The 284,740-nt window shown below is 54.4% G+C and overlaps 2 protein-coding genes across 7 annotated transcripts; both read right to left on the bottom strand.

Annotated features, from left to right (window-relative positions):
- Positions 1-4,396: 4,396 nt before the first annotated feature.
- On the bottom strand, positions 4,397-5,799 carry LOC118692793 (noggin-2-like). The gene has a single exon (XM_036392843.2). The coding sequence runs from the start codon at positions 5,258-5,260 to the stop codon at positions 4,628-4,630; it is 633 nt and encodes a 210-aa protein (XP_036248736.1). The 5' UTR covers positions 5,261-5,799; the 3' UTR covers positions 4,397-4,627.
- A 47,211-nt stretch (positions 5,800-53,010) lies between these two features.
- Positions 53,011-242,221, bottom strand: LOC118692565 (ankyrin repeat and fibronectin type-III domain-containing protein 1-like). 6 transcript variants are annotated; one of them, XM_036392470.1, is made up of 23 exons: positions 241,236-242,221; positions 221,329-221,522; positions 215,054-215,271; positions 126,835-126,875; positions 93,865-93,993; positions 68,664-68,865; positions 68,115-68,322; positions 67,624-67,818; positions 67,269-67,382; positions 66,597-66,694; positions 65,027-65,117; positions 63,130-63,237; positions 62,805-62,904; positions 62,158-62,290; positions 61,312-61,431; positions 60,748-60,963; positions 60,311-60,477; positions 59,753-59,903; positions 58,853-59,021; positions 58,427-58,593; positions 57,362-57,572; positions 56,470-57,116; positions 53,011-54,198 (listed from the first exon to the last, which is right to left on the bottom strand). In XM_036392470.1, exons 1-23 carry the CDS (start codon positions 241,352-241,354, stop codon positions 53,911-53,913), a joined length of 4,086 nt encoding a protein of 1,361 aa, XP_036248363.1. In that variant the 5' UTR covers positions 241,355-242,221; the 3' UTR covers positions 53,011-53,910. The 6 variants fall into 6 exon arrangements, with proteins under 6 accessions (XP_036248363.1, XP_036248365.1, XP_036248368.1 ...); XM_036392472.2 differs by lacking the exon at positions 93,865-93,993 and having other exon boundaries at positions 241,236-242,220; XM_036392475.2 differs by lacking the exons at positions 215,054-215,271; positions 221,329-221,522; positions 241,236-242,221 and adding an exon at positions 127,846-127,932.
- Between the last annotated feature and the right edge of the window lie 42,519 nt (positions 242,222-284,740).

The raw sequence follows: 284,740 nt of genomic DNA, 5'->3' as shown, positions 1-284,740 counted from the left end.
GCTCCTGACCAGCAGCAGTCAGCAGGATGAGCTCACCAGAGATCTGCTGCTAGACCAAGCAGGGTCTGCAGAGGGACTGGCTTTCTCTGATAGCTCCTGGTGGCCCTGACAGGCTGTGAAGGAGATTGACAACAAATGCTCGGCCTGGAGGAGGAGATGAACACAATTTTGTATCCTGAGAAAAAGTTTAGGTTGGGCTTTAAAGGTTGAGGAAGGCAATTACTGCCTCCAGTCCATTCATCTGCCTTTCTAGGAATGATGAGTGATGGGCCGAGGTCATCACCTGGGCCTGAGTCAGATATCTCAAGAGCTGGCACTGAACATCTGTGAGCTCTGGCCCTGTGAATCTGAGTTACCCTGGCAGAGCCAGCGTGCTGACAGAAACTGCATTCCTGGACAGCGGCCTCAGTTGAGGGGACACGAGCTAAATGGGGAGAGCCAGGGCAGAAAATGGGGATGAAATAAGCTTTGCCAATGAGACAAAGAGTTAACCTGCTGCTGGTGTCAAAACCAAACTGGGATGTGAAAGAGGAATGGAAAGGTGACTTCATCCCATCAAGTCAAATGTCAGGAGCCATCCTGAACTCATTTTCTCTCCCAAGAGAATCTGGATAATCTAAATCCGGGGTTCATGCATGGGAAAGCAATTCACCAAGTGAAAGAAGGGCCTTGACATGCAGAAGGAAGAGATGGAGACCTCTGCAAACCTGAGAGAGGGGCTCTTGGCTTCAGTCAGGCTTTGTAGGGACTACAAGGAAGAGATCCAGCTGTGATCGAGCCAAGGGAGCTGCCCCTAAACAGCACGTGGTGTTGGAGCAGGTGAGCTCTGGCCAGTGCTGGCTGTGGAGAGGAAAGCTGCTTTTGCTTTCCCGTAGTGCCGAGGGACATGTGCCTGCAGGGCACAGAACATCCATTGGGTCCTGTGGAACCTCCTTCATCAGCCGTGCTCTGCCCTGCCCGAAGGAAGAAGTGGTTAAAGGGCTGATCCTTCAGATCAATACCTTCTACTTAAGCGTGGAAACTCAGTGTGGAGAAGGGACACTGCAAAGTGTGGGGCTCACTGCAGCTCCACAGTGCATGGGCATGGTTCCCCTGCCAGCACCAGGCGAGTGGAGAACACTGGGTGCCCAGGAGTGGGGGTGCACAGCCCTGGCAGTGAGTGCCTGTGGCTGTGCATGACTTTTGACAGTGTAATGACAGAAGGGACCCGAGTTAGAGGATGGTGCCCACCCTCAGTGCTCCAGCCCTTTTCCCAGGCCATGACCCCAGAACGCAGTGGGAAAGCCCATGTCTTCAGTAAGCTGGCACCCACCACATCTCAGGGTCCTGCCAGTTCTTCCTGTTCTGCCCCTTTCCCCCTGCAGCTCATCCCTTAATCACAAGCAGCTTGGGGAGACAATGCAATAACCACACCAAAGAATCAGGCTTGTTCCCCTTTGTCTTACTCTTCTTTGAGGCTCGGCAGTTGAGGCGAGCCATCACGCCCACGGCCCGGCTGTCACACGTCCGACTCACCGCCTGCCAGGGCAGCCAAGCTCCTCGGCACGAGGGCAGCGTGCCACCAGCACCAGGTACCGTGGCCCAGCGCTGTGGAAGGTTGGCAAAGCAGAGCCGGGTGGGCTGGCACGTGGGGCTGCCCTCTGCTCCCCAGCTCTAGCCCTCACCGAGCACCTTGGCTCTCAGCTCTCACGCTTTCACCTCCAGACAAACCATCATCTCAAGCGGGACCACTGAGTTCTCCCCAGAGACGGAGGCAGCCCCCCTCCTCCCTCCAGCACATGGCATGGAGGCTTTTAGGCTGGTTTTCGCTGAGTTCACACAAATCTCGCCTTCCCCTTTCCCAGCCCCCCTTCCCCGCGCAACTGAACTCAGCCATTGAGCCCAGCGAATGGTTTATTTCCCAGGTTAGCACAAAGCAGGGGTCTCTGTGTGCCCCTGGAACCAGCAGAACAAAACGCACAAAGACGTTAGAGGGCCATTTGTAACCAAATCCCAACACACCAGATACTGTTGGGATTATGTCAGAAATATTTTCCCAGAATGCCTTCCCCCCATGCTCCCTCCTACAGATGTTCGGCCCCCACACCACAGATGTTGTTCCTCTTGCAAAATGAGCTTTCCCCTTTCTCTCTGAAATGCCCCTGATGTTTTGCACATTGTCTTTGCCGAAGTCTCGTTTTCGCCCTGCCCTCTGCATCTTCCCCTTCACTGATCTCTCACTGACAAATGTGTGGAAAGGCCAACCTGCCTCCTCAAACAGGGATGAGGGGATGGCAGCAGGGCTCTGCAGGGATGTGGACTATGGGATGTCACTGTCCCTCTTGCCTTGTCCCCACCATGCCCATCTCAACAACTCTCTCCCTGTTTCAGCTTCAATGTGTGACCTCCAGGCTCTGCAGGCCTGCTTCATGGGACTTGCTGGACCTCAGTTCCCTCAGACGATGATGGAGGGATACAAGCCAGACCCTTTGGAGGGTCCTGGTGCCTGGTCATGGGCTTGGTATCATGCTGCTCTCCTGTGCTGCATGCTAAGCTGGAGGGGGACAGGGTCTCCTTGCTGCTCCACAGCTGCTTTGGGGGAGAACATCTCTTCACTGCTGCCAGGGCCTTTGGCAGCAGGGATTTTTCCTCCGGGATGAGGGCACGTTTCAGGCACGTTTCAGACACATTTCATTCACCAGCAGGAATGGCCAGACCTTCCCCTCCAGCACCAGCAGCCCACGCAGAACACGCAAGGGAATGGCCTGGCAGCACGTCAGGGCCATGCTCCTATCCCTGTGACCGACCGACCGACAGACAGACAGACAGATCTCCGTCGGCAGTGGGCTCACACTGCCAGCGCCCTCGCTCTCCGGTGCCGGGCTCCTCCCCAGCCCGCCCGTGTGGAGCCGTCCCGTTTCTGCCTTGCCCTGGCTCAGTGAGCTCCGGCGGGAGCTGCGGGCACTGCAGCCATCGCAGGCCCTGCTGACCCCGCACACCCAGCGGCGCTGGGTGCGGGCCCGGGGCTCCGTCGCGGCAACAGGTCGGGGCGCAGGGCTCGTCTCCATCCTTCCCTCCTCTGCTAGTAGCGGCAGCCGAGAAAAAACATTTGTTCCGACACACGCGGGGCTGCCAAGCTGTGTCAGGCGCTTTGATGGCCGGGGCAGCAACCCCGACCGCTTCCTCTGCCAGCGGGAGAGCCGAATCCAAGAGCCGCGGAGCGCGGAATCTCCAAAGGACTTCAGGTGGCACCTCCAGTCCGGGACATCGCAGCTCTTTTATGCGTTACGAGACATTTCTTTCCCGTCGGTGCTTTTCTCTCTCCCCAACAGGTTATAGTTATACACGCAAAGAAATCCCAGAGCGGAATCCCGGAGAGACAGAAACCGGAGGAGCTGTCCCGACTTTTGGGGCATCTCGTGATTTACACCAGCGTGGCCCAGGCAAAGCCCTTTACTCAGCACCTGCTCTGAGTAAGAAGCCGAAATTCTGCTGGTCTCCCAGAGAGCTGGAGTGCAGCATGGGGTTTTTCTTCAAAGATAGAGTTTATTGCTAAAAATGTTTTGATCAGTGATAGCTCATATTTACATTGATATGTTTTTAAAGGAATATTCAAGTAAACATTTCCAATAGTTTCTGGCATAATCTCTAGCTTTTTTTTTTTTCCTATACACAAACGTTAAAAATAAATAAACTGTACACAGAAAATTTCCTTTAACATCTCTACACCACTATATGTATTCCCACACAAAAAAACAATTCCACTCTTTCATAGATTTGTACTTTTCTTTAAAATTTCCTTCTTAATTAATTGTTATACACTTTTTTAAAAAAACACTAGAGAGCTTGGCAAATTAGTTCAAACATCAGTGACAAGGTCTGAAGAAGATAAAAAAAATACAGCACAGAGAAACAACCGTTCAGGGATGCTGCGGTTCTTGTTTTTCTTTTTTTACACCCTCCGCCCCTTTTCTCCTTTTGATAAAGACATCTTTACAAGAAATTTCTGCCCTTCCCTTCGGCAGGGAAGTGCTTGGGTTCTGTGGGGATGGGTTTAAAATGTGGTCCTATGTCTTTAAAATAATAATAATAACAATAATAATTATAATAATAATAAAAAAACAGCTGCGATTTCCCCCCCCTTTTCCTTTAAAATCTCTCTATTTACACGGCTGGTAGGTTTTTTTTCCTTTTTTTTAAGTTTTTTTTTTTTTAATTTTCCTTTTGTTAGAAGGCTATATACGTATAAAAATAGACATCTGATTGTAGTGCTTTACTGTGCCTTTGGCCTGCCCTGCAGTTCCTGGGTTCGCTTTCCCCCATTTTGAATAAAATAATATTAAAAGAAGTCCAAGTGAAAAAAAAATTAACAACAAAAAATAAAAAAAAACAAAAACAAAGAACACCCCCCCCCCAAATTAACAAAAAATAACAATAATAAAAAATAAAAAGAAAACAAACCAAAACAAAAAAAAAACCCAACAAAACAAAACTCCAAAGCGGTTCATCTTCTCCCACTTCGCTCTGGCGGGTGGGGAAAAAAACCACCTCCCAAAAAAAAACTATCCCAAAAAAACCCACCCGAAAAACCTCCCCCCCCTAAAGTGATCCGGAGGAGGAGGGCGGCAGTGCAAGGGGCCGGGGCGGCTTAGCAGGAGCACTTGCACTCGGAGATGAGCGGGTACTGCACGGGGATCCAGGTGCAGTACTTCTGACTGGACCAGCCCTGGCAATGCCAGCGCAGGAAGGTCTTGGTGACCGACTTGACGGGCTTGCAGAACATGCCCTCGGGCAGCGAGCAGGACTTCTCGGCCAGGCAGTTTCCCTCCTTGATGTAGCGCGGCCAGAAGCGCACCCCCAGGTCCTTCCAGGCGTAGAAGACGGGGCAGTGGGTGTGCGCCCACAGCCACTGCAGCACCTTCCGCCGCGCCTTCTTGCCCAGCCGCAGGCGCGGGCCCCGGGGCGGCCCCAGCTCCAGCCGCCGCAGCTCGGCCGGCAGCGCCGCCCGCCCCCGCCCCGCCGCCGCCGCGGCGCCCGAGGCGTTGGCCGGCCCCGGCACAGCCACGGCCATGAAGCCGGGGTCGAAATGGCTGCCCAGCTTCTTCCTCAGCGTCCTCTCGTCCAGGTCCTGCTCCTTGGGGTCGTACTCGGGGTCCGGGTGCTCCACGATGTCCTTGACGGGCAGGTTGTCGCTGGGCGAGGGTCGCAGGCGCAGGAAGGGCTGCCCGCCCGCCGGCAGCCCCAGGCAGAGGCAGAGCAGCAGCGCCCGGATCGCCGTCATGCTCCGGGCGGGCCCCGGCGCTGCTCCCGGCGGCCTCGGCTCCTAGCGCTGCCCGGCGGCGCCCGCCGGCTCCCGGGGGCTCATAAATAGGCAGAGACACCAGTGTCCGGCGGGGCCCGTTACTTTAAATAGCCCGGCCGGGGTTGTGTGACAGCCGCATCTGAGGCTCGCCCCGCGCCCGCGGCCGCTGGCTCCCGGGGCTCCCCGCCGGGCCGGCTCCAGCCGCGGTCGGCAGCGCCGGGGGGTCCGAGCCTCCCCCGCGGGGGAGGGCAGGGCACGGCGGCGGCCGAGCCTTCCTCCTCCTCCTCCTCTGCCGCCGCCGCCGCTCTCGCTCGCTCGCTCCCCCCCAAAATTCACAGCGGACTCGTCTCCATCGCCATGGTGACAGCTGGGCCGAGCCCCACGACAGCTCGTCTAGACGGTGTGACAGGGTTTGGCGTGAGACCGGAGCCCGAGAATAAAACCCTCCTTTATAGCCGGGCGCGCCGGGCGAGGGGGCGGGAGGAGGGTCACGGCGCCGGGGCGCTCGGGCGGCCCCTGCGCGGGCACGGCCGGGGCACGGGGCTCAGGCGGCGGCGGGCGGCGGCGGCAGCGCCCGCGGCCCGGCGGGGTTCCTCCTCATGGCGAGCGGCGGGGGCGGCCCGCGGGCCCCCGGGGCATCCTCGGCGTGATGGGGCTGGGGGGCCGGAGGGTGTCCCCGGCACCGGCGAGGCGGCGCGTCCCGTTTCCCTGGCGGCTCCTCGGCGGGGACGGGCAGGGGCGGGCTCGGCCGTCGCTCAGCAGCCCCGGCGACCCATGCCGGTGCCGCTGTTGCTGCCGCTGCTCCGGGGACGCGGTCGTCCGCTCAGCGCATCCAGCCGCGGCGCCGCTCCGTGCCCTATGCTGCCTGCTCGGCTCGGCGCGGTGTAGCCAGGCTCGGCTCGGCTCGGCTCAGCGCGGCTCGGTGTCGCCGGTGTCGCCCGGTCTCACGACGTCCCGCCCGCCGCCGCCTCCCGCCCGCCGCGCTCTGCCGCGCCGCCGCTGCCGCCCAAGTTAAATACGCGCCCGGCGCGGCCGCCCCGCCCCGCTGTCACTTTCCCCGCGCGCTGAGTGACAGCCGGGTCCTGCCGCCACCCCCCGGAGCCGCCCACCTCCCTCCGGAGCCGCGTCCCACCTGCGGTCCCGGCCCCGGGCTCCTCTGGAGCTGCCACCCCAGCCGCCGGCGCGCCGCGGGGCTGGAGGCGATGGCCCCGGAGCAGCGGGGCACTGCACCAGCCCGGGGCCGGGCACCGCACGGATCCCCGGGTAGCGGGATCGTCACTCTGCCTCTGCCTTCCGCAGCTGCTTTGGCTGCCCCATGTCTGCTTCTCTACAAAAGCCCAGCCGCCACCAAACCACCTTCCAGCTTTACACAGAGCTTTAGTAGAATAGGGTGCCATGTCCTTAGAGGCCCTCTGGGACAGTACACCAGGGTAGGACCACTCCAGCATCAGCATCTCAGCACCCTCTGCAAGGGAGCCTGCAGCCTTCCAGGAGCATCACTCTCACTCTGGAGAAAGCGTCCCTGCATCCCTCAGTGCAACACGGTGTGATAACCAGCCAGATTAAAGCACTGGCTCTTCCTTCACCTCCTTCTCAGCTGTGTGGGGCTACATCTTTTTTTTTTGGAGAAGAGTTGGACCCGCAGTCTTTGAGGCACAGAGATGGCCAGCCTGGTGTGTGTCAACAGTGGGAAACCCCAAACCCTCCTCACCTCCTTTACCTCCACATTGCTGAGCACTGAGCTCACACTTGAACCATATCCAGAAATTGGACACACAGCTGGTTCCTCCAGGCTGACAGTGTGTAAGAGCATTCCTGCCCATGCCAGTCACTCTCTCCCAAAGCCATGAGATAACCAGTTACCCACTGGAGCCAAGGCAGGGTGCAGAGGGACTGAGGTGGATCGTGGGGCCAGTTCCTCACCAGAGTGTGCTTCTGACCTAGCAAAGTGAGGGGCTGCAGCAACAGGTCATCCCAGAGCATCCCTCTGGCACATGCTTGGGGTTGTACAGAGCTGGCTCCACTTACTAGGCTAAGTAACAGAGCATCTCCCCTGGCTTCTGTCTCTTTATCATCCCAGAAATGCCAAATGTTGGGTTCAGACAGGAAACATAAACAAATCCCCCTAAAACAGAGAGGCTGGACATTCAACCCTGAGTCTGAATAGAGTCAGAGCATCTGCTGGACATTGGGGAGACAGAGCTGCTGCACCAGTGCGGGAGCTGATCCCAGCACATCCCAGTCGTTTACTGTGTGCAGGAGTTTAAATGTCTCTAGCCTTTCTTCTCTCGCTCTGTATTTCTGCTTTCATGATCCCAGCTCGGTTTGCTGAACTTGGAGTTTTCTTTGCTCATTTGGCTCACACATATGCTGCAATTAGACCCATGAAACTGTACCATTTCCCAGCCTTTTCACCATTAGCTCTCAACAATTTGCAAAAGAGATGGGTGTTGCTATCTCCTGAAGCTGAGTATTATCTGTGAAATGTTCTCATTATCTATTTTCTGACCCCGATGCACATGCAGTGCTTGAAGTGAACCTGAATGTGCAACCTGAATGTGCAAGATGTGCTCTGCCATCTCTCGCTGCTGGGTGGGAAAATGCAGCGCTCTCAGCAGTGTCAGAACTAAAGCAAACACAGAAATGAGAAGCAGCTCAGGGCAGAGACACCCAAGAGTCAGGAAGGGGGCAATTACTCAGCAAGATGTACTGCTGTTGGCACTGCTGCCTGAGTAAATCCTGGCGGGGTGATTAACATCTGACTGTAATTGTAATAATAAAATCCAACATGTATACAGCATTTTTCATCCTGAAGGATCCCAAAGCGCTCAAGTAACTTAACTCCTTCAGCTGTCTTCTGGACTTTATACACATGCTTCTTAATCATCCTGCCCCAGGCAAAGATGTCTTTGCTCTGGCCACCCTCACCTTGCTTCGATAGGTCCCCCATGGGAGAGGAGAGGCTCTCCAGACTGGGCTGGAGATTTCCCCTTCTGGAGGCAAGATTCCTGGAAAATGGTGCTTGGCATGTTCCAGGGTTAGCGAGGGAGAAGGCACCAATATCTCCAGGGGGCTTCAAAGACTGCAGTGGGCTAACTGCTCTACTTTTTTGCTAGCCACTGTGGAGCATCTCACTTGGTCTTCTTCTGAGGTTCCCAAGGGGGAAAGGGGAAATGAAGACAACTCCTAGGCAGGAAATTTAAGGCTTCATTCTGTCTGCAAGGTCCACCATGAGAGCCAAAGGCTCCTTCTTCCCTTCCCTTCCCTTCCCTTCCCTTCCCTTCCCTTCCCTTCCCTTCCCTTCCCTTCCCTTCCCTTCCCTTCCCTTCCCTTCCCTTCCCTTCCCTTCCCTTCCCTTCCCTTCCCTTCCCTTCCCTTCCCTTCCCTTCCCTTCCCTTCCCTTCCCTTCCCTTCCCTTCCCTTCCCTTCCCTTCCCTTCCCTTCCCTTCCCTTCCCTTCCCTTCCCTTCCCTTCCCTTCCCTTCCCTTCCCTTCCCTTCCCTTCCCTTCCCTTCCCTTCCCTTCCCTTCCCTTCCCTTCCCTTCCCTTCCTTTCCCAGTGCTGTGCATTCATATCCACCTTCCCTATTACTACTCCCTGTGGGCACACAGCCCAGCTCCCAGTCTAGCCCTTAATTAAAGGATTTCAAGTTGGAAAGGGTACATATCCCCTATCAAAATAATTCTGTGTAAGAAGAAAGGTGTCATGTTAAAGGCACTTTCTGAAAGGCTAAAGTGGTTTTCAGCTGCTTATTTTTGCTTCTTTTCCATATCTGGCATCCCTTTACCAGCTAAAGAAGACCTGGAAGATTTTGTGACAAAGTATAAGGGCATTTGTAGTTCATGTTTGAAACTTTTTTCACTGGAAGGCTGTCAGCAGGTAAACTCCAAGTACCAGCAAAGCATCAGTGATGCTCTCTTACAAACAAAGTTTTTCATCTGACAAAGTGTTTTATCTTTTAGCTTGTGTCGGACAGAACAAATTGAACTCAAAGCCAGAGGCAAAGATACCAAGCAAAACTGTGTTTGTTATAAAGTCGTTCCTATTCCTTCAGCTGTAGGCACAGAAGCTTCGCATCCACACCTGAAACCCCGGAAAAGTCTCTTGCCAGGTGTGGCACAGGAAGCCCACACTTCGAAAGATGAGACTGAGAGGAGAGAATTGAAGGAAGGGAGAGGAGAAGAGAAAAAGAGAAGAAGAAAAGAGAAGAGGAAAATAGAAGAGGAGAACTCAACTCCCAGCCAAATGTATTTTGTCACTTTTGGTTGTATTTTTCATGCTGCTTTCTGTGTGTTTAAGTTTTCCAGGATTTCTTTATGCTTGAGAAATAATGGTGATGGGCTGGCATTGCAAATATGAGGAAAGGCTTGGATCTGACAAGACAAAAGCTCTAATTTTCACTTAAAGAACCAAAAAAACTCCCAATGGTGCATCAGGTTTTCATTAGAGATATGTTTATTTTCCAGTAGAAATACATTACCCTTCTCTCGTCAGTGAGTCTAAAGGAGCAGTTCTCAAAGTCTGCCACGGCAAGTGGCTGGCAGGGCTCCATGGGAGCCTCGGCAGCAGCTCAGGGCTGGCTGGCTCCTGCTGTCTGCTGCGGGCAGGACACATCCAGGGCCTGACAGCCGCTGGCTGGCCTGAGTCCTGGTGAAGGTGACAGGGACAGCAAAGGCCACACAACCACAATGTCATTGTAAGGGTCAGATGAATGGGACATGCACACACAGACACACCGAGTGTCCCTCATGTTCATCACAGTGGTACTGAAGTTTAATTTATGTAAGTAACTCAATAATCCCAGTTTTAACGAGGTTACTCATCAGCTCACACGTTTCTCTACAGGAGAATGAGATATGATGGCAAGAGATATATGATGGCAAGAAGGTGGCCCCAGTCACCTTCTGCTAAATTCTATGTAGGTCTTGGACCTGCCCTGTTCAGCCCCACTGTCTGCTCCTCAGCCTTGGGCCACCAGCCCCAGCAACGCCCCCCTCCACCCCCGGCTGCCCAGTGCTGCCCTTCCCCAGTGGGACCAGGAAGGAGCATCTGGCAAATGTGTCCTCTGAAAGTCAGGCCAACAGTGTCCCAGTGGAACCCTCCAGCTGTGCCTGGGAGGTCAACACTCACCCTGCACCGAGTTCCAAAAAGCTGATGGGGAAAAAAAGCACTCCTGAAGCTCCAAGGAGGAGATTACGTGGAGCTTAGGGGATTAACCCTAATGCTAACCCTCAGAAATAATTTTTTTCTATCTCAAGTAGGGTGATTTTTCTATTCTGTGCTTTTTTTGCCCTTATCATGACACATTTTTCTGTTTTTCAAGCTCCTTGTGACTTTCTCCCTTGTGGCATCATGATATTGTGCCCCATCTCTGTCTGTCTCACCCCCTTCCAGTGGTCACTATCCCTGGAAATGTTCAAAAGACATGGATATGGCATGGTTTAGTGGTGACCTTAGCAGTGCTGGGGTAATGGTTGGACTCAATTATCTTACGAGGCTTTTCCAACCTAATGGAATCTATGATTCTGTCACTTCCATCCAAACTTGTTTCTTGCCATACACAGGCTCGGTATCTCCCTGTTTTCTGTGGAGCTGTACCTTCCATTTCCCTTCAACTGCCTTGAGCTGGTCCTTCAGCATTCTCACTGTGATTCCTGCTCTCTGCACTGGCTGTATCAGCTACATCTACCATACCTGACACCACTCACTTCAGTGCCCCATTTCCCTGTTGTCCCTGAGACTTCTGAAATTACTTTACTAGTTCCAGTTAACAGTCAGCCCAATTTCTGGCACATTTTTAGTATTGCCTGATGTTATAAATGCTTTTTAAAGACCTACCCTATCACCATTGCATGGGAAGCAGTCGGAGGTGGTGGTTTCCTCCCTCCTCTCTTAGAGCTCGGAGTTGGTTACATCCAATTTACTATGGCCTACAGCCTGGGCAACCAGGAGAGGTGATGCCCAAGTTGGTGGAGAAGGCTGGTCTGAGCTAAAGGGTGGGTTGCTCTCAACCCATTCCTAGTGACTGCAGTGCTCACCAGCCACTGGGCTGTCCTGAGCAGGCTGGTGCCTGCACACAGCACTGCAGGAGCTGCACCCCTGCAGCCACCAGCAGGTTTGCTGCCACTCACACTGTGAATATTCACATGCATCAGTCATGTGGTCCAGTGCTTGTGGGAAGGAGATCTCACCCTCCAACAAGGGAATCTGCAGAAGCAAAGTCCCTGGTGCAGCAGTTTGTACTTACTCTCCTTCAGCCCAAAGCATCCATCACATATCCTGGGGCCTGGGAAAAAGTTGGGATCTCAGGGTGGATCCCTCTAAAACTCTCCTCTTCCAGGGACCTGGAGGAACACTGCGCAGCGCAGAGACCAGGAATGATCTCTGGACATCAGCCAACATTAAAAAACAGCAGCATGGAGCTCTGAGGTTTTACCCGCTTGGCATACATCTGTCACCACGTGTTGACACAGAGCAATGCTGCCACGTCACGTTGTACGTGGCAGTTGCTGTCAACACCAGTTCAGGGCAGAGAGAACTGCTCAGGGCAGCTATTTTTTGAAAATGTCCTGAATAAAGGGCTGGACCAAGCCTTTGGGACACAGCCTGCCACTAAAGGTGGCCATGCTGGGAGCACTCTGGCTCGAGGACTCCTGAGACACGGCTCAGGGAGAATGTGTGTAAACCAAAGACAAATGACCAGCCCCAGGCCAGCCTGGTGACACCAGGCTTTGAAAATTTGTGACCCCTACCTTTCTGCTTGGACATGCCTTTTGCCACTCTGGAATACAGGAAGACCCGGTGGCCAGTGTTGGGAACTCTTGCCAGGCAGATGAATAGAATCACAGAACAATTAAGGTTGAAAAAAACCTCTAAGATCATTAAGTTCAACCATTAACCTGGCACTTCCAGGTCAACTGACAAGCCATAGCCCTGCACAGCACATCCAGCCATTGCCCAACTCAAATGGGAATCTATAAGGACTCTCCTCCAACAGCAGCTGGACCAAAGATCCAGCTACAGCCCACCCCCAGCCCACTTCCCATCCAAACAGCCATCCTCCAGCAAATGCTGCTGAAGAACTTTCTTTCTGCTGCTCTTCTCACCTGTCCTCAGTGCTGGCTGAAGCTCTCCTTCCTGCAGGGCTCTGGCAGGTTGGTCCCTTCCCCAAACCACTGCTCCAGGCTCCCTCCTGGGTGCAGACCCATGTCCCATCACAGGGATCCCATCCCAGCCGAAGGTGGCTGTAACCAAGGTGGGATGGAGGGCAGGGCTGTGTATTGGAGGGATCTCAGGGTGCTCCAGCTCAGCTGACAGCAAGGACAGGACACACAGGGCACATCCAGGCGTTCAGTCACCTGCACTCAACCCTTCTGCCCTTGCACCCCCTAGTGCACTGCTTCCCAGGGCACCTCCTGCTGAGGTTCCATGGCACCTGGCTGACCTGCCATGCTTCATCTGCCTCTGCAACTGCCTCTGCTCCCCACTCTGGCACCCCCAGCACAGCCCATCTTCCCCTGGCAAAAGGGCTGTGTCTTGGGAGTTGCACTGAAGGCAAATGTACATGGGCAAATGTTTTACATCTTTTTTTTTCCTCTTTAAGGGTTGTTTTTTTTTTAACCTTTAAGGAATTTTTTATATTCTTTGATTTTTTTCTTCAAATATTACCCTGGTGGGTGGCCTCAAGAGGCAGAGAGGTGCTCCCACGACCATGCTGGTGTGCTGCCTGTGGGACTGCCTTGCCAGCTGACACAGGGGGTGATGTGTGCCCCTTGCTCTGGGGACACTGTGGGGTCTCAGAGCACCTTGCTCCCAGCTCACACACATGCACAACCTTCACTGGGTCTTTCCTACAGTGCCACTCCAACCTACTCACTAGCTTTGGGAAGCTACATCTCAGAGATTCTCCAAAGGAGAGGTGTCTCCTCCTTCCAGCACTGCTCCCCTCCCTCATCAAAGCATCAGAGGAGGGAAGGGCTAGGAGGGTCTGACAGCTTAAATCACCAGGAGACAGGGGAACATCAGTGACTGTGGAGCTGCACCTAGTGCCCACTAAACCAAAGTCTGTGGAGGCCAGAGCAATTTGAGGAGAGTGTGTTCAGGGGTTAGTACTGCGAATCCTGGTGCCTCTCCTGTACAAGGGACAAAGGTCAGTTCTGGGGTACCTGAGTTTGCTTCCTCCTGTTTCATGTAGCTCCAGTAGGGACATTTCTCACTGCAGTGACATGGGTCCCTGACCAGAAGAAGCTAATGGAAAGCAGCAGGAGGCATGAGCTGACACAGGATGGAAAACAGGATCCTATGTCAGCATGTGGCCTCATGCTGCCCCTGAGGAGGTCACTTTTCACAGAATCACAGAATCTCCTGAATGGGAAGAGACCCACAGGGATCACTGAGTCCAGCTCCTGGCCCTGCACAGACGCCCCAACAATCTCACCCTGGGCATCCCTGGCAGCGCTGTCCAAAGGCTCCTGGAGCTCTGGCAGCCCCGGGGCTGTGCCCATTCCCTGGGGAGCCTGGGCAGTGCCAGCATCCTCTGGGGAAAGAGCCTTTTCCTAATATCCAGTCACATCTCCCTCTGGTCCATTCCTTCTGCTCCACAATGCCAACAGAGCTGACTCCATGCTAGAAGCTGGAGGGAAAATTCCTTTTATGTTTAAATCCTAGGGAAGTTGGCTGTGCCCCGGAGAGTGATTAGCACTGAGCCACCTCATCCCTCAAGAAAGCCCATCCCAAAGCCAGGAGGGGCAGAGAAGGGCTGCTGGTGTTCAGGAGATTCTCCTCATGGAAGAGATTTCTTCTCACCCTTTTCACAGTCTAAGGAGAGAAACTGGTACCAACTCATAGCATCCTCTGCAGCCCAGTGCTGGGGTCACACCAGCTCTGAGTAGCCTCCTACCTTTTGTTTTCTCCCACAGGCTTGTTCCTAGACAAGGAACAGGAATCTTGCCTGTTGCAGATGGTTCAGCTGGAATTTTTTCCTTCAGTCTGAAAATTCAATTTTTTTCAGCTACAGGAGACAAGGTTATACATTTGACAAAATCATTCTAATTCAAGACACAGAGTAGCATCCCAGTTCTCCTGTGTGCAGGCTGAAAGTCCTGCTACCTGCTTCAAAATCTGTGGGAACAACAGCTTTCCAGCTTTCCTTGGGCTTTGGTCAAATCCCTGGGGGAGTTTATATTGCACCCATGCAGCCTCCTCTCAGCTGTGTTCTGCCATTCTATTTGTTTTCTCTTGATTCAGCTCCAGCTTTACTTGTTGTCATGGTTTAACCAGCACACTTGTTCCTGAGATGCTGTGGAGATGTAGGGAGATAAACAGGGAGTCAGGTGGCTCAGGCACCAGGCAGGAAGGGAGCTGGCAAAGCGAGGGGGTGGATGCCAAATCCTCCCTAAATTCCTGTTTGAGAAATTCTGCCTGTGAGTAACAATTCAATGGAATAACGTCATCTCTGCCTGGTTCTAGCTGTCCCTGGGAGCCCGAGGAGAGGCTGGAGGGAAGCAGCTGTCGTGGAGCAGGGCAAGGAGCACAAGGAGCATCCTGGAGCACAGCAGAGCCGCAGCGAGGCCCTGCAGCACCAGCAGCCAGCCCCAGTGCCCACCAAGGGCTCCTCATCCCAACTGCTCCAGACAGGATGGCTTGGATGGGAGCTCCAGCTCTGCATGCAGGACCTGCTGACATGGCAGTGGTCAGGGCTGGGGCTGTGCCTGGGGTGCTGCTGCCTGAGCTGGGCTTTGTTGGCCTCCCCTGGGGCAGCCGGCACGGCTCTCAAGGCCAGAACCTGAGAAGGCATTTGCATTTTAGCCCAGATTTTCCCAGTTAATCGGGACCCTTCAGTCTAGTCACTAGCTTATTTTTTTAAAGCAATGAAAGAGATTTCCCAAATCCAGGCAGCTCTAGGATTACACACAGGCAGAGACACCATCAGTCTCTGTCAGTCATTTGCTCTGGCTGGAAAGTTGGCGGCAAAGGAGTTCAATTGCAGGAGCAGGGGAGCTGAGCCTGACTCCAGCCCTTGGTGGGTGCCTGGAGCTGCTGCTCTGCCCTGTGACATCTCAATCCCCTTCAGCCCATGCAAACGGTTGCAAAAGATGCTGATTTGCATCCAGAAGCTTGTGGGTCCTTGACATGGTCTTTGTCCTGATGGACATTTCAGAGGGCATCAGCAAAGGAGGAGCAGAGGGAGGGGATAACATGAGAAGGAACAACATCAAGCTGTGGAGAGCTGTGAAATGTCTGCTTCAATGCGAGAATGGGCTCTTCAGTGCCTTCCCACTAAGCAGAGAAATCCCTTCTGTTCATACCACCCTGAATGGGCCCTCTGTGGGCTGTGGGGTCTCCCAGGAGAAGCAGTGAGCATTTCACAGGACGCTGCATCATCTCCCTCAGAGCCCTCTGAGGCCAGGGTCTCACCTGGGGCAGACAGAGAGGACAGTGCCTGCCTGTAGGGTGGCCAGAGGAGGGAAGCCACAGCACTGGCTGGTTCCTGGTCAGCTCCTTGGCAGGCAGGGCTTCCTCTGCACCCTGTTTCAGCAAGCAGTGGGAGTGACACTTGTGCAGCCCCTGCACATGGAGCCAGCCACTGTGGGATGCCATGGGGCCAGGACAGGTGCCACAGGAGAGGGGACACAAGCACTGGTTGCAAGAGGCTGGAAGTGAACGGGGGGAGGGACAACTGCATCTGCAGTTTTGAAACTGGGCTTTTCCTCTGCATGGAGTCCCCAGCTCTGCTTCCCCAACTGGTCAGGAACCGAGGAAACTCTTTCCTTAATTTGATCTAAACTCAGAATGAGTCTTGGTTGCCTGAACTTGTGAAATATCTGCTTCAATGTGAGAATGGGCTTTTCAGTGCCTTCCCACTAAGCAGAGAAATCCCTTCTGTTCATACCACCCTGAATGGGGTGGTATGTTGGTATGTTGCATTTAACAACAACAACAGCAACAAAAAGTGATATAATATTCCTGTAAAAAATTTGATTCAGCACTGTCTAGACTTTCCCACTCCAGCATCTGGCCCCCTGCAGGGAATATGATTTGGAGAGTGGAGTTGAGGAAGGGGTATGAAAGGTGACCCTTTGCAGCTTGTGGCATCCAAGGGCTTGGAAGGCAGGGTGATGCAGACAGAGAGGATGTGAGTTCCTTGCTGGAGAAGAGTGAGGAAGGCAGCACTTGCTGCAGGAGCACATCCTGCCCTTCCCTCCATGCTGATACACAGCCCAGACCTGAAGCTGCTCCAGGTCACAGCAGTGGTTGGCAGTTTTATTCCAGTAAGGAGTCATTTATTGACGTTCTGCACCAAAGGACATTCCTTGTTATTCAAGCCAACTTCCATTAACCAAGTCATACTTACAGTCCTTCTTCTCAGTGCTTTCAGACATGCACAGTCCTCATCCCATCCCCTCCTGGTCACCACCAGGGCTCCTGCTGTGTTCTTGCACTCTTGACTCCTGCACCAAGCCAGAAGCAATAGTAGCACAAGTAGGAGACAGCATAAACCTGATGCTTGTTCCAAAGCCAGGAGCACGGACTGGACCTGGCTAGGAACCGGCCATGCTGGAGCTGGCTGGAGCCAGGCTTTGTGGGTGTGTTGAACAGGATAATCTACTGAAATTTAGTATCTTATTGTGTAGCTCATCACCTTGTCTGTCTCGTTTTGTAACTCTTCAGCTTAGCTGGAAAGGTTTGGGCGCTGGTTATTCAAGCAGCTCTCTCTGATGTTGGCATGTCCCCTTGGCTCATGAGAGACCACAGCGGGGCGCAGCAGCAGTGAGGTTAGAGAGGGGGGTTTACATCTGTGCTAATCACAGACCCACCAGCTCTGCTAAGCCCAGACCGGCTTGGGTTGGAAGGAACCTTAAAACTCCTCTTGTCCCATCCCCTGTCAGGGACATGGACACCTTCCACTATCCCCAGCTGCTCCAAGCCTGCATCCAGCCTGATGAAAACTTCCAGGGATGGGGCAGCCACAGCTTCTCTGATTCTCAGCTATCAACAGTAGACCTCATATGAGCACATGCACTGTCATGCCATCCCAAAGCAACCACCTGGACCAGAGTGTCAGCAATGGCAGAGCAAGCCCTGAGGGCACACATTGCTACCCTCTTCCAGGCAGCCCTGCTCCAGGGAAACATGGCAGCTGGTGCTCCAGGTTTTGCTGCTACAGCTCTGCTCAGCTGATGCTCAGTCACAGCCCACACGCCTGCCTTCTTTCAGTGATCCTGCTTTGCCTCAAGGCCTCCCTCCTGTGTCACAGACTGACTGAATCCTTTCCCCAAGTTTCCATCTCCAACTGTAACACAAACTGCCCCAGGAACCTCAGTGCCCACAAAACTCGTGATTTCACGCTCCTAGGCCCCATACAGGTCTCCCAGGTCCACTCCCTGCTCTAGCAGGCTGGCAAGGAGTGTCACCCAGCCCAGACCCTCCAAGATCCTCCATTCTCATTGGGCACAAGCATCCTGTTTGCTTTCAACTTGAGGGAAACGTCATACCACACCCAAGGGATTGGCATGAAGCTGTCAGGAGAGGTTTAGGTTGGATATCAGGAAAGGTTCTTCCCCCAGAGGGTGCTGGGCACTGCCCAGGCTCCCCAGGGAATGGGCACAGCCCCGGGGCTGCCAGAGCTCCAGGAGTGTTTGGACAGCCCTGCCAGGGATGCCCAGGGTGGGATTGTTGGGGTGTCTGTGCAGGGCCAGGAGCTGGGCTGGATGATCCCTGTGGGTCCCTTTGGACTCTGGAGATTCTGTGATTCTGTAGCTCCCCATATGTTCCACCCAGGTCAGCCCTGGCTGCTGCCTCCAGAGACTCCTCCAGCTAAAAGGGTGCCAGTCACAGGAGTCCCAGCATTTTGCTGACTCATTTCCAGCGGAATCAGGAAGCTGGGGTTACAGGGAGAAGTTATGAATGAAAGGAGCTGGCGCTGGGTTCCACGCAGAGCGAGGGCATTGCTGTCCTACGCGACGTGTAATTAAATTGTGGAGCTCATGGCCACAGGATGCCACGTGGGCTAAAAATACACATGGCTTTGAAATGAGATTAGACAAATTCACCGAGGGCAGGCTCGTGGTGGCTGTTACACACATACCACTCCTGGCTCAGGAAATCGCTAAGGCATCAATTGCTGCAAAATGGAAGGGTATCACAAGGGCAGATCTCCTGCTCTATCTGCCTGCAATTTGTCACCATCGCTGGCTGGGACTGAGATACCTTGGCTGACCCAGCCCACGCTGCTGCTCTCCCTGTGCAAAGGAGGGCGGTGGCAATTTTGGGGGTCCTGGCACTCTGCCTGGTCCCATCTGTGTGCTCTCCTCCATTGCCTCAGAGCTGCCTTACCCAAACCTCTGAAACCAGGGCTCAAACCTCTCCTGTGGCACACAACCACCCAGAGATGTTGCTGCAAGGTGAGCAGTTCCCGGCCCTCTGTGCCCTGACAAATTCATAAGCCCATGAACCCTTTGGGCTTGTCCTGTCTTTACACTCTGGGAGCTCTTGTGATGGATGAGCACCAAGTTAAATCCCTGCCTGCCCCACTGAAACTGGAGCTGCTGGGTGTGTGCTCTTCCCAAATCCCAGAAACAAAATCTCTGTCTCTGCAGGCATCTCACCAGCAGCCTTGGGGTGCTGCTGGTGCAGAACTGATCCTTGTGCTTTGTCAAGGCCTGGCTGAGATTATATCCCATCCTGGCAGGCTCCAGGGCAGGTGATCCAGATGTGCCATGGGGCTGACAGCAGAGTTCTGGTCTCAGCAGTGGGAAGCCACCTCACACCACACCGTGTGCCCCAGCTTGTGCTGCTGCCCCTCTCCATCCCCACTGGGCTCAGTCTTTGCACACCCCAGGGATTTCTCCAGGCTCTCTCATCTCTCTTCCCTGGCACTCTGTCCTCTTTCCTACACTGCCAAGATCTCTCAGGTCCACTGCACTGCAGCTGTCAGTTTCAGGAATCTTGCTCTGCTGTCAGTTCTTTTGGCTGGAGTTTCCACTCTTGATGCCTTCTTCTCTGTGTCCCTACAGCATCCCTTGGCCGGGATGGACGGACACACTGGAGCATGTCCAGGGAAGGGAGCTGAGGAAGGGTCTGGTGCATCAGGAGGGGCTGAGGGAGCTGGAAAGGGCTCAGCCTGGAGAAAATGAGGCTCAGGGGGGACCCTGTGGCTCTGCACAGCTCCTGACAGGACGGGACAGCCGGGGGGGTCTGGATCTGCTCCTAGGAAACAGGGACAGGAGGAGAGGAAATGGCTTTAAGTTGTGCCAGGGTAGATTTAGATTGAATAATAGGAGAAATTTCTTCCCTGGAAATGTGGCCAGGCATTGGAATAGGCTGCCTAGGGAAGTGGTGAATTCACCATTCCAAGCGTTAAAAAAATTATGTGGATATGGGACTTAGGGACAGGGTCAGTTTCAGGAATCTTGCTTAGGGACAGTGGTGGCCTTGGCAGTGGCAGGATTAAGGATTTGACTCAGTGGTCTCAGAGGACTTTTCCAGCCTTAGTGATTCTGCAGTTCTATGAAGGAGTCCACAACTGAGGCCCATGCTGTCCTGCCTTGCCAAGGTACCCATCCTTCCACGATCCAGACCTGCTCTGCTCCCTCAGTCTCTCTTGCTTGTCTGGTTGTACCCTGCAGCCTGAGCCCTGGGACTGTGCCCATGGTCTGGTTTAGGATGCTGGGCAGGGGGCACGAAATGCTGGGCTGGCCATGCTGCCATGCATGGGGACAGGCTGGTGCAGGGATGGGGCACAGGGTGCAGCCTCCTCTCCCAGGAGTTTTCTTCACCCTCCCTGGCACAGGCATGAAGTGCTGGATTCTCTATGCAAAGCAAAGGAATAAAATTCTGATAAAGACTTTGACTCTGGGATTTGTTTTTGGTTTTTGATAGATCATAATGAAAAAAAAAGATAAAAAATTAGTAAGACACTCTCTTGAGGAATTAGGCCCAAAGCTTGGAGCAGCTGAGGAAGAAACCATGGGGAAAATACTGTTTCTTTATATAAAACAGGAGAGGGACCATGATCATGCCAAATCTGAATTTTTGTGGGTTATTTTGTAGACATGAAATGTTGTCACCTGAAAGAGAGGGTGGTTAGACAGGTGTGGCTTGAGAATATTTGTGAAACACCCAGTACTGAAGAAACTGAGAAAAGACACAAGTGACTGGATGGCCTCGTGTACTCACAGGCTTGTGCTCCAGTGCTGCCCTGACAACTCTGCGTGAAAATAGCCAGCTTGAACATTGGGAGGACACAGCAGCTGCATGAACGTGTTTGAAGCAGGAGGGATGCAGGTGGTGTAAACCCAGGAGCAGCGATGGCAACTTGCAGTGAATCTGGGACCGGTCCCTGCTCCACAAACCTGGCTTGTACATGCCAGGTAGGTGGCCAAGCCTTAGGGACTGAGCTGAATGCACTCAGCACATGGGCTGGCACCTCCCCTCCCTATCCCCTTCCCAGAGGCAGCACAGGCAGCCCAGACTCTGGAAACCTTTAGCTGGAGGGCAGCAGGAGCTGGAGCAGCCAGTGACCTGCGACACAGAGCGATGGCAGAAGATGCACGGCCATCCCTGGGTTCCCTGCTCTTTTCTTTGCAGCAAGGCTCACCCATGTTGTTTTGAGGTGGGAGAGGTGAGTCTGCAGCACACAAGGGACAAGAGAGCAGTGCCAAAGCCATAGTAAGAAAGCAGGAGCTGGGTTGGGAGCAGGGCAGATACACCCACGGCTCAGGGGCATCTCTGACTCTGGGTGCTGCTGGGACAGGTGAGGATTACAGGGGCCTTGGGTGCAGTATCAGACCAGATGGAGGTCAGGAAAAGTGACTAATGCTTTTTGAGCTTTTTGCGCTTTTGCTTTTCCCCTTTCACTCTTTAGTTGCTCACTTTTTATTTTTCCCTTTTCAAAGGAGTAACTTTTAAATCACTTCTTAAACACCTAAATTTTTTGTCCGCTCACCTCTTCTACAAACGTTCCTACGACTCTGCTCAGTCCTCTCCTGCCTCATCTCCATCCTGCCTTTCCCCATTACATGCTTCCCCCTCGTCCCCCTCCCACCTCTCCATCCCTCCTCCCTTACCCGCTCCAGGCCCGGCGAACCCGCCCCTGCCCCCTTCCCAGGCCTGGAGGTACAAATGATTAGATTTTCAGCCCAATTAAGGCAGGCTGTCTCCTGGCTGGGACAGAAAAGGTTGGCTCTGGAAGGTGGGAAACAAGCTTTGACAGGTCCTGGCGTCCCCAGCGCCCTCCGATGGCTCTGCCCGCTGGGCCCCTTTGTGCTGCTGCAGGAGCGGGACCAGGGCCCAGCTGGGGGCCGGGGGTCTCCTCTGCCCCTCCTCTTCCCCAGCCCAGCAAAAAGAATAGCTAATTAAGAGGTCTAAACGCAGGCAAAGCTAATTCCCTATTCAGAGCTCTGAGGGGCAGCGGGGAGGGAGGGGAAGGCGGCAGGCGGCGAGCTGGGGAGCGTGGCAGCATCTCCTGTAAGAGCGAGGAGCCGGGGCAGGGTTAACCCTCTCCTCTCTGCCCTCTGGGGCCATCAGCCGGGCCAGGCCCATCGTCCCATGTCTCCCATGTCCCCTGCTCAGGGATCCCCAGCCACGAGTGCTGCTGCTGCTGCTGCCTGGACCCAGGGTTAGCTCCATCCCAGAGAGGCTCTGTGGGATCTGCCACAGCTTTCCCACCCCTGTTCCCCTTCCTTACCACACATGGGCAGCATCAAAGGCCTCGTTGGTGCCCAGCAGCCCCCTGTCCCCCTCTGCCTCCCTGCACAGCTGCTCTGTCCCTGTCCCAGTGCTGTGTCTGTGAGCCCCCTGGACCTGTTATGGTCCAAGCTTTGAGCCACAAGCCACCTCCCAAGGCAGCTGGGGACAGGCCTGAAGAGCTCAGCCACCTGCTTGTCACTGCATCCTGGGATGCAGGGTTAGCCTGGGAGGCTGCTCCTCCCCTGCCCTGCTCAGGGGGCTCCGGGCAGGGCACACTGCCCTACCCTGCTCCTCACAGCCTGGCCTGAGCCTGGCACAAGACCTCCTACCTGGAGGGGAAGGGTTGAAGATTCCCTGGAAGACGAGACAGGAGTTTGGCCTGGGATGCTGCTGGGACTTAATTTGCTTTGGATAAACGGGACCATGTCCACCCAGGTGACATAAAGCTGCATGAGGTGAAATGCAGCGCTCCTGAGCACCTGTGCAGGGAATTCCATGAGTGTTCCTGCAGGCAGGATGCACAAACCATCCTGTCTCTCCAAAGCCAACTTCCCACCCAGCTCCAAGGCTGGGCTGCTGAGCCATGACCCAGGCACAGCATTAGGCAGAGCTGGGCACTGCTCCTGGGTCCCCATGAGAAGGCATGGGGCATGAGAGGAGCAGGATTTCTCAAAATGTTTAAAAACTCTTAATGTTTAAAAAAAAACCTCAAAATGTTTAAAAAACTCTTCCAGAAGTCTGTCCCTTTGGGGTTCTTGGGGGAGCTGAGCTTCCTGTAGACTCAGGTCCTCATTGCGCTAAGAGTGTCCCCAAGGTGAGAAAGGAAATATCATGTAGTTCTATTCCTGCCTGCAGTGGCAGCCTCCTTCCCTCCCTCCCTCTGGAGGATTCACATGCCCTGGGTATGAACATGTCTGGGCTCACGTTTGAGTGAGGATATCCCCATTCCAGGTATCCCTGTCCTCAGCCACCTGACCTCCCCCTCCAGAGGTGGGATGCTCACCAGCTATGGACCAGCAAAACCTGCTCCATTCAGGACAGAGAAATTCATGCCAAGAAGCTGGTTAGGTATTCCCAAACCCCACCCTCTTTTCCTGTCTGTGCCACACATGGCACACTCAGAAGCCCCTGGCTCTCCTTGGGCAGGGGATGCTGCTCCTGTGGCAGGAGCGAGTGCTGCCCACTGAGCTGCTGCTTCCCAGGTACTGCCTGAGCCAGGACTGTGGACAGGCTTCTCCATGTCACCACTGCTGCAGGACATGGATGCCACCTGTGTTGGATTGAGGCCCGTGGGTGATGGCAGGTGATGAATGGGCAGCCCCAGTGCATTCCAGAGGTTTTCTGTGGAGGGATGGGGGTATCCCACATAAATGAGCCTCCCAGAAAGAATCACTGCCCTGTTGGGAGCGATGAACAGTGCCAGACAGCAATCCCAAAGCTTTTTGCTGCCAGAGAGCTGGGAACATTCAGGCAAACTGTGGTTAGGAGGAGATTGGAATCTCCATATCTTCTCAGCCCTGCTTGGAAGCAGCCATGCTCCATCTCCCTGGCTGTGGGTGTCCAGAGGAGCTGGAATCAGCCTCAGGCTTATGCAGAAGGCACGAAGATTTGTTCCTAATGCTCTTCCCCATCCTAAGACATGGATGGAACAGGACTCCACTCTGAGCAGCAGCCAGGGCTCCAGCAGCTGTTTCCATCACAAGCCTCCTTGTGCTTCTCAGCACCTTTAGGCTGCTGTAGACTTTGCTTCTGTCTAGCTTTACTCTGCTCTAGGAAGGGTTTTCCCCATGAGTTTCCAGTAAATTCTTGGGGTATTCTATTTTAAAAAAGCTCAGTGTGGTCTTTCCCTGCCTTCATGTGAAGCATGGATTGCAATTTCACTTCTCCTTTCTGAAAGAAGGAAGTGTCCAAGGTCAGGTTGGAAAGGGCTTGGAGCAACCTGGGATAGTGGAAGGTGTTCCTGGCCATGGCAGGGGGCTGGAAAGACATGGTCTCTAAGGTCCCTTTCCAGCACAAACCATTCCAGGACTCTGTGATGACTGTCTCATTCCATGGCCTGGGCAGTGTGGTCAGGTCTCACAGCACGGTCCATCTCGGTTTCCTGTGCCATGGGTTGGATTCACTGGCACCACCCAAGACAATGCCCACACTGGGCCCCACACACTCACCCATGGCAAATCTCCTTCAGCCAAAGGGCTGAGACAGAGAGAGGGTTGGGTGGAAAACATAGGTCTCCTCCTCTCAATGTTTCATTAAAACTGAATTATTTTCTTTAAAAGAATATTGAGGGAAAGCATCAAGAAAAATCTGGAGAATTTCCATGAGGTTTTACAATGTCATGTCTTTCAAAGGGATTCCATGAAAAATATCAGCCAAGTGCTTCCATTACTGTGGAGAGCTCGGGGAGATGGTCCTGGGTGGTGTTAGGTCTTGAAATCTTTGGGTGACTTGACCTAAAGCAGGGAGAGGAATTTAGAGAAGAAGCAGAAATGCCAGCCAACGTCTCCAGCCCAAATTTCCTCAGTCCAGCCAGGGTGTCCAGGTGGCCAAGGTGGGCTGGGCAGTCCCATCCCTGGCCAAAGGGTGCATCTGCCAAAGGGGATTGTGCAAGCTGGGGCGGTGGGAGGGGATGCTCAGGGCCCCTCAGGAGAACCAGCCCTCTTCCTGCTCAGGCTCTGTGGTGTGGCCATTTCCTTGGTCTGGGCCCCAATTAAAAGAGCCAAATGGAAATTGCCAGAGAGAAAGAGTGAAAGAAACAACATTTCCTGCCTGAGGAGATTAACTCTCCAAATTACATGTGAACAGAGGGGGAGGCGAGAGGGGAAAAGGAAACCCAGTTTCCACCCCAATAAAAGCCAGTTCATTTAATAAAGGAGGAGCAAGGAGGGGGAAGGTGGCTGAAAGAAAATGAGGCTGGGGGGTGTGGAATTAGCCTTGTCAAACAAGGGGCTTTGCTGTCCCAGAACTACTTCTTTATTGTTCCAATTTTTCATGCTTACTTAGCTCTCAATGCTGCACAAGACAACAGCTCATTATTGGGGGGGGGACAGGACGGGACAAACACGGCTGTGGCAGTACTGAGAAATGGAAGGAAAATAAAATTTTTTAAAAAGGAGTCTTTTCCCTGGGGCTTCAGCCTCTCCCCCCTGTGTGGAGCTGCAGACATTGTGACTGGGGAGGATAAGGCATTGCCAGGATGGGAAAAAGGGTTTTCCACAACCTTTGGCACCAGTACTGGGACAGAAGCAGCTGACCCTGAAATGTCATCTTATGGCCCGGTGAGGGGGAAGGAGGGGTGACTGACGGTGACACAGGGGGCTCCCCCATCTTCTTAATACTCCTGAAGCCTGTCCCAGTGGCTACTGAGGGAAGAGGGGCTGAAACAGAGCCAGGGCAGGCAGGAATTGGGGACAAAGCTCCCTCTGCCCTGTGGCCAGGCTGCTGAGCCCTTCAGATCAGCCAGCCAAGGCACATCTGTGGCATCACTGTCTACTAAACAACATCTGCTCTGACTCTGGAAAGAGACTTCCAGCCTCCTCCCCAGGCTCCTTGTTTGTTTTCTCCCCAGGATTTTCCTGATCAGATTGGCTTGGCTTACAAAGCCAAACTCACACCAGAAAGGCTATCAGGATGTTTGTGGGTAGGGAGGTTATGCTCCATATTAGTGATGCTGCCTTATAAAGCCCTGTTTGCACAGGCTCATAACTCTCCGAAAAATGCTCCCTTTTAGGATCAGAGGCAGGGACAGCTCTGAGAGGCAGGCAGCACTGGGAGCTGATGCTTCCCTCTGAGTCACCTCCCACCCCCCATGAGACCAGCACTGGGGACAGGGCGAGCTGGACGCCCTGCAGGTCACTGGGGGGACAAAGGAGCACAGAGCAGGGACAAGAGCAGTTGTTTCCAGGCTGGATGGTTTTCTGTGGCCCTTGGTAGAAACCCAGTAAACAAGGGTGCAGACTGACCTTGCAGGTAACAACCATTTGGAGATGCCGGCCCCCAGAGGTGACAGCCACAGGGGATCAGTTAGGGACACTCCTGGCTCACTAAGAGCACTGATAGCTCCAGCCAGGACTTGCTTGGCACCTGCAATGGATGGAGGGATTATATTTTGTTTTCAAATGTTTTTTGGTATTTGCTATCCACAGCTTAATCCATCATGAGATGCCCAAGTACTCCTATGCTGAAGCTGTTCACGAGCACCGAGACCCAGCTGTGCTGCTGCTCCCAGTAAAATTTGTGGAAGGCTTCCCCAGATGAAGATGTTGGACTTGGAGATGACTTGTACCCACATTCACATGCTACAGGTTGAGTTACCATTTCTAAGTGGAAAATGGTCAACCCTTCCAAAGCAGAAGCCTCTGCAAATGGATGTTGTCCAAGAGTGGAGCCAAAACCCCATTCTCCCAGTCTGGTCGAGTTTTCCAGTTACTGAATGCAGCTCCCATTTGGGAAGCTGGAAGTCCAGTGGGGTCTGTTCTGGAGGCAGGAGAAGTGAGAATTCCTCAGGACACCCTTAAGCTCCAGGGCATTTCCCCTTCACCAGGCACAGTCTGCTCAGGTGCACAGTGCCACCAGCCAAAGAGGAGTCACAGAGGGGGCACATTGCTTTTGGTGCCCAGGGAGCCTTTGTGGCCCAAGAAGCTCCTTATGCACTGGACCCAAATCCACTCTGGGTATGGCAGGGAGTGCACCCAAGCTGTGGCCATCCCTGTGTCCCTTTGCTCTGTGACAAGGGCTGGCACTGGCTGCCTGCTCCAGAGCGAGCCCTGCTCTCACAGCACTGTGATAGAAATGCTGGAAACTTCTCAACTATTCAGAAACAGCTCCTTTTCTCCAAAAAATTTGAGGCATGCCTCACTTAAGAGAGCTGCATTCCATCCCTCCCACCATGGCAGTGGCCACATGGGGCAGCTTGGGCTGCAAGCCTGGGGAAAGCCCACCTGAGGGGGAGACTGCAGCCCATGGATTGTAGCCCTGCTGTCACCATTCTTCTGGAAGTGTCCCGGGTCTTTTCATGCTTGGGAATACATCCCAGCACCCTCCCAAACCTCTGCAGCTGCCAAACCTTTTGTTGAGACAGGAGATGGAGGATGAACTGGACAATGAATGCCACAGTGCCCTGTGCTGGAGTACCCTGGTGCCTTTTGCATTGATCCCTGAGTCTGTCGGGCTTGTGGCAGCAGCTGTGGGCAGATTGACAGTCCATGGGATAGATGAAAACCAGTTAATACTGGAGCTGGAGTTTGACTTGGCAGAGATTGGTTTGGCCTCTCTCACCTGCCTGCACAAGGCACAGCAGGGATGGGGCCGGCTGGGCCCCTCTCTCCCACTGCAGGGCAAGGGGCAGCAGGGTCACTGTGCTCCCCTGCCTGCCCTGCCTGCAGCCCTCACAGCCCGCGAGGCTGTCCCAGCTCCTGGAGGACACCACTGGGCTGATGCTCGGCTGCTCCCAGCAGCAGGTGCTCAGTGGGACCAAAGCCCAGCCCCTCGTCAGGTGCTTAGCAAGGCAGGATGGACAGACAGACAGCAGGAACCTAAAGCCAGGCTGACACCTTGCATCACTGCTCAAAACCTTGCAGGATGCTGATCCCAGCCTCTCCATGAAAAACTGCTTCTCTGAGAATTTTCCCATCCCTGCTCAAGTGTGACCTCCAGAGATGCACATCCACCCGGGGCACACTTTGTGTTGGTGCTCATTTTCCTTGGGGACTGGCACCTTCTTTTCTTCCCCCCTCTCTTCTCTGCACTCTCCTCCCTCATCTCTGCCTTCAAACAGTAAGGAACAAATTCCAGGGATTTTGCCTGGGGGCCCACGGAGCGGGGATGCGAGCTGGTCTCCATCTGACTGCGACTGAGTCTCTCCCCCTCACTGGAAATTGAAAGCAGAAGCCGTGGAGCGGTGACAAAAATCTGCATTACGTTATGGCAACTGGATTTTTTTTTTTTAAGATTTTATAATACATCGTTTTGAAACTCTGCCAGTGATCATCATCAAAGGGAGAGGAGCGCCTTGGAAAGAACAATGGTGGCGAGGGTGGGGAGCAGGGTGCTGGGTATTGATGTGTAATCCTTTCTAAAGCCGGTTCTAGAGACAGCATGGAAGAGGTTTTTTGTGTTTTCCTAAAGTACAGATAAAATTTAGTCTCATAACGGCAGGCAGCAATGCCAGAGCTCTAGATTAGGGTGCTGGATTGCATTAGGGCTGTGGAGCAGTCAACCCCCAAACACTGCCTCTGGCCCCAGGAGGGCAGGGAGGGCAGGAAACACAGAAAGGTCCAAAAAAGGAGCGAGGAGAGGAGAGGAGAGGAGAGGAGAGGAGAGGAGAGGAGAGGAGAGGAGAGGAGAGGAGAGGAGAGGAGAGGAGAGGAGAGGAGAGGAGAGGAGAGGAGAGGAGAGGAGAGGAGAACACTACTGCTGGAAGGGCCAGGGCTCTGGATCCTGCTGGGAATCATAACCCAGAGACATCATCACTTCATAGGGCAGCAGCTTGTGTTCTGCCTCCAGTCTCTTGGGCTCTCCCAGTGCCCCTGGCCACCCATCTGCCCCTCCATCGAAGCCCAGCCAAGCTGGGGGAAGATTCCCACAGCCCCCAGTGCCTTGACATCAGCTCCTTGGCCTGTGTGCCACCTTGTCTGCTCAAGCAGTCATTCCACTGCCCTCATTCCCCTTGCTACAGGGCCTCCTTCTTCAAGCCAAAAAAAAAAGGGACTTCTCCCAATCCCTGCCTACCGAACTCCTCGTGCTGCACAGAATGAGGGCAATGACACAACACAGCACGTCCCAGTGACAGCAACTGCTGAGAAACCCCTCTGGCTCAGGGAGACAGTGTGTCAGGGGTTCTCAGGTGCTCAGAGCACAAGTCTCACTTATGTTCTTCTGGGTTGAAAAAAAAGAAAGGCAAATCCTACAAAATCATTCACAGTAATTTTCTCACAGAAGCCGTATCAGAAGCACCTATCACTCAGTACAAACTCATGAGGATAAAGCTCATTATTTTGGCATCTTTGCAACATCAGATCACTAGCCATGCCAGTTGCCCAGGTGTGGGACCTCATGGGAGATTGCTGACCAGGTGGGAAGAGCCCACAGTGCCATGGGACCATTTTGCATCACCTGCTGCTGCTCTGGAGTCCAGCAACCCACAAAGCCCTGGCCCCGCTCATGCTGACCCAGAGGTATTCATCCAGGCTGCCAGGCCTGGCTCATGCTTGACCTGTTCCAGGCTGGATCTTCAGAGGCTGTTCCTTGCTGCTGCCATGGTAAATGAGGCTGGAAGTTCTCCTCTGTCCTGCTTTACCAGCAGGGTCCAGCCCTAAGACATCTCACTCAGGCTCTCATGTTCCTATCACTGAAGCACGAGTTCCCACACCTTTGTAGCTTTGTGGAAGGACAGAAAAAATGCTTCCTTCCTCCAAGTGACTCACAGAAAATCCCTGTCCCCAGTGAGCCCAGTGCCCAGCTTGGTGCTCCAGCTCACAGGGGGAGCTCAGCTGCATCCCACAGACACAGATGTGGGAGCAGACCTCATGCCATGCATGCCAGGCTGGAGCAGAGCTGAGGGAGGCAGGCAAAGGGCTGCAGCAGGTCCAGGGCAAGGCTTCAAAGTCTCTGAGACTCTCAGGCCAGGCCTTCAGAAGATGACAAATCACCTGGGCTCATTGCTGCTCTGTGCCCAGAGAATGCGAGTGAGGCCACCAGTAGGAAACAGTGTTCACACAGCCTGCTCTTGCCAGGATGTGAGATGTTCATCTCAGCATACTCTGGCTATAAATCACAGAGTCATGGCACTGTCAAGGCTGGAAAAGCCCTCTGGGATTGTTGAGTCTGACCATTTCCCCAGCACTGCCAAGGCCACCACAGACCCATATCCCCACCTGCCACATCCATACAGTTTTTAAATCCCTTCAGGGATGGAGACTCAACCACTGTCCTGGGCAGCTGTGCCGGTGCCTGACCACCCTTTCTGTGAAGGAACCTCCTCGATATCCAATCTAAACCTTCCCTGGCACAGCTTGAGGCCATTTCCTCTTGTCCTGTCCCTATTCCCTGGAGCAGAGCCTGACCTCCCCCAGCTGCCCCCTCCTGTCAGGGAGTTGTTCAGAGCCAGAAGATCCCACCTGAGCCTCCTTTTCTTCAGGCTGAGCCCCTTTCCCAGCTCCCTCAGCTATTCCTTATCAGACTGGTGCTCCAGCCCTTTCCCCAGCTCTGTTCCCTTCCCTGGACAATGTGCACTAAGCCTGGATCACCTCCTCCATACTCCACTCTCCAGTGCCACGTCCAGGTGCCCTCTGCCTTTTCCTTGCCAGATCACCTAACAGCAATTGCTCAATTCCTTCACACCACGGAGAATTGCAGTGCCCATCAGAAACTGGAGTTCTTTAAACTGCAGCCCACGTTGTTAGAAGCAGCAGCTCGGTGCTCCCTGCTGAGGAGATGTCCTGCCAGCTAACGATGGGCTGATAATTGAGTCCAGTCTGTCCCACAATCAGCTTCCCTTACCAGTTAATCCCAACAGCAAATAAAGTTGGTTGACTTTGCCTTGGTCTGTAAATGCAGGACTGCTCTGTTCCATGAGCTCCCTGCTGTCCTCTGATGAAGGGTCCCACTGCCCCCGGGGTGGGGAGTAGGTGCAAAATGCCTCAGGGAGGTGCAAGCTCTGCTGGGTCTGGGCCACCCATGACATGGTGGCGGGTGGGGGAGCAGCCCCAGCTCACCGTGTGGGTGCAAAGTGTGAGTGTTTTGGGGTGGTCCAGGAAGGCAGAGCCAGGCTGGGAGACCAGAGAGCCCCCAGCTTGTGCCCTGCTCTCCACGGGGCAGCCTGGATTTGTTGAGGCAGCAAGACTGGCCAGGGGAGCAATTCAGCTCCTGCCACCCTGCCCTGCTCCTTCAGCACGGGGCACCCCTGAGCTGTGCAGGCAGAAGAGGCAAGAGAGGGGCATTTTGGGGCTCATTGCCAGGGCAGTGTGTCCCAGGCAGAGTGGCAAGCCAGGGCTGGATTGCCAAGGACAGATCCAGAGAAAACCCATAGAATCACAGAATATCCTGATTTGGAACAGAGCACCCTGTGCCTGAGAACATGGTCCAAGCTCTCCTGGAGCTCTGGCAGCCTCGGGGCTCTGCCTATTCCCTGGGGAGCCTGGGCAGTGCCCAGCACCCTCTGGGGGAGGAATCTTTCCTAATATCCAACCCAAAGCTGCCCTGACACAGCTCCAGCCATTCCCTGGGCCCTGTCCCTGGTCACAGAGCAGAGATTGGAGCTGCCCCTGAGCTGCCCCTCAGGAAGGATCTCTGTTTGCACCATGCCAGAGCTGAGCTGCACACATGGTCACAGATGGGGACCTCACCTCAGCTCTCTGGGCCTCCCTTCCCTGGGCTGTGCAAGGGATTCCTTCCTCAAGCTCCCCGTGTGCCAGTCCTGGGCATCCTCTGCCCTGTCCCTGAGTCATTTATCTTCCCAATGTTCTTCCTGCTGCCAGGCAGGGCTGCCCAGTGCCTCTCAGAGGCGGGAATGGCACCTGCCCAGCATTGCCAGCCCTGCCAGGGGCAGATGTCCTGCCTGGCCCAGCCCTGTCACTGCCCAGGGGGGACATCCCACCTCTGCTTCCACCAGCACGTGTCAGACAGTCCATGGCACCCAGACCCTCTGGCCATGGGGCTGCATGGCCAGGGAGCACAGAGGATGTGGACACTTGGACAGACTTTGCCTGTCCTTTTCCTGGACCTTCTCCTCACATGGCTGTGCAGGCAAACTGCTTCAGCAAGGGGCTAAAAACCCACTCTGGTCTGAGTCACTGCAGAATGGGTACATTTTCTGGAGCCCTCCTCGGGATCCTTGCCCACATGGCAAGCCTGGCTAGGTCCCCTGCTGGGATGACATGGAAGTATTTCTGGCTTCCTGCTCCTGGGGTGAGCCTGAGTGGCCCTGTCATGCCTGCTTTGAGCAGTTGCCTGCCCTTGGCATGAGTTTCTGAGAGAGACCATGGGGTGGAAGTGTGGAGAGGTGTCCTCAGCTCGGCCCTCGTGCCTACAGGAGATGGCCTTGGTCATTATCATTAAGCCCATCATTATGTTGAGAGCATTATGGGTCATTGCTTAGTATAAAGGGGAGTTTTGACCCAAAGACAGCCAAAGCCTGACCCCATCTTCCTGCCCCCAGTGAACATACCATGGCAAGTCAGGGGGGGAAAATGGGAAAGGTACCAGCAGTGGTAGCAGGTCTTTAAGGATGGTCCCAGATAACCATGGCAAGAACAGGAATCCCTTTGCATTTCTGATTTCAGACCACTGTCCTTTTCAGCTTTTCATCCATCTCTTCATGTGCATCCACCTTAACAACAGAACCCTGGGCTCTTGCCCAGAGCAGATCCCAGCCCCAGTGTCCTGTTCCTTGCTTTGGGTGGATGGGGACAGGATCCTGAGACACTGAGTGCTCTGTCCCCATCCTGCACAGCACAGCCCCACAGGCAGCAGGGCGGGTACGAGGGGGGCATTTGGCTCTGCCCTGTTAGTGGGGGCCCTTCACCACCCAGCATCTCTGGAGGCAGACAGCAGCAGCCACTTCTCCCTGGCTCCAACCTTGGTGACAAATGTTCTGCTGGAGACACCTTCCACATTTGTATCAGACAGGCTGGGGACAAGAGTACCTCCCACTGTGGCCAGAGATGTGCTGTGCAAAGCCCCAGGCTCAAACACGGAGGAGATCCCTGGCTGCCTTGAAAGGTTGTCCCTCTCCTTGGGATTGTGGAGCACAGAAGAGGAGTGCTGTGACACTGTAGGACAGCTCCTGCCACCAGCTGCCTGCAGCGAGCTGCTCCTGGCCGGGAGCCTGAGGGGCACCAGGCAGCCCAGTTCCATCCCCTCCCCACTCTCTTCGCCCAAAATTAGGACTGGTTGGTATCACTGGGTGCTCTGCTCTCTGCTCTCTCTGCCCTTGCCCCAACACCTTCCAGGGGGAATGCAGGCCTGCACGGGGTGTTGATGTTCAGCTGATGTTCAGCTGGGGGATGATGGGCCCATCCTGGCCAGCCTCTCCCTGTGAGCTGTCCGTGAGGAGCAGCCAAGGAAAGGACCAGACATTAAAAAGCCACTTTGCCTGTGCCTTGCAGGTGCCTTGCAGGGCCATGGCTGTCAGCAGGGTGTGGGGAGGCATCGTGTCCGTGTGCTTTCCTCCTGCCTGCGGGGCAGGGAGTGCTTGCTGCCCTCCAGCCTCGGGATCCAGCCTCGGCATCCAGCCTTGTCTCTCCCGGTCTGGGAAGGTGCCATGTGCTGTCCGTGGGATCCAGGCAGGGTGGCCACCTCCTCCCTCCCACCCTCGATAACTCGGCGGCTCTCACGTCTGTCCCTGTGTGCCTGGGCCGGCTCCCAGCCCCCGCTGCCTCCCGCCCTCCTTCTCGGCGGGTGCTGCGATGGAGGGTGCCGAGGAGGGGCCGAGCACACCCCCCCACACCCTGCACACCCCTCTCCCAAAGCATCGCGGTGTCTTTAATGAAAAGCAGCAGATGGGTATAGTTGGCAAGTGCGGCCTTCCAGGGCGGGGGTGTTTAATGATGTCTTTAAACATTGTGAGTGTGTCTGTCTCTCACTCGTGTCCCTTCTGCCGTGCGGAGGGGACGCCTCTCCCCAGGCCGGTGCCTTGGGAAGAGCCCTCTCGGCAGCGGGGCAGGTCAGGGAGATGAAAGCATGCCTGCGAGCCCCGGCTCCCCCGCCTAGGAGACGGACATCGCCTCCCAGCCCGGGGACAATGGCGGGGTCTGGTCACCCCGCGTCGTCTCTAGGTGATGTCACATCGATCAGAGCAGCCGTACCGAGGGGAGGGGAACAAACACGCTCACACACAAAGGAGCCCGCTTTGAAGTCCCGCGGAGGAGCGTGCCTGCGCCTCCCGGGCCGCGTGTGAACCGGGACAGCGCGGGGTGCCCGGCATGGACACCGGGGCCCTGAACATCGCTGTGCTCCGGGGATGCTCAGGGGCTGCAGGCTTTAGTTCTGTCCGCTCGCCACAGCTGGGCCCACAGCTGAGCTCTCCAGCTTCTCTGCCCGGGGTGTGAAAGCCAAGCCGGCCTTTCCGTGGCCGGGGGATGCTCGGGACCCTCAGCATAACCACGGCAGCCATACTGGGTTTGGGGAGTCGCTCTGGGCTGGCAGGCAGTGGTGCTATCAGCAGTGGCAGGGATTCGCTTGACCACCTAGAAAGAGGGCTCCACTTTTAGGCAGTAATTCACCACCACTGGGTTTTGTGCATTTCTTTCCTGATGAACCAGGAAAGAAATTTTATCATTTGTAACATACCAGTTTTCTCCACAAGTGGTAGGCTGGGAGATTATCCAGTGAAAACAGAAAGGGTTGTGGCATCAGAGAATCACAGGATCACAGACTGACAGAATGGGTCACGTTGGAAGGGCCCCCAGTGGCTCATCTGGTCCCACCTCCCTGCTCAAGCAGGGTCATCCCAGAGCACATGGCACAGGATTGTATCCAGATGGTTCTGCAATATCTCCAGTGAGAGAGAGTCCATCCCCTCTCTGGGCAGCCTCTTCAGTGCTTGCTCAGTGCACAGGAAAATCCTTCCTCGTGTTCAGGTGAAACTTCCTGTGCATCAGTTTCTGCCTTTGCCTCTTGTCCCATTGCTGGGCCCTGGAGCAGAGCCTGGTCCCTGCTCAGAGCCCTCCCTGCAGACAGGGACAGACAGGGATGAGGGCCCCTGAATGGCTCCAGCTCCTCAGCCTTTCGTTGTAAGAGCATCACATGGCACCAGGCGCTGGGGATTTGGTGGGAAAGCATCACCATGGGTGCTGCCTGTGCTGACTACAGCCATAACCAAGCCTGGTGTGTGATCAGCCTTCAGCAACTTGTGAAGAATATGGGAATATTCAAATGCTATGGAGTATATGTATCAGTGACTGACTTTGCCACCAGATTTTCTCCGTGGCTGTGCAGAGCAGCAGTTCCTACCCACAAAAGGAACATCACCCATCACCCTATACCACATCTGCCTTGTGGTCACTTCAAGACAGCATTGCTGCACTGGTGGCATTCCTGGAGTCACCAGGATCCCTCCAGCTGGCTACTGCAAGAGGAAAACCACATGAAATCCCCATGGGGCAGCTTGAGCCACATCTCTTGGTGCCCCAAAGCAGTGAAATGAGCTGTGGTGCCTCAAAAAGCTGAGCAGAAGAGCAGTGAGGAGCTGCTCATGCCTGCAAGAGGAGCACATGGAGCAGGAGCAGTGGCTGCAGGCTGGATAAGCTCTCACGCATTGAGAGCTGGGTCCCCAGTGCAGTCCAGTGCTGGTGGGATGGACAGCATTTCCTATTGACTTCAGGGCTCATCTCAGAGGCTGCACTTCCTCCTCAGAGAATAACTCACTGATTGGTATAATTTTCACTCATTTTACACACCCACTAAATGCCACATCAGTGCCAACCGCCCTGGTTTCCTGCCTCCACCCAGAGCATAACTTCTGGCCTCGGTCACATCACAGCTGAACGAAGCAAAAGAAACTGTTGGCTCCAATTTTTAAAAAGTGAGTAATTGTTTTCAGCATCTTCTTTTTAATTAAAAAATTAGGGATCAACCCAAAAACACACAAGAAGAATTCAATTTTTAGAAAGAGCAGCACACTTGTCATCTGGAAAAATGAGACAGAAGGCAGCTAAAAATAGCATTCTCCTGAACTTTGACAATCTGTGCCCACTTGTGCTGGTTTTCTTCCGCTCCAGTCACACGCAAAGCCATCAAAACCTTTTCCTCCACTGCTCTGTTTGGGCACCAGTGTAAGCACAGAGCCCAGGAGCAGCGTGCGCCAGCAGCCTGTGACAAGCAGCCTCTGCAAAGCCCGGCTGCACAGTTTGTTTGCAGTGCTAAACACCATGAAAGTGGTGGCGGTATTTAAAAATAAGGATGTTTCTTCATCTTCTGAAGACAGTCCTGGTCTGGCCTGTGTTGTGCAGAGGTGCTTGCAGACCCTCAGGAGCTGGCGATGCTGCCAGCAGCTCCTGCCCTGGGGAGGATGATCCTGCCAGGACCCGCTCCTGGCTGTGCCAAGCCAGCACCAGATTCATGCCAGGACCTGCTCCTGGCTGTGCCAAGCCAGCACCAGACCCACGGTGACCTGGAAACCTGTTCTTCCCAAGCCCCCTGGACAAAGCCCATCCCTCAGCAGCAGCTGGGCTGAGCACGCCTGGGGAGCACAGGTGTGGGGTGCCCCCAGCTTGCCCACGCTGCCCCCCTTGCTGATGGAGACAGGAGCATGCAGCACTCGGGGGTGCAGCACTCGGGGGTGCAGCTCTTCCTCTTTCTTTCTGCACTCACAGTGTTGGCAGATGTGCCCACGAGGCACAGCACACTTTTCATTGGTAGAGATTCTTCCAGAGCATCTCCACCTTTAAAAGAACCCCCTTTGAAGCCCAGCCTGGAATTCTTTGTAGCCAACCAGAGAGAGAATCCCATCTTTTGTGTGTTGGGTCTGCTGCCTCACATCTGGAGAAGATGAGACACCAAATACAGAACCAAACCATCCAAAGGAAAGCACCAATACCACTATGCCCACCTGCGGCCTAAGAGGATAGGAGGGAAAAGACGTGAAAGAATAATCAAAAATTTAAGCAAAAGTTCTAGGATATCTGAAAAGGAAGGAGGTAAAAGCTTCAAATACCCACACAACTTTTTCCTGTCAGAGTTTCTCTGCTCTGGTAGAGCTCCTCTGTGATAACAATACAGATCATAGCTGCCCCTGTACACTGGCAGACACCCACTAACCCACTGGAAGGAAACCCCTGGGCTCTCATTTTCCACCCAGCGGGTACATTTCTTTGGCATCTTGGATGTCAAACATTCTTGAGGCAACACGGTGAGAACACACAGCTCACAAATGGGGGATGTTTTGGGGCTGCAGTAAACACCAGTGCTACTCCCTTTCGAGGACTTCTCCTCCCTTCTCTGTAACCCAGACTGCACCACAAAGCAGCAGATGCTGGTGCTGCTTCTTGCTGCAATTTATTTTAATTCCAACCCCTCCATCTTTTTTTTTCTTTTTTTTTTTTTTTTTTTTTTTTTTTTTTTTTTTTTTTTTTTGCGTGTGTCTGGGTAAATTTAGTTCCCATAAAAGTGAAGGACTGTCAACACCAGCTTTGGAGCCAACCATACTGTCGGCAGCTGTTGTGTGGGCTGTGCACACAAAGCCCCTGAGTGCACCTCGGGCTGTGCCCCCCAGACCCCCAGCCCTGCAGCAGCTCCAGCTCGTGACCCCTGGGCTCTGTCCCATGGCCTGGAGCCCCTCCTCACACAGCCCCTGCCTCACTCCTCCCAGCCACCTCATCCCAAGCCTGCCTTGATCCCTCCCGATCCCTGCTCATCCTCACAGCCAGGCTGCTCCTCCCAAACTCCCTCTCCTCTCCCATTTCCCACAACCTTCCAAGGGACAGCCAGCCAGAGATGCCATTCCTTTGGCCAAGGCAGTGCTCCAAGGGCAGCTGGGGGGGAACAGGATGTGGGACTGCTGAGGGAGCTCTCCCTGCACAGGGATCTCCCCAAGGCAGCTGCACATGGCCCAGATGGGATGGCCGGGTGGGAGGGTCCTGCAGCACTCTCCATTCCCACCCCTCTGCCTGGATCATCCCCTGAGCATCCCTTGACTCCCTCTGGGCACCAGGGGAAGCTCTGTGGGGGTTTCATCCACCTGGATCTCTGCCATCCTGGGGTTCCTGTGAGGAGCCTCCTGCAGGCAGGGGCTGAGGGCTCTGCAGGCAGCAGCCCTTTGACAACTGCTCTTCCACCCGCAAAATTAAAGTATTTTCCTGGAGTTTCCTATGAAACAGTGTCAGGAGACATCTGGGAGGAACATGTCCCCTGCACCTGGGCCAGCTCAGGCTGTCACCACCTGATACCTCAGAGCAGAGAGCAGCAGCTCTTGGGCTTGGGGGTCACAGAACTTCTGCTCCCCAAGCAGCACCACCTCCAGGGTCCCATGGAAGCAAATTGCTTGTTATTCACATGCTGAGGTGCCCCATCCCCACTGTGGGCAATCCAAGGGGGACATAAAGGCTGAGATCCTCTCTCCACTTCCCCACAGCTCCAGGATAACAAGGGCATCTGTTCTTCTCCCCTGAATCATGAGCTGGCTCTTCAAAGCCAGAGGGAACACTTCGTTTTCCCACTGTTCTTCAAATGGAGAAGTTTGGAATTGACATTGGATGTGCTGTGGGTGTTGATGGACCTTTTCTGGTTCCTCCCTGCTCCTCCCTGTGCAGGAGACCCCTCATCACAGCACTGCTGGCACTGCCCACACATTCTGCTGGATCCCTCTGCCCCTGGGGCACCAGTTGCTCTGACTGCCCCTTGGCCTTGCTCACCCATGGCATCACATCATCTCATCCCTCCTATGCAGCTCCTGGCCCTGCCTGGGTGTCCTGATCTTGGCTGGCGTTACACCCCAACACCAGGGCTGCAGGGCCTGCGGAGGAGCCTGCACTGCTCTGCACATCTGGGCTTCCTCCATGCATGGAAACCAACTTATCTAAGGCAAGGATCCTTGCTGGGGGCCCTTCTACAGGTGGCAGACTGAATGTTCAGCAGAGAGTTGAAATTTCTTGGGGTATGGCCAGAGGAACTCTGAGACCCCAGTGAGCAGCACAACCCTTGCTTGTGGACTTGTACCAGCAAGCACTGAGCACAGAGCATCCAAGCGTGCTCTGCACCCCACATCCCTTCTCAAGCTCCTAAACACATCTGACAGGAGGCCCCAAAGTCTGTCTCAGGGTCTGCTGTGTGGGTGAGGCCACGAGAGGAGCCCCCAGGCTGGAGCAGGTCCCTGGCACGGCAGGAGCTTTGTCCTTCCAGCGCACTGCGGTCCCATCAGGACATGGTCTGCTGGCCTCCAGTCCCTCTGAGCTGCTCCTGTCCCAGCCAAGGACTCATCCTGCTCCTGATCCACTGGGAGTCCAACTGCTCAGACAGCTGGGCTGAGGTCCATCACCCTCTCCTGCTCTGCTGCACGGCTGGAGCCTCGTCCATCCAGCACCTCCAGCCACCCACGCAGCCTCCTGAAGGCTCCCCATGACTTTGGCTGTGACACCAGCCCCCTCATCCCTCTTCTCAGGGAACAAGGGGTGATTCAGGAGCTGGGGGCAGCCTGGGGGTATGGCCAGGTGCCATGCTTGCCAGGGACCAGCACAACTTTACCTTGCTTGGAGGGGATGGCTGGGAAGTGGTTAACACTTTGGTAGTGGATTGATTTCTCCTGGAAGGAAGGAAGTGTCCTCACACAGAAAAAATGCAGAAATAACAGTGTTGGGGTGGGTGGGTTTTTTTTGTTTTGTTTTTGTTTTTGTTTTATTAAAATAACTATTCTTTTTTTCCAGCCATCTGTGTCATTTGCAGCTGATGGGAGGAGGGACAATGCTGGATGTGGGGAATCATTTGGGTTTGGGACCAGTACTGCATTTACAGTGTACAAAACAAGGCAGGACATCTGTCCCCAGTGGAGTATTATGCACATATCCAGGATTTTAGCATTGTGCTCACATCCAGTGCTATCATCATTACAGATGCACAAAGCAGAGATGGTCATGCACAATCCTGTGTTCTCTCCTCCTCACTGTCTTTCTTGTCTGCACCCGCCATGTCTCCCATTGCCCATGGTCCTGCTATTCCCAAATCTCTGAGTGCTTTCCAGCCTCCTCCAACCCTCTCCCATCCCTTTTCCTGCCCACGGATGCTTTGGAGAAGCTGCAGGATCTTCTTTCCTGCCCATGGATGCTTTGGAGAAGGCAGGAGCCAAAGGCTGGTCCTTCACACCTCTCCAAAACTAGCCATGAAGGTCACCTTCCTGGGCCGAATGAGGGTCTCCACGCTTGATTCAGGGACACCCCTCAAAGGCTGGACTCATTTCTCATCCAGAAAAATGTGATCATAGACAGTGTCCTGCCAAGGGCTAGATATGTGTGAGGCTGCAGCTTACCTCTTTTGTGAAGCTGGCCCCTGGCTGTGCTTCCTGATAGCAGCCAAAGGGTGTTTTTTGTCACAGCCCTGTGTCAAACATGCCAGGCTTGTCTGCAGAAGAGGATCTGGGTGCTCTGCTGGTATTTCCACAGGGACAACTCAAACTGGAGCGGAGCAGCAGAGCCACTGGCTTGGGAATGGCTGTTGGGAGCATCCCTGGGGAGCTCATGGAGGGCAAGAGGCTGCTCCTGCCAAGAGCCAGCCCTGTCAGGAAGATGGAAATGTTGTACTGAGCCTTTGGTTAGGATGTCCTTGGGCACAGTCCTGTCACTCAGACAATGGGCCCTCTCTCATTAGCCCTGTCACACGCCTGGGAGTCCCTGGGTGGGTCTGACTGTGGCCAGTGTGGCTTTGTCAAGAGCTTTTCAACTAAACCTTTAGCCTGACTCCAGCTTTCACCTTCAGCATGTTCTTCCTCTGCCTTTCCAGGTTATTTCCTATGGAGCAATCACCATGCAGTATTTCCAGTCCCACCAAAAGAGGTCATTTGAATTGTTAGTGAATATTCTAATGAAGAGAGATGCTGCTCTGTTGGCTTGAGTGAGACAGGATGTGTTTGTGTGCAATGTGTGCAACGTGTGAGGGCTTCAATAAAAAAGGGACCTAGGGAATTTGGCTCTGTTGGAGAGGTCCCAGGTTCCCTGCTCCTGCCCTTGACTTTGGAGGTGGAGAGGAGAGGGGCAGGTGAAAGATGAACCAGAGGAGAGAAAAGAGGGAATTAGAGGAGCAGAGCAGCCCATGTTAATTTTATTATTTAGATATAAATGTGAAAGTTTGCACGTGCCAGCTGGAGGTTTGCACGTGCCAGCTGGAGGTTTGCATGCCAGGTTTGTGGCCAGGAGGAGAGGCAGTGATGACAGGACAGAGAGGGCTGCCAGTGGTCAGGAGAACCTGCTCTGAGAGCAGGGAAGTGAGCACGTGCCCCACTCCTCCGTACGAGCTGCTCAGGCAATTAATCTGCCTTGCCTTGGGACCCTGGAGCAGAGAAGCAGCAGAGTGGTGGCTGTGTCCTGTGATTTACAATACATCTGATAGTTCTAGCCCATTAATAAAGCATGCAGTTGGCCATGAAAGGCACATCTGCCTATTTTAAAGACCATAACAATGGATAAAACTCTGACACATGGATTTCTGTAAGAAAACTAGCACTGTAAATAGCATTCCAAAATTATGTATTCGATCAAATTCAATGGGACAGTTATTGTATGCTAATTAAATACTACTGAACTATTTGACGTTTGGATGGTGAATAGAGACACAATTTCAGAAATGCACAGTCCCTCAGAACACCCACAGACTCCCAAGACTTTACTGTTGTTCCCAGCCTGCAATCCATTCTGATAAGGGGCTGTGGGCAGGGCAGGGATTCACAGTGCCCTGTCCATAAGGAGCTCTGGCAGCATGGGGACATGGTTCAGTGGTGGACTTGGCAGTGCTGGGTTGAGGGTTGGACTTGATTATCTTGGAGGGCTTTTCCCATCTTAGCACTTCTATGATTCTCTGACACAGATGTAATTCACTGTCCAGGTGGGTAATGATGGTGAACAAAGATTCCTCATCCTGTGTCCTGCAATCAGACCAGTCCAGAGCCAAACCTGCTCCACTGCTGCTCTTTGTCCCTGGAGAGAAGGGCTCCACATGCTCCTCACTGCTGACTCTTCCCCCTTCCTGGTAAGATTTCCTGACCACATTGCTGTCTGAGACTTCCTTCGCTTTAATTCACCTGGGTCTGTTGGTCTGTCTTGTGCCCTCCATGCAGGGCAGACCCATTTCCCCGTGGGTTACAAACCAGCAGAGGCACACCTGGGGTTTGCAGTGGAAAGAGAAGCTGGATAAAAGAAACAGGTCTTGTGCCAGCTCTAAACTGACCTGCTCCAGGTTTGAGGTGTTCCCTGGCAGGGATGGAGAAGCTGGGGGGATTTCCAGGAGTGATGCCATGCTCCATGATCCCGCAGGAGACCCAAAATCCTGGGCTGTAGCACATCACCTCTCACCCACCTCCTGCCAGTGGGGTTTCCTCCCCTTCCTCCTCCCCATCCCTTTCCAGAAACAGCCAGACCAGAAGCTGATGAAGCAGAGACAGACAGACAGACTTACAAATCTTCACTGATGCCTCACATTATAGCCCAATACATGTGATCTGAAGAGAATCTTGTTCCACCCAGTCCCTTGGTCTGGGAGCCTTAGCATGACCCAGGACTGCCAAGCTCTCTGCACCAGAGCTGAGTACTGATAAATCCTGTGGACACTTTCAAGTCTGCTAAAAAAATGTTCTGAGGTGACAGATCTTAAGCAACACACAGGGCTGAGCGCTGCTCTTCTCTCCACACCCTTTGCTGCTGCAAGGGAAAAGCAGTCACTATCAGTGATAGCTGGATCCAATTTATTAGGCGCTTCAGGAGACATTCATCAGGCAGGGAGATAAATAATCTTCAGATGGAACAATTAAATTTAATTGCCTGAAGATTATTTGTCTCCTTCCCCGATGATTGTCTCTGCTGAGCGCCTTATAAATTGGATCCAGCTATCAGCAATATTAAAGGCGCTTCCCCTCAGGACTGGCCCAGCTGCCCAGACCAAAACATTGGGCTCAGAATGAACTTTCACTGTTACAGACTGTCACTGTTATCGAAACTGAGGCTGCCTCAAGACTCATGGGTATTTTTTTCCTTGCAGTTAGACAGGGCTGTGCTCAAGGTGTCTGGGTTTTCTGGTCCCTGGTGATGCATTCTGAACTCAGCAGAACTGCTCCAACTCTGGTGGCCCTGTGGCAGTGATGTCCTGCTTGGCAAAGGCTTGAGGAGGGATGTATTGAGGCCCAAGGTGGATCATGCAAGGTTTCGGTGTGCTGGATTTTGTTGTGGCTGCAGAAATGAGGAACTGAAGTTGTGGTGTCCATAGCACACTATGGAGCAGCGATGGCATTTTGTGCTGGCCATGCTTGTGACAGAGCCACATCTCAGCCTGAAGAGACCTTCAGGATGTGTGGGCTCACTAATGTCTGCCTAGCCAGTCTGCCAGCTCGAGGGCCAGCACACTGCAGGAGCACAGCTTTTCTATGCAGAGGCAGAGCCAGGGTAGCCACCTTATTCTTGTTAGTCCAGTCCAGGACCAAAGCTGGAACCTCTTCAACAGCCCAGAAGCCATCAGCTCCCTCCTCTGTATATGTCTGAAGTCTGGAAAATATCTTAAATATGGGAGAGGAAAGGGAGGGGTTTGATCCTCAGCTGGTGTAAATCAACGGAGCTCCATTGACGTTGTTGGATGATTACTGAGACTTATGTCCTCTGACCCCAAAAATTTCTAGGGAGGGAGGTAATGACTGCAGAGCATTCCAGTGTTGCAAGAGATCTTCCTTCAGCCTGGCTTCAGAGGCTCCGGGGGCTGGGAAGCACAGGGATAAGTGTCTGGTGAAAGAAAGGGTGAAGGAAAGCCCCAAGGTACCCAGCTGAGTAGTACCAGCCAGAAGGCAAGCTGGAATCCAGAGAGGCTGGGCTGTAGGGACCATACACCATGGGGACATCTCATCCTCCTGCACCTTTCTGAGTGTGGAAGGCCCTGGATACAAACACCATGGTGTTCTCAGCTCCTTCTGGGCAGTGGTAGTAACGCTTCTGGTCCAGCCCCACTGGTGCCCACGCTGCACCCAGGGTACCCAGAGCAGTCAGTGGTTCACCCCACATCGTCCACCCTGCCTGCCTTGGGAAAGATTTCAGCTGTTGGCAATTGCCAAGAGCCACGGTAACCCACTCTCCACTCCAACACTGCCAATCCCCTGACAGATGAGCTGTGTCCAGGCATCCCCGAGCGAGAGGCAGCATTTGGAGGTGCAGGCCGGGCGCCAGTGCTGTGCTCCTTCCTGCGAGCAGCACCGAAAAGACCCTGGAATCAACATGTTTACTGACAGACTCCTGCGCTGTTGGCCTGCTTTTCTAAGGAAATGAAGCTTGTGCAATCACATTGTCTGGGGGTGTCTGTTCCTAATAACTTCTCAGTCCACCAGCCAACTCCAGTCCAATCTGTCGGACGGGGAGAGGTCTCAAAATATTGCACACTGCCCAGTCTCCCTGCAGTGTGCTGAGTGGCAAAATGGGGGGTGGGAAACTTGGACCAGGTGAGGAACAGGAGTACCTTTGACACAAAGTCATGGAGAAGAGCAGCAGGGTCACAGTCGGTGGCCAGTAGGCAGCCCAGCCCTGTTGGGAAGAGGACCTCTCCAGCTGTGGCCAGAGCCGGATGCGCACCCTCAGCTGAGAGAAAATGCACGTTGGGAAGGACGGACAGAACTGCGGCTCCTCCGGGCACAGAGTCTGCACAAGCCATGGCTGCCAGAACACCTGGGGCTGAGCGCTGAGCAGCCTCCAGCTCCCCAAAGCACCGGGGCTGAGGGTCCTCAACTCCCAGTGGGCTCCCAGTGGGCAGAAGTCCCCCTTGCACTGGGGATGGACATTTCCAGGAGCGGGCCCCTGGCCAAGCAGAGCAGGACCTGCGGCTGCCGGGCATTGCGCTGTGTTTGCTGCAGTCTGGACAGGATCTGGACAGCAGTTCCTTGTTTCTCCTTTGGATGCTGCTTTAATTTGCTGAGGGCATTCAATGGCCCACATGGTCTCTCCAGCTCAGCTCTGCCAGTAACATGAGCTTAACAGAGCTGGAGAGGACTATTTTTTTAAGCGCCTATACAAACATGATTTGTTTTGTAATAACTCTTCTGTTCTGTTTTGAAGGGGATGATGGCTCTGGGATCTGAGGAGCTCCAAGACAGCTCAGAGCAGCTCAAATTCCTCCCCACGTGCTTTCAATTAACATCTTCATTAAACACCCGTTCAAAGCCACTTCCAGCCAGAGGATGACAGCGCAAGAGAGTTTGGCCTCGTGAAGTCACCCAGAATCGATGACAAATCAAAAAGGGCTTGGTTTGTCCTGTACCAGCCACACATGAAAATGGGTGATAGCTGCCAATGGAGGGAGTGAGTGTCCTTGTTCATCTCCTGATCACCATCCAGACCCAAAACCAGCACCCAAGCCATGGGGGGAACCTGCTGCCTGTGCACTTGCTGGGAGAGGAATTGGCTGCAGTGGCAAATCACCTCCTCTGGCCTGGCAGCCTGCTCCCAGACCAACCCCCTGCTCCCACCAGTGCCGAGGGCAGCTCTCCAGTTGACTTCGATGAGAGCTGGCCTTCAGTTAACCCAGCAAAGCAAGAAGGTTGGAAAAGCCATCTGGAAGGAAACATCACTACAAAATTGTCCAGATTGGTGTTTCTTAGAGACTCTCCATTGTATCTTCTCCCTCTAATTTACTTAAACTGTGGGCATCCAGTAATACCAGCCCTTGGCAGTGTACAAACTGCCTGGCTGCATGGTCATGAACAGCCTTGTGTCCTCAGGGGTGACTAGAAAGGACCACAGTCTTCTGCTAGCAGAATTCCATCTCTGCTTGCATGGCAGTAATGGCACCAGCTGGCTCTGAGCCAGCCAATCCCAGACCTGGTACAAATATTTGTATTTCAGCCTGGAGCAAAAAGGTATGTTTCCATTTTCAGTCAAACCAAAGAAAGATGGGATCGAAATCCCTGTGATAGCTTGGGTGCACTGATAATCCATGCTGAGTGCTCAGCCTAGACTGCTGACCCCACCACAGGCTCTTCCCCTTTGTTAGGCATCAAGAAATCTGAACCCCCTGGTGAAACCTGGCAGCACGGGGTCCCACCGTGCAGGCCCATCCACCTCTCTCTTCCCATGCTTCTTCCTGGTCAGGGTGTACTGGGCACCATCACCTTACCGTGGTTTCTCACTTGGTGCTTGACCAGGCAGGTCATGTGAGAGGATAAATTGGGAATGGCCAGGGGCTGTCTGCCAGCCTGGGAGGGGGATCCACAGTCATGTTTTACAGGCATAACAGGGGGACCTTGGAATATTCTCCCTCCCTTGGTTCTGTGCCCAAACACCTATGGTAATTGGGGCTGTTCTACTGAATGTCACCCAGGGACCTATTCTTGAAAGATACCATAGAATCATGGAACCACAGATTGGTTTGGATTGGAAGGGACCTTAAAGCTCATTTTGTTCCACCCCCTGCCACAGGTGGGAACACCTTCCACTGTCCCAGGTAGCTCCAAGCTTTGTCCAACCCAGCCTTGGGCATTTCCAGGGATCCAGGGGCAGCCACAGCTTCTGTGGGCACCCTGTCCCAGGACCTCACCACACATCCAGATACATGGATCTATAATCAGCAGTTCATTTCCCACGTCCTTTAAGATAAATTTAGCAGACTTTGGCACCTGGTTCCAGTTTGATGGTGACATTGCAGGGCAAACCTTTACAAGAGTGACAATCCAGCATGGACTTCATCTCTGCCGTGCTCTTGAACAGAAACCTCCATCCATGACCTGCTGAGCTTTGCATCAGTGGATGGCATCAGGCCAGGTTTGTTCTTAATACAGATCATTTACTGAGTGTGCTGCTTGTGGAGGAGCAGGAACAGCAGGGGAGAGGAGTAAGGAATATCAGAGCACTTTGGGCCTAACACCTCCCAGTACTCTGTCCCACCACATCACTTGCCTGTGAACAACAGCACACACTCTAATCCTTTCCAGGACACTTCACCTTTCTTTGCCTCCTTCTCTATGCAGTGTGGCCAGGTGCTCAGTGGGATGGATTTCAACGACCTGGCACCCAGTGCATTTACTTTCCAATGTTGAGGCATTTTTGGGAACTAGCTGTGTTAAGGGAAACCACCGGGAGTCACGTTAGCTGATACCAGCATGGTGACAGGTCCTGTTCAGCTGCAAGCAGGAGCATGACATTGGTCTGTTGTGGTTTGGCTGTGGCTGGCTCCACACAGGGCTTTTGTGGAGAGAGGAATCTGGCTGGGTCCAGAGCAATGTGCACAGCTATTCCTGCCACAGCAAACAGCACCTTGATGGAGGAGCTGAGCAGCCAGGCCCAACCTGAGATGTCCTGGGGGCTGGGACAAGTGGGAGGTAGGGAAATGATGAATGAGAGGCTGGACATGTGCTCGCAGCCCAGAAAGTCAGCTGTGTCCTGGGCTACATCTTCAGCTCTGCAGAGCTGCCTCCAGATCTTGGGTCCTTGGCATAAGGACATGGAGCTGCTGGAACAGCTCCAGAGGAGGCCCCAGAGATGCTATTAAGGCTGGACCCCCTCTGCTTTGGAGCCAGGGTGGGAGAGCTGGGGAGGTTCACAGAGAGAAGGCTCTGGGGAAACCTCAGAGCCCCTTCCAGGGCTTAAAGCAGGTCCAGGAGAGCTGGAGAGGGACTGGGGGCAAGGGATGGAGGGACCGGACAAGGGATAGAGGGGATATTGGGAATTAGGAATTGTTCCCTGGCAGGGTGGGCAGGCCCTGGCACAGGGTGTCCAGAGCAGCTGGGGCTGCTCCTGGATCCCTGGCAGTGTCCAAAGCCAGGTTGGACAATGGGGCTTGGAGCAGCCTGGGACAGTGGGAGGTGTCCCTGGACATGGCAAGGGGTGGAAGGAGGTGATCTTGCAGGTTCCTTCCAACCCAAATCATTCTGTGAGTCTGTGAAGTCAAGGACTGCAATCCATCCATTTAAAAACTATCGAAGAAAGAAGAGCAGAATCATATTTTGTTGCTATCTTCATGTGCAGATCAAATTAAACTACTTCAGGACAAGCACATTTGCATCTTCAAATGTTCTTTGAAGCCTGAGACAGCAAAGTGCACACTCAGCTTTGAGCATGTGGTTTATGATCTATGGCATTAAGCTTGGGCTTGAGGGAATACTGATATTAAAACATTATCTTAACATATTAACTGTTGCCTTTTTCTTTTTTCTTCCCACCAAAAAATGCAATTTTATACATATAGTATAAACATTCATAAAGGATTTTTGGTTTCAAAAGAAGGTATCTTCCAAAACTCTTGAGTTAGAATAAACTTGTAGATAGTCACTGGTTTGTTTCTATGTTTTGGCTTTTCAATGAAAGTGAGTTTGGTTAAAAAACCACTCTGGTTTGCTTTTCCTTTTCAAGTGGAAATAAAATAAAATAATGCACTACTGCTTCCTCATGAATTTGTATCTTTGTATTCCCAGTTCCTGTTTTCACATTTTAGAAGAGGACTTCCCTGTGTCCCAGGAATTTTCTTGGGATGGAAAGAGCTGTTTCCTGCCTGGTCAGTACATGGGTTTGGAGAACCTCGAGCCAAAAAATCCTAGACACACCAAAGTCATCTGGAGCTTTCTGATGGTGCTAGTGTTACTGTGACTCTCATCTCCTCCAGACCAAGTGTCCTTGTGGTTGGGAAATTGCAGCCTTGCTCTAAGATCTGTGCTGCCCAGCCTGGTTCCACATGGGAAGTGGTTTTGCCCACAGTGCCCAAAGCAGACCAGTGTGGTTTCCCAGGGAAGACTGGGATCCTCAGCAAAGGCTCCTGGACACGAGCCTCAGGCCAAAGGGGTTTTGCTCAGCAGAGCTGCATCTTCTGTGGGCATCTGGGCAGGGGATGGAAAGTGTGGGCACCCTGCAGCCCCTTGATTCACCAGCATGAACCCATCACACCACCTTGCAATTACACAGCAACGCTATTCATGAGCTTCAGGGGTGAACAGTCCCTGGCACTGCACAGGGGGGAACAGAGTTCCTACAGATAGAGAACTAACCAGCTGAGTAATTGCATGTGCTGGGACAGACCTGGAACTTCCACGCTGTTCTGGATGGCTGGGATGGGTCTCGCTCGTGTTCTCACCTCCTGTTTGAGGGGAGAAAGATTTCACTGCCTTCAGTAGGGCAGGCTCAGAGCATCTCATCTCTGTGGCCATTGCAGCAGCTCCTCAGCCACCCCCTACAACCAGAACTGAGGAGAGAAGAAGTGTCCCAGGCAAAAAAAAAAAAAAAAAAAAAAGAAAAAAGAAAAAAGAAAAAAGAAAAAAACAAAGAGGTGAGGAGAAAAGAAAAAGGAAAAACCCCTCAAAACAAATTAAAAAACCCCAAACAAAATACTCCCATGTCTCAGACTCAGAGAGCAAACTTTGGGAAGCACAAACTTGGATTCATGTCTGATAAACTGAGCAACTCCCTTTGGACAGGAGGAAAGCAAATCAGATACTTCAGAATTGATGCCAACAAGCTCCTGATTTTGGGTAGAAAAGTCAGTGTCACAATTTGGGTTTATTTCTATGAATTCATACAATGTGGGCAGAATACCACTGAGGCACGGCTCCTCTGGCAATGGAAATGAACACATTCCCATTAAGCTGCATGGAGGTACTCTGGATTTCCCCTGCTGTGATTCTGGACCTGGGCCTACCTCCAAGAGAAGGGAGAAGACCTGTTTGTCCACTCAGACAGGTTCATACTTTGTTTCACTGTGCCCAGGAGCAAAACCCAAATTGATCTGCATTTTTGTGCTGTTAGTGATGGAAGGACAATGACAGACAAAAAACCCTCCAAAAGTACAAACTATTCTGCAGCATCATCTTTTGGTGCTCCACAGCACCTGGAAGAGTAAAATGTCAGCTGCCTCCAAGGGAAGCTGGGAAATGCATCCTCCTGTGGGGTCAACTGCTGCCCTCAAACCCTGCCTCTTCCCACCTCCCTGAGGAGCACTGCTCACACCCACCCCAGCCTGGATGGGATTTTTAAGGACACACATCTCCAGGATGTGGGATTGTCCAGGGACAGTCGGTACCAAACCCGGGGATGGTGTGTGCAGGGTGTTGGGGTGGTGTCAGTGCATCCAGTGGGACCCAGGCAGGGACAGAGCCTCTGTGCTGGGGCACTCGTGGGACCACAGCCCACACTTCTGGGATCAGTCCTGGGCCCCTCCTGACAGGAAAGACATTGAGGGGCTGGGGCATGTCCAGGGAAGGGAACAGAGCTGGGGAAGGGTCTGAAGCACCAGGAGGGGCTGAGGGAGCTGGGAAGGGGCTCAGCCTGGAGAAAAGGAGGCTCAGGGGGACCTTGTGGCTCTGCACAGCTCCTGACAGGAAGGGACAGCCGGGGGGGTCGGGCTGTGCTCCCAGGGAACAAAGGACAAGAGGAGACAAGAGGAGGCCTCAAGTTGCAGCAAGGGAGTTTCAGATTGGATATTGGAAAAATTTCCTCCTGGAAAGAGTGGTCAGGCACTGGCACAGGCTGCCCAGGGGAGTAGTGGAGTCACCACCCTTGGAGAGAGAGATTGAAAAGCCGTGTGGATGTGGCATATGGGAGCATGGGTTGGTGGCAGCTTTGGCAGTGCTGGATTTAATGGTTGGACTCATGATCTTAGAGCCATTGTCCAACCTGGATGAGTCCCTGATTCCATGATAGCAGTGCAGAGGGTTTAGCCAGCACTGAAGGTGCTCACCTGGGTTCAGGTGGGTATATGGCACAAAGGTGGGGTGCACGTACAGGTACAGGTGTGTCTGTGCCTGGATAGTGGCAGTGCCCATGTCTGGCAGGGCTGGGGACACAGGGACTGCAGGGACAGTGGTGTCTGTGCCAGGTGACACAGCTCTGTGCAGCTACAGTGTCCCAGCCCTCCAGAATTCTCTCCTGCTTTGCTCATTAAATACTGGAGAAAAGAGATGCTACAAGCTTCCATGGCAGAAGACAGCAGTGCTGAGCTCATGTGCTTTGGGGATTCTCCTCCCCAGCCTGTGCCATGGTGCACGTGCCAGAGCGAGTGCCAGGTCCCCGTGGAGAAAACCCCTTCACCGACCCTCTGCACCAGTGCAAGGAGACCCACAGGGCTGACTCTGAATCCTGGTGCTGCCAGGGCTTAGTGCCCCTCACCCAACACCTTGTCACACCACCTCAAAGAGCCACCATGGCTCCCAAAGCCCCAGCACCAAGATGGCAGCCTTAAAAACTGCCACAGACAGAGCCTGCTGCCTTGTCCTTGACTGTGGGGAAGGGCAGGAGAGTGTCTGAAGGCTCAGCGACCTGTTCAGAAAGAAAACATTGGTATGTGACCATGAAACCATCGAGGGAGAGAAGGAAAATAGGAAAAGAGACAACCACCTTGCAAGTGCCATTCTTCAAGGAATGCTGTACAGTAGGGGCCACAAAGAGGATGAAGGGTCAGGAGCACCTCCTTATGAGGAGAGACTGAGGGGGCTGGGCCTGGTTAGTCTGGAGAAGAGAAGACTGAGAGAGGATCCCATCAATCCATAAAAATATCTCCAAGGCAGGTGCCAAGAAGATGGTGCCAGAGTTTTTTTAGTGGAGCTCAGCAACAGGAGAAGGAATAATGACCACAAACAAAAACACATGAAGTTCCACCTCAACAGTAGGAAGAAGTTCTTTCCAAGGAGGGTGGCAGAACACTGCAACAGCTGCCCAGGGAGGATGTGGAGTTTCCCCTCTCTCAAGACATTCAAAACCCACCTGGACACATTCCTGTGTCACCTGCTCCAAGTGACCCTGCCTGGGCAGGGGTTTGGACTGCATGATCTCCAGAGGTCCCTCCCAACCCCAAATCTTGTGTCATTCTGTGAGGAGTGTGTTGCATCAGGACATCACACATCCCAAGTCCCTGGCTGTGGGGCTTCCCACAAAAAAGCTGCACAACTCCTGCTCTTCCCACTTTGCATCGAACTCTGCTCCTACCAGGCCCCAGCTCCTTCTCTCTTCCTCTCCCCAGCAAGAGGAGGAGGTCCCACACTGTTCCCTGCAGCCAAGTGATCAAAGCTGCTGCATGGCCAGAGCAGCTCCTGCAGAAAAGCTCTGCAGGGCCAGCAAGGCCCTTGCACAGGCAGAGCTCTGCACAGGGGGTGGGCAGCAGCTCCAGCTGCAGACATTGTCCCAGGAGCAGCACCTGGCTTTGGGTCATGGCTCTGTCTCTCTTGATGGAACTGGACTTCTAGGAAGGGAGAACAAATTCTTAAAGAAAAGGGAGGACTTTTTCCCTTCTGGGGTCAAATAAAAGGGCATAAGGAGTTGCGCGGCTCCATGCTGAGGAGCATCAGGGACACAGATGTAGCTTTCTGTACATAGCCCTGATCTAACACTGAATTCACTCTGTGACTTTCAAAAAGGCACTTAGTTTTCCACCAGCTGTGCCTTTCCTCTGCCTTGCCTCAGGCTCTGAGCATCAGTAGGTGACACATGTAAAGGGAAGGGCCACCCTGCAGCTCCTGCCAATTTGGGATGTCAGTGCCTGTGGATGCCCAATAATGACAAACACCATGGGAACCTCTGCACTCACCAACCCACTTCTTCCTTGACCTGGGAGAGTGGGGTTGGTTTTAACTCGAGGCAGAAGACAAGCAAAGGAGAGAGGAGATGGGAGAAGTGTCTTTTAAGAAGTTCCTTTGTCGCTCGCCTCCATGTCCCATGGCGGTGCCTGCACTGACGTCAGTGTGGTGCTGGTTGATTGGCACCAGCTGAGGGGCTGGCACAGGATCCTCCCCTCCACAGTGGCTCTGACGTGGGGCAGGAAGGGGTCGTGCTGGGATGTATTCCTGCTTGTGCCACACTGGTGCCTGCAAGGCGAGGAATGAGGAACCTCTGTGGAGTGACAGCCAACCCTCATGGCTGCCCACAGAGCCCCTCCTGCACCCTGGCACCCAGTGGCAGGGGCTGCTGCCCAGCCCTGATCCCTCCGTGCCAGGGGAAGGACAGTGAGGTGGCTGCTGCAGGAGCATCAGCATCAGAAGCCTCGCCTTGCCAAGGGGTGCCAGACTGGCACCTTCCTCACAGAGTTTGTGCCAGCTGTGACACAGCTGTGAGCTCTGGCCCCATCCCTGCTCCTCTCCAGGTGTTCTTCCATCAGTGGAGGCTGCAGAACCTGACTTAGGCATCCAGCCCTACAGCTCTGGGGTTTCACCAGCCCATGGAGGTGATGCCTTGGCATGCCCAACCTTATCTTGCTGCCTTACAGAGCAATGAATCCCAGAGGAGCATTTTTGACTAGTGCTTTGCTCCCACACATGTGATTTGTGTGTTAATGTAACGCTGCACAGTGTGGGAAGCACCCCACTAAACACTCCTGGGAAAGAGAAGCCCAGCCCTTGAATCAGAGCTGGTTTGGGAGATGGATGATGGAATGCTACGCACCCAGCCACAAGAAGGACAAGTGCTATGCAGTCAGCAGCAGTCTTTTTTACTATGGACCACAGGAGATCAGAAAAGTAACCTTGTTAACAGGAGACCTAGTGGCTAACAAAATGTCATGCTGTAGGACGGACTAGAGAAGCACAATCACCAGAACAAAACGGCACCCAGGGGGACAGGGAAGCCCAGGGGTTTGCAGGAGATGCTCTATAGCAAATCTCTAGTGTGGTATTGACACATCTGTGAGTGCAGGGGGCTGGCTGCATGTGTTCCTTTAGTCTTGGACACAAGGCAAAGGGTCTTCACCTTTACCCAACTCCAGTGGCTCTGGCACAATGATTATTGACTTTTTTCAGAATAAAAATAATAATATAATTTTGTTCCAAGAACTTTGTGCAAGAATCATTTCTCCAGGTGCAGTGAAAGGAGGGCAGATAGGAAAATGCCCTTCTCAGGGTTGTCCTTGTGGCTCCTGCCCTCTCCTCACTGACACCACAGCTCTCCCCAGCAATCCTCTGTGGCTTTGCCTTCAGTGAATCCCAAACAAGGTTTTTCAGAAAAAAAAGGGAAAAAAAAAGTATTGCTGCTTCTTCTTGTAATATTTTTCCTCTCTCTCTCTCCCCCCCCCCGTTTCTCCTTAAAAATGTTTACTTTCAAAAATTCCATTCCTGCAGAGATTCCTCCTGAGCTCTGAGGTCTCTGGACTCCACCCTCCTCTTCTCCAGTCAGAAAAACTGAGTCTCGATGTCTCTTTGGTTAAAAAAAAAAAATTAAAAAATAGCACAAACAAAGAACACACAACCCAGTGTGATCCCATTCCACCCCGCGGACGCCTGATGAGAGGGTGTCTGTGGAAGAAGGAAGCATCAGAGACGAGCTGTCTGCTCTGGAAGCCGAGGTCTCCGCTCCGTCCCGCCGCTCTCCTCTCTCATACGGTGGTCGCTGGCCCGTACTGGAGCACCAGAGGGGACGTCTCCTTGATGCGCACCAGGAACCGCCCCTCGGGCTGGCTGGTGTGGAGGGACAGAGGCAAGAAGTCATCGGGGAGCCACCGCTCGCTCTCATTGGCAGCGAACACCAGCCCGAAGTGCTCCAGCTGCTCCTCGCTGTAGCAGACGGCGGCTGAGGCGCCCAGCACGTCCCGTGCGATGCCGTTCATCTCCAGCACCACCAGCTTCACCACCTCACTGGCAGGCGTCTGGCTGGTGATGTGCAGCTGTGGAGAGAGAGATGGCACAGATGGAGAGATGGGAGAGATGGATGGTAAGGGGGAGGAATGAGGAGGAACAGGGGCCAGAGGCAGCGGACGGAGTGGAGGAATGGTGAGGGTGGAGGAACAGCTGCCCAGAGGTGCCTGTGAGCAGTGCTGCCCGTGGCCATGGGCACACCATGCCGAGGGAATGCCCAAGGGGTGCCCCTCTATGCCAGGGCCCAAACTTATGGACTACTCTCTGCCTCTACTCCTGTTTCCAAGCCCTTGCCACTCAACCCTTGCATGTGTCACCTACAGCTCTGCTGAGCCTGCCCCACTATCTCATCACCTGGAGTTGGAGAGGGACAGTCCCTGTCGTGCTCCTGATACCACGGAGGGATCTGTGTGAAGTCCCTCTCGTGAGCAGGGTCCAGACCCTCAGACCAGCTGGATCACAACAGCTCTGCCAAACTACAACTGAAACCTCTTTGGAACATGGCAATAAATTTCATCCTGTGCGCAAGCTTGGGGTTCTCCCACCAACAGCTACCCTTGCCCTCTGCTTCCCAGGGGACAGCCCTGTGAATCCCAAATCCTGTCAAGAAAATGAGCTCATCAGGGCCCTGGCTGCTAACGCCGGGAGCTTCAAAGGCTCCAGGGCAGGACATCCATCCTCACCCAGGCAAAGCAACATTTCCTTTGGCACATCTGTGAGGGCTTGCAGAGCGCCAGGAGTGCTGCCCCGGCAGGGTGGTCCCAGCCCTGGGCCCACGTGAGCACTGCTAGCCCTGAACAGCCATGGCAGGGCTCAGCCATTTACACCAGGAGAATATCGTAAAATGCTTTCAAGCAGGCGTGTCCAAAGCTTTGCAACTTCAAAAGCTACATGGGCAGCCCGCCAAGAACCTGAGGGCTGTGCTTCAGTTCCACAGAAATCTATGGGCATTCCTCAAATGGAAAATAATCCAGTGAGGCAGAGTTGTCTCTGCTAGGATGTCCCAGTTGGGTGCAGAGACACTGGCTAACAAATGTCCCCAGCAATAAACCAATCAGCCTGTTGGCACTGTTCTTCCTCTGCCATTCCTTTAGGGTTGCTTTCAACCCATACCAGTCATGATTTAATGATTTTCTGCTCCACCATCCTCTGTCCTGGGCACCAGGAATGTCTCGGAAAGGAAACTTCAACGGGGAAGCATCTCCGTGGCTGGGATCAAAGGAGGCCACAAAGCCAGAGGGGCACCTGCCCAAGATGTCCTGGGGGATGGTCCTCTATGGGGGACCCCACCTGGAGCAGGTGTGAGTGATCAGAGCTGGTGGGGTCAGCTCTTGGCAGCAAAGCCCTCATGGAAAGGAGTCAGGTCACACAGCTGCTCCAGCACAGTCTGAAGGAGCATGGAAAGAGCTCTGCCTGCTGCCCCAGCTGGAACTGGAGTGGGTTCTGCCACTGGAATTGCCAGAGGCTGGAGACAAAAAGCTCCTGCTCTCCCTTCCCTAATGAGGAAGGCTGGAGCAGAGACCACACACCCAGGATGGGGAGGCTGTTGGAGGAGCATGGCCAGGGCAGGGGTGACAGTTGAATTTTTGCCTGGAAGTATGAAGTGTTTGAACACACCATCACATAAGGATGTGGCAAGGACACTATCTTAAACAATGGATTCAGTTATTATATCAGTAGCTCGGATATATCAAGGAAGATTTGGATTTTTGCTAATACACTCATCTGCTATTTTGGCTTTTTCCCCCCTATTAGAACAGTCAGGTTTTCTTCTCTCTTTATTTTAAACAAAACTAAAAAAAAAAAACCAACAAAAAAAACCAAGCCAAAATAAACCCCCAAAGAACACAAAATAACCCCCAAAGCAAACCAAAACAAAACAAACCCCAAAAAATAATAAAAAAAAAAAACAACAAAAAAACCCTCCAAAAGTGTCCTTTGCTCTGCCTGCCCACACTGGGTGGCACCAAGCTACTGTCACCTGCTGAACCACAGACCAAGAGATAAACTTCAGCCCCACTGCCTTGTCCCCAAAATTCACTATGTATGGCCCTGGCTCATCCTTCTGCAGCAGCAGCCATCGCTGTCCTACCAGGAGCCTCATCTACAGCAGGGACAGAGGGAGTCAGGGCAGGAGTGCTGCGGGTCTCCAGGGGACCTCACCCCTGGGATGGTGAAGGATGGGGAGGGCAGGGCCAGGTGTGGGGCACAGGAGCCCTGCTGCCTCTGTCCCCATCCTGCCAGCCCTGTCCCTCCGGGCACGGCAGAGCCGCTCTGCCACCCGTGACAGGCTCCGGTACCTTGACACTGGTCTCTTTGGAGAGTCCCGTTTCGTACTGAGGGCACACCCTCAAGGTGACAGAGCCCGGCTTCTTCCCTTGGTCGGCCAAGCCCCCAGGCTGCTCTGGCTGCTGCTCCGGCAAGTCCTGAGTCCACTCATCGGAGCCGCGGCGGCCCCGGCGGCGCTCGGGGCTGGGTGTGGAGCCAGGCCCCAGCCGGAGCGGCCCGCAGGGGCCCGTGCTCCTGCTCTCGGCCGGGGAGCTGTCCACGGCGCCGGGGCAGGACTTCCTCGGGGCAGGGCAGTGGGGCTTGGGGAAGTCCAGGCTGCTGGTCCGGACGCAGTACGCCTGTCGCTTCTCGGTGATGCGCAGCAGCTCGATCTGCCGGCTGGGCAGGACAAAGTCACTGTCATAGAGCTTGGCCGGTGGCCGGGGCTCCTCGGGCGGGGGCGGCACTGCGGGTGGGGTCTGGAGCTCGTGGCTCTGCAGGACGTCGGGGGCACTGTCCCGCAGGGTGCGGGCCGCCCTCCGGCTGCAGCACTCGGGCCCTGTGGTGGAGCACACCAGGTCCAGCTCCTTCGGGCTCTGCGCCCGGCTGGAGTCGTAGTCGCTGTCGGTGGCCAGGAACACCTCCGAGGAGCCCTCCTCGTCCGACAGGCCGTGCGAGTCTGCCGGGGGGAGAGCAACAAAGAGCGGCTCAGCCTGAGTGTGGAATCCCCCGCTGAGGTGGAATCCAGGGAAGCCTCTGAGGTTCACCCCCTTGTGACACACCTGAGGTGCTCGCACGGCACAGGCAGGGCGGGTCTGCCCTGCGCGTCCAGGCTCCGGCCCTGCCGGCACCCTGGGCACAGCCACCCCGGACCCCCGAGCCCGGGCAGCCCCTGAGCCCCCAGGCAGGAGCTCGGGTCCCTACCGGAGTTGAGCTTGCGGCTGGTCTCTGGTGAGAGCACTGGCGATGGAAGGTAGTCAAGGTGGGACGAGGAGGATCGGGTTTTCTCCTTCGCTGCTCCCCCAGCCTCGCTGAGGAAGCCACTGAGAGAGATCCCACAGGAGGGCTGCTTGTAGCGGGCGTGCTGCAGGACATCCATGATCCAGCGCATCTCTCGCCAGATTTCCTCCATTTGCTGCCAACAGAGGAAATGGAGGAGCCCTTTCACACAGCAAACCACAGCAAGAAAGTCCCATGGCAAAACACAGAGTCTGTACACATACATCTCCCCAGTGCTCTGGGGGAATCCCTGAGCTGGGAAATGCAAAGAAAGTGCTCTCAGGCAGGAGGAGGATGCAGCTGCTGGTTCAGCAGGGGTGCTGGGGACAGGAGTAGTGTGGGATGCTCTTTCGCAAGTCCATCCTAAAGTGCACTTGCAGACCTTCTTCTAGCAAAGAGAGCATGTGCACTTTGGGTGTCTCCTTGGGATTTTTAATGTGATCATTGCAGTAAGAAGTTGCTCGATAAAGCAACTGCAGCCTCGAGAAGAGGAGGCTCCAGGGACACCTCAGAGTCCCTTCCAGTGCCTAAAGGGGCTCCAGGGAGAGCTGGAGAGGGAACTGGGACAAGGGATGGAGGGACGGGACAAGGGCCTGTAGTGACAGGACAAGGGTGAATGGCTTCCCACTGCCAGGGGGCAGGATTAGATGGGATATTGGGAAGGAATTGTTCCATGTGAGGGGAGGCCCTGGCACAGGGTGCCCAGAGAAGCTGTGACTGCCCCTGGATCCCTGGAAGTGTGCAAGGCCAGGCTGGACATGGCTTGGAGCAACCGGGGAAAGTGGAAGGTGGAACTGGATGAGGTTTAACATCTGTTCCAACCCAAACCATTCAATGAATCTATGAAAGAGACCAGACTGCTGCTACCCATCAGCAACATCAGAGAAATCCCCCCAGGGCTACCAAGACCAGGGCACAGCCTGGGTGCAGATGCTGCTGCCTGAGTCCTGGCAGGTCAGGGGCACTGTCGAGCCTCCTCCCACCCCATACCTGGATGTAGTCCTGAACCTGCTGGTGCCTCTGCTTGGCAGTGGCGAGCTCGGCATCGGAGAAAGCCTCCCTGAGGCTCTGCTGGGACAGGAGTGACTCCAGCTCCAGCAGGGCGGACACCTGGCAGTACTGTGTGATGAACTCCCGGCTGTACGTGAAGAAGTGGACTGAGAGAGGAAACAAGAGAGGGGGGATGAAAAACATGAGGTCCCATGCTATGGATGCCCTACAGCCTCCTCCCTATCACCCAAGATGAGGAGGCAACACTGTCCATTAGTCCACTTGGACAGCCCTCAGTACATCCCTCCATGCCTCCTCCCCAGGGAGGGAGGGACCTCCAGGCACCCCACTGCCCAGCCCAGCTCTCAGGAGCCTCAGAGGACAAGGGGACCAGCAAAGTTGGGTTTTGGCATTCCCTCTCCTCACCCAGCTCAAAGATCTGCAGTGGCAGTGTGAGGAAGCCAGAGCGAGGGGTGTAGGGGTTGTTCTGGCCCGGAGCGGTGCAGACGTCGTCTGACGGAGGCAGCAGCAGCAGGAAGGAGACCTGATCCCCAAAGTCCAGCACCTCTTGGCTGTACAGACGGAAGTCTTTGGCCTGCAAGAAGATAGTGCAGGTAACAGCTGCACATATCACCTGGTGGGTCCTCTGCCCAGTCCTCATGCATGGAGTAGTCCTCAGGGACCACCTGCAGCCAGGGGACTCTGCACCTTCAGCACATAACCAGAGGCTCCTTGCTTCTGGCATAATCTGCATAATCTCATCACTTCTTCTCTAATTTTTCCTAAAAGTTTCAAAACTTCTGGTCAAAGTCACCACAGCAGGGTGTTGAAAATGTGCCACCAGAGATGGTTCAGCGATGAGCAGGGAGGTGCCCTCCCAGCTGCCCAGCCAGAAGCACATACCTGTCATTGGGGCTGCTGGGTTGCTTCCCAGCAGATACTTGGCATGATGGAAGAAAGTTTCTCCCCATGCGGTCTGGCCCCAGGGGCTGCACTCCAGCCCAGCACTGGCCAGGGATCAGCCTGCTTTGGAGGGGCAGAGTTGGGCTGGTCTCGTGCTGCCCAGGACCAAACCACTGGCAGCAGTAACAACCCAGATTTGCTCTTGTTGCTTTGGGGGTACAGCGTGGGAAGGACAAACAGCTCCTGTGGACACTGACCCTGGGCAGGGCAGACTCACCGCTCACCTTTTGTTTGCACAGCACTAAAATCTGGGTGCTCCAGCTTCACAAGGAGACCCAGACATGCAGCACCTGCTGCAACCACCAGCACTGTGCTCACAGCCCCATCCCCTCCCTCTGCCCAGACCTTGGCTCCTGCCTCTACCTCTTGCAGTGGGATGTTCACCAGGGTCATCAGCTCCTTGATGGCCACTTGGAGCTCCTGAAACAAGGGGTTCTGGGACCTGTCAGTCTCTGGCTCTGTGGGAACAGGCTCCTCCACGCTGGCCATCTTCTGCAGCCACTCCCACTCCTCTCTGCAGAAGGCCAGAGACAGACAGGTGAAGGAGGGAGCAGTTTGGGTGGACGTGGATACAATTTCTCTGAGAGCTGTGTTTGCTTGGCTGTTCCTCTCCCAGTCAGTGCAGCATCCCCAGAGGTTTGGGAGAGGTGGAGGTAGAGAGGGAACTTGGTTTGCTCTAGGCTAAATCAGAATCACAGAATATGCTGAGGTGGATGGGACCCACAAGGATTGTCGAGTTCAGCCCTGACCCCACCCAGGACACCCTAACAACCCCACCCTGTGCCTGAGAGCGCTGCACAGCAGGGATAGGAGGGAATATTACACTGCTGCTGAAGCAGGAGGTGATGGAAGCTGTTAGCCTGCGTGGGACACAGCAGCCTGGCTGGGACAGGGGGTCTCACCATCCCCTGCAAATCCTACCTGGAGATGTTGGGGTTGGAGCGGATCTTGACGTGGCACAGGATGTTGGGGAGCTGCTCTGGCACCAGCACTCGGATCTGATCCACGGCACTGCACAGCTTCAAGTAGCCCAGGTAGAGGCCCGGGGAGAGGGCATGGCTGCTCCGCTGGTGATAAGCCAGCTTGTCCTGGGAACAAAGACACTGCTGGACTGAGCAAGTCCTCACAGCAGGGCTTGTGCTGATGCTGTAGCACAGCCAGTCCAGCTGGAGAAGGGGAGTGGCACAGGAAGACAACCCGGTGCTGCCAGGTCGAATCTGGCACCATCTGGATGCCTCCCCTTGAAACAACAGGAGTTTTGGAGGCTGGCTGGGCTCTGCTCCCCCTCCGCTGTGACCTTTCCAGGCCGAGGGGGAGCAGGGAGCACTGGTGTTTCCCAGGGGAGCCCCAGCACAGACCTGCAGGGAGATGAGCAGCGTGTCCAGAGCTGTGGGCTCCTCGGGGGAGGACACGGACTTGCGGCCGCTCTGCAGCTTGCAGATGGGCACCCAGCGGACGCTCTCGAAGGTCTGGTTGGTCTTCACCTCCTTCAGGGTGACGATGAGGATGTTGCCTTGTTTGTCTTTGATGGGCTCAAAGAAGACCTGCCCCAGGTCCTGGATGCCCAGCAGCCCCTGTGTGACAGGGTGGGAAGGCAGGAGAAAGCAGAGGGTCAGGGGACATCCCGGAGGCATGGTGGGTCTGGGCAGCTGAGATGTGCCTGCAGCTGCCTGCTGGAAACCAGTCTGCCCAGAACAGCACCCTGATGGTCCCCAGTCCCTCTGCAGGAGACTGCCATGACACCTGGCACCTCACTGACCCATGGCTGGAGTCCTGCCAGGGGGGACGAGGCAGGGACATGCAGTCATGGCCAGCAGATCCTGGGTTTATCTGACTGTGGTACATCTGCATGCTGCTCCCAAGGGAGCTCAGACTCCAGCATCCCACCTAAAGTGTTTGTTCCCCCCCAGGCTGACCCTCACCTGCATCTGTGAGATGGCCAGCAGCATCTTGAAGCGCGTCTGCAGGATGCAGGAGCAGGAGGACTGGGACACGGTGACACACTGCCGCAGCCACAGGATCTCGTCCCACATGCATGACACCTGCACACACCAGAGTGTCACTGCTGCTGCAGCTGGGGCACACCAGGGAGTTTTGGGGAAGTTGTTTGCCTCTCTCAGCTGGGTTAGGAATGTGCATGGGCATGCAGCACCTCTCAGCAGGGGTGCAAACAAATCCCTGTGCCACAGGCACTGAGATGCCTCCAGAGCCTGCACCCGAGGGCAGCCCTGAGCCATGTCCACTCAGACATCCATCTTCATCCAGGACTGAAACCTTAAGCTTGTATTCAAGTTGGCCAAGATGGGGAGGGAGAAGAAAACACTCTCCATCAGTAGATAAGGATCACACAGCAAATTATTTTGGCCCTGAGCTGCCCACAAGTATGCTGACATCAGAGGAGCTGGCAGCTGCTCCCTGTGCATCCTACAGCAGAGGCAGAGATGCCATGGCAGGATGCTGAGGGGAAGCAGTTCAACAGCCACTGACATCCCCGTGGAGAGGCAGTGCCACCCACTCTGGCACACAGCCTGCTCAGTGTTGCTCGGTCTGTTGCCCATCTTTGGGCTTCCAGAGGTTGGGATGAAATGCCATTCCCTGGAAGTTTCCTGGTCTGTGCTGAACCCCAGCAAGAAGCAAGTCCACGGGCTGCCTGCACTGCCAAGCCCCAGTGTCCAGGCTGGAGGGGCAGAAGTGTTTCCTGATGCCTGCCTGGCTCACCTTGGCACTCCTGGCCCTCTGCCCAAGCACAGAGTCCCTCAGCCACCCACCTTGGTGAGCCAGAGGAAATCCTGCATGAGCAGGCAGGAGTAGGTGTCATCAATCTCCACCACGGGGATCTGGTCTTCGTGGGTCACCAGGATGTTGTCATCCTTGTAGAAGATGGCTGTCAGGTAGAGGCCCCTGCATGGGAGAGAAGAGAGACTTCAGAGCCGCCCCAGCTGCCAGCTCCATCTCCCAGAGGGTCTCTTTCCTGGGAGAAGAGGAGATGTCCCGTCCCCACTTCTCTCCAACAGCCTGTGGCAGAAGAGGCTTGTGGCTGGTATGGGAGCAGGAACAGGAACCCAATGTGTCCCAGCAGATACCACAGCCCATGACCCTGCAGCACATGGGGCAGAGATGGGCCAGACTGTGCAGGGAACACTCTGGGTCTGGACAAGGTGGGGTGCCAGGTGAGCCTCAGAGGTGATGCAGGGATCTGGGCACCAGCACAGCTTGGCCAGTTCAAATAGAGACACCAAGAGAGCCTCTCTGGGCCGTGGGACTCATCTCCACTGACACCACCAGCTCACTCCCCGTGCAGACCCTGCTCTAAGCACCCCCAGCCCCCAGCGTGCAAGCACAGCTCTCAGGATGGGCAGCTCTGCTGCCCTGCTGGGACAGGGGCTCTCACCATCCCCGTGCACCAGCCTCTCACCGCTTCAGTGTCTTGAGAAACTTGCTGCCAGGGTGGAAGAGGTGCTTGAGGCTCTTGGAGACTGAATGCTTTCTGCTCTGGGGCTGGTTCTTGCAGGGCTCTGTGGAGCAGAGAGCAGAGGATGCTGCAGCAGGAGATGAAGAGCTGATACCAACCCATTGGGAAGGCTCTGCTGAGGTCTCCACTGCCTGAGCTGTCTCCCTGCTCTTCACATCCACGGCACAGAGCTGTTCCTGCACCACCCAGCTCTGCAGATCACACCACAGCCCCCGGGACTCAGCTGCCCCTGCCCCAGCCTCCGTGGAGCACTGTGCTGTGGGCTCACCATGGCAAATGCAGTGCTGGTGGACGGTCTTCACCTGGCCCAGGAGATGGTCCAGAGCCTCAGCCTGTCCCCTCCGCCGCGGCGCCCGCCCGTCGTACTCGCGCCAGTCTGTGGGGACACAGCAGCGTCACCCCGGCACCCTCTGCCCGTGGGGGGGCACCCTCTGGGGCACAAGGGTTCCCATCCCCTCCTCCCACATCCCCTGGGTGTCCCCCTCATGCCACAGCATGGCAGCAGTTGTCGGTGCTGGGCACTTCTGGGTGTGCTGGGCGATCCCCAGCTTTGTGCCCCTCTTCCCAGGAACACCCAGCTCTGCACAGCACCCCGTGGCCACCAGCCTCCCCACAGCATGGCAGGGACACACCAGGGGGAAGGAACAAGGTTCTGTCTGTTGCTGCTACACTTCACTGGCCTTAAAAAATAAAATTCTTTCCAGTCTCTTCCTCCAGGTCTTTCCCAGTTACTCCAGATGAGCGCTGGAAGCCGGGCTTACCTCGACAAACACATAAATAAACTCCTGCCAGCTCCACCCGCTGTGGGACAGCAGCAGGACCCTGAGCAGGGCTGGGGACCTGCTGGCACTTCTCCCTCAACTTTATATTAATTGCTTTAAACACCCCATGTCCTGCCCGCTGCTGTTTTCCATGGAAAGTTCAGCTCTGTTAACTTTGGCTAGAACTTGCCGCTATTTTTAGTAGCTTTAAAAACACCCAGGGAGGTGCCTGACCATATTCTGCTGGGCCAGGGAGGGATCTCTACTGAAGGGAGAAATATTACTGGCAATAAAAATAAATAAACCCCACTCCTGTCTGATTCACTTCAGCCACACTCAATTGATGCCACCTGGATCTTGGTCACAGGGAATGTGACCTGTGTGAGGTGGCAAATGGGCTTTAAAGTGGGTGCAAACATGACAGGGACAAGATAATGCCACGGTAGTAGACTGCTGTGCCCTTGCTGTGTGCATTCCTAGACATGCAAATGGATTTTGGTGATTTCAGTGCTCTATGGATCTGCAGCCAGAGCTGTGTGCACGGTGCTGCACTTCTCTGACCCATTACTGTTCATCTCCATCTGTTCCCAGTGCCCTCCCTGCTCCCAGGAGGAGCAGCCCTGCTCCCTGGGTGTCTGCAGCATGGTGGGACAGGATGTGCTTCCATGGCCTGATTCTTGGGACAAGCTCAGCCTCCCAGAGGGCTGCTCCTTACTCATTTACAGCACCAGTCCCATGGGACACCACACAGGCACCTGTTTTGGGACTGGTGACAAGTGGCAAAAGCCAGTCTGGAGCCCCCTTAGTCCTGAACTTCACCTTTGGGCTGCTCCTTCCAGCTCACTCCTCCTGGCCCTTCTCCACCCAGCCCCCTGGGGTGCCTTGTGTGACACTTGTGGCTGTTTCCTGACACTTCTCCTGGGGCCAGCATGGGGAGGAGAGTGCTGACAGCCCAGAGCTGGTCTCTGTTGAGGCTTGTGACCCCCATCCATGCCAGGGAATGCAGGTCTTTGGGTCTGGGCTGGATGGGAGAGACCATGTGGTGGCACAGAGTGGGAGGCCACTGCCACCCAGGACCCCTCTGAGTCCTGGCTCTTTGCCACCTCCCAGCTTCCTCCATGGGATGAGCTGATCCAGGTAGCCTGAAATGGCTCAGACTTTCCCAGGTGGCAAGGGTAATTCAAGGCTGAAAACTCACTGTTTGGCAAAGCACCCTGTTGGCTGGAGGCAGCATCCCAGACCACCAGGCACAGCCTCCCTGCCCGGCCTGAGACTCCAAACTCTGCCCCTGGCTCCACTCGCTCCCATCCCAGCAGTGAGAGGGACCCCTGGATGGCACAGGGGGCTGTCCTGTCCCCCCTGCCCCATGCTGGCTGCCGAGGGGGTGTTCCCAGAGGTACTCACTGGAAGGGATGGCGAAGGGGGGCATGGAGGCTTGCGGGGGACCCCAGCCCTTCATGTTGTAGGCAGACACGCGGACGTGGTATGCTGTGCCCTGCAAGGAGAGCAGCACACTCAGCACACCCCACCTCTCCCAGCTTGGCAGCTGAGGCAAGGAGGATGTCCTCCAGCCCACTGCTCCAGTACAGCATGAGGAGCTCTCAGCTGGGAGCCCACAGCCCAGGTCACTGGCTCTCACCTCCCCTCCTGTGCAAAGTCCTTGTTATGAGGCACTAGAGAATCCCTGTGGCCCTGCTGGGTGAGTTCAGGGCACACAGAGGAAGGACTGGACATTGCAAATGTCCCTTGCCAGAGATGCTCCAGCCAGAAAGACTCAGTGCTTCTGTGGGTTGGGGTGCTGGTGATCCCCTGGGACATGTAAGGATCCAGCCCCTGGAGACAGGGAGCCAGCCCAGCACTGTCAAGAGCTTGTAGCACAGTGACAGTGATTAAAACCTCTGATTAAAGCCCAGCCAAGCTGCCAGATGTTGCCAGGCCTCCAGGCACTCATGAAGGTGACAGGAGCCTGTGAAGCAGCTCTGCGAGTGTGATTGATGGGCTTGGAGCAGTTCCTTGCAGTGATGCTGCTCCAGGCTCCGCTTGAGCCCCCCCTGCCACACTACGGGCAGCCCTGACAGCGCTCCTTGGCTCGGCACCTGCTGCTGGTCCTCAGCCCCTCTCACCTCACCTCACCTCACCTCACCTCACCAAGGAGGTTCTCTGCTCCTCAAATCAGTGCTCCCTGCCTGCCTACCCCTGCTAAGGCTGACCCCATTTATCCCAGCATCTGCCCGTGTTCCCATCCTGAGCTCCATCCCACCACAGTCCCCATGTCCCTGGTGCCAGCCCAGGCATGGCTCCTGCAGTTCTGAGGGAGATAAAACAGCAGGGAGCCACAGTCCCACCAGCCATGACCTTGCCGAGCTCCCAAAGATGAAGATGGGGCTGGTCCCACCTCTTGGTGACATTGGGGCTGGGCCGAGGGGTTGGATGTGCAGGTGGCAGAGGGCTGAGCCACTGATTTACTGCCCAGAAGAGCCTGGGTGGAGACAGGAGTGGGGAGGGGGACAGAGGATAAATAAATCAGTGTTGGGTGAATGGGCCCATTCTGCCTGTCACTGCAGAGTCCCCAGGCACCCTCTCAGGGAGGTGCCCCACTGTCAGGGGCTGCAGCCATGTGGGGACAGACAGATGCTTCTCCCAGCCCCCCAGTCTTGACTCTGCCCAGGCTGTGCCCATGGCACACAGCGTGGCACAATCCTATTGCTCCTGCTCAAAACGATCATAGAAACAAAGAACCATTACGGTTGGAAAAGGCATCTAGGATCACTGAGTCCAACCACTGCCAAGGCCACCACTAAACCATGTCCCCGGGTACCAAATACACATCTTCTGAACATTTCCAGGGATGATGACTCCACCACTGCTCTGGGCAGCCTGTGGCAGTGGCTGATCCCCTCCTCATGGGCTGCACTATGGCCTTTTCCCAGCTGTGGGCTCTCCCTGCTGAGCCCTGCCTGCTGTGGGCACTCACCGACACCAGCCCCTGGATGGTGAAGTGCAGGTCCTTCAGCTTGTCAATCACAGCTTCTCCCAGCAGTGGTGAGAAGGTAGGGGAGCAGCTCCACTCCACTGCAAGGACAGAGACCCCAATGTGCCATGAGGCCCTGGAGTGGGGACAGGCCACCAGGGCTGGGGCAGCATGTCACAGAGAGCAGCTGCAGGGGGACTGCAGACAGCACAGGAGATGAAGGCAGCGGAGTGCAGGCAGGGAAAAGGTGATTCATAGAGGGGGGAAGGTCATGGGGAGCTGCTGTCCTCACCAAGCCACATAAGATGGGTCAGCACCTTTAATTGGTGGCTCAGAAGTGGGGGATGGAAGAAATTCTTCCAGAAGCCAAAAATATCTGGTTTAGATGGTGAGGGGTGCATAACAACAAAGTCTTCCCAGTGTGCAGGATGAGGGGGCAGCCAACAAGCGACACCCCAAGTTTTGCCTTGGTGCAGGATGATGTTTGGTCTAGCTCAGAGCATTTGGGTGGTGGCCATGCTGTCCAGCAACTGTGTCTTCCTCTGTCCTCCAGCATAAAAGTGGCCTGACTGGGGCTTGGCAGCACTGCCCATGGCTCTGTTGCGTTGACATGGGTTGCAAGGCACCTGCTGTGGCTGTGTGACCCTGCCCTGCTGCAGGCATCCCCGTCCTTACCTTTGTACTTGGTGACAACGGCTGAGTTGACACTCAGGGGCTCCCAGAAGGTCACCTGCAATGAGGTGCTGCTGGCCACAGAGAGGTGGACGCTGCTGGGGGCATCTGGCACTCCTGGGGACAGAGAGGGCAGGGACTGCTACAGCCATGATGGTCGCTCTGAACCTCCCTGCGTCCCTCTGGGGCCCCTCCCCAGCCGCAGGGACGTATTCCCTGATGGAACACGTTCTCCCCTCCATGCACCCACACTGCAAGTCCGGGCCTCAGGGTGCAGGTGATGGGTGCCAGGTGCCATGCACAGCCCCACTCCTTTCCCCGGAGCAGGGACAGCCCCAGTCCCGCTGCGGTCACTCACGGGCATGCTCAAACCCTGCCTTCATGCGCTTGTACAGCCGGAACCGCCACTCCCAGGCCTTGAGCTGCTTCTCCTTCTCGGAGCAGTCAGCGTTGGGCGCCTCGTTCACCACCTGCGCCATCAGCTCGTTGACGCGCTGCTCCGCCTCCCGCACCAGCGTGGAGAGGTGCAGCGAGCGGCTCTCCAGGCTCACAACTGTGGCAGAGTGCACATGGCCACGGGCCCAGGAGGAAAGGGAGGAGAAGGTGGTTAGGGCAAGCTCTGCCTCTGCTGGCAAAGAATCCCCACCCCTGAGACCCCATCCTCCTCGCTGTGTCCCGGTCCTGGGGTCTGATTGAGTGCATGGTTCCCCTGCAGCCCTGCTGCAGCCTGCACCGGTGTCCCAGAGCCCAGTGATCACCTCCCCACCTGCATCCAATGCCTGGGATGCTCCACTGCACCATGCTGCAGACCCAGGTGATGGGCACAGCACGACTCCTGTCCCAACTCACAGTGTGGGCTCTCCTTCGCTCCTGCCTGCAGCAGGGCCCTGGCGATGGGAGCATTGTTGGTCATGATGGCGATGTCCAGGGGCAGGAGCCCCTCACTGTTGGGGGTGTTGAGGTCCAGCTCCTCAGGGCTATAGTGCTTCAGCATCTCCTGCACCCTGTCAAGATCCTGCAGTTCCACGGCCTCAAAGAGCGCAGCATTGCTCTGGAACTGGGTGAAAAGAGAAATGCAGCTGGGCTGAGCACGGGGCACCCTCTTCCATCCCACCACATACCCTGGACCCTCACTAGCACCCCATGAACCCAAGCAGGGAGAGGGTGCCCTCATCCCAAGGGCTTGCGAGCATCAGCTCTTTGCAGACACATCTGGATGATGCCAAGCAAACACCTGGACCACCTCCAACTGAACTTGCTACAGCTTCACTTAACACAATCTTGTGCTCCCACCCAGGTTCCAGCACCACCCACACAGGGACTCTCTGTCCCCACCTGGATGGAGCCAGCCCCCACAGACCCTCTGTCCCCACCTGGATGGAGCCAGCAGGCACTGACCAGGTAGGACTTGCGGAGCTTCTCCTTCTCACCCCGTCCCACCAGGCTGCCCTCGTCGAAGGAGGTGTAGTTGACGCGGAATTTCCCGGACAGGTTTCGGTAGAGCCTCTTGGCTGCGTTTGGTGAGGAAGGGCCTGGTGGCTTCCTGGCCTGCGCCAGCTGCAGGTCCCGCATCTGCTGGGTCATTTTAGGGGAGGATGACCTGGGGAAAAAGCCAGGAGGGAAATGAGGCATGGAGGATGTGCCAGAAAGGCAGAGGCACATCTGTACTGTCAGGACCAAGACAGGAATCGGAGAGCCAGAGCACTCCCAGGCAGCACCAGTGTGAGCGGCTGCAAGGTGAACGCCAGTGCTAGCAATGCCCTCACCCATCTGTTTTCAGCTGAGGCAGATCTGTTCCTGGCTGCTGGCCCTGCAGGGGTGCCAAGGGGCTCATATGATCCCTGTAGGTAAGACATTTCCTTTCAGACACAACCTGGGATGCCCAAAGCAACCTCAGGCTGCTCAACTCTACAACTGGTCTGGATCCATCCCAGCAGGGCAATCTCTCCACACACCCATTCTCCACCAACCAGCCTCATCCAGAGATGCCCAGCCCCCTCAGCAGTGGAGGCTGCAGGGCCTGGCAGCCTCCAGACCCGTGCTGGGTGATTGCTGCCCATCACCATTGGCCTGGGATGGTCTCGTGTACCCTCTCCACACCCACTCTTCTGCAGGAACCCTGCACTTAGCACCATCCCTCAGCTCTTTTTGGTACATGACTTGTCTCGGAGTTGTTATTCTAGCAAAGGGCATTCTCTGGAAGTGAAGTGGGAGCAGGGAACATTAAGGGCCATTTCTAAGGGCATCCAGACAATGCCAGGTCCTGATGGGGACCAGTGACCCCAGTCTTCTGCTCACCAAGAGATCCTGGCTTCACAGCTGCTCCTTACCTTTTCCATTAACCTACAAAATCTTTTCTCCTCTCTGATTATAGAATCACAGACTCATTTGGGTTGGAAGGGACCTTGAAGACCATCTAGTTCCAATGCCCTGCCATTGGGACATGATTTTGATTCTTACTTTCAAGATCTACCAGTCACAAGGAAAGCTAGTGTCTTTTCTGGGGCTCTCTAGAGTGGGAGCTATTCCTTTCCCTGCAGTCAGGGAAAAGGAACAGCTCTCCTGTCTCCATCAAGACCTCTTCCCACCAGTCAAAGTCCCTGGCTTTGCATGAGTGTGGCCTTGTTGCTGTGTGGGGCTTTTGCCCATGAGTCATCCCCTGCGGCATGGAGGGTTTCCACTGCGTCAAACATCTGATCCCCTTCTTGCTGGAGCTCTGGCACAGTTCCCAGAGAGGAGCATCAGGTATAAGGAGCATTTAGCATGGCTACACTTAACACAGTTTCTCTCAGTTTTGGCCCCGTCCACCTGTGTATAAGTTCAGATATTTAGGGGCAAAGTCTTCCTCCCCTTGCTTTATGGGCTAAATATCAAGTGTGATAAAAGCATGGCATTTGGCTGAAGGTCATGCCAGAGCAGCCCAGTGAGGCTGTGCCTGGGGTAAGGATGTTTATAAAGCCATCATCGTGAGACAGGATATTAATAACCCCTTGCTCTGCGCCCTTCGTCGTCCTCATTTCAGATGAGGCACAGGGGGCTGCAGAAGGACTTTAATGATTTTACCTTTTATTACTGTGATATTTAAGAGTGGAAAATGCTGCTAAGGTTGGCTCCTGGCAATCATTCATCTCATCAGCTTCAGCCTGTGGATTTAGAGGGCTCCAGTGTGGCCCAAGCCACAGTGTCAAGTTGCTGCCCTGGGTTGCTCCAGAAATGGACATTATCTGAGCACAGGGCTTCATGGGTCAGACACCGAGCACCAGCCACACCAACCAAAGGCCCATTTGCAAAAGCAGACAACTGTTTTGTCACTTCAGGTGGCAAAGTACCCCTGAGCATCCACATTAGAGTGGGTGAGTCCTACTTGTTCTGGTGGGAAGGGAGGGATCAGCACCCAGGACTGTGTCACCATGGTGGGAGAGACCTGCACAATGCAAGGAAGGGTGGAAAACCAGTCCTACGGTCTCCAGGGCCTGCCTGGCTCTGACATGGTGTCCTCAGCCTGTGCACGCCACGTGTCATCATGGACAGGGAGCAGCTCCTGGCACGGCCTCTGCTGAGGGCTCCTCATGCCAAGGGCTCACACACAGCACACACAGCACACAGAGCCTTCTGCAGAGGGCACAGGGCTGCAACAGCAGCACAGCTCTGCTGTCACTGCTGCACAGAGATGAGAGAAAAGCCACCTGTGCCTGAGCAGGCAGAGCTGTTCTGGCAGGAAGAGACAGAAAGACAGGTCCTGACCCTCAGGAGAAGCCTGAGATGCAAAGCACTGCCTGGCATATTTAGGAAAGAGAACTGACTCGAGAGGTTCTCCAGCAAAACCGTGCCCTTTCTCTTGTGTTTAAGAGTTGCCTGCTGCCCAGGTTCTTCTCTCTCCTCTCCACCTCCAGCTGCTGTTCAGAGGTGAGGGTGGCTCTTTCGGCAGGCTCATCAACAAGACTCGTAAATTCCACTGCAGCTCCCCTCAAAGGAGGCAACAACGCTCTCCCACACAGAAGGCTCTGCCCTCCATGGAAGCTGGAGCTTGTAACAGATCCCTGCTCCATCCGTGCCTGCAGAATCAGGGTTTAAAATGGAGTGGTGCTTTGGAGAGAAAGTCATTTGTTCTGCCAATTAAAATACACAGCAAATGACCCAGTGCAGGCAGACTGCACAGCTGGGAGGAAGCTCTCTCAGAGATGGCAGAAACAGAGACAGAGAAATTTCTCACTGTTTTCCCTCCTCTGATTTGCTTTTAATGAGAAGTAAAGAGATGGAAATTATTCAGTGCTCAGGAGTGAACATCTATGTATATTAAACCAGCTGCCCCAAAGATAAAAGAGTTTCCTGCCCTGTGGTTATGAGTCATCTGGACTCGGTGAAATGGTCTTGATTTATCTACAGCTAAACTTTGCCCTGGAGCAACTGATAGCTGAAAACAACACCTGCAGATGTCCTGCCCTCAGGGGCCAACCAGCCAACACCAGCTCACCCATGGCAAAGCCCCATCCTGCAGGGAGGTGTGGGAGGAGATCCCACCTTCTCTGCCTGAAGAGTCTCAGTGCAGCCAAACTAAATTTATCCCAGCCACAAATGTTCTTGTTGCTAATTACTGTCCTTCAGTCTGCAAGCAGAGGACAGGTGCTTTGCCTGCCCCAGCAGTTCACTCTCTGTGACCATCAGGGAGGTGATGTGAACATCAGGTTTGCAGTGCTGTAAACCCACACACCAGCAAACTCCATCACCCTCTCCATAGAAGAAGCTGAGGTTCTGTGGAAGGATGAGCTGGGACTGGTCATATCCATCTGGGGTCAGTTCTGGGACTCTCATGGCTGGAGCATGTCCAGAGGAGGGAATGGAGCTGGGAAGGGTCTGGAGCACCAGGAGAGGCTGAGGGAGCTGGGAAAGGGGCTCAGCCTGGAGAAAAGGAGGCTCAGGGGGCCCTTGTGGCTCCGCACAGTTCCTGACAGGAGGGGACAGCCAGGGGGGTCGGGCTCTGATCCAGGGAACAGGGACAGGACAAGGGGAAATGGCCCCAGGCTGTACCAGGGGAGGTTTGGACTGGATATCAGGAAAACTTCTTCCCTGAAAGGGTGCTCAGGCACTGGCACAGATGCGCAGGGCAGTGGTGGAGTCACCAACCCTTGAGGCATTTAAAAGTGGATGTGGCACTTGGGGACATTGTTTAGTGGTGGCCTTGGCAGTGCTGGGTTAATTGTTGGAATTGATGATCTTAAATGTTTTTTTCAACCTTAGTGATTCTAACTGTGATTCTGTCTCAGGAAACCAATGCAATAGAGGTGGTTGTCTTTTTTTTAAAAAGTACATGAGAATGGATAAGCATAAGGCATCTTCATTTTTTCCCTTCTTCCAGCATCAAACACAAGCAAATCCACTGGGTAGTTTACAATGTGGTTTATGGATATTCTGAATGTTAATGTTTGCAACACTGCAGATCTTGGCCTAGTAAAACGTGTTAATAATTGTTGCAATTCCTTGATTTTAAGTGCATTTTGTAGAAAGGCGTAGCCCCTCTGAGTGTCCAGCTGAGAACCAGTCCCTGACAGCCAGGCTGCTGTGCCCCCTGACAGCAGAGCCAGGGGGCTGGGACAGCCCAGCCCTGCCCAGCGGGTACCTGGACAGGCAGGGCATGACCACCCTGCCCACAGGTCACTACCCAGAGCAGCTGTGGCTGCCCCTGGATCCCTGGCAGTGCCCAAGGCCAGGCTGGATGGGGCTTGGAGCAGCCTGGGACAGTGGAAGGTGTCCCTGCCATGGCAGGGGTGGGATGAGATAAATGATCTTTAAGGTCCCTTCCAACCCAGAGGAGTCCTTGATTCCAAGACGTGGCTGGTGAGGGCCAGGGTGGCCATCCCAGAGCCCCCTCAGCACCAGGGGCCTGGCTGGGAACAGCTCCTGTGCCAGCAGTGCTGTGCTGGGGCAGTGCCCTCCCAGCCACACCCCGAGGCTCCGGGTGCCCCCAGGCTGGCTGTGGGAAGGAAAAGCTCCCGGAGCCTGCCCAGGGTGGCAGTGAGAGGCAGGCTCCAGGCACAGCAGCTGCCATGAGCTCACTCTGCTCTGCAGCCCCTGAGGTCAGTGTGGGTGGCTGTCACTGCAGGGAGCTGCTCCCACCATTCCCTGATGCAGCAAACAAGGAAGCAGCAGGGCTCTGTGCATGAGAAAAAGGGAGCCTGGAGGACGGGGGATGAAAGGTGCTGATGGCTTTCTAAGGACAAGGCTTGGTATTAGGAGCAGAAGAGGGATTGGGCCCTAGCAGAGTTTGCTGAAGCCTCACAGCTATGTGGATGTTAGTAGTGTGTTAGCACAAGATGCCAGGGATACTCTCCTGAACCATGCTCCAGTTCAGTCCAGAGGGGTATCCAAGGATGGAACAGGAGCAGCCTAAAACCCAGGTAGCAGGGGGACACAACCCAGTGCAGCCAAGCTCACCCCAACAGGGAGCTCACAGCAAGAGGTGACCAGCACCAAGCACGGGCAGCAGGGCAAGGGGGCAAATCTGCCCCACTCAGGTGAGACCCCACCTGCAGAGCTGCCTCCAGATCTGGGCCCCCAGCATAGAAAAGTGAGTCCAGAGGAGGCCACAGAGATGCTTCAAAGACTGGAGCTCCTCTGCTCTGGAGCCAGGCTGGGAGAGCTGGGGGTGCTCACCTGGAGAGGAGAAGGCTCCAGGGACACCTCAGAGCCCCTTGCAGGGCCTAAAGGGGCTCCAGGAGAGCTGGAGAGGGACTGGGGACAAGGCCTGGAGGGACAGGACACAGGGAATGGCTCCCACTGCCAGAGGGCAGGGCTGGACAGGATATTGGGAATTAGGAATTGTTCCCTGGCAGGGTGGGCAGGCCCTGGCACAGGGTGCCCAGAGCAGCTGGGGCTGTCCCTGGATCCTTGGAATTGTGCAAGGCCAGGCTGGGCAGGGCTTGGAGCAGCCTGGGATAGTGGGAGGTGTCCCTGGATATGGCAGGGGGTGGAATTGGATGGTCTTTAAGGTTCCTTCCAACCTGAGCTGTCCCATGGCTGTACGATCCTATGAGATCAAGTGGCAAAATCAACATACAACTGTTTCCTGAGAGAAAAATTTGAGTGTGAGAGGTCTCTCCATACCTGAGCACACTTGGTCTGACCCATGTCCAGGGCTGTGCTCACCCCTGTGCAGCAAGAATTCACAACTATGGCCATGGACACTTGGACACCAACACTCTACAGCAGAGAGCAACACTCAGAGCAGCTCCCCCACAGCCATGGGGACAACAACAAGAAGTGCCGTGTCCAGCATGAAGAGGAGCTGCTGATGTGTTTGCATTTTCCACTCTTTTTGCCCAAGTATAAGTAATTTTTCATGACTGGCAAAATAGAGGCTGGATTAAAAATGGAACATGAGTAGGGGAGCCCTTCCAAGGAGTGGGATTTCATAACCCACCAAAAAGCACGCTCAGAACTAGGACCAAATGCCATGATCAGCATCCCTGCAAGGCAGCAGGGCTCACGGAGCAGCAGGCACAGCAGTTACCCACCCTGGGCTGTGCAGACCACCAAGGCATTTAGGTGCTGTGCGGTGACCTGGCCATACAGACATGGAGCAAAACACTCCTGCTCTACAGAAACATCTGTGTGCCTAGAAAATGCACGTGCCTACTGAAACCTGGGTCCAGGGAAAGGCACCAAAGCAGACTTTGTTTGTTTGTTTGTGTTTCCTCCAGCTTTTTTCTTTTCTCCCCACTTGGCAAACCTGCTGGGTTTTGTTTTGAGTGGAGCTGAAGCGAGCATGCCTCTTTTGTTTAGCAATAACAACTAACTTATATAGATGCTCTCCTGCCAAGACATTTTTGTTGGAGCTCCAGAAACCCAGTGCTGTTAGACCCCAATGCCTGGAGGAGCTCAGCGTGGTGTCAGGCCCCTGGGTCAGGGCAGAACTTCCCGAGCAGCAATGGCAGCACATCGTCCCTGCTGTCCCCATGCCAGGCACACGTGGTGTGTCTGTGCTGCCCGAGGAGCTCATGGCCCGTGGCAGCAGAGAACACCCCGTGGACACACAGCCCACCCTGGCACAGCACGGCTCTGCAGGGGAAAGACTCCCAGCAGCTCGGTACCCAAATGAAAGGCACATCCTGGGTGAGACCTGCAATATCCAGCAGTGCTCAGCGCCCTGCACCTCTCCAGGAGATGAAGAGCAGCATTCCCCCTTGGAGCACTCCTCCTGTGCCATCCAGGCTACTCCCCAAATCAGCAGAGTTTTTGCATCCTTTGGGGAGCACTTGCACTGGGAACACATGGCAAGGACCCCCCCTCAGCCCCCGGGTCCAGTCCTCACTCAGCTGTGGCAGAAGGCACTCACACAGGCTGGACACATGAGATCCCACAGCACAGGGCTGGGGGTCAGCAGCGTCCTCCTGAGCACAGCCATGTCCCCTGGCACAGCACAAAAAAGCCTGCCCAAATGTCTCATCCCTACTTAAATTACAGGCTGAATTTGGGAAAGACAGAGACTTCAGGACTCCAAGAGAAGTCTGGAGCCAACCAAGTAGATCACTTGCTGACAGTGTCCCATAAAACACCCCACTGCTGCAGGCCCAGCAGTGCCTTTGGGGAGGAAGGGAGCAGAGACGCTTGAGCAAACTCTGCTGCAACACAATAATGCTGCTGCTTCTTGCTTTTCTTTATTTTTTTCATTAGACCTCCTGATCACTGCTTAAAAGTGAGACCAGAAGGATCTTGTGGTTCAATTGCCACGAAAATGTAGCCCAAATCAGACCTTCACCTGCAGTGTCCCTGTGACATCTGCCATCAGGCAGGGCTGCCATCACAAAGTGCCACTGTCCTGGCCTGTGCCATGCAGGGCACCCTGCTGCACACACACCTCACACAGCACTGCCAGGGCACGAGGCACCTCTCCTGGGGACTGTGCTGAGGGACATGGCACAATGACTGCCCTGCCTCACCAGCCAAGGCAGGTGATGCTGCCAACACAAGCAACCCATAAGCAACACCTTGGGCTGCAGTGAACGGGGCACTAGCGGGCACAGCCTGGCTCCAGACACCCCAAACCATCCCTTGAGGGAGGAAATTCAACATTTCAGAGGCTCACACAGTCTCCATCCACAGATCTGGGTCAGGAAGGAGATGCTGGAAGCTTCTATGCCTAGCCCAGCTCTGCTGATTTTACTGTTTTCACAAGGACAGAGCTGCTGCACATCCTGCCCAGAGGTTTCTACCTAGAAAATCCACAGAAAATCCACAAGGACAGAGCTGCTGCACATCCTGCCCAGAGGTTTCTACCTAGAAAATCCACAGAAAATCCACTTTTCTGCTTCTGTGCTACCAAACTTTTGTGGGGATGGAGCTGAGCGGTCTGTGCATTACAGATTGAGGGCATCTCTGACCAGAACGGTTCGGGAGCTGCTGCTCGGGATGCAGCATCCCCGTGTGACCCGCACGTGTCCCTGGGGCACCTCCCGTGCCAAACGGCGCCGGTCCCTCCCCACCGGCACCGGCACCGGCACCGGCACCGGCACCGGCAACACCGGGCACGGCTCGGCCCCGGGCTCCGTCTCCCGGGCTGGGCAAGCCCTTCTCGCTGCCTCGCCACAAAGCCAGCCTTTAATTGCAGCTTGACATTAAGTATCTGAGCAAGGAAGTCTTGGGTAAATGTTCTTGCTATGGGAACACACAGTGCTGAGTCTCTTTAATTACATTGTTTTTGTTTGGCTTTTTTTATTAGTTGTGCTGCGGCTTCCCCTCCCTGACAGGCCAGCGAGGCTCACGCTAAATATGGCCGGGTTTAAAGTCCGCCGTGAAACCCGAACCGCGGCACCAGACTGGCTGGACGCGGTGCAAGCCAGGGTTACGCGGGACACGCATTCCAGCCGCCGGCTCCGGCCGCGCTCCCCCCGCCCTGCTCACACATCGCAGCCTCTCCGAGAACAACCACCACGCTCCGAACCACCTCCACATCTTCCTCTTCCTTGCCCTGTGAAATCCCCCTGTGAACAGCCCAGCCCTGAGCCCCAGGCTGCCCCATTTCTGTCGTGCTCATCACTTCCACACTGCATGTGCCCACATCTCCACGGTACCCGTCGAGCCCGTCTCCATCCCATCTGTCACCTCCTGTGCTCTCCCCATCCCAAACCGCCCTGCCCCACACCTGCTCAGCCCACCTCCAGGCTGCCCCTCAGGGCCAAAGAGCCTTCTTCCCACTGGCCACACTGCTTTCATCTTCCTCTGCCCTCCTTGTTATTTTAAAGGCATTCCAGAGGATGCTGTCAGGCTTGGATGTGGTTTGGTTGGGTTGTTTGTTTTCGTACTGGAGGTTTTATGATCGCATTGGGAACAAGCCCTAATTGAGCTGCAATTCGAATTGCAGTCCGTGGGTATTTGTTTCATTTTTGGAAGGGCTCAAATGGCTGTGCAGCTTAGGCTGGAGAATGCATTTGGTTTTAACTGGAACCTGATGGAGACAGGACAGAGCAGGACAAGCTGCCCCGAGTCATGATCAAAGTTCCTGGGGAAGCCCAGTGTGGTCAGCCTGGTGCCAGGTACCCACAACACAACAGTCAGTGCTGGTTGTGATCACAGCCCTGTGACCACCCAAAAACCCTGGCACTGTCAGGGAGGAGGCAGACAGAGCCAGAACTCTGGTGCCAAGAGCCAAGCACACAGCCCTGGGGCCTGGCTCGGTGGGAGCTTGCAGCCACCCTGCAAATCCCTGTCCCCTGCAAACCCCTGTCCCCTGAAAACCCCTGTCCCCTGAAAACCCCTGTCCCCTGAAAACCCCTGTCCCCTGAAAACCCCTGTCCCCTGCAAACCCCTGTCTGCTGACAGCCTGTGTTCTACAAATATCTGTGCCCAGCAAATCCCTGCACTCTGTAAATCCCTGTTCCCTGCAAACCTCTGCAGGGGTTTGTGACTTGTGCTCACCTAAGAAAGGGAGCCCAGCACCCCAGAGGGAGCTCAGCACCCCAGGGGGAGCTCAGCACCACTGCTGGCTGGTCCTTGCTCAGTCAGGAGCTGCTCCAGACCAGGGCAGCTCACAGGGAACAGGCAGCAAGAAGGGGCAGTACCTAAAGGTCAGTGCCCAGACTGCCCTTCATGGGAACTGTGTGTGTCCCACACCCACTGCCACAACCAGGGTTCAGCCCCACACCCAAATGCCTGATGCTTCCAGCACCAGCAACCAGCCAGACCTTTGCAGGTATGGATGGGCAGACAGAGGGGACAGAGAGCACCTGCTCTGCTCCACTCCCATCCTGCCAGGATCTCAGAAGCCCAGATGCTGGAGCAGGTCAGCAGAGCTCTAGGAGACACCTCTAAGCCACTAACACCACCCTGGTTAAATCCGACTTCCACATGGGGAGGCAGATGAGCCATGGGGACTCACTGCCCCTCTGTCAGGAGGAAACCCTACCCCAGCCTGGCCTGCCAGGAATGAGCAACACTCCTGCCACAGCTGCATGTTTGCAAACCCTGCTCCAGGGATCAAATGCAGGAGCTGAGTCATACGACGACTGAAATCAAAGATCACTGAAGGCAAAAGAAGGGAGAAAAAGTATCCCTGAGGGTTCTCAGTGGCCCAGTTTGGATCCAACAAGAGCAGGAGGTAAATGCTCAGCATGGAGATGCCCAGGGAACAGCTGGCATGCTGGGAAGAGTGAGAAGGGATGTAAGGTCACACTCACCCAAGCCGGGTCCTGTCCCCTTCCTTGGGTGCTGACACACACTTCTGGGGAGGGAACAGGGCAGGGGCTGGCAGATCCCATGGGGCCAGAGGCTGTTCCAATGGGAGAAGGAAGGGGGCTGGGATGGCAGTGTCCCAGCTGCTCTGAGGGCTGCTGCCATGTACCTGCACCCCACCAAAGAGCCCAGGACCTCCCAGGAGCCAGGAAGAAGCACTCACCTGTCTGTGCCCAAGATTGCTTGAGCTTGGGCCAGAGGATGTCATGTGTTTTGTCATGGCCTCACCCCAGGGTAATGTTCCAGTGTCTCCTCACTCCCCTGACACCACCAGGGCTCTACCCGAGTCTGGTTCCTCTGCCTCACTGTGCCTTCCCTGGCATGGTGGGGTTCTCACGCAGACCCCCACGATGGTTTGAAGGGTGGGTCAGCTCCTGGTTCTGCTGGAACAGGGCTCCAGGGAGCCCCATCCCCACTGCCTCGCCCTCGGGCTGAGGCTGGCCTGGCACGGGGGCACAGCTCCGCGTGCTGGGGGCTGAGACCTGCAGGCTCATCACAGCAGTGGGAGGCAATCCATGTGCACCCAGAGCTGCAGAGAGCCAAATCCTTTAACCTCCTGCGCCACCTGGTGCCACCGGGAAGGACGTGCCACCGGGATGCACCTCCCGGCGGGAACCACATCCTCTCCAGAACCATCAAATGGTAGAAAAATGGCCCAAGAAGGTCTTCTGGAGGTCCCCTGAGCTCAATTCCCCATGCCTATGGCTGGGCTTCATCCTCAGCCACCTACATCCCACCTGTACTTCCCAGTCCTCCAGTCCATACTGGGATGTTCCTTCTGGTGGAAAGCCACCTCCATTCCATTGTCCCACCCAAGACATCCAGGGAGATGGGACCAGCATTCTGACTGAAACCAGGCTGAAGACTTCCAGAGCTGCACCCAAAGGGGTTACAAAAGGGAGCCCACAGCCAGTGATCTCAGTGGGGAGGAGGAGACATCGGCCAAGCGACAATGGAAGAGCAGACAAACGCACACACCCAGCTCCAGAGCTGCTCCCAGCTGGTAAATGTTACTGGAGTCAGAAAGGCGCTTCCCACTGCAAGGCACACAGCAGGAGCCAGCCAGCAGTGCTGGGCACTGCCCACAGACTGTCCCTGGCACGGCTGCCAACAACAGCCACCCCCACTGGGCTCTCCCAGACCAGCCTGTCCCAGCCTGGCAAACCCCTTGCCTGGCACAGCTTCATGCCAGGATTTGCTCCCAGCTTGCTCCAGATCAGCTCCCTGCCCAGAACCCACCGGGACCTTCTCTGACCACCCCACCACCTTGCCCTGGGGCTGGTCTCATGCCAGCACCACCCAACTCATGAGCAACACTGCCACCCAACTACAGCAGCATCTCCATGGAGTCAGAGTCCAAAGACTGCAGCCCAAGAGGAGAAGCCAGTTTTTTCCACCATTTTGCTATAAAACATCCTGCAAGTGCCTGAGCACTCTTGTAACTGCACTAACCAGGGGCAATAACCACCAGCAGGAGCTCCTGCCAGCTGGGGCTTGCCTGCTCCTTCATCAGAACCAGAGCTTTCCCAGCTCATGTGTCATTCCTCCCTCTGCAGAAAGCTCTGAGGTACCATCAAGTAGAGAAACCCCAGCTGAAGCTAACGGAGTCTGTGGAGGAATTTCCAAAGCCCTCGGGACAGCAATTAGGAAAAGTTTCCACTCAAATATAAAAGAGCAACTATGAAGACCATAGGGATCACCAGGTCAAACCTCCAGCTACCAGGACCTGCTCAGCCTGGACTTGATGGCCTTGAAGGTCCTTCCCAGTTCTGGGATTCTGTCCCTCCATGCACGGATGTGATGCTGCTGAGCTCACCCTTGGGGCAGGCAGGTCTACAAACACCTCTTCCCAGGTGTGGCATGACAGGAGCATTTCCTCAGCTTCTCCTCCCCTCACCTGGCACAGCCCAAGTTGGCCTGAGCTCTGCTGAGGGTGAGAGGCAGGTGATACCCACAGCCAGTGCCACACATGGGAAATGGGGACAAAAACAATCTTGTCTTGGTAAACTGCTTTTGAGTTCATTGGAAATGGCTCCTTCAGCCACCACCCCTGACTGGACTCATCCGGACAAGGAGGTGTCCCTAGAGAAAGGGACAGGGGGACACAGAGTGGCCAGAGTCCCTTTGCAAATGGGGACACCAGCAGCTGGCCCCTGAAAACCTCCTCAGGCATGCCCAGCCATGCTTTCCAGTGGCTAACCATTTGACCAAATCCACGTTGACTTCCAGCAGGAATGCATCATCCCTGCCAAATTTCAAGTCTCTTTTTCAAAGAGTGGAGACACCCGAAGCCCTCAAACAAAGAGACAGCAGGGAAAAAAAAAAAAAAAAAAGATAAATTGGCAAAGCTACCATTTTCCCCCAACCTTCTGCTGAAAATTGGGAAAAATAGAGGAAACAAAAAGGAGAAAGTTCAGCCTGAGGCAGAAAAACATGGAATAATCCAGCCCAAACAGTTAAAGCCTGGCAAAGGTAAGAGAAACAAACTTCCACTGGGAAGTTCTGTACAGCCCTTCCAAGGGTAAGCTGTGGTGCACTCCTCATCCCTCCAGGCAGCTCGCAGGGATGACTTCCCTGCAGCTCTAAAGAGCAAGGGTGGCAGGGGCCAACGGCTGCAGGTGGCCCTGGAGATGAGAGGTGGCAGGGGGCAAGAGAAGACAGCACCTCCAAGATCTCCCAAAGCCCCTGAGACATCCCTGCTCACACAGTTACACCAAGCAGGACCTTTGAGCCACACACAGCCAGCTTGGGCCCCTCCACAACCAAGAGGCAGGGAAACATCTCCAGAGCTGGTGGCCTCAACACATAGTGGGTGCTGCTGCCTCCTTCCTCTCCCTCTTCATCCCCTGGGCAGTGAGGTGAGGGGTGGGGATACCCTCATGCTCCTCAGACACCCAGCTCTCCCCACCATGCTCCTCACCCTGCTTTTCACATGAGCTGCAAGAGCTTTCTCAGGAGCAGGATGCTCACAGATCTGGAAAACCCCACTGTGCCCTGCCACATGCTGCCTTAGGATGCCACAGCTTGTCCTGTGTTCACACGGGTGGCTCACACTGCAATCACACCTTCCCATCACTGATCCAACAAGTCCTCAGCCCTGAGGGCCTCCCTGGCTCCACTACCCCAATTTTTCTGTGGTCAGAATGCAGACATGGGAGGTAGCAAGAGTAATCTCCAGGTAAAGTGTAGGATGTCACGAGGAGGGGGATTTAACTCTCTCACAGACCATCTGGGTGACCCTGAGAGGCCACTAAAGCCCTGGTGCTGTGATGGGGTGCCCACCATCCCCTGGGACCAAGGAGAGCAAAAGCTACAGCAGCACAGTCCCAGTGTAACATGGGAACAGCTCCATCTGTCTGCTGCTGATCCTGCCTGGGCACCAAGAATTACAGAATCCTGGAGTAGCCAGAGCTGGAAGGGACCCACAAAGGTCCCAAGTCCAATCCCTGGCCCTGCACAGACACCCCAACAATCCCACCCTGTGCACTCCTGAGATCATTGTCCAAAGGGTCCTGGAGCTCTGGCAGCCTCAGGGCTGTGCCCATTCCCTGGGGAGCCTGGGCAGTGCCAGCACCCTCGGGGGCAAAGAACCTTTTTGAGAGATCCAGCCTGACCCTGCCCTGGCACAGCTCCTGCTGTTCCATGGGCCTGTCCCTGGTCACAGAGAGCAGAGATTGAAGCTGCCCCTGTGCTTCAGAAGGATGAGGTGATGGTGCTGGTGCACGAGGAAGGCAGCCTTGGGTCCCTGTGCAGTGCAGGATCCTGATCCTGACCTCCCTGCATCATCAGGAAAGAAAATGGCCAAAGAGATTTCGAGTTCATGTGAAGTTCACCCGAGTTGAGCTGTGCTCCATAAGCAAAACTTTCCTGCCTGACACAGCCTTCCAGAGCTCATGACCGGGGCAGAGCAGGGCCAGGACTGCGCTGGGAGGATGGGATCGCTTGGCAGGATCCTTCTTCCACTTGCAAAGGAATCAGGCAGGATTCCACCGGGAGTTCCACCTCCTGGAGCTCCAGGAGTGTGCTCACTGCTGAGGTTCCTCAGACCCCAGCTGGACAGCAGCAGTGCACCACGCACAGACAGGGAGAGCAGGAGCACTGCCTAAATAACACAGCAGCTTACCTATGTCCAGAAGCAGCCTTCTTGCTGCCCAGGGTTTGGCCCAGTGCTTTGCAGGATTTCAGGGCACAGGAAACCCTGCCCAGGTCCCCTGTGGGCACAGCAGGACTTGGCTCTGGAGCCCAGCTTGGGCAGGGAGGATGGAGCAGGAGGATGTGGCACAGGCAGGGACAAGCACATGGCAGAACCTGACAGCAAATCCTTCGCCAGTCTCACTTGCCAAGGAGATCCGGGGCAGAGCGGCCCCACCCGGGGCCACAACCCAGCCCAGCCTCAGGAGGTGCCTCTGCCCTTGGGGCTGGCCCCTGGCATGGACAGCAGGGACTGATCCCCCAGGAGCCTCTGATGGATCACTCACTCCTTCAGGACTTGTATCCTCTGACACAGGCCAGGCCTGCAGACTCCAGCACACAGGAGGAGTGAGCACCCTACAACTCCAGGGCCTGGCACGCAGTGACATCTGCAAACCCAAAAGAATTTGGGTTAAGATTATACCTGCCTGGATCTCCCCAGATTACCTCTGCTCCTATCACTGCCTCTGACCACAGTCACTGCCTCCTCCTCCCCAGTGAAGATGCTCAGGAATCAGAACACTGGGGATGAAAAAAAGATACTTTTTTTAGAACGCGCTCCCTGGGCAAATGTTTCAGCCTCTCTGGACACTACTTCCAGTACAGAAACCTTGACCTTGGTGCTCTTAGCTACAGTGCCAGCACAAGCTGATGTACAAAGCCTACCAGGAAAACCTGACCTGCCAGCCTGGAGCTCAGAGCAAGCCCACAAGTCAGCCATGGGTCTGGGGCATGCCAGCCCGAGACTGCAGATGCCAGGAGTCCTAGAACAGCAGCAGCTCCTTCACCAGCAGCTCTCATAGAATCAGAGGTTCCTGGAATGGTTTGGGTTGGAAAGACCTGAAAGATCACCTTGTTCCAGTCCCTCTCTATGGGCAGGAATACCAAAGTGCCTGAAAAAGGAGGGCAACATTGCCATGCACCTTTTAAAGAGTGAGAAGCTGGGGGACAAGGAGGGCCAGCTCCTGTCCTCAGCTGCTCAGTGGGCCAGGAGAAGCCACAGGTACCACAGGCACCCCAGTCCTCTCTGCAGGGGGTGAAGCTCAGGAGTTCTGCTAAGTTCTGGGTTCTTAAACCTGGAGTCTGGGGGTAGAGAGGAGAGGCAAGACCAGGGGAGGAGGTGAGTAACCATGGTGCCAGGTGATCCTGCAGTCCCTGCTCTCTCAGGGGCCTCAACAACCCCACCCTGGGAAACCTGCAGGGTTTGTATGGAGACCACAGCTCAACAAGCCAGAGTCCCCCCCAAGGTGATGGTGGCTCCTTTTGGGGCGGTGGGCCTGAACCCATCCTGACACCACCAAGAAGAGATGTTCCTCACAGCTCTGCTCACCTCAGCAGCTGTTCTGCAGCCATGCTTAACAAACCCTATGTAATGTCATATGCTCATTTTTCAAAGCTCATAAAATCCATTTTTTTACTGCAAATCAAGAATGCAACACAAGAAAAATGTAGACTTGTTGGAGAGATTCCAGAGGAGGCCATGAAGATGCTTCAAGGGGTGAAGCCCCTCTGCCCTGGAGACAGACTGAGAAAGCTGGAGTGTTCAGCCTGGAGAAGACTCCTGGGAGACCTCAGAGCCCCTTCCAGTGCCTAAAGGGAGCCTGCAGAAAGGCTGCAGAGGCAATTTTTGGAAGGGCAAGCAGTGATAGGACAAGGGGGAATGGCTTTAGGCTGAAGGAGGGCAAATTTACATTGGGTATTGGAAAGAATTTCTTCCCTGCAATGGAGGTGAGGCCCTGGCACAGGGTGTCCAGAAAAGCTGTGGCTGCCCCTGGATCCCTGGAAGTGCCCAAGGTCAGGTTGGACAGGGCTTGGAGCAGCTTGGAATAGTGGAAGGTGTCCCTGCCCATGGCAGGGGGTTGGAATGAAGTGATCATGAAGGTCCCTTCCAACTCAAACCATTCCATGATTCTGTGCTTAAAAGCTAAGGAGAGCTCAGACCTCTCCAGGGCAGGGGTAGGCAAAACAAAGCCCACTCCATGATTCTGTGACTGTATGAAACCATTAGCAAGAACCCTGCCCTGACCACTGGCAAGAGATTTGTCTCCTGGTTACTGCCTGATGAGCCCTGGCAGGCCCTGTTGGGACACTTCTTGGATGGAAACCAGACTCTGAACAGACCTGGAGGGGGCTCTGGTGAACCTCTGCACTGTGGGCAGGGTGAAGAACACAGGCAAGTTCTCAGGGTGACACTGGCAGCTGCTGCCCAGCATCCAGTTCTACCTTGGACAAAGCCAGGCATGATCCTTACCTTTTCCTGGCCTGAAATCTATCAGATCTGCACTATCTGGCACTGCCTACATGGAAAATTCTTCTCCACACTGCCCAACAGTTCCTTGTGGCAGAAGATCATCCCTGTCTGACCTTCCCTGTTACCAGAAAAATAAAGGCAACAAAGGCAAAATGAGACAGGGAGAAGAATGTCCCTGGGGAGGAAACTGATGGGGTAGATGGATGAATAGTTAAATTTTCAGGAGAAAGGGAGGAAATGTGGAAGTCAGGAGTGGAAGGGAACATAACTTCCCTCTCTGACCTCCACCAGGCATAAGGCTCAGCAGATGTGGAGGCCACTTGGGCTCACAACTTCCCCAAAAAGCTTCCAGCTCACACAGGAAAGGTGGGTATGAGGGATGGGGAAGAGTTAATGTGCAGTAAGACTCCATCAAAGGTGGAAAGAGGCCCCAGCACATCCAAGGACATGGTCCTCCTTGTCCCAATGTCCTGGGCTGACTCCTCCCTCCCATTTGGCCTCCCCACAGAGCACTGCCCATCCTGCCAGCATCCAAGCCAGTAGATCCAATATCAACCTGGCACTGTGAGAAACTCTCCAGGAAGATAAACAGGAGGTGTCTGGAGCCCTGGCAGGCAGAATTGTCTCTGCCAGAGGAACCTATCTAAGAGCAGAAGAAACCTGCCCAACAGTGACTGCCACTGCTCAAGGGACAAGGAAGGTTTAAAAGTACTGGAATACCTTGGAAGTGCCAGCTGTGAGGACTATCTGGCTATGTCCATGCTTCTGTGTTTCCTGATCCAATCTCTCCAGAAGCATCAGCAGCAGGACCAGTGATCCCTTCTGCTCCCAGGGATGGAGGGAGCCTGGCATTCCAAAACTGGAGTGTGCTGCTGCTCTTGCTGGAGTTGCTCAAGACATGCAACTCCTCCACACTGCCCTTCCCCAAGTCCAAAGTGGCTCATGGAGAAGGAAGCTCATGGCTGGAGATCTGAACACCTCACCAGTAGTAGAAAACCAGGACTATTATGGATATTCCCATTAAAAGAAGCATACTGAGATACTTTTGTGTGCTGGATAAGGGGACTGGGAGAGCAACAACCTTCCAAATCCAGTGCACTGGCACCATTAGTAATGAATAAGGGGGAATGATTTCACACCAAAAGGTTTATGCTGGATATTGGGAAGGGATTGTTCCCTGTGAGGGTGGGCAGGCCTGGCACAGGGTGCCCAGAGCAGCTGGGGCTGCCCCTGGATCCCTGGCAGTGCCCAAGGCCAGGCTGGACAGGGCTTGGAGCAGCCTGGGACAGTGGGAGGTGTCCCTGCCATGGCAGGGGGTGGGATGGGATGAGCTTTAAGGTTCCTTCCAAACCAAACCATTCTGGGATTCCATGGGAATACCAGGTGGTGTGGAAAGGCTTGAGTAGCGCTGAGATTTAGATACCCATGAGGTTTCCCTTTCATACCAAGGATTGTGACATCTCTGCAATTTCCCCAGTATATCCATGGGGCTTGGGTTGCCTGCTGTGGAAATCCACTGGCACCTTCCAGGCAGAGGCATGCTCATGTAGAAGAACCAGTGGAGATCCTTCAGGATGAAAAGCATGCTCCACTCTTCAGCAGGGACCAAGGCACCCATCCTGCTTTGCAATCCTGGCCATGGGAAATTGCAGAGGGATGATGACAATAAAAGAAAACAAATCAGGCAATTGGGCTATTTGAGAGAAATTAAAGTGTGCTGTGGGTAATGGACTGAGAAATAATCTTATTGGAGGTATCAGCTACCAGCAGAGGGAAGTGGCCAGAGCACCAAATCAGCACAATATTTTATATTTGTCTTTTAAATGTTAATTGTTGCCTGTGCTCTCAGAGAGGAAGGGATGTGGCTGAGGGCTCTGGTCCCAGACAGGGAGAACCTGGACATCAGTCTTTCCTGAACATTTTCCTTCTGCTGCTTCCCCAGAGGACTCAATTTCTCCCACAGCAGTGACGTGAGAAACAAATGGAGAAGAGCGTGCTGGACCTGCTGGAGCCTGCAGCAGCACAGAGAGGCTCCAGGCCTTGCTCTGCTCCCAACCTCTCCAGCCTCATCATAATCACAAGCTGAGCTGCCTATCCTGACAAGAGGAGGAAAACTGGGCCCCAGAGGCTTGTGGCACCAGGAGGAGAGGCACAAGATCTCTCCTTTCCCACCTGCACCGTAGGTCAGGATGCTCCCAGCTCCCTGCTGGCAGCATGAGGCAGCAGGAGCAGAGCTGCAGGGACCTGGCTCCTCTGCCAAAGCTGCCTCGGGGCTAAGGAGTGGCTGCAGCACCATGCCAGTCCCACAGGGACCACCAGTTGCCCTCCAGCCTCTGCCTGCCTGCAGGCAACTCAGAAAATGAGGATAAAAAGTGATCTTTCTGAAGTAAATTATTCCTTTGCAATGCTCTCCTGAGGGTAATCTGACTTTCAGGGATGTTGGGAGGGCTCACTCCTCCCTCCCCCATCAGCATGTCCCTCACAGTCACTGTTAAATCATTGTCCCTGGGGAGGGGGATGTGATCCCCTGCTCCCCCGTGCATCCCGAGGCACTGGCCATGGCCATTCTCAGGCCGCCAGGGACACAACCAAGCTCTTGAACCACACTGTCCCACGTGCAGCTCAACACCAGGAACTCTGGGGCTCCCCAGCTGGCACCCACCCCACTGCCAGAGAGGTGAGGTGAGGATGGCACACCAGGACAGCCAGCAGAGCCCCTGCACCTCGAGTGTCTCTGCAGACAGAGCCCTCCTTGTTCGCTGGGGCTGCAGCTTCTCTTGACCACATCCATTGCCTCTAAAGCAACTTTGCAGGGTCCTGCTGATGGCAATGTCCATCTGTCCCTCTCCCACACAGGGGAAGCTGGGGCTGCACGGAGCCCCGAGTGAGGGACTCCGGCCCCCGGGAGCCCGGACACCCCGGCAGAGCCCGGCACGGTGTGGCAGTCCAGCTCCCACCCGGCTAATTCAATAAGTCACAGATACCATGACTTCATAAGGCACAGAGGCTCCACAGCTATTAGGGGAATTGGGAGCGGGGGGAGGAGGAGCTGAAATGGAGAAGGGATGGAGACGGGGAGGGTGGAGAGGGGGAAGCTAAGACAAGCAGCAGAACAAAACATCCCATAAATCATGAGGAGCTGCTGAAATACCAGAACAAATGACCCCATAGCTTGGCCATTGTTCCCGAGCGAGGGCTTAAAGCGCTCCCAGTTGAGACAAAGCGCCTCGCGTTTCGTTTCAGCACCGCCGGCCGCTCGGACCTGGGCTGGGGGCTGTGTGTCACCTCGGGGCTGTGTGTCACCTCACCCCTGGCTGGCACCCAGGGATGGGGGTGGTGATGCTCTCCAAGGTTGGCTCCCCACAGGAAGCGCTGCCAATGTGGTGCCCGCAGCTCAGCCTGCCCAAAGCATCTCCTTGCTCCCACAGCTCCCAGGCTCTCGCATTCCTTCCCTTCCACTGCTCAGGGCCTCATTTCCCTTGTTTTCCCTTACTCAGGCGAAGAGCTTCCTGGTCTGGGAAGAGAAAGAGCTCCAAGACTTTCCTGGAGTGAGACAGCTTGAGTAGGGCTGTGAAACCTGGAGGAGCTCTGAGCCCACCGTCTTCATGGTGCTGCTACTCTTTGCCTCCCAAAAAGTTGATGACAACTCACTTTGAGCTGGCTGACTTGGCAAAGGGACAAATGTCACACAGAGCCTCCTGGGGACAGCCTCAGATGACTGTGGACAGCTGTGGGAACAGCACTGGGCTCTCAGGGAGCTGTGCAATAGCAGCAGTCCCATGCACTGGATCAGGAACAGTGGGATGGATCAGTTGGCAGCTCAGCACTTCCTCCAAGCCCTGCAGCTCCACCAGAACCATGGCACGTGGTGCCAGGAGGAAAGGACCCCGTGGATAGGGACAGATCACCTGGCTGCTTGCCCACAGCAGCGACAGCACCAATGCTGGAGGCACTTCCACAGCAGGGATTCCATACCCAGCCATCCAGGGAGAACCTCCACACCAGTCGAAACCACTCAGAGGGGAAATATTAGACTTTAAATAACTTCCATGAAAACAGTTCCCTTAAAAAACTTTACAACCAAACCCAAAACACAAGGCTGAGTGCAGCAGCAGTCATGTGCCACTTCCACCAACCAGATGGTGCCAGCGAGGTTCCCATGTCTGGTAGCTCCAGCTCACTTGGCACCTTCCACCCGGGCCTGTGTGGTCTGCTGGGTGGCTGCTGGGCAGGCAGCTCCCTGAGCATCCCAGCTTTTGGCAGCGAGGAGCCAAAGGTCAGGCAGGAGCATGAGCTGCAGGCAGCGCTGAGCCCAGGCTGAGCCTGTCACAGGAACTGAGATGCTGCTGCCAGCACAGCTCAGCCACGGGGTGGGCAGCCAAGGAGCAGAACGAGATAAGGGCACGGGGGGGGAGGCAGGAATGCTGCATTTTTCCTGGCACCATGGGAATAGGCTATTCCAACCACAGATCACAGGGAGCCTGTCTGACAGGGAAAACGCCAGGAGCCTGGAGAGAAAAAGCAGTGAGTAAGCAATGAAGAAAACAGAGGGAAATCAGCGTGAACAAGTGGTGAGTATGGGGGGAAAGCAAACCCAGGAACAAAGAGAAGGAAAACCAGAGCTAGAGCTAAAAAGGAAGGGACAAAATAATTTCAGAAGGACAAACCTGCAGGGCTGAAAGTCCCAATGAGCAATGGAGCTGAGAGGATGCAAGAGGGAACAGAGGATCCCAGCTCTGCTCACACAAGAGCAAACCAGGGATCGCAGCCCTTCCATTGGACTAAGCCTCACTTAAGAGGGAAGATAAATGTGGGGCATTTCTCAGGTAACAGGCACTGGAGAAGGCCTCTGCTCGCTCTAAGTGGGGAGAACAGGGATTGCTGGAGTTTTGACACTGCTGTAGGACATTGTGAGGACTCCATGGGAATCACCAGCTTTCATCTTTGCCCCTCCAGCAGAATGTGGTGGGCTTCAAGTCAAGAGTGCTTTAGGAGTTAGATTAGGACCAGAGATCACAGAAAGCAGAGCTTTAATAAACAAAATCCCAAATACTTCCTTGCCTAAGTTACTTTTGCCTCATTTGGAGCATAAGCTGCCTTGGTGACCCAGTGCACACCATCCAGCAAAGAGGAGAAGGGAATCAGCAAACCTGGGCAAAACCAGACACGTGCAGCCCCCAGGTTTCTCCCAAAGACTGGGAAAGCTCCTCTCCAGCACCTCTGAGCAGCAGGACACCAGCACAGGGAGCCATGGGCTGAGGTGATCCAGCACATTCACAGGCCCAAACACTGGGGACTTTGTGGCTCTGGCTTTAAAAAAAATACCCTAAAAAGGGCCTAATAATGAAGTATTTATTTCAGCAAACAACATATGAATGAAAGAAGTGTTTTCTCAATACTTCACTTTTTCTCTGCCTTCTCTCCCTTCCCCCCAGCAATTTTGTTTTTAATAAGTGGAACTAACAGGGCTTCGCTCGCTGCTGGCCGGGCTGGGAGCAGGCCCTGGTGCAGCACAGGAACACGAGGGCCTGGTGCAGCACAGGAACACGTGCCATGGAATAGAGCTGCCTTGTGCTGGGGCAGCACGGCCACCAGCTGTCCCCTGAGCCAGGGACATGGGCTCTGATGGACACACACACTGTGGGACCTGCCTTGGGAGCATCCCTGGGCTGGGCAGCAGCACAGGACATCCAGTGCCTCGCTTGTTGTGGCAGCAAGGAACTGCTCCTCCTGGCACTGGGGAAGGGCCAAGGGGAGGTGAAGGCATCTGTGTCCTGTCCTACCTGGCTGTGCTCAGAGCAGGAACACAGTGTGAGGCTCCATGCAGCTCCTTCACTTCTACCTCAGCTCCATCCACCCCTGCTTGAGCATCTGAATAACTGGGAACACTGGAAAACTGGCTCAGCTTGCTCAGTGTGGGGATGGGTTGCACTAACAACGCTTTGGTGGGAATTTCAAGCAGAAAACTCTAATCCCTGTCCCAGACTAACGCCCAGCTTTTCAAAGCAAAGAGCACAGATGATGTCATGCTTTTCTACCTCCTCCTTGGCAACAGGCAACAGCAGGTTGAGAAGCTGTCCTTTGCCTTCAAGCCTTGAGGTAAGGATGGGCAGGATTCTCAGAAGCTGCTGATTTGGGAAAACGTGGTCCATTGCTCTTCCATGCCACTCCTACCCATGTGGGATGAGCTGAACACATCACACACAGGGTGGGTGTTCACCTCTGTGCAGAGGCAGGTGAAAGGATGCAGTGGGAACCCTGGGTTGTAAATACAGACAGATTTGATGGGGGTAGGTATTTGCTCTGAAAGACAAGTTAGGCATCTGTAGATTTGCCAGGATATGAGCCAAGTTTCCCAGCCAGAGCACTGAAGAGCAGCCTCACCTGCAGCCCAGGATGGTTTGGAGTGACTAACTGAGGGTGCTGACCCTGCTGTCATGAGCAGAGATCCCTGGTGCTGTACAGGAAACACAGAGAAAAGCTGTTTCAGACCAAGGAAAAGGCCAGGAGATCCCTTAGAAGATCACAGCTGCAGAGAAGGCTGGGAAAATCTCTGAATGCCTCTCTGAGGCCCTGTGCCTGTGAGATGGATGGGAGCAGGCAGTGGGCAGGGTCCTCAGCCCACTGCCACCCCTCATCACTGTGCCCCTCTGGGGTGACCCCTCCTCTGTGCCCTGCCAGCCCCTGAGCTCCAGCAGCCTGAGCCACCCCATCCTGGCTGCCCTGGTGGTGTCTGATCCAGCCCAAGGTATCTCCAAGCCATGGATAAAACCCCAGTACAGGGTGGGAGTCCTGCCTGGCTGTGCCTGTGTCCCTGCAGGATGGGGACATCAGGGCTGTGTCCCTCAGCTCAGAGCCCCAAGCTGCAGCAGGAGGGCCCACAGCAAATCCAAGGCAAAGGCAGCCCCTCCTCAGTCAGAGCTCCTTTCCAGGCTGCTCCACAGAATCCTCCAAAGGAGCATCGTCTGCCACTGCTGCGAGTCCTCACTGTACGAGGTGCTGTGCCAAATGCAAGACAGATGGTTTCCCCCAGGAAAACGCTATGGAGTCGGGGAAATGTACCACAAATATCCCCCAACAGGGCTAAACTGGGACCTGGGGGCTTCAAAGACACATTTAGAGAGGAAAGAGATTTGCTGGCTTCTCATGCTCCTTTGTTATGAATAAAGACAAACTCTGATTATTTTTAATGAGCTCTCTCTTGTTTCCCTATTTGCTTCATTACAAATTCACATATTTGTCTCTTTGGGAGATTGAGAGTAATTGCAGACCAGGTTTCCTCATGACATCCTCTTAGCAAAGGGAAGAAAGTTGTGTAAGTGGAGAGGAAAGCAGTCTGTCCCCAAATATCCTGAATTCTTTGGTTCATTAATATCTGATGAGCTTTGATGCTCAAGGAACCTCAGATAAAGGAAGCCTTTGAGGAGGGTTCCACAGCCTCACACTGAAGTGTTAGAACACACAATAAATGCCAGAAAGATCTCCAAAAAAAGCAGGGAAATTGAAAACCAAATTCGACATTCTTGCAATTTCTAAGCACTTTTTTCTTTTTCTTTTTTTTTTTTTTTAAGTTTTTCCCTCCTTTATCCATCTAAGGAAGCAGAAAGCAATGCAATTTCCAGCTCTTTTAAATATCCTTAGCAGGTCACCTCTAACGTTGGGATGGCTGGCTGTGATCTGCTTCCAAGGCTTGCATCAGAGCTCAGAGCCCCAGGATGAATGGGGACTGCTCGAGGGGGGACAGCTCCGAGACCTGGGCTCACCCAGGGCCCCAGGCAGTGCAGCAGCGGGAGGGAGGGAGCCCTGCACCCTGGGACAGCCCAGGACCCTCCCACTGCTCCGGGCATGGGGACAGAGGGCAGCCCCCAAAGGGTCCCTGCGGGTCCCAGAGCTCCCCCAGCACTGAGGCTGCCCCGCTGTGCTGGGAGCTCCAGCTGAGCCAGGAGAGGAGCACGGGGAGCCCAGGATGCTGCTCCAGCAGCTCCAGCCCCTGTGTGTCCTTGTTCCTGCCCCTGGGGAAGGGAAGGGAAGGGAAGGGAAGGGAAGGGAAGGGAAGGGAAGGGAAGGGAAGGGAAGGGAAGGGAAGGGAAGGGAAGGGAAGGGAAGGGAAGGGAAGGGAAGGGAAGGGAAGGGAAGGGAAGGGAAGGGAAGGGAAGGGAAGGGAAGGGGGCAGTGGTGGGTGTTGCCAGAGGCTGCGTGCTGTGTGCCCCAGCTCAGCAGACACTCCCTCTACCCACATGAGCCCTGACAGACCCTCAGCTGGGGGTTGGTTCTCGTTTGACACCTTGGGGGAGCCTCTGCAGCAGGTGCAGGGGTCTGGGGGATCGTTGTCCGTGGGACATCGCTTTGACCATGGCAGCAGTGGGAAAAGGGGACAGGAGGGCGACTGGAGAGGCAGAAGCTTTGTCCCCAGTCCTGTCCTGCAGCTCTTACCATTCAATGCTCAGAGACCTGGGCCGGAAGGCAGACAGCTCGGCCGAGCCATACTCAGCTTTCCTTCTCTTCTCCTGCTTCTGCTTCACCGACAAGCGGTGGGCAAACCTAGCGAGGCTGCTCTCCGACCTGGGGAGGGGAGAGGAAAGGCGTTAATGGCCCTGCAGCCCTGGCCCAGGGCACACCCGGGGCACAGCCACAGGTGCTCAGTGCTGGAAGGAGGGGGCTCCCAGGGTGGGCAGTGGCACCAGCCCTGGGGGTGGAAGTGGAGGAGCAGCAGCACGTTTGTATTGCTCAGCAGGCCAGGACCAGCACAGGTCGGCGTTAGCCAAACTGGAGCTGCAGCCTGGCAGGCTGAGAGAGCCAGGTCCTGCTCCCTGTGCAGCAAAATCACTTCCCCAGGCTGTGCATTCCTCCCCAAACTCCAACAGGTGACAGGCAGCACTGGAGAAACAGCCAGGGACACGTCAGTGGAGAGAACCAAAGCAGACTGAATCAAAGGCCACACACTTTAGAGAAACCCTGGAGAAACCCTGGAGCCCCTGTGGCCTCCCAAGCACCAGAACAGCTTCTCTGAGGAGGGCTGACATGGAAATCAGCCCACATCAGAGAGGTTTTGGAGACAGAAACAGAAATGTGTGGGAGCAAATGGATTCAACTGAAGGACCTGTCTGTGCTGACAAAGCCCCTTCCCAGCAGGTGGGCGTCACTGCCAGCCCCTGGCACCTGGGAAAGGCACATCCACAGGCTCTGGGACCTGCTGCACATTCCAGCCCATCCCAGCCCTGTGCAGGGAGAGCTGCTGGCCCAGGGCACACCTGCCCTGTGTCCAAGCCCATGGCACACGGGCTCACAGGCTGAGACAGGCTGGGGAGGCACCTGCCCCACAGAGACCCTCAGCCCTCTGCCTCCCTCTGGCACACAGAGCCCCCAGAGCCCCCTCGTGCCAAGGGTGGCACCCCCAGAGCCCCCCGTGCTGAGCCTGTCCCTGCTGCCAGCACAGGAGCAAGGCAGGACAAGCCTGGGGAGCTGGGACACCCAGACATGGGCACATCACCAGGCACGGGGGCTGAGTGCCAGCCCCTGCCACACACACTGTCACAGCCACTGCCTCCTGTCCTTCCGTGTGCCAGCACAACCTGCTCCCAGTGCTCAGCCAGCCTGGGCTGGGCACGGAAGGGGACAGGAGGCATTTGACAGAGGTCCCAGGGGATGAAGGACAGAGCTGGGGAGCTTTGAACCTGCACACATTGCTAAAGCCAATCCTCTCCTCTCCTCTCCTCTCCTCTCCTCTCCTCTCCTCTCCTCTCCTCTCCTCTCCTCTCCTCCCCTCCTCTAAGCACACAAAATACCTCCAAAGAAAGAGAAAAAGAGAAGCTGTTTCTCAGAACTGAGAGCTCCCTGCCTTTCCTCACAGTAATTAGGCCAGTCCAGCTAACAGTTTTTTCCCTGATACATTTTAAACACAGACATCTTCAATTCATTAACTGGTTATTGATTTATTTTTCAGCTTATGAATTGCTGTTGCTGGGGATGGTGTGGAGACAGCTTTCTGGAGAGGGCTCTTGTCTCTCCAGTCCCTGCCAGCAAAGAGCTGTTCAGACCTTCCAGGGCAATTCTTTACATTCTTGAGAAAAAATCCTACTTTGATGTAAATGATGAGGTTTGCCTTAAAAGAAACCCAACAAGAAACCCAAACCCTAACTTCCCCCACTCACAGCCTGAGAAAGAGGCAATGAAGAGGAGTGATCCTGGTGCCCACAGAGCAGAGCCTGGCACCAGCACCATCCCCACCACCTCACTCTCCTTTCATCTGGTGTCAGAGCTCAGCTGGAATGGAGAAGATCCCATTTAGGGAGGGGTGAGAAGTGGGCATTGACAGCCAAGGCTCTGCAGCAGCCCCAGGCATGGTGTGGACACCAGGATGAGCAAGGCTGGCCCATGGGAACAGGTGCTGCTGGCTCCCTCCAGCACCTCCTCAGTGGCATTTGGCTGTTCCTCACCCTTCCCACCTGCCCACGAGGAGCTCCTGCCACCCTGCAGGGATGATGAGGGCTCCAGCCCCAGCTGAAAGAATGCTGGGGGTGTTTATCTCCTGACATCTGGGGACTGCCTGCAGAATCCTGCCCTGTCTGCTGTGCTGACCCCACCTCCACCACACTCCCTGCACCATGACAGCCATCCCTCCCAACCTGCAGGGATGAGGGGCTGCAAAAGCCTTGGTGCCCTGCACAGATGCAGGAAGGCAGGAGCCCCTGCCAGAAGTGCCTCTGTGGTGCCGGTACATGGCCCTTGCAATGACCACCACGGGGACAATCCCACACCCAGGAGCTTTACCTGGATGTATCCACCTGCCCAAGCATGGCAGGAGCAGCCACTTCATCCTTCAGATTGGATAAAACCAACAGCATCTGTCAAGAAGAGCTGCTGGGTGAAAACAGGGCAATGTGCCCCATGTCATCAGGGTTATGGATGAAGGAGAGTTACCTGGGGGCAAGGTGGGCTGGTGGGGCTGGAGAAGCCACCTGGGTGCTCAGGAACATGTGGCCTTGCTGTGAGTCCCCAGTCATGGCATCAAGGGGAAGGCACAGGGACACAGGGGATGGATGCTCTCCAGCCTAGGGCAGGTGTTGCCCAGATCTGCCTGAGGCAGGACAGACAAGCCAGTCCATGTATGAGTCAGAAGCTGACCAAGAACCTTGGGGTGCTGATTTCACCCCCAGACCTGCTGGCCACCACCTCCAGCTGCTACAGGCCAGGTAAAGGAATGGCTGTGACAGCTCTGACAGCCCAACACCACCCCCCTGAGAGCTGTCAGCAACTCATCCAGCCATGAACCAGCCTCCCTCACCTCCGCCAGACCCCAAAGCTTCAGCAGAAGCATCACTAATTAGAAGCCAGGAGCACATTACAGATCATCTGGCGATTTATACAGAGCTGCTTTACATAAACCGTGCTGCAGAAGGGGAATGAATCATACCTGCTCTGCCAGGGCCCTGCTGGTGGGTCAGCTCCCAGCTCCTGTGCTGAGCTGCCCCGGTCCCCTGGGCTCAGAGTGCTCCCAGGATGGTGTGCCCAGGGCTGGGATGCTCCCACAGCTCTGGGTACTGTGCAGGGGCAGTGGGGGTGAGCCCCCAGCACAGGGAGGGGGATGCTGTGGAGACCACAGTGTTACTTCCCAAGTGCTTTCCAAACATCAATAGATGTCCCTGTCCCTTAAGAAGGATCAGCATTAGGGATGTTAAGGCAGAAGCAGGGAAACTGAGGCACGGAGAGGGCAAGAGGTGAGACAGACTCCCTGTGGCTCTCAGCATCCTTCTCCTTGTGCTTATCTGACAGGCAAGATCTGGGTGCCTTCCCCCATCAGGACCACACGCTCAGCCCCACAAGTGCTGGTCTGGCAAACAGGCAGCCCCAGGTGCCACTGTCATCCTGAGCCAGCTTCATGCCAGCCACAGCCGATGGGGACAAGGCCAGCCCTGCCACTGCACGGCACTGCTCCAGGTCCATCCAGGCTCACCTGCCCAGCCCTCCCTCAGAGGCAGCATCTCTGCAGCAGCTCAGCACTGGAGCAGCAGGGCTGGTACTCAGGGCTGGCACACTGGACACAGCTGGCACCTGCCAAGGCAGTCCCCACACACCAAGGGGACACGTGGGAAAAGCCATCAATCGGAATGTCAACCGCAGCACCGGGAAGAATTGTCTCCTGACAACCAGAGAAGGTTGTTCAGCTACTGTGCTGTATCATAAATCACACCTCTGTGACTTTGCCATCTGTCAGCCAGATTACACGTGTTCAAAGTCCCATGTCAGCATTTAAGTCAAAACACGGCATCTTTTTCCAGAAATAATTATCAGTGCTGAAGGCTCTTGCAGCAATATCCATCCTCAGCCCTTCTCTCCAAAGCTCTGGACAGAGGAGAGCTGGTGTTCCCAGAAGGGCAGGACAGCCACTGTGGCACAGCCTGGTGTGACATGTGCCCCCTAAGCCCACTGCTTCAGGCACAGGGAGGAGCAGGGTCTGGCATGGCAAACTCCCTCCTGGCAGCAGCCATGGCACCCAGCACCCTGAACAGAGCAGGCAGGGACAGGCAGAGGCAGAGGCTGCTGCTAAAGGGAGACAGGGACAGTGCTGTCCCCAGCCTGCTGTGTGCTGAGAACCTGGGAGTGTCCAACCAGGATGAGCAGAGTACCCAGAGCAGCACCTGGACGCCAGCCTGGCCAAGGGGGAAGGGTCCAGCTAAGCACAGGGCACAGCTCCAGCTGCCCCGTGCGCTGTGTGACACAGCCCGTACCCATCCCTTCACCCCACAGGTTTTCTGGGAGTCCAACCCCACAGGAGTGACTGCCAAAGCCCCCAGCCTGCCGAGGCAGTGGGGAAGGCAGGCAGGGCACAGACATGGAGGGCTGGCAGCCTGTCCCCATCCTGCCTGTGGCTCCAGCAGCTTGCTGAGCTGGCCCCGGCCACGGCACCCAGCACACAAATCCCTCAGCTGCCCTGGGATGAGGACAAGGGGCTGAAGCGCCGTCCTCCGCCCCCTCGCTAGCCAGGCAGGCGGATGAGCAGTGACATTTCTCAAAGCTCACTACAGAAATACACAGGCACTGGATCCATCCTCCAGCTTCACCCGCCACACACAGGCGTGGATCCGGCTGGGGGTTCGCAGTCACCACCGCATTCCCCACACCACAACTGGGAAGTGATGACAAGCACAATCCTGATCCCTGGGCTCTGCATCCCTCCCTCCCCTGTGGAGATCCGCTAAAGCCTTTTGGCAGTTTGCAGCCACCGGGATGAGCGTGTACCCGCAGGAGCCCGGGTGCCTCAGCAGGCACCCTGCAGCACTCTGCCACGGCCGGAGGGCACGGACACCAGGGGCCATGCAGGGACACCAGGGACCATGCAGGCACAACTGCACCGAGCCACAGGTGAGGGATGGCTGAGGTCACAAGAGAGCTGGCCCTGGCACCGGCACAGGATGACCAGCACCAGCAACACCTGTGCCCCACCAACACACCCAGCCAAAGCCCTCACCACCACACACGTAGCAGCCATCCATCCCACAAGATAGCACATCCAGGCAGGAAAACCTCCCACTTGTTGCACACTCCTTAGCCTGAGACTCAGGAGCCAGCACGTGCCTGTGGCTCTGAACTAACCCAGATGTGGGCAGGCAGCTCCCAGCCTCTTCCACCAGCACAGGCAACAGTCCCAGGACGAGCCATGGGCTGCCGGCAGCCCAGGCAAACAAGCAGCATTTCAGCTGGTCCTCCCTCCTTGGGGAGCAGCCCCTGCACAAACAGCTTTGAGCCAGGCTCGCCCCCAGCGGCATCCTGGCTGCAGCCGGGCTGGGGAAGGCAGCTGTGCCCGGGGCGAGCAGTGCTGGGAGCACAGAGCCCTGCACTCCCTGCGCTGCGGGGCTTGGCTGCTGTCAGCAGCTTATTTGCACAGGTACAGTCAGGATAAAGTAAAAGGAAAATAACCAAAGCTGGAAAGGTTCTTCCCAAGCAGGGAGCAGTCTTTTGGGAGAGAGAGGGTTTGGCAGCCCTCACGGCCACGAGCACGCAGTCAGAGCTGGCTGCGCACAGCGCTCCGGCGAGCCCCGCTCCCGGTGGCACGCTTCCCACTGACCACGGTCCCGGGCACGAGAGTGTCTCCAAAGCAGCAGCCAGGGCCAGGAGCCAGTGAGCCATGCCCAGCTGTGCCCTGTAGGGACAGGGACAGCGACAGATGCCCGCGAGCCGCGCAAGCGATGCTCACTCACCTGCACAGCCTCTGCTCCCTTTGCTGTTGGTTCTTGGCTCACCCACTGCCAGAGCAGCAGCTCATCCCAGGGTGTCTCTTCGGGAGAGTCCCTGTCCCCTCTGTGCACACTCCCATCCTGAGCGGTGTCCCTGCTCCCATCTGCGTTGCCTGACCTCCTCAGCTGCCACCTCCGCTTCCCTCACCCATCACCTCAGGTTTCTCATTTGCTCTGTGCTTGGCTCTTTTTTTCTTTTATTTTTTTTTTCCTCCCAATCTTGTTTCTATAGAAACGAGATTAGCAGAGGGGGAAATAAAACAGCCCCATGTGACTCAGATTCCGACACTGAAGAATCTCCTGGTTGTGCTTGCCGTGGCTTTACATAACCAGGAGCCTGTGCAGGCTCAGATGGGGGTACCGGGCTGGGACAAGGGACACAGGGCCCAGCCAAGGAGAACCAGGCTCAGGTGAGTGGGATCAGGTTCAGGTGAGGAGTACCAGGCTCACTTGTGGAGGAACTACCAGGCAGAAGGCAGCGATGCCTCACCTCCACTTGCTTTGGGTTTGCTGTGACACCCCTGGTGCAATGACATGTCACCAAACCCTGCATGGCCCTGCCTCACTACCTGTTCCCATTGAGAAGGGCAGAAAGCAGAAGCAGGAATGGTGAAAACTACTCTGAGTCTCACCAAAACCCCAGGTTTTGGTCCCCAGGTGAGCTTTGGAGGAGGAAGCCCCAAGACCCCCTATGCTGCCAGGCTGTTCTGCCCCTGCCCTCAGCAGGAGGGAAAGTGCTTTGGGCCACTGGTCTCCAACCTTCAGGGACTCATGGGTGACCATGCAGGCAGTCTGGTGAGCTGCAGACAGCCACATATTCCACTCTGCTGACATTCCTCTCCTCAATCTCCAAAATCTGTGAGCAGTGCCCATGACTGGGGCACACAAACCATGGACTGAGCTCTTCCATCACTGTTTCGGGGACTGACACAGGACGCTGCCCACAGGGACTTCCCAAGCCCAAACTTTAGCTCCAGGTGAGCTGGGAAATGCTGAGGATCCTGCCTGAGGATCCCCATGTGTTTCCTTAGCTTGGGGACAGATGATGATTGCACATGACCAGTGCTGCCTGCCAGGGTCACCCACCCAGAGCTTCTGCTGATGAACTCCTTTGTCTGTATGACACACTGCACTTCTGCTGCACCTCTGGAGGCTCAATCCCCACTCAGCCCCCACTCCTCAGATACTGCCCAGGACTGAAAAAGAGGCAGCATGCCCTTTTACTTGGGTACTTTTTATAGCGATAGGACAAGGAGAAACAATTTTAAAGTAAAAGAGGGGAGGTTTAGATTAGATGTTTGGAAGAAATTATTTGCTTATAGTGTGGTGAGACCCTGACACAGGGTGCCCAGAGAAGCTGTGGCTGCCCCTGGATCCCTGGAAGTCTCCAAAGCCAGGTTGGACAGGGCTTGGAGCAATCTGGGATAGTGGGAGGTGTCCCTGCCCACAGTAGAGGAGTGGAACAAGATTATCATGAAGGCCCCTTCCAACCCAAACCATTCCATGATTTCTAGGATTCTATGAAATGGGAGTCTAAGATGATGTCCTGCCAGAACACAGCAGTGAGGTGCCTTCCCCATGGAACAGCATGGAGCTCAGCTGGGCTAGCAAAACCTCTCTGGAGGTTTGGCTCCTACCCAAAGGATGGAGCATTGGCTTATCCAGTTCCTCCAAGCCCCTGGTTTTCCTCTGGGATTTCAGTGTCCCAATTCTCAGGCTGACTCAGCCATGATTAGCTGCTGAGTTCTGCTGCTGTGACAGCCCCAGGCCTGCCTGCAGGATATGACATTAGGAAACCTCTCCCCCCCTAGGGCACACTGGTGTTCAAGGGGTCTCAGTTCCCTCCCTGACAAGCTCAGGACAGATCAGACAGAATGTCAGAGCAACTGTGGGCAGCCATACTGAGAGCAAGTGATGAATTCGGGCATATCCACTCAACCAAACTTCTCCATGAGTTGTCCCAGAGGGCTGGGGATGTGATGAGCAGGTTGGGTGGTGCTGCAGAGAAGGAGGCAAAGGCTCATGCAGTGCTGAGGGGATGAGCTCTGTGAGGGCCTGGCTCACCCACCTGCTGAGGACACAGCTGCACACCCAAAGCACCCTGTCTGGTGGGACAGAGCTGGGGATGCCTGTTCTGACCCAGCAAGGAGGGTGCTCAAGGGCAGCACAGCTGGGCAGCAGCCCAAGGCTTCCCAAGGCCAGGGAGAGGGACCCCAGGGATGCTGCAGATGGGGAAACAGCGACAGGACTTGCATGAGAGGGTAAGGAAAGAATGTAGAAGGCTCATCAAAAGGGAACCAGGAGAGATGTCTGACAGCCCTGGGATATGAGGCTGCAGCTCTAGACAAGTTGATCCTGAGACCCCTGAACCATTCCTCCCCCTACCACAGCTCACCTCAACATGAGCCATTGTTCTGATTACCCTAAAACAATAAAGAAAAGATGGGTCAGAGTGCAACCCCCTGAAAACCACAGCCCAGAGCAGTCCCTTTCATTGGCCCAACACAGCCGTGGTCACCAGGGAGTTGGGGAAGGGATTTTATAACAACAAAAGTCTCAGTGGTCACTGACATTTGCCAGATATTGGGGGTCATAATCAGTGCTTAAAGCCTGTCAGTGAGCACTGCTGTGCCAAGACTGACTCTTCACAAGCCAAGCAGATGCAGGCAACAGGACTGATGCTGGGCTGGATTCCCTAGAAAGGACCAAGCTGGGCTCTGCAGGTCCTGGCTCTGCAGCCAGAAGCTGGGCAGAGCAGATGGCATCCTCTATTTAAAGTATGATAACAGGGTCACAGAAATGTCTGCCAGCAAAAGGACTTGGATACCTTGATCTAATTATAGCTGGCATTATCAGGCTGCATTACAATTAGCAAGTCAGTGGCCAGTCTCTATTTCTGGTCTGCAACACGAGGCAGGTCGGTGTTCCAAGGAAGAAGGAGAAGGGAAGCAGGGGGAGCAGGACGGAGATACCTCACAGTGTGTTCAAATAAGCAGCACAGCTGCTTCCGAGCGCTGTAGACAGGAAAGTTTTATTTGGAGGGGCTTTATATGGGAAGCCAAGGAGAGAAACACAACCCATCCCTTCAGCACAGCCTCCATCAGCCACCTGTGAGCAGCTCCTGCCCCCACACCCGCTCCTTCCCCTGATGGTGAGGGCTGTCCTCACCCTCCAGGGGAGCTCGGGGTCCCACCAGACCTGTGGGGTCCTGTGCCTCAGAGCAAATCCTGGCCCAGCTTTTCATGGAATTCTTAACGTGGGAAAAGTCCTCCCAGATCCAATCTGACCATTCCCCCAGAACTGCCAAGGCAACCACTGAGACGTGTCCCCAGGTGACACATCCACACAACTTGTAAATCCTTCTGGGGATGGTGATTCCACCCCTGCCCTGGAGCAGCCTCTTCCAATGCCTGAGCACCCTTCCAATGCCTAAGCACCCTTCTGTTTCTTCCAGCAAAGAAATTTTCCTTAACATCCAAACTTTTCTAAACTATTTAGAAGCCAAATTGAAGCAGCATCCAGGAGGGAGCCCAACCACACATCCTATTTGAACCCCAAAGCCTATTCCCACCGGCCCTGTTCAGTGTTCAGCACCAGACCAGTCACTTAAGGACAGCTGAGAGCAGCCAGAATCCCTGGAAATGGCTGGCATTTTTAGAACATCTTTTTGTTTTCTTTGAAAGCCAGAGTTTTTTTTTTAAACTAAGAGCATTTGATGCAAAGTATATGATGCTAATCCCAGCAGAAGGAACCATCTGATGAGTCCCAAATTAAAATGTTCCTTTGTTTTGGCATTCAAACATTGCATTTTAATACTAATGCACAATCAGAATGGAAGGTAAATTTGCATGTCCTTCCCCTAAAAATTGTCTCTCAAAACAATAATTTTACTCATTTGCATTTTGACAATAACAACTGTCCCCTCTCTGACCAACATCTGTGCTGTGACAGAGATGCTGGGCACATGTGCCACAGCCTGGTGAGTCATCCCGCACCCCAGCATGCCTGTGCCACTGGGGAGACTGGACCTGCATCAGTATCATCTCCCCCCTGGGACAGACCCTTCCAGCTGGAAACCCACCCCCACAGGAACCATCCCAAAGGTGGGCACAGCAAGGAGACAGCAGGATGTGCTGCTGAGAGCCCAGGAGCAGGGATGTGGTTTGAAAAGGGGCTACAGGATCTTGCAAGAGGGGGATCCTGGAGACAATGTAAGACGATCAAGAAGTTTCCTCTCTCTCCAGATTCTAAGCAATATTTAGGCTGGGATCTGCACACCTGTACCATTGTCACATTAAGATCCTGTTGTTGCCATTTGGTGTTGTAAAACAGCTGGAAAGAAGAGAAGGGTTTGGGGGTGCTGCTGGCTGAGAGCTGGACCTGCCCCAGCCGTGTGCAGTCAGAACCCCCCTGGGCTGGGCAGCAGGGAGGGGGGGATTCTGCCCCTCAAGTGAGACCCCACCTGCAGAGCTGCCCCAGCCTGGAGCTGCTGCAGTGAATCCAGAGGAGGTCATGGACATGCTCCAAGGGCTGGAGCCCCCCTGCTCTGAGCCAGGCTGGCAGAGCTGGGAGTGTTCAGCCCCAAGAAAAGACGGCTCCAGGGAGAGCTCAGAGCCCCTTGCAGGGCCTGAAGGGGCTCCAGGAGAGCTGGAGAGGGACTGGGGACAAGGGCATGGAGGGACAGGACACAGGGAATGGCTCCCAGTGCCAGAGGACAGGGCTGGATGGGATATTGGGCATAGAATTGTTCCCTGTGAGGGTGGGCAGGCCCTGGCACAGGGTGCCCAGAGCAGCTGGGGCTGTCCCTGGATCCCTGGCAGTGTCCCAAGGCCAGGCTGGACATGGGCTTGGAGCAGCCTGGGACAGTGGAAGGTGTCCCTGCCCATGGCAGGGGCTGGAACTGGATGGGCTTTAAGGTCCTTTTCAATGCAAACCATTGCATGGTCCTATGATTGTATGTAACAAAGATCTTTTTCTGACTCCCAACCATGAACCAGATCACTGACAGGGACCATTTCATGACTGGCACATACCAGTGTGCTTCACTCTCAAAATTAACAGTCTACTTTAAACCCAAAAATCCATCCATATACAGACAACAAATAAATAAAACCTACAAAATAACATGGTCAAAAATTCCTTTCCTTGGGCAAAATTCCCATCACTTTGCTTGTTTTTAAGAATTCTATCATTTCCCTCTGAGATTGTTTTTAATGAAGATATTTATCACTCCTTCCTGAGCAGCAGGACGGAGCACTTGGGCTCTTCCAAGCAGGCTGTGTGAGCATGATGGATTGTCCATGTGCCAAGTCAGAGGAACGTGCAGACTTGCTCCTGTCTTGCCAGGAGCCAGGTTTTCAGAATTCCCCTACTACCAATTACAGCTTTTATCCTAATTAAAAAGATAGCAGGGAAAACAAAGAAAAGGACGAAAACCAACGAATGTTTTTGTTCATGTTCCCTCAACAAGGATGGGTGAGGAGGTTCCTGAAGTGTTCATTCCTCCTGGGACCTTCCTCTCTCTCCATTCCTGCCAGCTGAGCCCACACATGGAGAGGCAGCACCACGCCGTGCTGGCAGCCCCACCGTGCTGAGCCGAGCCATGCCAAGCCGAGCCGTGCCAAGCCGAGCCGAGCCGAGCCGAGCCGAGCCGAGCCGAGCCGGGCCGTGCTGTGCCCGGCCCCGCCGTGCCGTGCCGTGCTGAGCCGAGCCGAGCCGAGCCGAGCCGAGTCGAGCCGAGCCCAGCCGTGCTGAGCCGAGCCGAGCCGTGCCGTGCCGTGCCCAGCCGAGCCGAGCCGTGCTGAGCTGAGCCGAGCCGTGACCAGCCGAGCCGAGCTGTGCCGTGCCGTGCCAAGTCGAGTCGACCCGAGACGAGCCGTGCCCAGCCGAGTCGAGCCGAGTCGAGCCGAGCCGAGCCGAGCCGAGTCGAGCCAAGCCGAGCCGAGCCGAGCCGTGCCCAGCCGAGTCGAGCCGAGCCGAGCCGAGCCGTGCCCAGCCCGTGCCTGCAGCCTGCCCTCCCTGCGCAGGGACAGAGCCGGGGGCTGTGCCATTGTTTAGTCTGTGTGCAGCCCCGGCGCTGGAGCCGCCTCTTGTTTTCCATGGCCGCGCGTCCCACGGCGCTCAGGAATGGAAAACTCGTTGTTATTGTGGGCTGCCGGGAGCCGGGCCCGGCCGGGAGCGGCAGCGGGGATGTGGTGAGGGCCAGCCGGCCGCAGCCCCCATGGATCAGCTCCCGGCTGTCGCCCCCGGACCGCACCGGCCGCACCAGCGGCACCGGCGGGGACAGGAGCTGGCTGTGCCGGGAACACCGTGCTCGTGGGCCAAGGGTGCCTGCAGGGGCTGCAGGGAGGGTGAAGCATAGAACAAGGGTGACAGAGCCCAGACCCCAGAGGCACCAGACAGCTGCTCATAAATGAACCCCTCAGCATCCCACTGGCCTCAGTGCTCAGGAACGGTACAAAGCAGGGCCAGGACATGTCCCCTTGGGTGTTGGAGCACTGGAACGGGCTGCCCAGAGGGGCTGGGGAGTCTCCTTCCCCAAATATGTTAAAAAACACACCTGGGCACGATCCCGTGTAACCTGCTGTAGGTGACACTGTGCTTTAGCAGGGATTGGACAAAATGATCTCCAGAGATGCCTTCCGACTCCAACCACTCCCCAGTCCCACAGCACACACAGCCTGACCCATGGCTCTGCTGCCTCTGCACATCTGGGTAGTTGGAGATTCTGGTGACCCCCAAGGGCACCCAATACCTCTCTGTTTCATTCACAAAGTTCCTCAAACTGGTAAAGACCTATCAAAGAAGTTAAGACCTATTAAATCCCAACCTATGGAGGATCCTGGGCAACCAAAGGGAAAAAGGAGAATGGCAAAATACCACAAGTCTGATCATGAGATGTAACACTGGTGCTCACCAGCACCAAACAGGAAAAACTCACTGAAGTACTTTAATGGTCAGAAGAAGGCGACCATAAAATGCCACTGTGTTACCACAGCCCTATTCTGCCCTCTGCGGTTCTTCTCCTGCAGAGAGTAAGTGATTATTAGGGACAGCTGGGCCCACACCACAGAGCCCACTCCATTGCCAGCACCTCCTGGTCCCAGGATGGGCTGCAGGAAGATGAAGAGCTGTGGGGGCACCTGTGGAACTTGTGCCCTAGCCCCTGGGTGGATCTGGCTGGGGGTGGAGACCCTCCAGGCCGCAGTTCCAACCACATCTGTCCATGCTAAACAAAAACATCCCTCTCTGGCTTTCCCTCAGGATTTGTGAGCATGTCAGAATTAAACCCCAGTCTCCTGGGCTCATTACACTAGTGCAGGAACCTGCATCTTTTTCTCTTCTCTGTGTCCCAGTTCTTCCCAGTTCAGTGAAAATCCCTCCCCACCTTGCCCAAGGCACTTCAATACTCATGGGGATGCAGGAAGCTGCTTAGCAGCCCTTGAAATAACGGGGACCAGGAGAATGGGAAACACATCCCTACAGGCAAACCATGGCTTCTTCAAACTTCCTCTCAGTCCAAAACTTCCCTTGAAAAGGCACGACAGGGAGTTACAAAGGTCCCTCTTGCAAGAAGGGGAAAAATGCAGGAGAGAAAAGCCCTTGGCGTGCCTCCCGCGCAGCCGGCTCCGGCCCCCGCGGCTGCCATGGAGGTTTGAGGGACTTGAAGGGATTTGCGATGCAATAAAAACATTCCTGCTTGCAAAGCATGAAACCCCAAAAGTTTATGGGAAACCACTGTCTTCGGGATGTCTGCATATCTTCAGGCATCCTGGGAGCTGTAGTTCAAAGAAACCAAGAAAAAGCAAGCAGCCGATAATGATGGTTTCTGGATGGAGGTTGTGTGACTATTGGCTCCCGCACGAAAGCCTGAATTTCTGGGATGCTGAGCCCATTTCTGCAGCCAAGTGAGAGGAGAGATCCTCAGCGCCTGGGGCACGAGGGACTCCAGCCCCACAGCGAGGGAGAGTGAGAGGCACCCAGAGAAGGGCAACCCAAAAACCAGGTGCTGATGACTAAGAAGAGGAATGCGCTGCAGCAGAGGCCAAGAGGGACAGGCCAAAGCCATTTCCAGGGCTGGGAACCTGGCTGGAGCACGGCCTCACCTGTGAGCTAAAACCTCTGTGCCTCAGTTTCCCCATTAACTCTTATTATCCCCCTATTCCCAAGGGCTGCAAGGATTGGTCTTTGCTGTTTGAACACCCATGGAGAGCTGAAGTCCTCAGAAGGCAGCTGTTCACACTGCACCAACAGCATTAAATCACCTGCAGGCCCATTTCCTCTGAGCCCATGAAGGGCAGCTGTGCCAGCCAGGCTGCTGAAAGGCACTTTATTCCAACAAGAGACACCCTGCATGCAAGAGTCACCTCCCAGAAGGAGAGCCAGCAGCATGGGATGTGACACCCTCAGGGTGAGGCACTGCCCATCAGCAGAACTGCCACACCTGAAATGCCCTGGGGTGCAGGGGCAGTGGTGGGGGGACAGAGATGTGAGAGGCTGTGCATCATCCTGGACTGAGCATGGAGTGATGCAGGAGACACTTTCATTTCCAACCAAGGAATCCTGCAGCAAAGACCCCAACCTGGGTGAAGCCAGGACTGGAGACATGAGTCAGGCAGGTGACCTCTCACAACCTGCTTTGTATCGTGGGCTTGGGCTTCACAGGCCAGAGCACGAGACTGCCCCGTGGCTGTGCAAGGCCCTGTGTGAGAGGGGACAACACCTGCCCACCAGGGCACTACCACACAAACCACAGGGACAAACTCACAGCATCAGCCCTGGCACCAGCTGACACACCCAACCCCAGCATGGTGTGCTCTGCTGGCTGCTGTCAGCCTGAAGGACTCAGAAGGGCTTTCTGACACTTGGAAAGCAAAGATAAACCACAGGAGAGTTTGTCCTTGGCGAAGACCTGTAGCCCTGAAGAACAAAGAAGAGGTGGAGCATTCACACAGGCAATAGCAGCACGGATGCTATTCCATGGATGTTCTCCAGCTTCAGCATCATCCTGCTCCAGAGCAGAGTATCTTGCACATTGTTGCCAAAACCCCACATTGGTGCTCACCAGACACTGCCCATGGGATGGGAACACCACACAAGGCACGTCCCCAGGACACAGCACTCTTCTCACCTCACTGTCACTCCATCCAGGCTGTCACAGAGCTGGGCCTTCAACTCCTCAGCACCACTCTGGTGTGACGAGGCAGCAGGTCCCCACGACACTGCAGCCCAGAGCTGAGTTTCTGGAGGTTATGCAGACAGACACCTTGGCTTTGCAAAGCTGAGCCCTCTGCTCTGGAGAAGAGTGGCTAGAATGTTTCTGGGCCAGCTATGCCTTCACAGGCAGTAGAAAGGGCACCCTGAAATGGTCAAGGCCAGGGCAAGGTAAGCTGAAGACCTACCAAGGTTTAGGACATCATGCTGGTGCCTCTTCCTTCCTTTTCCTTGACTGCCAAACTCACACAGCAATCCTGATTTCTCCTGAAACTAAAGCCAGTCTGATGGAAACCACGCAGTGGACACAGCCAGCTCCCTGCTTTGAGGCTCCCAAACTCCAGGAGATACCCAGAGGCCATGGTGTGAATGCCAGCACCTGCTCCACCTCTCCCAAGGCAGGAGTTCTGCACTGGTTGTCCCTGCTCACTTCAAACCTCAGTTTGGAGCCCTTGTTCTGTACCTCAGAGCTGGTAAAACCCAGCTGAGGAAGATGGTGGGACCTTCAGCAGCAGAGCAGATGCTCAGAAACCAGGACTACCTTGCAGACAAGCCCAGCCAAAGCACGGCATGTGCCTCTTGCACTGCAGGTCTTCTCCTGCACTGCCTGACCCTGACAGAGCCTTTTCATGGCACCACAAGCCTCAGGAATGGACATCTTCAAAGCAGAACCTCAGGAAGTGAAGAGAGGAGCAGGAAGCTCCTGGTGTTACGGGCCACTGCAGAAAGGAAAAGCAACCATCTGGGTTCCGAGCACCTCTCAGCAGCTGGAGGAACACACAGGCACTGCTGTGGTTTGGACAGGTTGGTTCAATGCCCCCCAACAGGTACCCTGGGCCTTCTGCAGTCATTTCCCTTTGAATTAACGCCGCTCTTCAGATGTGACTGACAATGCTGACGTCTGGCTATTATACCAGGAGTCGTTCCCACAGCTCCTGTACCTTTTTCCAAAAGAGCCAAAGCAGCAAAGGGTTATTAACCAGGGAGACAGCGAGCACAGGGAAGGAACGTGCTGTTCTTTGACAGGAACTGTGCTAATGAACGTTATAAAATTAAAGATCAGGAAAACCTCAATGACAACTTCAGCCCTAGAAAAGCTGCCATTCAACCCCAAGGAAAACAGCCAAGAATGAAGAAAGTTCACTGTGGATTCTGGGTCCACATTCCAGAACTTTCTCCTCCAGCACCAGGTTATTCCATTAAAGCAGAGTCTGGCTTTAGGCTCATCACAGAGGACCTCTGCTAATTCTGGGTATGATTTCAGCCAGCCACCACCCTATCCTGATGGAAAGCAGTTAGGTGATAGCTGAACCAGGACTTTGCAAGCCACCAAGAACACCATGCAGACACAGATCCCTGTCCTTTCTTTCAGCACATTCCTTGGGGATGAGTGGCCCTGGTGTCCTCTCTCCTCACACTCCCTTGGAGCTGGTTAATCCACAGAGAAGAAGCGGAGCTGCCACACCAGGATGTTTGTGGCCTTGCAAGTGGCTTTCAGGTTTGCTTGAATGGTTTGCTTGGAAACTTAAGTGGTTTTTCAGGCTTCATCTCCTTGGCCACTGCAGGGACTGCTTTAACAGGAGCAAGTCCAATGAAACCCTTCAGCATGTGCTCATCTCCCAGGTAGGAGCAGCCTGTGGAGATCAGTGCTCCAGAAAAACACTTTCCTGGATGTCATGGAGATGCCACCACCAAAGCCCTACCTGAGTAAGGCCTCCCAGGGCTGCCTCTCCCCAGGAAAAACAGCAAACCTATTTTGAGTATCAACCTATACTTTAGGCATTTCAAAACAAGCACAACTCACTCTGCTCTACAAAATAACAAAAATCCTGGAAAAAACAGAGCACAAATTGTGCGTTCACACAGGCCCCACCAAGCGTCAACCCAGGGTGAGCAGAAGCAGCTGAGTCCAAAGAGAGTCACATTTTCGAGGGAACATTAATGCAGCCCTGGAGCTGGTGCTGACAGGTGAGCTCCGGGCTCCTGGCTGTGCTGGGCTCAGTGGGAGACGGGGCTGGAGCCCCGTGGGATGGAAGCTCTAAATCAGGAATGCAAACATTGCCCCCCTGCTCAGCAGAAGGCTACACTCAAAGTGAGCCCTTGTCTGGGACAGTCAGCGGGCGAAGCGGGGCGCTAACAACAGCTCTGCCAGAGTCCAAAATATACCCGCAACTTGTTTGGAATTACTTTGTGCTTTAAAATATGCTGAAAAATTTCCATCCAGCCTGGCTGTGGAGCTGCAGGAGGAGCCTGGGGTTTGTTTCCACATACAGTGATGCTGATCTGAATTCCTCCCCATGGGTAGTGAAAAGAGAGAACTCTCGGGGAGGGCAGTGCTGAGAGGAGACAGGGACAAGGAGCCACCCAGGGTGCCCTGGCAGTGATTTTGGGTGGGGACAGCACAGTACCCACAGCAGTGGCTGTATGGGGGAGTGAAGCACCCCATGGACACGTCAAGCTGAGCTAAAGCACAGAGGGGGATTTGCTCCCTGAGAGGGCAGCACAGCCCCCGCCGGCGCTGGAACCTCTCGCTTGTGGCTCAAGTCAAGGCAGATCCATTACAAACAAACCTGTGGGAGGGAGAGGCAAAGAAAGAATCCCTCGAGGAATCTGCAAGGCACTGGAGGAGCTAAAAATAACCACCACCAACAAATCAATCTAGAAACAGAAAGCTAAAATCCCTTATAGTAGAGGGTTGCCAGGTGGAGGAGGGAGGTGCCTGGCATCCTGTGCCCTGGCTCTGCCCACCAAGGATCCTGCAGGGAGTGGGGGCACAGGAATGTGGGACTGAGGGGGCATTGCTGCCTCTGCCTCCAACACACACCAGCTCCCATATAGGGAAGTGTGGCATTGTTTCCCTGTTGTTTCTTACCTTTGTGGTTTCAGATTGTCTCTCAAGATGGGCCAGCTGACTCCAAGGAACCAAGGTACTTCAGCCAAACTGCCCAATCCCTCCTCCACTCCATTCCAAGCTCCAGAAATGGAGGAGCCAAATCTTGTGTCCTTTCCAGTTCTGGTCACCATCTTTCCCACATCCCTCTGGTAAGATCAGTCTGATCTTAGGACTCATCTCTGTATTATCAGTGCTCGGGTCTGACATTTCCCCCCACCCCAGACCCCTCCAAGAATGAATATCCCAATCCAGGCCTTCCGCCCCTGAACATGTGCTATCACAGACAGAAACCTCAGAATGCAGGTCACCACCATCTCACAACTGTAAAGTAACAGAAACACTCTTGGAAAGTGCATAAAGGACTCTGGATGGCAACTCAACTGCAATGTGAAATTCAAATGTGAATTCTAGGAGTTCACAGAAGAATCTGTGAAGTCCTAAAGAAGAATCTGTCCTGGATGTGGTAAGTCAGCAGGGTGGAGGAGCCCTGGCTTTTGTTCGCCAGGCACACAAGAGAATTCCCAGCTTGCTGGAAGGTCCCAGCACACGGGCAGAGAGCTGCTCCTGTCCTCCACATCCCCAAGGCCAGCAGGGAAGAATGCATCCCAGGGGGATTGGGAGAGCCCCCCATGCTCGTGCCATCCCCACCCCCGGGCTGCCATCTACACACCATGACATGTCCAGAGCCAAGCAGAGCTGTGCCATGGGGGCTGCACCCATCCCTGTCTGTACCCACCCCAGCCCTGGCACAGCCCCCCTGGATCAGAAGGGCAGAACTGGAGGGACATGAGGCAAGGACAGGCCACCCAGGAGCAGGGACAGGAGGTAATTCGATGTGTTGCCCATGCCTCCCCCAGCACGGCTCAGCTCGGGTAACGAGCGCTGCAGGAAAGGGGACGCTGCTCTCCTGACACGATACACGCTGCTAATCCCACGGCTTTATCTGTCACTTTATCTGTCACTTTATCTGTCACTTTATCTGTCACTTTATCTGTCACTTCCGCGCCGGCTGCGGGACCCAGCCCCATCCTGCCTGGCTCCCGGGGCGCTCCCTGCCTGCCTCCCCCATCCCTGCTCCTCGCTCCCTCCTTTGCTTTAAAACCTCCAGGAGGGGAAAAGGGTGTTGACAGGGTGTTTGTTAAATCAGATGAGCTGGGAATGAGTGGGAGACTCACCAGGCAGTGCTCCCAGCTCTCCTGCCACAAGGTCCTTTCCTGGGCTGGGAGGGGAGAACGGGACCCGAGCAGGGCTGGGGACTCGCCCGTGGGGTCGATGCTGACACAGGGCACCCCTGCAGCAGGTTTAGCACTGGGCAAGGAACTGTGGAAACACAGGAGCAAAATTCCCAGTGGCCACCAGCCCCTCCTGGGTGCTTCCCTGTCCTGCTGCTCCCTGCAGGGACCCCCACATCCCTCACATCCCCAGCCTCCAGGGACCAGCAGCTGGCCCTGACATTCCCACCCAGCACCTCCTCTCTGGCTGTGAAGCAAGGGCCCTGGGCATGCCTGGAGGGATCTACCCAGGGACACAGACTCCAGCCCGGGGGTCCCCATGGCAGCGCCCGCCGGGGCCAGGGCCAGCTCCCTGCCCAGGAGCCCCAGAGCAGATAACTGCACTGTGCAAGTGCCGGGGCATGCAGCTCGGCAATAGCCCAGCTCTCCAGCTCAGGAATGTCCAAATAAATACAGAAATACATAAAAAGGCCATAAATAAGGTTGCCTGAGATGACTGTTTGTCTCCCGCCTGGCCAGGACCCCTGCTCCCCCGCTGCTGTTTGCCTTGGCAGATGACAGCTGGGTAATTTGTTTCCATTGCAATGAAGTCCCAATTAACTGGAATAAACTTTTTACACTAAGTGTGTTTGTTTAACAAACTGGCTCTTTCAGAGCCTCACCGAGACCTGATTGATGCATTTGAGGGGAGTGGAAACATGCTGGGTGCTTGGACATTAAAGCTGCAGTGTCTGAGCAGGCTGGGGCTGAAAGGGCTCTCTCTGTGTTTGGGAAATCAAAACTGACACCTCTGATGTCTGGACTGGGATAGGGATTTCAGCGTGGCCTTTGTGTACAAATATTGACAGTTTCTCATTTGCTGGGGCTGACAGCCCCTCCCGTGTCCCCGTGGGGCTGGGCATTGCCCCACTCTGCTGGGAGAAGGTGGGATCCACCACTGCTGGGATGCACGTGGTCCCTCCTGGGGACAGCACTGGGGGCTCCAGCCAGCCATCAAAATCCCGAAGAAAGGTGGGATTGACTCCACAGGGCACTCTCAATGAGGCAGAGCCAATGTCTGCAGAAGCAGCCACGCTCCTCCTCCCAGCATTCTGACATCAGCTCCATGGCTCATGGAGCCATTGATTCACAGCAGCAAAGCCAAGATGGTGAGAGACCAGTCTGAGATGGCTGGAAACTGCTTGGGAGTCTGAGTCTGCTTTCTGGTTCACTCCAGAGTTTTCAGCAACACCCTCCAGAGCTGAGGCGAGGTGAGAGAACAGAGAAACATGATAAAAGCCCAGAAGCAGAGTCCTCAGAAGCATTCAGCTGGGATGGAAATGGCAAAGCCAAGTGGACAAACTGCACAACAGAGGTCTGGCACAACTGGGTGCCAAGGCAGGCAGTGAAGATGCTGTGCAGGCAGAGGGACTGCCTGGACACATCTGGAGGCTGCAGCTCTGGTGCTGTGCCTCCTTTGGGAGCATGGCTGCTGGGAGCACCCTCAGGACAGCAAAACCAAGCCCCACATCTGCCAGGAGGTGGCCTAGGATGGAGAGGGACAACAGAGGAACACCGTGGGGAAAAGATGACCCAACCAACCCTGGCAGGGGTGCCAGAGGCAGGCACCAAGCACCACTGCTGGCTCTGGTGGGATGTCCCAGGAGGAGGGAAAAGCCATGGCACAGCTCCATGGCAGAGCCCACACCAGGACCAGCCCCACGCTGGAGCTGTGTTCCAGCTGCCTGCTGAGACACTGCATGAATAAGCACTTCTGGAAAACAAAGCACTTCTGACATCCAAGGGGACAATGAGAACAGCTGAGCTTTCCCTCCTTGGGTGCTTTTTCCTTCCTACCTCAAACTGCAAAGGAAAATCTCCAACAGATCCTGCTTGAGAACTGTCAGCTCCAGAGGTGTTCTTGAAGCATTCACTGGGAAGGTTTTTCTATTTCAAATCTAAAAATGGGAATTTGCAGGTCCCAGAGCTCCTTTCTTCTGCAAGCAACACACATATTTCCATTTGCTGTGGGGCAAGGTGGTCTGGGGGTTGAGCTGATCTCCCACAATCCATCAGTAAAATGCTCCAAAGTCTGCCTGAAGTCAGCCTGCCAGGACTGTCCACAGCTTGATTCAGTCAAGTCTTTAATTTAGGTGTAAATACAATTATTCATTGTTCCATGCCCTGGCACAGGGTGCCCAGAGCAGCTGGGGCTGCCCCTGGATCCCTGGCAGTGCCCAAGGCCAGGCTGGACAGGGCTCGGAGCAACCTGGGACAGTGGGAGGTGTCCCTGCCATGGCAGGGGCTGGAACAAGATGAGCTTTAAGGTCCCTTCCAACCCAAACCATTCTGGGATTCCATGATTCTTCAGTGATTCTTATCAGCTCATCCTACATTCAGGATGTATTGAAGCCACCAGAGGCAGCACCGATGGCAGAGCTCTGCACTGTCTGCCCAGGCTCCCTGTGCAGTCCATGGGGAGGTAAGAATTCATTTCCCCATAAATTAGATGGAACGCTGGTCGTGATGCCCTTTCACATGATGTCCTAAGCCTCAAGAGACAAATAAGGACCCTCACCCTTATCCCTTCCCACTGCACAGCCACACCACCCTAAATGCTGTGTCTGCCAATGCCAGAAAGCTGCAGGAAAGCTGAAATCCTTGGATCACCCTCCATGCACACGGCTCTGTCAGGATGCAGGACAGACAGCGCCTTCCCTCCTGTCACACCCTTAGTGACACTTTTCCCTGAGCAGATCAGTACTGTTCCCATGGCCCCTGCAGCTGCCCAGCACAGCCCAGTCCTGCCTGATGATCCCTCCCAGAGGAAGAGCTCCAGGACCCAGCTGATTGCTCACACAACCTGAGACTGCCCCTGGATCAATGGAAGTGCTCCAAAAATGGGGTTTGGAGATACCTGGGACAGTGGAAGGTGTCCCTGCCCATGGCAGAGGGGTAGAACTAGATGATCCTTAAGGTCCCTTCCAGCACAAACCCCTGTGTGATTGATTCTCCAGTGCCACAGCCCAGCTGTCAGTGTGGCCCTGCAGGTGGGAGCACGGAGAGAAAATACCACAATGGTATTTGAATAAAAACCCAGATTAATCTGAGGCTGTTCCAAGCAACTGTATCAGAGCCCTGCTCGTGCTGTGCTGAGAGACAAAGCTCTTGAGATGATGTGAGGCAGCAAGGTGGAGAAGGGAAAATGAGGAAAGGGCAATTTTCCCTCACGAGCAGAAACTGAAGGCACTCAACATTCCTGGAGCTGCTGAACGTGATGGCAGTGCCTGCGTGGGAGGGTGCCAAGGAGTGAAGAGGAGGGCACTGCACACTTACACTACACACCATTATATGCTTTTCTTTGGAATTACAGATCTTTTAGCAGTTGGTGCTTGAATAAACACATATTTACCTTCTCACCAAGGACTGGGGCGAGGCACAGCACATCATACCTAAGCCAGCTGCAGGAGCTCAGCCTGAAAGGCATGTTCCCAATGGATAAGAAATAATGTGTTAGCATACTGGGAGACTCTCAGAGCCAGCAGTAAAATCATGGGGAGGGTTTGGGTTCCATCTACTCCAACCTCCTGCCATAGAGTGCAGAATAGAGTGGTCCATACGAATGAAATATTACAATATATAGGAAAATTATTAGGGAAACTAAAGAAAGGGAAAATGTGTGGTTGGACATGGAAAATCTGCTATTGAGGGCCAAACAAAGGCTAGCAATAGGTCTGGTTTTAAGGATCACTGGGGCTACTTTAAAGTAGAGTCTGTAGGACTGCTCAAATTATGCAGAAAAGGAAAACATAGTCCATATTTATTCAGTGTTTGGAAAAAAATGTGAGTAAACTGATTCCTAGGAGAGATGAAGCTCTCCTGAATCATTAGCATCCATGTGTATCAAATGTGGCTGAATAGCACCAAGGAGCCAGCACAGCCAACACATACCCAAAGGCTGGAGAGAGGTTTTTGGCCTCTGCTGCTTGTTTTGAGCCAAGTTCAGGTTACCACATCCAGATGGACATGGCTCCTTCCCCCCAACATTCCCACCTGGCAGTAAGGGTGACCTAGTTACCAACCAAACAGTCAGCCTGATATAGGACCCAGAAGGCAGGGCTCATCTGGAATTTAATTAAGAAATTATTAAAGGATGTAAGTTCTAATTAAAGTCAGTCCGTGTGTCTTGGTGGAAGAGATCTTGTCCAATGAGCCTGATGTCACTCTGTAATGAACCCTGGCTGGCAGGAAAGGCCCTGAGCCCCTCCCAGCTGCACAGGCAGAGCTCTCAGTGCTCCCTGACACTCTCAGTTCAGAAGATGGGGCTGTGCAGCCCTAATCAAGCATTTTAAATAGATTTAGAGGCGGCTGACAGGTCTCACACAGGAGGTGTCAATGGGGAATCGTTAGCCAGGCTCCACAGGGAACACACCAGTCAATATTTCCATTGATGATCACATGGAAATACAAAATCCTCTCTCAAAAAATTAGCAGGTGACAGGAAGATTGATGGAATGGTAAATATTGATGAGGAGAGAGGGAAATGCCTGCTAATGCTGAGCCCATTCAAACACTGTACATGGTAATGCAGCCCAGCCTGGGATAACACAGCTTCGGAGAGGGATTTCAGGCCGTATTTCTGAACAGGGACTGGATCCCAGACAAGAGGGAGCCTCCAGAAAGGGTCAGGGGTCACCACGGGTGAGCAGCCCAGCACAAGGCTCTAATGTGATGCTGTGGTGAAAAAAGCTGATGCAGTTCTTAGGGGAGAGCAGGAGAGCTGCACATACTGCACTGCTGGGACTGCCACTGCCACTCCTGCAATTAAGGTGTCCATGTTTAAAGGGGACATTAAAACAGCAGAGCCTGGAGGGATGAGTCACAAAATTGATCTGGTGGCTGGTCAAAACACCATGCTGTAAAAGATTTGAGCTATATTGAGTTTATTGATAAAAATCTGCCACCCATCAAAAAACAGAGTGGTGCCAACTGCTTTTATCAGTGAGAGGTGTCAGGAGGCAGGGACTGGGAAGTAGAGCCCAGCGAATTCTAGTGAGTTTTGGGTCAGGATTAGATACATCTCAGGGATGCTCAGAGAACTGGGTAACACTCAGAAGGCAACCAAAACCTCTGCAGGAGCTTATGGGTAATTCATATCCCTGCAGCACATGGGAGGCCAAAGGAGTGATCTAATAGACCTAAATCCCACCCAAATGAGTCCCAGCAGACAGCTGGAGCTCCAGGGCTGACTCCTGCTATGCACAGGATAAAGGCTCAGGAGGGCTGTTTGGTGACTTTAAACTGACAGAAAGCAGGTTTGGAGTAAATGCTATGAAGGAATTGCCCCCTGTGAGGGTGGGCCCTGGCACAGGTTGCCCAGAGCAGCTGTGGCTGCCCCTGGATCCCTGGAAATGTCCAAGGCCAGGTTGGACAGGGCTTGGAGCAGCCTGGGACAGTGGAAGGTGTCCCTGCCCATGGCAGGGGGTGGGACTGGATGAGTTTTCAAGTTCCTTCCAACCCAAACCATTCTGGGATCCTTTGAGATAGTCCTGGCCTTGGAGCCATGGGGAGCTGTGGGGGCACTGAACTCTTCAAAGTAGAAATTCTGAGCTACAAGTCCAGCTACCTTTGAGGAGTCCCCATCAAGTCTTGTGCCAGAAGCAAAGCATGAGGGAAAGGATCCCTGTGTCTTGGAGAAAGCCCAGCAGGGATTGCTGGCAGCAGCTCAGGAAACTCCTCTCCCCACTTGTCCCTTCTGCACCCGGCTGTCTTTGGGACCGATGGCTGCTGTGGGTGGCAGCAGCACCTCCCATGGCTAAAGCATCTCTGTGTTGACTCACTGCAGCAAACAGTTTGCTCTATTGCTTAGGGGAGAAAGCAGGCTTGGTTATTTGTTAAAAATGCCCATCTTCCTACGCTCAATTCCCTTTCCATGATTAATGCCAGGCGCTGCAGTCGTGGCAGGGCTGCAGCTGGTGCTTAGGTGGCTCCTGTGCCAGCCTGAGTGCTGAGCTGGCAGCATCATCCTCCCAGCAGCAGAGGGGAAGGCAGTCCCAGGCTCAGGGCAGCAAGGCAGGCAGGTGCCACCCTCATGTCCCCACCAGTGGCCCTTGGAGCCCCAGTGCTCACTCTGCTCCCTCCTTCTGGAAAAAGCAGCAAGGAGAGGGACCTCATGGTGAGCAAGGAGTCTTGTGCTGCCCAGAGGCTGTGCAGGGGGACAAGGGCTGAGCCCCAATCCCTGCTGGCATTTCAAAGGGACAGAATCCCCTCAGGGAAGTGCACAGGGCAGGGGAACACATGCCCTTCAGCTGAGACAACAGGAAGCAGCACAGAAAGACTTTGAGTCCTTGTGTGGCAGTGCTGGAGACAGGGAATCAGGCCCAGGCAGGTTTTTAATTGGAATGGAATTGAAATTACAGGGGGGACAAAATTCAACCCTACTTTGGTGTAAAGAAAGGGGCTGGGGGATCAGGGAAAAAAGCCCTGCAAGTTTCTATGACAACTGCCACAGTAAGAGCCTACACTGCAACCTCACTTAACACATTAAAAGCTGCAGAGAAACAATGGAACCCTAAACTATTTTATACCAGGTGCAGGAGGGCCATTCCCAGGGGAGAGCAGGCACAGGGCCTTGGTCCAGTTCTCCCATGGCCTGTGTATCCAGTGCAGGCTGAAATGAGTTCAGCCAGCCCCAGAAACTCTTCCTCCTGTCCCCTGCTCTCCAGGGACCACTAAAACCAAATCCTTGTCCAAACCTTTCTTGGGCCAACATATTTAATTCTGGTTATCAAGGGTCCTGATGCCATCCAGGGTATCTGTGTCCTGAAAAGCCATGGATCCAGAATAGTTTGGGTTTGAAGGGACTTTAAAGCTCATCTCATTCCAAGCCCCTGCCATGGCAGGGACACCTTCCACTGTCCCAGGCTGCTCCAAGCCCTGCCCAGCCTGGCCTTGGGCACTGCCAGGGACCCAGGGGCACCCTCACAGGGAAGAATTTCTTCCCAATACCAAATTTAAATCTCTTCTCTTTTACTTTAAAATCGTTCCTCTTTGTCCTATCGGTCTCTGCCCATGTAAACAAGACACTCTCCCTCTCTTTAATAAGCTCCTTTAACTACTGGAAGACTGAAATGAGGTGCCACTGAAGCCTTTTCTTCTCCAGGTGAACACCCTCAGCTCTCCCAGCCTGGCTCCAGAGCAGAGGGCCCAGCCCTGGAAGCATCTTTATGGCCTCCTCTGGGCCCATTCTGTGTGCAGAGCATCCCACCATGATCCTCCAGGCCCACAGGGCACAGGAGCCCAGGGCAGGCACTGTCTCCCAAGAAGCAACAAAAGGGAAATGAGTAAGAGCAGTGTTCATCCAGACTTCACCAGAGCCACAGTCCTCAGCAGGGCCTCCCATGCACACAGTGCAGTGCTGCCCTCCCTCCCATGCACACCATGCAGTGCTGCTCTCCCTCCCTCCCATGCACACCATGCAGTGCTGCTCTCCCTCCCTCCCATGCACACCATGCAGTGCTGCCCTCCCTCCCATGCACACCATGCAGTGCTGCCCTCCCTCCCTCCCTCCCTCCCTCCCTCCCATGCACACCATGCAGTGCTGCTCTCCCTCCCTCCCATGCACACCATGCAGTGCTGCCCTCCCTCCCATGCACACCATGCAGTGCTGCCCTCCCTCCATCCCATGCACACCATGCAGTGCTGCCCTCCCTCCCTCCCATGCACACCATGCAGTGCTGCTCTCCCTCCCTCCCATGCACACCATGCAGTGCTGCTCTCCCTCCCTCCCTCCCATGCACACAGTGCAGTGCTGCTCTCCCTCCCTCCCATGCACACAGTGCAGTGCTGCTCTCCCTCCCTCCCATGCACACAGTGCAGTGCTGCTCTCCCTCCCTCCCATGCACACCATGCAGTGCTGCCCTCCCTCCCTTCCATGCACACCATGCAGTGCTGCCCTGCCAGGCTGCAGTGGGCAGGGGACCAGAGCAGGACAGCCAGGCCTTTCACAGGGGGCCCTGCCCTCATCCCCGGGTACAAATTGGTACCAGACCAGCTCCCCAAGCAAACAGCAGTGTTGGCCTGGGCAGGGGGCCCAGAGGGCACAGTGCACAGCAGCAGGGTGATGGCTCCTCCATGCCTGAGCTCCTGTGGGATCCCTGCCAGCACTGCTCCTCCTCACTGCTGTCCCAACTCCCTCCACAGCCCAGAGGAACAGCCTGGACCTGCCTGTTCTGAACTGGCAGGAGATCAGCTGAACTCCTGCACCCATTGCAAATGTCCAGAGCAACCCTCTGCCATGCCATGAGATACCCCTCAATTCATTCCCACTTCTGCTAATCCCCAGCTCCCTGCTGCTTCCCACTGCTCATTCCTGCTTCTCCTAACTCCCTGCTCCCAGGCTGCTCAGGGTCAGCCCTGCGCTCCCTTCCCAGACTGGCATTTGTTAAATGACTACATTTCTTCAAAGTGCCTTTCCAGGATTCCCTTCCTTTCTCTGCACTCTGAAGTATTAAAGCCTCTCCACCTGCCTGAAGCTCAGACTGAATCCACTGGCCAAACTCCAGGGGGAATATTTTATAAGTTTGCTATACAGTTTCAATGGCTCAGCCCCACTGCCAGGATACCCCAAACCAGCACCAGAATCTTCTTTAAATAAGTTGTGTGTAAAACTCCTTGACTCTCCAGAGATCTGCCTTGGACAGGATTTGGGGCTGGAAGTGAGGACACCATGTTGATGATTCCCTTCTGGAGGGCTACCCTCCCCTTCAGCCTCCAACCTGCACCCACCCAAAGAGCACCCACCCCACAGACCCCAGCATTTCTCTTTCGCCCTCCACAGCTCTGCCATTCCACTGCCACCAGAGATGTTGGTGATGGTGTTTCATCCTTTCCTACAACCAAAGCTGGGAGCATTCTCCAAACCTGTGCAGGTGGTTTTGGGACAGTTTCTTACATCACTGAGTATCCCCATGAGTATCCTTTATGGAGAGGTGGTCTTGGCATTGCTTCTCCTGCCCCACAGCTCCCTGGTGTCACTGGCACTATCTCTTTCTCCCCACTTCCCATCAGTGTCCTCCTCCCTCTGCTCAGCACTTGGAACCTGAGCTCCCAGCTGAACAACTCTCAGCCACCACAGAAGAAGTCAAACACTGCCTATATGTGTGTGATTATCATCATTCCTACAGCAATAATGTCTGAGGGAAGGAGGCACTGAAATGAGAACCTGGCTTGGGAACACATCACACTTATTATGATGGTCCTTAATGCTTCCAAAATGTAAATACTGATTTCTAAAGCCTTTAAACCACCAACATTTTATGAGATAATGATTCAGCAAGGAAACACTTTCATCTAAGTGCTGGCATGGCAAGATTGGAGTCTGGGAGATGAAATGTTCTGCTGTAAGGGCCAGGTGACAAAGAATTAGCTGTGGAGACAGCTCTGTGTAATGACTTTGAGACAAAACAAACAGGAGCTGCTGCTTTCTGGGAGGTGCTTTCAAAGGCTCCTCCCGTGTTTGCACATCTGAACCTGGAGGACAGAGGGTGGGGGCAGCCTTTAATCCCAGCTGGAGCCAGAGCCACGAGGTGCCTGCCTGAAAGGGCTGTGGGATCCTGCTGTGGGATCCTGCTGTGGGATCCTGTGGGATCCTGTGGGATCCTGCTGTGGGATCCTGCTGTGGGATCCTGCTGCTGCAGGGCATGCTCTGATACAGCCGGTTTCTTCTGCACAGCCACCATGCCAGGGGACAGGAGGAGAGGATCAATGGAGAGCATTTTGTCACTCCAGCTGTGTCTCTCCAGACGCCTCAGAGTGCCTGGCAGACAGTCCCTGCTCCCTGACAGCTGAGCAGCACGGGGGGAATGAGGGCAGCTCCCACTGCAAAGCAGTGACACTTTATTAAGCCCAGGTATTTCAGTCTGCATTTGCTAGGGGGTTTATGAGTGTCATTACTACCAACGTTTCTTTCTGCTTTAAAGAAAATGAGTTCCTGACACTGAAGAGCAAGTATGTGCCAGGGGCAATTAGCAAACACACCGGACAACTTCAGTTCCTGTCAAGACACTTCCGCCCAGCCCTGCCAGGAGAGTTATTACCTCCTGTCCCAGGAAAGCCTATTCCTGTCTCTGAGCATGGTGTCCTTGCCCCTCGGTCCTCAGCCAGTGGCTCCTTGCTGCCTTGACAGAGAAGTCAGGGCCCTGTGTTAGAAATCTGGAAGGACCTCTGGAAGCCTGGATATTCTGACAGCATTACAGCTGTATCAGCATCTTCCAAAAAGTGAGGTGGCAAAGGAGTGAGCAGCCCAGGGGCTGGACTGATACCACCCCATGTTTCTTCCCCAATCCCTACAAACTCTGGTCAGATCCCAGACAGAGCAGAGTTGCAGCCAGGCCCTGCCATGGGCCCAAACTGCATCAGATGAGAGTTGTTAGGTCAGGATAAACCATTCTGACATCTGAACACACTGTTTTGGAAACACAGGAAGGCACCTGTACCTGTTCATGTGGGATGGCTGGAGCAGTCAGTGCAGGTGAGGATACCTGTGCACATGTTGACTAACAGCTGCACTTGTGGCCATTGCCAACATGCCAGGTTCCTCTCTCAGGTATTTCAGCTACAGGAGCTCTTTATGTGCCACTGATGGTCCTTCCTTGGCTGGTCTCTACCTCTTTCAGTTCTCAGTTGATGTAACTTTTCTTAAGATTAAAGCTTCATCATTCTTGACTCAGGCTGCATCCCTCCATTTCCCATGGAAGAGGGAACATTACCTCCCAGACTAAAGACCAGGAGACCCAGCTCCTGCCATGGGCCAGCTCTTACAGGAATATCCATAGCATCACCACTGAAGCCCTTGCAAGCAGAAGGGCGTCCCCCAGAGCAGGCAGCAGCTCCATTCTGGGCACCTCTGACTTCCTACAGCTGAGGTCCATGCACTGCACCTCCCTGTGTGCTTTCACTGCATCTTGGGGAGATCTGAACCTCATGGATGGACTGGGAGGAGGGGAAGGGCCATTAGAGGCTGATGGGCGAGGGTGGACACATCTCCATGCCCTTGATCAGCACTGGGATGTTCCAGGAGCTCAGGAAACACCCACCTGCTGCCTGAGACAGACTGAAGGGAACTGTGAGGACACATTTCCATTTCTGAAGGGAAGAGGCAACAAAGGAAGGAAAGGAGTCACTCCAGGAGACACAAGAAAATTCAGCAGATGGAATATCTGATGTCCATTGAGGAAGAGGCCACCTGATTAGAGAGAGCTGAACATGGCAGGAACAGAGCAGGAGTCACTCCCAGGACAAGCAGTGACAAAACTCACTGCTGAGATTTCTGCATGTGTGTCTCCTTTTTCTGCTTTCAGGACCAACACCTGCTGTGGGAGGCCCCCAAAGCCTGACACATGAGCAGGATGGCTCTGATCCTGCTCCCACAGGGCTTTGCTGGCAGGTGAGCCAATGCCTCAGAAGCTGGAAAAGGAAAAGCAGAAGCCCAGTCAAGTTTGCTCTGCCACATGGGAGCTGCAGGACCAGCTGCACACTGCCAGACTTCTCTCAGCTCACCACCCTCATTGCAGAGATGTGTCAGGAACTACCACAGCTGGGCTCAGCTCCTGCCATGCTCTGGCTGCTCGCCACCACCTCGCCCAGGGCTCGGGGAGCTGTAATCTGGGCTGTGGAGCTGCTGCACAGGAGCTGAGCTGTCTCAAGTCCTCAGCAGGGCCACCCAAGCTCTGGCATTTTCTAGCAACCCTTCTCTGCTGAGGGAGATGAGCTCCAGCCCTGCCAGAAACTGAAGGGCTCCACAGAGAGCACCTGGTCCAGCCTTGCAGATGGGTTCCAGCAGGCACAGTGTGGCATCAGCTGGGGGATCAAAAAGCCAGATGGGATGGGGGCAGTGGTACAAGGCCACAGGCACGCCACAAACTTACCCATCACAACCCCAAAACAGCCACTGAGGAGTGTAAATGGGCTGGGCATTAACCAAAGTCACAGAGTTATGACCAGGCACATCACAGCTGCTGGGCCAGACCATGGAGGTCCCGTGGCCTCATGGCACAGAGAAACAAACTCCCATAAAACATCCTGGATCTACAAGAGCACCAGCAACCCCACTCTGACCCAGCAGCTCCACACCTTCAGTGAGATGGGAAGCCCATGTTCTCCCATTCAAGGTAGAGAAACATTCCTCATTTCTCAGAGGAGCTTAGTTATAAATGCAGCACCACAAATTGTTGCTACCAACCACCAAAACCACAGAAAATGATGGGAAATCTGAACAGTAAGAGCTCTTTAAAGATTTCCTCCAAATCTCCTACTTCAAGCCTCCCCAGAGCTTCAGCTGGAACTGAGACATGGGAGATGCTTCAATCTGTTCTAAACCTGCTTGTCAGACTCCTCACAAACACAGCACTACACTCAGGAGCACCAAAATCTTGGACAGCTGTTGGGAGAGGTCACACAAACACAACCATGAGCTCTTTGCCAAATGTGTGTTCATGTTGTTGTGGCATCCACAATGACTCCATAATCTCCTGTGATATTCCTCTGATCTCCCAGAAAGCCATGCATGATTAAACAGATATTCTGTCTTTCCAGAAGTCTTTATCTGCCTGAGGTCTTGGAAAGCTGATGAGCTGCACTGCCTTGGGGTGAACAGGCAGAGAAGCTCCCTCAAATCAGACTCTCAGTACAGACCTAGAAACCAGCACCGAGTTTTAAAAACTCCTGGTGGCATAAAGAGGAATCAGCAGACAGCTGAAGAGCATGCACACACCCCACACTTGCTCTCCCAGGACAGAGAGCAGGCAGCTCTGTACAACATTCCCTGACACAGTCTGTCACCCCTGGACCTGCTCCCTCTGAGGCCAAGCCTGGCTCAGACCGAGGATGCTGCCACACTGCTTGCACTGCGGGGATGCTTGGGAAAGCAGCAAAGAGTGAGCAAGAGCAGGACAGTGAGCTTTGCAGGAGAAATCCTCAACCCAATTCCTTCTGAATCGTCCAAAGCCATGCTCCCCTGACAATCCTGCCCATCAGAGCACTGTCCCACAGCTTCAATTCCACCTATGTTTTTTGGTTTGTTTTTCTTTCAGAAGAAAGGTGATAACCTGAAGACCTTCACTGCCCCAAGCAAAGCAGGAGCAACACAAGGTCCCACAGGTGACGTGCTCAGCAGCACAACACATAATGCAGTGCCAGGGCAGAACCCAACCTCTCAGCAGGGCTTTTAACAGAGCTTGCCATTATCCAAATGATGATGGGAACAAACCTGTCCATCCAGCAAGCACAAGCCTGGAAGGTGCCATGCTGTGGTGAGGTTCTGTTACCTAATCCACACACCAAGCAGCCAACTGCTTGTGTTGGTGGAGTGGTTTGCAGTAACTTTCTCGTGTCCATAGCTCTAAAGCCCCCTTGCCCTCCTCTCCCCCTGCAGCTCACAGAGCTGCACCAAGCACAGCAGGTGAAGACAAAGGCACCAGCAGCTGTGGGAGATGCACTGTGAGATCTGTGACACACAGCAAAACCCTTCCATTCTCCAAGGCAGCTCAGCTGTGCAAACCAGGAGCAGAGGGAGCCTGAGGTGGGAAAGGTCACCAATGCACCCCCCTCTCCTGGCTCTGTCCCCCAGGCACAGTCAAGCTGTCATGGTTCCTTCTGACCTAATGGAAGGATTTGCATATGCCCTGAAGCCAGCATGACTGACAGCCCTTCCACTGTTATCCTCACTTGTGTAATTGCAGCAGCTATTCTTGTACACTGAAATGTCTAATCTTAGCAAGCCATGGAGCTGCTGGGTAATATGGACCAGCCGGGAATTTCCATGCAATTACTCACCACTGCTACTGGCACTTACTTTGGCTGGTAAAAGTCCTTCTTGTCAGCCGACCCCAGGCTCTGCAAGACAAAAGGACAGATGTATTTATTTTTTTTACCCTTTGCCAAGTGAGTGTCACTGATGAGGATGTGTGGGAGAGCACTGAAAGGCACAAGTCTGTTATCTTCCTGCCCAATGGGTCTCAGTGTACTGGCTGGACAGGACAGCTTGGCCCTGCAGCCATAGGCAGTACCCACAGCATCAAAGATGTAAAAATAGAGAGTTAAACTAGAGGTGAGAGGATGCATTAGATCTGAACTCAATGTACTCAGGCATGTCTCTGTCTCCTGCAGAAAAGTGGCACCTTGTGTCAGGAGGGGACTCAAGTCCTGTCAAGTCCACCCAGGCTGGAAAGAGGATGAAGTGCAGGGTTTGGTGGAGGGGCTGAGCCACCACCATTGCAAAGACCCTCTGGCAGGTCAGGGGCTGAACCCCAGGCCCGCAGTTTCTGCCAGGAGCAGGACAACAAAATTCTTCTGCCAGGAAAACCACAACAGGCCTCAAGCACACGCAAAATAGGAAGCAGAGACAGCCCCGATGCTCACTCAGGTTCCTGTCCCTCCAACTCCACCCCCAGCATGATGGAGTAGAAGTCTGAGAGCACCACAGATGAGCTGTGCCACGGTTCCCTGTGAGACCTCAGTGAGGCCAAGCCCCCCCATGGGGCCCCTGGGCACGGCACAGACCCCAGCTGGGGAGCGTGGCCAGGTATGTGCATGGCACACCCACAGAGCATGTGTGCAGCTCCTCATGCTGTGAGGATGGGGCCGTGTACCCCACACACATCCCAGTGTGTCCCCCAACACACCCTGTCCCAGAGGCGCCCACAGCAGGGCCTGGCCCTGCCCCAAGGCCCCAGTGCATGACAGGAGCTCCCTGAGCACAGCATGGTACCTGCTGTACCGAGGGTGTGCAGGGCAGGCTGTGCCCAACGCAGGGGGATGCCCATGGCAGGCGGCACCAGGACAGACAGACACAGACCCACCAGACCTGGCTGTCACCAAAGCTCTTGCACTGCCACAGCCCTCTCCTCCTCCTCGTCCTGGGGATGATCCTTGTCTGTGCACCGTGTGGGGTGGAGGGCAGGGGGCAGCAGTGCAGGGTGGCCCCGCCGCTGTCCCTGTCCCCGCGTGTCGGAGCCTCTCGCAGGAGCCGCCGGGGCTCCGGGGCGGCTGCTGGAGTTTTGCTCTGTGGTTGCCAGGCAATGGCGAGCTCCAGCTCGAAACAGCAGGAGCAGCGGGGCCGAATGCTAATCAGGCCCGAAAGAGCAGTCCCAAAGCTTCCCCTTGCCAGCCAAAGCCAAAGAGAGCTCCCACCAAAGCCAGCAGGGAGAGGAGGACCCCAGCTTTTAAACAGACAGGGATCCATTGTCACCAAAACATAACCAAAAGGGAGCTCTGGCCACGCCAGCAAGATGGGGATGTGGCTCTGTGGTGGGTGACCCTCTCCATGGCATGGAGACGTTGGGTGGTCACTGGTGCAGTGGGGAGGCTGCAGCCACCCCAGGGCACAGGGTACAACAGTCTGTGTGTGACATCCTGGTGCTCAGCCCAGGGCACACAGAGGCCTGCGGGTAGAGCTGGGAGCACACAAGGAGCACCTTCCATTTGGGGTGAGAAGCTCACTGGGAAGGGCTGAAGCTGTGTCAGGGGAGGTTTAGCTTGGATATCAGGAAAGGTTCTTCCCCCAGAGGGTGCTGGCACTGCCCAGGCTCAACAGGGAATGGGCACAGCCCCGAGGCTGCCAGAGCTCCAGGAGTGTTTGAACAGTGATCTCAGAGGTGCACAGGGTGGGATTGTTGGGGTGTCCTGGGCAGGACCAGGAGTTGGACTGGATGATCCTTGTGGGTCCCTCCCAACTCAGGAGATTTTCTGGTTCTGTGTTTCTAAGATGTCACCTGCCCTGTTGCTGACTGTCAACATGCAAGAGCTCAGAGCAGCCCCGCCGGGTGGAGATGGGGACAGCCCCTGGCTGTCCCTGCTGCTAGTCTGACCCCACAGCAGCAAGGAGCTGCAGCAAAGCCCCACGAATCAATGGCCAGACACCAAATTGGGCTGATCCAACAGTGGCACAACCTGCCCAGATAGGTGGTGGATTCTCCATCCTTGGAGACATCCAAGACCCACTGGACATGGTCCTGGGTGTCCAGGATAATCCAGGGTAAGTGATCCTGCACTGAGCAGGGAGTTGGGCTGAGAGATCTCCCAAATCACTCCGTGCATTCCTGAGGTAGCAGAAAAATGAGGACAGCAGTAACTGCTCAGGATGAGTGATGGCACCTGAGTGATGGGAGCTGTCCTGAAAGCCCAGAGCACACCCAGGAACAGCTCCACCCCTTCCAGCACAGCATTCCCATATGATATTTCCTTACTTCCTTAAACTTGCACCCAAAACCCAAAGTGTCAAGGGAGGATGGATTGGTTTCAATGAAGTTCATGAGCCACAACAAATTCAGTTCCTTCTGCTCTCTGTGCTAGTAGGGATCATGGAGAACTGCTGATACTTAAGGAAAAATCACCCGCAAACAGTGTTCTCAATGCCATTGAAACAACATCTGGATAACCTGCACCTCACATAGCCAGACCCTCCACCCAGCCACAGTGGAGGTCCACGGAAAAAGCTCCCATCAATGCCATAGCCAGTGGAAAACTATGATTTTAGATATCTGAGATAAAACAATAAGGAACTATGCGAAAAGATTAAAAAAACCTCATCAATAAACTGGGCAGTGATTACAGCAATTATGAGCCAAAATTACTAATTTTAATGCTCATAAAGAAAATAGCAAATAAGGAGGAAAAGCAGAATTTCAGCAACATGTCCATGGAATTGGTCCCCGAGGAAGACCAGGAGCTTTGAATCAGCTGGTGGCTGTACCACCACCCCAAAGTCTGCCCTCGAGCCATTTCTTCCCACTTTGTGTCCCACTTTCCCCATATTGCTCAGGCACAGCCCTTTGCCTCCTCACTCTCTTTCCAGAAGAGAACAGGACCATGCCCAATAGGCAGATGGAGTTGCACAGGTCAATCCCACCATGCTGCATTTCTCTCTACTAAGCAAGCACAAAATCAAGGTGGCCATGGATCCAGAGGGCTCTGGGAGAGCGTCCAGGAAAGCACAGTAACCATCAGTGAATGGAGCAGAGCTTGCTGGAGGCCTTTCCAAGGGCAGGGACATCACAACATCCTGGTGGGAACTGGAGCACTGAGAGAGCTCAGAGCCCTGCCTGGGAAGATCCTCCTCATTGGGGGATTGGTTAATGAAGAGGTTAATGAGGGATCACACAGGAAATGGGGGAGGCTATGGGCAGGACTGGCCATGGGCACTGCCTGCTGTACTGTCACACACAAAGGGACAGCAGCAGGACTGGGACAGTGCCACCAGTGCCACCTCGGTCCCACCAGGTACCACAGTCTCAGCCACACCCACAAGAGGGGAAGATAAGGGATAAGTGGCCAAGGGAAGGGTGGGATGTAGGGAAGCAGGGTCAGGCAAAGGGAACACATATCCTGGACCTTAGGAAAAGTGTCCTGTCACTGGGCTTGAGCAGAGTGTCAACACCTCCAAGTGGGACAGATAGAGCAGGTTTTACAGCACTCACTAAACAAACCAGTGTAGAGGGGACAGGTCCTGACCTTACTGGGAACTGGGACTGGCTTTTTTTTTCCTGCCTGTTCCTGAAGCCTGGGAACTGAAAGAGGCAGAGGAGCAGAAGGTGGCCTGGTGTTTTCCTGTGCCTTCTGGGAGGAAAGATCAATTCCTCCTGGACTGAGAGGGGACCTGCTGGCTTCTATCAATGCAAATAAAGAATAAAAGCCCAAATGCCAGCCTGTGTGCATGCTCTGCTCCTGGATGGTCTCCAGACTTCTGGAGGAGTGACTGCTTGTGGCTCCTGTGCATCCTGGCAGAGCTGGGGATGGCAGAGAGGTGCAACTACAGTGTGGCTCAGCTCCCAGAACAATCTGGGAGCCTCACAGACTCCCAGACACCTCCTGCTGCTGCTCAGGGTGCTGGGAGCCCCCAGCCACGCTGAGACAGAGGGAGAGGAGCATCACCCAGCTCTGAGTCCTGTGAGCCCCACGCTGCAGCGTGAGTCACCCTCCAGTGGGACCCACTGCTGCTCCTCGCTTGCTCACTTCACTGATGACTCAGGCCTGAGGAAGCACAGTTTAGGTCCCTTAATGAAATAATTTTTATCAGCTTGTCTTTCTAAAACAAGCACCTCAAGCGAGGCTTGCACCCATCTCCTCCCTTTTGTCCTAAAACACCGAGGTGAGGAACTGTGGGCATAGGCAGCACAGAGGCATCTGTGGGGGCAGGAGCAGCCCCTGCTGCCCTGGCATGTGGCACTGGGCAGGGCAGCCACCAAAACTTCCCAGAACATGTGCTCCATCCCTCCAGTGCCTCAGCAGGGCCAGGAGAGGAAGGTGGGATACAAGGGTGCTGTGATGCCAGATGATGCACATCCCATCCCTGGAAGTCTCCAAGGCCAGGTTGGATGGGGCTTGGAGAAACCAGGGGTAGTGGAAGGTGCCCATGGCAAGGGGTGGGACAGGATGAGCTTTAAAGTCCTTTCTGACCCAAACCACTCCTTGATTCTATGAATCTGGGCCAACAAGAATGCTTGAATTTGCTCTTTCAATTTCAATTTTCAGGCACTAATTAAATAATTTTGTGAGTTACACAATGCAGGTAAGATAGCAGCCCAGATTCCCTAGGCCAGCTCATCTCCACAGCCAGCCCTGCTGGTCCCTAGTCAGAATTAGCACAACATGCTGCAGACAGAAATGATGAATGATTTAAAGGAGTGTGCTGAATTTCAAAATTCAGCCATGCTAGGAAGATTACAGACCTGGGGTTGCAAACAAAGATGTTCATGGAGGGGCTAAGACAGAGGTATTGTTTTATTTATTTCTTCCTGCCAGCAGACATAAATCCTGTTGTACTTTTTCCTCCCATAAGTGTTGCCAAGCATAATCTTGGCTCATCTTTTTTTCTAGGCAGTGTCCCTGGGAGAACAAAGTTATTAGCAAGGCTGAAGAAGCCTCATGCAATTATTTAGCAACTATACCAAAATAATCCCCAAAGACCGGTGGCTGCTCACAGGTGGCAGCTTTCTAAGTCACTCCAATAAAATCTGGCTCAGTAACTCCCAGCGTAATCGATGCCCACACAAACAAACCAGAGGAAAACTGAGGGATGACTGATTTTTCCATGCTAGAAGAGGATCCTGCAAAGCAAGCTCATGAGCCATTGCTGGCTGCAGGCTGTGCTGCCGCCCTGCCACCGTCCCCTGCCGGGACCTCAGCGTCCCTGAGCTGCACCTGGAGCTGGGCTGGACAGACTCCAGGGGGATTTGGGCACAGGCAGGAAGTGCTTGGCCCCCAGGGCAGGGCAGGGTTTGGGGACCATGGCTGCACAGCCTGTCCCCCCATCCCTCCCAGCTGTCACCTGGATTCTGGTGGTTCTGCTCCCAGGCACAGCCATTCCCCAGGCTCTGTGTATCTGCAACATGCTGCAGTTATGAGTAATCAGGAGGTGATGCCTGACTGTCGGAAGGGGAATAAAATTCAGAGCCTGGGATGTGAGTGGTTGTTTGGGAGGAGGAGGAGGAGGAAGGAGATGGCAGCCCCCACCCCAGCTCACAGCATCCCCCCGAGCAAGGGCTGGAGCAGGGGCAGGCTGGGTACTCCAGGCAGCCCATCTCCCTCCAGCCCAATGGCAAGGGCTGGCTGAGGAGCCAAAGGGCTCTGGGAATGCTGCCTCCCTTCTGTGGACTCCAGCACCCATCCCATCTGCCACCTGCCCCCAACACTGCACTCCTCAAACAGCCCCAGCATTGCCAGGGTCCCGAGCTAATATAGCCCCAGGCAGCCCCAAAACACCACCTGAGGCCAGATGAACGCTCAAATCCTAAAACTTGAATTTCAGGCTGGATCAACCAGATTGCTGAGCTGAAAATCACAGAGGTAACTCCTGCCTCCAGTGTGGGTGCCAGCCTGGAGGGAGCTCGAGGTCACCAAGCTGGGGGCAGCCCAGATTCCCAAAGGCCATCCTGGATGGAGAGCAGATCCTGCCTGTGTGCTGAAGTATGGAACACAAGGAATGGAGAACTGGGGTCTCTCAATAAAGCGTGGGTGACCCAGCAAAACAAATCTGGTGGCAGCGGAAGGGTCAGGTGGGCCAGGCAGTGCTGCCCAGATGAGAATGGCTGGCTCAAGGAAAGGAGGGAAGAGGACACAAGCCTCTGGCAATCACAGAAGGGCCTTTGTCAGAGGATGGTATTTTGGCAAGGCCAAAGCGCCCGTGGGACCATAGGGAGGGGTGTGAGCCCTCAGCCCCAGCCTCTCACCATCGTGACCCTGCCTCTTCCTGCCTCGAATGCAGAGGATCTGAGGAGGGGGTGGCAATCCCCCCCAGACCCAACCCAGCCAGGGAGGATGCCAATGGCTCCAGCACGTTCATTCTTCCACAGCTACCTCATCCCATCCAGCTCAGAGCAGGAGCCTGACCCAGCTCTCACACTGGCCTGCAGACAGCCCTGACCCCATGCATGCACATGGGGCAGTGATGCACATCCAAGATGGGCTTTGAGTCCAATAGAAGGTGAAAAACAATCTGGAAACCAGAGAAAACAGGGTTTGGACCACTGAGTGGGGAAGGAGGAGGGAAACGTGGCTATGCACACACAGTACACTGAAGCAATCCAGAGAACAGAAGCAAGGCCCTGCAGCCCCCCCCAGCAGAGGAGCAAACCCACACTTGGGAGCTGGGGAACTCCTGGTGTCCTCCAGGCACCTGCCCAAGACATCACAGATCCAGTGGGGAACAGGGGCTGTTTCAGTGTCCCCCTGCTGCCACAGCTTTGTTCAGACACCAACCTGACCCCAGCCCCTCACAATGGCAGGGTGTGTGAGCAGGTGAGCACCACCCTGCTCCAGCTCAGCTCAGCTCAGCAGAGGGGCAGTGGCCATTCTGCCACCCACCCTCACAGCTGGGACCCAGGAGGGGAGGCCTTGGTGTTTTTCTAGGGCCTGAAATAGAAACATAAACCTGGTTCTTTGGAAAATGGGGTGACCACCAAAGGGTGCTGGGCACCGCCCAGGCTCCCCAGGGAATGGGCACAGCCCCGAGGCTGCCAGAGCTCCAGGAGTGTTTGGACAGTGCTGCCAGGGATGCCCAGGGTGGGATTGTTGGGGTGTCTGTGCAGGACCAGGGATTGGACTTGGCTCCAGCTCTTAGGTCCAACTTGGGTCCAATCCCTATGGGTCCATTCTAGGATATTCCATGATTCTGTGATCCCCACCCAGCCTCTCCCTGAGCCCCAGGGCAGTGATCGGAAGGGCTCTCTGGGACAGCAGCCACATCACCAGCCCCTCACTCCAGAGCATGTCTCTGCAGCTCAGCCTGGCCCTGCCAGCAGGTTGTACACTCTTCAGGGCCAGGCCAACCAGAACAGCGTCAAATTTCCCAACATCATTAATTCTGTTTCCTCTTCTCCTCCAGCTGGGAGCTCACCTCTACAGGTGCACTGCACAGTGGAGCAGGGATCTGTGTTGAAGCAGGAGGAAGGAGCCAGGCCCTGGTTCCACAAGCCACGCCAGCATGTCTCCAGGGACCCCCCACCTCCCACCTCCCAGAGATCCCCCCCTCTCCCTCCCTCAGCAGTTGCACCCACAAAACTGGGCTGCCTGCTGCACAGACCCTCACAGTGACTTGGGGTTCCTTGTCAGCCGTGAAGGGCTGACCCCATCCCAGCCTGCCTTCCTGCGGGAGGAAAAGCAAGTCTGCTCATGAGCATCTGCCAGCACCCTCATTAAACAAGTCCCTTTGCACTCCCTCCTTGCCTTCCCACCCCTTGCAGCATCTCCCCAGCCCTGCTTTCCCCAGCTGAGCCTCTTCCCAGCCACGCTCCCCGTGCCAAGGGGAGCTCACCCACAAACCCCTCGCAGCTCACACCACGCTAAGGCTGACCCAAGCTTCAAAGCATTTCTTTATTGAGAGCTCATCCAGGAAACTTTGTTTTCTGCACTCCTATTGTACTGCTGCATGCCTGTAGGAATTCATTCATGCACAGACAGCCACGCAGGCACGCACAGGCTCTGTGCTGGAGTCTCCCCGTGCAAGGAGCTCCCGGAGCCCTGCCAGGGCCACCACAGCCAGACCCTGCACTTGCTGCTTCTCCGGATGGAAGAACTTGTCAAATTGCTGGCAAAACCAGGGGAGCTTGTAAACCTGCCACCTCCACAGCACCCAGGGTGACAGGCACGCACAGGCCTGGGCACCTTGGCTCAGTGCTGTCAGTCACCCAGCCCTGCAGAGGGGCAGGGAGGGTGCAGAATGTGCCAGGGAGCTGCAGGCACAGGCTGCAGTCACCCATGGCCAGGACTGCCAGTGGGCTGCACACTTCCCTTCTCCACCTTATTTTTCCTTCTTTTTCGTGATCAGAGCCTGCAAGCTATTACAGCAGCTTGGAGCACATCGGGAAGGAGCTGTGCTTGGGCTTAAGTGTTTGCAGGATCAGGGCTGAGCTGTGGAGCTGAACTTGCTGCTATTTATAGCAGGAAGCCCTGAGCACAGCACGTTTGGAGGGGACCGTGGCCAGGCCTGTGTTCCTGCTAAAACCTGGTGGGTTTTTTATTTTGCCTCCTTTTGGGGATGTCAGCTGCCTGATCTCATAATTGCATTCATGTGCTGCCTGGTATTTACAAATGGTTTTGTTATTTTTTAATCTTTGGGCACACCAGGTCATAAAATCCCAGACTGGTTTGGGTTCGAAGAGACCTTAAAGTTCATCCTATTCCACCCCCTGCCATGGGCAGGGACACCTTCCACTAGACCAGGTTGCTCCAAGCCCCATCTACCCTGGCCTTGAACGCTTCCATCATCCTACATGTTTATACTGGTTTATTGGTGAAGTTCTATCTTTCATCACTGGTTAAAAAAAAAAAAAAGCAGGAAAAGAAGCTAAATCCTTGTAATAAACTCAGCTCCCAGGACCTGCAGCTAATTAACCACACCCTGTGGTGCAGCATGCACTTCACACACGGCCCTGCGTGCCCGCAGCCTGGCTGGGTGTCAGCAGCCTGGCAGCAGCTCTGCCCGCCAGCCCAGCTAATTATAGTGTGGGGAGTAAACGAGGGTGCCCTCCCTGCCCTCCCTTCCCCTCCCGTGGCTGCTCCCCTGTTGCTGCAGCCTCTGACAAAGAGGGCACAGGACTGCAGCACAGGCCCCCCTTCCCTGAGGCTCTCAGGGGGACCCATGAGCAGCACAAGGATGAGAGTGCCCTGGAGATGGTGTCGGGGGTGTCCAAGGGCCCTGAGCCTACCCCAGGGGTACCTGGGCAGGGAGCAGGCCTGCCACCACACCCCCACCGTGACCCTACCCCACTGCAGAGGCAGGCTGCTGGTCCCATGCCATCCCTGCTGTCCTTCCAGCCACCCAGCTCTCCTTGGACAGAGCTCTGCCTCTCCCTTGGCTCTCCTGCTGCCTCCATGCACTCCCAGCACTGGGTCTGGGGGAGCCTTTCCAGTCTGCCTGGAAAACCAAGGCCATGGGAATGTCCCTCTCCTCCAGCAGCCTCAGCCCCTTGAGAGGGACAAGACACAGATGTAGGAGGACCAGAGTGGGACCCACCTCCACTGCCTGGGGTTTGCTGCCCCACAGGGGAGCCCAAGTACCACAGACCCCCCAGCAGGCAGCAATGCTGTCGTGGGCACAGCCAGGACCAACAAAGTATACCACCCTCAGGAAGTGTCCTCTGTCGTCAAACCTCTCCTGGGGTAACACATGTGGAAAATGGGGAGGATCTGAGCAGAGCAGGGACCCAGGGGACCTGGCTGGTCACCCACCACAAGTTATAAACAACCACAGCACACATGACACCTGCAGGGACATAAACAGAACCCAGAATTCAAAACGCACAAGACACAGAATTCTACAGGGCTGGAATAAGTTGGAAGTGACCTTAAACCTCATCCCACCCCCTGCCATGGGCAGGGACACCTTCCACTATCCCAGGTTGCTCCAAGTCCTGTCCGACCTGGCCTAGAACACTTCCAGGGCTCCAGGGGCAACCATGGCTTCTCTGGACAACAACATCCACACAGAGTTCAAAGCACAATTGGAGAGCAGTTCCCTCATGCTTTTGGCCCTGAAAGTGGCTCCCCAAGGTCACACAGCATCTGACTCAATCAGTGCAAATCAGTCAATCTCCACTCCCAGGAATGTGGCTGCCACCACAGAATGACCTTAACTGCTCCTAGCCCTGGAGGAAGAGCAGGGCTGTTTACAGAATGACATGCCTACCACAAAGCAAGGATGCTCCTCACAGCTGGCCTCTTCATCGTCCTTCTCTTCCTCCTCAGTACCCAACACTGAGCCCAATGCATGGGAAAGGTGCTCCTCCTGCACTGCTCATGCCCAGGGAGCTGAGGAGGCTGGGCAAGCTGGGTGCTGCAGGAGGCTACAATATGCTCCTGGGGTGCTGCCTCAGCTTTATCTCAAGGTAACAGGAGCTAAAATATGATTTGGTCAGGACAGGGACAGATGTGACTCAGAGGGAGCACCTGAGCTCCACAATACAGAGCAAATCCACTGCTTAGACATAGCAGGAACCACTTCACTACCTGGGTAACACTGAAAGGTCTGTTCTGAGCACTCCTTTGCCACCATCAATGGCCCAAGGAAACTCCTCTAGGCCTAGAAATTCACTTTTACTCTCAAGTTAAAAGTATTTGTTTGTTTAAATACAGCTTGTAACATATCAACTAACCCATATCAGAGCAGCAAGCTCCCTGAAATTCATATGAAGCTGTGGCTGCCCCATCCCTGGAAATGCCAGGTTGGATGGAGCTTGGAGCAACCTTAGGTCATGGAAGGTGTCCCTGCCCATGGCAGGGGGTAGAATGAGATGAGCTTTAAGGTCCCTTCAAGACGGGTCCCTTCCATTCAAAACCACTCCATGGTTCTAGGATAATATGCCACAGGTTTTTGGGAGCATCATCAATGTGAGCAGAGAAAAACTTACAAGAACTTTATCTACTTTGGTTACAGGTGAGGCTTTAAGAAGAAAGAGCCCCTGGAGCTTTGCAGATTTCTCTTGGAACAGCCTTTCCTGAGGGATGGAGGCACTGGTTCAGTCCTGGCCACACATTTCTCATCTAGACAGAAGGGAAGAAGGAGCCAGGGGATCAGGATACCCCTCCATCCCCACAAAGCACACGGCTTTCCACAAAGCCACCCCATCTGGTAGGAAGACTGAGGTCAGCAGTAAGGTGGGGACAATGATGACCTTGCTATGTCCCCAAGTCCACCTTCCCAAGTGGAAAGGGACTGGGACAGGTAGTCCCTCACTGCTCCCACAACTGCATCTGTACCCTGAGCATTTACACAGGCTCCAGCCAGCCACCCACCACCATTTAGGAATCAAACTCCATAAAGGATGCACAAGACACACTACAGAATAAATTGAGTACATTAGAAAAAGCCTAGAGAGGAAAAATAGATTTTTGGAACGTGTTCTCAATCTCATTAATTGGGAAGACAGCCTTGGAGGGGGAAAAAAATGATTATATCCTCCCCAAACCATTATCCGCTCTTCAGAGTGTATCATATGAAAACAGTTATATAAAAGAATAAATTATATTTGGAATGGCAAGAACCCCAGAATAAAGCTAGGAACTCTGATGTTCCCATATAAAGATAGGAGACAGTTATCTGTTCCAAATTTTCCAGTTTTCTGCTGCGCCAATTCAAATTCACTACATACCAGCATGGCCATATAAAGGGGACTCCACCCATGTGAGCTTGGAAAGAGCAGTAATCCCCCAAACTATCAATTTAATGTATGGGGATAGAAAATGAGGGAAGAATGTACTCCCAGAAGGAGCGCTCTGTTAACGACATGGCACAGGGCTCCAGAACGTGCACACAGGAATATCATTTACAGGGACTTCTGCCTTGTGAGACCTGGGCTGAAATCGAGATTTCTGCACGCAGACACCATCAATGCTGCAAATTAAATGTCCGTTTCCAGATCCAATGTGAACTTTATTTTTGTTTTATTTTCTATTATTTGCTCAGTATCACGTTTCTTGGCCGGCACTAGGAAATCATCTCTTCCTTGGGGGTTTTTAAATTAATTTTCAGCCCATCTTGCCCGGGCTCTCCCGAGCAGCAGAGGAGTGAGGATGCCTCAGGGCAGGGCTAGCACCAGGCAGGGTACTCTCAGCCTGACCCCTGTGGAGGTGCTCCAGTCCTAGCCTGAGATGTGGGTGCTGACCCCAGCACCCAACCACACAGGAAACCCCACATGGGCAGCCTTAAGCTCCCCCTTACCCTGCCCTGGGTCTGAGGTGGATAAAAATCCTCCCTTTTCCTGGATTTCTGCAGATGCAACACAGCAGTGGCAATGCTGTTAGCATGGGCACATGGCACTGGTGTGGCCTGGGGCACAGCAGCAAGGGGCCAGTGACACAAACAGGGGAGGCAGGGTGTGACCCTGAATCTGGCCACACACTCCCGAGCCCTCAGGAATGTGTTGTCATGTTTGAAACCACACAACAAGCTGGTTCCTCGCCTGAACTACACAAACGATACACAAAGTGCAAGTGGTGTATTTCCAAGTTTTCTTTCCTGTTTGGAGTTTCTGTGCAGGAGACCCAGTGAATGGCCCAGCAGTTCCATATTCCTCCCACCAGACCTGTGGAGCCCCTGTTCACACCAGGACGCAAGAAGACAGGAAGGATGGCTAGGAGATGGAAATATGGGCCAGGAGATGAAAATGAGGGCTACAGCCCATCTTTCATCAGTTTTTAAACCAGTCAAGGGCTAGGAACAGAGATTCCTTGTCACCAGTCTGAAGCTTCCAGTCCCTCTTCCTGGAAGTGTTCAAGGCCAGGTTGGACAGGTCTTGGAGAAACCTAGTATGGTGGAAAGTGTCCCTGCACATGACAGGGGCTTGGTACAACACGAGCTTTAAGTTTCCTTCCAACCCAAGCCATTCTATGAAGAAGCAGCCTGAAGAAGAAATTATTTTCTCCAGCTCTGCCAATCTAATAAAAATCATTACAAAATAAAACAAACCAAAAAAACCCTAAAAAATAAGAACTTTCTAGAAAGCACTTCCTCTCATGCCCTGAGACCCTGATGGGGACAGGAGCTCCACATTCTGGCTCCCCCCGCGCCATCGGCACCGCGCGGTGCTGGCGCCAGAGCCGGCAGCGCCCTGGGAAGGAGCTGGCAGCCAACAGCCAGCCCTGTCCAAGCCATCAGGATGGATATGCAGATAAACCAGGTCAGAGAAGTGTTTCCATCCTGGCCAGACAGTGACTAAGAGACGGCATTAATTTGTTACTCAGCTCAAGTTTAACTTTTCAGACCAAGAAGAGCCAAATGGTCGTTCCAAATGAAAAAATACTGCAGGATGCATTCCTTTGCCCTGTCCCAGGAATACCCAGGGATTCATGATTTCAAGATGGAGTTGACAGCTCTTTCATATATCACTAAGAATAACAAACCAACCTTTCTGTTTTTCTTTTCATTCCCCAAATGCTATTTACTGGTTGCAAGAAGCCACACGTCATGTTCACATAGTGCTCTGGGAAGGTGGGGCTGGACGAGCTCCACATGCTCTTAGTGCAGCACATCAAACCACCACAGACAACAAAAAGTTGTTTTATTGGCAGTCCTGCTGTCAGCATGGAGAATGAAGTGTGTATGAGGGAGCATCCACCTTCCACCCCTTTCTGGACTAACTGTGAAGGCTCCTGGGAGCTTTACCAAGGATGTGAGACTGAGAACTCAACTGACAAACCCTTTGGAGCTTGAAAGCCCTTCTAAATTTATTCAGAATTTGATAATCTGCTACAGCACCTGTGTCTGTTGCACTGCTTGGTTCAGACAGTCCCCGCACCACAGCAGGTACAGGGCAGTACCTCTGTGCCACGGTGCAGGGAGGGACCCACATGCCCAAGTGAAGGGACAGCAGCCCAATGCCTCACTGCAGGGCCCAGTGATCCCAACACCACACAGAGGGTTGGGTATCACCAGAACCTACCACACAACAGCCTTTTTTTAAATTTTTGCCTTTTAGGGCCTCCAGAAAATGCTGTTTTCAATGACTGGGCTCAGAGACTCATCCAAATGAGTCAACCACAAATGCCAAGATGGTGGCAATTGTGCCCAGGGAGAGGCATCCCCAGCCCCACTGGTGCCCTCCTGTCCCTGGGCTGAAGCTGCAGGGCGTGAGCTACCACAGGGTCCCTGGGATGCCTCACACCACTACAAAGTATTTGTTCCTGCAGGGAGAGGAGATTTGATGCTGTCAGCCTGGCCAAGTGCAGCACAGCACAGCTCTAAACAAACGCTGCCACAGCGCTCAAGTCCAACTCCGTCCGCAGATGGAGCAGAAGGGATGCCCATGACATGGTACAGCCTCAGTAAATCCTGCCAGAGAGCTCAGACCACGTCATACCCACATCTTGTTTTATAAAACCATGTGCTGTCTCACAGTAGGTCAGGTCAAAGCTTTCAGCCCCAGCATCCCTCTCCTGAAAAATTCCCAACCAGCTCTGCCAATGGGCCATGATCCAGAGGTCCAAATCCACCTCCCTGCGGTCACCAGCACAAGAGCTGGTACCACACACTGCTGCCTGCCCCTTTGGAACCCAAACAGTCCCTTCTCCTGCACCACTCAAGACCTGGGAACCAGTTTTAGTCCACAGCCAAACAAGCTTAAGGAATGCCTGTGGGACAGTGATGGGAGAGCCCACAGAGGCCCAGCCCAGTGAAGGACCTCGGTGGCAGCCCACTGTCACTTGAGGGACAGCACGGTGACAGTCCTCACGCCCCGTGGACATGGCACCAGGGAGACAGGACCCACCTGGTCTCCAGTAAAACCCCGGGCAGCTCCAGCTGAGCTGGGTTGCTGTGGAGGGCAGCCCAGCCCAGCATCCCTGGGCAAGGCAACACGCACGGACAGACAGGGGCTCTTACACTGAGGCAGGGCATCTTCCCCGGCAGCCAGGCGAGTCGGAAGGGCTGTGCTGAGATGCAGCGGCCACTCGGGAGGCAGGTGACACATCCTGCGTGCAAAAGGCACATCTCCAACCTGCTGGGGCTTTCGGGGCTGGGCAGGGCTCCTGCTCCTCCCGGTGCCACCCACAGCCCATCCCTGTGGCAGCTACTGCCGGTCCCACCCTGCAGCTCCTGCCATGCCCTCATGCTCACCCCATCCCACCGGCTCCTGCCCAGCTCCAGCTCGGAGGGCATGGGAACCCTCCAGAACTGGGGTAAGGACTGGGCCAAACCCACACCCCACTGAGCCAGTGGCTCAGAGCCACAGCAGCTCAGGGCTGGCTGCCACAATGCCACTGGAGAGGTCTCTCCTCTGGTGTGGCCCTTGTCAGGCACAGCCCATCCTCTGGCACACCCTCCCACACACAGGGGTCTGGGCAGAGCTCACCTCTGCACTCCACAGGGCAGCAGTCCCTCAGGGTGCTGGCTGAGCCCATCTGGCCTTCCCCACAGCCAGAACCACGAAGTCTTTATGAACCTCGTGAAAAAAAACAACCGCCTTGAATTCATTTTGGCTTTTTCCCAGTAAATCTCTTTGGTACCCCCCTAGTCTGATGTGAAATCACTCACCATCTCTATAGCACTCAGAGCTGCACAGAGGTCTCTGCTTCTCCCTATCGTTCTCGTCTTCTCCTTCTGTCTTCTCTCCTTGTCTTCCTCCTCTCCCTCCTGGGTGGCCAGGCTCTCCCTGCCGGGAGGGCAGCAGCCTATTCCAAGATTCCTATCCGGCCGCCCACAGCCTCTCCCAACAATTACAGGCCTCTGCAGCTGTCCCAGGTAAGCAGCAATGACAGACCTCGAGGCAACTTCATGGAAATGTCTGTTCAGAGGCAGGGTTACCTGTCCCAGCCAACTCCTGCCTGGAAAGGAGCATCCTGCACACCCTGGCAGCATGATGATCCCAAACAACTGGATGGAGGGAAACAAAATGACACCAACATGTCCCTAGAAAACAAGGGTCTAAGTATTTTCTAGGGTCCCTGCATCATTCCAGTGGCCCCACCCCAGTCCCATGGCTTCTTCCCAGCACAGACAGGTCTGTGGGGTTGGGGTGCCCACCCCAAAAGCTTGCTCGAGCCTAGCAATTGCAAAGACAAAGTAATCCTTTAAGGCCACATCCAAAGGTTATTGGTGAAAACCCAAAGGACAATCTTTGGCAGCCACACTCAAAATGTGGGTGCTGGGGCACTGGGCAGTGCAGGGCAGAGACCTGGGCAGTGGCTGCAGGAGAAGTCTCAACCCCTGAGGTCAGGGTGCAGCTGCTCCCCAAAGAGGCACAGCCAGGCAGTGGGGCACCAATGTGATGGGCTGTGGCTCTCACCAAACACTTGCCTTATCTCTGACTTCTGGGTGTGATCACAATGAAAGCCCAGAACCCCTATCGAAAGGACAAAGCTGGGAATTCCCAACTGCAGGAGACACCAAGCCCATGCTGCTGACACAAGGCACAAGAAACTTACAACTCCTCTCACCACACCCCCCTCCATACTCCACAAGCAATAAATGACACTGTTCCCCCTGTCCCATCCCTCAGGAGCCACTGAAGGCATCACCTCCCTTGCCTTATCCCTGTGTGACTCCCAGCCCTGCCCAGCAGCACCAGCCCTGCCAGATTTAACACTCAGCAGAGACTCACCCCAGCTTCCCTGTGCTTTGAAAACAGCAGCCTCTGACCTCAGGAGGGGCTTGTGCCCTCAGCAGGGCCCCATCTTTCCCACTCCCACAGTCTGTCCATAAAACCCCTCACACTTCCCTGCTAAGCAGGACAACCAGGACCCTCAGTCCTGTCCATCCACTGCCCAGAGGCAGCAGCACTGCAAGGAGCTCCCCGGTCATTTCCTGCAGGTCTGCCTGTGTATTTTAGGGACACGTGGCAGATGGGCACACCAGGGAGGATGCAGGAGCCCCTGGTCCAGCACAAGCTTATGACAAGTGAGCAGCACCCAAATTTTGCTGACCATAGGTATAAAAAGTCATTTAGAAATAAATATGAGCATAGATCTTTGGGAAGGCTGAGGAGGAAAAAGGCTGAGGAAGAACTGGCTGAACTGAGATAAAGAAACTCTTGCATCCAGACCCCATTTCTCTCCAGAAAGAGCCAAAACCTTAACAGGAGTTTGCGTTAAAGCCTCTGATCTTCACTGGGTTTCACCCCTGGGCACCACATGTTCACACAGCCAAAGCCCAAATTCAACTTTAACCCAAATAACATTAGAAAGATACTCCAGGATTAAGTGACTTGACAAGCTCCAGGCACACCCAGGGACAGAAAACTAATGGTGTGTGTCACAATAGGGCTCTGATCACATGGCCCTCCTGGCACTCACCCCATGTGCCTCAGTTTACCCAGTGATTATGGGCAGGTGCAGCACTGCCCAGCTCCTGCAGGGCAGGAGGAGGTCAGGTGCATATCACAGAATCATGGAATGGTTTGGGTTGGAAGGGACATTAAAACCCATCTCATTCCACCCCTCCCATCCTCCCATCCATCCCACACTTTCCACTGTCCCAGACTGCTCCAAGCCCCATCCAGCCTGGCCTTGGGCACTGCCAGGGATCCAGGGGCAGCCCCAGCTGCTCTGGGCACCCTGTGCCAGGGAACAATTCCTTCTCAATATTCCATCTAATCCTACTCTCTCTCAGTTCAAAGCCATTCCCCTGTGTCCTATCACTACATGCCCCTGCAAATACATATAAATAAATAAATATTTATATACACACACTCCCCCCCCGCCCCACATATTATATATGCATTTGTATTTTATGTTTAATAGTGCTGTTCCCAGGACTGCTCCCAAGGGAAGCACAGCCCCATACTGCTTTGGCTGGGGGTTGGGATGAATAAGCAAGAGAAGGGAGGAAAGCCACGGCCCTGGGGGGTCTGCCTGCAATCAGGCAGCATTTCAGCAGTGGTGAGGGAAGAAATTAAAGAAATAAATCGTATTTTGTTCGTGCTTAGTGAACACTCACTAGAGAGTCATGAAGAAACCGCACATATGCTTTTCCAGGCAGAAGACTGCAGTGCTTGGAATCGCGGGCTGGTCCCAGGGTGGCACAGAGATGTGGGTACTCACAGCAGGAACAGGATGGATGCTGACAGGGAAGGAGGTGTCAGAGCACAGGGAGCTCTGGCTGGGGATGTGGGGTGAAGCAATGGATTTGCTATGCCTGAAAAGCTGGGCTGAGGTGGGATGCTGGGAGAGGAGCTGAGGGAGGAGAGGGGAGGTGCAGCCGGAGCCCTGTGGCTGGCACAAAAGGGGCAGCAGAAAACCCCCTTGACAGGACAGACCCTGCCCAATGCCACCATGGCACTGCTGGGGCTGGGCACCACCTGCTCCCCTACCTGTCCCCTGACCTTGGGAATGAGCTGGCCAGGAGCATCCCACCATCTCAGGATTCCCAGCAGCAGCAGCAGAGTGGGCATGGTGCCTGCTACAAAAATACATGAATTGGGTGAGCCAGTTTTGGGGCAAAAGAACAGTTTTTGAAGAGGAGGGGAGAAAAGAAAATAATTAAAAAAAAAAAAGAAAAGGGAAAGACAAAACCGCTGTGTAAGAGATGAAGGGAATGGGGGGAGAAAAGTTTAAAAGAAATCCCTGGGGAATTGTGGAGAAGAAGAAAAAGCATAGACACGCCAGGCAAGCTGGAGTGAGAGCCAGGGAGCAGGAAGCGCCTAACTAGGATGGAGACAGAGATACTACAGAGCCCTGGTGACGTCATGCCGGAGTCGCAGCGGTTTCCAAAACAACTCCAAACTCCAGCGCCCAGAGAGGGAGTGGGGAGTGCAGGAGAAGTGGAAACGAGATGGGGCTCGGCGCTCAGAGGGAGCTGGAACAGGAGCTGGAGGCGTCTGCGGAGCTGAGCCTGCTCCCAGCTCCCCGCTCCCCGTCGGTTTGCTCTGGCGGGACGGGCTCTGGGGAGCCGGCAGCCACGGAGACAGAGGTTATTGTAGAGCCAGGCAGCATCAGAAAGGAAATTCCTGAGGGTGTTTTACTAATTGACACGTACAATGAAGTTACAGTCCCCCAAAGCCCCTTGCTGCAAGAAGGTAAATGCTGGATGCTCCCAGAAGCAGAGCCAAGGAGTGAGCAACAGCAGAGCCAGCGACCCAGAGGAAATAAATCTGCACTAAATGGGAACCACACACAGAGAGTTGTCCCGATGGCAGCAGGCGGCTCTGTCCCAGCCTGTTCGGATTAGAGGGTTTTATGGTTGTGCTGGCCTTGGGGAGCCTGGCCAAGGCGGCTGGGTCGGCTCAGGGCTCTGTGAGCAGGGTGGAGAACAAAGTGAGAGGGCAGAGTGAACCCCCAGGGTCAGGCTGTGGTGCCCTTTGTCCAGGGGTTGCAATGTGGGACTGCCCCCTATGCCCCCAGCTCACCCCACAGCTGCTGGCTGGCTATGGCAGCATCCTATGGATGAGGAAGGGTGGCACAACAGCCATGGTGACTTTTCCTGTCTCCTAACCTCAGGTGTGTTTCTGCTGGAGGCTGCAGGAATTCCTGCAGGTTCTCCACTGCCAGCCTGGCCAGAGCCAAGGCCAAGGCAGCACCTGGGTGCTCCTACACCTTTGCTCTCACAGCTTCACCTCCTGCCAGACTGGAGCCTGCCTGCTCTCACAGGCTGTGCTGCTTGATAATCAGCACAGCCGTAATTGAGCTGTCCCTGGGCTGGGGCTGATCCTGGAGGTCTGGTATCCTGCAGCAATCCAGGCCTGGATCCTGCTGGGACACAAGGATCCCCACTCTATAACAGTGCTGCACATGTGATGAACCTGCTTGGTCTCAGAACTGTCCTACTGTCCTTGGCTTCTGCCAGGGGATGCAGCATGCAGGGAACACTGCCAAATACACTGGCCAGGGGGATGGGTGTCAGGGCACACCTGCAGGCTGGTGGAGGGGTCCAGGGTGGGAAAAGGACCCAAGAGAGATGAGCAGGGCACAGTCACCTCTCTGCCTCCAAACCTGTGACAAGCAGCAGGAGGGCACAGGCTGCACAAAGCAGGTTTGGCCATGAGCCCACCTTGCAAGCCTCTCAGGGAAATCCGTGGGAAGGCAGCGAGACCCCCGAGCTGGTGAGAAAGGCAATTGTTAGGATGGAACTGCCGAGAGATGTCCTCGGTGGCAGCACAGCCACGTCCCCTCTGCACACGCTGCACGGCTCAGAGCCGGCAGCACCGGGAGCAGCCTGGCCACAGCAGCAGCCCCTGCCTGTCACCCTCCCCTGGGCCCCTTCCCGGCTCCCTGCTTAAATCCCACCACGGCTGCTTTCCTGCCCGGGGGCGAGGAGAGCCTGACTCATGCACCAGCAGAGATTAATAAGTGAGCAGAGGAGCCGGGCTGATGCTCTGAGGCGCAGCTGAATCACCGCGCTCCGGCTGCCGGCACATTGTTCCAGCGCTGAGTCAGTGCTGCTGCGCACAACAACGGCAGCGAGCACAACTTGTGGCCTCTGAAATGCAGTAGCACAGAGAAATCAAAAAAGAAGTGTTGCTGTAAGCAAGCTAATAGGGCTACCCACGGAGTCCCAGAAAAGCAGTGCTCTGGGCTCCAGCCTCCCCCCAGAAATGCAAACCCCCAGCCTCTCACAGGGGCACTGCGCTTGGCATCGGCAGCTTTCTTTCTGCTTAAAAGCTGCCACCTCTGTATTTATCACTTTTTATGTTCAACCTTAACTGGATGACGTGGTCTGGTTGTTCTCCCACCCCGGCTGGGCTGCACATGCACTGCACACAGATATCCCAAGCCTTTCCCATCCCTGGCAGTGTCCAAGGCCAGGTTGGACAGGACTTGGAGCAACCTGGGATAGCGGAAGGTGTCCCTGCACGTGGCAGGGGGTGGGATGGGATGAGCTTTAAGGTCTTCCCAACCCAAACCTGTGCTATTCCCATAGCTCTCAAACTCACGGTCCTGGTCTATCACTTCCTCCAAAAGTACAAGATGGGATTTTGAAGGATGAGGGAAACATTAATTCCTGGAGAAAGTGCTGTCTCAGAGCAAGTGACAGCCACCCTTCTCAAACTCTCCAGGTAATCTCTAGCTGCCAGGCTGCCAGGGTTCTCCATTTCCCCCAGGTAAGGAGAAAGTCCCACTGCAGCCAGCTGTGCTACCCCCTTTTGCCACCCCAGAACAGCTCCTGCCATACATCAGTGTTAACAGCCACCACTTGCTGAGCCTTGCAAAATAAATAATATTTCACCTCAAAATGAAGCAAAAGTCTCCTGCACTCAACATCCTCCTTCCTGAGGCTGGGAGAGAGTGTCTCAAATCCTCTTAGGGTCCTTGTCCACCCACAAGCCACACACTTGGCAACCTGGAAAGTACTTTGCTGATATACAGGGCTCAAAAACTTGGAGAAACAAGGAATTAGAATTCATGGAGCAGAGAGACAGGAATCAGCTTGAGAAACAGGGTCAGCTGCTGGTCTGCGCTTAAACACAGCCCTGAATTACAAACACCACTGTGCCCCAAGTGCCTCTTTCTGATCATATCTGCCCCAGACGAGTCTCAACCTCCCCTGACAGCAGCTAATGACTGGGCTTTGAAGGTGCTGCATGGCAGCAAGTTCTGCAGGTTAATGGGAACGTGTGGCAGTGTTGAGTCTCCTTCCTTCCAGCCTGGTGCAATGTCCTGCCCTAGAAAAAGACCAAGTGCCCAAAGGACACACCAGGAATCACAGTGTCACCACACAGCCACCAGCCCCCCAGTGCAGCTCCGGGAGCCTCTGCACCCCAGATGGATGGTCCCAGCCTTGAGTTCTGCCAGCAGCTCCTCCACCCCCCATGCCGCACTCTGGGCTGACCGCAGTGCTGGTGGTGCTGGGCAGGTCCCACACAAACACGATGTGAAACCTTCTTGTCCATCACCCAGCCCAGTGTCATCCAATCTCCAACCCCCCCAATCTCAATGAACCATCAACCTGAAATAAAACAAAATCCACTCAAAATCCCAGGGAGCACCAGGTTGCCTCTGTTTGCTCTTACAAGGATCTAATTCAGGTCTAATAGGACAGTTATTATGATATATTAAATGAGTGGCAATTGATTATTAAGAGCTTATTCATTGGACCTGGGCAGATGGGTAATCAGATACCTGCCTATTACATAGCTGTGAAACCACTCTGAATATGCTTCTAATGACCAAGTGATATTTACTTAACATTCAATATCCATCACTAGGAAAGGTCTCTCTAGATTTAATAAGCCTCTGTTATTTTATGTTTAATTAAATACCATCCACTATTAAAAACATATTTAACTGAGGTCAAAACCAGTAAAAACTGTATCTTATAACATAGCTGTTAAACCTCAAATATCTTCTTAATGATTAATTGGGATTTAGCACACGATCACTGTCCTACTGAGAGCGGATGGAAAGCGGAAGCTCAACGATTCAGGGACCAAAGTGCTTTGCTTCTGCAAACAATTCTGCTGGTTAGATGGTTTGGCTAATAAAAATAAAGCAGAGCAGTGGGAGCCTCGGTTCCTACGTCACTGAACTTTGGAAAATCCAGAATACAGCACAGTCACTTGCACAGTGCCCAGCAACTCAAACAGCCAGGGAGCTGGGACCACCATCCTCCTCCCAGAGATCTGTGTGCCACAGGTGCTTTCCTGAGGGTCAGGACATCATCAGGACCTTTCCAGAGCTGCTCTGCCCCAGCTTCAAGGTGGAAGCTCTGGAGCAGTGCTCTGGGGACTCCTGATGGGACAGTTCCAGTAGGGATTGTGAATGGCATCCTTTCTGCTTGGGCTGGCCAGCTGGGGCAGTTCAGTGGTCCATCACATCTACCAGTTTCCCCAGTGGAAACAGTAGTGCCTGGAAGAAGCTGGAAACAGATTTCATAGAATCATGTAATGATTTGAGTTGGAAGAACCTTAAATAGATCCTTAATGGGACTCATCCTATTCCAACCCCCTCCTACAGGCCAGGATCCCTTCCATAGACCAGGTTGCTCCAAGCCCCATCCAGCCTGACCTAGGCCACTTCCAGGAATGGGGCAGCCACAGCTTCTTTGGGCAACCTGTTTGCCACAATGGTCCAAAACCTCGATGTTAGAAACAAAGAGATCTTTTCAGGCCAAGGGACCAGTGAACTCCCAGATCCAAGAGCCCTGGAAGCACAAGTCCTGCAGCAGCACACTAAGGACAGATGTTTCTGTCACTGCCCTGCACAAGTGTCCTCCACACCCTCCTCTACAGGCAGCTGTGAACACACACAGCACCACACATCACATGCTTCCTTCACCTCAGCACAGGGACAGCTGATGGGCGAAAAGAGCCTCTAGGCAAGGGGGAGTAAGTTTGGACAGGGAGCAGGGAAAAGTCCAAAGCATGTCAGCACTTGGGAAAAAGCCATTCCACCTCAGTGACCTCCTGCAAGAAGATTTATTTTTATTGGTTTTGTTTTGAAAGACCTTGAAAGCAAAATCCAATACTAGCAAAGTATTAAATATAGCAGTACAGACCCACATGGATTGCACAAGAAAACAATTTCAGAATAGAAACAGTAAGAATGTCTACAAACACTGAGAAAAATACCAAGAGACTGAAGCCAAGAGGGTCCTTTCTTTCTGTTGTTCCCCTGGCAGCCTCAAGCACACTGGGGAAATCGGGGTTAGACTGTGGGCTGCATGCTTCAGTCCTGGGAAATGAGTCAAGAGCCTGGAACGTGTGCTCAGCACCAGGCACAGCCAGGGTAGCCCTGGGCTATGAGCTCATGAGCTTCCTTGGAGGGACCCTGGTGGGTCAGACCTGGGCTGGCACTCCAGGGAGAGGCACAGAGGGAGCATCCCAAGCGAACTGCTGGATGGGCTTGGAGACAACCAAAGCTCTTCCCCAAAGTCGTGTCTCAAGAGTGAATCATCATCCTGCCATGAATGACATACCAAAGGGATAAGAAAACATTCCCAGTGTCTGACAAGACACTGTGTTATGCGTGAGGGGTGTTCTAAATATCCACATGGAAAACATGTTTTTGGAGGAAAACCTCAATGCTATTCCGTGTTTCTAAGACCAGGAGTCTCTGGGAGTCACAAAATCCCAGGATGGTTTGTGTTGAAAGAGACTTAAAGCCCATCTCATTCCACCCCCTGCCATGGGCAGGGACACCTTCCACTATCCCATTTTGCTCCAGGCCCTGTCCAACTTGGGTTCAGACACTTCCAGGGATGGGGCAGCCAGAGCTGCTTTGGGAAAGAAGAACAAGTCTTTGTTTTCTTCTTCTTCACCAGAGAAGTCCAAGAGAGTCCAAGCACCAGAGATCCAAGAACCTCAACCAGAGGGAAGCAGTTCAGGGCAGTGGGCCCTGCAGCCTCCACACAGGCTCCATGAAGAGGACACTCATGGAGTAACCTTGTCATCAAAAATACTCTGCCACTCCACAAATTTGAGGACCAGGAGGAAAGTCCAGCTGGATTTCATTTCCTTCCCCAAGCACTGCTGTGTCTGTATTCGTATAAACACAAATACACAAACCACCTCCTCACCCTCAACACCTCCCTCCCATGCAGGAGCCCCAGCAGCAGGGCAGGCAGGCCCAGAAGATATCATCTGGGCTGCTTCAAAGCCATGCAGCTGATTAGGGAAATGGCAGAGGTGGCTGTCTGGGGGATATGGTGATTAAGGATGTCTCCATCTCCAATCAGCCCTGGAGACTTTGCTGGAATATTGACTAGTGCCCCACCATGCCATGGGAGCAGCTCCATACCTGATGTGTCCTGTCTCATTCTGGAGAAGTCAGAGGATTTGAAGAGTGAGGAGGAAGCCTCTTGAGATGGCTCCCTTGGCCAGAGGAAGAGAGCAAGACATCTGCTCCCACCACATCTGTCTCCACTGGACAGGGCAGGATTTTTATCTTTCCACTCATTCAGACAGAAACCACTGCTCATTCAGAGTTAATCTCACTTTTGATCAACTCTTCACAAGAGCCTTACAATCTACAACTGCACTTTGGTATCTACAAATGACTCCCAGGAGTACAGGACGCCTCAGGAGCTGCTCCAGCCTGAACACAAGGGTTTGCCTGCTTCAAATATTCTCTTTGTACCCTTGCAACCCCAAGGTTCCCCAGAAGGAAAGAAGCACCTTTTCCACCAATCCAGTCCTCCAGCTGAGGCTCCAGGCCACATCCTGTTGAGTTTGAGTGTCTCCAGTAAAAACTTAAGAGCTGTACAGAGGAGGGACCAGGTGGGCATCATGGATGCATGGGATAAGGACACTGAGGTGGGCTGTAAGACCCTCCACAGAGGTCCTGTTTCCTTCCATAATAGCCAGGACACTCCTTGCTCAAAGATGAGGTGGGGCTGGCCAAGCCCTCCATGGAGTCAGACAACTAAACACACACAGGGCTCACGACAGAGCCAAATCCCACCTTTGCTTCTGCTGGATGCTTCTCACTTGGGAAACATCACCAGGCCCATCTTCCTCTCCAGGCCTGCAGCAGAGGCATCTTCTCCAGTCAATGGCAACCCAAATGTGTCCCTCTGCTGCTTCACACCCCCACCCACACAAGCCAATGGCACTCTCGTGATGCCCACTTCCCTCCACCACCTGTGAAGGCACTCCAGACACCCAGTCCAGACACCACCACATCTCTGTTTGGACAGGCAATTCTCATCCCTCCCCTTCCCATACCTCAGTTTCCCCCGTGGCAGAAGCAAACCAGTCTGTGGGTGCCATCCCACCCCAGCCCCAGCAACACAGGGAGGCTGAATTCAACCCTGCAAAGTCCTCGAGATCCTTCCTCCACCACCACATAAATCCCCAGATGGTATTTGTTCAACCCCAGTGTGCAGACAGAGCCAGGCACCCAAACCCACAGCCCCACTGCCTTCCCACAGCCCCACTGCCTTCCCACAGCCCCACTGCCTTCTCACAGCCACACTGCCTTCCCACAGCCCCACAGCCTTCCCACAGCCCCACAGCCTTCCCACAGCCCCACTGCCTTCCCACAGCCACACTGCCTTCTCACACAGCCCCACAGCCTTCCCACTCAGCCCCACTGCCTTCCCACAGCCACACTGCCTTCTCACACAGCCCCACAGCCTTCCCACTCAGCCCCACTGCCTTCTCACAGCCCCACTGCCTTCTCACACAGCCCCACTGCCTTCTCACAGCCCCACAGCCTTCCCACAGCCCCACTGCCTTCTCACACAGCCCCACTGCCTTCCCACAGCCCCACTGCCTTCCCACTGCCCCACTGCCCCCCAAGGGGCAGCACATGGATTGGCTGCTGTGAAACAACAACTTCCTTCTTTCTTTTTGCTGGAGTTAACTGGGTTTAGACTGGGATTTCAGTTACATTTGTGGGCAGCCTTTCTGGAGACATCCATCTGCCTGATGCTGGGGAGAGCTGTCTGAAACCACGGGCACTTCATGTGTGTTTGGATTCCAATCCTCCCATGGTTCAAAATCCTGGGAAAATGAATCTGTGTTGCTGAGGTGAAGTTTTTGGTTTGGAAGTGTTAGACTGGAAGTAACTGGCTGTCCAGCCAAGCTGCTGGGAGTTTGGGCTCCCTCCTTTTGCTCTCCCACACTTCCCTGAGCAGGAGTTTGCAAGGACCGAAGTGATGTGCACGGCCTCCCGGGACATTTGGGGCCTGCAGGCCAGGGAAGCACAGGCACACAGGAGCCTGCCCACCAAACCCTGCAGGCCAGGGAAGCACAGGCACACGGGAGCCTGCCCACCAAACCCGACACCGCTCTGGAATGCAGAAACTGCAAACGATACTTTAATTCCACAGTCACTCAACAGTAGCTCCGGCCTTGGGAAATACTGGGAAAGCACATGCTCAGGAGCACTTAAAGGGAGCACATCCAGCCCCAGCCTAATCCACGGGCTGGAAATCATGCTATCTTTATCAGAACTTCCCACCCCAGCCAGCCTCCCCGCATGCCTGCCCTTGAACCAGCAAGAAACATTGTGAGGCATGGGCCAGGCCCTGGAGCCACAGCTCAGCTCTCCTCAGCTCCCTGACAGTGCCATGGGAAGGGACACTGGCAGCACCACTGTCCGCGGTGCCATCCTGCCACCCACACCTGATGGCCACAGAGCCGTCCTGCCACCCACACCTGATGGCCAAAAGGCCCTCTCATCCAGCCTGGGCACTGCACATGTCACCACTGTCCTCCCCACCCAGGACACTTGTGCTGAGATGTTTTGTCCAGATGCCCCCTCTCCCCACAGGGACCATCCCAGAGTGCAGCCCAAGCCCCCAGGCACAGGCTCCCTGCACTAAGTCCTGCTGCCTCGCTGGCTCCCACCCCGTGCCTGGGGCTGATGGGTCAGAGCTGCAGGAGCTGTGTCCCCTGTCCCACAGCGGGGATGTGCTCAGACACAGCACCTAAGGAGTCAAGAGAACCTTCAGGACTCAGTCCCCAAGTGCTCTGCTCCCCCCAGGAGCCCACAGCTTCTGTGCTCTCATCCTGCTCTGCACCTTCGGCCTCCCCTGCAGGGGGACAGGCATCACCAGCAGATCCATGGGGACCACGGTGGAGAAGGCTCAGGACAGACCCACCCAGAAACAAAGGTCAGAGGATATGGTAAACTCAGAAGAGCCACATAAGGAACTCAGCAATGGCCACGGCTGGATTTATTACCAGAAGGGAGGATGTGAACTTGAGGAGAGTTTGCAGTTCAGATTTAGCACCTCTCAGTGCTCAGGCGGTGACGCTGAGAAGAGCTCAGCACATCGGGATGAAGGCTGTTCTCGCCTTTCAGGAACTTCCTGCTCTGGTTTCAGCTCTTTCTTTCTTCCTTCCTTCCTCTCAAGCTGTCCCCTCTGAAGTGTATGGTTTTGGAGACCAAAGGATAAACCAATTTGCTTCTCTGTTCCTGAAAAGGGGCTTTCAGCTCCCTGTTGCTATACTCCAAAAGCTCTCAGTGGCACAAGGGGCGGGGTTGGGCATTCCCAGGGCAGGTGCCACATCCCACAGCTCAGGAGACTTTCCTGGGCTCTTGCCAGTGCTTCCACCTCCCCCCCTCCTGCTCACCCACCATGGGCAGCAGCAGATGGGGTCCTGTTCCTGTCTGCAAACTCCTCTTGCCCTCCAGCAATGCACTGTACAGTGAGAGCTGTCCCCCAGATTACTGCGGCCACCTGATGTGTCACACCAGGTACTCTGTGACACAGCCCAGACCTGCAACATGAGGTCCCTCTCCACATCACAGCCTACCTGAATGGAGACACACTGTGCCTGCACGTCAGCACAAGAACTGGGTGCTTCTCCTGCCCTGGCTAACACAGCTACTGTGACCTTAAAACCTCACCTGCCCCAGAGGTCTGCTATGGGGGACCCGCTCTGGGTTAAGGCTATCGTGATGGAAAAAACCTACAGGATTTAGTGTAAAACCCTCCTCTAACCTCTGGCACTGAACCAGCTCAAGGCTCTGAATGGTGAACACACAGGGCTCTGGACCAGGGACAACTATTGCTCCCCCCACCTGTCCCCAGAGTCTCTGTGTTCAGACACACTCCACAAAACCAGGGTTCTTGTTATGTCCTGTGTCCAATACTGGGTCTTCAACAGAAGAAATTAAGTGGGATATCTAAGGCTCTGCACGAACTCTCATTAATCCTGCATGTAGCTCATCTCTGAGCATTCCATAAATGCTCAGAATCACAGAATGTCATGAGTGGGAAGAGACTTACAAGGATCATCCAGTCCAACTCCTGGTCCTGCCCAGGACACCCCAACAATCCCACCCTGGGCATCCCTGAGATATTGTCCAAACAGTCCTGGAGCTCTGGCAGCCTCGGGGCTGTGTCCATTCCCTGGGGAGCCTGGGCAGTGCCCAGCACCCTCTGGGTCTGGAAGAACCTTTCCTTGATATTCAACCTAAATCGCCCCTGACACAGCTCCAGCCATTCCTGGCTCCTGTCCCTGTGACAGCAGAGATTGGAGCTGCCCCTCAGGATGAAGCTGTAGCCACTGATGAGGTGTGACCTCAGTCCCCTCCAGCTGAACAGGCCAAGTGCCCTCAGGCCTTTGTTTGGTCAGGTGAGGTCCCTGCACCATGGGGACAACACCCAAAGGTGAAGGTTCCCATGTCCTGTGGTACCGGTGTCCACCTATACCATCTCCAAGGGTCCTGATTAGTACAAGCTCTGGCTCTGGGCAGAGAGCTTGGCATAGGGTGCCCAGAAGCACAACCATCATTCCAGGAACCACTGGCTCCAAGGTGGTTCTTTGGGAGGCTCGGATCCCATACACACCCACTGGAGAACATCTCTGCCTGAGTACTCCTCATGTAGCTCTGGTTTCCTTGGGAGATTCAACCCATGATCAAACCCCTCAAAACCACGAGTCAAAAAAGAGCCCTGGCTATTTTGGGGTGTGTGTCACATCAGGCAGTGGGGAGAGCACTGCCCTTCCAGTGCCACCTCACTGGTTTCTCCTCCCAGAGAGCCCCGTTTGCCACCTGGAGTGAGCAACTCCCACCCTGCCTGTACGCTGCCACTTCCCAGCAGTGATCCCTCTTCCCCACAGAGCTCCTGCAGGCCAGGACTGGGCTCTGTGCTCTGGCCCAGCCAGGCAAGGAGGGAGAAGCCCCTTGTGCCAGAGCACTGTGCCGTGTGCTGGAACAGGGTAACCCGAGCTGTGGCTTCCCGACATTCCTTGTGGCTCTAGCTCCCCAGCCAAAACAAAACCAACATTTTCCTTTTTTTTTTAAATTCCCTCTTCTCCTCGAGGCCAAACAGGAGGAGGGGGTCCCACACAGCACTTAGCCAAAGTTGCTTTGGCTGGAAAGCAGCTATTCCTACTTCCAGCTGTGTTCCTGCAGCCCCATGCCCACAGCAGCCCTTGGGCGAGCAGGGCATGTGGGGTGACACTGTGGGGTGACACTGTGGGGTGACACCTGTGGGGTGACACTGTGGAGCGATGCCATGGCACTGGGGCACACAACAATCACACAGGGACACTGTCTGCTCCCAGCTCATGGAAATCACTGCTGCTCCCAGAGGAGCTGGGGAAGCACTGCTGGGTTCTACAGACAGGGAGCCAGGGCCCTCCTCTTCAGAAACCTCCCCAGGAACAGCAAGCCAGGAGAAGGACAATGCTGCCCCAGGGATAACACCAGTCATGTTTGTGTGACCCCATGGCCACATCAGGAGCTGCAGGGCCTCCCAAGGAACATGAAAAAGGATCTGGAAGCTGTCCCCCACATGGTGTGAGCACAGCAAGCATGGCCCAGGTAGAAAGGAGGGAATCACACCTCGAGCCTGCAGAATGGGCACAGATTCACCCAATATTCTGAGTTGGAAGGGACCCACAGGTGTTACTGAGTCAAATTCTTAAGTAAATGGCCCACCATGGGCAGCAGCAGATGGGGTCCTGTTCCTGTCCTGTTCTCTTTTTTGTCAAATCCCCCCACTTCAATGGGGATTGAAGTGAGCCCTGTTTGTGCCACTCTGATGAGCCAGTGGCATCCCCACGTGTCACCTTCACAGAGGCTCCTGCTATCCACACCAACCCACAGCAGGGCTGGTAGCCATGGGATGGTGTCAGGAGGAGGGCACAGATCCTCTGCTGTCACCCATCATCCAAATCCATCCCATGCCATCCCACTCTACTACAGAGCACAGTGAAATGCAACTGGAAGGCAGGCTCACTCTCGAAAACACTGGGACACAGGGACATGCTGAGCCCTGTCCCCAAGCAGGAAAAGTAGCAGGGAGCAGTGAGGAGCCCCAGCTGCTAGGGATGGCTGGGGTTTACCTTGGCTAGCTGCCCAACACCCCCCAGACTGGTCTCTCCCACCCCCTCCTCAACAGCAGCCCCAGAGCTGCAAATCCCAAACAGCTCTGAGCTGACTTGGAAGCTGCATGGTTTGCTAAAGCAAAGCTCAAAGCCCACAAGCCCATGGTGTTAAGGTACCATGCCAAGGTGCCAGCCCGGACCGGGCAAAGGGACAGTGCTGGGCAGTCCCATGCAGAGCAAGTGCTGAGCAATGTGGGCACATCAGTCCATTGTGCCAAGGGACTCTGGGGATGACAGGAGAGGAGTGTAAGCACAGTGCCCTCACCATAACAGGTCTTTTTCAGACTCACACACAGTGGGCAGAGCTGTGAAATTTAACTTTGATCACCTCAGGGCAAACCCTGGCACTGCTGCTCTGCAGCTGAGTGTGAGCAGAGTGAGAATGGGGTGAGAGCGGTGTGAGCAGGGGAGGGGCTGCCAGCCTGGGCTCCTGCCTGGGTGTCTGCTGCAAACACCAAAGCTGAAATTCTCTCCTTGCATTAGAGAAGCACAGATTCAACAACTGTAACAGCTGGAGCAGTGGGTCAAGCCCCACCATATGAAGTTTAACAAGGCTCAGTGCCAGGTCCTGCACTTGGCTCACCACAACCTCCTGCAGCTCCAGGCTTGGGGCAGGGTGGCTGGAAAGTGCCCAGCAGGAAAGGCCCTGGGGGTGCTGGTGACAGCAGCTGAACCTGAGCCCAGGTGTGCCCAGGTGGGCAAGAAGGTCAATGGCACCTGGCTGGGATCAGCCATGGTGTGGCCACAGGCCCAGGGCAGTGACATGTGCTGGGCACTGCTGAGGCACCTCCAGTTCTGGTGCCCTGCGACAGAAAAGACACTGAGGGGCTGGAGCAGGGTCAGAGAAGGGAACAGAGCTGGGAAGGGGCTGGAGCACTAGAAGCAGCTGAGGGAGCTGGGAAGGGCCTCAGCCTGGAGAAGAGGAGGCTCAGGGGGGACCTTCTGGGTCTGCACAACTCCTGACAGGAGGAGACAGCCAGGAGGGTTGGGCTCTGCTCCCAGGGAATAGGGGCAGAACAAGAGGAAACAGCCTCAACTTACACCAGGAGAGGTTCAGATTGGATACTGTGAAAATTTCTTTACATTAAGGGTGGTCAGGCACCAGCTCAGGCTGCCCAGTGCTGTGGTGGAGTCCCTGCCCCTTGAGGGATTTAAAGGCTGTGTGGATGTGGCACTTGCGGCTTGGCAGTGCTGGGTTAATGGTTGGACTCGATTATTGTAAAGGTCTTTTCTGAACTTAGTAATTCTGTGACTATGATTCTGTGCTGAATGGCTTACAAAGCAACTGCTGCCTGCTGGCCATAGCAGGGGAGCCTCCACGATGGGAAGAAAATTACATTCACCAAGGAATAGGAAGAAGGAAATGCTGGTGAGCAGGAAAGGCCACCAAGGACAGGGCAGGACCACTGCGAGGTGGGAAGTGGGCCCAGCTGGGCTGGTACAGCCAAGAGGCTGAGGCACTTTCCCATGTGGGGAACATCCATTCTGGAAATGCTAAAAGCTGCCCAGGGATAAATGCTAAAAGCTGCTCCTCAGTCACCAGTACAGGGAAAAAATCAGAGATGTGCAAAATTTAACAGCAAGCAACGCCTTGTCAGTTAACGTGACTTAATTGGTAAATTCCTAACTAATTCAAAAGTTCTGTGCTAAAATGTGCCACACTCTGCCACCCTCAGCCAGGCTACCATCAGATGGGGAGGAACCAGGTTCCCATTCCTCTTGTCCCTGTGCCTGGGGCACAGGGAACAATCTTGGGACGAGAGATTCCCCAGGGCTGGGTTTGAATATCCCCAGCCTGCTCATGGGACCGCAGCTCCTCTGCAGAGGCTCCCACAGCAAGCTGCAGCCTAGGGAAAGAGTTAATGCCTCCCCCGTTTCTGACAGTGTTATTCAATACATTATTGACGTTGAAAAGTCGTCACATTACAAGCCAGCAGTCCACGAGTATTAGGGGTAAAACAGAGGCACGCAGAGACACACAGAGCGTGGAGCCGTGGGCCCTCCCTCCGAGCTACAGTTACGTTACCGCACACAAACTCCTTTCCCAGACTCGTTTTCCTCCCCCATTTGGGGCGAAACCGACTCGTCTGTTATTTGCATTTAATGCCACAGTGAATCCCTAAATCCAGCTCAGGGAATGGATTACTGAGGGGGGAGGGATGGCTGCACTGGGTTTTTTCTCAGGCTTCAGCAGTTCTAATGCTTTATGAAATGAGGAGCAGGACAGTGGTGCTGGGACTGGAGTCCCCTCATGGCTGCCTGGCCAGACCCGTGTCCCCAGAGTGGACGGATCTCCCCAGCTGTGCTGGCCTCAGAGCCTCTCCCAGCAGAGCCCACATGCTCTGCCCAGCACATCCCAGCCCTGCTGCCCAGCACATCCCTGCCGGCTCTGAGTGCTGAGCTTCCCACGGAGCCAGGGCTGGCAGCTGTCTGTGCCAATTTCACAGAATCCCAGGATGGCTGGGGTTGGAAGGGACCTTAAAGCTCATCTTGTTTCACCCCCTGCCATAGGCAGGGACACGTCCCACTACCCCAGGTTGTTCCACGGCCTGTCCAACCCAGACTGGAACAGTTCCAGCAATCCAGGGGCAGCCCCAGCTGCTCTGGGCACCCTGTGCCAGGGCCTGCCCACCCTGCCAGGGAACAATTCCTAATTCCCAATATCCCATCCAGCCCTGCCTTCTGGCAGTGGGAAGCCATTCCCCCTTGTCCTGTGATTCCAGGCTATTGTCCAAAGTCCTTCTCCAGCTCTCCTGAAGCCCGTTTAGGCACTGGCAGGGGCTTTAAGTTGTCCCCAGAGCCTTCTCCAGGTGAACACCCTCAGATGTCCCAGCCTGGCTCCAGAGCAAAGGGGCTCCAGCTCTCGGAGCATCTTTGTGGCCCTTGGAACCATTAATTCCAGAATACCGACATCACGATGGTTCACAGGAACAGCTGTATTTCATTCCCTGTCTCTTCCTCCAGCCCACACCTTATACTCCACTCCAGACCCCATGATGCTGATGGTGCTTCTCTGGGGAGGTCAAGTCCAGCAGCAGAAAAAGAATATTTAAAAATAATTTAAGGAGTGTCATTGGTCCAGCCAGCACTGAGGAGAGGAATCCCACCGTGGTACAGACCTTGGTCTGCCACAAGGCCAGAGCATCCCGAGGGCTTCAGCTTCTACCAGCTGCTCCAGCCTTGGGCATCTCTACCCTGCCAAGCCTAGAGGAGCCCAAAACTACACCTTGTCCCTCTGCCCACCCCAGGTGAGCTGGGAAGGTCATGAGGCCCCAGGTGATGGCAGGTAGGGGCCAGCAGAGCTGCTGCCAGGGCAGGCAGGGGTCCAGCAGCACCTGCACACCACAGGGTCGGCCACGCACGGGGCAGAGGAGGCTGGACGGGCACAGGGAGCTCGCCAGGCACGTTCCCTCCCTGCTCATATTTTATTTCATCTCCTGATGGGTGAAATGTGTCCTTAATTTGTTCAGAAAGAAAAAGCGAGTGAGCTGCATTCTCACACCCCTAACAAAGACAACACGCAAAGCCCTTTCAAAGCCGGCGCCACACATACGACGCGCTGCCTTGTTCTAATTAGCAATGTCTTTTCTCATTAGCCACGGCCGCGCGTGCTCCGGGCCACGCTGCCTCTTGGGCAAGGGCCCCATGGTGCCCACTCCTGCCCAGCAGCACCAGCCGGGCACTCCTGGCCCGGGGCAGAGCAGTGCCTCTGGGCTCCAAGGCCGAGCAGGGGCAAAGCAGCACATCCAAGCCCTTCCCAGACTATCCGTCCCCAGAGGGCTGTTTCTGGCTTCGCTGGCGTTTGAGAGAGAGGGGTGCATCTGGTTTTAATCTCACCCCTCGCAGTAGCTGTCACCATGGGTTTGCTGTCAGAGTAAAAGATGCCTTCAAACAGCCCTGTGCCAAAGCAGCAGACATGGAAACCCCAGGCCACAGCAAAGCCCCCATGTCCTGGGCTACCCTGGGCTCTTCCCTCAGCCCAGTGGGCAAGGCAGGGGATATCACCCCATGCCATTGCTCACAGGGTGGGCACAGAGAGCACAGGAGCCCAGGAATGTGGCACTGGGGAGCACACACTTCCTTTTCAGCCAGCTGCAGTCCCTGGGGACCCACAGCAGCACCCTGGGCTGAGGGCACCGTGCCAGGCCAGGCACTGCAACCCCCCAGGGCCGCTCGCCTGACCTGGAGCGCGCTCGAGCCCAGAGTCTGCGCTCCAGTTGCCTCTTCCCTTCCCACAAAAAACACAGGGAACCACAAGAACCACAAAAATGCCTCTTGTCCACAGCACAGAGCCTGTCTCTCTGAAGGGCAGGGCAGGCTGCCGAAGGACCAGCCACACCACTTACCCCAGCCGGGCTCCTGGAGAGCCGCCAGCCTCTGGAAGCAGCTGTCACATAAAAGCAAACACTGAGAGCCATCTCTGCACTGACAGCGGAGCAGCTCTGACGCCCGCTCGGCTTTGACGTTGCTCCATCCTGGTTCTGTTCAGTGGTTCCGCCACAGCCCCTCCCGCGTGTTCGTGCTTGCCAGGAGCCTCCTCCTCCTCCTCCTTGGGATCATGGTGCTGTGACATCACCCTGCAATGCCACCATGACAGCAGTGGCATCACAGCTCACAGAGGCCAGCACATCTACCCCCTTCCCAAGCATGGGGAGAAGGGGAGAAAGCAAGGGAAAAGGCACAGGATGGTGTGGACATCACAGAATCATGGAATCATTACGGTTGGAAAAGCCCTCTATGATCATCAAGTCCTACCACTAATCAAGGACTGCCAGGTGCCCTGCTGCACTTTGTCCCCAAATGCCATATCCACATGTTTTTTAGCACTTCCAGGGATGCTGACTCCACTGGTGATGTCAGCAGAGGCTGGAGCAGAGCGGCACCCAGGTTGTCCAAACGGGAACTGACCTCACCCCATCCCAGGCCACGTGGTCATCCCATTGAAGGAACCTGCAAGGAAAGGCATTGGAAGCAATCTTGGAAGTCAGATGAGCGTTCCCCAGCTGCGCCTGGGAACACCAGCCACCAGTGTAGGCTCCCCTTGTCATGTCCTGGGATGTCCTGGCAGGCACAGCTCCTCCTGCACCATGCCCAGCTGGAAGAGAGACCAGCTCCAAAATACCCCAGCCCCACAGGCCATGTCCTGTTCCACACCAAGGGGCTCTAAGGGTGTCCCCACTGCCACCCCTGAGACTGGCTGGGGTTTCACCCTCCAAATGGGGCAACAACCCAAGAAAGCCCAACAGCATCCCTGGAATTTCTCAGATGGGCTGAATCAGAAGCAAGACAAACAAGGCCAGTAATGCCTATTGGCAAATACAGGGCCTGGGACTCATGCTCTTATGGATATGCATCCCAGTAATCATGATAAAAAATGCAACAGGACAAGATTCATTGCATTTCATGGACTGGCGTCTCCTCTCCCTCTCACAGCACTGAGGAATGAGCCCTTTCTCCTGGCTGCCACCCTCACAGCAAGCCCAGGAATGGCTGATGGGCTGGGAAGCAGCTCCTGGCTGGTTGCAGTGTCCTGGCAAAGTTGGCAGCAAAGGGCCCCGAAGCACAAAACCCCTGACCCAGCCGGTTCTTCTGCCTGGGCTGAGCAGCTGCAGGGGGAATGGACATCCCCCAGTGCCAGATGCTGCTACACCAACATCCCTGCACCTGGGGATGAAGGAGCACTGCAGGTGCCACCACACCAGGCTCCCTTACCAGCAGGGTAAGTAGAGGTCACACTGCCAGGTCCCCATCCAACCCCCAGGAACCCTGAGCACCAGATCTCAGTGGGCACAGGATCTGGGAATGGTGTTGGCAATCCCGATGGAAAACCTGAGCCAAGGCAGCCCCTGCCCTGAGCTGCCATGGCAGAGTTGGCCAGAGGGAGGGTGCGAGTGCCACCACTCTGGAGCTGGACTGGTTCCTCTGACTCCCAGAGACTTCCATTTTGCCCTTGGTTTGCCAAGGGTTTGCTGCCTCGCCCATAAGCCAGAAGAGTTTTATGGATCTCAGAAACGACTGGCACAGCCCCAGGAGTCAGGAACAAGTCTCTCCGTGCTGTGTCCCTGCCGAGCCTGCAGACACAGAGGCTGGGAGGTGCCAACTGTCCGCAGTCCCGCTTAATAAGGTGTTAACTCCCAGCCTAATTGCCACCACTCAATATGTCACCACCCGTCACCTCGCCGCTGCTGAACAAGAAGATTTGAACCAGCACAGTTCAGTGCACACTCACGTGTTTGATCCTGAGCTGTGTTTTCTTTCCACCTCGCTCCCCTCCATCGCTCCAAGGTGGGAGCACAGTGTACCCCCATCTCCCCAAGTCCCTCTCCCCAAGCAGGGGAGCATGTCTCCTCCAACCATTCATGTTCAGCCCTCCCTCTTTCTCCATGCACCGACAAAGGGAACTTCACTTCCAGCATCCTAACTTACACAGGGAAATAAAAAAGGCATGAAATTAAAAAGGTTCTTATAACAACAGTAACAGAGCTGCAATGCAGAGGTAGGATGTATATAAAATATCTTCTCAAATAACATGTCAGCCCAGCCCCTCCCCAGAAGGGCAGGACACGCCAGTGCCCATATCCACAGAGTGCAGGATCAGCACAGGAGAAGGCAGCACACACATTTGCCATGATCACAGCCGTGTCCTTCCAGTTTTTTCTAAGATTTTTCCAAATTTGGCCATTACCGTGTTTTATGTCTATTCACGTCACTCCATCTTTTGCTTTTTAAGGCACAGAAGATGGAAAAACAATAAAATCAGCCTCTGAGTTTAGCCCTCTGCCCCATTCGCAGACAGTTTCAGCAATTTATTTGAGGCTGCTGTCATAAATGCCTCCTGCTCACATCCCAACAAACTGGCAGCACAGAACTTTCCAGAAAAGGGCGATTCATGCATTATTTTTCTTTTAAAAGGCTACTTCATAAAGCATGCAAAGCAGCTCTTCCCTGCTGCAGTGGGATACAGTTCCCATCCTTGCAGAGGTGAGTAGGAGAGAGGGGACGGGCACAGGATTGTGAGAGTCAGCACCAACACTTACACTTGCAGAGTACTTGCAGAGTACGTGCCTAACCCCCCGAGGCTCAGCCAACACCTTCAACTTTGAGCAGAGCAGAAAATTCACCTGGTCTCCAGCTGGTCCAGCCCTCCCACAATTCTCTTTCCAAGCAGTCCCCTGCAGAGTCCCAAGGGATGAGCCAATTCCACCCTGGTATTGTGGGCCCTTGGATTCAGCCTGGAAACCCATTTTGGGTGATCAGGCTCTTTCCTCACCCATCTCACTCCCTGACTTGGAACCAGGGAAATCTAAGCAGTGGTATCTCCCCATCATCACCTCCACGGTCGCCCTGCCTGGCCCTGGCTTAGAAGGTTACTCCAAGGCTTGTAGAGTCGGCTGTGCTATGGACTGGCAGCAAATTCATGCCCTGAAGTTACAGGGCAGCTGAGAGCACAGCCAGGAGCTTCCGTGCAGATGTTCCCTCTCAAAGCTGGGGTGACCTTGGGAAGCAGAGGAACAGGCTCCAGCCAGGTCTGCAATGATGCTAATGAGATGGACATTGATCTACGTGTGTTGGCTTCACCCTTTGGAGACACACCTGGGCTCTCCCAGGACTCTCCCTTGGATGGGTGTAGGTGAGGGGCCACAGCCCTGACTGTCACAGTGAGCTGTGGGCTGGGACACAGCCCAGCCTGGGGCCAGCCCTGAGCCTCTCACTGCACATGGACACCCACCAAACCTAGAAGAGCTCATTTTCTGCAACTTATGGCTGTCCTGGTTCCCCTACCCCTTCCTCACCAGGGAAAGAGCCAAGAGCTGACCAAGTCAAAGAGTGTCCTTTGCCATGGGTACCCAACAGCCATGTGCAGACACCTCAGAGCTTGGCAGATCCTCCCATGGCCTGGGTGGACTGGTTGAGATGACCTGACCATCCACTGCAGTCACAAACACCCTTCCAGGGCCGGTCCCATCACTGACCCACCAGAGACTGAAGGATAAACAGCGAGCCAGGTCTCTTGGTCAAACACAGCCAGGTCTCCTTCCTCAGCTGTCCACCTTCCCACCTCCCATGAGTGAGGAAACAGACGAAGGGACAGAGGGGAATTACCCTGCTCCAGACTCTGGTTTTCTGCCAGGACACCCCACTGAAGCAGAGCAGGGGTTCTGGTGGATGTGATGGTTCATCTCCAGCCTGATCCACACACCAGTGCAGGGACAAGAGCTCTCCAAGAATCCCACACAGCAATGGCCCTAACCAACTTCTAGCAGCATCACAAATTAAAGTTCAACTTGAAATGAGGAAGGGGATGGAGAACCTGCAATGTGGTCAATGCCATGGGAGAGAAGAGGGAGGGCTTGGACAAGATCAAGGAAGAGGAATGGGGAAGGCCAGGTTTGGGAAAGCAAAAGCCAGACAGCCAAGGGATTTCGCTCCATCACCAGCGTCGGAGCCACGGCCCTGAGCGCTCAGTGGGGATGTGAACAGCGAAACCTGATCGGCTGTTAACCCAGGAATGCGTGGAAATGGCAACTGCACATAACTCCAGGGAATCCGCCAGCGGTGCCCCAGCACCCGGAATCACACGGATAACCCGCGCGCTTCGCGCATGAGCTCATCCTGGGGATAATGCTCTCACATGAGCCCAGCCAGCAGGAATTCACCGCACGCTCGGGGCATGGAGGGGGGGCTCAGGGGGATCCCCTTCTCCTCCTGCTCCTTTCCCCCTGCCCTCCTGCCACCATCCCACATTTCCCACGGATGGCGCGCTGCACCCTGGGAGCTGTGCCCAGAGCTGCAGCCTCCCCTCCCTGTGCAGGGCTGCAGAGGGGCTGGGGAGAAACCCCAGCTGGGGAGAATACTATGAAGCCGGGGGAAAGAAAAGGAGGGAAGAGGGATCTGTGCTCCCACATTTCTAGCGCTGAACCTGCTTCTTTCTGGCTCCTCCAGCCTGCTGGGAAAGGGAATGAGAATCTCTTCCCTGTTTCACCAAGATCCTGGCTGCTTGGTGGTGCTTCATGTACCCAGCAGGGCCCAGCAGCACTGTGAGGGATTGTGCTCCAGCCCAGGAGCACACTGATCACCATTAGGTGTTGTACCATTCCTCGTGGCACTGCATCCGTGCAACTCCTCTCCTGCCTCTGCCTTCCCCTTTCACCACAGTCAGCCTTGTGGAAAGAAGCTGGAATCCATAGAGGTCCCCTCCCCCTGGGAACCAGCAACGCAACACAGCTTCCTTCTCACAAGCAGCAAATGACCCACAGAAGAACCATTAATAATATTTGCTTATTCTGTTCCTCCCTCTCCCAAATGCATCAGCCCAGAACTTGCTCTCTGCTGAGAGGGATGGTAAAAGTCCCACGGAGCAGGAGCAGGACTTGACCTTTGGTGGAGGATTAGCTGTGCTCCACAGGGCAGACATCCAGGTGGTCCGGGAAGCCAGCTTGGCTCACAGAGGACACGTTTGTCACCGCTCAGGTGCTGACACCTCCTGCCCATGGCAGCTTTTCTGGAGACCACCTCCAAGTGAAAGTCAAATGCCTGCCCCTTCCACACCTCAAGGTGTCTCCTCCAGAAGGCAGCTTCCCTGTATCCATCTCCTGGTGGGAACCAAGGAGAGACAAAGCCACCACAGGTGGAGGAAGAGCTCAGACCTAGGCAGGAATTCAAGCTGCATTGCACATGGCACAGGGACTGCTGTAAACCAGGGAGCTCTAAGTGCCATCGGATTCAGCTCCCCAAACAGCACCCCAGCATGTCCTGAGGGCTGGGCTGCATCCTGCTGGGATGAGATCCCTTCCAGAGCCTGGCAGGGGTGCCTTGCAGGGGGCACAGCATTCATGCCCAAGGTCAGATAATCGGAATTTTGGAAGCAATTCCAGGCTTTTTTGAACTACCTCCAGAGAAGCAGGATTTTCTACCTTTGAACTGAATGATCCAATCTTTCCACAACCAAATCCCTCCCTCTCCAGTGGCTAAGCTCCGGAGCCTCTGATGTCACTCACCCTGGAAATGTCAGGGCAGGAACAAAATGAGCCAGCCCAAAAACCCTAGCCAAGAAAAAATGAAGGCAAGGTCCATAACCTGTCCTCCTGTGGCTGGACAGGCCCCCAGAGAGGACTGGAAATGCAATTTATTGTGCCAGCAGAAGGATACTTCACACTCGGGCAGCTCTGCTCAAAGAGCTGCCACACTGGGCTGTGGGTCTCTTGGAGACCACCCCTCCCATATTGCCCTGGAGTTTCCATCTTCTCCTCCAGGGAGGGCTCTCCCCGTCCATGGGGCAGCATCACCCGGGAGCTGGCACGGGACCCAGGGGTGAGAAGAGAGCTAGCATGGGAGGAGAAGGGACCAAGGCTCAAACTGCAAAAGGAACAAGAAAATGAAAAATTTTGCCAAGAAAACGGAAAGCTGAGAGGTAACACAACAGTGGGGCAAAAATCCCAGGGGAGAGAGACACGGCAGAGGTCACAGCCAGCCTGCCCGGGGGGAGAGGGGAAGGAGCAGATGCAGAGTGGGGGTAGCTCCTCGTTTTGACCCCTTCCAATCCTGCAACCCACCCCAGAGCTGGATGTCCGATTGATCACCAATGCACGGGACATGGAGCAACAGGAGATGAGTGTTCCTGTCCCAGGAGTTCCCAACGTTCCCCAAAACATTGCCCACACCGTGTCACCGCCAGCCAACTGAGATTTTCCCCAAAGCCGGCCAAGAGCCCTGAGCAAAGCGTCGGCATGTGAGACAGCCCCGGGGCCGCGAGGAGATGCCTGGGAGCCCGGGTAACCGGACACCGGCGGCTCCTGCAGGGACAGTGATTTATTCCTTTCCCGGGAGAGCGGGGAGCAGCGGGAGCCCCCCACGGGCGGGGGAAACGGCACCAGGCAGCGCCCTGGGAGACGCCAGGAGATCCCAAAGATCCCAACAGATCTCCAAGCAATTTCCAAGCCACAGGCTAGAGCCGTGCCAGCCCTTTCGGTCCGTGCCAGGCGATGTGGCAGTCACGGCTCCGCGTGACTCGTCCGGAGCCAGCCGCCGGCAGACAGACAGACAGACAAAGTTACCGGAGCCTCCCGCGGCCGGGCTGGAGGCGAGCGGGAGCAGCAGAAGGAGGAGGAGGAGGAGGAGGAGGCCGAGGGCTCACGGGGGACTCGCTGCTCCAGCGCGACATCTAAAGGGCTCCGCAGGCGGCTGCACGGGAAGGATTTCCCCGCTGCATCCCCGCTCCCAGCGCATCCCCGCTGCATCCCCAGCGCATCCCCGCTCCCAAGCGCACCCCCGGCTGCGGGCACTGCTGCTGGAGCACCGCGCTCCGAGCGCGCTCGGAGGAGAGCGAGAGACGCGGGGCTGGGATTAAAATCCCGGAGTGAGTGCACAGAGCTCGCCGATAACAGCACGGATTTTCAGCCCCAGAGGGGAAGAGGCTCTGGGGGCTGCGGGGATGCAACATCTCTTTATCACTCTTTACCCTCCTCAGGGGCTGCAGAAACAGCAGCTCTGCCCCTTGCCAACACATACAAAACCTGGGCTTAGGGATGGAGGTGTGGGATGCTTTGGAAGGTGAGGAGCAGGGCTCAGGCTGCAGGAGCAGAGCGGGGGCTGCCTTTTATCCTCTACAGAGCTGTGGGCTGGTGCCACGCTCTCAGTTCAGGCAAGGAACAAAACTACTGCTGAAAAGGAGAATAGGCAAGATGGAAAGGTGCAGAGCATAGCAGGTGTGGGCACAGAGCCAAGAGCAGCCCCCACACCCAAAACTTCTGATTCTGCCTGCCCTGCCCTCCCCTGCTTCCCATCACTCTCTGACACCTGATAAATGCCTCGTGGCAAAGTCCTGCAAGGAACTTCACAGGTATCAAACCATTAGGCTGCTCAAGACATTCCTTTGAAACCTGCAGAGTTTATTATTCTCGAGAGTCTTTGCTGTGCTTCTTCTATACCAGCCCAAAATACTCCTCAGCAGGTGCAAAATTCTTTCCTGAATTCCAAACAACAGTCTATTCCTAACAAATCACAGTCATTGCTGTGAAGCAGCTGAGATATTACAGTGCAAGGGCCTCACCCCAGCTAAATCACTGGGGTAATCACAAATGGGGACTCCCATTTGCCCCACTCAGAGCAGAACATTTTTTCTATTAATGGGAACAGGATTTTTGGAGCAGCCACAGATGCAGGGAGCAGAGGTGGATTTGGCTTGGTACTTCCACTCCCAAATCCCTGCAGGTGATGAGTTGGCTGCAGACAGAGCTCTGACACCAGACCTCAGCCAGAAAACACCCATGGGTTCTGCCAGGGCTCAGCATGTCCTGAAACAGCTGAGGGATGGAACACCTCTCCTCTGGGGGAAGGTCAATGGGACTTGGAGCAACCTGTTCTGGTGGGAGGTGTCCCTGCCCAGGCAGGGGAGTGGCATGAGATGGCCTTGGAGGTCCCTTTCCATCCAAAGCATTCTGGGATTCTGTGAATAGCCTTCCCTCAGCTTCCCACCCAGCCCCTCTCTGACCCACCTTGGCTGCTCTGATCCCACAGATCTGTTCTTGGCAACCAAGATGTTCCAAGAGCTTCAGAACCTTATCTTGTCACTCCCAGTGCCCCTTCCTTGGCCAAAGCTCCTCACCAGCTCTCTTGCAGCCTCTTTAGGAACTGGAAGAGGCTCTAAGGTCTCACCAGATTTGTCTCTTCTCCAGGCTGAATAACTTATTAGAGGGGGAGAGAGACCCAGGAGCCAATGGAGCCCATTAATTACCCCAGCTAATTGCCTCAGGGGAGCCCCAGGTCGGTCGGGGTGGTGGGAGTGGGAAGGGGGGCAGGGACCCCTCACCCCCTCAGCAGCTTTCCCAGGCAGTGAGGGGGAGCAGGGCAGCTCTGCCTCCTCTGCCAGCAGTCTCCTGTTTCCAAACACCCCACTCTGGTCTGCCAGGGTTGCATCAGCTCCCGCACTCGTATTTATAACCAGGCTTTAAAACCTGATATTCCATTTCCAGTAGCTCGGTGGGGGTGAGCTGAATCCTCAGGGCCCCCAGCCAAGCAGCTGCTGCCAGTATGATCCCTCTTCCCTTCACATCCTGCCCAGAAAAGCTCCCCACCGTCAACCTGGTGCCATGGCTTACTGGCATGGGCTCTTTAATTAGCTGAGGAGGACAAGAGGCAGGCTCTCATTAAAGGGAGAGCTAATTGAGCCTGGGCAGGGCATGGAGAGCTCGGTGGTGTTTGACCCAGCGCTGGGTAATTGAACTGAGTGCACACTCGGGCACATCACTGCCTCCCCTTCCCAGCAAGTCCCACCACCACCGGCCTGAGCCTTCTGGGATTAAAAAGACCCCCACCAGCTAGTTTTAAACTGGTGGATGGGTGGGAAGGAGTTGAGTTAGACAGAGAAGGGAGTCCCTCTCTATCCCAAGCACTGTCAGACAGGCTGAGGGCTGAGAGGAGCTGCAGGTCCTTCTCCAGAGCTGCTTCTCTGCTCCTTCCCCATGCCAGAGGGAGGGAGATCCCAGCTCCAGCCACCACGACTCCAGGACTCACCCTGAGGCCAACTCACAGCAGGCTGGTGACAGCAGAAAGACTGACCCTGCCATGTCCCTGCCAGTGCAGCTCTGGGACCTCCGCTCCCTCCAGGAGGAAACTTCCAGCTGCTTTAGGTTATAAATAAAGAATGGCCTGATGAGAACGGCCAATCTCCTGGCACCAGGATCAGTCACACACCTATTAAGTGTACAAAGCTACCTCTCAGATTAACAGCAATCCATAAACCCTGGCATCAGGAGCAGATTTGGAGCTTGGCTGGGACCCATCAGCCAGTCTGCTTCCATGTACCATCTAATTCCACATCTCTTTGGCCTTGGCTACCTTTTGTGGAGAATCGTAGACCAAATCTGGCAGAAACAGCATAAAAAGGAGAAGTCAAGCCTGGGACTCTTAAATGAATCACCTCCCAGCCTCAGCTGCACTGTGTGTGTCTGCAGAGGCCAAGCAGCTTCCGTGAGCCCAAAACTGCTTCAGTGGAAAAGGAAAACAGCATTTAGTAGCCTGAAAGGGGCAGTCAAAAGAAAAATTGCCTATTATTTGAAATGTGTTTTGGGAACCTCTGCTGAAAAGTATTTGGGAAAAACAAAATAAGCCTGAAATTGTCCAGGCTCTTGGCTGGGTGCCGCAGCACTGCTTCACCCCCACCTTGAGCACAGAGGACCAGCTCATTTTTGGGGGTATTTGGGGCAGGAGGGGTGGGTATCCAGCAGGCAGCAGCATATTCCCTGCCTTTACTCCCAAAGCAGCCATCTGTCCCTGTCCCATTCCTGGGCACCCGGTGCCACCTCACTGGCCCCAAGCCCTGCTCCTGGCCAGCCCCTTGCAGCACAGCACAGGGCACTGGCTGGGCAGAGCCTCCACACAGGGAAAACCGCCCAGCTCCAGCCCCAGTGCTGTGGGGACATTCCAGCCCCCCAGGACTCAGGGCTGCTGCAGGAACAACCCCGACCCTGCTGGCTGTAGGTGCTCCCTGTGGAGCAAAACCATCACCTGCTTTCATAAAGGCCCAGACTGAGGGAGGGAAGGAATTTCCTGGTGTCCAGCATGGCTTTCAAAGCACTTACTTACAGGAGGAGAGTTCCCCTCCATAATCAGCCCTCTGTCATCCTGTCCCCCTTCATTCTGGGACTCCCAGCAGCTGCTGTTTGGGGTGGAACAGGCTGAACCACCAGACACTCCGTGACACTCAAGGCAGGGATGTGATCCCATTTTGGAGGAGGAAGCAGTTACTGTCTGATAACCTCAGAGAAGAATCTGAGCAGATGCTCAATGAAGATGAAAAATAAATGCAAAACTCAGTCTTGCTGCAGACTGGTGCTTGAGGCCATGCTGAAACCCATCCTTCCCTGATGGGAAGCTGTTTTAGACAAAGCTTTTTCTGGCACCCACCGAGCAGGAGAAAGTATGGGGGTGTCCCAGCAGTCACGACAAACTGTTTGGAGCTGAAAATCCATTTGCCTGCAACAGGGAGGCCAGGCAGGGCTTAACTCTGATCCACTTCCACCTCATTACCCCCACGCAGCATCCCCAGCAGGGAGGCAGCCTGTGTAGGAAGGGAAAAACGAGTTCCTGCAAACCCCCCCAGGCAGTGACAGCCCCTGAGCCTCAGCCCTGTCACTGGGCAGAGAGCAGAGCATCCCCAGGAGCCTTTTCCTGACCACCTTCGCCTCTGGGAAGCGAGGACAAACCTACACCCAGAGCATAACATCTATCATAGAGTGGGGTGAGTTGAAAGGGACCTTCAAGATCATCTGGTTCCAACCCCATTGCAGGGACACCTTCCACTAGGCCAGGCTGTTCGTGGCCTTGGGCACTGCCAGGGATGCAGGCGCAGCCACAGCTTCTCTGGGCACCCTGTGCCAGGGCCTGCCCACCCTGCCCAATATCCCATCCATGCCTGCCCTCTGGCAGTGGGAAGCCATTCCCCCTTGTCCTGTGACTCCAGCCTCTTGTCTGACGTCTTGTCCTTCTCCAGCTCTCCTGGAGCCACTTTAGGCACCTGAGGGCTGCACTCATTTCTACTTCAGTCTGGAATTACTTCATCTGCTCTACCCAATGACTCCACTCCTGCTGTGCCACAAGTGGGGAACACTTGAGCCATACATGGCAGGAGGGGAGGGATCCCATCCCCAGACCTGTGTGGGTTTGCTGAGCACATCCCAGCCCTGCTTCAGAGCTGCCTCCTCTCCCAAGGAGCACAGGGACTCTCTGCCTCCCCTTTGCTGCCAGCTTGGAGCTGGCTCAGCTGAAAGGCACTGCAGCACTACAAACCACGAGTGTGTTTGAAGTTGGGAGGATTTAAGAAGCACTCATCGTTATCAGTTTTAATATTGAGATAAGCCTTGTACCTCACAAGCTGAGCTGGAGATCCCAGTGCCCGAGGCAGGGAGGTGCTGTCTTAGATCCTTATTTACAACAGCAAGATGCTTCCACATGATACCACCACCAAATTTTGGTCATTATCCTGCAGCTACCCAGTAGTCAAGTTTTGTTTGTGCAGAACTGGTAATGAGCCATGACTTCCATTCCCATTTCCCCCCTGCCAGAGGCATCACCAGAGGAAGGCAAGGCAGGCTGATAGCCAGGGGCAGCCAGCAGAGCACAGCTAAGTACATGTTGCTTTCACAGACTTGGGTTGTCTGGATAAATTTCTTCTTCACCTTCACAGCAGGATGGTTTTGGGTATCTCCACACATTGTGGTTAGCCCTGAGCAATCCAGCAGCTGAGATTTGGATGGGAACTCCAGGCTGACTCAAACCCATCAATCACTCTAACCCCAAATCTTGGGAAGCTGCAGGACACAGCAGCAGGATGTGCAGCATCTGCACTCAAACATCTGCATGCTCCTTTTAACAGGGAAATGGGATTTTCTTCTCACCCAGCTGTTGTGTAGGAAATGGTGGGAGCAGCCTGGGAAAGGTGTGTGCCTGGTTTCCAGGTGGTCCCAACAACCCAGATCCAGGAGAGCCTGGAGGACAAGGGATCTTTCTGCACTTTTCATTGACCAGCAAAGGAAAGTGGAAACAGAATCACAGAATCACAGACTGGTTTGGGTTGGAAGGGACCTTAAAGCTCATCTCATTCTACCCCCTACCAGGAGCAGGACCTTCCCCGTTGCCCCAAACCCCACCCAGCCTAGCCTTGAACACTTCCAGGGATGGGACACAGGAGCTGCCTTGCTGCCACTGCTGCTTGTCACAGGCAAGAACAGCAACAAGGCCTGTGACACTTTCACTTTGATGGCAGGTTCCCTGTAATTAAGAGCAAGAGCTACTGCAACAAAACAAATTGCAGAGCAAATCACCTGCATGAGCAATGAGGGCCCAGGCAGAGTCATCACCACACCTGAGGAGGGGTGTGGTGACAGCCCTGCAGGGTTCAGCAGGTTGAGGGTGGCCAGGTGATGTGCCTAAATTAAAATCTGGTTTTCACTGGGCTGAATGCTAAAGAAATGTAGGAACTGGCAATCCCAGCTTGCCTGAGCTGCTGTACCTCAGCCATAGGAGCCAAGGCATCTTCAGGGTGGGCACTCACTCCTGCCCACAGACCACTCCTGCCCAAATGCAGATAATGGTTATCAGCCAGGGTGCCCCAAGGGCCCTGACAAGTCCAAAACCACACCAAAAATGCCAGGGATGCAGAAAGGATGCTATGAAACAGCTGCATCCAGAGCAGCCCTTGTGGCCCACCAGGAAAGAGGTGACTCAAGCACAGAGCCTGTGGCTCATGCTGGCATTCCCAAAAAATTGCACTCTGCTGGTCCCACAGGTGGCCAGCTGGGTAAAGCAGAGCCTGATTACAGAGACAGACACCCGAGAAAGGAATAAGGGCATGGAAATGTCCAGGGGCTGAGAGGGAGGCATTTGCTGTGGATGAAGGTGTCGGTAATGCCCAGCTCTTGGCTGGGGGAAGGAGGCAGAAGTGCTTGGGCTGTGCTGAGAAGAGCCTGCAGGAGCTCCCTCCAACACAGCAGCCAAAGGCCATGAAACCCAGCATGGAAATGTCAGAAAAGCCCATAAATGCAGAAGTGGCCCCTGCAGTCAGGACTGGACAGAGCACAGGTGGGAGCCATGGTCTGTGCCAGCCAGTGGCTCTCTGTCCCTCACAGCCAAGGAGCACCACGAGGCACCAGAGAGCACATCCCAGAATGGACAGAGAAGCCCTCAGGTGGATTCTGGCAGTTGGCCCAACAGCCAGGGGAGAGACATCTCTCCTGCTCTGACCAAGGGGGGATACTCCACTACCTGCTGATTCCAGAAATCTTTGGATGAGCACAGGAGGTTTAAAATACCACCTGTCCTCAGGTAAAGCTTCCTGGTCCTGAGGACACCCAACAAACCCAGAGCCAGGGCACACCTTGCTCAGCTGGATGAGGACAGCAGTGACCCCAAGGGTCCAGCCCCACGCCAGAAGTGCTGGGACCACAGGGTTGCTGTGTCCTGCAGCTAGGGAGCAGCTGAAGGGAGAAACCTTTCTCCTGTGCCTTTGGAAACAAGAATCCACCATTATCCAGGACTTTGGTGAATGTCCTGGACCAGGAAACACACAGGAGTGTGAATCCCTGCCTGGCTGAAGGACATTCCACCTGCTGAACTTTCCCACAGGTGAGATTCTTTTAACCACCTCCATCTTCACTCCTGGCTTAATCCTGGGCAATGGAGCACCTAAAAACCACAAAGACTCCTAAGAACCAACAGATGCAACATCCCAGTTTGAATGAGACACTGAATAAGAAGGAAAACCTGATCATTTGGATTTTTCTTAAAGACATAAAGAACCTAATTTTAGGAATAAAGAGACTTTTAACAATTTTGACTTTTCATTCTTTAAACCTAGAAACAAAAGAAAACAAAAAAATCTTCTGGATCTTTCTCAGATATTGTAGAGAAAAAAAAAGCAAAGAAAAAAAAAAGAGGCACAACCCCATATTTCTAGTGTAAAAGCAAGTGTGCACACACACCCATGAACCAACACAGAGATAATTCCAGCCTCTGACCGGATCAGGGACCTGCACGTATGTGCAAGTGCAGCCCCCACCACCGTGTGTGTGGCAGGACACAAGGCTGTCTCTAGAGGTTTGGGGGTTCTGCTGTCATGCCAGAGGCACAAATTCACTGATCTCTTCCCAGGGAGGCAGAACTCCAGTACCTGATTTCCTCCCTGCTCCTTGACCAGGCCTTGTGCCATCGGGAGGATCCGCTCCGAGGGCACCAAGCCTCCTGCTGGTCACTGCCACCTTCCCAGAAATGATGGGCAGTAGGAAACCACTCAGCTCACCTCACAGGCACATTAGTAACAAATTCCTCTCCCAAGGAGACTGTGGGAGCAGAGCTCCACAAGAGTTGTTTCTAAAGCAGGTCATGGCCAGGTTCAAGCAGGAGTCCAGATAAGGAGTGAGTTGGTGGGATGGGCATCTCTGAGGTCATGCTGGGACACCAAGCCACAGCCAGGGGCAGGATCAGGCGTGGAGCTACCACACAGGTGCACAGAGAAGAGGGCAGGGCCACTCTGGGAATCAGCCCATGATTTAGGGATGGAGCCAGAGGCTCCAGAGCTGAGTGGGGCATGTCCGAAGGCCACATCTCCTGCAATGGCAGGACTCATTCAGCACAATCCATGCAGATCCTGCAGCACCCCTGCCCCCAGCCAAGCAGACAGTGTGTTGGTTGGCTCCAGGAACACCTCAGAGACTGCTGGATCTTGGGATAATGCTCTCTGCCAAGGCAGGGGCTGCTTTTCCTACCAGATGAAGATCTTTTGCCTGATGCTGCCCCTTGTGCACAGCCACATTTCCCCAGCACAGCACTGCTCCATGGCTGGGGCTGCCCAGCTCCTGCCCCCTGGCATTAGCTCTGCCCACTCCAGAGGTGAAGGACCCACTCAGTGCAGCATTCAGTGACTCCAAGCAGCTGCACTGCCAGATCACAGGGCACAGACTGCTTCCAAAGCCAACCAGCCTGGCTGCTGGCAGGCTGGGACTGTGCTGATTCAATGACACCTGACTGCAGCGCTCAGGAGCAGCCCTGCAGCAAACAGGACATGCAGATGTTCCACGGCATTCCCAGTCCAAGGCAGACAGACTGAGACTCGGGAGCAGAGAGCTGAAGTTTACAGTGCTCAGCAGCAGTTACAGTTCTTATCTGAAATGTACTGATGCCAAGAGAAACATTGACATTGGCTTCCAGGGGCTACTGGGGAAAAGCCTCTGCCCACCCTGCCATGGCCTTGGAGCAAAGAGAGATGATCCATGGAAGCAGCAGGGTAAGGCCAGCCCGGGGCATGATCCAGGCTCAGCTGCTGGAGGAGGAGATGCTTGAAAACACATCATGGGTATGGACAGCCAAGGGAAGCAAGGACCAGCCACCTTCAAAGGTGACTCCATGGAGCTCCTGGGGGCTTTGGAGGCCGTGGCCACCTCCTCATCCACTGGGCTCTGGAGGCAACCTCTGCCTTGACCTCAGAGCAAGATGTTCCAACAAGGAAATCCTCCTTAGGCTGCGTTTGCTGTCCTTGAGCTGGTCTCTCACCATGATGTTCCACCCTGGGGGAGGTGACCTGGCTGGCAGCTGCCCATGGGCAACAACTGCCCTGCACTGCCCAGGGGAACGGGCCCTGCCCACTGCCACTCTCTGCTCTGATGGACCCCCAGGAGAGCATGGAATCCCAGGGTGGGTTGGGTTGGAAGGGACCTTAAAGCTCATCTTGTTCTTGCCCTGCCATGGCAGGGACACCTTCCCCTGTCCCAGGTTGCTCCAAGCCCCGTCCAACCTGGCCTCGGACACTGCCAAGGATGGGGCAGGTACAGTTTCTGTGGGTAACCTGTGTCAGGGCCTGCCCATCCTCACAGGGAGAAATTTACTCCTAACATCTGGTCTAAATTGCTCCTGTTCAGCTTCAAGCCATCCCCCCTTGTCCTGACAGTGTACCTTAAAGCAAGATCTTACAGCAAGGTCCCACTGGGAGTCCAGGCAGGCAGGTGACAATCTCCACTATGAAGAAGGTTAGCAGTGGGACAAAGATTTCGACTCGGAAGATCAGCTGGTGGCATGGTGGGTAAAACAGTCTCTGAAGTTTTGCATTAAGCCTGGTCCTAACATTGTACTGAGCTTAAAACAGTGCAAACCACTCCTGCATTCTGTCCTGAGAGGTGTCCCAGTGGAAAAAAGACTTTGCAGAGGGCAGAGCAAGATCAGACTGGAGACTCCCTGCAGGCAGAAAAGCCAAGTGCTGGTTTGGTTTGGATCATTACTCGGCTCCAGCATTGCTCCACCCGAGCAAAGGGTGCAGCAGCTCCAGGCTGGACGTGAGGCCAGCCAGGCAGCTGCCATGGGCTTGGCGTGGGAGAGTGGAGACAATTCTGCAGCCCTCAGCAGCCAAGTGGCTGCCCAGGGCCACCAGCAGAGCTGGCCTGAGCTGGCCATGTCTCCTGCAGGCATCACATTGCTGCCTCCTCCCCAGGGCTGTGGGCATCAATCCCCCCACACCCCAGGGCGCTCCCTCCCAGGCTGTTCCCAACCCTCAGTGCTCTCCCAGGCTTGGCTGGGCAGTCATGAGATCTTTGGGGGCCATGGTGGGGTGAAGCAGAGCCTGGCTGAGCCCTGGGCTGCCCTGCAAGCACCAGGGATGTGCCTGTGCCAAGCTCCACCAGTGCCCACCTGGGCACCAGTAGGCAGAAAGGAGCCAGAGCCCAGAACCCAAGGTTCATTTTGCCCATCCTCTGTTGCAGCTGCCTGGCTGGCAGCTGGTGAGAATTCCCTCTGGATACCCAGGGGCTCATCCATACCCAGCTGGAAACCAAAAAAGGGACATGTCCTGTCTTCAGGCAGTGCTGGGCACGAGCACAGCTACCAACAACAGCTTGAGAGCATTGCCAGGGCTGGGGCTGCCCCTTCCTCGGCCCCAGTGGGGAAGACTGGAAAGGGATGGAAAGCAAAAAGGTCTTTCCAGCCTCCTCCAGGATCCCAGCAGCTCAGAGGAGTGGGAGCAGCAGAGCTCAAGCCCAGAGTAACACCCTGGTCTTTGGGCAAGAAGGACAAATGAGGTGGTGTGTTGGTGTGCCAGGACACACAGCCAGGTGTGCCAGGACACACAGCCAGGTGTGCCAGAACACACAGCCAGGTGTGCCACGGGGATCACAGCCAGGTGTGCCAGGACACACAGCCAGGTGTGCCAGGACACATAGCCAGGTGTGCCACGGAGATCACAGCCAGGTGTGCCATGGGATCACAGCCAGGTGTACTAGGACACACAGCCACCTGGAGATTACTTAATCATAAACCATTACTTGGCATGACAGCATGAGCTAAACGATTGGGTGTTGGAAGTGCCAGCCCAAGAGCTGGTAATAAGGGCTTCAGCCAAGAAGAAACAGGGCAGGGAATTGGTGTGAGCACTGGGACTAGTCCCATGCACGGCAGAGAAACTAAAGAACCATTTTTTCTGTCTCCTGCTGGAAGAAAAAACACACCAGATCTTAATAATAGAGAAACCCCTGTCACCATTTGGAAAGGTTCAATCCCTGCAGCTCAAGCACTACCACAGACAAGCTCTCCCCTAGGAGAGGCCAGAGCCTTTCCCAATGGATGTGCTGCCCACAGAAATGGCCATGTCTTACCCCTTCTCCCAGACTTCCCCAGCCACGTATCCCAAAGCAACACAAGATTTGGGGCACAGAGGTTTCTGCATTTCAAAGGAGTTCTATCACCTCCCACCATGCCCAGTTCTACCAGAGGAAAAAAATATACCACTAGATCCTTTAAAAAAGTGCCAGGTTGGCACACTGGGCACTGGGATTTTGCTCAGGTGAGTGTAAGAGGAGTGAAGGTACCTCTTCTCTTGCCCATTTACAGAGCACCTGCCTACCTGCCCAATGATGCTGCAAACCAGAGAGCATCCTTCAGCAGGAGATGGCCCTGGAGCCCCCTGTGGCACGGGCAGCTAGCCCAGGGACAGGGACACCGAGGGTTTTAAGCTGAGCAGCAGGTACTGCCACGAGCTGCCATGGAGCACAGGCTGGACACAGCACACGCAGGGAAGGGCAGCAGGAACAATGACCCTGCAGCTCACACACTTCTATTTCTTCAGAAAACTTTGGAGCTGAAAGGTGGTCACTGAGGCTGAAGTGTTTAAAATTCCATCTGGGAGGAGGCAGGGAAGGCAGCTCGGGATGAGGGACATCGCTCTGCAGTGTAAATGAGAGCCAGTGTTTGAGCTTGGAGGGGGAGCACCACACAGGGGGCATCTCTGGGCCTCCCCCTTCCCCTCATCAAAACCTTCTGGGTGGGCTCTGCTCACTGCCTGTGTTCCAAGGAAAGTTCAAGTGCACGCTGGGCAAGGGCACGGAGAGCTGCAGGATTCAGGGAGCTGCTGACAGGCAGCCCCAGGGTGAGCTGGGCTGTGCAGCCTCGGGGTGAGCAGCACCAGCGTGGGGGCAGCCCTGGGAGGGGCAGGGCTGGCCCCAATAAACACATCAGGCTCTCCTGGGGGCTCGTGCACAGTAACCACTAAATATACACCCGACGGAAAGTGTGGAGTGATTTATTTTTGTTATTGTTGGTCTGACGTCCTGCCGGCGCTGCTGAGTCCTGGGGGCTGGCTGAGCACACACCAAGCACTATCAGAGAAGTGTCATAAAGCAAATATTGGCAGGGCCTCTGCTGGGGGTGACGTGGGGCCACCACACAGAGGGAGCCACCGCAGAGGGTGACATAATCCTGCAGGGCCTCCAGGGCCCAGCCACCATCCCTCAGCGTGGAGGAGGAGGAGGAGGAAGGCCATGGCAGGATCCTGCCGTGGGCAGATGCCAAGCTGGAACAGGCTCGGCTGCAGCAGACTCCTGGCCACCATGCATGAGGCAGGAGAAAAATCCTCCTGGAGAAGGGGACTGAGCTGCCTGGCTTTTCCCTGGAGCCCATCTCTGGTGGCAGGATGGAATTCCCTCCAGAGCTCCCACCCAGGAGTTATTAGCCTTCCATCATCCAGCACGCAGACAAATGTCATAAAAATCCCAAAGCCACCATGGACTCTAGACCAAAATCACCCAAACTCAGGGGTGCATTTGTCTGGGACATGTTTCCAGAATAATTTGGTGCTGGAAGGGAGGGCACTGACACCAGCAGGAACCTCCCTGTTTTCTCACAAGGGTGTTTCCCTACCACCTTTCCCTGCAGTGACCATGACATTGTCCTGTCTGTGTCCCTCCCCTGCATGTGCCTGATGGTGACTGCAAAGTGCAGTGACCCTTTGCCACCGGGGTGGGCTCTGAAGGGCAGCAGTGACTGGGACCCCTCTCTGCTCCTCACCCAGGTGTCTGCTTACCCAGTAGAAATGCCCATCCAGGGAGAGGTTGTGAGAAAGGGGACAGGAAGGTCCCACCAGGACAGGACAGGTTCACAGCAGAGCTTCAGCCAAGCCAAGAGTTGCACTGACTGCACAGGTGAGCAGTGGTGCAGGGCCATGGGTGGGCCCTGGGCAGGAGAGTCAGAGCTCCCATGTCCCCTGGCAGTGGAGCAGAACCTGCACTGCCCCACAGTTCCACTGGCCCTGTACAGGGAGCACAGGGCAGCAGGTTCCTCACCAAAACAGCAGGGACAAGGTACCAAGCCAGTACCACACTCTGGGAAGCTTTGCCCTCTGAAATAATAATTCCCACTGCACAGGCTGCTTCAGCTATGGAGCAGGACACAGTGGGATCCAAGCTCAAGCTCAATGAAGTTTTGGTAACCCATGGGGCAGGTTGGGTTTTAGGCAGCATCATCCTGTGCAACCTCGAGCTCTGCAGACACACAGGTCACAGCTCCTGAGCTCCAGCTCATGAAAGGTGCTGATCCCTGCAGCCTGAATCACTGGCACTGTGCAGACCCAGCACCCATGGCAAGGCTCGGGGCACTCCCAAGCACAAGAACAGGCTGGGCAGAGAATGGATCAAGAGAAGCCCTGAGCAGGAGGACGTGGGGTGCTGAGGGGTAAGGAACTGGCCATGCCCCAGGCATGTGCACCCAGAAACCCCCCTGTGTGCTGGGCTGATGCCACAGCATGGGCAGCAGGGGAAGGGGGGATGCCCAACTCAGGGGAGACCCCACCTGCAGAGCTGCCTCCAGCCCTGGGGATCCCAGCACGGGGGGTGAGTCCAGGGGAGCCCATGGAGATGCCCCAAGGGCTGGAGCCTCTCTGCTCTGGAGCCAGGCTGGGAGAGCTGGGGGTGCTCACCTGGAGAGGAGAAGGCTCCAGGGACACCTCAGAGCCCCTTGCAGGGCCTGAAGGGGCTCCAGGAGAGCTGCAGAGGGACTGGGGACAAGGCCTGGAGGGACAGGACACAGGGAATGGCTCCCACTGCCAGAGGGCAGGGCTGGATGGGATATTAGGAATTAGGAATTGTTCCCTGGGAGGGTGGGCAGGCCCTGGCACAGGGTGCCCAGAGCAGCTGTGGCTGCCCCTGGATCCCTGGCAGTGCCCAAGGCCAGGCTGGGCAGGGCTTGGAGCAGCCTGGGACAGTGGAAGGTGTCCCTGCCATGGCAGGGGGTGGAACAAGATGGGCTTTGAAGTCCCTTCCAACCCAAACCATCCTGGGATTCTGTGATGATTCTATTATAAGGTGGCACTTGGGGACATGGTTTAGTGGTGGCTTTGCAGTCCTGTATTTATGGCTGGACTTGATCTTAAAGAGCTTTTCCAGCCTAAATGATTGTAGGATCACCCACCTGATGTTCCCCCTGCCCTATCCTGACCCAGCTCAGGAGCCAGCTGCCAGCAGACAGAACATTGCAAACTGCTCACCCAGTGCTGCTGACTGCTGGCATTTCCTCTCTCCTGAGGGCAGAGGGGTGCAGAGCTCAATGCTTCCCCCTCATAGCCCCATCTCACCCCCACCCATCCCAAAGCACATTCTGAACTTGCCAGGCCACCCTCCTGGTCCTCCCTCCCTCAGCAGCTCCTGCACCCCACACTTGCTCCATGCAAGAGACAGGAGAGCTGAACAAGCTTCATCCACAGAAGGGAAAATTAAGACAATCAACTCTCCCTACAGATCATCTTTAAAGTTGGGTTGGTTTTTTTTCAAGTTGTCCTTCTTTATTAGTCCCAGACAGAAATCTGAAACCCCCTTCTAAAAAAAAACAGAGATACATAATGATTTTCAAAGCTGTGTCACATAATTAATGTCACATTTATCTCTTCAGTTGTAGAGATAAAAAGAAACCATCTATCCATGTCCTCATTATTTTTTATTCTCCTTTTAAAGCCAGAGTTTAAATCCACGGGATGGGGACTCTAAAGGAGGGGGAAGGTCTGGCTTTCCCTTTACCCCCCACAACTATGGTGATAGAAGGATTCTCCCTCCCCTCTCCCTGCTCCCTTTTCTCCATCGTTGCTGATCTGAGGGTAGAGTATCAATTAAGCAAATGCTGTGTAACAGTTCCTCTCCCTCCATCCTCTGTTCCACCACCCTAAGTTCAACAGAGACATTCCAGCAGCCAGGAGCTTTTCTCCCATTTTCCTGGGCCAAGCCAAGAGCCGAGCCTTCAGGGTCTGCTGTGACACACAGCTGAGTCCCATAGCAAGATTAGCTTTTAAAAGCCACGGACATTTTCCACCATTAACACAGCTTTGATTCATCTCATGTTGCATTTTGCTCCGTTCAGGGGCTGCCATCCCATTAAAATGACATTTAACACCTCGGAGAGGGACCAGCAGAGCTTTTCCCCATGGCTCCCATTCCCACCCCTCGCTCCCCTCTGCTCAGAGCTCCCTCCTCCCGGACAGACAAGGATGTGGTGGTCACAGCCTCACAACAAAGGCCCAAGAAGTGAGAAGGACCCTTTAGGATCTCTGATGGATGCAGATAATCTGGTTTTGATCAGCTTATGACAGCTCTGAACATCACAGCTGGAGCTCTGGGGGCTGGCAGTGTGTTTTGTGTCCCACACATCCACACTCAGCTTTCACTGAGCCCCAGGGAACCCCCCTGGCACTGGGTGTGCCCCAAACTGCAGGAGTTGAGTAACAGGAGGTTCAAATGCAGCAATCAGTGAATGAGCTGGGAAGAGAAAGAGCTGCCAGAGCTGGGGAGCACAGGAGAGGCAAGGCCTTGCCAAGGACACCTCTCCCCAGAAAACCCGTCCTGTCCCACCCCCTCTGCAAGCACCCAAGCTGACTGTGCTGATACTGGGGAAGTTTCTCCTCTCCCAGAACAGCCCAGAAAGCTGAATGGTATTTGGAAAACCCCAGCAACAGAGAGCATCATGATCTCCAGACTCCTGCATCCCACCCAGGGCTCCTCCACACACTGCTGGCACCAGCAGCTGGGCACAGGATGTGGCAATTGTACCACCAATGGCACTGGCAAAGGGAGAAACACCCCAGCCCCTTCTCCCCACTGTGCAGGACCCTGCAAATCCACATCCCTGCCATGTGCTTTAAAGAAACCTGTCAAAAAGAGCAACCTGCCCCACTTCTGGTGCTCCAAGGAAACATTTTTGGTGGCAGATACCACGGCCTCAGATGGCAGCTCGGGCATGCCAGGCTGCAGCTGCTGCTTCCATCCCAGCTCACTCCCTGCAGGTCAGAGCCCGTTCATCCTGTGCCTTCATCTGAACCAGGGTCAAGCAGCACAGAGGAGGACAGGTCACTGTCCCCTGGACCAAAGCAGTGCCCAGCTTGGGGAACACTCCTCTGCTGAGCCAAACCAATCAGCACAACCCATGGACAGCTGTAACTCACTGTTTCTGTGGCAGAAAAGTAGAGCCATGAAAGGAAAACAACCCTGGAGCATCCTCTGGGCTGGGGAATGCAGCCCAGCACCCACCTTTTGCCAGAGGGAGCATTGCCAGCCCAAATCCAGCTCATATTCCCATTTGCTGTGGGATGGAGATGTTCTCCTCTGAAACAGGGTCCTGGGGCAGCTCAGGAAGGGGCAGTGTGAAAGCCAGGGAGAGCTTTGCTGTGTCCAGGCACCTGAGCACTGCCAGGCCTGCAGCTCCAGCAAAGAAAATGAACCTGTGCCCCCTCTTCCAAAGGGGTGCTTTTGCTCCACAACCACTTGAGTGGTCATCTAACCCCCTCTTCCTTCCAATCTCTCTTGAGAAAGGGGAAAGAAGAAGCAGGACAGTCAAAGTGCCTCTTCCCTTATTCCCATTGAGCATGTGGAGTCTTGAAATCAAGCAGTTGCTCTGGGTGAGGGATCTTCAACACAGGTGGACAGTTCCCAGCACACCTGAGCATCAGCTCCTCCCTCTGCCCTGAAACACACACAATTAGCCAGGGAAAAGCATTTAATGGAGAAATTCCAGTCCACAGAGCCACTGACAAATTACAAACTGAAATTGTGGCTTGTCCACAAGATTGCTTCTAACCAAGCTGGTGAAGGGCAGGAGAAAAGCAGCACCACTGAGGGGAAAGTGTTCCACTGTGTTCCTCAGTGTTCCTCTGAGGGGAAAGTGCCCCTGTGCCTGGGAGTGAGCTGTACATGCTCTGAGCATCCTGGGTGAGGTCTGCAGGGAGAGGCAAGAGTGCTCCCCAGCCTACAGACACACCAGTGGCACATGGGAATGAAGGACTCTGCAGGGAGCTTGGAGCTGAGAGAGGGCCCAGCTGTGTTCCTGTGCCAGCAGAGGGGCTGGGCTGCTGTCACAGCTCTGCCCATGGAGCAGGGACCAGCTGGGAGGGGATGGGGCACTTCTGAGTTGGCAGATCCCAACACCTGAGACAGAATCATGGAATGGTTTGGGTTGGAAAAGGCCTTAAAGCTCATCTCACTCCACCCCTGCCATGGCAGGGACACCTCCCACTGTCCCAGGCTGCTCCAAGTGCTGTCCAACCTGGCCTTGGGCACTGCCAGGGATCCAGGGGCAGCCCCAGCTGCTCTGGGCACCCTGTGCCAGGGCCTGCCCACCCTCCCAAGGAAGGATTTCTTGCCTGTATCACATCTATCCTTGCCCTCTGGCAGTTTAAAACCATTCTCCTTTGTCCTGTTGCTATCTGCCCACACAAAATTTCCTCTCCCTCATGTTTATGAACCCCCTGAAGGTTCTGAAAGATGCAGTGACAAGTGGCACTAGAGAAATTATGGGAGCCCCTCCATCGGGGTTCCAAATGTGGGGTGCTCCTCCTGCCCCTCCTCCTGCCGTCTCAACCCCCCTTCTCCTCTCCCTGTTCTCTTCCCACCTTTCCCCCAAAGCCTCTCCAGCTCCACCAGCAGAGCCCAGAGCCCTGCACAGCAGGCACTGCCCTTCACAGCCTGGTTTAGCCAAACAGCTGCTTGGCTTCACTCAGCAATTCTGGGAAGATTTCATTCCCTTTTGGAGGAACCACCAGGACATCCTGGCTCTCTGGGCTCTGGGTTGGGAAGGAGCTCTCCTGCCCCAGTGCCCAGGGAAAGGCACCATTGGCAGGGGCAGCAGAGGAGCAGCCTGGCTCCAGACCCTGGAATCTGCATTTCACCTTCTGGAAGTGACCCCACACTGCATCCCCCCACTGTGGGCAGCAGGCCCAGAGGGGGATTCTGTCCTCTGCTCCATCTGGAAGGACCCAGAGCTTCCTCCAGCCACCTGCAGAGATGCCTCCAGCCCTGGGGATCCCAGCACTGAAGGGATCTGGAGCTGCTGAAGCGGGGCCATGGAGATGCCCCAAGGGCTGGAGCCCTCTGCTCTGGAGCCAGGCTGGGAGAGCTGGGGGTCCTCACCTGGAGAGGAGAAGGCTCCAGGGACACCTCAGAGCCCCTTGCAGGGCCTGAAGGGGCTCCAGGAGAGCTGGAGAGGGACTGGGGACAAGGCATGGAGGGACAGGACACAGGGAATGGCTCCCACTGCCAGAGGGCAGGGCTGGATGGGATATTGGGAATTAGGAATTGTTCCCTGGCAGGGTGGGCAGGCCCTGGCACAGGTGCCCAGAGCAGCTGGGGCTGCCCCTGGATCCCTGGCAGTGCCCAAGGCCAGGCTGGGCAGGGCTTGGAGCAGCCTGGGACAGTGGGAGGTGTCCCTGCCATGGCAGGGGGTGAAACAAGATGGGCTTTAAAGTCCCTTCCAACCCAAACCATTCCATGATCTCTTCAAGTCCGGCTGTGCTTCCCAAAGCCAGAGCAGGTTTCCCTTTGGGCACTGTGAGCTGTGTCTCTCCTGATCCCACAGCCATGGGCACAGGCAGGAGCAGGGCTGGCCCTGTCCCTGTCCCCTGGTGGCCCTGGGCTCCCCCTGGCCTGACCCTGCTCTGAGTCACATCCCTGGCCAGGGGCAGTGGGGGCAGGAGCAGCTCCCAACAAAGCAGCTCCTCACCAGCAAAGCAGAACACCACAAGTCTCTTCTGCCTTTTTGGCTCTGTCTGAGCCGTGGTGTCACCAGAGGCAGGGCCAGCACTGGAGCCCACCCCCATCGTGGATAAACCCTGCATCCACCCCAGGGAGAGGAGGGAGGCTCAGTACCTGCTGTGGGCTCTGGAGGAATCTCCCTGCTCCACCATCCCATCCTCCCTTCACAGACCCCTTCCCAGACAGGCATTTGCCCTGATCTTGTCCGTGAGGTTATTGACACACGAGGGTTTGCAGACACACCCAGAGCTCCTGTGCAGGGACATCCCACAGCAGCAACCCCGTCCTCTGTTTATTTATTTATTTATAGGAAACTATTTCTGCAGGTAACACACCCCTGGAGACAGGCTCAGACACTCCTGGCTCACAGGAGCAGCCACATACAGAGCTCCTGCAGGAGGGTGTTTAACTAAACCCACTCTGGACTCACACAGGGAACCACCCCCAGGCAGCACAGGCTGCTGAGTAAACTTGAGCACCTGGAGACTTTGAGTCTGCACTCTCTGTGCATGTGGTCTCGGGCAAGATACTGAGCTCATGCTCCCCCACAAGGAATGACAACATCTGGGCAGCTCAAAGTGGGGACAGAGGCTCCAGGCTGGTATTTGCCACAGCCATCCCTTGAAAAAAACCCTGAAGAAATCCCTTCTTTATCCTGCCCTAGCTTGTGCAACTGTAACAGGGCACCCACTACCCACCAGGCAGGATTACTTGCTTTAGGAAAACCCCAAAAACCAGGTCAGACCACAGCTCTACAGGCCCATTTTCTGCACACAGAGCAGGGAGGAGCAGATAGATGATGGCAGGAGATGCAGCCAGGTTAAAACACACAAAGCAGTAGCACTGGGGAAGAGACACCCAGGAAGAGATGTCCCAGACACCACCTTATGCAGGGACAGATTTTGTGGTTCTGCCCATGAAAAACTACATCCCTTCTACTTTTGTAAGAGAAAACACAGGCTCCTGATCCCAACAGGAAATTTGGGAAGGCTCTAGGGTTGGGCACTTTGTTCCTTAGAGAAAAAAGCTAAAATTTGGTGGGACAGCAGCCTGTTTGCCTCTCCAAGAAACATGTACTGAAGCCATCAAGGTCTGTGCTTCCAAAAATGCCTTCCAAGCCCCTGACCTGCTTACATGGACAGGGGCAGGATGCCAACCCATGAGCCCAGGAGGCACAGGAGCTGTGCTGCTGAGCCCTCTGGGTCACACAGAGCGAGGTCTTTTGCCCTCAGCAAGCCCAACCCTTTGCAGTGATGCTCTTCCAGCTGGGGAAGCCTTGTCAGTGTAAGGTTTTGGAGCAATCTGTCTAGTGGAAGATGTCCCTGCCCATGGCAGGGTGTGGAACAGGATGGGCTGTAAGGTCCTTTCATCCCAAACCACCCTGGGACTGTGCCCCCAATACCATCGTCTTCCTCCCAGCACAGGGATCAGCCCAGCTCCAAAAGGGGCTGGCAGAGGGGAGGTGCTATTGGAGGTCTGAAGGATGTGAAAAGAGAGAACAAGAAGAAAGAAGGACCACCTGTTGCACAGACAGGGTTAGGGGGTTAAACCCTTCCCTTTCTACCAGTGTAGGAAAGGGTAAAAGGCCACAGGAAAGCTGGACATTGGGAACACCATCAGGAGGCTCTGCCAGCATGGAGAAGGCTGGGCTCAGCACAAGTGGAGTGAAGACAACAAGGGAAGAAAGAGGCAGAGAACAACTCCAAGGGCTTCCATCAGCCACCTGGGGCTTCCAGAACCTCTCCCCCCTGCAGCACAAGCCATTGGGAAACCCTTCCCCACCATGACTGCTCCCAGAGCTGAGGCTGCTGCACCCAGAGCTGCTGCTGGGGACCCCATTGAGTCCCACAGGCCCTTGCACTTGTTCTCCTTCCCCAGACCCACTACAAAGCTCCTCTGCTCCACTCTAGAGGAAGGCAAAGCACATCTCCATGCCTGGGCTCTGCTGTCCACCTACATTATCTCAGGGAAGTTAACCCAGTGTCCATTCTTCCTCCCACTTCCACCCAATACACTTAGGCATAGCCACTCCACAGACAGGAAAAAAACCCCACAAATTGTCCTCCTTATTCCTGCACTAGAAATCTTAAAATTCTAGAACAAAAGGAAGAGCACAGCACCTCCTGCTGCCACCAGCAAAGCCCCCAGTGGGGCTCGGGGACAGCACAACCCACCACCAGAAACACATGGGGCCACCCAAGCCCAACAGCTGGGTCAGCACTGACATCTGCACCAGGTCACACACTGCTGCACTGGGAAGTGTGCAGGGTTTACACTGAGGTATATACTGAAAGGTATATACTGAAATTAATTCATTTGTAGTAAAGACACCTGCTAAGGTGTGCAGATCACCACCTTATTGCACACTGCAGGTGAATACTGAAAGCAGTTTGTCAGGAATTCTGCAACCTGAATTATATTAGTTCATTTTAACAGACGCAGTCAGTGCTGAATCAGGGACCCTTTACAGCCCAGTAAGAAATCAGTGTCCCAGTGCTCAGCCACCACAGCAACCCCACGGCAGGCAATCCTGAGCAGCAGTGGGGCCATCCAGAGCCAATAAAACACATCCTGCTCCCCCAGCTGAACACATGGCACTGAAGATTCCTGCACAGCTCCCAGTGCTTGGGTTGCACCGTTCACAGCAGCCATGCAGGATGAGATCCAGAGGGTGGTGTTCTCCCACAGCCCATCCCAGGGATGCCGGCACAGATCCTGGCCCATCCCACTCCGGCTGCTCATCCCCAGGGGCTCAGAGCTCTAAAGGCCAGTCTCTCTCTCCAGAGATTCATCCTCTGTGAAGGAAGACAAAGGCCTGAGCTGAGTCTCACCACAGGGACAGGCTGTTCTGCCTTGGTGCTGCTCAGCATCTCCTTCACCCCCAGAGCAAAGGGCAAAGCCAAAAATCACAGAACCCCGGAATGGTTTGGACTGAAAGGGACCTTAAAACTGATGTCATTCCAAACCCCTGCCATGGGTAGGGACACCTTCCATAGACCATGCTGCTCCAAGCTCCTTCCAGCCTGATTCCCATTGGCACAGGATGGCAAGGGACTGGGACACTCGGCTCTTTGCACCCCTCCATGACGTTTGAACATCTGGGGTGTGGTTTTCGCTTTGCCTCTCCTGAAGCCATCCCCAGGTGCTCTCCCATCACTGCTCTCTTCTGCAAGTTTTCCCAAATTGTGACCAAATTCCCAGTACCACCAAAATAAAGAACTGATGGTACAGCTCTCACGTGTGGCCACTACCATTCTTCATATTACTTTTAATGGAGGAATCTTCTTTAATTTGATCAACCACCTATTTTTCCATCTGAAAAGTGGGGCAGAGTTGACATGTCTCTGTTAAACTGTCCCAAAGCAGCCAGAGAAAATGCCCTGAGGTGCTGCTGCTGCCCCAAGCCCGCTGTGACTCAGCTCCTCACATGCAATAACACTCCCTGCGTGGAGCCACCAGCCAGCTCCGCTCCATGAGACCATTCTGGTGGAACTGGTGACACAGCTCACCGTGTTTTTCTTGGAGGGAGAGCAGTGGGATATGTGGACATTACTGAATAAAAAATCATTGCTCCACAGGAACAACGAGCCAGTCATCCAAAGGCAAAATATTCCCCATAAAAAAGCAGATAACTCTTCAGACACTTTTTGCTGTGTGGCTCTTCGAAACCCATGGAAAAGGGCTGGGCCTCGGCTTCCCCTGCACACCAGGCCAACACAGGATCCTTGTGCAGCACAGCTCAGATGACAAAATCCTTCCAAGCACCAGGAGATATCATCAACACTGCAAAGTAATGAATGCCTTCAAAATCCCACTGGAAAAGGCAGGCAGTTTTGCTGCCAAGCCCACCAAGAAGGGATGAAAGGGGAGCCCTGATGGCACTCTGCCTGGCTGCACCAGGCTGGACAAACGGAGGGCTGGGTGTTATCAGTTCTCATCCCAGATACTCTGCATGGATGGGGCCAACCTTGGAGCCACACCTGCTGATCACACATGAATCCCAGAAGGGTTTGGGTTGGGAAAGAACCCAACACTCATCTCACTCCAACCCTCTGCCACAGGCAGGGACACCTCCCACTGTTCCAGGCTGCTCCAAGCCCTGACCAACTTGGCCTTGGACACTTCCAGAGATCCAGGGGCAGTCACAGCTTCTCTGTGTCAGGGCCTCCCCACTCTCACAACCAAGAATTTCTCCTGAGTGTCTCATCTAAATCTCACCTCTTTTAGTTTAAAACTGTTTCCTCGCATTTACAGAGGTGAAAACAGAATTCCTGGTAGTGGATGTGCCAGACTCAGGCAGAGCCAAGCTCTGTGGTCTCCAGCCATGCAGGTCCCTGCTATGCCAAGCACCCCAGACAGAGCAGGAACACCCTGTCCTGTCCTGTCCTGTCCTGTCCTGCTGTCCCCGTTCCCCAGGACGCCAGTTCGGCAAAGTTCTGCTCCCACCACAGGACCCTGACGGGACTCTGAACCACATGGAGGGACAACACCAAGGAACCCTCCCATGCAGGCACCTGGAGCCAAGCACTGGCACCATTAAGAAGAAAAAATAAATAAAAATAAAACCCAGTGTGTTCTCTGACCGCCCACTGGTTCACTCCTGCCATTCCTGGGCCTGGGCTGCGCAATCCGTCTCCCAGCTTGGCGCCCGGGCTTCCCTCAGAAATGCAAGTCTTTACCCAGGAATTCATGGCAGGAGAAATCAAGAAGAGAAAGGGGAGGGGTGGAAAAATAAAAAACACTTTTTGTATTTTATCCAAAGTGTTTTGCAGGTCTACTTCCCCTTGGCTCACTCACTCTGCTGGGTCTACCAGCATATTTTGGGTAATGAAATACACATTTGCTGGTCAGCCCTAATAGACCCAGAGGGACTGGGTTTCATGTATGTTTGTTTTAAACTTAAGGGTGTTGTAAAGTTTTTCCAAGAGCCCAAGCTGGGATGATAAGCCATGGCAGGCAGTGCCTAGTTAGTGGGTGGTTGTGGTGTTAATATTTATCCCATAACTGAAGGAAGACGTGACAACATAAGCGAAGCAAACCACCACCACCACACTTCCTCACAGGGCACACACTGAACCTCTGCAGGGACCACCCCACAGGAGGCATTTCATACAATCCTTGTGTACTGCCAGAGAAAGGGCAAGTTCATTAAAAAAGAAAAGAAAGCAGAATTTCGAGTAAGAATCAGGCCTTCTAGTCCCAGAGCCTTTCCAGCCAGATCCTTCAAGTGTCTGTGTGTGGGACCTGTTAAGAGTGAATCCAGAGGAGGCCATGGAGATGCTCTAAGGATGGTGCCCCTCTGCTCTGGAGCGAGGCTGAGAGACCTGGGGGTGCTCACCTGGAGGACAGAAGGCTCCAGGGACACCTCAGAGCCCCTTGCAAGGCCTAAAGGGGGATTACAAAAAGGAGTGAGAGAGACTTTCCATGTGAGTAGACAGTGACAGGACACAGGGAATGGCCTCCCACTGCCAGAGGGCAGGGCTGGATGGGATATTGAGAATTAGGAATTGTTCCCTGTGAGGGTGGGCAGGCCCTGGCACAGGGTGCCCAGAGCAGCTGCCCCTGGGGCTGCCCCTGGATCCCTGGAATTGTCCAAAGCCAGGTTGGTTGGGGCTTGGAGCAACCTGGGATAGTGGAAGGTGTCCCTGCCATGGCAGGGGGTGGGATGAGATGAGCTTTAAGGTCCCTTCCAACCCAAACTATTCCATAATTCTGTCTCCCCTTGGCCAATGCTCAAGTCCCAGCTGCACCATGGACCATTCCTGTGGAGCCCATCCTGCCTCAGCCCTGCCAGGCTCAGAGGATGTGGCTCCATCCCTGCACTGTCAAACCCCCCACAGGCAAAGTCTGCTTCCAGCTCCAGGCAGTCTGCAGATCATGGGGAGAGCTGACCTCCCAAAGCTACAGGGGAAATCTCATGTAAATCGATTTTGTGCTTAGAAAACTAAAGATATCTTATTCTCCTTGAACAACAGGAACAGGCATCCTGCCTGCTGCAGGCACCACAAATTCTGCAGAGCTGCAGATCAGCAGCACCAGGAGCACAGTGCGAGGGCAGGGAAGCTCCAGCTGATGGGAAGGCAGCACTGACCAGGCCATCGCTGTCCGAGGAGACCTGGGGAGCAGTGGGTGCAAGAGGGAGGGACCATCTGTGCAAACCCCCTGCAGAAATGACAATGTGATCTAAAATCACTCCCCAGTTCGGGGACATCAGGGCCAACTTTCCCTTGTTTGAAAAATACAGAAGAAGAAAAAGGTTTCCTAAGGCACCAAGCACAAGGAAAAGTGAGGGAGAACGCTGTAGGGAGATCTGGAGGCCACATGCCTGCATTTGGGAACACAACTGGAGACTGACTCCATCCCCATGGCTCACCCAGCCCTCTGCACTGGGCTAACTGCTCAGGTGCTCAGCTCAATGACAGGGCCACCCCCATGGCAGCCTCTTCTCTTCCCAGTTCCCTTCTGCTCCACACAGACTGACAGCAAGAGATGGAAAGGAACACAGTTCCCCATAAAATCTTGCTGTGGGCAAGAATCAAAGCAATTAATGACACTTAATGCTTGTTGCATATGCAACATGGATGAGGAAGGCGAGAGCTAATGTGGCCAGGCTGCTGCAGAGCCTGGGGGTCCCACTGGGACCTTGCTGGTGGGCAGCAAGGAGTGACCTGGGACAACCTCAGGACACAGACCCATTCCAAAGTCACCTCTCACCTCCTGTGGTCACTTAACTGTAAAGCAGCTTCTTCTACCCACAACGTTCCTAAAACCCAACACAGGCTGCCTTTGCTTCAAGATTTCAGAGACCATTTAGCAGACGAAGTCTGTGCAAAGCTGTAGTAGCTGGGTGGTACTTTGCTAAAAGTAAAAGGGGAGTTGGGATTTCCCCCACAGCCATGCACATTTGTCATCTCAGATTTGCCAGTTGGTGGTTTCACTCTCAGATCTCTTGTGCAACACAGGTCCAGGTTCCTACATGGAGAATCCCAGATTGTTCTCACATCTGAGCTCCCTTGGCACAGCAAGAGATGCTCAGTTCAGCATCCTCCCACAGCAGCGCTGTCCTGCACTCTCACAATCTCCACATTTCCCACTCCTGTCCTTTTTTTTCCAGGACAGGCAGGACTTCATTTATGGTATTATTTGGTTACTTGCAGAAGGACACATGCTCATCTAAGCAATCAGAAACTGAATGAATGGCTTAGGGACAGAAATTCAGTTTATCCCAGTTTTAAGCACTAGAAGCCAACACAACCTTGTTCTGCACAAGTGCTTGGTGATGTGTTCTTGCAGCTGATTTCTCTCGGCTTCATCTCTTGTTTAGATGAAAATTTGGAGGTGACTGGCCACCAGTCCTCCCCCTGCATACAGTTTCTGCCAGGCTCACTTATGGAGAGGCTCTGGGAAGAGACCAATACATGATTTAAATCAAAATGTTTTACACCAACAGCACAATTCCAACTATTCCAACACCACGCAAGGCTTGTCCGTGGCAGACAACATCCCTGCCCAATAAACCCTTTAAAGGTTCACTGATCACAGCTAGACGTGTCATAAACTTCCCTACATACTTTATTATCCCCATAAATCTCTATAAAACTATTTTATCTCATCTGGGTTGGCAACAAAGCAAACTTTGCTCTGTTTATGGCTTCCCAAGCCAGCCTCTAATAACAACACATGTGCTGCCTAAAAAGGGGGATGAAGATCTCAGCCCTGCCCAGCCCTCCCCACCACAGATCCTTCCAAGTCTACATCACAGGCACAGCAAACACCCCACGTGCTCCATGTGCTTCCCTCCAGGAACAGACCTACTATCAAATAACGTTTCTTCTATCTTCCAAATGTGCTATTTAAAGGGGTAAAAAAACAGCTTGGAGGCTTACTCAACTCACTCTTCCCAAATGTGTGCCCAGCATATCATTCAAAGAGAATTTTTGTTCCTGGGAGCTTTGCAGCTATTTTGTCAAAAGTTTTTTATTGGGAAATAGTGATGCTTTATGGTTTCATTTAAATCAGGTGGATGACTGTAAAACTGCAATCTGTTTGGCTCTCAATTAGAAAACATGGAAATAAAAGCACTTTCCACATTGTCCCACCTACTACATGACTTCCAGCTTTTCCATGCAGCCCTATCCATTTTTGCTTTAAAATCCCAGGATGGTTTGGGTTGGGAGGGACCTTAAAGTTCCTTCCTTTCCACACCCCTGCCATGGGCAGGGACACCTCCCACTATCCCAGGTTGCTCCAAGCCCTGTCCAAGCTAGCCTTGGACACCACTAAGGCCATGACCCAGTGGATCTCCTTCCACCCAGCCCTGGTGCCTAAATTAATGTTGTACCATGTATCTGTCACCCACCAGTGCCACAACAGCCTGTGCCAGCTATGGTAGAGCTTCCCTTGCCCAGGCCTTTGGTCATGACCACCAACCTTCTGCAAGATGTGCCCATGAGCCCCCTGCCACCACCGGGCAGCAGAAGACAGTCAGAGATCACCCTGAGAGCTCCCAGCCATCCCCACAGAGGGACCCACAGAAACCTCAAGTTGCCCACTGAGCCCTCCTCCCATGCTGGAATTCTTGGGGCTTCAACACTCCTCAGTGGAGCTTGGAAAAAACACATCCAATACCAAAACCCTTCCATCACATCCAAACCCCTCTGCTTCCCCAGGTAGGCAGGTCCCCCAGCCCTGGGAATTTGGTTCCTACACCACCCTCATGGCCCTGGGCCAGGGCTCACCCCAAGCTCCACCTGCCCTCTGCCACCACTCTCACACAAACCCTTCATGCCATGCCAGCAAAATGGAGCAACTGCCCCTATCACCACCCTGGGAAGGGACCAGGAACGTGCCCTGCACCCAGTGGAGAGGTCCCAGGCATCTCCAGGGCATTTTTAATGAGCAAATAGCTCACACTCTCAGACTCCAGGAGGGTGAGGACCAGAAGTCATTTCAGGAACCTTCAGCATGAGCTGTGGGTGATTACTGGAAGAGCCTCACCCTAAGGCAATGGCAGTGTGGATGTAGGATACACCTGGGAATAGGAGGAGGGAGAACTGCTTGGTCATGGGAAAACAGGAGCCAGGGAGTGACTGACCACCCACACAGCCACCAGCAGCACGGGCCACCACTTCTCCTGACTGTTAAACTTCAGACACCAACAAAAAGTAAAAGTCATAACTGTAACATGCCAGATAGGAACACTGCTGATGCCATCTCTGTCCCAGTCCCCTGCTGCTGCAGGGCACGTGCTGACCTCCAGCCACCACAGTCCCAAGCGCAGGTCTAGCAGCAACCGTGCCACCTCCCCACTGGGTCACCCCGGCTCCTGCTCTCCAGCAGGCAGAGGTGAGGCACCCGGCCTGGCAGATGGCAATTTCCATGGCAACACAGGGATGCCATGGCAGAGGATTAAGCTCCAGTGGGAGGGGAAGCAGGGCCATGGGGAGGGAGGTTCATAAACAAGCACCCGACAGGGACGCTGAGCAGGAACGGAGGCCACGGCAGCGATTTTCACGCCCATCTTCCCCTTTCAATTCTTCTCTAGCATGAAAGTCCCAATTTAAATGGCAGAATCTGACACCATTAGAAACTATCAGACCATTTAACACACTGCCCCTTCCTCCCACGTCACTGCACCCACGGCTGCCACGGGAATAAAGAGCACTCCAAGATCCAGACGTCTCCCAGCAGTCCCGGCATTAAAGTGCAGCAAATCTGCGTCACACAGAGACCCTTTGAAAGAGGATGAATGTGAAGTGCAGGGAGAAATGATTACTTTATTTGTAAAGACCATGTCTCTTGTCATTCTAATTCATCCCAAATCCTCCCGGCACTGGACAGCTGCAGGTTTAATCATGAATATACAAATCAGCAACACATGAACAACAAAGAGTCTCCAAACGCAACAGACAAGGCCCAGAATTCGGTCTGGTTCAGCTGCTGCTCTCCCTCCTTTGCATTGAAAGAAGGACGGGATGGGTAAAGCCAGGACCTGACACCTCCTCCTGCCACCACAGTGCCCCTCCCATTGAATCCCAGACATGGGAATGCTGCCTGCACTTCTCCCTGCTCTGACAAAGCTGGCCCAGCACTGAGCAGGGAGCGGCGGCTGCAAGAGGGGAGCAAAGGGAAGAGGAGAGGGAGAAGCGAGGGATGGGGGGCAAGGGCTGGAGGGAAGGAAAGGCTGGGGACAGAGAGGGGCTGGAGCTGCACAGACACTCAAGCTGGGAAGGAAAAACATAGGGTTTAATCTCTGCAGAAGATGGGAATTGCTCGTTTTGTGCAGCCTTGGCCGGGCACCATGGGGTGGGGGTTCCCAGAGGAGCGTGCAGCCAGGGACGGGGTGCAGGTCCCCAGGCAGGCACTGCTGCTGCTACACTCGACATCAAACACCAGCCCTGCTAAAGAGGGCTCTGCAGGGGCTGCTACTGCCAAGCAGGCTAAGGACCCTTCCCAAACATCCAAGACCTGTCTCTGCTGCCTCTCAGGTGTTTTCTGCATGCTCAGGTGCTCCAAAGCTGGTGAGCAACATGGGGCAGGCAGGCAGTGATACCCATCAGTGCAAAGCACTGCGTGCTACACAGGAAAGTGAGCTGGGAAGCAGGAGCTATCCAGAGCTTCCAGAGGGCTGCTTTGCAGAAGGAATCTCATCAGGTCTGCAGCTTCCTCAGGAGGGACAGTGGAGGGGCAGCTCCAATCTCTGCCCTCTTTGACCAGGGGCAGGACCAGGGAACAGCTGGAGCTGTGTCAGGGCAGGTTTAGGTTGGAGATCAGGAAAGGTTCTTTCCCCAGAGGGTGCTGGCACTGCCCAGGCTCCCCAGGGAATGGGCACAGCCCCGAGGCTGCCAGAGCTCCAGGAGCCTTTGGACAGCGCTGCCAGGGATTCCCAGGGTGGGAGTGTTGGGGGGTCTGTGCAGGGCCAGGAGTTGGACTCAGTGATCCTTTTGGGTCCTTTCCAACTCAGGATATTCTGTGATTCTGTGAAAAGGGCAGGGACTGAGTACAAGACAGGGCTGAGCATCAGCCCAGCACAAATCTCATCTCTTCTGCTGCTGGGAGCTGTGCAGTGTTCACCACCTCCCAGGCCCACTTGCCAAAACTCAGCACACATTCACAAGGAATTTGCTTTCCAAGGGCCTGAGATCCTGCAGGACATTGTGTCAGAGATCTGGACTGAGGTTTCAGTTTCCAACCCAATGCTATTTCTGCAGAATTACTTGCTTTAACTTCAACCACTCTGTGGAATTATTCATTTGGTCTGGAGTGTCACCCGCCTAGAAGTGATGGGGTGAGGGTGATGTGCTTCCAAAGTGCAAGCTTTAGAAATAAAAATAACCACACCAGTCAGGGAAAGAAGTGGTTTTTGAGTCTCCCAGAGCACACCAGCCTCTCCTTTGGTCTGCCAGGCTGCACTGGGGCTGTGGGTGGAACATCAAGGTGGACACATGGACAGTCCTGGCAGCCTGGGAGATCAAAATCTGTGCCAAGGCATGGCTCCAGCAGCCAGTCCCAGCAACACCCTCCTGTATCACAACAAACTGCTCCACATCAAGCTTCCAAGTTACATGGTGCTCATATTCCCATGCAGGGGGAGAAACAAATCCATTTTGCTGCCCACTGCAGGGCAGCACTTGGATCCCAACAGGGCATCTGTATCCCTCAGGCTCCAGAAGGGAGGGTCCCAGCTGCCCCACACTGGGAAGGGCTCCATCCTCTTCTCTTGCACAGGGACCTTCTGGCTCTCCACAACTTCCTGACAGGAGGCTCCAATCAGGTGAGGGTCAGGCTCTGCTCCCAGGGAACAAGGATGAGAGGAAATGGCCTCAAATTGTGCCAGGGGAAGTTTAGATTGGATACTGGGGATAATTTCTTCATGGAAAGGGTGGTCAGACACTGGCTCAGGCTGTCCAGGGCAGTGGTGGAGTCAACATCCCTGGGGGAATTGTAAAAATCTGTGGATGTGACACATGGGGACACGGGTCAGTGGTGAACACAGTGGTGCTGGGTCAACAGTTGGACTCAATGATCTTGGAGGGTTTTTCCAATCTGTATCATTCCATGATCCCCAAACAGGTTTGCACATGGACTGAGAGAGGTGTTCCAGGGGGGTCACCTGAGCCCTCGAACTTGCAAACTCTCTGTATCCCCTGCTGCAACCTCCCCCACAATATTTGATATTTCTCTGGGGATGTTTGAACTTTCCAAGACCCCCAGAGCACCATTCCTGGTGCTCTCCCTCTCTCCAGCCCAGCTCCAGGGCCAGCCCACTCCTGACAGCCCCTTACCTCCCCTCCACCTCCACCACAGGACCACAAGACAAAGCTCTCTCCAAACATTACATCAGCTTCCCAAGTCAATCCTGGGACCACCAAACACACCAAATGCAGAATGCTGACACAATAAAAATCCCTGTACCTAAGAAAAAAGGCCAGTTCCCTATAATGGAAAGAATCAGACAGGAATGACCTCTCCCCTCCACTACCACCAGTCTGGAGCCTCCAGGATTCTACAACTCACCAGCCTTGGTCCTCTGGGCAGAAGCACCTCAGGGCAATGCCAGGACCCCCCTCTCTGCCATAACCCACCCAGCAAGCCCCACACCTGCAGGGTACCACAGGAGCCTGCTGTGGGACTGGAATTACCTGTGCAAAAATCCTGTGAGACAAATTCAGTGTCAAAATAAACAGCACCAGAGATGCCCCACCAGCCAATCCCATCTGTATCTAAAATTTCAGAGTTTCATCAAAGCAAAGCACTTGCTCCACATGTGGTGAGTGCTGAGCCCAAGCCCAGCTGGGCTGTGACATCTGGGACAGTTGTGACATAAGCTGCACTAGCTGGGAATCCAAGGGCATCCACATCCCTACAGTCACCACAAAAAGGAGACCCTAGAGCCCCTTCAAAGGGGCCTACAGGAAGGCTGGAGAAGGGCTTTGGATGAGGGCCTGGAGAGACAGGACACAGGGAATGGCTTCCCAGTGCCAGAGGGCAGGGATGGATGGGATATTGGGAAGGAATTGTTCCCTGGCAGGGGGTGCAGGCCCTGACACAGGGTGCCCAGAGCAGCTGTGGCTGCCCCTGGCAGTGTCCAAGGCCAGGCTGGATGGGGCTTGGAGCCACCTGGGACAGTGGAAGGTGTCCCTGCCATGGCAGGGGGTGGGATGAGTTGAGATTTAAGATCCCTTTCAACCTAAACCACCCTGGGATTCTAAAACCCCTCCAATGGTGAATCCAAAGCCCAGCGAGCAGGAAAATAAAAATACTGATGCTTTCATGGATAAACACCTGCAAGCCTGCAGACAAACTTGTCCTGCAGCCGTTACACCATGGGGTGTCTGGGCTCTGATGAGGGGTGGCTGCCCCCAGCCCAGCCCCCAGCTGGGGCTCCCCAGGCAGCTGTGCACACCTGTGGGAACTGTCCCCTCTGTGGGAACTGTCCCCTCTGCCACAAAGCACAGCCTGGGGCTGTCAGGGCTGCACCCAGTGGAGCATTCACCACTGAGAAACACAGACACGAACCCACAGCCCCCTGGGATGGGTTGGTGACTTCTCGGGGATGGCCTCAAACCTCATCCCTGCTGGGAAAGCCCCTCCCCACGGGCACAGGCTTGGTGCCAGCCCTGCAGTGCCACGCTGACTGGGCTGGCAGGAGGTGGGAGGGGGTCCAGGCCCCACAGCTGGCAGGGAGCAGCACCCTGAGCACCCACACATGATCCACCTGCTTCCCACTACAGACATGGCTGCATTTCACATTCCCTGCTTCCTCCACGGCCTCAACAAGGAAAGACAGGGAAATACTCACATTCCCTGCCAGGCATGAAGCCTTGGGAACAGCACCAATGACAAACCCCTGTGCCCACTTCTGCCCACCGTAACTCATCTGTCCCTGCAGCAAGAGAGAAAGGGGTGTTGTACCTCCCACTCGCCTTAAAAATTGCCTTTCTTTGACAAAACATTCCTTGAACAAATGGCAGCAAATCCCAAGGCAGAACTGCACAATGGACACTTCAGTCTGCCCAGGGGAGGAGAGACAGGACCTTCAATGCCTAAATAAATGCAATTTGCTCATTAAGAGGGGGCTGGGGAAGGTTAGGCAGAGGGGAGCCCTGGTTATTCACTTCCCCCAATTAACATTCCAGCAGAACTGCTCTGTTTTTGAAGAACAATAACTTTTTGGGAAGGGGGAGTGATGCCCGTGGGGGCATGAGATGGTCCTGGAGAAAGGAGACATGTCCAAGGGTGTGAGGGTGCGAGTCTGTGTGTGATGGGAACTGCTAAACAAAACCAAGACTAAATAAAGGTGTACCCTATGTAAAAAGAACCTGCAGAGTAAAACCCTCCACATCCCTGGACCAAGATTTGCCTTTGCTGCTGACCTAAATGCCTTTCTGTGGCCAAGGAGGCCTGCACAGAAAAAAGGTGGCTTGTCACTGTTTGAAAGAGGTCTCCAAATGTAGGATATTTTCCACCACAACTCTCTGACAGTAATTTTGTCATCTATTTCGTTATCAGGATGAAAAAGCTCCCTTTCCTCTGTAAGGGCATTGATTTCTTCAGTAAAGACTTCGCAGCACACTTGGTGGCTCTCATGGCTTCCCCAATGCTCTCCTAAGGGAAGCAACTGGGCTTTGGTTAGACCCACACACAGGAAAACAAGGAGAGTGAACCAAACCCACATGTGGCTGGGATGGAAAAGCAGCAGAGGGACTCTGCATGCCAAGCACTGCCCACCCTGCCCAGCAGAGCCCTGGAATGCTCCCATGACAGCTCCCACCACGCAGGACAAAGCCTGAGCCCAGAGGAAGCTGTGCCTGCTGCTGTCTCAAGCACTGCAGGCCTGGCAGGAGCAGGCTCACCCTGGTGAAGCTGAAAGGAGCTCCCTGAGAGTGAGCAGGTCCATGCACACCCTGGGCACATGTGCTGGGGCACATCCATTTCCCCACACTGCAGTTCCCGAGGGTTCCCATGCAGATCCAGCTCCAACACACAGATGGTGTAGCTCAGCTCTCCCAGCCACCACTGTGAGCAACAACAGGCACCCAGGAGCAGGATGCTGGCTGGACAAACAGCCACCCCACAGGGAGGACAGACACCCCCAGAAGGAGCACCACAAGCACAGAGCTCAGTGGCACCATCTGTGGATGCCAGGGTAGGTAAGGAAAACACTCTGATCTCTGAATGTGGCAGGAATTAAAACCCAGATTGTTTGGTTGGTTTGACACCTCGAGGAGAATGTGCCCAGCTGACAGAGCTCTGGTCATGCCATGTTCAGCTGCTCCAGCTCCAGGTGTCCTGTAGGACTCAGAGCAGGCCATGTCCAGGGGTGCTCCTGTTGTTAATTCACCCACAGCAACACTCAAGCTGATGATCTGCAGTTTTCCCACTTGACTTCCCAGATGCCAAAGCAGCTTTTGCTGGCATACCAGGCAGTGCAGGGTGACACCCAAAGGCTCTCTGGTAGCGATGCAATCTCAGGGAGAAGATGGAGGATGTCAGAAGGGCTGTACCTTCCTGAGAAGGTGCCTCCTCACAGGCTTGATGCAGAAAGGTTGGGAAAGCTGGATCAGACCACCAGTATTGTCACAGTATTCCAGAAGAGTCCAGGCTGGAACCACAGGAGGGGTCATCTGGTCCCACCTCCCTGCTCAAGCAGGGTCATGCCAGAGCACATGGCACAGGATTGTATCCAGGTAGGTTTTGAACACCCCAGTGAGGGAGACTCCACAAATTCTCTGGGCAGCCTCTTCAGTGCTCTCCAGAAGTGAGATGAACAAAACGTCACCCTGAGGCTCTTGGAAAAAGCACACAGAACCACAGACCAGCCAGAGCTCTGGGGGGAAGGCTGGATTCACCTGCAGCCCACTGGGACTCTCCAGCCACACCTCCTGCTTCCTGCCCAAATCCTTCCCACGGGCTCAACAACAGAAAGGCTCCCAGGAAACTGCTGCCTGTGTTCCTTTTGGAGCACCACAAAGATCAGTCCCAGGGCAAACGACCTGGTGCCTTTTCACAGCAAGCAAAGGGCTGCAGTCAGAACAAATCCACTCCCAGGCCAGCACCACACACTAGAACTCTGTTTTCCCTACTTTTGGGGCAGCCAGTGCTCCATCCTACCACCCACTGTACAACACTTTGCTGCAGAGCCAATGTCACAGATGTCACCAGAGGTACCCGGTGGCCACATGGACCAGTGAATGGTTATCTGGACAAAACCTGGATGATCAGCAGAGCTGTGGGCTGGGTTTGCTGCTGACTTTCAAGCCTGAAAGAGGAACCCACCCACAAAAATGCAGAGGTAAATTATTGAAAGAGCATGACCCCCCCCCCCCACCAGAGGGGAAGCAGCACAAACCCCAAGTAGAGTGGGCATGAGCTCCCTCCCAGCCCAGGTACCACAGCCCAGCGTGGGGCTCCTCCTCCCTGGGCACAGTTACTGCCAGAGGGGAAGGCAACAGGGGCTGCACCAGGGCCCAGGCCCAGCAGAGACCTATCAATGTCCCTTGGAGCTTCCTGACACGAGCTCCGTTCCAGATCTGCTCCAGCAATCAGCGTCCTCCCTCTCTCCCCAGGGGGTAACAGGGGCCTGGACAAGAGTGTCAAGACCCCAACACCCCCAGCTGAAATTGGGGTCTTTCCAAGACCCCACCACCCCACAGGGGCACTGGGAGCACGTAGGGTCATTCCAGGACAGCTGTTTCATCCTGCTTTCCTCACAGTGTCCAGAAGTGCTGAAACTTATCCCAAGGCTGGACATTCCTTCTGTCAGGGACATCCAGAAATGGAATGTTGTCATGCTGACAGCTGGACATCTCAGAAAAGCTCCTCTCTACCTTGGAAAGTCACCTCTGTAACAGCCCAAGAAACAGGGAAATTCTCTCCTGCAAAAATATCATTGTGCCTTCCTGTTCCCTGCCAGGTGCTCCTGGGTGCCAGCCAGGCCCTCTCCTCCTGGGCTGCCCAAAGGCTTCAGCAAGGACAGGTTCAGCAGGCCAGCAATAAACACACCCCTTGCCTTTAAATGAGTGTCAAGAGCTTCACAGAAAAAGCATCCATCCCATCCCTCCTGATCCCAGCCCTCTCTCCCCCAGGGTGAGGGTCTGGGGGTCTCACAAAAACCCCTCCACCACCCCACTGTGGCTGTTCTCAGTCCTCTGGCAGGGCTGGGCTCAGACTGGAGATGTGACTGCAGCAGCAGGAAGGAGGAAAACCAGCTTTACATGTGACATGTAAATAGTCAAGGCAGAGAGAGATAAATCTCCTTTTCTCTCCAGGAGATCAAGACCTGATTATGCAAGTGGGGCACCACTAAAGGCACCTTCCTCTGTGCAGCAGCCTGGGCACCCTCTGCCTCTGCAAATGCTCCCTTACAGAGGCAGGGCTCAGCTGCTGAACCTCACCAACTCACCATTAAAAAATAAAACACAAGTGAGATGAACAAAATGCTAATAGGAACCCCCAGGTCAAACCGCCTGCCTGTCACCGGGCCCTCCTCCTGCCAGCACATTCCTGTCACTAGTCAGGTCCCATCACTTCCTCCTCCCTCTTCAAATTGCTCCTGGTGATGCAAATCCATCGTCTTTGTTTCTATTCTTGGAGTAAAACCAGAACCGAAGTAAATAGCAAACAGCTCTTAGGTTTCAGGAGCCTTTCTTTTTCCATCCCTCCCAACTGCAAGAAGGCTGCTGCTGCAGTCCAAGGGAGGTGACACCCGAGCCCAGACACCAGCCTGTTCCCACAGGAAATGCTCCACCTGATCTCCAGCCTCAAGGTCCCCTCTGAGATCGCTGCCAGCTCCTTCCCCAACCCCTGCTGTGCTCCAGGGCAAGTGTCAGGCTCCTCTTGGAGAGGGAGAGAAGCTGTGGGGGCCTGCCAGGGACCCTGGGATGGCAGAGCTCTCTCCAACCCCAGTGCCCACCAAACCTTCCACTGTCAGCCTTCCCCAAGGAGCTGAACCAGCTCCAGTCTGTGCCCCAGCTCACGGTGCCCACGGGTTCCCAAGGGTGCCACAAAGGGGGAAAGGAGACATGGCAGACCCAGTGTCTCTGTCAGGTCTGCCCTGTACATGGCAGTGTCCCATAGAGCAGGGTGGCACTGTCCTGCCATATCCCACTGCCAGGGAACTACTGAACGTCAGCTCTGTCACTGTGAGCCCCACGGGAGCTGTGGGGCAGGAGGGACAGGTCAGTGTCTGTGTGCCACAAAAAGCCATGTTCACATCGAGTTCTGCTCTGTAACAACATCCCCCCAAAGTCCCTCCTGCCCCAGCTGAGATCAGCAATGCCCAGCAAGCAGCAAACCCTGCATGAGGTGCTGGGAGCTGCAGCAGGACAAGCACACCCTGGGAGCACCAGTGTCACATCCCACCACTCACAGGTCACCCTGGAGAGTGGGCAGCAGCACAGAGCTGAGCCTTGGCTCCATGTGCAGGGACAGCACGGAGCCCTGGCAATGCTCACTAATGATGGGCAGTCAGATGTGACCACTGGGTGCTGACACAGTGACCCCCCAGGGCTGTGGAGCTTTGGGAGCTTCCCACAGAGTCCCAGGCATAAGGAATGGGGAAATTGTGAGGTACAAGAGAGCTGGAGAAGGGCTTTGGACAAGGACTTGGAGTGACAGGACACAGGGGAATGGCTTCCCACTGCCAGAGGGCAGGGATGGATGGGATATTGGGAATTAGGAATTCTTCCCTGGCAGGGTGGGCAGGCCCTGGCACAGGGTGCCCAGAGCAGCTGGGGCTGCCCCTGGATCCCTGGCAGTGCCCAAGGCCAGGCTGGATGGGGCATGGAGCAGCCTGGGACAGTGGAAGGGGTGGGATGGGATGAGCTTTAAGGTCCATGCCAACTCAAAGCCACCTGGAATGCCCTGCTGCAGAGGCTGAGAACTCGGAACTCTGTAGCGAGAGCAGGGCAGGTCCAGCTCTGCAGGCAGAGGAGGGGAGGAAGGCTGCAGCAGGAGCAGGAGGGGAGGAAGGCTTGAGCAGCCGGGGAGCAGCAGCAGCAGCAGAGCGGTGCTGCAGAGACCCCTGGCAGCGCTCAGCTGCTACTGCAGCCACGCTCCCGCACTGCCCCGCAGCTCAGAGCTCGGGTCCTCATCCGAGAACTGCCTTACAGCCCCCTGGTGATTTATCCAGCACAGCCCAGGGAGGCTGCACCTGGAGAGGCTCTGCAGCCGCAGTTGATGGCACCTGGCACACACCAAGTGCCACCTCCACACAGCCAGGGGCTCCCAGTCCTGCAGCTGAACCCACCTGAGTCTCTGTGAGGCCACAGCCATGTCCCAAAGGGCTTTTTCAGGCTCAAGCACCTCCCTGTAGGAATGTGCTTGTAGGGAAAGTGCTCTGAAGGATTTAGACCTCAGGCTGGCAAAGCACTTTCTTCGCTAGCACGCTCCAATTGCACAGGAAAGGCACATGGGGATGGCACCATTTGCTACAAACCTGGGGCACCTGCCTCCCTCACAGCAAGAGACCCAAAGAGCTGCAGACTGTGGGTCTGAGCTGTAAGAGGACACATAACAATAGCCAGATTTCCTTTCTGAGATCTGGGAAACAACTGCAACAGGCTCAAGAGGAAGAGCAGAGGAACACATCTCCAGGGAAACAAAAGGAAGGACTGCAGTTGGACTAAGAGGCCCCATGGGCAGCAGGGGATGGGATTTAGTACACCTGGTCTGAGCAGTGATCCGGCTGGATCCAGGGACCTGCCATCACAAAGCCATTCTTGTGGTAAACCCCAGAAGAAAGGGAAATCAGGATGACAAAACCCACCAGAGTGTGCACTTTGGGATTAACAGGAAGAGCCCCAGCAGCCAGGACCTCTCCTGCTGGATGTCAAGGCCAGGAAGGGCCTGGGCAGCAGACATGTGGCCACTGTCACCATCACAGCCAGCTGTTGGGAAGGGACAACCAGCCAAAGGCAGGTGGAGAAGCTGAAGCTCCCCCTCACACAAACAAGACACTGATCTGCGTTGTGCCAGCACAAGCCCTCAAGCTCAGGGGGTTGGAGCCAAAAGCATTTGATTTTCCACACAGCTGGACCATTGCTGGCTGCAGCCCAAAGCATCCCCAGCCCACCCTGCACTGCCAAAAGCCCAGACAGGCCTGCAGCTCCAACCCTAAAAATCTTCTGAGTTTCATGTAAGACTCCAGTCCTGCCACAGAGGAGGAATACTCCAGCTCACAAAATAGTGTCTCACTTTTAATCACTGTGGTTATTTTCTTTTTCACACAAACTTCACAAACCATAGGACACAGTGTACATTTTTGGTGAGTCTCGCTGGTAGAAGCAGAGTAAAATTGGAAGTTGGCAAACGACTCTGCTCTCCTCCTCAGCCCTGCTGCTCGCTGAGCATTTCATGTTCCTTGTGCAGAAATATAAATGGTAACACATCAGAGGCTGGAAACAGAATCATAGAATGGATTGGATTGGAAGGCCTGTTAAAACTCATCCCACCCCCTGCCATGGCAGGGACACCTTCCACTGTCCCAGGCTGCTCCAAGCCCCATCCAGCCTGGCCTTGGGCACTGCCAGGGATCCAGGGGCAGCCACAGCTGCTCTGGGCACCCTGTGCCAGGGCCTGCCCACCCTCCCAGGGAACAATTCCTAATTCCCAATATCCCATCCATCCCTGCCCTCTGGCAGTGGGAGCCATTCCCTGTGTCCTGTCCCTCCAGGCCTTGTCCCCAGTCCCTCTGCAGCTCTCCTGGAGCCCCTTCAGGCCCTGCAAGGGGCTCTGAGGTGTCCCTGGAGCCTTCTCCTCTCCAGGTGAGCACCCCCAGCTCTCCCAGCCTGGCTCCAGCCCTTGGAGCATCTCTGTGGCCTCCTCTTACTCACTCCAGCAGCTCTGCAGGTGGGGTCTCACCTGAGGGGGCAGAGTCCCCCCCTCTCCTGCTGCCCACGCTGGGAGACCACCCCAGGCCTGGGGGGTTTGGGTGCACACGGCTGGGGCAGGTCCAACCTTCATCCACCATCATCTCTAAGTCCTACTCAGGACTTCTCTTGATCCATTCCCTGCCCAATCTGTGCTTGTGCTTGGGATTGCCCCGAGCTGGGTGCAGGAGGTTGCACTGGGGGCTTGTTGAAGCTGCTGCTTGTCTCTCTGCCAGCCTGGGGGATGCCCCGTGCTCCACAGCATCGCCAGCCCTCGGCAGGTGGATCCAGGCTCTCCTCCCCAGAGCAAAGCCAGCAGAGGGAGCAAACACTGCAGGTTTGCAGGGAGAGCGTGGTGGTTTCTCACTGTGGTTATATTTTGAATCTAGAGGTTATGTCGTGGGAGCTTGCATAAGCTATTTGGAAAGGTGGTAGAACCCTGGTTACTGAGAATTTGAGACTTTCTGTGCTGCCAGGCACTGACCCCCAGGAGAACATTGCACTTGACCTGAGGCTGTGGAGAAGCTTCCAAAATGAAATTATAGAACTGGGATTGTGGGTGTGGAGTTTGAACACAAGTGTGTAACATCACAGGGTGGGAAACTCAGAGTATAAGGGTTTAGAATATAGCAATATATATAAAGCAAGATGGAGGTTTTAGGGCAGAGGCTGGTCCTTCTTCTTCACCTTCTTCTCCATGGGTTTGGGTGGTTTTGTATAATTGGATAAAAAGGTCTGCATTTCGGGCCATGGGTGGTTGGTTATTGGATAAAAAGTAAAAATAATTAAGGTGTCATTTCTTAATTGGACAGTTTAGCCTTAAAAGGCCTTGTAGAGAGAGAGATGGGGCTCCATTTTTAGTTTGTTAAAGTGAAGTGCTGCAGAACTCAGGGTTTGTGAGACTGTGACAGAGATAAGAACTAATAAACATCTGAGTTCCAACAAGAAATACCATCTGACACTTTTAATCCTGACCCTGGCCAAAAAAAGATAAAAACTCGACAGAAAGGCCCAGGTTAGGACCAAAGCTAGCCTGCATATTTTCTTGGGAAATGACACGTCAGTCTCACTAGCACCCACCCTGCAATGACAGCATTGAAATCAAACCCCAGGTCTGGTCCTCAGTAACAAAGCCCTTCCAGTTTCAAGCTCAGGATCCCACATCTTCTGTGTGTTAATTTTAGATTCCTGTGCCTTGAACTTTCTCAGCACTGGGCCCACCTCTCACAGCAAACAGGAGAGGCCTCACCCACCCCAGCTCATTCTGACTGTCCCAGCCACCTGGTCCCAGCCTGGCTTTGACAAAGTGGGATGTGTTACACTGTCCCCACCCCCAGCAGAACCCCTCTCTACCAGCATGGCCCGCAGCATTCCCCACAAACCGCTCTTCTGCTTCCTAATTCCTCCCACAGGAGACATCTCCCTTTGTGTGGGAATGCTGAGAGCAGTCTCACAGCACGCTGTGCTCCTCCTGAGCCAGCCCTGCTTTCCTACAGGCACCACAAAGCACCAGCTGGGACGTCACAAGCTGCTGTTGTAAATAAAACCACGTTCACCAGAGAAATGAGCCGGGTACGTTTGGGTTTCGAGCTTTGCTGTGCCTGTTCACTCCCACACTAATTTGCAAAGTGGGGTGATTCACAGGGAGCCTCTTCCCAGCTCCCAGGGACTGCTCTCCAGGGAATGAGTCGCTCTCTGGCTCCAGAAACACGTTATTTATCAGGTTTGGGTTTTTCTGTCGAGCACTCTGTGAACAAGTCGGCAAGTGAGCAATGTGGGGAGGGGAGGCTGGGCACAGCAGTGATGCGCAGAGCTCAAACATCACCTGCCTTTGCAATTACCTCCCTCAGGCAGTCACTGCCACTCTGCTCTGGGAGCTGAGGCAGTCTGTGTGGAGCTCCAGGATGACTCTCATTGCTCTGCTCCACCTCCTCACCAAGCACAGCTGACCTGCTCTCACGTGGTCATTTTTTCAACACAGAGAAGCTGTGGCTGCCCCTGGATCCCTGAAAGTGTCCAAAGGCCAGGGCTTGGACAGGGCTTGGAGCAACCTGGGGAAGGTGTCCCTGCCTATGGCAGGGGTTGGGATGAGATAGTTTTTAGGGTTCCTTCCAAACCAAACTACCCTAGGATTATATGATTCTGTGACTCTATTTTTATATATGTATTTATTTTTATCACACTGAACTCCAGACACAGCCAGGAATCTTCTGTCAGCTTGCTGATCCCTTCTGAAATCAGGTATGGGAGTGCATGGTTAGCAGTGTCAGAACAGAACCCAATATAATACAGCAAGGACAGAGACACCCCCAGCACGGAGAGAGTGGGAATCCACTGACCAGAGGGATCATGGCAGGGTGACATGACCTTGCTGTCACCATAAGCATCACCCCAGAGATGTCTCCTGGCTGCACCCAGCAGACTTGGGGAGGTCCCTACATGCTTAGGAATGAGACCAAACCATTGGGATAGTGCACAGATGGGTTCTACCAAGGTCCTACCTTGTCTCCAGCTCATGTGGCACCCAAAACCCAGACCAGGATAATCACACCCCATGGACTGGTGCTGCTCTGGGGTAAGGCAGTTTCTGCACTCCTCAACATCCCTGCAGTGACCAGCAGGGACAGGAGGCATTTCTGGGTTGATCATGATTCATTGGAATAGGAAAACCTGGACAGGTACCTGTCAGCTGGTGCCAGCCCAGGCGCTGTCTGTGACTCCAGCAAGCACCAGGTGTGACCAGGTCTCTGCCACACAGTGAGTTCCTCCCCTCACTGCCTCCCTTCCCAGGCTCTGCTATCCCAATCCACCTTGTCTCTGTCATCATTGCTTTGTCAGGCAGGGATCTCCTCTGCTCAACTCATCTCTAGAACTCCCGAGACAAACAGAGTCTAAGTGTTTGCTGCAGGGCACAGACATTTCATATCAGAATCACTGCCTGGAAAAATACCATACACAAATAATAATAATTAAAAAATAAATTGGTGCATGAGAGTACAGAGTAAAATAATTAGTGCAGAGGCAGGAAAACAATACAACCCCAAGTCACCTACTTGAAACCTGCAGGAACTACAGTGAGCAGAAGTGTCCGGGCAGCAGGGGGCAGCACCAGGGATGCCACAGCAATGCCAAGGGCTGCTCTCCTCCATCTCCCCTGCACAAACTGGGTGACTCCTCTGCAGTGCTCAGAGAGCAGCACATCATTTCAGAGCAGCAGAGGGGTCAGGGTAGAGACCTCAAACCAAGTTGGGTCAGCATGTGGGACCCTGGGCACTGCTGGCTCCTTCTCCTCAGAGGCAGCAGGGTCTGTGCCATAACACCACAAAATGAGTGGGCAATGCCAGAACGACTGGCCTAGATACAGAGAACTTGAAAATCCCATGGGGGAAAGGGAAGAGCACAATTCACTCAGAGCCCTGCTGCAATCTGCACTGACTGTCCCAGCAACCACCACAGAGAGTGACTCAGCCCTGGTGACCTCTTTTAATGCTCCATAAGGTTAATGCTGAGTTTAACAGGGTTAATTCTGCCTTTAATGACCAGTTTTCCAGTGAAGGCAAAGAGATCAGCACAGTCTGTAACTCAGCCACGTCTCACTTCTCCTCCCCCGGCAAGGGACACTGCAGAAGGTCCCATCCCTGCTCCTGCTGCCCATCTCAGGAGCCAGCTGGGCACAAAACCAAAACAATCCCTTGGCCATCACCGAGTGACCCCAAACAACATGCCCAAGGTCTCAGAGCACAGTCCCAGCCTGGCCATGGTCGCTGTCTCTGCCACAGCTGGAGTGACTGGGACAAGGCAGGGATCCGAGTGAGAGACAGATGTCAAAAGCAATCAGCCGCTCCCCTGTCTCCAAGGCAGGAATGCTGACAGCACTACAGGCCTTGGAGGAGTTAAAAGGAAAGGCTTATTAGAAAGAAAACTCGTTCTGACAATCGCAAAAATTGGAATTCATTTAAAATTCAAATTATGCAAATTCCAGTAATCTGTACGTGCAGATCCATCACACAGCAGAGTGGGACTGCAGACAAATGCCACTAGTGACATGGCTGGAGAAATCCCACCCTCCCCAGTGCTCTGGGAGGAAGGCAGGTGTGCTGGCCTCAGGCAGGCATGGGAGGAGCAGCTGCTCTGGGACTGTGGGGCCAGGCTGGATTTGCAGGTGCTCCCTCTGCACTGGAAGATGCTTCAGCAGCCCTGGCAGCATCTAGCATGTCAAAGCCAGGGGAGCAGGGAAGCCAGATTCCAGTATTTTCACATAAATTATAGCAAATTCTCCCTTGGACAAGCTCAGGTGCCCATGACCAGCACAAAGCCTTCGTTAGGCAGCACCTAATCACATGGATGTGAGGTGGCCACACAGCACTGGGTGCATGTGGGCAGCAGGTCTGCCCTGTCACCATCCATCCTGCCCTGTCCCACCCAAAGCCTCAAGAACCTCCCCTCTCTCAGCAATTCCCAAAATTCTATTTTTGGGAAAATTTAAAACCAAGCCAAGCAGCGGCAAAGGTGGCTCAGATTGTCAGCACAGAAAGAGCAAAGCCAGAAATCGTCATTACAGGCTGGGGAAGTGCAACAGCCCAGAAAAATGAATCCAGTTTCTTCCTAAAAAACGAGCCACTGTGATATGGTAAATCATGCTCCCTCCTGTGGGTGCTGTGCCATGCCTGAGGAGAGCAGATCCCACCTGGCAGCGATTCCTTCCCAGCCAGGGCTGGGCAGAGCTGGTGTCATGCAGGGCCAGGGCACAACATGAGCCCAGGGGAAGCTACAACACCTCCAGTACAGAGATGAAAACTAACTAACCCAGCCATGGGAGCACACAGAGCCCAGAAATGTCCTTGGAAATAATTTCCCCAGCTTGGCAAGATCTCTGCTTTGAACTTGCAAACCTGGCTCTGGGGCTGTGTTGGGAATGCTGGTCCTGTCCTGGCCCAAGCCTCAACCAAGCGCTGCCAGTTCACCTTCCTCCACACTTTCTGCCACTGCTGAAGGGCCCTCTGGAAGCCCTTTCCAAGTAGGATGAGTCTGCTTTTTTCAGCAGGTCTCACAAGGTCAGAGCCCGTGTCTGAGTCTACAGCAACAACTTTTACGTTGGAACGAGCCAGAAATTATTTAGCAAGGAAAAAAACCCCACATCCCACAGAAAACCTGCTCTCTTCCTTGACAGACAGCCAGCTCTGAGGGTACACGAAGGAAAGCTAAAGGTCCCCAAAACCTGAGTAAGTCAAAGGCCAAATCAAACTGGCCACAGACAGCACAGAGAGGTGCTGGCATGGCACCGAGCAAGGAGGGACAGGGGCTGCCCCACAGGAAGAGCAGAACCCAGCTCTCTGCAGGTACCAGGACACTGTGCTTAAAACCCAAGTACTTCCACACCTTTTGTGACCATCTCCACTGCAGCACAGAGGCTATGGGGAACAGGTCCCACAGAGACACTGGAAAAACATCCCTGAAAGACAATGGTCCCCAACATCTCAGTGCCCTCCTGTCCCTCCTGGGTACAGCTTGGAGCCACAGATCCAGGCAGACAGAAAAAGTCTGACAATTCCTTACCCCACAGCAGGGCCGCCTCATCTTAAACATCTCCAACATCTTTCAGCAGTTCATCAGGTGCCCCATCCTGCTTGTGCTCATCGCCATCCCTGAGGTTTCAAGTGCTTCCTGAGCCCGAGGCAGCAGTTCCCACAGAGAAGGTTCATTGACAGTGCTGGGACTGTGACAGCTCCCACAGACTCACCCACAGCCCTCACTGCTGTCCCCAGCACGCTCTGAGACCGGAGTTGCCCTCCCAGGGGCAGAAGCGATGGCTACATCCAACAATGCAGGCACAAGCAGGAAGGGTGAGCTCTCAGACCCACAGTGCCCAGGTGCACCAGGAGAAACCTCCAGTGTGACCCCAGAGGGACCAGCCCTTCTTCTGGGGCAGAGGAAGCCTGTGCACAGCTTGGGGCAGGTGAGCTGTGCAGCCTCAGCCCATTCCCTGCTCCATTCCCATTGTACTGGCTCTCTCAGCCATTGCAAATCAACACCGAGTGCTTCTCATCCCCACGGCACCTGAGCCCTCATTACAACCCCGAGCCGCTAACGAGACGGGGGAAGGACATCCGAGCCGCGGGGTTTGGTGTCTCTGCGAAAGAGAGGAGGCAGAGCCCATTAAACATTGATCAGAGGCTGCCGCAGCTGCGGTGCAGCCCTGACGCATGCCTGCTGTCCTGCCACCAGGAGCTCGCAAGGGCCAGGAAGCTCTGAGCTGCCCCAAGGACTCGGTGCTGGCTCCTTGTTGCCCCAGCCCCTCACCGCTGGCCCCTGATAAACCTTTGGAAAGGTGCAGTTCCTCACAGACACGAAGCCGAGGACAGGAAAACTCATTTCCTCCTTTCAGCCTTGTTCCATGCTTTGCACAGCAGTGCCCAGAGTCCAGGCCCTCGTCCCCCTTCACCCAGCTGAGCTGCAGCCACCCTGAGCCCCTCGGAGCCAGGGGGACAGGACCCCCCGGAGAGGAGCTCTGTCACGGGCTGGGCAAAGCCGAGCTGCCACCACCATCTGCTCCACCACTCTGGAGCAGCCTCTCTTTCTGTTGTTTTACTAATGTTGGGCACAAAAATAGCTCTCCAAGATGTCAGTGCTTTTGGGAAGCCGCGCGTGTGCGAGCGTGGGCGGCCGGGGCCGATACTCACAAACTGCCGCCGCAGCTTGGTCCTGACGCGCTCGGCCTTGCTCTCGGCCGGGTGCACGGCGTAGCTCAGGGAGCCCAGGTGGTTGTCCACAGACAGGCTCTTCCTCATGTAGAAGGAGCGCGTGCGGAAGTAGCTGAACGGGGCGTCCTCCACGGCCGTGCCCAGCTGGGGGGCCCTGGGGGGCTCCGAGCAGTCATCCTCCAGCCGCCAGGCCTCCCCTGCCAAGGAGAAGGAGATGTGTCCCCATCAGAGCGTGACCCAGACCTGTCCTACCTCTTGAGCCAGCTCTGGGGATGCCCAGTGGGTATCCCTAGACCCCCTCTGGCCGTCCCACATCCATCCCACCCCATCCCATGGGGTAGAGACACTGGGAACTTACTCCGATGGCAAGTCCCTCCCACAAATCCCCACGTACCCCCTGCCCCAGGCAACAGCCCCTGCACTCAACCTGCCCACCCAGGTATGCACAGACCCCACCATCTCCTGGCAGGAATCAGCCAAATACAGTTAGAATCATGGAATGCTTTTTGCTGGAAGGAAGCTTAAAGCTCATCTCGTTCCAACCCCCTGCCATGGGCAGGGACACTTTCCACTTCATCAGGTTGCTCCAACTCCAGTCCAACCTGGCCTTAAAGTCTTGCTTTGTGAATGAGAAAAATGAGGCATCAAAAAGTGTTAAAAATTACAAAAGAATTCACTGCCATCTTCTCCTACAGGAAAAAAAACCCAAAACACTTTATGGCACAGCCAGCAGCAAATCAACAGCCCCAAGAAGGAGAGAAGCCAGACCTCCCTTCTCCACCTGCCCGTCGCCAGCAGCAACAGGATGCAGCAGTGCAGGGCTGAGAGCCCCAGGGACAAACCTCACTAACACTGCCACAGTGGTGACAGTCGCAGAGCACAGTTGGCACCATGCAGGGCTGGTGAACCCACAGCAGGACTGGCCACATTTAATCGCAACAAAAGGGAAAAAACAACAAAACAACAGGAGATGTTTCCAGAATATCACTGCTGCGCTTTTTTCCCTTCGGCTCAGATTGTCACCTGCTTTTTGTTGCCAATCTCCTCTTTACATCTGGAGCTTGCCCTCCCTCCTCCCCTCAGCCAAAATCACTGCTCAAGCCATGACAAACAATCAATAAAAGCCTCAATCTTGAAGCCTTCTCAATTATTAGCCCAAAAGGGCATCTCACGGGACTGCCTCCAGGGGCTCTCCTCCTCCTGCAGCCTCTTACCAAGGCAACATCCTTTGCTTCTCATTTCTGAAAAACCTAGCACCTTCGAGCATGAACGACCATGATCCTGCTACACCAGGGCTGAGGAGCAAAACACTTCTGGGGTTTAAAGCAGATAACGGCCCTAAGCCCCAGTTCAGCAGTGCAGTCCAGTTTACCCAGCAAGGCTGTGGGGTTTACATGGAATATGGTGAGACACAGGCTGGACTACGAGCCACCAGAAGAGGAACCACCTACACACACTGCCAGAGGGCAGGATTAGATTGGACATTGGGAAGGAATTGTTCCCTGTGAGGGTGTTGAGGCCCTGGTATAGGGTGCCCAGAGAAGCTGTGGCTGTCCCTGGATCCCTGGAAGTGTCCAAAGCCAGGCTGGACGGGGCTTGGAGCAGCCTGGGATAGTGGGAGGTGACTCTGCTCAGGACAGGGCGTGGAACAAGATGATCTTGAAGGTCCCTTCCAACTCAAACCCAAACCATTCCATGAAAGAGGCAACCCAGAGCACAGCACTCCGAGCATCGTGTAGATTTTTTCTCCCCTAGTTTCAATTTAATAAGCTGCTGCTGCTCCTCTCCAAATGTCACCTCACACAACACAGGAACTGCTGTTTGAAAGCTGTGATTATTCCATGCACAAACACGTCAATCGGAGGCAGATCCAGACTGCCATCATGAGACAGCATCACTCTGGGAGCGCAGCAGGAACACTGACACAGGAGAGGCAGGGGACACGCAGGGAAATCGCACATGAAAGGAGAACCCGCCCCCGTGCTCACCTGAGATGGCCCAGCCACTGCCTGTGCCATCCTGTGTCCTCAAGACTGTCCCCTCCCAGCCCCAGAGCTCACCCAGACACAGCCCCCACCACTCTGCTGCCCTGAGCAAGGGAGGGCCAAGGCCATGTGCTGAATGAGGGAAAGGATTCACCTGCTGTACCCACACCTCTGTGCAGGGCACCTCACCCAAGGACGAGGAGCTGGGTTTCAAATCCTACAGATCAGCTGTGCCACATCTGCTCTCACTAATCCCAGCTCCCCAAGGATTTTGCAGCTTTTGGTCTTGTCTCTCATCTACAGGAGCTGCGTTCTCCAGCAGGAGCTGGACCAGAGGCAGCTGCTCCCTGGCCTGCCCAAGGGGTTATCCTCACCAAACTGGGTCCTTCCTCCCTGCACAGAGGGAGCCACCACAGGATTTTGTCTACCCCAAAATGCTTTTCTACCTGCTAAAGGAGCTTGTCCTGATTGCTACCAAACAAGTAAATCAATGATCAAGCCCAGAATGGCCAGAAGGGGAAGATCAAGAAGTAGAGAATCAAAGACTGGTTTGGGCTGGAAGGGAAATAAAAGCTCATCTCATTCCAACCTCTGCCACAGGTAGGGATGTTACTCACTAGATCAGGTGGCTCAGGATCCCATCCAACCTGGAAAGAAAATGCCAGGAACAAAAGCAAGCCCACAGACTGGAGGCCAACTCTCCTCATGCTCTTGTGTCTGGGAGCTGCTCACCCCTCTGCCACTCAGAGCTGTGCCCTCAACATCAGCACCTCTGGAAGATCTCCTGACCATCTCCTGCAATAACAATTTCTGCAAACCCTTTTTTCTTTCTGAATTTGAGGTGCTGGGGAGGACACACATCAAAGGATGGCGGGAACAGCAAGGACAGAGACCCGGTGCCTCTCCAGTACATCCTCTACAAGTAGAAGAAAAATTAATTCCAGGGTCCCGGTCTAAGCTCAAATCCAGCTGCTTCCTTGTGGCTTCTTTATTTTCCTCCCATGGGCACAATTCCCAATAAAGTCACGCCAACCATACTATGAGTTAACTTCTCCCCAGATCCACAGCAGGGCATGGAGCCAGCTCCTGAAGAGCTCTGCATGTTGCCTGACAGACAAGGGAGAGTGGAGGCAGGGAAGTGCTCCAGAGTGGTCTGCTCCTTCCAGGTGCAAGAGGAGGGAACTGCAAGGGACCAGGCATGTAAACTATGCAGGGAGTTTCTGTGCAGGCTGCAGCTGAGGGCTGCTGCAGTGGTCAAAGGCTGAGAAGAAGCCCCTGCCTGATGTAGAAGGAAGAGGTGAGAGAGCAAAAGGAGGGCTTTTCCTCAGTCCCACTCCTAAATGTCCACACTGGAACAAGGGATAAGAACACTGGAACAAGGGATAAGAAGCAACAGGCAGCTCATTGCTCTGTGCCACCAGCACATATGAGACCTCCTGGCAAACTGCAGTGTGACACCCAAGGGATAATGGCTTGGACAAGGCAGGCACTGTCCCCTGTCCAGTCAAGCCCCATTTGTGTTTGTCTTCTCCTCTCCAGGGCCTGGAGCTATAAGGATATGGGGTTAATCCTGGAGCTGCTCCAGGCAAGGAGTTGAAGGATATAGGATGGAGAGGAAGAGCTCATAGCCTGTCCCAGCTGACCACAGTACTGTTATGGGTGTCCTGCAGGGGAAAAACAAAACCAGACCAGCAGGAAACCCAGACCTGCTGACCAGCCCAGCCAGCTGCCAAACTCATGGAATGAGGTGGAAGGTTGTTTTGAAGGGAAAGAAGGGCTCTGGGAGGCTCAGCCACAGGTTCAGCTCTTCTGCCCATCTTCAGGGTCCCAGCTCCCCACCAGGCACCTTGGTGTCCTCACAAGGACCTGCAGAGGAGCTGTGGTGCCACAGCAAGACATCCTCCTGTGACCTCCCGTCAAGTGCCAGGGCACATCCCTCCTCCAGTGCTGACACATTGGAAAAGGCTGAGGAACACGTCCCAGTGGTCAGATGAGGATGTCACATCTCATCCATGCCAGACATAATCATGTCTTCCATCTTGCTTGGTGATTCCTCTGCTCATGGCCCCCAGAACAGCAGCAAGCAGTGCAGTTCCTCTCCAGAACCATGAACTCTCCCTGAAGATGAGCTCATCACCTCTCCTAAGGACAGCCCTGCTCCTGCCATGTCCCTGTGCATGAGCCTCTTCCTGAGCTGGTTTTGGTCCTGCATCCCCCCACCTTGAATGGGGAGTGGTAGTACCTGCTCGCAGCAAATTCACCACTTCTTTAGGGAAAAGACTTTATCCAAGAATGATGAAATGGTTTGGGTTGGAAGGGACCTTACAGCCCATCTCATTCCAGCCCGTGCAATGGGCAGGGACACCTTCCACTATCCCAGGGTGCTCCAAGCCCTGTCCAACCTGGCCTTGGACACTTCCAGGGATCCATGGGCAGCCACAGCTTCTCTGGGCAGCCTGTTCCAACTTCTCTCCATCCTGATACCCAGCAGCCCAGCTCTTGCTCATAAATCCTTAGAGGAATCCTGCATTCCTGGTCAGCATCCCAGGGCTCGTTAACCTTCAGCACCACATGCTGCTCCATTCCCTTTGTGCTGTCCAAATGTCCTACCCTGCCAGCAGTGGCATGTCTTCTTTTTCTCCTCCAGGACATCATCCTGACAGCCTTCATAAGTAAATAATTAGCAGGTCCTAATTGAGCCAGGAAAACAAAGTGGGAGAATCTGGACTGAAAACAACACACTCATTCATCTACTGCTCTGGCTGTGGAGGGAGCCCTCCAGTCTCCAAAGGTTTTCCTACTCCTGCTCCTCTTGGCAGCCCTGGCCCCTTCCAGCCACGAGCAAAGGAAGATCTCAGACACTTCTTAGGTGCACTCAGAGTTTCCATGACTCCTGCTGTGCAGGGAAGGTGTGCAGGGGGTTTGCTCCAGGACAGTTGTTCCATGGAGCACGAGCCTGTCTGCACCCCCAGGACAGCAGGAGTCTGCAGCAGAAGGTGAGGTGTTTGCAGTGGGGCCGACCCACAGAGCAACAACACCCCACAGTCTTACCCCAGCCTCCCACTCCCATCCTTCAGCTCCAGCACAGCTCCCTGGAAGCACCAACAGAGCAAATGGGGACCTGCAGGTGTGCAAGGGAGCTCTGGATGCCATGTCCTTCGTGGTGGAGGCTACACAGCTTTCCCACAGGTTTCCTCCCATTCCAAGACCCACTCTAATAATTTGATGGGCTGAAGGAAAACCCCCAGGTCCCACACATGGCAGCAGTGGCTCAGGTGCTGCAGGACGCCCAGGAGTTCTATCACGACAAGAGTGGCAGGATGGGCTCAGCCATGTGCAAAGATCTGCTCTGTGCACAACTTTTGGGAGAATTAGTAGCATCAGGAAATGAAATGCAGCATGCAAAGCATCAAAATTAAGCCAGGGTTTGGACAGCTGCTCTGCTGAGCAACACAGGGATCTGACTGTGAGAGGGGTAATTTAAAAAAAAACCCATTAAAATAAAAAAATCCAAGGGTGCTGTTTGAAGGGAGCTGTTTTATAAGGGTTTTATTCAGCACTCGACTGTCATCCCTGGCTTCCAGGCTTTATCTTTGTTTCAGTGTTAATAATCCCTCTTCCCATCACTTTTATAGTCCCAGCGTGATTCTGCTGGCACCAACAGCACTGAAACACTTTGACCATCAGCAGCTTTGCCAATAAACTTGCTCAGAGCAGCTGGCCAGCAATATTAGTATTTCATCAGGATCAGCATGAGAGTAGAACAACATTATAAAAATCCTTAGGGCTGACCCAAAGACCAAAACACAGTGCTAGGCTGGGAGCATTTGCAAATTTCCAAGGCCAGGGCTGTGGGAAGAGCACAGCAATGATGTTCCTGCCACCGCTCCTGGTGGAGACCAGCTACAAGTGCCCTGAAGTGAAATAAGAAAGAGGCACCTAGGCCTGGGCATTGGACAAGGAGGCCCCAGGGTGGTAGCTCACCCCAGCACCCTTAGGCAGAAGGCTCCAAGCATCACCCCTCCACCTCGGGTGGCTTCCAACAACCTACTCTTCTTTTTCACCAGCATAATATGAAGGATCGGGAGGTTTAAGTATCAAGCTCAAAGAAAGACTCAACCAAAGGGGCAAAAACCCCAAAAGTTCACCAAGAAGTGCTATTTTCAGAGCAGAATAAACTCCAGGTGGGCTGGAGTGGGATTTGTAGCCCTGGAGAAGTGGGAAAGCTTTGCTGGGATCCTGTAGGCACAGAGGGGCGGGTGCACTCACCGGCAGAAGGGACTGTGCAGCCTTTCTGGTGCTCGGAGGCCGAGTGCTTCTTGTAGGGCTTCTGCTCCGGCATCTCGTCCCTGTAGGCGGCGGGCTCGAGCAGGGGCAGCCGGCTCAGCACCGGCGACTGCGGGATGCTGGGCAGCGTCCGCGACTTGCCCAGGAGCGGCCGCTGCAGTTTCCTGTCCAGAGACCTGCAGGGACACAACGAGACAGGGCCTTCAGCAGCTGCCATGGGACACAGGACATGGGACAGGGGCATTCAGCAGCTGGGACGGGACACAGGACACAGGACACAAGACACAGGACAGGGGTGTTCAAGAGCTGGGACAGGACACAGGACACGGGACAGGGGCATTCAGCAGCTGGGACGGGACACAGGACACAGGACACAGGACACAGGACACAGGACACAGGACACAGGACAGGGGCATTCAGCAGCTGGGATGTGACACAGGACACAGGACACAGGACACAGGACAGGGGCATTCAGCAGCTGGGACAGGACACAGGGCTTTCAAGTGGTGGGAGGGGTCCCTCAGGCCAGGACCCCTCTGTGACACACACGCAGCCCCTGGCTGAGCATAGCTATGCCTTTCATGGAATCATGGAATTGTTCAGGTTGTAAAAGCCCTCTAGGATCAGTAAGTCCAACCCTTACCCCAGCACTAAACCATGCCCCTAAGTGCCACATCCTCAGGTCTTTTCAACACTTCTGGGAACAGTGACTCCACCATTGCTCTGGGCAGCTGTTCCATGAAGGAATTTTCCCCATATCCAATCTAACCCTCACCTAGCACGACTTGAGGAGGTTCCCCCTTGTCCTGTCCCTATTCCCTGGAGCACAGCCCGACCCCCCGGCTGTCCCCTCCTGTCAGGAGTTGTGCGGAGCCACAAGGTCCCCCCTGAGCCTCCTTTTCTCCAGGCTGAGCCCCTTCCCAGCTCCCTCAGCCCCTCCTGGTGCTCCAGCCCCTTCCCAGCTCTGTTCCCTTCCCTGGACATGCCCCAGCCCCTCCATGTCGGTCTTGTCAAGAGGACCCCAGAACTGACCCCAGGACTGGAGGTGCCTCAGCAGTGCCCAGCACAGGGGATGGTCACTGCCCTGGTCCTGCTGCCACACCATGGCTGGTGTAGGCCAGGTGTCATTGGCCTCTTGCCCACCTGGGCACACCTGGCTCAGCACCACACTGCACCCTCTGTTAGCAAAGCTGTTGCTGTGCCACTGAAGCCTTCTCCCCTGGCCAGGTACTGTAATTAGGATTAGCATCTTGAGCTGTAAGGCATAACCAGCACAGAAAGAATTCAAGACCCCAGACCTCAAAACTCCCAGATAATCTGAATTAACCAAATGAAGAAACCAGACGGTTCAAGACTGAAGGGATAAAAATTTCCTTTGAGACAGTGAAACCCCATCATCCATAGCACCAGAAAGGGATTTGAGGTAGAAAACAGGTCACTGGACAGGTACTAGGGAAGATCCAGACTCCAGAAAGCCAGACTCACACAGAAGGGACTGCAGAGGTCCCCAGGGTGTCATGGAACATGTAGAAACATAAATTCAATGTCTCTGTGAGGTCAAAACTCAACTGAGTTTGATGCTGGGGCTCCCAATCTGCCGGGGTGAGCAGGACACAGCCCATGAGTCAGGGTGACCACGCACAGCCACCCGTCCCAAAGCCCAGAGGCAGCCCAGGGCCACAGGGGAGCGTGGTCCCTCCTCCTGCTCCAGCCCAGAGCCACAGGATGCTCCTCAGGTGCCCTCCTGGGGATGACACCAGCCCCAGCAGTGCTCCAAGGAACCCAGAAATGCCATAAAAAGGAGCAGAGCCCAGCACCTGTTGTGGGGTGTCCCGGGCTGAGGGTTACCCCAAGGCTGTCCCCTTGTGCCCTGCTCTCAGAGAACCCACAGCTGAGCCCAAACGAGCTCCCCAGTACACCCCAAGGCTGTTCCAGAATCACAGAACCACAGAATGCTTTGGGTTGGAAAGGACCTTAGAGATGATATTCCGATGCCCTGCCATGGGCAAATCTCATAATGAACAGTACAGATCATTCAAATTTCCATCTAAAACTCAATTCTTCACTGCTTATGCTCATTTGTTCTTGTGCCAATATTAACCTTTAGCTTAAATAATTATCCCCCCTCTACGATGTTTGCTCCCATGATTAATTTCCATTATAATGAAGTCCCAGCCCCTTTCTGCCTGCCTTTTTCAAGGCTGATTAACGCAAATTCTTTCAGTCTCCTCTCACAAAATTAGCTTTTATTTCCCCATGGATGCTTCCACACCCCTCACTGCCCTCCCTCTCTCTTGGACTCAGCTTTTTCCACCCATTCTGGAGCATCACAGAATCCCAGGATGGTTTAGGTTGGAAGGATCCTTAAAGCCCATCTCATTCCACCCCCTGCCGTGTCCAGGACACCTTCCACTGTCCCAGGTGGTGCCAAGCCCCATCCAGCCTGGCCTTGGGCACTGCCAGGGATCCAGGGGCAGCCCCAGCTGCTCTGGGCACCCTGTGCCAGGGCCTGCCCACCCTCACAGGGAACAATTCCTAATTCCCAATATCCCATCCATCCCTGCCCTCTGGCAGTGGGAGCTATTCCCTGTGTCCTGTCCCTCCATGCCTTGTCCCCAGTCCCTCTCCAGCTCTCCTGGAGCCCCTTCAGGCCCTGCAAGGGGCTCTGAGGTGTCCCTGGAGCCTTCTCCTCTCCAGGTGAGCACCCCCAGCTCCAGAGCAGAGGGGCTCCAGCCTGGTGATCATGCAGACCTGAGCTCCTGATGCAGACAGCAGGGCAATCCCTCTGCCTCCCTGCACGTTCCACCACTAAATTTTATCCTATTTCATGCTCCAGTGCTCAGGGTCACACAGGCAGAGTCTATCATGCCAAAGCTCCTGACCCTCAGTGCTGGCCTGCCACTGAGATGTTTGTCACAACAGCTCTGCACTCCCATTCCAGACGCAGCAGCAGCTCCCAGTGGTGCCAGCCTGGTGTCACTCTGGAGGGCAGGCACAGGGCCAGAGTGGTGCCACAGCTGTGCAGCCACCTCCCAGGGACGGTCACACCAAGCCCTGGCACAGGGGCCAGGGCAGAGGGCGAGCCCAGGCAGCCCTGCCAGCCCCACAGGGCACAGAGCAGGGCTGGGCAGCACATGCTGACATTGGGTCAGCAGTTCATTGCTATAAATCAATCACATTCTCTCTCAGTTCCCAGGTGCTGCTGCTCTCTGGGGCTGGGCAGGGGCAGCACTGCCCGGGACAGCAGTGCCTCAGCTGTGCCAGGCACTCAGCACCATCCTGCCACCCCAGGCCCCACGCTTCAGTGGGATCAGCATGGAAACAAGATGTGCCAAGAGATACAAAGCCAGAATTAGCTTCCCAAGCAGTTTCCATTCCAGCAGAACATTTGTACATCTCATTGTAACATATTTCACTGGCACAAGGCAACAGGGACAGAGCTTAACACATCACTGTGCTGCATAAATGAGCTCAAAACATTCCTTTTTCTGTGCATGTAAATCCCAGGATACCTGTGTACAGCTCCATCACCTGCAGAACCCCATTAGCATTTTAGTGCTCCCATTCCTTTTGTGCTCACAGGGCCACTCACAAGAGTCACATGGGGAAAAAAAACAGAAGAATTCACTCTGTTAGAGAAGCAATTTTCAAGCTATGTATCTTCAGGCAGTGATTTATATTGTCAGAAAAAGCAAAGCTACTAGAAACCTGTTTACCACTGAAATCTGAGCTCAAATTCCCAAGCACAATTCAGCTCTATGGATTTACTATCCCACTTGTCATTGTTGAACCACAGCTGGCACATAAGTACCCACAGCCCCTCATTCATCCCAACCCCCTGGTGGGGTGGGGAGGAGAACTGGGAAAAAGTAAAAACCATGAGCTGAGGTAATAATTGAAATACAGTTGTTAGTGGTGGTTATTATTATTATCATTATTATTGTTGTTGTTGTTACTGTAATAAAAATGGAGATAAGAGAGAGAGGAATATAATCCCAGATAGACAAGTGGTGCCCAGCACAATCTGTCACCACCCAAAAAACTCAGCCTGTTCCTCAGCAGCAATAGGCCTCTCCCAGCCAACCCCCACATTCCACACTGGGCATGACATTCCATGGTCTGGAATATCCCTCCCAGTCCTTGGCACCTCCTGGCGGGCAGAACATGGGAAATGGAAAAGTCCTTGACTAAGGGAGAGCATTTCCCAGCAACAACCAAACCAGCAGTGTGTTATCAACACTGTTCTCATCCTGAACCCAAAACACAGCCCTGGACCAGTTCTGGGAAGAAAATGAACACTCTCCCAGCCCAAGCCAGAGCTGGTGCACAGCTCCAGAGCTATCAGCAGCCACTGCCCAGCAGGACCTGACAGCAGCAGGAAGTCACATTGCATCTCCGTCTGCTTCCCAAGCAGGCGTCCCAGCTGGGTGCTATCAAGGATGCCACATCCCATTAGTAAAAATCCCTGATGGAGTGTAAAGCTCAATTAGAAAAGCCACAATCAACACTTTACAGCCTATATTTAGCTGCCGTTGGGCATTTGGGTAGGAAGGAGAGCACATAATCGAGTCATGACAGGGGTGGAAAAATCCTCCTGGCTGGGTGTGAGAGCTCAGGCAGGAGCCCAGGGACAGCTCTGTCACTGCCAGTCCACAATCAGATGGGGAAATGTGGGAACATCATCAGGGCCAGGTCCCTGCCCCAGGGACAGCCATGGGGAAGAAATTACTGTGCCAGGCAGGGGGCAAGGCTGCTCCAGCACCCCCAGCCCGGCCACAGCCCCACACACCCAGCAGAACTCATCTCCAAAGCTGGGCTGTGTCCAGCACCTTCCCATGGTGATGTCCTTCTCCAACCCAGGAAAGACAGGGGAAGGGTTCAGATAAAGGGAAGGGAGGGAGAAAGAAAAGTTTGCTGCAAATTAGAAGCCAGCTCCTGCAGCCCTCCTGCAAGCTGGGACAAACTGCACCCATCTCCAGCCTCCCCTCCCAGCTCGTCTCTGTGTGGGAGAAGCTGCTCTCTGGAGAGCACTTCCAGCCCAACCCAGAGAGCTGGAGTCTGCAGCTTCCCAGGGCAGGATGAGGGAGTCACCACAGCAGCCCCGGCAGAAGCCCAGCAGCACCAGAGAGAGCAGCAGGAGGGAAAAATAACCCTAAACCCACTGCTCCCACAACCCAAGAAGGACCCCAGTAAGCCTCACTGATTTATATGATTTGCCCAGGAACAAAAAAAGGAAACCTCCTGCATGTGTCCTGGAAATACCTGTGGATGCTGACCCTGCAGAGATGTCCCACTCCTGGGACCAGGGGAGCCTTCGTGCTGCCACAGTGCCCAGTCCTGAGGCAGGCTGCTGCTGGAACACAGCAAGGAGAGGAGGAGGTTAACCTGGGGGGGAGCTAAGGAGGGAAAGGGGCAGGGCAGCAGCTACTCCAGACCTTGCCCCAGAGCTGTGACTTGGTGACAGCCACATGCCCTGGGAGGGACACGTGAGGCCATTTCCAAGATCAAGGGGGACAACACGTGTCACAAAGAGCTCCCAGCCCCAAAACTCAAATCAAAAACAGAGTAGACAAAGTGCTCCTCCTGCAGCACCACACAGCGTCCCACAGGTAACTGGAGGGGGCTCCTCCACCCCCTCAGTTAATTAATTCACTAAATCTACCCAGCAAAGGAAGTTGATAAAGCAGAAGGTTGGGGGAAGAACAGCTAAATGTGGTACAGGCTGAGGGGGTGGCAGGGATAGGGGCCAGGAGAGCCCAGTTATTGCAGAGGGACAGGTCTCCCAGATCTTCCTAGCCTATGGCTGCTCACTCACTTGCCAGCCCACTCCTCCAAGGAGGTGTAACTTAGCAACCTGACCTTAAAAACTCAGCAAGGGTTCCAGCTGGATTCAGGAAAATGAGAGATGTTACAATCCAGGAGGAGCCATTACCCACCAAACTCCCCCTGAAAGCAGGTGGGGTGTGGGGAGGGTGTGCACCTCCTGCACAGCCTGAGCCCCATGGCAACACAAACAATGGCTGCAAAATGGAAACAAATCAACACAACACCCACATCCATTCCTGAAACAGCTTGTGGAGATGCAGCTGGGTGTGACAGGTACAGGGGGTAGGGATAGATGGGATACTGGGAAGAAATTATTGGCTGAGGGCTGTTGAGGCCCTGGCACAGGGTGCCCAGAGGAGCTGTGGCTGCCCCCGAATCCCTGGAACTGTCCAAGGCCAGGCTGGACAGGGCTTGGAGCAGCCTGGGACAGTGGAAGGTGTCCCTGCCCATGGCAGGGGGTAGAATGGGATGGGCTTTAAGGTTCCTTCCAACCCAAACCCTTCTGGGATTCTGTGAGGTTCCCCCACAGTGCTCAGCTCCACGGCACAGGATTCACCCTGTCCTGCCATGGTGCCTCACCCCACTCAGTGTCCCTGCCCAGGGCAGACACAGAACTCAGTCCTGGGACACTCCACCAGGCTGGGCTCAGCCCCCAAAGCCCAACTGTGCCTCTGACCCCCCAGGAGTGCACAGTGCTCACTGGGGGTGAGCTCTGCTCTGAGCCACGGCGCTGAGCAGAGATTTGAGCAAGGATCTTCTCCATCCCCCCCGAGAGCAGAAGGAGACAAGCCAACATCCACCTGCAGCTGGTTTCTGCAAAGGGGCTCTGCAGGAGAAGGCAACAGCAGGAGGAGAGGGGAAGCACAGGAGGCCGTTGTGCATCAGAAGCTCTTTCTGGACAGAAGCACAAGGCAGCAGCCCCTGGGATGTGCTTCAGTGCAGTCTAACACCCAAAGCAGTGGCAGGACCCCATGGAGGGCAGGGAATGCAGTTTAAGGGGATCACAGAGCAGTGCTGAAGCCTAGGGAAGGAGTATGAGAGGAAGAAGTCAACTGGTAACACAGAGAGTAGCCTTGGAAACCAAAGCCTGAGGATTTTGGCAGAGCATAGCCTTTGCAGGGCATCCTCACCTGTTCAAATCACCAGTTTGCTCTGCAAACCTTATCAGCTGTGAGCAAACCTGTGAGTCACTGGCACTATTTCCAGTGACCCTGTGGATGACAAAGCCAGAGAAAATCACTGAGAAATCTTCCTTTCGCATTCAAAAACACCCAAACAAAACACCTTCCTTTCTGGCTGGCTGGTGTATGTGTGTGAAGAGTGGAAAATGAGAGCTGAAACAGAGCATCTTTCATCTGACTGTGAGACAGTTTCAAAGCAAAACAAAACCCAGAACAGCATTCAGTGTGCAAGTTCAGAAAAGGAGAAAACCAACCATGTGAAGCTATAAAAATACCTTCCCAGGCTCAGCTGTGAGCTGGTAAATACCATGATTTCCACCAGCTGGTTTCAAAAGCTTCTTCTCCTGCCACCTCTCCGACTTGCAGAGCATCTCTGCAGCAGGGCCATCACCCCAGCACTGAACTAAACACCACTGGCATCCAGGGAGTAATTGCTGCTGTCCCTACAAACTGCACTTTGATTTGAAGGGGTGTGGGAGGGCAGGACAGGGGGGTCACACACCCCTTGTGTTGAGGACAGCCCTCAGAAAACATTTCAGAGCTGCCTGGAGGAGGATTCAGCACCATTCCCTGCTATGAGCCCCCTGTGCCTGAAGCCCAGCCCTGCTCCAAGCACCCAGGAGATTGGGAGCCAAGTACCAAATGACCCTGAAAAGGGCCAGAAGTTCTTTTTGTGGCAGATGCTCACACCCTGAGTTCTTGGTCACACCAGCCACTGCCCACAGCCTCTCTGCCACCAGGCATTTACCCAGTGCTAAAGAGCTGCTGCTGCTGCTACTCACCCCTGGCACCACGACACCATCCCGGCACACCAAGCTGGGCAAAGCCATCCCCAGAGAAACAAGGTGAAAAACACAAACCCTTCATGGCAGCACTCACAAACTATGAGCTGTGGCTGTGTTTTGTAGCAACGCCTCCATTTCACCATTCACTGGAATGCAATTGGTGAACAGATAAGGAAATGCATCAGAGCCAGACACTGCCATTCATTCATTCAAAAGTATGTTGGTTTCATCGTTAAAAGAATCTTTTTTTCCAGCTCTGTTGTAGGCAGAGAATGTCATCCTCAGGCAAGGGGATGCTCCCTCTACTCCCCAGGCCAGGAGCACCCCATGGGGCCCTTGCTGGTGGCCATCCTGCCCTCTCTGTCACCCTCTGTCCCTGTGGTGCCACCAGACCATCCCCTCCACATCCTGCAGTGAGAGGAGCCCTGTGCACTCCCTGCCCTCCTGCTGCCCTGATCACACCCCACTAACAGGGGCAGAGCAGGGACCAGGCACTGGGGAAGGCTCTGGCAGAGCCCAGCTCAGACCTGCCGGAGCTGCACCTGCACAACAAAAAGTCCACAAAGACAAAAATTCCCTAGGGCCAGGGAAAGAAGTGGGAATATTCATGGAACATGAACATTTATCCTGCTCACTGAGTTCTCTCTGATAAATGGGGAGAGATGGCAGACAAAGGTGAAATTAATCCCAGCACAACAGTGGAGCAGATGAGCATCCTCCCTCCTGGCAGCTCCAGAGCATGACCTGCATCCTCAGGGACCAGTGTGGTGACTGTCCCAGGGTCCTCGTGCTTATAGCCAGGCTATGCCATCCAAATGAAGCAGACAGGATGCCAAAGGCATCTGGGATGCTCCACAAGAGGCTCAGGGATCACTCTCCAGACAGAGTAGCTCTGAGGTTTACAGAGAAGGTAAGGTGTTTGAGATGCAGAAGGAAGCTCCTTCCAGGCTGACAGTCAGCTCATGAGCAGGACGTGACTCCCAGGGACACAGCAGTGCCTGGCCAGCCCCGAGGCAGGAGAGACAGCAGAGCACGGCTGGGAACACAGAGCCAGGCAGAGACACAGCAGAGCACGGCTGGGAACACAGAGCCAGGCAGAGACACAGCAGAGCAAGGCTGGGAACACAGAGCCAGGCAGAGACACAGCAGAGCATGGCTGGGAACACAGAGCCAGGCAGAGACACAGCAGAGCATGGCTGGGAACACAGAGCCAGGCAGAGACACAGCAGAGCACGGCTGGGAACACAGAGCCAGGCAGAGACACAGCAGAGCAAGGCTGGGAACACAGAGCCAGGCAGAGACACAGCAGAGCATGGCTGGGAACACAGAGCCAGGCAGAGACACAGCAAAGCAAGGCTGGGAACACAGAGCCAGGCAGAGACACAGCAGAGCATGGCTGGGAACACAGAGCCAGGCAGAGACACAGCAGAGCATGGCTGGGAACACAGAGCCAAGCAGAGACACAGCAGAGCATGGCTGGGAACACAGAGCCAGGCAGAGACACAGCAAAGCAAGGCTGGGAACACAGAGCCAGGCAGAGACACAGCAGAGCATGGCTGGGAACACAGAGCCAGGCAGAGGGAACAGCCCCAGGAGCAGCTCCCGGCTGGGAAGGACAGAGCCCCGGAGCCACCCCGGCAGAAGCCAGGTGACCTGGTCACCAGTCACTCCTGTGACCCTGTCACTGGTCACTCCTGGTCACTCCTGTGACCCTGTCACTGGTCACTCCTGGTCACTGGTCACTCCTGGTCACTGGTCACTCCTGTGACCCTGTCACCAGTCACTCCTGGTCACCAGTCACTCCTGTGACCCTGTCACTGGTCACTCCTGGTCACTGGTCACTCCAGGGACCTGCCAAGGCCACAGCAAATGCCTCCCACTCCTCAGCTTCAGCAGACTGGCCACACATCGTGCCCCAGCTCCCGGCTTTTCTTCTGTGGTGTTTCTGTATCTCCTTTTGTCTCCTCTGAAACATTTCAGAGACAAAAGCTAATGAAGCACAAGTAATGGATGACAAACATCCAGCTCAGACAGTAAAGGGTTGGCTAATTTACAAGATAAATAACGGAACTGCCTCCTGTGCATTTACAAACACCTTTCAGGGAGGATGTGGAGGGGTTCAGCATCACAGCCACCTCCAGCAGCCACCTCCTGCCCTCCTCCCTCAGCCCTGCATTCCCAAGAGAATCCCTGGAGCGGGACTGGAGCCAAGATGCTCCTGCACCACAACCCCCCAGCTCCTGGTCCTGTTCCCAGCCTCATGACACAGGGCTGCTCTCCCCTGTTGCTTCAAAATCCAAGTCACACAACAGAGGAGACAAAAAGCTGCTGAGATCATCTTGGAAAGGACACTGCTGCTCCTGACAACCATAGGGGAGATGCTTCAGGCCTGAATTTTATTTGCTCCAGCAAAGGAAGACGCTCCAGGCAGCTGGTGGAGCTGCTTGGTTTGCTTGAAATCCTTTAATTTCTGCAGCATGACCAAATTTTCCAGCACTGGACATGAACAGGGGCCAAGCTGATCCATCTCTGACTATTAATCCTGGGCAAAAATAATTATTTGTATATGTTTTGGTCAAAAAGCAGATTTTTATACTCAATCATAGGCATGTTGTAGTTTTAAACCCTTCCTGAGCACCACCTTTCAACCAGAGCCTTAGGCTGGTTTTCATTTTCCTCTGAAGCACAAGAGGCAGGTCACCACCATGGTCAGAGAGACAAGCTCATTGAACAGAAAAAGATTGTTATGCTCCCAGTGTATCACAGTAAAAATTCCTTAAAAAGAGAGTTTTCAGTGCAGGAATAATGGGGGCTGAGGGCAGCTGGGAGCAGAGCTCTGGAAAAGCCCAGTAGCTGCTCATGGCTGGGATAATAAATTTATCTGTCTTGTGAGGGGAAGAACAGGAGCAAACAGCCCCAAAACAGCCCAGAGGAAGCCCAGCCTGGGCAGCAGCACCTGGGGACAAGATTCCTCCAGGGCAGAATCAGATCTGGGTCCCAGGCAGCCCCAGGGCCCCACTGCACAGCAGAAACTGACCCACAGGGCTGGGCTGGGGGCGCAAGGAAATAGAGCCCAAAAACCTCCTATTTCCAGCCAAGAACCCTGGCACAATTTCAGCTGCCCGGCTGTCTGGAGAATCACAGAATCATTAAGATTGGAAAAGACTTCTAAGGTTATAAAATGCAACAACCAACCCAGCACCACCTCCTTTTTTCATGTCCTCAGCTGCCACATCCACACATTTTTTCAGTATTTCCAGGGATGGGGACTCTGCCACTCCTGTGAGCACCTGCAGCTCAGCACCTGCAGAGGAAGGAGAGCCAGGTTCTGCCAGGGAAACACATCCCTGCTGCAGGAAAAACATCCCCTAAAATCTCAGCTGGAAGAGCTTCCCAATCTCCCAGTGAAGAACTTGTGCCTGCCCCATCCCTGGCAGTGTCCAAGGCCAGCTTGGATGGGATAGTGGAAGGTGTCCCTGCCTACAGGGTTGGAATGAGGTGAGCTGAAATCTCCACTCCAGCCCAAACCATCCTGGGGTTCTGTGATAAATTGTATCTCTTTGTTCTTTAAAGCAACATAAAAATGCACTGGAGGTTTCCAGTTTTTCTACAAACATGGATTTGCAGCCAAAACATAAATGTACCAGAGACAGCCACACAAATCCTGCACACAGGGTAGGCAGCAGGGGACCGGAGCATCCAAGCAGCCAACAGGAACAAATGCCAGCTCCAGTGGCTTCCAAACACCTGTGGAAGCACATGGATGCTCCAGGCAGCAGCACCCACACCCACACCCAGGGGCTGCCTCGGGTGGGGGCTCTGCTCTGCTCCCCCCATGCCAGGGGCTGCTGTAGCCAGGGAACCAGGAGGAGCTGCTCATTCCTGTCTGCATTCTTTCCATCGAAAAATCCAAAAATGCAAACTAAAAATATCTTGCATTAATTTGTATAATTGCCAACTATTCCTACAGGAAAAAGCATAGAATTTTTGTGGGGGAAAAAAATGTTTTAATTATTGAAATAAGTATTCTAGTTTTCCCATTTGAAATATTCCCAACAGTAGCGTCCTTTTTTCCTTTCCTCTTTGAAATGCTTCTTCCTGGGTCTATAGAAAATCTCTTTTGTTGATCTATTCCCTCTCCCTTCCTCCCCAGCTCTCCCAGAACTGGCTCAGCCCACGTCCTGCAGGCCAGCATCACCTGGGTGCTCTGCCCAGAGCAGCCCTCTCCTCCTAGGAGTGTTCTTCCCCCACCAAGGGGCTGTTTGAAGGACATAACCCACCCAAACCTCCCTGCAGGAGGGTGCTGGGCTCCCGCCCCAGGGGATGGACAGAGGATATTCTGTGCCCAGCCGCTTTCAAATCCCAGGGGCATCTCCTCCCTGCTCCCAAGCTCTGCCACCATCCCACAGGCACTCACAGCTCTGACACTTCCATCCTTCCACCGTCCCCACGTGCCATCCAGCTCAACGTGGTGCAAGGACACCAAGCCCCACCCCCAGGTGATGCTGATGCAGAGGGACACTTCCCAGGTGTTATGGGGCAGGCAGCACACCACAGCTGCCCTGTGCCTGGCAGGGCCCCCCCAAATCCCACCCCCACCTGGAGCAGACAGAGCCACCCCTGCCACCCAAGCCAGGACCTGGGCTGCCTGGTGTCCCCTTGCACTCTGGGGGCTCACAACAGGTGTCCCCCCACTCCCCAGAGACTGCCCTGCACAGCCAGGAACAGGCAGAGAAGGGCATCCAGGAACAACCCCGTTGGGAATCTTCCCCGTGCAGCCACACCTTCCCCAGAAGCTGTTAACATTCCCACTGCTGTCTGGAATCACTGTGGATTGCTGGTGCTTGTGTTTCCTACCTGCGCCCCCACCCAGCTGTGACTCAGTGCCAAAGCAGTGGGAATTAGGAACCCAAGAGCCTTTTGAGCAAAGTGTGACTCACAGGCCAAGGCCTTCTGCTGGAGGAGCCAGCTCTGCAGTCACGCTCTGTCTGTAATTCCCCTTCACACCAGTTTCACTCCCTTCCTCCCACTACCCATCCAACTACCACCCCAAAATAAAGGATGCCCATTCATCTTTTTCTGCCTAATCCAGGCAAAGATGAGCTTCAGATTGTGCAGAAACTAGGCAGCTCCCAAGTTCATCTCCTGTCGCAAAGACTGGTCTTCAAAGGAAACTGGAAGCCAGGCAGAAAGGGAAAACAGCAGGTTCAAGTCTTGTCTTTACCTAAAACATGGCCCCAAACCCCAGAAAGATGACCCTGAGGGCTCAGATGTGCTTTCAAGTCTGTCAGATCCAATACCTCCAGCTCCCAGGCCACACACATATGCTCTTTTATGGGACAGATCTCAAACATCCCTCTGCACAGAGCCATGGGAGCAGGTTTTTGAGGAGCAGGAGGAGGCAGAGGCTCAGAGCTTCCCTGGCTCTGCCCACATCACCTCCCCTGCACCCCAACAGCACAGGAGGGGACAGAGCCACAGCCCAGAGCGAGACCAGCAGCTCTGTGGAACTGAGACCACATCAGTGGGGCTGGAACTGGAAATGCACCCAGGTGTCCCCCAGAGCACAGAAACCACAGAGAACCAGGATAAGTCAAGGTTGGGGGAGAGGCCCCTTGCAAGGATGGGTTTGATGGGGAGATTCTTTCTCCATGCTGCTCCCCATGCCCCTCCCCAAGCCTCCTCCTGCCAGATCCCAGGCACAGTGCTGCAAACAGGAGGGAGAACAAAGCCAAAAGGCTTCTTTAGGTTTAATATACAAAACCCAGGCAGCTCAACCAAGCAACAAAAGCTAAATGTCATTTCCTCCCGTGGCACTGCCACTCTGCTCACAGTTGTGCACGTCTGACAGCTTGTCATTGTCATGAGACACTGGGGACACAGCCTGGGGAGAGGCTGACACAGAGCAGAGGGGAGGAAGGCTCAGTCCTGCAGCCACACAGACACCAGCACCAAGAGAGATGGGGCACCTTTGTGAGCTGAAGGGCATAAGTGACCCTGCCAGGCACAACCACACAGGGCATGTGGGAAACAGCACAGAATCATGGATTGGATTGGGTTGGGAGGGACCTAAAAGTCCATCTCATCCCACCCCCTGCCATGGCAGGGACACCTTCCACTGTCCCAGGGTGGGGAGCCCTGTCCAGCCTGGCCTTGGGCACTGCCAGGGATCCAGGGGCAGCCACAGCTGCTCTGGGCACCCTGTGCCAGGGCCTCACCACCCTTCCAGGGAACAATTTCTTCCCAATATCTAATCTAAATCTCCCCTCTTGTAGTTTGAAACCATTCCCCCTTGTCCTGTCACTGTCTACACTGTCTGTAATAAGTTGCTCTCCCTCTTTTTATAATCCCCTTTTAGGCACTGGAAGGGGCTCTAAGGTCTCCTCAGAGCCTTCCCTTCTCCAGCTCTCAGCCTGTCTCCAGGGCAGAGGGGCTCCAGTCTTTGGAGCATCATTCCAAACAAGCCTCACTCAGGAGGACACAGGTTGCCCTTGAAGACAGCCCCATACAGAGCTGTGCAGCCTCAGGCACCCCAAAACCTGTCACCACATTCCCAACCTCCAGCTGAATGAGGCTGAAGCTTCCAGCTCCAGCCAGCTCCAGCTCCTGGAGCTCTTTGCCTCATTCTTGCCCAGCCAAGCTGCAAAAGTGCTGGGCTGCCTGTTCCAGTTAAGAGGATTAATGGATGCTCAGCACCTCTGTAAAACAGGCACGGTCCTAAATCCAACACTGGATTTAGGACTTCCAGCACCAGCACTGCCCACTTCCATGCAGTGGCCATGGACACTGATCTGTTAACAGGTTACAATGATCTGTTGCAGCAAAAAATGGGAATCCATGCAGGCACACACATTTTCCTGCTGGCATCTCAGCAGGCAAGGGAGGTGTGAATGCTGGGAAGTTTGGAGTATAAGTGTCACAAACATTTTATTGACTAATTCCAAGTGGAAACTTTCCACTTAACCCAAAACACTTCCAAGTTGTGCTAGTTTTCTCCTTTAAAATGCAGATATCCTTCCATATGGACGTGTCATTTGGAAGCAGAAAGGTTTTGTTCAAAATGTGCCAAAACCAAAGTAGGAAAAGGCAGTCAAACTCTCAGCCATGTAGGACAGCCCCTCAGAGCTGCCCCTTTGGGCACCTTTACATGCCATCCCTACCTGTCTCATGCTGTGTGCTGCTAACACAGGACCTGTTCCCTCAGTGCAATTTCCCAGCCCCAGAACTTGCCAGTTCCTCCTGTCCCCCACCACAATCGTGTGCTTGAACACAGACGTGCTGTCAGAGCTGAGGAGGTATTTTTAAGCACCCAAAAACAACTAAGCACAATCGTGCCAGGAAAACATTCCCCACTACCCCTCCCCACCTCAAAGCCCATCACACTGCACAGTGAGGACATGAATCAGGATATCAGTGTGGAACAGACCCCTAAAGGAGAGGAGGGAACAGCTCCCCATGGCAAAAAGCAGCTCCTTGGTCCAGCTTCCCACAAGGCTTGGGACAGGCTCTGAGCCTGGGAGAAACAGGAACACTTGGACCCACCTTGGCCCCCAGGAGTGCAAAGATGACCCCAAGCACCCCTTCTTCAGCTGGAGATCATCGAATGACAGGGGCAGAAACAGGCCCAGCAAGTTGGAATTTTTACATAATTTAATTCTTACATAATCTAATTCATTGTTAATTAACACCGACTTCCAGCTCAGGTACTGAGAGGAAAAAGGCAGCAGAACCCTAAAGCTGCCACCCTGCAGGCCCAGCACAGCCAAACTCCTCTCCTGCCCCTTTGCCACGCTGAGCTTCTCTGGCTTCCACCACAGGCCACCCCAAGCCCCTCTCCTGGAGCCCAGTGAGGATGTAGGGTCTTCACCCTCAGGTTTTTGGGGTGCCCTGCTACCTCCAGGGCTGAAGGTGCCCCCAGGAGCAGAATGCAGGATCCAAACCCTGGCACAAATTTCCCCCTCTATTCCCACACCCTCAATATCTTGTTTTCCATAACTAGGCAGTGATCTCCTGAGGAGCTCATCAAAGCCCCCCTGTGGGGACCCTGTGGGGCTCTGGGGACCACAGAGAATGGGAGAGGTCAAAGAGGGAACAGAACTTCCTGAAGCCAGGGAACAGATCTATCTCAGAACAGTCCTGGGCCAACAGTGAAAGCCACTGAATCAGTCCCCAAATCCCTGCCTAGAGGAGAAATTTCTCTCAAAAGCCACCTCTGGATGGGACTTGAGATTTTTAACGACTTTCAATTGGAATTTTTAATGATTTTTTAAATTAATTAGTTACTGTTGCAGGTCACCTCTGTGGTGATAGAACTGGCCTTCTCAGGCAGTTCTGCTTTCCTGCATTGCACCCAGACTGAGAGCAGCTCCAAGAGTGTCCTTGAGAAATTCCCCCACACCCATTAATTCTGACATGGGATCCCTGTCCTCCCAGAATCCATGCAGGCCCCCAGGGTCCCAGCCCAGTGCTCTCCCAGCCTGGCTCACTGCTAAGCAGCCCTGGCAGCCAACAGCAGCCTGGGAATGGCCATCATGTTCCAGAGAGTTCCAGCCCACCCTGGAGCCCCCCTGGCTCATTCACAGTGGGCAGGGCTGTTCTCCCAGCCCAGCAACAGCACAGCAGCACAACACTGATGTTCTCATCCACTTTGCAAAAGCTGCAGGAATCCAAAATCGGTTGTCTAGACCTTTCAGTTTACAAACAGCTCACTAAAAGAAGAGCTAATTAGTATAACTTGCCTTTCCCTTCCATTTCTCCCCCATTCCAGAGCAGAGCCTCTGTGCCCTTCCAGACAGCACACAGAGCTGGGCACAAGCACCTCAAGGCTGGCACTACACAATAACACAAAGAACAACCCCCCAGACCTCAGCAAGCACCCCAAGTTCCTCCGGTGCTTCTCCCACAGGCACCTGCACCCAGTTCTGCAGACAAATCCTCATATCCCTGCCATGCCCCGGGCTCTCATCCCTCACCAAGCATCCTGCTCCAAGCCTGTCACCTGGAGTTTCGCCTTCATCCATCACTGCCCCTGCTAGACGGAAAAAAAGTTGCTGCAAATAAATCAGCTGCTCCCCTGGGCTGGGCTTGGCTGGGGTGTTCACTCACACTGCCAGCCCCTGTCCCAGCCCAGCAGCACAGGGGACACCCTGATCCCCTGGTCTGTCACACCTGGGGCCTCCCAGCCCCAGGGACAACCATGCAGGTGATTGATTTAATAACAGCAGGCAGCGGTGCCACAGCCCCTCCTGCAGCACAGGGCTCAGGCTGGTGGAGCCTCCAGCTGATGCAACGCAGAGGGACAAATCAGGACTCACTCTGTGCCACACCTGGGGGCAGAGAGGGGGGGCAGGGGCTGAAGAGCTCCTGCAAGCAGCACCTTTGCCCAAAAGCACCTCGAGTGAGATGACCTCCTGCCGGGCTGCACTCCTGCGCACAAGTCTGAGCTCACAAATTCTCAAGCCCAGCAGACTTACTCATCCCAGCTCACTCATGTTGCCTTATCTGGAGGCGTAGTTTAAAAATGCAGGAATATTATTTAAAACCGTAACTGCACACCTGCTGATTTCTGTTAGGTCCTATGAGAATGCGTGGGACCACTATATTTAGAATTTAATAACCCCAGTCAGTGAAAGCTCTCGACTGAGTACCTGCCTACGTCTGTTCCCTGTGGTCCCAGGGGATTATGCAGCCTTGGGAAGCGTGGTGGGAGCCTGGCTGCCCTGAGCAAGACCAGGGCAGGGCTGTTAGACAACACCCTGCTGAACCTGGGCTGCAGGACCTCTGACATCTCTATGCCTGTGGAAACTTGGGAGATGAAGATCTTATCTCCATGCTTCACTTGCCCACAACAGAGTGAAGAAATTAAGTAAAAGCAGAAAGTTGATCAGCAGAGATGGAAGAAGCACCATCTAGAGCAAGGGCAGGGCCAGACATTGCAGCAGCTGCATTGTGTTGGCTTTTGGATCTCAGCCATGGAGATTTCCTGGGGCTTCTCAAGGTACAGACATTGGGGGGGCAGCGAAGAACAGGCAGAAGCTCAAGCAGCTGAGGTGACAAGTGACACTGATTTCAAAGCATCCCACACTTCAATGAGCACTTAGTTTTACTTTCATAATCAACCGCGGCAATCGAGGGAATGGGCTCGGTATCCACAGGTGCACTCGAGCCCTGTCACTGTGGGGGTCGGGGACACCATGAAATCTGTCCACACACTCACATCCAGCCCAGAGGAGCTGCCCTGGAGCAGCTGCATGGCCCAGGGGCAAAACAAGCAGAGCACAGCTCCGTGCGACTCGAGCTTGGCCTCAGCAGAGCAGCAGGCACACACAGGATCTGTGCTTGGGGGAAGGGGTCCACCAGCCCCACACGGCACTACCCCTGATGGGCAGTGGCCTTGGTGGCCACAAATGATGCACAGTGAGCCACAGTCCTGCATGAGGGGACAGCTCAGACAGACACAGAATGGTTTGGGCTGAAGGGACCTAAAAGCTCATCCTGTTCCATTTCCTGGCATGGGCAAGGACGCCTTCCACCAGAGCAGGCTGCTCAGAGTCCCACATCCATAGCCAGCATCCCCAGGAAAATTTGTTACGTGAGCTCCATACCATCAGTGCCACTTCTGTGTGGCTCACGTCCCAGAGCTAGGAAGGCACCACGACATCTCCCATTGCAGAGGAAACCACCCAACTCACCCCAAACCCCAAGGTTCATGACAGTAGCACCCTGTGCATGGAGGTGGCACCTCCTCCTCTCCCTTGGGCTAGGCATTGGCACATGCTTGGCTGCACACAGCAAATCCCAGGCACGCCCTGTGCCCAGCAGCACCTGGACAACAGACCTTCCTCACACCCAGCTCCACAGCAGGACAGCAAAAACCCAAGGGCAGAAACCAGGGTTTCTGTCCACAACGCCAAAAAGGAGCAGAACAAAACTCCTGGCTCTGCCAGGAATGTTTCCAGAGAAATGTGAGTGGGGAAGAGGCGACTCTTCTCCAGCCACCGAGGGAAGAGGGGAGGCAGTGGCGGCTGTGCTCGCCTCAGTCTCAGCAGCAGCACAGGCAGCAGCAGGAGGGCCTCCAACTTCATTTGAATCTGTAGATATTTAATTACCTTTACAAAGTGCTCAGCAGCCAGGGAGGAAGGTAAGCAAACACCTTGGTGTTATTTTGTGCCCTGTGTGTCCCTACACAGACCTACACCCCACAGCAGCAGGGAGGCACCGAATGCAGGTCAGCAGGAGATTCGGGGATGCACTGCTCAGGCTGAGCCCACACAAACGGGGAAGAGCCCAGAGCAGCACTGAATTCTAGCTCTGTCGTACATGCTGCACGAAACATCCAAGGAGAAGCCACCCAGGCACAGGGCAATTTTCTTAATTGCAGTAACTGTGTTTACATGCAAAACAAGGATGTGTGCAACCCCCCCCCACATAACTCTGAGCACTCACATGCTCCTAGAGAATTTCTAGTCAGCCCAAAAGCCACCTTCCCCATCCCCACTGTGATCCCCTCATCAATCCATACCCCAAACAAGCTGCTGATGAGCCGTGTGTCTGTCTGCCCAGAAGAGCTCCCCTCTCCACTGCCCGGACCCTTCCAACATGACAGGAGGCTGCATCAACACCTCATACACACAGATTCCACTTCACCTGAGAAGCCACTTCTTGCTGCCCCTGCAGAAAGACCTTTGCACGGGGCAGGTGGAGGGAAAGGCAATTTCGGTGCAATGACATTGCTCCTCTGATGAGGGGACAGTGCAGTGGCACAGCAGAGAGCACCAGGCAGAGGAAGGCAGGCACAGGTGCGTGTGGTCACCCATGACACACCCAAAGTGTGCCACCAACACCTGGGACATGCCCTGGGCAGGGAGACAGATGCCAGGTCACAAAGACTGCCAGAGACATCCCACGGTGAAGAGCTGTGTGGGAGCCCCAGACAGGAACGGGGTGATGCTCCCAGGGCCCTCAGCTTGCTCCCAGCCCCCTCCCAGCCCCAAGAGAGGTAAACAGAAAGCAAAGCACCGAGGATCGCACATGCCATCCCGCAGCCCCCGGGCACACACGGAGGTGCCAGGACAGTCGCGTCACTGCCACCCCGTACCTGCACTCGGTGACACTACAGCAACAGCTCCCGCTCCGCCGGCCCCAGCGCCTGGAGCGCAGCTCCGGCCTCGACTTCCTCAGGCTGAAATACTCCGTCAGCTTCCCAAACGAAGCCATGGCTCCCGCCGGTGTCCCTGCGTCCCTCTGCACGCTCGTGCATGCTACACCCCAGCTGTGCCCGCTGCCCCGTGCACTCCGCCAGCCCTCAGCCCCAGGAGGGAGCGGGGCCAGAGGGACCCAGCGCAGGGCAGGAGGAGTTCAGCCACCACCAGTTACTTGGACAGTCCACAGCGTGCTCCAGCGAGCCCTCAGATCTGAAGGGTGCTAAGTCCTGTCTCCCTGAGCCAAGCGCAGGTCACAGCTCAGGGCAGCTGGCGGCTGAACGTGTATTTCATCTGATGCTGCAGAGCTGAGTGAAGGAGGAAGAGGAAAAATTAAAAGTGCTCACTGGAAAGAGTCCCTCGGTAGCACTGGCACAGGTCTGCGAGCCCCCACGGCGAGTGGCATGGGGCAGGTGGAGGAGCTGCCCTCTGAGTAGGTGGCCCAGCGTGGCTGTGGTGGCCCTCGGATGAGGAAGGGGATGGGGTTTGATCTCAGAGGTGATGAGAAACTCCAAGAAATCGGATGTTCAGATGAATTTCCAAAGGGTCTGTTCTTACAGCGTGGAGAAGATCCCTGCTTGGTCTTCCCAAGGCTATTCAGAGTCCACCAGTTTTCCTCCCTCCCTGTTTTCCAGAGCAGAAGGCACCCTCAGCTGCCAGCAGCACCTACCTACCATGACTTTCCAGCCTGTCACCAAACACCTGAGCCCAAGGAGAGGGACAGGCATTTAAAGCAAACGAGGCTGATCCAGTTAGAGGTCACCTGTGAGCTCTGCTCCCCACGCTCCAGCACAAAGCCTTTCCGCAGCAGACAGCAGACACGGGGATGCTGCGAACCCGAAGGGAAATCCTCCTGCCAGCCCTCCCCTAGTCAGGAGCACTTGTCTCTGCATCCTCGGCGCCTGACGCCAGCTGGGCGGAGAAAAAACAAGGGCTTCAGAAAAAAACACCCAAACCTTGCTCCAGCCCCACGGAGCAAAGCCAGATCAAGTCAGTGAAGCATATCCAGGGGAAGGGGTATCTGACAGCAACTCCCAGCCATGCCAAGAGAGGAAACAGCAAGGAAAACTGGTGGTAACTCAGCTGGAAGAGCCCCAGGCTCCCTGAACACCCTTTTATCCCTCCGGTGTGGATGCCATGTTAAAAAATAACCTGCATTCATTGCTATTTCCCTGCTTAGAGCCATACCCTGCAAGCAGCCCCCTCGCCACCAGGGACGGCCATCCGCTGCCGAAAGCCCTTCCTGACCTCCACTTCCCTCCTCCCTTATTTTCTCTCTTTTCCTGTAGACTCAGGCTCAGCTTTCCCCTTGGAATTAAATGCCTGAGCAGCCGGGTGCGCCCCGCGGAGCACGGCCCAGGGACACCCGGGCAGCCGCCCCCGCCGGCTGCGACCGGCAGAGTCACCGGCAGAGTCACCGTCCCCGTCACTGTCCCCGCCCGCGCTTTTTGGGGGGGATCATTCGTTTGCACCATCCCCACTCCCTGCTCCCCGTTCCGGGCGCTGACATGCATGCCGGCTAACGGAGCCAGCCGCCGCAGACCTGCACACAAAGCAGGGGGCTGGCCATGCTCGGGGGGGCCCGCGGCCATGGGGGGCCCCTCCAGCACCGCCACCGGGCAGGGACACGGTCCCCGGGCACCTTTTCCTCCCTGGCACACACGGGGAGGGAGAGCGGGGCTGCGCCCCTCTCGCAGCTGGGGAAATAAAGCTGCTCCCGCACTGCTCCGCACAGCCACCCTCCCCCGGCTCCCACCTTCTCCCTCCGATGGGCTCCGCCGCAGCCGGGAGGGGTCCAGGGCGCTTCCCCGAATCGCTGGGTTTGTGCCGAGGGCAGAGCATCCGTCGGCTGGCTCCGGGCGGCGCAGCGAGAGCCCGGAACACTGTCACCCCTCTTATCTGCCATCGGCTCCCCGTTACCGACCACGGTGAAATGCAACACTCAAAGGAGGTCAGAGGAGCCGGAGCAGAGCGGAGGACACGGGGAGAGCAGAGGGGGCCGGCAGGAGGCAGCGGGAAGCAGCCGAGGGGGAGATCAGAGAAGGGGAGGCAGAAAAGGACAAACTCTTGTTTGCCTGCTATGGAAAAGGCACGGCAGCGGCTCTCCCGGAGGAAACTGCGCCGAGGCACACATCTTGGAGTGTGAGCAGGACAGCGGAGTCACCTGGCAGCGGTGATGTTACCTGCTCCTGGCTATGCCGAGGCAACAGGAGAGGGGGCTGGACAGGGCAGCAGGAAGAGTGGAGAGGAAGAGCGGCGTTAATTTGAATCCCTCACTTCCCCCCTTCCTCCCACCACCTGGGAGGGCAGAGGAGCAGCGACGCTGCCCCAGGGATCCTCCTTTGGCATTTGCAAAGCAAAACTGTTTGGGGACAAAAGGGCAATTTGGAAGACTGCAGGCACAAAATCCAAGGAGCAAGGCAGACTTCCCCAGCACTCCGGCTGCACGGGGGACACCCTACAGCCAGGGAGGGACACCACAGATTCCTGCAGTACCCTGCGGTGGGGTCAGGCAGGAGCCACAGCTCTTGGCAGGGAGTCAGGCTCCCTACAAGGCTGCAGAGCTCAGTCCATGAGCCCAACAGTGCCAGCACTTGGAAAACAAACAGGAGGAAATGACACCTTCGTGAAACCTCTGGATAAGCTGGGGACAGTGGCTTTGAAGGTACCAATGCCCGAAAGCTCAGACAACTCCACAAACACCTCCATCTGTGCCCAAAAAGGGGATTCCAGCCCCACAGCCCCCCCAGTGACCCTGGACCAGGCTGACTGGGATCCATCTGGCTGAAAGCACACCCAGTGCTGGCGCAGAGGCAGCACAGCTCCCACATCATTCCTCTGAGTTACAGCCTCTGCTTTTGTGCTGCTGCCTTGAGGCAAGGGAAGGGCTGTCTCCTTTGCCCCAAGGACATGGAACAGCCCTCAGGCCCTTCCTTGCTCCAAGAAGAGTGGTCAGCCCTTCAAACAGGGCTGTCACACCAGCTGGCTCCCAGAGGAGCTCAGTGCCTCCTATTAGGCAGCAGAGGCAATCTGCCAAGATATTGCTGAACTCTCTAATTTCACATTAACAATCTGCTGTGCTGGGGTTTGCAGCCATGCACTCAGCGATGCAACAGCTTCCCACTTCCACTTATCAGTGGAATGAAACACTTCATAAGTGAAACAGTGGTTTAATTTGCAGAGACATAAACTGATTTTTAAGAGGAGCTGTGGAGGAGATGTTGGAGCAGGAATCAGAACCCGCACGGCGCTGGGACTTGGGGGATGCTGAGCACGGCTGCACAGCCATCACACAGCCCTGGCACAGGCATCTCACACCTCTGGCTGCAGCATCTGGGAGGAGAAAATACCCACAAGTCAAACACAGCCTGGCTGTCTGGGTCATCTCACACATTCCTGAACATATACTGCTTTAGACCCTAGAGACCAACACTGCCCATTTCAGAACCGTCCAAACACAACGAAGCCATCATAGATATGGGAACCAGTACTGGTCCCAGCTTGCAAACAACCACAATGCTTTTTCAGGCAGAAATCATCAGAGCTATATCCCAGCAGCTCAAACATTTTAAGTGTGAACTGGGAAACTTCTCTGCCAGGTCCTGTGGCCAGCCAGCACAGTGGGACAAGCCAGACAGCCCTGGAAGGTGGCCCTTGCACCATTCTTGCAGCCCTCAGTCCCTATGCTCCCAAGCCCATTGTGAGCAAACCAGATCTGGTTACATCTGTGGCTTCCCCAAGCACCTTTTGCTCCAATTACACTTCTTAAATATGGATAGGCAGAAGCAGGGAAAGAGGGAAAGGGGGTTCTATTGAGCTGACAGCTCGTCCATCCACTCCTACAGTCCAAGAGGACCCTCAGTGTATTTCTCCAGGGCCCACTCCACACCTAGACCACTCAACACCAGTTAAACACATCCACTTTGCAGCCCTGGCTCTTCCAGGGAGCTGCATCCCTAAAAGCCACTCAGCAGCTAATGCAGAGCCCATCCTGCTCCTCCTTCAGCCATGCTTCCCACAGCTTATCCCTCCCCCAGGACAGCACGGGGGATGCTCACTAGAACCCGACCTCCCAGTGTGTGGGGGAAGCAACTAAAACAAGTTTAAGCCATTGTGGGAGCAGCCACCCCATCTCTACAAGCAAAACCTTGGCTGATTTAAGGCTGCCTTCCCCTCTGTCCCTTTCCCAGGCTGGCTGATACCTGGAGAGCAGAACTCCAGCAACGCAGAGAACAGAGCCCAGCAGGATGCACAAGTGCAGTCCCAGACTGGAGGTGTGACACTGAGCAGTGACAACAGCAGAACAATCTAGAAAAGCTGCCACGTGGGCCAAAGGAGGAGCTGGAGCCTGGGCAGCACATCAGGAACAGATTCAGAACAGGAGGCACTGCTGCCTGCTCATCCCATGGGAGTCCTGTTTCCATCAGCTGTCATCAGAGTCCTTCTCCTCACAAGGGAAAAATACCTGCTGAGATCCCAAAACTGGGTGAGAGGAAGCTTCCTAATTCCCCAAGAACATCTGTGCCCTCAGGTCAGGTGGAAGAGAATTTCTTATCATCCCTCTCTTAGTGCCAGCTGGGGAGGGACTGGCCCCTCCAAGTTACCTCGGAAATCATCTGAAAGCACCATGGGGACCTCAAAGGACTTTGGGACAGGAATTTTCCACACTGCTGAAAATTGGCCACTGATGTCACACATCAGCTCCCAGTCAAATCTTTCGGCCAATTCAGAAGAATTTTGATAAATACTATTTTTTTTTTTTAATTCTGAGCACTAATTCTTGGGGTTTAGGAAGTAAACTTCTTTCACCCTATTTTAAATATACCCACAGTGACTGGGGCCAAATTTTTCACTGATGGTTAACCCAGCATACCAGAGAATCATCAAATGTTTTGGGATAGCTATAAAAATAAAATTGGAATACATTATTTCACAGGGTGCTCAAAATCAATTATCAACATGTGAATGTGAAGAAATATGTTAAATGCAAGTATGAACTGATTTAAGAAACAGATGCACAAGAGACATTGGAACAAACCTAGAGGAGACCATGGAGATGCTCCAAGGATGGAGTCCCTCTGCTCTGGAGCCAGGCTGGGAGAGCTGGGGGTGCTCATCTGGAGAGAAGAAGGTTCCAGGGACACCTCAGAGCCCCTTGCAGGGCCTAAAGGGGATCCAGGAGAGCTGGAGAGGGACTTTGGAGCGACAGAACAAGAGGGAAATAGCTTCCCATTGACCAAGGGCTAGATTAGATGAGATATTGGAAAGAAATTCCTCTCTGTGAGGGTACACGAGTGGACTTGGCAGTGCTGAGGTAAAAGTTGGACTCAATGATCTTGGAGGACTTTTCCAATCTAAATGATTCCATCCAGAATTCATCAAAGCATTTCATTAGGATTCTAAATGTGCCTGTACTCTGTGCAAACATGAGCCCACAGTGGCACAACACACTGCAGGTCCTCTCTGGTGCCCAGCACCCTGGAGAAATACCTCTGGAGGCTCCTGGAGCTGACTCCTGGGAACAGCACGGATCTGGGAGCAGCACACTTGCTGTCAGAGCTGTGGGGCCCTCTGGGAAGTGCTACATCTCAACACAGCTGTAATAAAGTGCAGAATGTGCAAGAGGCTCAATAATTTCAGTCTAAGCAGGCACTTTGCTGTAATTGCCAGCTCTATTGCATTACTCACACACTTCCATGCCGGTACCTACCACGAGCCAGCCACATCAATTTACTGATTTACCCAATGTATCACTTAGCACAACCACTCTAATTCCAGCAGCAAACCCAGATGTGCTGCCCAAATTAAGGTAAAATACCCTCATTCTCAAATTAAATTAAAATACCCTCTTTCTTGGAAATAACATAGAATCACATAGGGAGAGCATTGCACTACAAGGATGGGGAAAGGTTTGGAGGGGAAGCCAGAGGAGGAGCAGCTGAGGGCACTTGGCCTGTTCAGCTGGAGGAGAAGAGATGGAGCACAGAGCTCACTGGGGCTGCAGCTCCTCCTGAGAAGCAGCAGAGGGGCAGCTCCAATCTCTGCTCTCTGTGACCAGGGACAGGGCCCAGGGAACGGCTGGAGCTGTGCCAGGGCAGGTTTAGGTTGGAGATCAGGAAAGGTTCTTCCCCCAGAGGGTGCTGGCACTGCCCATGCTCCCCAGGGAATGGGCACAGCCCCGGGGCTGCCAGAGCTCCAGGAGTGTTTGGACAGCGCTGCCAGGGATGCTCAGGGTGGGACTGTTGGGGGGTCTGTGCAGGGCTGAGGATTGGACTCGTGATCCATCCTTGTGGGTCCTTCCTATGATTCTATGAAAATTCACTTTCCCAGAGAAGCACTCAGAAATGGAATCACCATCAAATCCAGCGTGGCAGCACAGAGGCAGCCCCAGCCCCCAGCACAGAGATGCCAGTGCTGACCCAGTGCTAGCCCACCTGCAGCAGCTGATCAGCAGCTGTCCCGTTTTGGAGCAGCATGGGACGTGCACGCTCCTGAAATCCAATTCCCTTTTTAACCCCCAGATGGAAATTGCCAGGTTATTTCATCCCATTTCAAAAGGTTCTCCCCACTGGCAGCACTGTGCAGTTAAATCATGGGCACACAGGGATAATTACCTCCCAAAGCAGGGCTGTCCCTGGTGCTGCTCCCTGACGGCTGCATAAAAACCTGGCTCAGGCTTGCAGGGAAGAGATAAGGGCAGGGAAAAGCAGCCAGCAGCACAGGCAGCTAGAGGCCACACAGGCCTTTAGATACTTGCTAAGTGAAAAAAATGAGAGAAAATTGGTTGATACCTCCTAAAAATAGTTTGTTGAGTTCAAAAGGACTGGAGAAAGTCTAAAACATCAACAGTGAGGTGATGGGAGTAAACACAGCCAAAGGAGAAACAAATGTAGGATTATCTGAGGACATTTAGAGCTGGCAGGTCTGTCTGATGGACAAGGAGTGCTGCCTCTGCTGAACCATTCCCCAGAGTGGCCCCGTTGGCTCTGCCCCCACACTGCTTGAGATCCACCCAAAATTCATTTGATCTCCAGGGAATGGTCCCAGCCTGAGGCTGCCAGAGCTCCAGGAGTGTTTGGACAAGTCTCCCAGGGATGCACAGGGTGGGATTGTTGGGGTGTCTGTGCAGGGCTGGAGGCTGAACTCAATGATCCTCGTGGGTCCCATCCAAGTCAGGACATTCTGTAATTCTATGATTTTTTCAAATCAAAAGGGAAAAACCCCCCAGATCCTGCCCAAGTGGGACAAACTGGGACATGTATAATCCCCACTTACTCAAGCAGCCTGGGAACAGACCCAGCTCACTGCATACCAGTTGTTCTTTTTCCCTGAAAAATGAGTCCTGGCAAAACCCAAAGCAAAAATTGGAAAACTTATTAACATGATCAAGGGTTTCAGAAAATGGAAAGGAGAATAATTCATGCAATTAGAGTCCAGCAAACTTCATCAGTCTTCAGAAAAAAAATGATAATCAATATGGAGCAAGCAGTCTCCAGGCTGGGAGAACAGGGGACCGGATCGATGCAGCTGCCGACATCCCACAGACAGCAGAGCTCCAAGGAGGAGCAGCCCCCTCCCACAGCTGGCTCCTGACAATCGTGTCTCCCACCACCCCTGTCATACCCAGGGGGACTGTTACAAGGGTTTCCTTAGCAAGCACACAACCCCCAAGGCCTCCCAAAAGGGACCAGGACTCGCAGTGCTGTGGCTGGGGAAAGACAAAGCAGAAAAGGGATGGAGGGGTTGTGCCCAGCTGCCAGCCCGTGGGGCAAAGCCACCCCAGCCACACAATTTTCACTGTGTGTTGTGCTGTCCCCACTCCTCCTGGTCCTGTACACACCATGGTGGCTGTTCAGAGAGCCCCTGCTGCTCCCTTCACCCCAGCCTTGTGCCCACAGCTTCCTAAAGCACCTGTGACTGCTGGGCACTGCCCATGGCTGGGGTGTCCCCTCATGGGGCTCACCAGGGCAGGGAGGGGGCACCAGTGGCCACAGGCTGGAGAGGGATCAAAATTCAATTAACAGCCAGGCACAGGAGATCACCTCATACACAACAAAATGAACTGGATGAACATCTGACCTCTCAGCACTTGGCATGGCCTGCTTGGAAGGGAATTATGGATAAGCCACAGAATCAGGGAATAACAGAATGATTTGGGTTAGATGGGACCATAAAGCCCATCTCGTTCCACCCCCTACCATGGACAGGGACATGGTCCCAAGTGGCCACAAGTGTCCAGCCTGGCCTTGGACACTGCCAGGGATCCAGGGGCAGCCACAGCTTCTCTGGGCACCCTGTGCCAGGGCCTGCCCACCCTCACAAGGAAAAATCTCTTCCTAATATGCAACAGCCTCTCTGGGAAATGACTCATCCACAGGCTCAAGCTTCCCTCTGATTTGTATGAAGTCCTGCCACTGATCCCATGGCCATGGAGGCTCAGTCCTGAGCACCTCTCCCTCCCAGGGCTTCGACTCAAGCTGGACCTTTGAGCACTGGCAGCAGACCCAGCCTGGCAGCTGGGGTTGGTGTGGGGGAGAGGCCAGGAGGAGATGGTGCTCAGACCCCATGGGAATTTGAATCGTCTCTACTTCCCAAGCAAGCACCACATCCCTCAGGAAGCACTGGCCCAGAGGGGCACAGACATCCTCAACAAGCCCAGGATCCAACATCAGGCACCATTTCTACTTCCAACCATTTTCTTTTCACCTCACAAGCAGTAATTATCTAATTTCTGCACCAAAACAGAATCTATTAAATCTATTCTTCCTCAAAACAATAGATTAACGTAATCCTCTTACGCCACCGAGCTGGCCCTGCCTGTTGCAGTCAATGATTGCAAACTTTCAAGCCTGGAGTAAAATTTTAGTTTTCCCTGTCAAAACTCTGAACAGCACAATCACCAGCTAGACAGAGATGTTGGATTTACTCAGAATAAGGCTTTCCATTTAAATTAAGGCCAAAGATTTCCCCAGGTTATAGCAATTTAATTAAAACAAAGTCAAAACAAACCTCTACAACTTCTGAAACGCTAGTTGTGTAAAATTAAAACCTCCAGGATTGCCAGAGTACAGAGCCCAAATAGCACCCAAAGGAAAACAAGTACTTTGACTTATTTCAGGAGAGTAAGGCAACTGACAAAGCAAATCACATCTGATCCTTCACAATATAGGCAAAATATTTAAAGCCTCATTGGGCAGGACAAAGACAATTATCCAGATGGTCAGTGCCACCAAAATGAGCAGTTGCATGGTGAGACTCCTCACCTGAGAGGAACTCTGCTGCTGTAGAGCTCCAAGGCATTGCTGTCCCTTCTCACACCCCACATGCAGGCAGCAGGGACAGAGCTCAGGTCACAGAGCTGCTTGGGGCACCCACATCAGTTCCCTCAGCTCTGGCACCTCAGAGACACCCACAGGCCTGGAAGCTGGTGGGATTAGCTGTGCATGGGGCAGCCACACACCAGGGCTCCAGGAAGCCCTCCATTTTCCAGCATGAGCCCTGAGGAACCCGGCTGCTTCCAGGACTCTGCTCCACATGCTCATGCTATGCTCATGCCAGGAGCACGTGGTTCAAACCTGACACTGTGGTGAGACCAAGGCTGCTGCTGTGGACAAAGGATGCAAGAAGGAGGGAGACCCTGCCATCCTGCACCATCTGCAGCATCAGCTCTTCTCACCTCCATTCCCACCTTTACCTCACTGCTGCCTTCAAATGATGCTGCTGTGCCGACAGAGGGAAGGAAAACCCCAGAGAGGTGTCTGTGCAGGCTGATGGGAACTGGTTGTGGGACAGGTCTGTGTCACACTGTGGAACTCACACCACCAGCAGAAAGGAGCAGAAATGAATCAGCTCAGCTGATCTACTGAGAACCGAAACACAACCCAGTCCAACCACACTGCCTCAGCACTGGAGGGAGCTGACTCATCCCACAGCAAGCACTGGACCAACACAGGGGCTGGGGAAGGAGGGGACTCCTTCCAGGGCTGGGGGTTTGAACCTTTCCCCAGGACCCACCAGGGGATGAGCAATGAGAAGTTGTGCCCTGAAGAACTGTGGGGAGACAACACTCCAGCCCTTGCAAAGCACCCTAGGATCCTGCCAGAGCCTGGATCAGGAAAGGTACTCTAACTACTGTACGTGCAGCACATGCAGCACATTCAAACCCCAACATTTAAGTCCTAGCTGGCCAGAGGGTTTAGCCAAGGTGGTTTCTGCCAAACAGCTGGGGTCAAGGGTCCACTGGGCTCCCACCAGAACTCAGTGCCCCTCCCCAAAGAGAGGGGGGCAAGAGCTGTAAGGCAACACCTTTTACAAACACCCCACTCGGGTCTGTCAGGCTGTGCCAGGACACAGGAAGCAGAGCACACCTTGCCTGCAGTGTGGAGAAAGGAGGTCCAGCATCATAGCCATGTCCTACAGCAGAAAACCCTCCAAATTTCCAACCTCATGATGTCAATGTGGTGAGAAAAATAACTCACAGCATGTGCTCTGCACAGACACTGCTAGGAAACAGCAACCACTGACAGGAGGGAAACACCTTTTGCTTAAAAGAGAAAGCGAATTAGAAATGGCAATTTCTACATCAGTTACCAGCTGCCATGGGAGAGGAGATGGTCAGTGGTTCTCCCTGTCAAATACCTAAAACCAGCATCACAAGTGTGTGACAGAACAGGCTACTTACTACATCTGCTCTCGTCAGCATACGAACACACAGGTTGTCTTCAGCTAAAATGCCAAGGAATCTATCCCTTAGTATCGCCAAATGAGGAAAAAAGCTTGAAGTACACCAAAGATTTGTCCATCACATTCCTGTGAGCCGTTGCTCAGCCAGCATGCACCCTTGCACAAGCAGAGACAGCAGCACGCCTCAGGCCATCTCCCAGCACACGGGTAGGAGCAGCACCACCTGTGGCACCTGCAGGGCTGAGCAGCAGCCGAGGCACCTCTGCCAGCCCCTCAGGCAGCTCTGGGAGCTGGGGTTTGGCCCCCCAAATTCTGGAGAGCCCCGTTCGACGTGTCTGCCTCCCCCCGGGCAGCACAGCCGGCTCTGTCGCTGCCCCAGGCCTGCAGAAGGCACAGCTGGGAGTCACGAGGAGCACCGTGACAGCAGCACAACGCTGCCCGGCCCGCTCCCGCCCTGCTCGGAGGCGCCGGGCTCAGCCATGGCAGACGGGCTGAGGGGCAGAGGCCAGGCCTCGGGCCGGGGCCCTGGGAATGGCCGCGGGCTCCGGGCCGGGCCGCGGGGGCAGGCAGAGCTCAGCCCGGCATTGTGCAACCCCACACGGTCACCGGGACATGTCCCCTCCCACAGCCCTCGGCAAAACTCAGGGCGCTGCCCTCCGTCCCCGGCAGGGCTCAGGAAGGGCTCGGGGCTTCTTCCAGGCTGGAGCCCTCTGCTCTGGAGCCAGGCTGGGAGAGCTGGGGGTGCTCACCTGGAGAGGAGAAGGCTCCAGGGACACCTCAGAGCCCCTTGCAGGGCCTAGAGGGGCTCCAGGAGAGCTGGAGAGGGACTGGGGACAAGGGATGGAGGGACAGGACACAGGGAATGGCTCCCACTGCCAGAGGACATCGTTAGACGGGATATTGGGAATTAGGAATTGTTCCCTGTGAGGGTGGGCAGGCCCTGGCACAGGTGCCCAGAGCAGCTGGGGCTGCCCCTGGATCCCTGGCAGTGCCCAAGGCCAGGCTGGGCAGGGCTGGGAGCAGCCTGGGACAGTGGAACCCTGGAATGGGATGAGATTTAATATCCCTCCAACCCAAGCCATCCTGGGATTCTACTTTCTTCATGGTTATGCCAGGTGCCAACAGCTCCCCACTTGGTCCAGGCTAGCATGAGGGCACAGGAGATGTTTCCCCATCTGTAACACCCCAACAGAAAAAGGAGGAAAACAAGAAAAAGGAAGGAAAAAAGGAAGGAAAAAACGAAGATCGCGTCTTAGCCCAAGTTGTCCAGTGCTGGATGTCACTGCTTTGGACCCCAGGTCCCTGGCAGCAGCTCTCTGCCCTTTTGTCACACCACGGTCTCATCCACTGTCAGACCCCCAAATCCACCCCAACCTTCACTTCCAGTGGAAGGAGCCCCCAATCCACATCCACAGGTGTCAGCTGGGGCCTGGGACACGCAGGGAAAACACCGCACTCCCAAAGGCCTCAAAAGAAATTCTAGAGAAAGAAGTCACAACCTCACCAAAATCATAAGCCCTCACCATTCCCTTCAGAGTTGTTCCAAATCACCTGGACCTGCCAACAGCAGCCCTCTGGCAACACATAAAAAGCAAAAGCTGAACACAGGCAGCCACATTTCAAATGCAGAAGCTGATGGGTTTCCCTGGTGCAGCCTCACATGGCTCATCTCCATGGGTCCCACCACAGCTCTGCCCTCATCTTGGGGCCCACAGCATTCCCACAGGAAGCAGCAGTTTTGGAATGTTCAGCAAACCCTTGGGGCTCCTTCACATCAGCTGCTGCAGAGCATGGACAGAGGAGGGACACAGAGTGAAGGCAACCAGCCTGCAGTGATGGGCAAGGCCATCCTGTGCTGCCCTGCAGCATTCAAGCTGCCAAAAACAGTCTGGGACTTTTTCACTCCAATATCCGCAGGCTCTGCCCAGCTGGGCTATGGTTCCAACTCAGCTGTGTCTTTCCAGCCATTCATTTTCCACCAAAGCTCAGCTTTCCCTCCCTGTGCAGTGAACCCCAGGCGCCCTTGCTGTGGGGGCTATGGCAGGAGCTGGCACTGCAGTGGCACATGGCAATCCGTGCCCTCAGCCTCCTTGCTGGCCAGAGATTTGGCCACAAATGGGTGGGACCTAAAGAGGTCAGGGGATAATTTTCTGCTCGGTGCTCCCAGCAGGGCTGGGAAGGTGTCCCTGCCTGCCTGGTGTCAGGATGCTGCTCAGAGCCACGGAGTGACCACGCAGGAGTGCTGCTCGGCAGGACCAGCCTCCCCAACACTGCAGCAGCAGATTAGAGCAGCAATAATGCACCAGGGAAGCAGCCTCTTGTCCTGCAGGAGGGACAGTCACCAGGACAATGTGACCCACATCCTCCCCAGCACAAACAGCTTGGCATCCTCATGCCACCCCCAGGGATGCAGAGCAGGCAGGGCACAGATGCCTTATGGACAAATCCTCACCCGCGTCCAGGAGAACACGTTTTAAAAGGTCACTCTGCATTTCATGCATGGAGCAAGGAAAATTGCAAACAAGCAGTGAAGGTGGGAAGTACCAGAGGAAATCAGACAGGCCACACTGTCACTGCTGGCAGGCTGGTGCTATCCCAGCCAGGCAGAGATAGGAGCTGCCAGCAGAGCAGCCAGACTTGTGAACGCTCATGGATGAATGCTCTTGGAACAGCACAAGCAGCCCCACGGGGCTCAGGAATAAGATGAAGTGATAATTGGGCAGTTCTGGCACTTAGAGCAGCTTTCCTGCTACAGACAGTCAGCCCAGAGCATGGGAGTGGCAGTGTCTGAGCCAGGTGTCACCCATGGGGCACATCTGCCACGTTGGGTCCCACTGCCTGGGAGGTTGGTCATGGCTGAAATCCACCTCAGTCACCTCCAGATGTAGGCAGTGAGTCCAGCCCTGGACCAGGATAAGGGCCAGGGCTCCTCTGGCCCTAGATTAGGTCCTGGCATCCCAAGAACCCAGCCATGGGATCACAGAGAGGTGCTCAGAGCTAAGGCTTTTTCAAGGCACCAAGATGCAAATAAAAATAGATAACATGAAAATTAAAAATAAATAAATAAAGATGCAAAGCATCTTTTTCATCCACAGAAAAGCCTCATGCAGAACTACAGCTGCAGGAGCCAAGCTGTGCAATCCAAGCTCAATAACCCTCCTTCCAGCCTCACAGCCCTGGTGACCAGTGATATCTGGGCTCCCCAGGGAACGGGTGCAGCCCCAAGGCTGCCAGAGCTCAGGGAGGCACAGGGTGGGATTGTCAGGGTGCCTGTGCAGGGCCAGGAGTTGGACTCCATGATCCTCATGAGTTTTTTTCCCACTCAGGACATTCCATGATTCTATGATAAGACTGAAGATGTCCCAGCCATCCTCAGGCCCTTTTCTTTGGAAAGCTGCATCCCCTGCTGAACTCTGCCTGATTTGCAGATATGTCTTTGTTACCTGCCCACTATTTGCAGAGGAACACATCAGATTAAGGTGCCTCCCAGGCATCAGCTTTGAGTCTTTGATTTACTCTTTCACGGGTCACTGTCTCTGTAAATGTCTATCAAAGGCAATTGCCAGCACAATCAACAGCTGCACCCATGGTTGTGCACAAAAATGAATGAGGCTTTCCTCCCAAATTACTCCTGCCTCACAGAGAACGCTGTGAGGGCAGAAAGCAGGGGATAGGAAGGAAGAAAAGGTCAGAGCATGCAGCAAATGCAACATAAAAGTCAAATCAGCACAAGCAGGAGGGACAGTGTGAGCTGGGTTAGCAAGAGCCCTCCCTCTCCCCTGCCCAGGAGCAGGGCAGGCAGCACCAGGCTCAGCAAAATGTCACCTCATTTCCAAAAGGCATTTGATAAAAAAAGCTGCCAAAAATGACAGTCAGCAACCCTGAAACTATTAAGAAATTGGGACAAGCAAGGATTTTTGAGCATGGAAATAAGAGAAATCACAAGCAGAAGCAACCTGCTGAAACAGGGTTTTTGGTAGCAGCCCTGCAACAGCACATCCCAAATCCTATGTAGTTTATCTCGCATTGTTCCAGCTGATGCGGCCCAAGTACATACAACACAGAGAGGATCCTGCTTCCCTGGCACAGAGTGGATGTGGCACTAAAGCAAAAACCAGGGAGAAAGCAGAGGAGCAACAAGGCCCTTTGCCACCCCAAAGGCTCCAGCTGCACCAGCTCCAACTACTCTGAAGGGAAAAGCCTCTCGGGTAACATCAGGGCAGTGCAAGAGCTCCACAGCAAAGGCAGGGAGACTGACTCTTCTCCCTTAGCAGCTGGCTGGATTAAAGATTTAATGCAAGGGGTCCCTTTGGAAAAAATTACACAGGCTATTAAGAAAAACGCGCCTTTCATCTGCTGAAATCCAGCAAACATTGCAGCTAGCCGGGCACCCGAGCGGCCCTGTGGAGCAGAGGAAAAGCTGCAGTTGCTCTCGTGAGCCCTTTCTGGATGCAGAAACCAATGGGTAAAGCAGCAGCTCCATTAGCAGTAAAGCAAATGTGCAGACACAGCCGTGCCATGCCTGCAGAGAGCGAGGCAGACCTTGATTCCAAGAGAAGAAGCACAGGAACGCTCACTGCTTCCCACTGGAATCCAGGGGCTCCCAAGGCTGCAGGAACAGGACAAACAGCCCCAGGCCAGGGGCAGCAGGGAGCCTCAACACCTCCCAGGGTCCTCCTTCCCAGAGAAGAGCGAGTCCCCACACAGCCATCCCCCTCCAGACCGTGGCACTTTGGGATCCAAAGCACTTGCTGGTTCTGACAGCAGGCAGGAATTAACCCTGGCTCCCTCCCCCAGGGCTGATGCGAGCAGAGGAGTACAGGCTGTCACAGCATCAGGAACATCATATGCTAAAGAATCTCGTGGCTTTGGGGAGATAACCCAGTTTAGTACAGCATTATCAAGGGTGCAGCAAGTGCCACTTCCTAAGCAGCACAGACTACATCAAACTGGACTCCAACACCCCCTAACCTTCACAATAGAACTGGACTTGTCCAGGGGAAGCAGGTGCAGGGGAAGAGTTCACACAGCAGAGATCCCATTGGCATCCACAGAGCCCTTTCTGCAGAGCAAACCCATCCACCCAGCACAAGGCACCTGCAGATAATTTTCCCAGGGAAGTGGAGCTGACACCCTGGGCTCGCTCACAGATGCAGGGAGCATTTCCAGGTCCTGAGTGTGAGTTTCCAGGTCCAGCCACATGCACATCTCACACTCTTTCTGCTCTCTGGGCTTACAGCTGCCAAAGGGAACCTCTTGGTTTGAATGGTCCACTGCAGAGATCCAGGTGCTTTCAGAAGCACACGATGCCTGGAGGAAGGTTACACTTGTGTATAACACTCCTTTACAGCGAATCTCTGGTGCAGTTTGCTTCCCATGGGCTGCACACACCTGGAGGTGGGTGCTGGAAGCAACTGCCCCCACCACCTTTACTGCTGTATAGTGCTTTGGTCCTTGGAAAGGCCATTCCACAGTCCCAGCTTGGCCCTGGAAACTTCCCATGCAGCCAAGCACCACCCTGTGGTGTCGTTCCCCATGCCACAGGGCTGGGCTCCGTTCCATAAACACAGCCTGTCCTTCATTCGCTCCCCACCACTGTCATCATCCTCCACATCCTCCCAGCTTCCCACAGCAGGGTGAAGCTGAGCCACTCACTTCTCCCAACCCTTCCCCATTCCCTTTAAACCCCTCATGGTTCAGGAGCTTGTGTGAAAGCTCCTGCAAGACCCAGAGGAAGGTAGACTTACAGAAGGAAATAACAGCTAAAATTCAGTTGCTCTGATCCAAGCAAGGATGCTCACAGATTTTCAAACTCCAACGGGGAGAAAAGCTGGAGAAACTGGAAAAGAGATGCCTGCAGACCACCTGAGATGATGCCTTGGTGTGAACTGCCAACTCCTGCCATCAGTGTGGGAGGCATGGGCAGGCTGCAGGGCACTGCCCTGGGCTGCCCCTTTGGGGTGACAGCAGCTCCTCACCTCTGTCCCCCAGCACTCACAAAGCTCATGGGGTTGCTGCAGGCAGAGCACTCCTTACCTCCACATTGTTCTGCTACGAGCGCCAGCAAGGATCCAGCAGAGCAACCCTGCCCAAAGCCTCGGTGCTGCCCCATGAAAGCAGCTGGGTTTGGGGAGAGCCTCAGCACCCAGTGACTGCAGCCCCAGGAGCAGCCCCAGCAGCTGCACACCCCTGTTTGTCAGCTGAACGAGACAGCTTTGAACACTGGTGCTTTTGGCAGCTCCCTGTGGCCAAGAAGAGAGCGCAAACACATCCCCCTGCTCAGCTGCTGAGCAGCTATTTGCAGGTTATTAATAAATCATTCACTGTTTATTGCAATCATTCTGCCAAAACACAAACAAAAAGCATTGCAGTCACTACCAGCAAAGCTGCCTGTTCACACAGGTCAGGGAAACAGATGTTTTGGGTACTGCCTTCTGAAAAGGGGGTTTGCAGAACCCTGGGTGGCCGGGGCTCCTCCAGCTGTGACAGCTGTGCCTGTATGATGGTGTCCAGGACAAACTCAGCCTCCTGCCAAAGCCTCTGTGCTGAGGAACAGACAGCAACACAATCACTTCCTGCAGAAGTTCTCCTGAGGAGCTCGTGTTCTCTTCAGGCACCTTCTGGCAGGGCTGCAGGGAACCCATCAGGGCTCTGTGTCTCTCCCCCAGCTTCCCACAACTGCAGTGAAGGACCAAGCCCACGAGTCACCCCCCAGCACTGCAGATGGGTCCAAGGGCTGCTGACAGCCTCTTCACACTGCTTCCTCCCAAAACACCATGGGAAAAGCACAGAAAGGAGCGAAACTGCCAACCTGCCCTTACTTTGCTGGTAAACAGGGAACCCGCTTTCATCAGCACATCAAGAGCCTGTGGAGATCAAGGGAATACATTCCTCCAAACACTCTCCAGGGCATGCAGCTATTTGCAACCTGAAAAACAGCTGCTGTCACTGCACATCTGAGGAATGATCCTGAACACAACAACATGGCTTTAAAGGAACGAGTACTACCCACATTGCAGCGTGTTGCATGCTTCCTCCAAAGTGCCTCTGGATAGACTGGGAAGCGATTTGCAGGGAGGACCAGCACTACCCCACCCACAGAGACAGGGCACAAGGATCCCCCAAACCCCAGCACTAGACCAGATCTCTGCGGATCTGCTGCTGGCAGCCCCTCCCCAGGGGACTGCAGAGATCCTTGTGGCCAAGGCCCACTGTGAAAGCCCTGGTCAAGGTGGAGGTGCCCACCCCAAACTGGAAGGCTGAGACAGGGCCTTGGGGACATCAGTCACAGGGACCTCCAGGGAGGAGGAACAGCAGCATGAGCTGAAATTGTCTCACTGAGGACCAGAATTAGGTTTTCTGCTTAAACAGAGTGAAAACAAATAGAAGGACCAGAGCAAGACACAACTACATCTTGATGTGCTCCCCAATAGGCACCTGCACAGCAGATGTACCCTTGGGACACCTGGGGACAGACCAGCACTTGTCCCCAAGCCAGGAACCCTGAGCAGGTTGGCCTACAGTGCTAGGAGTAGACATTACCCTCCCTCACCACACTCTCTTGATAATTAATCCTCAAGAAATTAGTCAAGTCTTTAAGCCAGCTCAGCAAATGTAGTAAGGAATTTGTAGGTCAGAACCACAAGCACTGGGGAGGGGAAAAAAAGGAAAAAGAGCCTTAGTGCTCTGCCTCCTGCTCATTCCCAAGGGATTAGCACTCTGCTCTGCCTCTCCCTGCCAGAGCCAGCACCTCGTAGCAAGAGCTTAGATGGGAATCACACCTTGTCATCCTGACATCTCTGACACCTCAGCTGCCTCTGACACCACCAGAGCACATTTCTGTGCACAGCATCTCTCTCCATCTCATACAGCTCACACCCAGCACTGAGAGGGAAGCACCCCATGACAATTGTATTTGTAACGTCACTCCCACTTCAATGCCTTTGATGTCTTAAACACCATCTTCTGCAGAGGCGTTTTCCCTCTCCCCAGAGCTGCAACCCAGGCATGGAGCTCACAGCAGAAGCCCCAGGAGCACCAGATTTCAGAGCACCAGAGGAAGAGCAGTCTCTGTGAAGCCTCTCTCAGCCCACCCATGAGGTACCATCCATCATCATGCCCAGCAGCACAGAGGGCAGGCAGGTGACTGGGCACAAGAGACAGCAACAACTCCCACAGGGCACTGGGGGACAGATGCTCCTTCAGCAGGAGCTGTACCCAATGCTCCAAAAGCACGAGGTCTGTCCTCCTCAGGAGACAACCCTTGTGAAAATGAAGAAGTAATTCTTCAACAAGATCAAGTTCCATGAGATACATACAGATATTTGGCCACCCAAGAGAGTCTGGTGCTGAGTGAAGAGAGCACACAGAGGTGGGGTGGAAGAAGGCAGCGGGGTCAAGACAGGGTAGAGGATTGAGCACAGGTGAGGCGTTGCAGCAGTGCATCCAGCAGTGCAGTCCCACAAGGGCCAGAGCCATAGGAGCAGCAGTGCCTAGCCCACACACCATGGGGACATAAATCACTTCCCTCCTGGGGACCCGCCCCGCAACAGCTCCAGTCTCCTGCTACTCCCTCCTTTCCTCCCACCTTCATCCAGAAAGCAGGGGGGCTGCATGGGGGATCAGAGACAGGGGCAGTGCTTGCAGTTTCCCAGTTCTCGAGGAAAGAGCTCACCCTGAAACTCCACTGTGGGAGCATGGAAGAGGGGGCAGAGGGCTCTAGTGACAGCTGCCAGACCCCCCCGACCATCCCCATGCAGACAGGATGCAGGAAGGAAACACAGAGGGATCGGGCTCCTGCCAGGAGCCTGGGGCAGAGGAACCCTTAGAAACCTGCTCTCACCTTTGCTTAGGCATTAAAACATCCCTGACCCCCGTTCCTACAACCTCTGAGCAGCCAAGGAGGTGTTCACAGGCAGACCCAAAGAGAGAGGGTGGCAAGGGACACAGCCCACGTTGTGCCCACCTGACACATGCTGCTTTGTGCCACCTCTTCTCACAGCAGTCACAAAGACCATGTTGTCCCCAGGCAGCTCCTCCCAAGCTCTCCCTGACCACACACCTGCTTGTCTCTTCCTTTGGGTTAACCTGAAGGACACTGCAGTCCATCCTTGCACTTGGAGAACCTACAGCACACATCCCCCAAGGCCCTGTGTGAATCCACATCCACCAAGCCCCTGTCCCAGCTTCAGCACCCCCAGCTTGTCCCTGCACTATTCACAGGTTGGTTTTTCCACCTTCTCTTTCTGCAGTCTGAGACAGACATGGACAAAGGGAGAACACAGGACAGGGAGCAACAATGCAGAGGCTTGGTCCCTACACCTGGTGGGGTAGACACTTTCCAAGGGGCTCCATCCCTCTCTCCCGTGGCAGGAGCACCGAAACCTTGCTGGAATGGGGATATCCCACGTCCCTTTCTCTCACCCACATGGCAGCAGCGCAGATGGCAAAGGCTGAGGTTGGTGCAATGCCATCTGAGCAGGACCACGTGCTCTTGGGATGAACCCTCCTCCCTGCTCCGAGGGGGGGCAGCCAGAGGACAGGGCCCTGCAGGAGCAAGGGGACCCTGGGGGACAGAGGGGGTCAGCACAGCAGCTCTGTGCCCCCAGGCAGTGCCTGGCTCTCGGGGTGCCGGGGACCCAGAGCAGCACAAGGGGGGCACGGCCAGCACCCCCTGCCCATCCCCCCGAGGGAGGCGGGGTGGCCACAGACAATGCCACATTGACAGCCACTCACAGCAGCCCATCTGCAGCTCCGGGAGCCCGGCACACAAAGCCACCGCTGGGCCAGGACGAGCCTGCCAAGGCAGGGACACAGACCCGCCTTTGTGTCGGCAAAGGCAAAGTTAGCTCTGGGGAGAAGATGGGGGATAGTTCCACCACTGGCGCAGTGCTTGGGCTGCTTTTCACTTGGAGATTGTAACCAACGTACAGACAGCAGCAGAAGTGTCCAACACCCCCTTCTCCTGCTGCCCCACTCAGGAGACCAGGTAGGGGGCCCATCACAGGTATCCCCCCTCGTGCAAGGGCCTGGAGCACACAGAGGGGCCATGAGAGCACTCTCATAGCAACAGAAGACCAAGACAAGGGGTTTCATACAATCACAGAATGGTTTGGGTTTGAGTTGGGAGGGACATTAAAGCTCATCTCACTCCACCCCTGCCATGGGCAGGGACACCTTCCCCTGCCCCAAGGTGCTCCAAGCCCTGTCCAGCCTGGCCTTGGACACTCCCAGGGATCCAGGGGCAGCCACAGCTTCTCTGGGCAACCTGTGCCAGGGCCTCACCACCCTCACAGCCAATAATTCCTTCCCAATAGCCCATCTAATGCTGCCCTCGGGCAGTGGGAAGCCATTCCCTTTGTTCCATCACTCCAGGCCCTTGTCCCAGCTCCCTCTCCAGCTCTCTTGCAACCCCTCCCCTTGTGTGGTTTGACACATCCCAGCTTAAATCCCTTTATCATCCCTGTTTTTCTTTTGCCCCCAGACTGGCAGAGAGCCAAAGAGTTCCTTCAGGGGACCAAAGAAAAGCAGGGCCTGTGCTCCTGCCCTTGGACCTGGCCCATCCTGTCCCTCCCCAACACTTGCACTTCACATCCCTGCCAGCAATGATTTCCATATGCAGAAAAACAAATCCCCAAGGACAACAGGTTTTATCCCACTTCCTTCATTTCCCAGCTCTGGGATGAGAGCAGCTCTGCTGCCTGCAGTGAGCCAGCAGCCTGTCCTCACTGCTGCCCATGTCACACAACAGCACACTGCCTTCACCCCCACACCCCTGGGGTCACTCTCAAGTGATCTCAGCATGGACCTCACAGGTGGGAATGTTTAGCAGTGGTCACTGATGGCTGCTGAACAGCCAGGACAGCTCAGCCAGCACATGATTCCAAAGGGATCCTCCCTGAAAAGGCAAATTCTCCCCGCAACTTAATGCAAAAAACAACACCAAATATAAAGGGAATCAGGAAAACTGTTTTCCCCACTCTGGAAAGTGATGTCATGGATGGAGATTAAACAGATGTGTTCAACCACTGCTGCAGTCAGACTGTCAGATTGACAGTACCTGGTTCTCATTCCTCAGGGAGTGTGTTGTTTGACTGGCCCTTTGCAGGGTCCATCCCACCCCTCACCCCAGGGACTGTCACAGCCCCTGCTCCTGGGCTCTGGGCAGCCCAGAGTCCATGTGCCAGCACACAGCCACCCATGCTCTGCCTCTCGGCCAGCCTGTACCCCTGCAAGGGACAGAGACACGGAGAGCCTGCCCAGCAGTGACCTGGGTGATCCCCACACACCTGCAGCGCTCAGTGACAGGTGAGTGACACCTGAGTCCTGCACAGGAGAGCAGCCCCATGCCCAGCACAGCTAAGCTTCCCACCCACACAGGGGCAGGAACCCCAGGGACCTCTGCTCAAGCACTGTCCCACCCAGCAGCTTCAGCTCGCCCCCTCTCTCAGGCCTGAGCAATGAGCTCAGTTTAGAGGAACTTAACATGAAGGATGGAAGGTTTAAATTGGATACTGGGAAGAAACTCTTCCCTGGCAGGGTGGGCAGGCCCTGGCAGAGGGCACCCAGAGAAGCTGTGGCTGCCCCTGGATCCCTGGAAGTGTCCAAGGCACTTTTTGGCAGGGCTGCAGGGAACCCAGCAGGGCTGTGGGTCCTGGTTGTGTCCAGGTTGGACAGGGCTTGGAGCAGCCTGGGATAGTGGAAGGTGTCAGGGCTCCTGCTCTCAGCCTGCCCATGGCAGGGGGTGGAATGAGATGATCTTTAATGTCCTTTCCAACCCAAACCATTTCAGATTCTATGATCCCAGCAGCCATGAGCCTGAGTTTTTCTCTGTGAGAAGACAAACCTCCCTTTCTTGCTCTGACATTAAAGCAGGACATGCTGCCCTCTTTTGGGATGATTATCAATCACTGGACTGATGAGAGATTGCATTAGCTAATGGATTACATTAATTTCTTATTCAGCAGTAAAAAGCAGATGTGTGAATAGGAACTATGGGCCTCTACACTCATATATCCTTTCTCCCCTCTGTTTGGCACCAGCAGACAAAATTTATTCGTGCTTCCTCCTGACCCCAGCAGACATGCACAGCTTGGCAGGAGTGCCCTATGCATTCACTCACTGCCACATTGATGGTCATTTATTAATTACATGGCCCCATGCTTGTTAGCCTGCAGCCTGGGGTGTCAGGAGAGGTGATGTGCCCTGTTCAGCCAAGGCACAAACACAAACTACTGGGGAAAGAGAAACCCTCCCCAAGGAGTGGGAACTGGTGAGGATCAGTCAGACTATAGGGGGGAAAAGCCCAGCACCATGTACCCAGACTGTCCTGGCAGACAGAGAGCATGGAGCTGGGAAGAACAAGGGCTAAATGGGGTGAGCCCATCAGCAGACACTGCTGTGGGCTGAAGGGGTTGCTGTCCCAGGGGAACAGCTGATGCACAGGGAGCCTTGGCCAGTGGGAGCCACAGCCCCTCTCATGGCAGGGGCAGGCTCCCCTCAGGGGATGCTGACTGGGATTTTGTTAGCAAATACCAGGGAGTACAGGGAAGTGCCAAAAGCTGTCAGGACAGAAACCTTCAGCATCAAGATTTCCTCCATAGGGATAAAAGAGGAAAAACTCACCCACTAAAAAGAGGCTTCTCAGTGCTTTTTGTGCACAACTGCTCCATTTTCCTCTGTTTCAGCTCATGACACCTGTGCTTTTAGCCCCCAGGCCCTGACATGCCTGTCACTCTCTGCCTGTTGCACATTCACCCTGTGACAGACAGAAAAAGGCGTCTGCCAGCTTTCAGCATCACTGAATTTCAGACTAATCTGAGCCTGGCTTCAGTCTCCACAGTGGAACTGCTGCTGCTCCAGCATTTACATTCAAAGCAAATTTGTGGGGGAAAAAACACAACTGAGACCATGATGTGCAAATCATTATTTTGCTTCACTAGAGCTGGACACTGATGCAAAAGGAATATTTGCATCACATCCTTAGTCACACCTGCTAATCAGGGCTCCTGCTCTCAGCCAGCTAGGACTGAAATTGGATTTATGCACACAACCAAGTGAACTGCTTCCCTCACTCCTGGCCCAGCTGGGGCTGCCAAGGCAGCAGAAAGCATCTTCCAAAAATTACTTACCCTCAGTAAAATCATATAAACTCCAGGCTATTATGTCCTGCCCATTGCAAGGGGGTGGAATGAGGTGATCTTTAGGGTCTCTTCTGTGATTTTATGACAATTCACAGGTGGAAGCCTGGAAACCCCTGTTTCAGCCAGAATTATTTTTCTGGTTGTAAATTGGAGGCTACAACCTCACCCAAGCACTTATGGATCGAATCACTGTGTCTGACATGGAGAAAGGTGTCAAGGAAATTTTATTGCAACACAGCAAATGGGGTTTGCCCTTAAGCACTGAACAAATCTTCCAGTTCATTACCCAATGTTAAGAAACACTTGGGCAAATTAAAGATTGAAAAGTGGAGGCTGCAGAGCAGCTCTCTGATTTACCTTAAACTGACCTGCAAAAGAAAACATTCCCTCTGCCCCTCCTGGTCACCCTCCGCACACAGCACCCCATCAGTAACATCCTGAGTGCAGGGCAGAGGCAGACAGCTAATTACAGAACTGCTTTCCCCTCTCATTTGGTGAGCATCTCTCAGCCAAGGGATGCTCTTCCCTGGTTGCCTAGAAAGCTGAAACAAAGCTGAGGCATCCTTGGGCTCCCAAAGTACAGGGGAAGCATAACATTTCTGACAAAGAAGAAAGTCTGGAAGAAAAGTTCTGCAGAAATTTAAAAGGCAAGATGCAGACAAAAGGAGTGCAGCAAGTGGGATGAGTGCAACTGCCAAGGCCATCAAGGGCATCCTGACCACAGCCAAAGGGGAGCTTGGTCATCACTTCTCTCCCCAGTGACTCTGCTCTTCCACCTGTGCTGCTCTTGCAGCCAAGGAGGGAGGTTTGCTGGAGGCAGAGGACAATGCCAAAGGGAATTAGGTGCTCTGTGATAGTCACACACCGACAGACATGTGGGGCCTGTGCTGCTGAGGAGCACAATCATAGAGCCATGGAATATCCTGAATTGGAAGGGACCTACAAGAATCAATTTCTGGCCTGCATAGACACCCCAACAATCCCACCCTGTGCACCCCTGAGATCATTGTCCAAGCACTCGTGAAGCTCTGGCAGCCTTAGGGCTGTGTCCATTCCCTGGGGAGCCTGGGCAGTGCCTAGCGCCCTCTGGGGAAAGAACCTTTCCTGATATCCAACCTAAACCTGCCATGGCACAGCTCCAGCTGTTCCCTGTTCCCTGTCCCTGGTCACAGAGAGCAGAGATTGGAGCTGCCCCTCAGGAGGAGCTGCAGCCCCAGTGAGCTCTGTGCTCCATCTCCTCTCCTCCAGCTGAACAGGCCAAGTGCCCTCAGCTGCTCCTCCTATGGCTTCCCCTTGAGACCCTTCCCCATCCTCATATCCCTCTCCTTGGACACTCTCAAACAGTCACAGACCCTTCTGATATTGTGGTGCCCCAAAGTGTCCCCAGCACTGGAGGTGAGGCTGCCCCAGTCAGGGACAATCCCCTCCCTCACTTGGCCCAGCGCAGCCCAGGCCATGGCTGTCCCTCCTGGCTGCCAGGGCACACTCGGACTCACATTCAGCTTCCAGTGACCAGCAGGCCCTGGGGAAAGGAAGGAAGGAAGGTAGGGAAGAGCCAAAGCAGCTGGAGATGGTCCTCAAATGGTGGCAGTCACAGGAACCAGCTTCAGACAGTGCTTCAGGAATGAAGCTCATGGGAGGGCTGAGGGTAGTGGGGGCCTCTGGAGACCCCCCAGTCCAGACCCTTCCAGCAGGGCCAGCTACAGCTGCTCAGGACAGCTTCTACTTGAGTTTTGAGTATCTCCAAGGCTGAAGACTCCACAACATCTCTGAGACTAGCCCAGTAAAACAGCATTTTTTGATGTTTTAAGTGTAATTCCTGTGCTTTAGTTTGTGCTCTCCAGCCCTGTCCTGGCACCAGCAGCCAGAGATGAGCCCACCTGGGGACAAACCCCTTCACATGGGCAGGGCTCACTGCCAGGAGCTGACATCAGAGCTACAGACCAGATTCCTGTGGGTGCTGAGCACTTCAAAACCCACCTGTGCCAGCTGTGGAGAGGGAACCACAGCACTCAGGGTGGGAACGAGTGCTTCCCAGCCCTCCTCCCAAATCCATGCAAAACCAGGCTTTGCCACAGCAACACACCTCCTTCACAGGACAAAGCTGGATTGAATTTCAGCACCTCTGGCCATAGATTTGCTGTCCAGAATAGGCCAAGAGGTTGAGGAAAGTACATGCAGGAAGCTATGAGCACCCACACTTCTGACTTTGGAGAGGCACCTGGCTTTTCCCTCTGCAGAGCGGGTGCCTGGGCACAAACCCACCTTGGGAAAGGTTCCCTGCTGCTGTCACTGCAGGACAGAGCCAAAGAGCAGCAAAGCTCTGCTGCCACAAAACTTGGGTTACTCCTTCCACTTTTCCAATGCTACCACAGGACCTGGGAAATTGTTCTATCAGATGAAGTAAAACTGTCCAGATGTGCACAGGACCAAAGGGATGCTCGCTGCAGGTTTGGTCCCACGGTCTGGCAGCAGCTGCTCCGCAGCAGAGGATTTATTCCATACTGTGGGACATTAGCACTGACAGCCAGGGATGCAAACCCACAGCCCACACAAGACCCCTTAGAGGAATAGCCCCACCTGTCTTCTCTCACAAAAGAGGGCTGAGCTCATACAGGGCTCAGTCACTGCATTTTTAGCCAAATCTTCTGCAGTATTTGCAGAGTGAGGATCACTGGCCTGGCTACATCAATGGTTTTGACTTCTTTGCATGAAATGGTCCCAGCCAAGCGAGCCAGGAAATTAACAACTTCAGCAGGTTCCTTCAAAAGAAAGGAGAGAAAACCCCCTTTTGCCAAGAGCAAATACAGACCATTCAGGAATTCCTGGGAGCTTGGGTTAGTTTTGTTTGTCTGGTCTTCCTTTTAATTCATAGCCACTGAAAGAGTTTTGTGCCCTTAACTATTGTGTGTGCCACCAGCTAAGCACTGAACGAGGAGGAAGTGAGACTTACACAGTCATTGCTTGGATAGGAGGAGGGAGACACAGCCGTGCCAGCCTCTGCAGCCATCCTGACCCAGAGCAGCTGGCAGGAGCTGCCACAGGGCAGGCTCTCAATCCCTGCCCACCCACCCTGCTGTAAGAAGGGAAAGCTTCACACCACACCAGGCACCACAGCAGGAGCCCCCTGTCCTGGGCAGGGACAGCACTGATGCCACATGCACTGCACAGCCTTGCAGCCCTCAAAGGGGCTGCCCAAGCTGCCAAATTCCCCCACCCTTTCCAAGAGCAGGCACCTGGGAAAGATATAGGATGAAAAGAAAATACAGAGAAACTTTCAGGCTGCACATGGAATAACAGCAATGCCTGAAACTCTCGCCACAGCCAGCTCGGGGTGGGGGTCTGGCAGAGGATTGCTGTGAGTTATAAAGTTTCCCCCAGCTCAGAGAGGGAGCAGAGCTGCACTTGTCCACAGGAAGGGATACACATACACCACTCAATAGGGCAGTACAACACAGCATCTCTTCAATACTACACAGAGGGGCAAGACACCAGCCAGACAGTGCTGCACACACAGCCTTTGAACCCCTTGGGCTGAGATCAAAGGGACCTTGGGTTGAGAAGGCTGCTGCTCTGCTGTGGGGTAGACCCTCCAAGAGCAGAGCAGCACAGGGGATGAGCCAGAATCCAAGAACAGGAATTAACCCACATCCCAGAGAGGCAAAGGCCTTTGGATGAGCTCAGTGGTGGGGACCGACAGCTGCCAGAGACTGCCTGTCACCCTCCAGCTCTTGCAGGCAGGGAGGACAGAGCCCTGCTCCTCCCCAGCCTGCCCTCCACGCTGCTGCCAGGCAGGAACAGGGATTGCTGCACAGTCCATGTAAAACACTTGCTCTGTTAGGATTGGCAAGCACTCAGGAACGAGCTGCTCCCTTGCCTGCCAACTTGAGGGGATGGAGAAAACTCATTAAAGGCAAGACACAGTCTCTCTGGATGCAGAGCAAGGCAGGACGAGCCATCCCAGGCACCCAGCAGCCTGTTTGGATGGAGAGCTATCAGCCACACCCTGGCAAATGCAGGCAGGGTGGGCTGCATCACTATGTCCCCAAAAGCAGCAGTAGCTCTTCCATTTCATTCCCAACCAGCAGCCATGCCCTCCTCCTCCTTGCAAAGGCAGACAGCCCTTTGCTGTCAGAGCTGGCTCCAGACGCTGCAGATCCCAGCTGGAGCTGTGCAAGGGGACCAGACCATGGAGAGCAGGGAGCGTGCCACGCTATGACAGTCACAGGCTGCATGAAAGAACCTTTGCTGCTTTTGTGCACAAACACGAATTCTCTCTGTCCATGGCCCAGCCCTGCTAAGCTCTCAGCACCATGGCAGGACATGGCCCCCACAAGTGGGCACCTGCCCATTGCTCCAGCACCTGGCACATCAGGTCTGCCACTGCCCAAGGTTTGCTTCAAATTGGGTTCCTCTGCCACAGACACAGAAGAGACATCACAGGCACAGAGAGAACTCCAACCCCCCTGGAAAGCAAGCACAGTAACTCACACAGCTCCAAACAAGGCACCGGGTGTGTCCCTGGGCAGAGCCCCGCTCCCCAAGGAGGAGCACATGGTCCCGAGGAGCAGGCTAGGCTGTCTGCCTGATCAACACAGCCAGATCCTGGTCACAGCATGGCAAGGAGAACATTCCTCAGTTTTCAGCTTGGCTTTTCACAGCATCTCTTCTTGGTGGAAGAAGAAAAGAGGCATCACAGGAGCTGTCAGTGATTCCTGGCCAGAACCAGCACAAAGGAGCCTCACACAAACCCCTCTCACCGTGCCACACAGGCCTGCGGCTCCCTGGCAACACCCCGACCCCCAGGGCACAGCAAAGGAGCAAGGGAAATAGGGCTAGGAGAGAAACAAACAGGGCTAGGAGAGAAACAAACAGGGCTAGGAGAGAAACAAACAGGGCTAGGAGAGAAACAAACAGGGCTAGGAGAGAAACAGGGCCACGTACTCATCCTGCTCCGGGAGCCCTCGCCAGGCTGCGGCTCAGCTCCGTCCAGCGAGGAGGGCTGGCCCGATGGAGGGGTGTGGGAGCCACCTCAGCCTCCCGTCCTCATCACCAGCAGCAGCACGCAGCCAGAGTTGAATTCACTGATGCAGGGAAACAGAAGAATCGGGAAGCTCTGCCTGCAGCCAGGGCTGCTCACAGACACGGCCTGGCACAGCTGTGCTGCCCCAGCACCCGGAGCCCTGCTCCCTGCGAGACTCCAGCATGTCAGCAAGCAAATGCTCTTTGCCTATGGGCAAGAAATCTGGAGGGGGGAGGAAAAAAAAGCATCAAGAAACTCTTTGTCTCCAACCATCCCAGCCGGGCGCACGTGCAGCGTGAGCTTCCTGGCGAGGGCGGAGGGGGGGTCTGGACTTGGGAGCCATCATTTCCGCCCGAGATCCCTCCGCTCACTTATTGTCCTCTAAAAATAAAAGTAAACACTGAAGAAGAGCTCTTTGTTTTTATTTCTGCTGTGTCAGAGAGATTTCTCTGATAGGAACAAGTTGTGGGGCCTCTTCCCAAACCTCTGGGAGTTTTCCCTGAGAGCAGAGCAGTGCTGAGAAGGCGGTGGGTGTCCCAGGGACTGGCAGGGAAGGAAAGCTGTCCTCTCTTCCCTCCAACCTGCAGCTGTTCATGGTGGGGACCATAAATTCCAGAATGGTTTGGGTTTGAAGGGCTTTAAAGCTCATCTCATTCCCACCCCCTGCCATGTGCAGGGACACTTCCACTGTCCCAGGCTGCTCCAAGCCCCAATGTCCAACCTGGCCTTGGGCACTGCCAGGGATCCAGGGGCAGCCACAGCTGCTCTGGGCACCCTGTGCCAGGGCCTGCCCACCCTCACAGGGAAGAATTCCTTCCCCATGTCCAATCCAACCCCACTCTGTGTCAGCTGGACAGTTGGAAGGCATTCCCCCTTGTCCTGTCACTCCATGTCCTTGTGATGGTGAGGATTACCTGCCCTGGGCAAACCATTTTCTCTCTGTTTCACCTCAGAGAGGAGGCCATTGCCCAAAGTGCAGGAAGCTTCAGTTTAAGTCACATCACTCCCCTTAATAAAGCAGCAAAGCACAAGGAAAGTCAGGAAAGCCATTTTAACACATAAAATACATATTTAAAAAATAAGATTGAGATATGCATGTACATCTCTCCCTGGTCTTTCTTCCAAATCTCTCTTCTTGACAGGCCCAGAGGCTGACAAGGCCAAGCCTGAGCCCTACACAGGCAACATCACTGATTAAACACAAGCACAAACTTCCTCACCAGGCAGCTGCCCTAATCTAAGCATCTCACAGCTTTCCCAGTTGTTTGTTCAGCTTCTTCCTTTACCATGAAGCTGATCTACAAAACTGCAGGGTAATGAGACAACACACACACACACACACACACACACACACACACACACACACACACAATTACCTTTTTTTTGGACCTGCTTTAGGAGTAAATCCAGCATTAATAGCCCAAAACATCAGGTATCTTCCATGATTTGATGAAGTTGCTTATCTAAGCAAAACCCTGCAGGGACCAGCCTCATTACTCACAGCAAAGCTCTTCCCCCACACCCTGATTAGTGTTTCTTTGAATTTGCCAGTTCCAAAAAAACCCCCACAGATTAAAACAAAAAGATAAAAAAAGAGGAGACATTTGTTTTCTCGATTTGAGTGCTCAGATGGCTTCCCATGGGACCTGTCACCAGGCTGCTCAGGACACCTGGGCCCTGGGGAATGGCACATGCAAAGAGCAGTGGGGCTCCTGGCAGACAGGAGTCACCCATCCCAAAGGCAAGGGCAGCTCAGAGGGACAGAAGACACGAGTGGAGCCATGACTGCCATGGTTCCCTCTGGAGCAGCTGAGAGCTCCCAGCCCTGTCATCTGCTGGGACAGGACCTGGCTCCACCCTCATGGGGACAGATATATTCAAAGATAACGGGTTTGACGGGGCCCCAGCTCCAGAACAGCAGCTCATGATTGCAAACATCCTCCCCAGGGCCTGATTACCCCTGAGAGTAATGAGTTGCAATAACCAGTGCTGGACCAGTAAAGCAGCCCAGCCCTGAGCAATAAAGCAGCCTGGGAATACACACACCAAAGTCTGCTGATAAAAGTGCTGTTAATTCCCAAACCATCCACTTCTTGGCTGCCAAGTTACCCACTGTGTTTGCCTGGGTGGTTTTCCTCCCAGCAGAGTACTGACAGTGATCTGAGTCTGGGTGCAGCCTCCAGGGCACTGCAGGATCCTCCTGCAGCTCAGCACAGCTGGAGGAAGGGGAGTCTTTCCTCTCCAAATACAACTCAGGCCCCCAAAATCCCTACAAAACTCTACAGAGTCAGATGTACCAATTTGTGAGTATCAGAGTATGAAAAAATGGTCATTACACCCATCATGTGTCGGGCAGGGGCTCTGGGGTCTGGGCTGCCTCCCCCAGCTCAGGCTGGCACCATCATCTTCCTCTCCCTGTGCCAGGCCCTGCAGCACCATCCCTGCTTCAGATAATGTGCTCCAGCATGGAGGGAGAGCTCAGCAGTGTAACCTCCCTCCAGCCTCTGCCAGCATTTTTCTGATCCCACAGCTGGGTCTAGCACAGGAGGTCTCATTCTCAGCCACCCAACCTCTCCTCTTCCAGTGGCTCTGTGAGGCTGCACATCAGCTCTAGTGATCTGTCACCATTTCACACCACACAAATAAAAACCAAATCAAATCCACAGGAAAGAAGCAAGAAAAGAGAGAAAATGGTTTTGTTTCTTGTTAGCTCACCTATGAGCCAGAAAGCCAAGTCACACCAATAAAATCTGTGGGCAAGAGACAGCAAGATGTCTGACTGCTGAGCTTCCAGCATCCCCTGCTGCAGCAGAAGGAACCCAGGACCCAGGGAGGGCTGGGATCCAGGCAGGCCACAAGAGACACTGGACAGGCAGCTCTCACCTCTGCCTAGGCTGGCACAGCACACCAAAACCCCAGGAGCTGAGGAGCAATGCCAGGCACAGCACCAGGGCCCAAGTCAGCAGCAGCTGTGGCACAGTGGGGCTGGCACAGGGATGTGGCCTGGGTGTGCCTGTGCTGCTGGCAGTGCTGCCATCCTGCATGGGATGTGCTGGCAGACAGGGCCAGGCTCAGAGCTGGCAGGAGCAGAGTTGTTAACCAGCACATCTAAAGCAGACTGTAACCAAAGAAAAGCCACGTCCTTGTTCAAAACTGACCAGCAGCAGTGTGAAAGAACAGCCCTGTCCTTGCAGGGCCCAGCCTTTACAGCTCTGAACTCTTCAGACACCCAGCTCACAGAGCTAGCAAGATAAGCTGCAATGCATTGCTAATACATTGCATAGTTACAGCTTTACAGGTGTATGCATTGATTTACTCCATGCACATCTCCTGGGAGCCCAGAGAATGCTCATCAGCTCCCATCTCATTCTGACTTACAGCCCAGAGCTGATCCAGGCACAGAGGGACACTTCAGTTTTAAGCATTCTGGTGGGAGTGCTCCAGCAGGAGCCATGGGGGGACTTTGGCTTTCCTCTAGTCATCTTAATTCATTTCAGTGTGCTTCCTGATGCTGGCACTGGAGGCAAAATCAACACTAAGAACTTGCCAAGACTCTCAGCACTGCCATGGCTCCCAGCAGCTGCCTGTAGCCAGGGCCAGGGAGCCCGGGGCAGGGCTGGGTGCTGGCAGTGCTCAGGCCATGTCCTGCCAGCCTGGCACCTCCCACAGCCACCAGCACCTCACCCTGAGCCTTCTCTAGGCAAAAGGCCAAGCCCCAAACCCCCAGGCACGGGCACTGCTCTGCTCTGGGGTGCACACACACACCTGGGCTGGGAACGCCTCACGAGCACTCCATGAAACGAGGCCACGTCCCTCTGAGCTGCTCTCCCACCCAGCTCTCCTCATCCAGCTCCCCATGGTGAGCCAAGAGCACAAGAACAGCCAGAGCTCCCATAGGACACCCACCACCCATGGCAGTGTCCCCTCTGAGAGCACACCCAGTGTCCCCCATGAGAGCACACCCAGTGTCCCCCATGAGAGCACACCCAGTGTCCCCTCTGAGAGCACACCCAGTGTCCCCCATGAGAGCACACCCAGTGTCCCCCATGAGAGCACACCCAGTGTCCCCTCTGAGAGCACATCCAGTGTCCCCTCTGAGAGCACACCCAGTGTCCCCTCTGAGAGCACACCCAGTGTCCCCTCTGAGAGCACACCCAGTGTCCCCCATGAGAGCACACCCAGTGTCCCCCCTGAGAGCACAGCAGTGTCCCCCCTGAGAGCACACCCAGTGTCCCCCCTGAGAGCACACCCAGTGTCCCCTCTGAGAGCACACCCAGTGTCCCCTCTGAGAGCACACCCAGTGTCCCCCATGAGAGCACACCCAGTGTCCCCCATGAGAGCACACCCAGTGTCCCCTCTGAGAGCACACCCGGTGTCCCCCCTAAGAGCACACCCAGTGTCCCCTCTGAGAGCACAGCAGTGTCCCCCCTGAGAGCACACCCAGTGTCCCCCATGAGAGCACACCCAGTGTCCCCCATGAGAGCACACCCAGTGTCCCCTCTGAGAGCACACCCAGTGTCCCCCATGAGAGCACACCCAGTGTCCCCCCTGAGAGCACAGCCTCCTCTCTACCCCTGGGGAGGGGAGGAGTGGCTGCCTCAGGAAGCACAGCACCCTAAGGCACTCCACATCCACCCTCACTGCCAGGACATGCTCAGCATTCCCTGGAGAATATTAGGGAAGGCAAAAGCCAGTCCTGAGCCCTGCTGTCCTTGGAACCAAGCTCAGTGCAGGCAGTGCAGTGCAGGAGGGGCAATTTCTGTGCCAATTTTTATTACCTGGCCACTCTCAGTGTTTCTGTGCAGGGTCAGCCTTGGTCGAATTCAGGGAGAAGGTAAAAGTGGTTTCCCACTTGCTGAGCCCCAGGAGCCGGCCCAGCTCATCTGGGCCCCTCTGCACACCCCCAGAGGGAGCAGAGCAGGACTCCTGTCCTGAGGAAGGGGGGCACAGGGGGGTGACACCACCTGCCCAGGCAAGCAGGGTCACTCTGCTTCTCCCAGGTGCCCTATCCACTGATCCTCATCAGCTCCAGCCATACACAGGAGGGCTGCAGCAATGAAAAGCAGGACAGCTGTGCTGGGTTTGAGCTCCAGCAGCTCCAGCTGTTTTTTCTCTGCCACCACAGCTCATTCCAACCTCTAAGGATCTCTCCTGGAGCACACTCACCTGCTCCTCTTCTCTTCCAAGTCCACCTCCATGTGCTGCAAAGCCAAGCTGCCCCAGTGCCCGAGCCTGGCTCCAAGGCTGGTCCCAGCCTGAGGCTGTGCCAGGCACAGAGAGACCTCCCTGGGGCTCAGAGGTGGAGGAAGAGCCCAGCAAACCAGGCACAGAGAGGGCAGGGCTGGCTTTGACCTCCCCACTTCTGACAAATCTGACAGCACACCCCTGCTACAAGAGGAGGTCAGACTGCAGACCAAAAGCCCTTCAAACCTAGAAGTTATCTCTAAGGCATGTACAGGGGACAATGCCACAGTTACAGGCCAACCCACAGATCTAAGAAGATCCTACAGCATTTTGCACCTCCACTGAAGCATTCCTAGAGAGACAGCAGTTAAAAGAAGTTGCAAATCTTATTTGCACCATCATTAAAGGGAGGAAAAGGAGATTAAGAAAATAAGATAAGACTAAGTGCTGTTAGCCTCAAGCAAACCTCAAAATTAAGTCCCGAGGTAAGAAGAACAAAGTAATTACCTCCCTGAAAAGCTTTTCAGTTCCCCATGAGGAGAATATTCCCACTCAGGACTGGGTGTGCTCAGGGGAAATGCTCTTTGATGCAGCCAGTGGTACTAAGGTAGGGCAGAGCAAGCCCACTGCAAACCTTCCACAGCCTCATGATGCTCACAGTTCCAGCTGCCATGCTTCCCCAGGTCAGGGAAGGGATTCACAGGGACTTTCCCTTCTGATAGCAGCAGCTCCTGGAACCCTGCTGGATGCAGCCTGCCCAGAGGCCCTGGGCAAGGGTATAGAGAGTCACCAGCTAGTGATGAGACTTTTAGGCAAGTTATGTCATAAGTGCAGCCAAGAATGTCTCTGCCTGGAGGGTAAATCCATCCAGTGACCTTCTTGAGTCACTGCCTGCTGACTCACTCACTTGGGCAGCCTGAGCTGAGTTGTAGGCAAGGAGATGTCATGGTGACAAGGACTCAGTGACTGTCCCCTAACACAGGAGTCTTACAGGTTTCTCCAGGATGGCAAGAGCTTGTTTGCAACAGCAATCAGCCCCCCTGTGGTCTTCTGCACTCACTCCCACCTCCTCATGCCACAGGCCATCATCACACGGGCAGGGACTTGCTCTGCTCTCGTGCCAGGAGAGCTCCCAGCACGAGCGAGGGAAGTGGAGTCGCTGTTCAATGTGCCAAGGAGTCAAGTGGACAGGAGCAAAAGGCCACAATGCAGCACAAAGCAGAGAACTCAGAGCCAAACCAGCAGCCGGCCCCCAGGCACCACCCCCTGAGCTGCAGCAGGGCAGCCTGGGCCCCAGCTGCCACATGAGCCACATCTCCCTGGCACCTGCAGGGCACACGGTGCCACCTGGGCTGCTCTGCCCTCTGCCATCACTGCCTCAGCCCCAGCCAGCAGGGCACAGGGATGCAAGGCTGGGCCAGCTCCTTCCCCCTCACAAACACAAAGATCTCTTCACAGGAGCCATGTGAAAAGGTCAGTGTCAGTGCTTGCTCTGGGAGCAACACACAGGGTCAGAGCTCTAATATTAGAGCACAGATGATGACAGGGAAGCAGGGAAGGAACAATGAAAGAACCATATAAATAGCAGCATTGTCCTTACTGGGTTTCACAGGGCATCTGATGTCAAATAGGATCGTTCACTTAGAGATGAAGTCTCTAATTGATTCCCATCTGACAGTTTCTTATCCAGCACTTGTTCACCGGCCAAACAAGCTGAGTAAATATGCTTTGTTCTACCATTAAAGCCAGTGACAAATCATTGGCTTGCAACAAACCCAGTGTAAACAGCATCCTTCCTCCCGGGCCAGATCTCCTCCTATTCCCCTGGCACCCTCCCACTGCTGCACTTGGATGCTCTGCCAGCCCCTTCCTGGCATGGGGTAAAGACCTGAGTGATGGGGACCAGCACACACTTGGCTTTGGGAACAGATTTGCTCTCTCAAGGGGGTTTGGGCTCCAAAACACCTTTGCAGATCTCAAGTGAAACCTGCTGCAGCCCAGAACATGCATTTAAAAACAGAGACATCCAATCTACAGCCTAGAAACAAGAGTCCTTACAGGAGGCAGACCCTGATCTGAGTAGAGCCAGTTTAGCCTGGCAGTGCCACAGACACATTTTATGGTCAAGCAGAGTTCAAGACAGACTGGAGACGTTCTTGCCCTAGACACGTTTGTCCTGACCTTTGGAGTGTCCCCAGAAGATTTCAGCACCCCAAAGACCATCAGTAACTGCCAGTTTTTCTGCTTTTTTTCTCCAAAAAAAGCTGCTTAGGGAGAATAGAGGAGCCTGGGTGCCCCATGGTCCATTCCTGGCATCCACAACTATGGGATGAGGTATGACAGTGGATATATCCCAGGTGAGTCCTTTTTGGATCCATCTATAGACCTGCTGGCCAAGATTGTGCCTAGTGCCTTCCAAATGAGCCACCTGCCTCCCCAGCACAAGGTCCAGGCACTTGTTACCTGCTCAGGGAGCAGCACCTCCCTTCATCCATTTTCCATTAACTACCCCTGAGTTTTACTGCCAACTTCTGGGTCTTGTATAGAGAAATGAGGTAAGCAACGGTTACACCTTCCTCTGACTCAGAGCCTTCATGATTTTGTAAGCCTGGACCAGGTTTTCATTCCATTTTCATTCAATCAAAGCACATTCTATTTCACTCCTGTTTCCAGGCTGCTGATCGAGCCCCCACACCAGTCCTGAGGTGTTACCACCACAGACTTCTCCATCCTTAACACTCCAAAGGTGACACACAGCTGACCCTTTGCCTTCTATAACCCAACTCCTTTCCAGCACCTGAAAGACCCTTCTTAGAAACAGAGTTGTTAGTTGGAAAGGACATTTAAGATCACCAAACCCAACCACCCACCGAGCATCACCACCATGTTCACCTCATCTTTGTGTGCTGGAGCACCAGCAGTGAGAAACAGCTGAGCTAAATCCTGCAGGGCCACATGGGGCCAAGGGTGCTGCTCACCCAAGAGAGCATCTTTCCAGGTGCATCCCACCACCCAGACAGCACCTGGACCATCAGCACACACCAGGCTTCACAGAAAAGCCAGCTGGTGGCACCCTGAGGGAGTGCTGAACACATTGTACCTCCTGGTGTCCAGGCTCAGGCTCAGAGTCTCTCAATTCTTCCATGCTGGGGGTGCAGCATCCTTCAGTGCAAAGCTCCTGGCTCACTCTCCGGCTGCTGTGACCAACAGCAAAGCCACAGTTTGGGCAAACAGCCATCATCCACACCAACAGGAGAGCAGCCCAGCAAATGACACAAACCCCGCTGGCTCAGGTCATGCCTGAGCATCACTGCAGCAGCAGCTTCACCAGGAGGTTTTGCCTAAACACCCTGGGATCCCAGGGTAAGCTACATCTTTGCTTCTCGACATTTGCTAAACCTCAAATGGAGGAAATCCAAAGAAAGGGAAAAAAAACCTCAGTATTTTTCAAACAGATGATTGCTGAGAGCTAGAGAGACCTTGTGGTTTTGTGAAGGGGCCACTCAAAGTATATATTGCTTTTCAAACCCAGATGAGAACCACTGCCAAAACAAGAGTCTTTTTTCAATTTTGGGCCCAGTGAGGAATAGGGAGTAGTGAGTGAGGGTAGAAATTTAGTGCACATATTTGCTGTAAGGGCCAAAGTCCTACCTTAAAAGGTGCCTGTCAAGGGACACATCTGAAAACTTGTGAGGAAGCAAAAGTATAAAATTCTACCTGAGCCCTACTCTAGGATGTTTCCTAAGTGTTGACCTTAGTGCTGAAGTTTGGAATTTTCCTAAGCAAAGCTGGAATCACATGTTCATCACCCAACTCCAGAGGAAGAGGAGCTGAGAGCCCCAGCTCCAGCCCAGCAGGAAGGAATGGCTCTAACCAGCCAGGATGAACAGGACCCCTGGAGTTGCACACAGAGGATCTGTTTTCTTCCCAAATCCACTGACAAACGCTCTGACCAGGGTACCCCCAGGTTGTGCCAGACCCATGCCCTCAGCAAAACCTCATGAGAGAGTGCCACAGCCACCACTCTGAAGGCAGCCAAAAGGTCATCCTGCAGGAGTGACTCCCAGCCCCCTGCTCTGGAGGACTGCAATGCTCTGTCGCTTGAAAACATTGTTGTCATCATCTGGGAAACAGAGGAATAATATAATCACATGTTTCTGATATCTCTGTTTACAACTAAATTTCCAAGTCCTCCCCAGAAAACATCTCTTGGGAACATTTCTGTAAGCATAGCTTAGCTGGAAAACCTTGGGCTCTGGCTCGGAGATTACAGCAAATCCATCTCACGTGGCTCACAGTGAATTGGGAACAAGTGACAGCTTGGGGCTCAGCTGAGAGCTCAAACAGGAGAAGGGGAGAGAAAGTGGGAACATCCTCAGATACACTTAGCTGGTCACAGACTCCTGGTTTAGCACATCCTGAGCTCATTTTTCACATACGTGGCAAATATTCCAGGTCAAAAACCACTCAAGTCTATGGCAAGACCTTCCCCCTCAACTCTGCTGCCACTGGACTTGGCCTCAGGCAATTCCTCTGATTATGCCAAAACAAGTTACTCACACTTAAGCCCTTATTCCAGGATCAGAATTGTCTGATCTGCTGCAATTGTCACTTCTGCAGGAGAATTCCTAGTTACGTTTGAATTTTAATGTCCCAACAAAAAGGAGAGTCTGTGATCCTTTAAGTAGTGTTGCCTACTCAGGGTTTGAAGGATACTCTTCCATGTTTCCAGTATGGGTGGAGGTAAGATTTACAGTGTCCCTAAACTGTCCACTTCCCTGCCTTTAAATGCCTGGGGTTTATGAATGATGCAGCACATAACTGCACCCCAAACCTCCATCCCTCAGAACCCTCACAGCTTGGGAACTCCCCATCTCACCCCACCTGCTTGGGGTAGATGTGGAAACATTTCTTCCAAGTCTCCAAAAGGTGGAAGGGAGTTCACAGTAGCTGATGTGTCAGTCAGTGAACAACAGCACTGAAACCCAAAATCCTTGGGCTCCAACTTGAGGTGCTCCTAGGGGTTGGAAGCAGCACCCTCAGACCCATGGTGAGCCAGCACCTCACCTGCCCCTCCAGCCAACAGTGTCAAGTATGGGCCTTTCTCCTATGCTGTCCATGACAGAGAAGAAAACTCGACTTCCAAACACCTTGTACCATCCCTGCCCTAGGGAATGGGTCTCTCCTGTACCACATCATGCCACCCTCTATATGGACACATTCCTACTAACTCCTCCATATTTCTACTCACTATTTCTCTCCAATCAGGCCCAAAGGATAGTCCAGAAGGACAGAAGTCCCTGCACAAGGTCCCAAAGCACTTGGCCAAGCCATGGGATTCAGTGGACTCCACACAGGGCTGCAGTATCAGGCCCCTGGGCAAAGGGTTTAGAGCCCATCGCCTGTGCCCACCTCCACCCTGGGCAGATCCTGGTGCCAGGCACACTGAGAGAGTCACAGGTGTGAGGCACAGGACTGGCAGAGGTGACAGGGCCCCGAATTCCCTGGCTGTGAAAGATCAGCCTTGCCCCTCTGCCAAGCAGTTCAAGATCTGAACCTGAAAAGCAGAGCAATAAAGGACCACAGGTAACATGAAACCTCAAGTTTCACCCAGCTCTCTTCCCAGGGAACTGCAAATATTTGCAGTGTTTTATCCAATATCCCTCTGTGTTTGCCCAGTGCCCAAAGATAAATGAACAGGTCACGTACACTTAAGATATAAAGATTTTATAAGACTTCAGCACAAACACCAGCGAGGCACTGTTGCCACAAGGAAACAATTGGCATCTGTGGGCAGCCAGGGACCCAGAGTGCCAGTGCCACGATGGCCCCCTTGCCAGCCCCAGGGATGGATGTTCAGATCACATTCACCAGTTTGTCCATGTCAATGCCCACTGTCCCCACAGGCCAGCAGAAGCCACCCCAGAGGACTGAGCCAGCAAGGGCACAGCCATGGCTGGAGGTGAGTGCACTTTCAGGAGGTAAGATTTGCTGCAAGCACCTCTGGAGCCTCTTCCAAAACCTCCCCAAATGCCAGATGACAGCATGTTCTTGAGCTTTTTGCACTGAAGATGACACAAGGGGTTGTGACCCTCATGTTCAGTTTGTGTGGCAGCACCCCAGAGCCAGGTCTGTATCTCCACACAGGCAGGCAATGCATCACCAACAGCAAAATCTATTCCCTCTACATGCTCCTCTTTCTGCTCTGTTTCTCCTAGAAATGCTCCTGACCAATCCTAGGAGCCCAATTTCCAAGCTTTGGCTCCCTCTCCCCTACAGCCTGTTTTCAATCATGTGTTAAAAGGGCAAGTAATGCAGAAACAAATCTGCACTAAAGGTCAGCAGCTTCCCCCACCCTGCAAGGCTGAAGAAAAGCCCCTCTGGCTCCAGCAGAGCAGAATCCCTGATCCAGCCCCAGCCATCTCTCCCTCCCCCACCTCAGGCCCTAAACAGATGAGCAAGGCCAGGACCAGATGAGTTATGGCCAGGAACTGGGTGCTACCAGCCCTTGTCATAGCCACACTGGGAGATGTCACTCCAGAACATCACCACTACAGTTCTGAACAGAACATCATCTCTACAGTTCTGTTTCTCTATTTTCCTGGACATTGTGAGCTCCCAAAACTGCTCAACAGCATCACACCAGCACCAGCACTCTGCGCTGGTCCAGCCTCACCTGGAGTCCTGGGGGCAAGTTTTGGGTGCCAGAATATCAGAAGGACCTAAACAGGAAAAAAAAAATCCAAAGAAGGGACATGAGGATGGTGAAGGGTCTGGAGAGGCCATAGGAGGAACAGCTGAGGGCTTCTTCAGCCTGCAGGAGACTGAGGTCAGACTTCATCAGGGTCTGCAGCTTCCTCTCAAGGGGGCAGCTTCAATCTCTGCTCTCTGTGACCAGGGACAAGACCCAGGGAATGGCTGGAGCTGTGCCAGGGCAGGTTTAGGTTGGAGATCAGGAAAGGTTCTTCCCCCAGAGGGTGCTGGCACTGCCCAGGCTCCCCAGGGAATGGGCACAGCCCCGAGGCTGCCAGAGCTCCAGGAGCCTTTGGACAGCGCTGCCAGGGATGCTCAGGGTGGGATTGTTGGGGTGTCTGTGCAGGGACAGGAGCTGGACTGGATGATCCAGGATTGGATGATGTGCCCAGTCCATCTAGAGTGCTTTGTTGAAGAAGCAGCTGCTCTGGCAGCCCCTTTCAGCATCTCTTTCCCCCTCCTGCAAGATCTCTGCTACACGGGCAGCAGCCATCACTGTCATTTCAGAGACAACAACTGACCACAAAAATAAAGAGCAAGAGCACTGCTGCCAACCCTTCTGCTTCTCCAAATCCCCCTTGTGGGCTGAGGAAATAACAAGTTCACCCTTAAGGCCTGCCCTTCCCCCCAGTAAATTTGCTCTTCCTAGACAGAAACCCCTCAATCCCAGGTAACACAGCTGTCAGATTGAGGCAGAAAACAGGAAAGCTGGATGGTGACCATGGTGAAGCCCCTGCCAGTCCCTGCACTGTGAGATAAGGAGCTGGGAACAGAACAACCAAAGCTTCCCACCAGAGCAGGGGACTGCTGGGAGCAGGGCCATCGACATCAATCCGGAAGGGCAGGCTTGGATCTGGATTCAGAGACACCCATGGGTCCCCACATCTTGGGAGCACACAGGGAAAGGAGAAGCTGGGCTATTTTTCCCCCCTTCTCAGAAGATTTGGCTTCATCTGAAGTCAGCCTCACAAGGTCAATGCTCTGGCAGGGACTGGGAAACTTCCGAGATGATGTCTGTTGTTTTAATTTTGTAACATTGCAGGACTGGCTCAAATAATAAGTCCAGTTGTTCTCTGGGTACTCAGCCCCAGAAGCTGGGAGTAGATTGAAGACCCCATCAATTCCAAAAGAGGAAAGAGTCAGCAAAATGCTGCAGCACTCAGACACCCATGAGTTTCTGCGGCCGCATGGGATCCCCCCAAGTGTGCTGAGGAGGTGCTGGAAGAACTCACTGAAGCACTTTCCATCATTTACCAGCAGTCCCGGCTTACTCAGCTGCCTGGAGGTGCCAGTGTGATGCCCATCCACAGGAAGGGCTGGAAGAAGAATCTGGGGAACTGCAGGACTGCCAGTGTGACCTCAGTGCAGGGGAAGTTCATGGAGCAGATCATCTCGGGGCAAGCACGTGGCACCTTCAGGACAGCCAGGGAATCAGGGCCAGCCAGCACAGGCTCAGGAAAGGCAGGGCCTGCTTGAGCAACCTGGCCTCCTTCTGTGCCAGGGTGATCCCTTCAGCTAATGGGTAAAAAAAGTGTGTAGATGCGTCTACCTGGACTTCAGTAAAGCCTTTGTTACCCACAGCATTCTCCTGGGGAAGGTGGCTGTTCATGGCTTGGACAGGGGCACTGCTCGCTGGGTGAAAAATGGGCTGGAAGGCCAGGCCCAGAGGGGTGGGGAACAAAGATCCATCCAGCTGGCAGCCAGTCACCAGTGGTGCTCCCAGGGCTCAGTGATGAGGGCAGGTCTCTTCAAGATCTTTGATGAGCTGGCCAAGAGGGTCCAGGGCACCCTCAGATCACAGGTGACACCAATTTGGGCAGGGTATTGATCTGCTGGAGGGCAAGAACACTCTGCAGAGGGATCTGGACAGGCTGCATCCACGGGCCAACACCCCTCCATGAAGATCCAACAAGGTTTAGTGCCTGGTCCTGCATTGGGTCACAACAACCCCATGGGATGCTCTGAGACTGGAACACAGTGACTGGAACGTGCCCAGTGGGGAAGGCCTTGGGGGTGCTGCTCAAATGGTGCAGCTGAATGAGACAGGTGTGCCCAAGTGGGCAAGAAGGACAGTGGTAGCTGGCTCACACCAGTTCCAGTGTGGCCAGAGACCCAGGGCAGTGACCATTCCCCTGCACTGGGCACTGCTGAGGCACCGCAGGTCCTGGGGTCACGCGTGACCTGCCTGTGCTCCCTGGGTGCTGCAGCAGGGAGCTTTACACAAGAAAAGACTGCCCAGGAAAGATGAAGCTCTGTTCAAACACACAACCACAAACTCAAATTACCATCTCCAAAGGCAAGCCCAAAGCCACAAGATGAGTTTTGTCCCCAGAACTCCCTCCAAGATGAAATAATACAGTATCTTGCACTAAACCTGTGGATCCTGCTGCATTTCCCCCTTGCAGTGGCAGCAGCAGAGCCCCCTCAGTGCACACCCACATACAGAGACCAGACCAGCTTCACCACCCTTGTGGCTCAGGGTGTATTTGCACACTTTTATCACATTATGTATGTTTACCCGATTCATTTCACTACAATGGGAGAAGAGCTGGAAAGCTATATTAAGCTGCAGAGGCAAGAGTGTTAAAAAAAGATCAAAGGTCCGTCATTTAAAATT

This window comes from Molothrus ater, chromosome 16 (assembly GCF_012460135.2).
Source record: "Molothrus ater isolate BHLD 08-10-18 breed brown headed cowbird chromosome 16, BPBGC_Mater_1.1, whole genome shotgun sequence".
Classification (NCBI taxonomy): Eukaryota; Metazoa; Chordata; class Aves; order Passeriformes; family Icteridae; genus Molothrus; species Molothrus ater.
This window is presented reverse-complemented; position numbering and strand designations above follow the sequence as displayed.

Bases quoted from the DNA above. Each gene is read 5' to 3' on its own strand.
- LOC118692793 (XM_036392843.2), bottom strand. From the start codon at position 5,260: ATGACGGCGATCCGGGCGCTGCTGCTCTGCCTCTGCCTGGGGCTGCCG.
- LOC118692565 (XM_036392470.1), bottom strand. From the start codon at position 241,354: ATGGCTTCGTTTGGGAAGCTGACGGAGTATTTCAGCCTGAGGAAGTCG. The intron at 58,594-58,852 runs GTGAGGAGAGGG...TTCCTCTCTCAG, and splicing joins ACTGCAGATCTTTGAGCTGG to TCCACTTCTTCACGTACAGC. The intron at 57,573-58,426 runs GTATGGGGTGGG...CTCTGTTGGCAG, and splicing joins AGGTTCAGGACTACATCCAG to CAAATGGAGGAAATCTGGCG.